A 288358-nucleotide genomic window follows, 5' to 3' on the forward strand; every position below is an offset into this window, starting at 1 on the left:
ATTGAGGAGCTGTCAATCAGACTAGAAGGGTGGAGATTCAGCAGCAGGGAGGAGGGGCACTGAGGAGCTGTCAATCAGACTAGAAGGGTGGAGATTCAGCAGCAGGGAGGAGGGGCACTGAGGAGCTGTCAATCAGACTAGGTGGGTGGAGATTCAGCAGCAGGGAGGAGGTGCACTGAGGAGCTGTCAATCAGACTAGAAGGGTGGAGATTCAGCAGCAGGGAGGAGGGGAACTGATGAGCTGTCAATCAGACTAGGTGGGTGGAGATTCAGCAGCAGGGAGGAGGTGCACTGAGGAGCTGTCAATCAGACTAGGGTGGAGATTCAGCAGCAGGGAGAAGGGGCACTGAGGAGCTGTCAATCAGGATTGTAAAGTAAGCACATCAGGTATAAGAGATCAGTCTAATAATAAAGCTGGGGACCCCCAAGTTCTGATTGGGAGGTTTATTCTATTAACCTGTGACAAAAAGAGACAACATTTCAGTTCCCAATGGCTCAGCTCTATGGACTCTTATGTCCTCCCATTTTTTTTCTGAATATTTTACATGCTGTCACCATTGATGGATTGATGGGCACAGTTGGAGCCTCCAGGACTGAGATCATCACCTCTCAGGTTTCTGCCATTCTAATGTGTAAATGGGTTTACGATCATCCGAATTTTTAACACAGTATGGGTCACATATATCAGGAGGGGAAGACTGATTCAGCATCCTCCTTCTCTTAGCCCACTCATCATCACCCTCACCATTCTCCTCCTCACTATCATTATCATCACCCTCACCATTCTCCTCCTCACCATCATCATCATTCTCCTCCTCACTATCATCCTCACCATTCCCCTCCTCATTATCATCCTCATAATCACCCTCACCATTCTCCTCATCATCATCACCCTCACCATTCTCCTCATGATCACCCTCACCATTCCCCTCCTCATTATCATCCTCATAATCACCCTCACCATTCTCCTCATCATCATCACCCTCACCATTCTCCTCATCATCACCCTCACCATTCTCCTCCTCACCATCATCATCATTCTCCTCCTCACTATCATCCTCACCATTCCCCTCCTCATTATCATCCTCATCATCATCACCCTCACCATTCTCCTCATGATCACCCTCACCATTCCCCTCCTCATTATCATCCTCATAATCACCCTCACCATTCTCCTCATCATCATCACCCTCACCATTCTCCTCATCATCACCCTCACCATTCCCCTCCTCATTATCATCCTCATAATCACCCTCACCATTCTCCTCATCATCATCACCCTCACCATTCTCCTCATGATCACCCTCACCATTCCCCTCCTCATTATCATCCTCATAATCACCCTCACCATTATAATCATCATCACCCTCACCATTCTCCTCATGATCATTCTCATCTTCCTCCTCCTCCTCATTATTTAGAGCTGACACTCCATGATCTGGAACATCTTGCATATCTCTGATTGCCCCATCCCACCAGTGACTGAGACCTTTGAAGTGGGATCTCAGCTTTTGGCCCCCAGAAGTTGACACCAGTGACACCTCTCCACATTCCTTGCTCTGCAGCAGGCTTTGAATTGTTGACATATTGGGATCCTGATGGTTCCTGCACTCAGGCCATTGTCCCGGGGGTGACCCCTCCGCCTGTAAGGAGGACACCTGAAACCTCTAATCAGTGGAGGGGACAGCTCCTTCAGCTGCTGAGGACATGGCATCCCCAGGAAGCAGCATGTGTCTTATCTCTGCGCCTCCTTACAGCTCCTGTGTCTTTCCGCAATAATTGTATTATTCAGCCATTATAAGAATGTGACCAACTTTATGTGCATTTTTTCTGTTGCAGAAACGCACACAAAAAAAATGCAAAATAATTCCCGGTCAACAATAAAACCGATTTATTTAGGTGGAGAAAATCTGCACTGAAGGCTCGGTTCATACTTCACATATTTGCTGCAATTTTTGATGCTGATTTTCCCCAGCAAAGTCCATGAGTTTTAACTTTATCTCATCCACATGTGGCATTTTTTGCTGCACTTTTTTAAATTTGAAACTTGTCAATTTCTGTTGCACCTTTTGGTGCAAATTTTATCTGTTTTTTGCAACGAGGACCCTGAGGGTATGTGCACACGTTGCGGATTTGGCTGAATCCGCAGGTAAAGTGACCTGCGTATTACCTGTGGGTTTGGTGCAGATTTACTGCGGATTTTGTGCAGATTCCACCCGCGTTTTTACACCTGCGGATTCCTTTAATGGAAGAGGTGTAAAAGCGCTGCAGAATCCGCACACAGAATTGACATGCTGCGGAAAATAAACTGCAGCAAATCTGGGCGGAATCTTCCGCAGCATGTGCACAGCGGATTTGGTTTTCCATAGGTTTACATGGTACAGTACACTGCATGGAAAACTGCTGCGGATCCGCAGGGCCAAATCCGCAACGTGTGCACAGATCCTAATTCGTCAGGTCACAAACCGCCGACCTGGGGCTTGTGATGTACAGAAAAAGGCAGGAATAAGTCCAGGAAATAAACGCAGAATTCCGAGGCAGAAAAGCAATCCTCGCATAAAACCGGAACAAAAAACTCAACGTGTGAAAGTGTCAGTGTTGTCCCATCACTATACAGTGTCCTGTGACCGGACGATCGGTGCGATTCCTGCACCCTGTGATGATTATTGATAAATATTTGTACTTTTCATCACTGGATACAATTGTATCAAACCTTGCGTAAGTGAACGTTCCGGACGGTTTTTAACCCCTCGTTGTACATAATTATTGCTACTAAAAGTCTACCAGAACATTCAAGAACTTTTATTCCTAAATTTGCTAAAACGTTGTCTCCATGTGATTGGGCGCCGGCCTCTTAACCCTTCGTTGGATCTGATGCAATGTAACGGATCTCTTGCTGTTTCTGGAACATCACAGCTGAACCTGAGACGTGACTGATGGGTTGATTTCTGCAGCAGTTGGTCCCCCTGAGTGAGAGGCCTATTTTCCCGCCATCACTTTGATTTCTGGCTCGGCGGGGGCCCTTTAAACCGCCCTGTAATGTAAATTCTGCTTTTTGATCTTTTTCCTATTTACTTTGCAGCGAGGTCATTTCTTATGATAGCTGCTGAGCTCAAAAAATTCATCTTCATCTCTGACCGTGGGATAAACTTGGCTTTTTCCCCCCTTAAAAGAAGAAAAGCTTTTTGCAAAATTGAAAACCTCTTCGGGTTTTATTTTTGGGATTTTTTTTTCCTTTAAGTCAATTTAATGACACTGCAAATGCCACATAAAAAACCTCCAGTCATCAGGATGTAACCTGCCAGGACGGGAAATGACAGCGACTGCGGACGAGTCCGTGGCCGGGACTGGCGCTGCCAACGCGTCTGCCCTCACTAAGTCACCGGAAAATGCTAGGCTGGGAATTACTCCTGACCACCAAAAGATGCAACAGTGGGGGAGAAGGAAAGAACGCTGCGCAAGGGAAACGTGGTGCAGACCCCACGCCGTCCTTTTATCTGCCACTCGATGGTCCAGAAATCCTGATAATCTGGCAAGTGGAAAAAGTCCCATCCAGAGGTGCAACTTTATGCCCCTGGCCCCCAATGCAAGACCCTCACCTTTCATCTGCCATTTATGATACTGGTGTCTGCTAAGGGGATGTTCACATTTGGAGGCTTTTTTCACCTTAAATGGATGTATTAGGGGCTAAATATTATTTTTGCAATTAAAATTTGTACACCTTTTACACTATACAGCCGAGGTGCCGTACTGTCTATTGCTGGCTGCAGAATGAGTTAACTGAGAATCTGTCAGTGAGCTCCTTCAAATTGAACTCTTTATTGGCTCTTGCAGACATCTGTGCAGATCAGTCCGAGCATGGACCGCTAATATATGTGCAGATCCCCTCGAGTGTGACAGCCTCATAAAAATAAGGTCCGACCAATTTGCTCGATCGTCTCCGGGAGCCCTTACCTGATTTTGTCTGAACATCTCTCAGCTGATCTCTGACTATAGATGACGTCACCCCTATAGCATTGCCCCTGGGTTGGAGGAGCACATCCTGTCTTATATATACATATGACTGTTTTGTATCTTTTAGTATTTATTTAGTTACTTTTTATATTATATTTGTGCCGTCTTCCTCAATATTTGGCCTCCGCTGTGCTCCATGTTACCGGTTTTGAAACCACCGCCCCTCCCCTGGCCTGTGCCCATCTCCCATCTGTGTAGGTGACACTGCGTGCCCCCCTGACCCCTCATTCCTTCCTTAATTGGGGCTTTCCTGGTGATTTGCGGCACTTTGCACGGAGGTGTGAACACTTTTTAGTGTGACAGCGACAGACAGCTTCTTATGGGACCAGGCGCCGCATCATATCACACAGTGATGGACGAGCTACAGAAGAACTTCACATGTGCCGATGAATCGCTCAAGTAGTAATTCCCCAATGTAGTGACATTATCAGAGTCTCTTCTAGCTGCTTTCTGATAATGTGATCTGGGGGATCTGCATTACCCTAATAGTCAGAGATGAGCGAATTCGATGCAAATTCAAGTCAGATTTTATTAAATTCTTTAAGTAAATGTGAGCAATTTGCATTTTGATTTAATAATAATAATCTTTATTTTTATATAGCGCTAACATATTCCGCAGCACTTTACAGTTTGCACACATTTTCATCACTGTCCCCGATGGGGCTCACAATCTAAATTCCCTATCAGTATGTCTTTGGAATGTGGGAGGAAACTGGAGTGCCCGGAGGAAACCCACACAAACACAGGGAGAACATACAACCTCCTTGCACCCAGGACCCCAGCGCTGCAAGGCTGCAGTGTTAACCACTGATCCACCGTGCTGCCCATTGATTTGCTCAAATTATAAAAATAAAAATACACTCTGCATATTTACCCATTGCAGAAGATTGAATCAATCACACAAGACTGAGATGACCTCAGTCACAACAGACAGGTGTTCCCATAATGTCACATCACATGGTATAGCACAGCCAATCAGGAGAGACTATCGGAGCCTGTGTAACAGCAGAGGCAGGGAATGCAGCAGCCACTTTTTGGGTGATTTAGGATAGTGATAGGGCCTCACCAATATAATATATGAAGGAAATGAGAGAATGTCATCTGCAAATAATATAGAGATTCAATAGATGAGAAATGAGAGAGACAGGAGAGGAGCCAGCAGCAGTGTGATTGGTCAGAGATACGGTGGAGCTGCCTCTGAAGTAAGCATCGTTCCTTTCTTCATTAGTAAGTAGTAATTGAACCGTGCATGTTACCTTTTGCACACCTGTTTTGCTAGTCCCATACAAGACATACCTATATGCAGCCTGCTGCCACATTTTGCTTTCTGTGCATGCACCATTCTACCTCGCATTTCTTGTTACGTCCTTCATGGTAACACCTGAATTATTGGGGTTGAAAAAGATGGGTAAAAGCTAATTATAGTGTTGTACAAAGTGTCTAGGAAAGAAAAAGTGGCAATGAATGGGGAAGTGTAAAACAAAAGGGAAACCTTAGCACCGCTAAGAATGTGGGAGCCGCTGCTAGCAGTAGTACCGCCACCACTGGCACCAGCAGAAGTACTACCCAACGCAGGTTACAGTTCACCTTCATGGCTTCCAGCATGAGTATTACTGATGTGCAGGAAAGGGTGTAATGGAATATGCTGCCCATCACTGGTCTCAGGCTCAGAGGGATGAGGTTACCTCTGACAGCGACACCATCAGTTTGAGACAGGATTCTGCACAGAACACACTGCCTAATCACAAATGACTAAAAGTGAGAATTTGGTTACTATTTTTTTTTTTTTTTTGCATGAAGGGTCTGTCAGTGTTAATAAATGGGCTGTTGGTTACCACCCGTTACCATCTGCTCCTTTGGTGAGCCCACACTTGCGTTAAACTAATTAGCAAAGCTACTAAAGACTCAAAGTCTCCAAAAATTAATTTTAAACAGCACAAAAAGGCAGCAACACTTACCTGCCCAGATCTTGGAACAAATGCTCTACAGGATGCAACCAGCCCATAAAGCAAGATGTTAGCAACACAAGTGCAAAATACCAGATCAACAGCCACGCTCCACCTACCCATTCCTGGAGAGAGTGACTGCCCAGTGTGCAATTGCGCAATAAGGGCCCGCATAGGGCGTTGTTCACAGCTTGCAAGGGACTGGATGCAGTCCTAGGAGACCTCAGAGTGTTACAGACTTCTTGCCAGGACACCTGGAGACTTTGTATTATGGTGATTTGTGAGTGAATTGATTTTCTGTTAATCCATTTTTCCATAAATGTTTTTCGGATCTGTTGACTTCAAATTTCAAAAGACTCAATCGTCTCTGATAATGGCTTCATCTGTGGTCTGAATCCCAGTGATAAACTTCCCCACTAGGGGGAGCCAACACATTTGTGCCACACTGGTGACCTCCCCCTAGTGGTGGCTGCAGACAGACACAATCTTTTCATGTCTGTGCAGGAGATTTGGAGCTCTGTACCAGATTCTGGCCATTTAGCTGTTTAAGGCAACTAAGGATAAAAATAGTATAGGCCGACGTTCACTGTAAAGGATGTGTGTATAGGGCCAGGTCCAGAGGAATCCCCTCTCCCCTGACTGCACCTCCTTCCTTTAGTGCATGGCTCACTGACAGGTCCTATCAGACCCTCGCTCTCTATACCTGCTCTTCCTAAACCATCAATGTCACTCAGCACCAACAACAAAAAAATCAGGAAACCAAGAGAAGAATAATCTGACCCCACTCGCATGCTGTACGACCCCCGGACGCAGGATCCTGCTCTATACATTCTCCTGAGTCGACAGTAAAGGGACAGTCCAGACTTGGGTAAATGACGCGCCGTCATTGTATCATGACACGTTCTGCAACTCTCTAATACGGCCTGAGATGTTATCCTTCTCTTTGATTGGAGACAGTGTATGGCAACATCATCAAATAATCGATGGAGAAAGATGGAACTTGATAGACCTGAGTCTTTATATGAAATCTATTACTCCTCACAGCTGAGGGTTTGTTACAGTTGTAAGTCTAAATAATCCTCCATGAGCCAATCACAGAGGCTGGTACCCTCTCTCCTTTCCTGACAGTTTGTCCAAACTGTTTGTCTCACAGAGGACTGTCTAGGCTGGAAACGACTGTAACAAACCCTCAGCTGTGAGAGTTAGGTCTGCTCCGGCTTTCAGCTTCTGAATGCAACAAGAATGTTTCAATTTACTGATATCGAGCAGAATTCTGTAAAACGGAGTGACACAAGGTCCAGCATTTATTAATCACCTAACAAGCAGAAAAGTCATTGAACGGCCAAATACAAGTGGGCGTGGGCTTCAGTGGGTGGGCGTGGTTTGCAAATTTTAAGCTGATTTATTGAGAAAATAGTGCAAATTTTGGTGTAAACCGTAGTGGACACAGATCTTACATTCTGATTTTTCAACAGTTCCGAATATAAGAGACAACGGCTCTTCCAATCCCTCCTAGGCCATCGCTGCTTCGTCACACCAGTCTCAGTACTTGGCACCAGTTGTCCACAGTGGTGAGGCTGTCTTCGCAGGACACTGGATGGCAGCACATTAGGATTTTTGGCACCACATTGCCGATTTGTAGTATCTTCTTGGGGAATGTTTGGGGTCTGTCCCCCTAACTACTGTGACCTGCAGCCCCCCCTAGCTCCTGTGACCCGCTGCCCCCTCCCCGACTCCTGTGTCCCGCTGTCCTCCCCGACTCCTGTGTCCCGCTGTCCTCCCCGACTCCTGTGTCCCGCTGACTCCTGGCTGCGCCCCTGACTCCTGTTTCCAGCTGACGCCCTGACTCCTGTGACTTGCTGCCCTCTGACTCCTGACTGCGCCCCTGACTCCTGTTTCCAGCTGACGCCTTGACTCCTGTGACTTGCTGCCCTCTGACTCCTGGCTGCGCCCCTGACTGCTGTGACTTGCTTCCCCCTGACTCCTGTGTCCCGCTGTCCTCCCCAACTCCTGTGTCCCGCTGACTCCTGGCTGCGCCACTGACTCCTGACTGCGCCCCTGACTCCTGTTTCCAGCTGACGCCCTGACTCCTGTGACCTGCTGCCCACCACTCGCCCCATATCTCTACTTAGACCCTTCTCTAATGGTGGTGTCTTCTTTGGCCACAATTCTAACGTTTCGAGTCGCTGATCAGTCGCCCGCAGCTCCGCAGTCAGCAGCGCCATCCTGAGAGCAGCACAGAGGCAGCGGCCACGTACAACCTACGGTCAGATAGAGATTTCACAAGGATTAACACAATCTGCTTCTGATTCAGCTCAGGAGGAACAAAACGACCATTAAGATATTGTCTGGCAGGAGCCCAAACCTTCACCGCTGGGAGCCCGGAATAAAACCGCTTCTCTTTCAGCATTTGGCTGGAACCGCGGGGTTGCCGGACGTACAGAGGGCGCGAGGAGGCAGAGCGATCATCTAATGGGGGGATAAAGTCAGGTCTGTGCACAGAATGGGGCTTGTGTGCCATGGATGGGGCGGACCCCGGACAGGATATAATAGTGCCATATAGTGCAATGATGTAACACTGCCATGTTGTGCCTAGCGCCTGCCATTGTGTGCGCCATAATACAGTACTCGTATAAAACCAGTGCCATATAATGCCCGTGTAATACTGCCATATTGTGCCCAATAGCGTGCACGTTATATTCCCAGCTAAGAGCAGCATACAGAGACATGTAAAAGTCTGTGCACCCCTGGTCAGAATGACTGTTATTGTGAACAGTTAGGCAAGTTGAAGACGACATCAGCAGAGAATCTGAGGCTGCGGTGTAGTATCTGTGTATGATGTGGCGGATCCGTGTCTGACGGGCGAAGAGGATGGATCCTTAGGTTGTGATTGGGCCTCGGACTGCCGTTTAGGGTCTATGCATTTTTCCATCCAGGACTCATCGGTAACAATGGAGGCGTTTTATTACGATTTGATATCTCCGCATCGGGTCCTCATTTCGAGAGCGCTGACAGCGCCGCCCGGCCCCCATGCGGTGTGTATATACATCCATACGTGCAATGAATGGCGGGTGATGAGAGAAGCCGAGCAGCGTTCCCGGGAATATCTGTGAATGCAGAGCCTTCTCGCCTCCATCTCTCCCCAGCTCACGGTCATGACCTCCGCAGGCCTCGGCGTGCCAGGGATCTGGAGGCCGAATTATCACGTTTTACCCCCGATCCCTGACAACGCGTGTCTGGAGTCTGTTGAATATGGAAAGAGACACAGCGAGCGATTTCTTGGAACTTCACCCCGGTCATGTGGAGCGGAGACTGTGAGGCTTCAGTATCTGGGATCAGCGCAATGCCAATATCTAATCCCTGCCCTCCGCCCCATGTGCAAAGTGAGCAGGACGGAGCGAGGCGCAAACCAGCCAAAAACCGCAAGGAAAACCCACCGAACAGGCAGCAGAGGGGCAGCAACGTATGGCGGCATACGGGAGGAAACGCATGGCAAACACCGTTTTTGAACGCTCAGGAAACGGGTCTCCTTCCCAGAAAACGCGCGTCTTTTGGGCTATAGGAAATAGCCTTAGGCTGTGTGCCCACGTAGCGTTTTTTAAAGCATTTTTGATGCGTTTTTCAGGGTCAAACAGCATCAAAAACACTTAAAAGAAGCATTCCACTCATTTAAAAGCATTTTGGCCTTATTGTGCCAATGGATGCGTTTTGTTTTTTTTTGTTTTCTTTTACCGCTAAGGAAACGCTTAGAGCTAAAAAACGCAGCATGTTTATTAATTTCCGCTTAGGTACACGTTTTTGGCAATTTCCGATAGTCCAAAAGTCGCATGGAAAAAACACATCAAAAACGCGCGGAAAAAACACGCGTTTTCTGGGAAGGAGAACCCATTTCCTGAGCGTTTAAAAAAACGCTACATGGGCACATAGCCTTACTTCTACAATGGCAACACCAAGGACGGCCCCGGGCAATTCTACTAGTCATATACTTGTACATAGGGGCAGTATTATAGTAGTTATATTCTTGTACATAGGGGCAGTATTATAGTAGTTATATTCTTGTATATAGGGAGCAGTATTATAGTAGTTATATTCTTGTACATAGGAGCAGTATTATAGTAGTTATATTCTTGTACATAGGAGCAGTATTATAGTAGTTATATTCTTGTACATAGGGGCAGTATTATAGTAGTTATATTCTTGTACATAGGGGCAGTATTATAGTAGTTATATTCTTGTACATAGGGGCAGTATTATAGTAGTTATATTCTTGTACATAGGGGCAGTATTATAGTAGTTATATTCTTGTACATAGGAGCAGTATTATAGTAGTTATATTCTTGTACATAGGGGCAGTATTATAGTAGTTATATTCTTGTACATAGGGGCAGTATTATAGTAGTTATATTCTTGTACATAGAGGGCAGTATTATAGTAGTTATATTCTTGTACATAGGGGGCAGTATTATAGTAGTTATATTCTTGTACATAGGGGGCAGTATTATAGTAGTTATATTCTTGTACATAGGGGCAGTATTATAGTAGTTATATTCTTGTACATAGGGGCAGTATTATAGTAGTTATATTCTTGTACATAGGGGCAGTATTATAGTAGTTATATTCTTGTACATAGGGGCAGTATTATAGTAGTTATATTCTTGTACATAGAGGGCAGTATTATAGTAGTTATATTCTTGTACATAGGGGGCAGTATTATAGTAGTTATATTCTTGTACATAGGGGGCAGTATTATAGTAGTTATATTCTTGTACATAGGGGCAGTATTATAGTAGTTATATTCCTGTACACAGGAACAGTATTATAGTAGTTATATTCCTGTACACAGGAGCAGTATTATAATAGTTATATTCTTGTACATAGGAGCAGTATTATAGTAGTTATATTCTTGTACATAGGGGCAGTATTATAGTAGTTATATTCTTGTACATAGGGGGCAGTATTATAGTAGTTATATTCTTGTACATAGGAGCAGTATTATAGTAGTTATATTCTTGTACATAGGAGCACTATTATAGTAGTTATATTCTTGTATATAGGGGCAATATTATAGTAGTTATATTCTTGTACATAGGGGCAGTATTATAGTAGTTATATTCTTGTACATAGGGGCAGTATTATAGTAGTTATATTCTTGTACATGGGGGCAGTATTATAGTAGTTATATTCTTGTACCTAGGGGCAGTATTATAGTAGTTATATTCTTGTACATAGGAGGCCGTATTATAGTAGTTATATTCTTGTACATAGGGGCAGTATTATAGTAGTTATATTCTTGTACATAGGGGGCAGTATTATAGTAGTTATATTCTTGTACATAGGGGCAGTATTATAGTAGTTATATTCTTGTACATAGGAGGCCGTATTATAGTAGTTATATTCTTGTACATAGGGGCAGTATTATAGTAGTTATATTCTTGTACATAGGAGCAGTATTATAGTAGTTATATTCTTGTATATAGGGGGCAGTATTATAGTAGTTATATTCTTGTACATAGGAGCAGTATTATAGTAGTTATATTCTTGTACATAGGGGCAGTATTATAGTAGTTATATTCTTGTACATAGGGGCAGTATTATAGTAGTTATATTCTTGTACATAGGAGCAGTATTATAGTAGTTATATTCTTGTACATAGGGGCAGTATTATAGTAGTTATATTCTTGTATATAGGAGGCAGTATTATTGTAGTTATATTCTTGTACATAGGAAGTAGTATTATAGTAGTTATATTCTTGTACATAGGAGCAGTATTATAGTAGTTATATTCTTGTATATAGGAGGCAGTATTATTGTAGTTATATTCTTGTACATAGGAGGCAGTATTATAGTAGATATATTCTTGTACATAGGGGGCAGTATTATAGTAGTTATATTCTTGTACATAGAGGCAGTATTATAGTAGTTATATTCTTGTACATAGAGGCAGTATTATAGTAGTTATATTCTTGTACATAGGGGGCAGTATTATAGTAGTTATATTCTTGTACTTAGGGGTAGTATTATAGTAGTTATATTCTTGTACATAGGGGGCAGTATTATAGTAGTTATATTCTTGTACATAGGGGCAGTATTATAGTAGTTATATTCTTGTACATAGGGAGCAGTATTATAGTAGTTATATTCTTGTATATAGGAGCAGTATTATAGTAGTTATATTCTTGTACATAGGGGCAGTATTATAGTAGTTATATTCTTGTATATAGGAGCAGTATTATAGTAGTTATATTCTTGTACATAGGAGCAGTATTATAGTAGTTATATTCTTGTACATAGGGGCAGTATTATAGTAGTTATATTCTTGTACATAGGGAGCAGTATTATAGTAGTTATATTCTTGTACATAGGAGCAGTATTATAGTAGTTATATTCTTGTACATAGGGGGCAGTTTTATAGTAGTTATATTCTTATACATAGGGGGCAGTATTATAGTAGTTATATTCTTGTACATAGGAGCAGTATTATAGTAGTTATATTCTTGTACATAGAAGCAGTATTATAGTAGTTATATTCTTGTACATAGGGGGCAGTATTATAGTAGTTATATTCTTGTACATAGGGGCAGTATTATAGTAGTTATTTTCTTGTACATGGGGGCAGTATTATAGTAGTTGTATTCTTGTACATAGGGGCAGTATTATTTTCCTGTATGTAAGGGCAGTTTTATATGCTTTAATGCTCTTCTTCACTGACTGTATATAACCCTTTGGATGTATTTGGCGCGCCGCAGCACATACAGATGCTCATGTTTCAGCATTGAGCTCGGGTGACTTTGGTTCAGGACACGGTAAATAGGGAAACAGTTCAGTTATTACCTGGGGAGAAGTTATTGTGATTTATAGCGGAGGATCAATCCTTCCTTCGCTGCAGTATCCTGAATGTAATGTGTTGAGTGATTCGGTTTTCCTGAATGAATAGAAACTCCAGTGATAATTGACCAGATTGTGTGGACGATCAGGCAAATGATGGGACCTGGGCCAGGACTGAGGTTACATGGGGAAAGTAACCACAGAGATGTCACTAAGTGTCCTGCTCTGGTCCTTCCGGAGGGTCGACAAACAGGAGGTTTCCCTAATCCATCTCTCAAATTGAGGCTATGTGCCCATGTAGCGATTCTCATGCACACCCTGCTCCCGGGAAAACGCATGTGGTTTTTGACGTGCTTTTTTAAGCGTTTTCCCATGTGTTTTTGCCCATATAATTGATGGTATGCGGAATCGTGGGTGATTCCGCAAAATTAATGAACATGCTGCGTTTTTACCGCTAAGCGATTCCGCAGCGGTAAAAAACGCACCATTTGCACAGCATGTGCGTTTTCTATTAAGAATGCATGGAATGCTTTTTTTTTTAAGCGTTTCCGCGGCAGAATCGCACGTTTAGAAACGCCGCAGAAACGCTTAAACGCTAGGTGGGCACACAGCCTGAGAGTCACCGGAGACCTGATCTGACACCAAACAGGACAAGATCATCACTAGCAAAATACAATGTGAATGAGCAAAAGCGAAATCTAAATCAAAACCTTGTCCGACCTCGGTGACTGTGACTCCGCTCCTCGACACCGGCCATTTCTTGGAGCTTTTCGATATGATCTTGAGCAGCACATTGTGAGGTTTTGGTCTGTGGTGAGTCTGGTGACATCTTTTCCTGGGAGACTCCTCGCTGATGCAGGACAACTACCTGGGGTCTTGCTGCCACACTCAGCCTCACCATGGTCAGTGATCTGTGACATGATCTGTCTTCCACAACCTCACCTTTGTAGCAGAGTTTGGCTTTTCCTCACCCAGTATTCAACCTCTTACACATCGGTGTTTGTTTCAGTCAATGACAGTATGTTACCTTATATATAAAAAGAACGGTCATTACACACCCGACTGCAGTCCTACAAAGCATCGGACTGTGACAGTTGACGTCAGGAAGCGATGGAGGCGACGGGCGGTCACCAGATAATGATGATCCAGGCAACGGGCGGTCACGAGATACTGAAGGTGGAGGCGACGGGCAGTCACCAGATACTGAAGGTGGAGGCGATGGGCGGTCATGAGATGCTGATGATAGAGGAGACGGACATACACCAAATAATGATGATGAAGGTGACAGGCGGTCACCAGATACTGATAATGGAGGCAATAACCCGAGCGTCTCCTGTATATAATTATATATGTACAGCCGGTATAACCTAGGCATCTCCTGTATATAATTATATATGTACAGCCGGTATAACCTGGGCATCTCCTGTATATAATTATATATGTACAGCCGGTATAACCTGGGCATCTCCTGTATATAATTATATATGTACAGCTGGTATAACCTGTGCATCTCCTGTATATAATTATATATGTACAGCAGATATAACCTGGGCATGTCCTGTATATAATTATATATGTACAGCCGGTATAACCTGGCATCTCCTGTATATAATTATATATGTACAGCAGATATAACCTGGGCATCTCCTGTATATAATTATATATGTACAGCAGATATAACCTGGGCATGTCCTGTATATAATTATATATGTACAGCCGGTATAACCTGGCATCTCCTGTATATAATTATATATGTACAGCCGGTATAACCTGGACATCTCCTGTATATAATTATATATGTACAGCAGATATAACCTGGGCATCTCCTGTATATAATTATATATGTACAGCAGATATAACCTGGGCATGTCCTGTATATAATTATATATGTACAGCCGGTATAACCTGGCATCTCCTGTATATAATTATATATGTGCAGCTGGTATAACCTGGGCATCTCCTGTATATAATTATATATGTACAGCAGATATAACCTGGGCATCTCCTGTATATAATTATATATGTACAGCCGGTATAACCTGGCATCTCCTGTATATAATTATATATGTGCAGCTGGTATAACCTGGGCATCTCCTGTATATAATTATATATGTGCAGCTGGTATAACCTGGGCATCTCCTGTATATAATTATATATGTACAGCCGGTATAACCTGGGCATCTCCTGTATATAATTATATATGTACAGCCGGTATAACCTGGACATCTCCTGTATATAATTATATATGTACAGCTGGTATAACCTGGGTATCGCCTGTATATAATTATATATTTACAGCTGGTATAACCTGGGCATCTCATGTGTATTATTATATATGTACAGCTGGTATAACCTGAGCATCTCCTGTGTATAATTATATATGTACAGCCGGTATAACTTGGCATCTCCTGTATATAATTATATATGTACAGCCGGTATAACCTGGGCATCTCCTGTATATAATTATATATGTACAGCCGGTATAACCCGGGCACCTCCTGTATATAATTATATATGTACAGCTGGTATAACCCGGGCATCTCCTTTATATAATTATATATGTACAGCCGGTATAACCTGGGCATCTCCTGTATATAATTATATATGTACAGCCGGTATAACCTGGGCATCTCCTGTATATAATTATATATGTACAGCCGGTATAACCTGGGCATCTCCTGTATATAATTATATATGTACAGCCGGTATAACCTGGGCATCTCCTGTATATAATTATATATGTACAGCCGGTATAAGCTGGGCATCTCCTGCATATAATTATATATGTACAGCTGGTATAACCTGGGCATCTCCTGTATATAATTATATATGTACAGCCGGTATAACCTGGGCATCTCCTGTATATAATGATATATGTACAGTCGGTATAACCTGGGCATTTCCTGTATATAATTATATATGTACAGCCGGTATAACCTGGGCATCTCCTGTATATAATGATATATGTACAGTTGGTATAACCTGGGCATTTCCTGGCATGTAACTATGCATGCGGAGCTGGTATAACCTGGGCAGGTTGAGGATGAGGGTCCTGATCCCTTCTTGGCTATAACACTCCAGTTTTGCTGTTTATTGTAGAGGAAATGAAGCTGAAAGTAAATTTAGAACAAAATTGGGTGTTACGGGAAGGTGAGACTGGACGTCGGCCTAAGTGGCATGTTCCCTCCTGAAAAGTAAAGGCTGCTGAAATCTGGGAGACGCTCTGGAGATTGAAGTTGACATATGAGCAGTAAGGCTGTAATTATGCCGCGCACAAAGTAGTTAGTGGTATGTAAAATAATCCCCCTGATTACATGTTGGGGGTGCGGATCTCACATTCGGGACCATCCGCTCATTACTTCTTACGGACACTTGACAAATGATCATGTGTTTTTCCCATTTCCCTGAGGGGTCACATGACGCCCCCCTCTCATTCTCTTTCAGCGCCGGCGTTCCTTACAATTGATCACGTTATGGTGCTTTTTCAATATAATGTAATAATTGCAAAGTGATCCCTGTTCCATCCCCCGTACTTTCCAGTATCTCTGCTTGCTGTCAGTGGGGAGCTAACAAACTCTAGCGTGTAAGTTGCTGGTTCTAAGACAAGCAGCACGGTTTATAAAAATGTATAAAAATGCGCCCGCCCGCCATGGGACAAAGGGAAAGCGAAGCTCGGCAGCGGGAAAACATAGTTTGTATGCAGTTTCTGACTATTTTACCATTTCTGCTTGCTGTCAGTGAATGGAAATCATTTTGCTTATATTGAGAGGATTAAAAACCTGGATTGAAATGATATTTCTCACAGCTGAGGGTTTGTTACTAATACAGCAAGTGTAGACAACACTTCAGGAGCTTTTCAGCTTGGGCTACAGTCTGATATATTTACCTGCACTGATACATTGTAACAAACTATTAGCAGAGGAGAGAGGCTTGTGCTGCCGATAAATCGTTTAGGCGAAATCATATAGACTGAACACTCAGAGAAGCGAAGGATTTCTGCTCTCCAGTCTCTTTACAGGACCTGTTCAGAAGCAGCAACAGCACTGAGGACATTATGCAGCATAGAATCATAGAATCGTAGAGTTGGAAGGGACCTCCTGGGCCATCTGGTCCAACCCCCTGCTCAAAGCAGGATTCGCTAAATCATCCCAGTCAGATGTCTGTCCAGCCTCTGTTTGAAGACTTCCATTGAAGGAGAACTCACCACTTCTCGTGGCAGCCTGTTCCACTCATTGATCACTCTAACTGTCAAAAAGTTTTTTCTAATATCTAATCTGTGTCTCCTCCCATTCAGTTTCATCCCATTGCTTCTAGTCTTTCCTTGTGCAAATGAGAATAAAGTTGATCCTTCTACAATGTGACAGCCCTTTAGATATTTGTAGACAGCTATTAAGTCTCCTCTCAGTCTTCTCTTTTGCAAACTAAACATTCCCAAATCCTGCAACCTTTCCTCATAAGACAGGGTTTGCAGACCGGTCACCATTCTGGTCGCTCTTTTCTGAACTTGCTCCAGTTTGTTGATGTCTTTTTTAAAATGTGGTGCCCAAAACTGGACACAATATTCCAGATGAAGTCTGACCAAAGAGGAGTAGAGGGAAATAATGACTTCACGTGATCTAGACTGTATGCTTCTGTTAATACATCCTAGAATTGCATTTGCCTTTTTTGCTGCTGCATCACACTGTTGACTCATATTCAGTCTGTGATCTATTAGTATACCCAAGTCTTTTTCACATGTGCTGTTGCTTAGCCCTATTCCTCCCAATCTGTATATGCTTTTTTCATTTTTATTGCCCAGATGTAGTACTTTGCATTTCTCCCTGTTAAAAACCATTCTGTTAGTTGCTGCCCACTTCTCCAGTTTATTTAAATCTTTTTGAATCCTCTCTCTCTCTTCTCTAGTATTAGCTATCCCTCCTAGCTTTGTGTCATCAGCAAATTTAATCAGTTTACCCTCAATTCCTTCATCTAAATCGTTGATAAAGATGTTGAACAATACAGGGCCCAGGACAGAGCCCTGTGGTACCCCACTTGAGACATTCTTCCAACTGGATGTGCAGCCATTTATGACCACTCTTTGGGTCCGATCACTAAGCCAGTTATGAATCCACCTAACAGTTGCCTTGTCCATTCCATACTTAGTCATTTTTTCAATAAGGATTGTATGAGAGACTTTGTCAAATGCTTTGCTGAAGTCAAGATATACTATATCTACAGCATTTCCCTGATCCACCCAATCAGTGATACCGTCATAGAAGGAAATTAAGTTAGTCTGACATGACTTATTAGTTACAAACCCATGTTGACTCTGTTTAATCACTTCATTCTTATCCAGGTATTGACATACATGTTGTTTAATAATTTGTTCAAAGATCTTTCCTGGTATAGAAGTCAGACTCACCGGCCTATAGTTGCCTGGGTCCACCTTCTTCCCCTTTTTGAAGATAGGAACAACATTTGCTCTTCTCCAGTCTTCTGGTACTTCTCCTGTTCTCCAAGAATTTTCAAAGATTGTGGAGAGGGGTTCAAAAATTTCTTCTGCTATCTCCTTCAGTACTCTGGGGTGTAATTCATCTGGACCTGGAGACTTGAATTCATTTAGGTTAGCTAAGTGTTTCCTCACTATCTTTCTGTTTATAGATATCCTGGATTCTTCTATTCCCTTAATAGGACAATGAATAACAGTTGATGTTACATTTCCTTTCTGAGAGAAAACAGATGCAAAATAGGAATTTAAAAGTTCAGCCTTCTCAACATCCTGTCTTACCATTTCATCATTTTCATCCTGTAAAAATACTATAGCATCTTTGACTTTTCTTTTACTTTTGACATCCCCAAAATCCTTTATTATTGCTTTTGACATCTCTTGTAAGCCTCAATTCATTTTCAGCTTTAGTAATCTGATTTGTGCCCTGCAGGTTCTGCAGACAGCATTATATTCTTCTTTAGATATGCCTCCCTCTTTCCATTTTATAAACATTTTTTTCTTCCTTTTTAGCATGTGCTTAAGTTCTGTGTTCATCCATCCTGGTTTCCTTAAATGCTTCCTATTCTTCCCTCTTTTCGGAATTGTTAACAACTGTGCTTTGAGAATTTCATTTTTCAAGATTTCCCATCCTTCCTGGACATTTTTGTCTTTAAGGATATCCAGCCATTGGATCCCTCCAATTCTCTTTCTGAATCCCTTAAAATCTGCCTTTCTGAAATCTAACCTTGACGTCTGAGTCTTCACAGGTCTTCCGCCTCTAGTTATCCAAAATTCTAAAATAGCATGGTCGCTACCTCCTAGGGTCCCAGCCACTATTACCTCCTCAACCATTTCCTCCCTGTTTATAAGGATTAGATCCAAGGTTGCAGTTCCCCTTGTTTTCTCCCTTACCTTTTGGAAGATAAAGTTGTCAGCAAGAGAGGATAAGAATTTCCTTGACCTGTTAGTTTTGCCTGAGAGAGATTCCCAACAAATGTCTGGATAGTTGAAATCTCCCATGACAACTATGTCATATTTTTTGGAGAACTTGGCCATTTGATGCATAAAGAGTTCATCCATATCTTCAGCTTGCACAGGCGGCCTGTAGCAAATGCCTACAATGGTGTCCTTTCCATTATTCTGTCCTTGTATTCTTACCCAAACAGTTTCCACAGAACTCCCAGTCTCTGAAGTTTCAATCTCTGTGCAGATATACGCGTTTCTAGCATACAATGCGACACCCCCTCCTCGTTTATCAAGTCTGTTTCTTGCAAATAAGTTGTATCCTTCTAGTCTTGTATTCCAATCATGTGTATTGTCCCACCAAGTTTCAGTGATTCCAATGACATCATATTTCTTTTCCTGTGTTAGTAGTTCCAATTCTCCTTGTTTGTTGCCCATGCTTTGTGCATTAGTATAGAAACATTTTAGTTTGTGATTGGTTTCTCTTTCTCCAATATTTTTATTAATTAGATTCTTTCGTCTTTGTTCTTCCTTTCCACTTCTAATAGCAGAGTTCTCAATAGCATTTGTCAGGTGTATGGCTTTTTCTGGTCTTTTGCTTCCCTTCCCATGTTGTTCTAGTTTAAAGCTCTCCTTACAAGTGTAGCAAGGCGACTTCCAAATACATGCTTTCCAGTCTTCGTAAGGTGCACCCCATCTCTAGCAAGTAGTCCATCGTATAAGTAGTTCACTCCGTGATCCAGAAATCCAAATCGTTGCTGACGGCACCATCGACGTAGCCAGTTGTTCACCTGCAGAATCTTATTCCACCTCCTTGTTCCATGGCCATCCACTGGGAGGATGGAAGAGAAGACCACCTGCGCTCCCAGTTCTTTCACTTTCTTGCCTAAGTCTTCAAAGTCTCTGCAGATGGTTTCCAGGTCGTTTCTTGCGAAATGTGTGCCCAGATTGCACTGAGATTTGAACTCAGATCACTGGATTCAAAGTCCAGAGTGCTAACCATTACACCATGGAACCAACCATCTACAGTACTGAGCTATATAGCTGTGAGTCCAGCACTGGGAGAAATGAAACCTTACTAGAGAGAAGCATCAGAATGGATAATATTTTTGAGCATTACTGTACAGTGAAGCTGTGAATCCAGCTCTACACCATGTTCCAAATTATTATGCAAATGATATTTTTCTCTGATTTTCCTAAGTGGTCGGTGCAAATCAGTCTAATAAAAGTCATCACCCGGTAGAGTATACATCGAATTTTATTGAAGAAACCTCCCAATGATAACAGTATAATCTCCAAAATTAATAAACACTCACAATGTGCTGTTCCAAATTATTAGGCACAGGAGAATTTCTAAACATTTGATATGTTGTAAAGAAGTGAAAATGCTCCTTTGTGGCATTTGCAGCATTAGGAGGTCACATTCACTAACAGGCCAAGTTACATGGTAACATGGGAACCCTTCTTTGATGTCACCTTCACAATTCTTGCATCCATTGAACTTGTGAGTTTTTGGAGAGTTTCTGCTTGGATTTCTCTGCATGAAGTCAGACTAGCTCCCAGAGCTGCTGTTTTGATGTGACCGGCCTCCCACCCTCATAGATCTTTTGCTTGATGATACTGCAAAGGTTCTCTACAGGGTTGAGGTCAGGGGAAGATGGTGGCTACACCATGAGTTTATCTCCTTATATGCCATAGCAGCCAATGATCAGAGGTATTCTTTGCAGCATGAGATGGTGAGTGGTCATGCATGAAGAGGATTTTGCTCCTAAAGACACATTTCTGCTTTTTATACCATGTAAGAAAGTTGTCAGTCAGAAATTCTATATACTTTGCAGAGGTCATTTTCACACCTTCAGGAACCTTAAAGAGCCCTACCAGCTGTTTCCCCATGATTCCGGCCCGAAACATGACTCCTCCACCTCCTTGCTGACGTCGCAGCCTTGTTGGGACATAGTGGCCATCCACCAACCATCCACTACTCCATCCATCTGGACCATCCAGGGTTGCTCAACACTCATCACTAAACAAGACTGTATGAAAATTAGTCTTCATGTATGTCTGGGCACACTGCAACCGTTTCTGCTTGTGAGCACTGTTTAGGGGTGGCCGAATAGTAGGTTTATGCACCACAGCAAGCCTTTGAAGGATCCTACACCTTGAGGTTCGAGGGACTCCAGAGGCACCAGCAGCTTCAATGATCTGTTTGCTGGTTTGTAATGGCTTTATAGCAGCTGCTCTGTTAATCCAATGACCTTGCCTGGCAGAAACCTTCCTCATTCTGCCTTTATCTGCACGAAACACATCTGTGCTCAGAATCCGCCACAAATCTCTTTCAACAGTACGATGATCACGCTTAAGTTTTCGAGAAATATCTAATGTTTTCATCCCTTGACCAAGGCATTGCACTATTTGATGCTTTTCAGCAGCAGAGAGATCCTTTTTCTTTCCCATGTTGCTTGAAAACTGTGACCTGCTCAATAGTGTGGAACATCCAGTTTTCCTTTTATTGGGCTCACATGGCAAACTAATTATCACAGGTATCCGAGATTGATTTCAGTGATCCAAAGCACCCTGAGACACAATACCATCAATGGTAAAACCAAAAGAAAAATGCTATGACACTTAAAACCAATTTGCATAATAATTTGGAACATGGTGTAGAGTGAGACATACACTTATTATAAAGTAATAGAACCAACCATGCAGCTGCTGCTGCTCTTTCATACGGGGGACTACACTTCTCTCATACCCCAAGATCAGACAATAGAGCAGGTGGAGGCGTTGGTCTGCTCCTATCACCAAAATGTACCTTTCAGGTTATCCCTCAACTACCCTCACTAGTCTTCCCTTCTTTTGAGGTCCATGCTGTCAGACTCTACACCCCCTTCTCCATGCGAGTGGCGGTGGTGTATCGTCCTCCCGGCCCCTCCTATCAGTTCCTGGATCATTTTGCCACTTGGCTTCCACATTTTCTCCTGTGACATCCCTACCCTCATCATGGGAGATTTCAACATCCCCATTGCTCTTCCCCTCTCACCATCTGCTACTCACCTTTTATCTCTAACCTCCTCGTTTGGCCTTTTGCAGCTTACTAATTCTCCAACGCATGAAGACGGGAACTCCCTCGACTTGGTCTTCTCTCGGCTTTGTGCAGTGGATGATTTTGCAAACTCCCCTCTCCCGCTCTCTGACCACAACCTTCTTTCATTCTCTATCAAGAACTGCCAGGCTGCTCAGGTCACCCCCACTGTCCAGACTTATAGAAACATACAGGCCATTAACACCCAGAAACTTCTGAAGAACTTGCAGTCTTCATTGGCCCCTATCTCCTCCCTCTCATGTCCTGACTCTGCACTGAAGCATTACAATGAAACACTTCAAAGTGCCCTGGATGAATTTGCACCCCCTATACATAGAACACCACAACGCAGACGGCGACAACCCTGGCACACGGTGCAAACACGTTTCCTGCAGCGGTGCTCCAGGTGCGCCGAACGTCTGTGGAGAAAATCCAATCTACCCGAAGATTTCATCCATTATAAGTTTATGCTTAGAACATACAACACTGCCCTTCACCTCTCCAAACAAACCTATTTCACCACCCTCATCACCTCACTGTCCAATAACCCGAAACGTCTCTTTGACACTTTTCATTCTCTACTCAACCCAAGAGTACAGGCCCCAACCACGGAGCTCCGAGCTGACGATCTGGCCAATTACTTCAAAGAAAAAATTGACCAGATCCGACAGGAAATTATCTCCCAATCACCTCATACCATGCACTGTCCTCCCTCCCCCACTGCATCTAGCTCACTCTCTGATTTTGAACCAGTCACAGAAGAAGTAAGCAGGCTCCTTGCATCTTCTCGCCCAACCACTTGCACCAGTGACCCATTTCCGTCACATCTCCTCCAGTCCCTGTCCCCTGCTGTCACCCCTCACCTAACTAAAATATTTAACCTCTCTCTTCTGGTTTCTTTCCCTCCTCATTTAAGCATGCCATCATACATCCACTACTTAAAAAACCATCCCTCGACCAAAACTGTGCCGCTAACTATAGACCTGTCTCTAATCTTCCCTTCATCTCTAAACTCCTGGAACGCCTGGTCCACTCTCGTCTTATCCGCTATCTCTCTGATAACTCTCTTCTCGACCCTCTCCAATCCGGTTTCCGCTCTTTACACTCCACTGAAACTGCCCTCACTAAAGTCTCTAATGATCTACTAACAGCTAAATCTAATGGTCATTACTCCATGCTAATTCTCTTGGATCTCTGCAGCATTCGACACTGTGGATCATCAGCTCCTCCTCACTATGCTCCGTTCCATTGGCCTCAAGGACACCGTTCTCTCCTGGTTCTCCTCCTATCTCTCTGACCGCTCCTTTACTGTATCTTTTGCTGGTTCCTCCTCCTCTCACCTTCCCCTTACTGTTAGGGTCCCCCAAGGATCGGTTCTAGGCCCCCTCCTCTTCTCCTTGTACACTGCCCCTATTGGTCAAACAATCAGTAGATTTGGTTTCCAGTCCCATCTCTATGCTGATGACACCCAATTATACGCTTCTTCTCCTGACATCACGCCAGCCTTTCTAGAAAACACCGGCGATTGTCTAAACGCTGCGTCTAACATCATGTCCTCACTATATCTGAAACTGAACCTGTCAATGACTGAACTCCTGGTGTTTCCTCCCTCTACTAATGTACCTATACCCGACATTGCCATTTCTGTGTGTGGTTCCACTATTACTCCCCAGCAAAAGGCCCGCTGTCTTGGGGTCATACTTGATTCCGAGCTTTCCTTTGCCCCCCACATCCGATCACTGGCTCGCTCATATTATCTGCACCTCAAAAACATTTCTAGAATTCGACTTTTTCTTACTTTTGACTCGGCAAAAACTCTTACTGTTTCTCTTATTCATTCTCGTCTCTACTATTGTAACTCTCTTCTAATCGGTCTCCCTCTTACCAAACCCTCCCCTCTCCAATCTGTCTTGAATGCTGCAGACAGGATTATATTCCTCGCCAATCATTACACCGATGCCTCTACCTTGTGCCAGTCATTACACCGGCTACCCATCCACTCCAGAATTCAGTATAAACTTATTACCCTCACCCACAAAGCCCTCCATTGCTCAGCACCACCCTACATCTCCTCCCTTGTTTCAGTATACCACCCTACCCGCGCCCTCCATTCTGCTGATGACCTGAGGTTAGCATCCTCAATAGTCAGAACCTCCCACTCCCGTCTCCAAGACTTTACACGTGCTGCGCCAATTCTTTGGAATGCACTTCCCAGGTCAATACGATTAGTCCCCAATCCCCACAATTTTAAGCGTGCCCTAAAAACGCATTTATTCAGACTGGCCTATCGCCTCAACACATTAACCTAATCTATCCCTGTGTGGCACAGCCAAAAGTTTTACCATAACCAGGTTCCCCGTATCATGTTCCCACATGCTTTATGCATCCATTAGCCCTCTGCGTCTGTACTGTCACACACTTAACATTATGGCTGGTCCATACAATCAGGGCAACTGTTACCACCCACCTTTCGTGTCTCCCTCTTTCCTCATAGACTGTAAGCTTGTGAGCAGGGCCCTCACTCCTCTTGGTATCTGTTATGATCTCTGTGATTATTGTTATGCTGTAATGTCTATTGTCTGTACAAATCCCCTCTGAAATGTAAAGTGCTGCGGAATATGTCAGCGCTATAGAAATAAAATTTATTATTATTAACCATGAAGGACATTATACAACATCATTGAGTTTTGTAGCTGTAATTACAAGTCTAGGGTCAGATACAGCATGTAGTGGAAGGCAGCAGTAGCACAGTAGACACAGCAGTACTGAGTTGTGTATCTGTGAATCCAGGTGTGGGGTGACATAAACCACTGACTAGAAGCGGCAGTCTATAGGACATAATTCAGCAATTCTCAGCTATGTAGAAGTGAATCCAGCTCTCGAAAAAAAATGAAATACCAAAAGACAGCAGGGGTCTGTGTGTGTTTCTCGTTCACTGGGCTTCACCCTGCCTCTCCATCCTCTCTCCTTGGACATCTACAGGCAGCTGTAATCTGATCTCTCAGTCAGATAACAGGAACGATTTTTGCCATTTTTTAGACTGAATGACTTGAGGAGGCTGAGGGAGGGAAAGAAGCAGCTTTCACTGAAGGGACGTGTTACAAAGCTTCTAATATTCACTTTTACCAGTGATTTATATACTTTTGTTAAAGGGGCAGTAGTGATTTCTTTTGCGGCCCCATCTATTCTTTTGATCATGAAATACAAAGTTCTGACACTTTCTCATCCTCTCGGTGTGACTAATCCTCTTTTATCAGTTCAGATAATCACAATCAGTGAACAGTAAAATCCATATTTTCATCTGGAGCAATAAACCCTTCAGTCTGCAGAATGGCCTGAGAGCCGCCGCCGGACCGATGAGACATTGTAGCAAACTGCTGCCCTCATGAGTGCAGTGAGGGTTGTCTTGTGTTTGGGTTCTGCTCATATCCTGACACAGTGTGACAGACCCTCAGCTGTGTGACTAGTTCAGGAGACCTTTATCCATATGTGTGGACCCCAATCGCCCGTCTGGAGTACGGTGCTTGGCATCGGGAGTTTCCGCACTCGGCAGCTTTTTGGGGTGGTCTCGGGCAGGAGGTTGTCGGGGCGATTCCCACGCCTCTGTATTTATATCTTCTTGTGGCGGAGCCGATACTGGAATTCCTGACAAGAAATCTTCCTTTAATCCTGTGATCAGTGGACGTGAGACGACGGATGAGGAGTAAGCGGCAATTAGTGGTCCGGCCGCAGTCCGCAGAAACCTGTATAAATAGCCTGAACCTGACCCGACCGAGGGGCTTTTTCTGGGTTTGGGAACAAGTAAGTCCTGACTCAGCTGCTCAGAATCCCACAATGGCTCCATGCAGATACTGGTCCCAGTGACTCCAAGGTATACTGGGAGTACTGGGCGGCAGCTTAGGCACCAGTAAGGGTGACCTGGTGAATGTGTTCACGTGTGACCGCCACCCCTGTAATCTCCTGGGAACGATGGCGGAACGTTAATGGCCAGTAATACAGAATAAGTGACAATCCGCTATCTCAGCCCCCATCGGTGCCAGGTCTGCACGAGGTCAGTCTCCTACGTCAGGTTCTGCTTTCAGTTGATGTCGTCCCCCTCTTCCGCAGTGAAGCTGCAGAGGCCGGACCCAGAGTCCGCGGCTCACAAGACCCTCTGTCCATCCCTGTCCCAAAGACGGAAAACCATAGAGTCCCTCCTGTACCACACCTCATGGGGGGCAGCACCTGGGGTCCTGATGAGAGGAAGCTGGGGGCTCATTGGTGGACATGTTTGGGGTGACTGTGAGTGGAAGCAGCTTGGGGGCATCTAACAAGGACACAACATGGCAGTGGCTGATACTGTTGTGTGGTCCAGGGTGGGACATTAAGGAGAAGAGCTACTGAAGCCCCTGCAAATATCTGCGCCAGGCTGCCACCCACCATGTGTCTTGTTCTTCTCAGGGGTCTTAGGACCCTCCAGATTCTTTCTAATCTCCTGAGACAACTCTTCCCTTCGCTCCCTCTGGTCCATGCTGAGTGTGATACACAGCACAGTGAGGATCTGTAGCCCCCTCTATACCAGCCGCTCACTGACTCCAGGACTGTAGACCCCGTGATGCTGATTAGTGGACACACCGCCATCTAACATGTCACATTATTGTCAGGGGCGCCATCATTTCTGTCCAGGCCGATTTCATGAGTGTTATTCTTTATATGGCTGGATAGCAATGTCTGACTTTCATCTGTTCATTTTCATGGATTTTTTATTTCTTATTACTTTTGTCAGATTGTCTGACACCATTGTGGGTTTTCTGTCATTACATGAGGGGTGCCAACAGTTTTGATCCCTAAGTGATCAATGTGTCGGGTTATCGGCAGCACTCCATGGACTTCTGTCACCCACATAGACTCTCCTCTAATCCTGCAGCTTGCTGCTCTCCTCCTCCGCTTTCTTGTGTTTTATATTGGTGTCACTTATTGTGTTGTTTATGGGTTCTCGGCATTGTTACATTGTAGTATTCTATCTGAGGACTCTTGGCATTGTGTGTTTTCGGTGTTGTCTCCTTCCGTTACTTTGTATCATTCTGTTGGGCTATTGTTCGTTGTCTCCTTTTCCCCTCCGCTCGCTCGGCTCGGGTCACTTGTCTTTGGGTTTCTTTCTCTCATCATCTCCTCACTTCCATATTTTAGTCGTTTATAGAGGATGAAATGAGATCCTGGTTTCCTGGCGGCGAGATCCGTGACACTGGGTCCTGTTTGTGCCCGGAGAACAATGTCTGGTGCCCACAATGTGTTTTATATGAATGTGACAAGACCTGTAAATTGGTCCCACATCCCCGCTACGAGGCGAGACCACCCACCACCGACAAGCGGAATTATTCCTGCTGTTTATTTGCCTGTCAATTAGGAGCAAGGCCGCTGACGGGCGCGGGGTACAGGGGTGGACGGGTCAGGCCGCTACGGTGAGAATTCTACAAGTGTCCTCCAGATCGCCCCACAGCCGGCGGCTCCAGAGCGGTGTCGCGGCCCTGGAGGACAGAGTCACCCGTCATGTCATACCATCAGGAGGTGTCAAATGTATTCTGCAGCCGGACAGCGACCCCCAACATCCAGCCAATGTCACTAAGAATGTCCGGGGGGTGATGATCCGACCCCCACAGGTCCCCGATCTCACACGATCCTGTCTGGGATCACATGAAGGATCCACACAAGCCTCATACACAGGAGATCTGGGGCAGTGATACAATGATTGACCCCACAGGCGGTCACCAGATACTGATGATGGAGGGGACGGACGGTCACCAGATACTGATGATGGAGGGGATGGACGGTCACCAGATACTGATGATGGAGGGGATGGACGGTCACCAGATACTGATGATGGAGAGGATGGACGGTCACCAGATACTGATGATGGAGAGGATGGGCGGTCACCAGATACTGATGATAGAGGGGACGGGCGGTCACCAGATACTGATGATGGAGGGGACGGGCGGTCACCAGATACTGATGATGGAGGGGACGGGCGGTCACCAGATACTGATGATGGAGGGGACGGACGGTCACCAGATACTGATGATGGAGGGGATGGACGGTCACCAGATACTGATGATGGAGAGGATGGGCGGTCACCAGATACTGATGATGGAGGGGATGGGCGGTCACCAGATACTGATGATGGAGGGGACGGGCGGTCACCAGATACTGATGATGGAGGAGACGGGCGGTCACCAAATACTGATGATGGAGGAGATGGGCGGTCACCAGATACTGATGATGGAGGGGACGGGCGGTCACCAGATACTGTTGATGGAGGAGACGGGCGGTCACCAAATACTGATGATGGAGGAGACGGGCGGTCACCAGATACTGATGATGGAGGTGACGGGCGGTCACCAGATACTGATGATGGAGGAGACGGGCGGTCACCAGATACTGATGATGGAGGAGATGGGCGGTTACCAGATACTGATGATGGAGGAGACGAGTGGTCACCAGATACTGATGGAGGTGATGGGCGGTCACCAGATACTGATGATGGAGGGGACAGGCGGTCACCAGATACTGATGATGGAGGGGACGGGCGGTCACCAGATACTGATGATGGAGGGGACAGGCGGTCATCAGATACTGATGATGGAGGCGACGGGCGGTCACCAGATACTGATGATGGAGGCGACGGGCGGTCACCAGATACTGATGGTGGAGGCGACGGGCGGTCACCAGATACTGATGGTGGAGGCGACGGGCGGTCACCAGATACTGATGGTGGAGGCGACGGGCGGTCACCAGATACTGATGGTGGAGGCGACGGGCGGTCACCAGATACTGATGGTGGAGGCGACGGGCGGTCACCAGATACTGATGGTGGAGGCGACGGGCGGTCACCAGATACTGATGGTGGAGGCGACGGGCGGTCACCAGATACTGATGGTGGAGGCGACGGGCGGTCACCAGATACTGATGGTGGAGGCGACGGGTGGTCACCAGATACTGATGATGGAGGCGACGGGCGGTCACCAGATACTGATGACGGAGGCGACGGGCTGTCACCAGATACTGATGACGGAGGCGACGGGCTGTCACCAGATATTGATGGGATTTACATTTCTCTTCATTCACTTTACATTTTTTTTATTGATAACATTATTAACTCTTCTCTTTCTGGAAGCGTCTGTCTATTGGGATGTCTTGGTTTCTCGGTTACATGCTGTCTTCTCTCTTCGTATGTCTGACTATTGCAGCACAGATTGGATGTGTTCTGTCCTCTCTGCCCCAGGCCATGAGCTAACAATCTATACTGAGGACATATGGGCCCTTCAGCTGCCGGGCTGCACAGGAGACCCTATAAAGGGGTGACACTGCCTTCCTCGGGGTGATGTAGAGGTGGGCTCCGCCTGGGCCCCCAGTTACACTTTCTATATATAACCAGACACCGTTACACCCAGTATTGGTCAGATCGCTTCCGACATGAAGCCCCTCGTCTGCAGATGTTATCACACAATGGAGCTTTTCAGCGGATCCAGGAGAGGTTCTTGTAAATCTCATCCAACCACAACTCACGGGGGGGCTGCGGGTTTGGGGGGCTTTGGAGAATATGACTTTCCCCGACACCTGGAGTAAGAATGTCTCTCCAGTTTATTGTTGGCCCCGGCGTCATTGGTTTCATTGTAAGAGCCCAATTCAGGGTGTGGGGCCCGACTGATGGATGGACCCCCGCCTCAGACATAAGCCCCTTTCATCCTTGGGCTCTTCAGAACCGCAGTGGGTCCGTCCCCTCCACGCAGGAATAGTCTAGGTGGTCTCATTTCCTTATGATTTATGACCAGTGCTGGGATTCATCTCAGCACGGAACCATTACTGGAGGGTGGTCCCAAAAACTTGGCCCCATATCGAGTCCAGACAGAGGAAGGTGGCAGCTAAAGTTGAAACATGGTTCCATATTTTCCTATGTTACCCCCTGAGGGTCTCGCTGGGAATCCGTCATCTTCATGGTAAGGGTCCGGCCGCGGATGACCTGTTCCCACACAGAGATGTTCAAATCATTTTAATGCTGTTTTTACATCTGCAAATATTAACCGGAGCGACGTGAAGCCCCCGCCGAGCGCCTGTCATGTGCCCCCAGGGACCCCCTAATATCAAGTAACTGTAAATACTTTCCCTACTAACCATGAGATACACCATATCTTACTCCACTCACATCCAAAGCGGCATCAGTGATCCTGCTGGATGGGAAGAGACGACATCAACTCTGCCCAGACCCGGACATGATCTGACCAAACAGCTCTAACTGTGCACATCACAGTGGACTGCAGCTCTGGAGGTGACTGGAGAATAAGACACAATGTGACTGCAGCTCTGGAGGTGACTGGAGGATAAGACACGATGTAACAGCAGAATAGTGACTGCAGCTCTGGAGGTAACTGGACGATAAGACATGATGTAACATCAGAATAGTGACTGCAGCTCTGGAGGGGACTAGAGAATAAAACACAATGTAATGGCAGAATAGTGACTGCAGCTCTGGAGGTAACTGGACGATAAGACATGATGTAACATCAGAATAGTGACTGCAGCTCTGGAGGGGACTAGAGAATAAAACACAATGTAATGGCAGAATAGTGACTGCAGCTCTGGAGGTAACTGGACGATAAGACATGATGTAACATCAGAATAGTGACTGCAGCTCTGGAGGGGACTAGAGAATAAAACACAATGTAATGGCAGAATAGTGACTGCAGCTCTGGAGGTGATTGGAGGATAAGACACGATGTAACAGCAGAATAGTGACTGCAGCTCTGGAGGGGACTAGAAAATAAAACACAATGTAATGGCAGAATAGTGACTGCAGCTCTGGAGGTGACTGGAGGATAAGACACGATGTAACAGCAGAAAAGTGACTGCAGGTCTAGAAGTGACTGAAGGCTAAGACACGATGTAACAGCAGAATAGTGACTGCAGCTCTAGAAGTGACTGGAGGATGATATGTTGTAACAGCAGAAAAGTGACTGCAGCTCTAGAAGTGACTGGAGGATAAGAAATGATGTAACAGCAGAATAGTGACTGCAGCTCTGGAGGATAAGGGTCCCGTTACACATAACGACGCACGAGCGATCCCGACGATGATATGACCTGGTCAGGATTGCTGGTGTGTCGCTACATGATCGCTGGTGAGCTGCCAATAGGGCACACTCACCAGAGATCAGGAACAGCGAAGATGCGGGTAACTAAAGCGCGCGCTCGCTTAGTTACCCGCTGTTTACCTTGGATACCAGCTCCCTGCGTCTGCTTACAGCGCTGCGAGCTCGCTGATCGATGGCTCGCTGCCACACGCAGCTATGTGTGCTGGCCAGCAGGAGACCAACGATTAAAAAATGGCCCAGGACATCCCTGCCCGATCAGCGATACCCGGTAGGGGGGCCGGTCGCTGATACCTGTCACACACAGCGATATCGATGCTGAGGTCGCTGTTGCATCACAAAACTTGTGACTCAGCAGCGATCTCGCTAGCGATCTCACTTAGTGTGACGGGAGCTAAAGACCCGATATAACAGCAAAATAGTGACTGCAGCTCTGGGGGTGACTAGAGGATACATGATGTAATTGATAATTAGCACAGGATAAGTACAGACAGGATCTGCCAATAGTGTGAAGTATTATCAGTGGAGTTTCCCTTTAAATTCTTCATCTTCAGATACGACTCGTTGGCTTTTTATATTTGTGCGCCAAAGATAACGATCTGCCCGCGGTCAGGAGGTCACCGGGCGCTGGAATCTGGGAATCGAGAATTTTCGCTGTTTCGGGCAGACGCCAGCAGTTTGATCTGCTACATATCAGCCCTCGTGTGAATGCGGACACAGATGAGCGCGGATTATTTATTTATAATGCTGCGACCGCGTGAGAATCGCGGAGATCAGGCAGAAAGTATGAGCAACGCCTTCATTATATCCCCGGGAATCCGCTGGAAATGTGATAACAAACAAGAGCGGTGAGACACGAGAGAACGATACGGGACAAAAACGAGACCCTGCAGCTCTGGAGGTGACTGGAGGATGAGACACGATGTAACAGCAGAATAGTGAGTGCAGCTCTGCAGGTGACTGAAGGATAAGACCCGATGTAACAGCAGAATAGTGAGTGCAGCTCTGGAGGTGACTGGAGGATAAGACATGATGTAACAGCAGAATAGTGACTGCAGCTCTGGAGGGAACTGGAGGATAGAGCACGCCCAGGAAGGGGAGGAGCATCTGTGCTGAGCGTCTGCAGGCTAGGGCCTTGCTAAGCTCCTGGGAAGGGAGGTTTTTTCCTGAAAGGACTTTCCATCTGCCCCCTTCCCAGGAAAGAGGACTTTCCCTGGGACTGAGCGCCGGGGCTGTGCCCCTGGCTCCCACCCTCCGGCAAGCCAGCTGGGGGTGGGGGGCCTCAGCACCATCCGGAGGCCAGGGTGCAGCCAGCCAGTCCCAGGGAGATGGGGAAGAGACGGAGCCAGGAGAGAGGGGGTCGCAGGACCCAGGAGCCCCGGGACACCGGGCCCCCCGAAGCTGGTACCGTGGCGGCTCCTCCTCCCGGAGGAGTGGCGGCCCAGAGCAGAGGTGCAGTGGCAGAGCCCCCCAACATCTGGGGCTCCAGAGCTGAGGGAGAGCCATCTACCATCTACGCCTCCCGCATCCATGCGCACCTCTGCGAATATGAGGAGGCCGCCAAACAGCTGGGAAAACTCCGGGAGGAGTTAAGGGGAGCACGAGCGGTGGCTAAGAACCGGCTCCCCGCCTCGAGACGAGCTGAGGTCTCCGCCACGGTGGAGAGGCTGAAGGGGGCTATCAGGGCCTTGGAGGAGATACGGGCGGCTATCCTGAGTGGGAGCGGCCCCTTTGCAGAGAAACTGAAAAACGATGACCGGTTTAGAGCCATGACCGGAGGGTCTCCTGGGGGGTCGGGAGGCCCCTGCCAGGTGGAGCACGAAGAGGAGGATGGCGGAACATCTACGCCTGCCCCACCTGAAGGCCTGGTGAGCAACAACACCCAGGTAACATGCAGCGGGGTGGCCCCTGAGCAAGTGGCTCTCCCACCGGACTCCAGTTACTCGGAGGAAAGTGGGGGCGAGGGGGAGGCTGGTGGGAGTGGGGACAGTAGTAGTGAGGGGGGCTGCCTCGTCCTACAACAGGTGAGGCAGATCGAGTCCCCAGAGCGGTTTGGCACACTGCTCTTTGGGGATGAGGTCTGCCCTGAGGACGAGGCAACCGGAAAGAGGAAAAAGAAAAAAAACAAGCGCAAGCCAAAAAACACCGTGGCTGACAAACTTATGTTTGTCCCTCTTTCCGGGGCCCCTCTGTCCCGCTGTATGGAACCCGCTGCCCACCCCGGCTCGGGCCCTGTGGTGGGTCCGCAGCGGGGGCGCGGGCAGAGTGATGTGTGCCTGGACCTTACCGTCACATCTGGTGGTGGCGGTGAGGGTTCAGGCAGCGACATGGAGGTCGGTGCTGGTGCCAGTGGTGTAACAGCCGCTGGCGGTATTGGCAGTAGTGGTGTCCGGGCTCAGTCCCCGGTGGCAGGGGGGGCTGGCCTGGCGCTCAGCACGGGTACAGCCAGGACCGCACCTCCGGCGGTGAGTGCTGGGGTCTCTGGATCCCCCACGCACGGGTCCGTTAAGTCTGGTCCACTTATGGGGGTCCAGAGACCTAGAAAGGGCGTGGAGGCTGCTGTGAAGCAGCAGCTAAAAAAATGCAAGGGGCTGGTAGCTCCTCTGACGGCGCCCGTGGCAAGAGCGGGGTCCCCGGCGCGTAGACCCAAAAAGGGGTCCGTGCTGGGGGCACCGCCGCCGCTGGGCGACGAGGGGGAGTGGCCAGCCCTGCCAACATCAAGTGGTGGGTTCAGGGGAGCAGTGACAGTCCGTGAGGGGGGCGTGGCCTCCCCGAGTGTTGCCCAGCCTGCAAAGGCTGCGGCATGCGGGGGGGGCGTGTCCTCCTCGGCCGCTGTCCCGCCCGCTGTGCCCGCGTCACCTGGGGAGGGCGTGGCCTCGCAAGGGGTCACTGCTCTGCCCGGGGTGGCTGCGGCCGGCGGGGGGGGCGTGGCCTTGGCGGGCCCACTGCCTCCTGTCCCGCCTACCCCCTCAAGCAGCATAGTGCCCCCAAAAGTCGGTAGGGAGTTGTCGGGGTCCCCAGCCCGCTTACCTCCATCTGGTGGTGCGGGGGCTCTGGCGCTCCTTGGGAAGCCGGCGGGGGCAAACAGCAGAGGGCAGGGTGCGGTGGCAGTGGCCGTCCCTGTCCTCAGTGCAAAGACACCGCAAAAAGGAAAAAAAGTGGAGCCAGAGAACCCAGGAGCTGCTGCTGCTCCCAGGCTCGGGCAGGGCGTACTGAGTGCGCTCTGCTCGGAGGTATTTAAAGGGGCAGCGGCACTCTTGGACAAGAGTTGGAGCAGTGCCAGCAGCTCCAAGGAGCAGAGCACTGGCCAGTCAGGGCCCCCAGCAGGCAGGCAGGGGTACTGCAACACCAAGTCTGCTAATGTAAATAGTGGTCTATCTGGAAGTGAGAGTGGGAGTGAGATAGGAGATATTTTTGAAGAGCTGTTTGAGGACATAAATGGTGATGTGAGCGATATGGATGAGGGAGTGAGTGCGAGTGTGAATGTGGCAGTAAATGCTGGAGTGAGTGCCGGAGCGAGTGGAAATAATAAAAGAGTGAACGGGAGAGTGAATGAGGGTGCTGGCACAAGTGGTGGTAGTGGTGGGAGGGCTGGCCCGTCTGCCCCCCCAGCCGCGAGGCCCCAACGTAATTATGCGGGGGTCGCGGCTGGGGGTCGGGGTGGTTCCGGGGGGGTCTCCTCGCCTCCGGGCTCCGGGGACGGCGGTTTGCACCGCCGTTTCCTGGAGGCCCTCCAAAGGGGAGAAAGATCGATCATGGTAGAGGGGAGGACAGTGGACCTGTCTTTCTGGATAGAGAGACATGGCCTAGCAGCCTTCCAAAATCAAAGGGAGGGAGGGACTGTTTGGTCTCTCCCCACAGCCGGGCAGGGGCCGCCAAGAAGGAATGTGGTCCGTCTTAGGTGGGGGGGCAGTGAAGCTTGTCCACCTAGGAGCAAGGTGGTGGAGCTCCTCCTTAAGATGGGCTTCGGGGCGAATGACATCTTTGCCCTGATACACCCTTCGGCGTCCCGCTTCTTCGACGTCAGCTTCGTGCGGCCAGAGGGGCTTGAGCTCTTCTGGTCAAACTACGAGCTGGTGCGAGAAGAGCCCGGATGGCGAGACTTCGTGGCTCAAGCGGTGTCTCGCCAAAATTCCGTCAAGCGAGTGACCGTGGTTACATGTAACGAGTCACTCGCAGGCGTGGACATCATGACGTGGCTTTCCCGTTACGGGGAGGTCACCGAGGTCCCAAAAAAGAACAGGGACGAGTTTGGCATCTGGTCGGGGGGCTGGACCTTCATGGTCAAATTGAAGGTTTCCGGCGGCACGGTCACCCACATCCCTTCCTCGGCGTTCCTGGGAAGGGACAGGATCCTGGTCTTCTACCAGGGGCAACCGAAGGTCTGCCACAAGTGCGGCGACCCCACTCACTTCAGCGCCAACTGCAAGGTGCAGAAGTGCGCGTTGTGTGGTGGGGTAGGTCACCTGGCTGCCTTGTGCAAAGACATTCGGTGCCACCTGTGTGGTGACCTGGGTCACCCTCTCAGCCGCTGCCCTCGCTCTTTCTCTAATGCCGCCACAGGCCCGGTGGGGGGAGACCGCGGGGGGGCAACCCCCGGTGGCGCTGCTTCTGCTGTGGCAGGTGGTGGCGAAGGGGGAAGGGCTGAGGGGCCAGTGAGGAAGGGCAATGCTGCAAGGGGCCCCGCGTACCAGCGGAGGCAGGAAAAACGCCAGGGAGGTAAGGGACAGGTGGAGCCTCGGGCAACCGGGGTGATGCCTGCTCCTCCCTCCAGGCCCGTGGCCAAAGCCTCTGAGGCCCTGGGGGAGAGTGCGGTGAGTGAGGAGATCAGGAGGATGGAGAGAGAGGAGAAAGCGGCTGACTCGGACAATTCCTCTCAGTATGAAAGTGTTGATGAGGATGTCCAAGAGCAGCCTACAGCACCAGGTGGCAAAACCAGGCGTGCCAAGCGCAAAGCGGTGGGGAGGAAGGCTGACAAGCCTTCAAAGTCCCCCCCGCCCCCGACCACAAGGGTGCATACGGAAGGGCCCGCTGACCCCCCTCTGATCAGACTCTCCAACCGGTTCAGCGCCCTCGGGGGTTCAGATGATGAACCGCAAGACGAGGGTACTGGGCCGGGGGGTAACACCGGAGGGTCCTTCGGGGGATGGCGGAGTCCGTCCCTCAGGGGGCATTGCTCCTCCTGAGGGGGGGACAGACCTGGAACCCGGGGGCGAGGACACCGGGGGGGGTGGGATGGACACGTCGGGAGCTTCCCTGAAAAGGAAGGTGTCTGACCCCTCCCCAGGAGGAGGTAATAGCGGGGTAGGGAAGAAATTGGCCATCCAACTCGATCACCCATGATGGCTGAACTCGCCCCGTTGACGCTGGCGTCTATTAATGTCGCCAGCATTAAGTCAGATGCGGCTCGCTTCACGGCCTTTGATTTTTTCTCCCGGATTGAGGCAGAAATTTTATTCTTGCAAGAGACCAGACTAACAGACATGGGGGCCATCTATAAATCACGGAGGGAGTGGAGGTGCGGGCCCTCATACTGGTCTCTTGCGGCCGAGCCGTATAGCGGGGTGGCAGTCCTTTTTAAGACTGCAGCAGTTGAATGCCGACGGGTTACTGAGTTGGAAATGGGGAGGTGCCTGATCCTAGATGTCTTCATGAGGGGACAAGAGCTCCGGCTCATCAATATCTACGGCCCGCAGTCCAAGTGGGACCGCAAATGTCTCTTCCTGAGGATCAAGCCCTTTCTTTTTACGAGCCGACAGGTGGTCTTCGGTGGGGACTTCAACACCATTACGAGGTCCCGTGACCGGGGGGGTCCCGGAGATCGCCTGGCTTATGATAGCGTCGCGTTGAATAGCATAGCCAGTGAAGCTCGCCTGGTGGATGCCCACATCCGGCACACCCCAGGCCACGGAGGTTTCACCTACCATAGGGGTAGCTGTAGGTCTAGAATAGACAGGTTTTTTTTGAAGGAGGACGCCATCTTTTCTGCTGTGTCCGCCGTTGAGGTGGAGTTCTCCGATCACTGTCTAATTTTCTTTTCTCTGAATGTTGCAGAGACTCCTCGGATGGGAAGAGGGCTGTGGAAGCTCAATTCGTCCCTGCTGGAAGAAGCGGAGGTGAGACAATCCTTCGAGGATTTTCTTCAGAGCCAGGTACAGCTGTTGGATCTCTGTAGTAGTAAGTCAGAGTGGTGGGAGATCTTCAAAAAGCGGGTGGCGGGGTTCTTCCGTCAGCTCTCGAGCCTCAGGAGTCTGAACAGGCACCGCTTGTACCAGGCTCTGGGGAGGAAACTCGAGCAGCTTGTCTCGACTGGAGGTGACCGAGAGGAAATCTCCAGAGTGAAATCTTTGCTCAAGAGGTGTCAGTATGATAGGCACACATCTTTGGTTTTTGAGAGGGACTTCGGGAAGTACCGCTCGCCCGACCCTTACAGAAACTGTAAGATGTCAGTGAATTGTAAGATGGTGACAGGACTGATCGACAGTACGGGGTCCCTGAACAGATCCAAATCAGGGATCCTGGAGGTGGTCAGATCCTTCTACTCACACCTCTTGGAAAAGAAGGATCTGGATCGGGACAGGATGTCGGCTTTCCTGGCTGAAGCCATCCCTGAGCCAGGGGGTGACCCCTCTCTTGGTGTTTTGGCAGAAGAAATCAGGGAAGAGGAAGTGAGACTGGCCATTGATGGGCTTCGGCTCAAGAAATCGCCAGGTCCGGATGGCTTAACATCTGAGTTCTATAAGACTTTTAGGGACTCCTTGGTCCCCCTCTTGACAGGGATCTTTAATGAGTGTCTCTCCTCGGGCACTCTTCCCGGCTCAATGAGGAAGTCAGCCCTCATTATTCTGTCAAAGGGTAAGGATCCGTCCCGAATCGAGAACTGGCGTCCCATAGCGCTTCTCGATACGGACCGGAAGGTTCTGGCCAAGGTGCTGTTTAATCGGCTGGTGAAGTTTGCACCCCGGCTCCTTTCAGGGGCCCAGCATTGCTCTGTTCCAGGCCGCAGTACTTTTAGTGCTGTGCTCGGTGTCCGAGAGGCAGTGGAGCAGGGTAGGGCAGGTCACTGGAAGGGGTACTTGCTGTCATTAGATCAAGCGAAAGCCTTTGACCGGGTCAACCACGAGTACCTCTGGTCCGTCCTTTTGAGGTATGGTCTGCCTGGGAGGTTTGTAAAATGGTTAGAGATCTTGTACCAAGGGGCTGAGACTTTTCCGCTGGTGAATGGTTGGTCAGGTCGTCCTTTTGAGGTGGGTTCTGGGGTCCGTCAGGGCTGTCCGCTGAGCCCGCTTTTATACGTGTTCGCGATCGATCCCTTCTTAAGGAGGGTAGATCGTGGACCGTTGGCGGGAGTCGGGATGGACCGGGCGGGCTCTGGCTCCTCTCTGAGGGTGGTGGCGTACGCCGATGATGTTTCCCTGTTCGTATCCTCGAGAGGGGAGGCGGACTGGGTTATGTCGGAGGTAGTGCGCTACTCGGAGGCATCCGGGTCCATGATCAACCGGGATAAGTGTGAAAGTCTCTGGCTGGGAGGGGGAGATCCTAGTTTTGATCTCCCGGACACCCTTCCAGGGCCCCAGTCCACCGCCAAAATTCTAGGCATCGAATTTGGCCCCGGGGACTACCCCCAGCAAAATTGGGAGGGCAGACTTAAGATCGCCGCCCAAAAGGTGGACCAATGGAAGGGTTGGTCTTTAACCCTGAGGGAAAGGGTTGCCCTGGCTAAAGGCTATCTGCTACCTTTATTGATATACCTGGGCAGTGTGTGCATCTTGCCGGAACCTCTCTGGACGCGGGTCTATAGCCTGTTCTTCCAATTGTTATGGGGGAATAGGCTTAACCTAATCAAGAGGGAGGTTACATACCGTACGAGGAGACTAGGCGGGTTGGGTATGGTCAACCCGGTGGTGTTTCTAGTAAACACCTTTCTTAAGACTAACATCTCTAACCTCTGGCTAGAGAGGGCTCCTCCGTGGGTAGTCTCCTGCAAGGGTTGGCTTTGGCCTTTCTTCCAGGAATGGGAGACAGGAGGGCGGGTGAAGGACCTACGCACACCTCATGGGCATCTTCCGGCTTACGCTACCCCGGTTCTGAAGGTGATCCGCCGGTGGGGTCTGGGAATGTGGGAAATCAGGACCATGTCGAGGCAGTGCCTTGACAGGAGGGTCCTGTTGACCCATTTCCAGAAGCCCCTGGCCCTTAAGGATTGCCCAGGCCGGGATCTGGAGGTCGGGCTGGGGCTTTTAAATTCTAAGCGGATCCCCATGAAGTTTTGGGACTTGACCTGGCGTTGCTTCCACGGGAGGCTGTATGTAAGGGACAACTTGAAGTGCAGGAACTCCGATGACCGGGGTTGCCCTCGTGAGGAGTGTGGCGACGTGCTGGAAAGCATGGAGCACTTCCTGCTTCATTGTCCCTTTAATGCAGAGGTTTACAACAGGGTGGGTGCCTCCATACGTTGGCCGCGGCTGGCGTCCCTCTCCTACACTGAATGGGCCTATGGAGCGTTCAGATCCCTGGGTGGCCGGGACCCGTGCACTTTATTCCTAGTCAGTGCAGCGGTTAGGTTCCACACTTGGAATGCACGGTGCCTAGTTACGACGCGGAAAAAAACCCTCCCAAGGGATGAGGTGGTAGGAAACATCTTGGGTGACCTGGTGAAGGTCCGTTCTTTGGAGTTCGAAAGGTTGGGTGTGAGGAAGGCCTCTTGGCTTTGGAGAGGCCTCTCCTTTTAAAAACGCACTCAAGGGAGAGCTAGCTCCGTGTGAATGAGGGTAGGGATAGCATAAGTTTCACTGGGTGTGTTAGGGACAGAAGTAGGGGCAGATAGGGACAGGGAGGGACAGGCACTGAGGGACAGATAGAGAGTTAGTTATGATAAGTTAGGTAGAGTAGGGGCAGGTAGGGACAGATAGGGACAGGTTTCTTTTTTTAGGGACAGAAGTAGGGACAGTCTTAGTTCTTGAGGGATAGGATGAATGTGTTAGTGAGGGATGGAGCCTCTAGAACCCCGTTTTCCTGGTGGTGGGCTGGTGCATGCCACCTTAGCTTTTTGTTTTAAAAACAGGACATATAATGGATATTGGGCTTACAGGTGCCAAACTTGGGCCTTGGGTATGTAAATGCTGTGTTTAGTTTGTATATTAATGCGTAAGTAGATGGGATGGTATTGAGAGTTTTGGAAAATGTCTTTTGGTTGTGCTTTGGTAAAAGGAAAAACATATAACACACGTTTTTTTTTTTTTTTTTTTTTTTTTTTTTTTTTTTTGTTAGAATGTGTGGATGGGGTGTAGTCAGGTTGGGAGGGGGGTGCATGGGGGGTGGTGGATGGATGACCGGATGCCAAGAGCAACATGAAGGAGCAGAGGAGCAGGGCAGGAGAAGTAGACTCTGCGGACCCTGGAAATAGTTTTCGTGTGGAATCAAAAGGCCATAAACTTTCGTGGACCAGATTTTGCAGTGACAAGGCTACAAACTTGTAGGACCTGCGGTGCAAGGTGGTGGGAAAAAAAAGGCTGCGAACTTGTTGCCATGTGTGGGAGAGGAAAAAAAAAAAAAAAAAAAAAAAAATCTTTGCTGTGTAATAGGAGGTAAGGTTTGTCGGCCAAAGTGGCAGAGTTCTTGTTTTTTTCAAGGCGGAGGGCCAGGAAAGGGTTATTTTCGTTTGGTTTTTGTAAATAGTAAAATTGTAAATAGTAAACTAGTAAAATCGGTGAGGTGTGAATGGGGGTGAATGGGGGTGAATGGAGTGAGAGTGGGGAGAGGGGTTTATGTTTCTTTGTATTTTCTTTTAAGTGGATTCCTGCTGGGGGACCCTAAGCTGCCAAGCTTAGTGGAGGACAAGGAAAGGATTTGGACTTTCAGTTGTTTGCGCATGTTTTGCACATTTTATGTCTGTCTATGTTGGTTTTCTTTAGTTTATGTATTGTGGTTTGTTTCTGAGTGTAATTTTGATAATTTTGTAAAATAAAAGAGTTGGAGGATAAGAAATTATGTAACAGCAGAATAGTGACTGCAGCTCTGGAGGTGACTGGAGGATAAGAAATGATGTAACAGCAGAATAGTGAGTGCAGCTCTCGAGGTGACTGGGGGTAAGACACAATGTAACAGCAGAATAGTGAGTGCAGCTCTCGAGGTGACTGGAGGATAAGAAATGATGTAACAGCAGAATAGTGAGTGCAGCTCTCGAGGTGACTGGGGGTAAGACACAATGTAACAGCAGAATAGTGAGTGCAGCTCTGGAGGTGACTAGAGAATAAGACAATATAACAGACAAGAGAATATGAGACCGTAATATCAGAATCCGTGTCAGTGAAAAAGTCTAGGGTATTGAATGGTAAATGTAACAAAAGGATCCCTGGTGGTCTATGGTAGTGAAGGGGTTAATCTATTGGATGGATCCCTGGTGGTCTAAGGTAGTGAAGGGGTTAATCTAATGGATGGATCCCTGGTGGTCTAGGGCCATTTCAGTCTTTACACCCCGCTGCCCCCTGTCCTGTTGATTGTTATTGGCTGGGATTCCCCTATAAGCCTGTCCCCTCAGGTAGCCACGCCTCCTCCGCTGGACTTGTTACATTTTAGCTTATCAGTATCATCTGAAACATTGTATCAGTCTGATGCTGTGGAAGTTAACCCTTTGTTCTCTCCCTGCAACAAGACTGGCCAGTAATTTGGTGCACAGTGCTCTAGCCTGGGGTGCAGCAGCCCGCGTCCGGTGTGGATTCCTTCCATCCGATGCGTTCAATCCGGAAATGACTCCGAGGTTCGACTTGATTTCCACGAATTCCTGCTGCATTCTGCTGACCCGGCTCAGCTATTTTTAGACCAGAGGAAAAGTCTTTTTTCATCTTCTGAAACTTATTCAAGGGGTTAAAGGGGACAAAGTTCTGAAGGAAGAGTCATTGTATGAAATGTGGGAATGGTGCGGACCACCGGGCTGATCATCGTGTTTGCTAATGGTGCGGACCACCGGGCTGATGATCCCACTCGTGTCTGCTAATACTGTGGACCACCGGGCTGATGATCCCACTCGTGTCTGCTAATAGTGTGGACCAGGGCTGTGGAGTCGGAGTCGTGGAGTCGGAGTTAGTTTTGGTTGGAGTCGGAGTCGGTAGAAATGTACCGACTCCAGCTTTAAAAGAAATGTATTAATATTTCATAATTGAACTTTCATATGAATTTTATAAATGTTACTCAAATATATATGTTCTATCAAACTATGAACAACAGTGATAAGCAGTTCTGCTGGAGATAGAGACATTTCCTACTTCTTGTGTGTCACTGTTCTCCACTGCCCTTATCTAATCTTATACTTGGTTAACCTCATGCTGCCCCAACCCCCCTACTTACAATGTATGAAACTGAAAGTGAAAATGTGTTGCAAATTCTTAGTAGTAAAGCTCCTCCTCTAGACTAGATCATACTAGGTGTGCGTCTTCCAAGCATCTAACAGCTGCCTGCTACTCAGAAGAGGAAGACTGTTAAGGGCATGTCACACTAAGAGATATCGCTAGCAATATCGCTATAACTAGTGACGTTATAGCGATATTGCTAGCGATATCTCTGTGTCTGATACTTACCAGCGACCGGCTCCCCCGCTGCTTATCGCTGATCGCGCGAGAACGTTCAGGACTGTTTCTCGTCGTCAGCTTCCTGTGGCGCTTCCTGCTGTGAGGACGAGCGACGCGTGGAGCCGGGCGGGAGGACGCAGGATCGCCTGGTGTGACAGGTAAGTAGCGATCCCCGTCCCCAGCGATGTCGCTGGTGAGATCTGCCTATGTGGCAGCTCACTAGCGACCACTTAGCGATGTACCAGCGATCCTGACCGCGTCATATCGCTGGTCGGGATCGCTGGTACATCGCTAAGTGTGACAGTACCTTAAGAAGTATTATCCTTTCAACAAACTTTGCATCAGATAACTGTGAGTACATGAGGAATAATAACAGTATTACTGACCACTATATCAGTTGTACGACCTGGCAATAATTTTGTACAATTGTTTTTAGGAAAAACAATTGTCATTTGGATTGTGAATGCAGAATTAAAAACCTGAGAATGTCAAAGAAGCATCACATTAAATCAGCTGTATTTGAACATTTCACCATCACTCAAGATAGAAAACATTGTCTGTCAGTGTATGACAAATGATCCTGACAAAAACAAATGCTGTGAAGCCAAGATGAGTGCATATTCAGGCAAAGATAAAAATGCTCCTACCAGAGCTTCTAATCTATAGAGACATTTACAGCGCTTTCATCCAGAAGTACTGAAAGCAGTGGATGAGAAAGACTGCATCCAAACCAATAATAATAAATTTTATTTTTATAGCGCCGACATATTCCGCAGCACTTTACATTTCAGAGGGGATTTGTACAGACAATAGACATTACAGCATAACAATAATCACATACAGTAGATTATAACAAATACCAAGAGGAAAGAGGGCCCTGCTCGCAAGCTTACAGTCTATGAGGAAAGAGGTAGACACGAGAGGTGGGTGGTAACAGTTGCCCTGATTGTATGGACTAGCCATAATGTTAAGTGTGTGACAGTACAGACACAGAGGGCTAATGGATGCATAAAGCATGTGGGAACATGATGCGGGAAATCTGGTTATGGTAAAACTTTTGGCTGTGCCACACAGGGATAGATTAGGTTAATGTGTTGAGGCGATCGGCCTGTCTGAATAAATGCGTTTTCAGGACACGCTTAAAATTGTGGGGATTGGGGACTAATCGTATTGACCTGGGAAGTGCATTCCAAAGAATTGGCGCGGCACATGTAAAGTCTTGGAGACGGGAGTGGGAGGTTCTGACTATTGAGGATACCAACCTCAGGTCATCAGCAGAACGGAGGGCGCGGGTAGGGTGGTATACTGAAACAAGGGAGGAGATGTAGGGTGGTGCTGAGCCATGGAGGGCTTTGTGGGTGAGGGTAATAAGTTTATACTGAATTCTGGAGTGGATGGGTAGCCAGTGTAATGACTGGCACAAGGTAGAGGCATCGGTGTAACGATTGGCGAGGAATATGATCCTGGCTGCAGCATTCAAGACAGATTGGAGAGGGGAGAATTTGGTACGAGGGAGACCGATTAGAAGAGAGTTACAATAGTCGAGACGAGAATGAATAAGAGAAACAGTAAGAGTTTTTGCAGAGTCAAAAGTAAGAAAAGGTCGAATTCTAGAAATGTTTTTGAGATGCAGATGACAAGAGCGAGCCAGTGATTGAATGTGGGGGGCAAAGGAAAGCTCGGAATCAAGTATGACCCCAAGACAGCGGGCATGTTGCTGGGGAGTAATAGTGGAACCACACACAGAAAGAGCAATGTCGGGTATAGGTACATTAGTAGAGGGAGGAAACACCAGGAGTTCAGTCTTTGACAGGTTCAGTTTCAGATATAGTGAGGACATGATATTAGACACAGCGTTTAGACAATCGCCGGTGTTTTCTAGAAAGGCTGGCGTGATGTCAGGAGAAGAAGCGTATAATTGGGTGTCATCAGCATAGAGATGGTACTGGAAACCAAATCTACTGATTGTTTGACCAATAGGGGCAGTGTACAAGGAGAAGAGGAGGGGGCCTAGAACCGATCCTTGGGGGACCCCAACAGTAAGGGGAAGATGAGAGGAGGAGGAACCGGCAAAAGATACAGTAAAGGAGCGGTCGGAGAGATAGGAGGAGAACCAGGAGAGAACGGTGTCCTTGAGGCCAATGGAAAGGAGCATAGTGAGGAGGAGCTGATGATCCACAGTGTCGAATGCTGCAGAGAGATCCAAGAGAATTAGCATGGAGTAGTGACCATTTGATTTAGCTGTTAGCAGATCATTAGAGACTTTAGTGAGGGCAGTTTCAGTGGAGTGTAAGGAGCAGAAACCGGATTGGAGAGGGTCGAGAACAGAGTTTTCTGAGAGATAGCGGATAAGACGGGAGTGGACCAGGCGTTCCAGGAGTTTAGAGATGAAGGGAAGATTAGAGACAGGTCTATAGTTAGCGGCACAGTTTTGGTCGTAGGGATGGTTTTTTAAGTAGAGGATGTATGATGGCATGCTTAAATGAGGAGGGAAAAATACCAGAAGAGAGAGAGAGGTTAAATATTTTAGTTAGGTGAGGGGTGACAGCAGGGGAAAGGGACTGGAGGAGATGTGACGGAAATGGGTCACTGGTGCAAGTAGTTGGGCGAGAAGATGCAAGGAGCCTGCTTACTTCTTCTTCTGTGACTGGTTCAAAATCAGAGAGTGAGTTAGATGCAGTGGGGGAGGGAGGACAGTGCATGGTATGAGGTGATTGGGAGATAATTTCCTGTTGGATCTGGTCAATTTTTTCTTTGAAGTAATTGGCCAGATCGTCAGCTCGGAGCTCCGTGGTTGGGGCCTGTACTCTTGGATTGAGTAGAGAATGAAAAGTGTCAAAGAGACGTTTCGAGTTATTGGACAGTGAGGTGATGAGGGTGTTGAAATAGGCTTGTTTGGAGAGGTGACGGGCAGTGTTGTATGTTCTAAGCATAAACTTAAAATGGATGAAATCTTCGTGTAGATTGGATTTTCTCCACAGACGTTCGGCGCACCTGGAGCACCGCTGCAAGAAACGTGTTTGCACCGTGTGCCAGGGTTGTTGCCGTCTGCGTTGTGGTGTTCTACTTATAGGGGGTGCAAATTCATCCAGGGCACTTTGAAGTGTTTCATTGTAATGCTTCAATGCAGAATCAGGACATGAGAGGGAGGAGATAGGGGCCAATGAAGACTGCAAGTTCTTCATAAGTTTCTGGGTGTTAATGGCCTGTATGTTTCTATAAGTCTGGACAGTGGGGGTGACCTGAGCAGCCAGGCAGTTCTTGATAGAGAATGAAAGAAGATTGTGGTCAGAGAGCCAGAGAGGGGAGTTTGCGAAATCATCCACTGCACAAAGCCGAGAGAAGACCAAGTCGAGGGAGTTTCCGTCTTCATGCGTTGGAGAATTAGTAAGCTGCGAAAGGCCAAATGAGGAGGTTAGAGATAAAAGGTGAGTAGCAGATGGTGAGAGGGGAAGAGCAATGGGGATGTTGAAATCTCCCATGATGAGGGTAGGGATGTCACAGGAGAGAAAATGTGGAAGCCAAGTGGCAAAATGATCCAGGAACTGATGGGAGGGGCTGGGAGGACGATACACCACCGCCACTCGCATGGAGAAGGGGGTGTAGAGTCTGACGGCATGGACCTCAAAAGAAGGGAAGACTAATGAGGGTACTTGAGGGATAACCTGAAAGGTACATTTTGGTGATAGGAGCAGACCAACGCCTCCACCAGCTCTATTGTCTGATCTTGGGGTATGAGAGAAGTGTAGCCCCCCGTATGAAAGAGCAGCAGCAGCGGTAGTGTCTGACTGCTGGTTCCAGGTTTCAGTAAGAGCCAGGAGGTTAAGAGAATTAGAAAGGAAGAAGTCATGGATGAAGGAGAGTTTGTTACACACTGAGCGAGAATTCCAAAGTGCACAATTAAGAGAGACAGATGGCAGGCAGGGAATATTAATAAGATTAGAGGGGTTTCTGAGTGTAGCAGGTGGGGGGTTTGACTTTCTATAACATGGGGGACCAGGGTTGGGAGCAATGTCTCCTGCGAGTAGGAGGAGGATAGAAAGAGTGAGCAGATGGTTAAGTGATTTCTGAGAGCGTCTCTGATGTTGAATGGTGGGACTGACTGGATCTGTGCAATTTAACAATGTGAAAAGAGCGTGAGTGCTATACATAGGAGAGGAAAGGAGCGAGGGGCCGATATGGATGGAGTGTAGAGAGTTAATGCCAGGGCGGTGGATGTGTGTGAATGCAGCGGCCAGAATAAAAATTACACAAATGCATATGGTATACATTTGTTTTACTCCTAATGAACAGGGAGTAGATGTATATAAATGTCTTACCTGTCTCCTGCCCTGTCTAACTGCCATGTTATAACTGCCAGTACTTTGATAAACTGTACTTCGATAAAGTGTGCATAAATGCCCCCTGCATAAATAAACCAATGAACCAGTGCCCAGCTCTTCCAGCCAAACAAAGGAGCAGAGAACTTTGCATCCATCAGTTGCAAGATATTTTGTCAGTGACAAAGTTACTGTGACAATGACAGTAGATACATTTAAAAAACAGATCATAGAGCTTGTTGTAAAGGATAGTGTGCCTATTTCATTATTTTCACGACCAGCTTTTATGTGTCTGAATGGGGAAATGGCCCGCAAGCTTGGTGTTTCTCTGGAGAGAGAGAGAGTATTAGAAAATTAGTAATCGAAGAAGCTTTTAAACAAAAGGAAGAACTTAAAATAACTCTCAAGGGACGCTTTCTGTTTCTTAAAATGGATGCCTGCACACGTCACAGAGTGAACTATTTTGCCATCAATGTCCGATTTGTTTGTGACAAAAATGAAATAGTTACCAAGACATTGGCAGTAAAAGACACCAAAGCTCATCACACCAGTGAGTTTCTCCAGGTCTTGGTGGAAAAGGTTCTGCAAGACTATGAACTTAAAAAAGAGCAAGTTCTTTCTGTCGTAACTGACAATGCTTCAAATATGATAAGTACTATTAAGCTAATGAATGAGAGTAATGATGGTGACCAGCAGCTAGAAGAACATTCTGGGTCCACAGACACAGAAATGTTTGAAATAGAGGAACACAGTATTGTAACTGAGGAGCAAACTGAAGTTGCTTCAGATGAACAGCAACATGATAGTTTAGATGATCTTGTTGAAACTGTCAATATGTTCTTTCATTCATCACATGCGCTGTGTTGTGCATACGCTACAGCTGGCTATAAGAGACAGTCTGCAAGAAGGACATGCTGCTGCACTGATTGACAAGGTGAGAAAATTGGCTACTGTTGCCAGAACCCCTAAAGTTGACTCAATTTTGAAGAGACGTGCTGGAAAAGGGGCAATTATTGATCAAGCCACACGATGGGGCAGTACTTACTTAATGATTCAGCGCTTGGTTGAACTGAAAACCTTTCTTGTAGACATGGCTAACCCTCAACTGACGCTAAATGAAAGTCAGTGGAATCAGGTGACTGAGCTGGAAAAATTGCTAGAGCACCCATTTACAGTGACTAAAAAATTACAAGCAGAGGACTTAACTCCAGGTATTTTCTTAAAGGAGTGGAAGAACCTGATGTTTCGCCTGTCCCAAAGAGGAGGGTTAATTGCAAGTGGCATTGCTACATCAATGAAACGGAGAGAGGAGCTACTATTACAAAATAACATTCTTTTGGCAGCTGTTTATGTAGACCCAATGCATCGGATTCTTCTAGATGATCAACCGCTAAGTAAAGGAAAAGAAGCTCTGTTTGAAATAGCAGTAAGGATGAAAGGGTTGCAGAACAGTCAGGAGGAACAAGAAGAATTTGGTCGTCCTGCCATATCTTCACCCTCATCATCAACTGATGAAGAATTTAATTTAGAAAAATATTTGGATCACAAGGACCGTGCAAAGCGTTCCCGCATAGAAGAAGAGTCATCCCCATCAAGGAACACAGCCAGTACATTTCAGCAGAATTTTTCATGTGCACTAAAAGAAATTGAGAAATTTGACCGTTCATCAAAAATAACAGTGCAACAAGCGATTCCTCTGTATCCTGACATTGTCAGAGATGTTGCCCGAGTGGTTACTGCTTTGCCACCAACATAAGTTAGTGTAGAGAGGTTGTTCTCTGCTCTCAAAATAATTAGATCAGATTTGAGGGCATCCATGAAGGAGGATCTGACAGAGGCAATACTTTTTCTGAGGACAAATTTATAGATTTCTTCTTATTAACTGCATAAAAGTGTTTATTGCATATTTACTTACAGTTTAGAAAAGTTTATAAAAGTTATTTGCTATATTCTAATTGTATTCTAATAAATGTAGTTTTTGCTCTAAGTGGTCTGATTACTTATATGATGGTGAGAAACTGAATAAGCACGATGTTTAATATTTTACAACAGTAAATTTGTTGTTATGAATTGGCCATTTATGAAGGAGTCGGAGTCGGAGCCGGAGTCGGAGCCGGAACCTGATAAAATCCAGGAGTCGGAGTCGGAGTCGCAACTGTGGCTTACCGACTCCACAGCCCTGGTGTGGACCACCGGGCTGATCATCCCACTCGTGTCTGCTAATGGTGCGGACCACTGGGCTGATCATCCCCCTTGTGTCTGCTAATGGTGCGGACCACCGGGCTGATCATCCTACTCGTGTCTGCTAATAGTGTGGACCACTGGGCTGATCATCCCACTCGTGTCTGCTAATAGTGCAGACCACCGGGCTGATCATCCCCCTTGTGTCTGCTAATGGTGCGGACCACCGGGCTGATCATCCAACTCGTGTCTGCTAATAGTGTGGACCACTGGGCTGATCATCCCACTCGTGTCTGCTAATAGTGCGGACCACCGGGCTGATCATCCCCCTTGTGTCTGCTAATGGTGCGGACCACCGGGCTGATCATCCCACTCGTGTCTGCTAATAGTGTGGACCACTGGGCTGATCATCCCACTCGTGTCTGCTAATAGTGCGGACCACCGGGCTGATCATCCCCCTTGTGTCTGCTAATGGTGCGGACCACCGGGCTGATCATCCCACTCGTGTCTGCTAATAGTGTGGACCACTGGGCTGATCATCCCACTCGTGTCTGCTAATAGTGCGGACCACCGGGCTGATCATCCCCCTTGTGTCTGCTAATGGTGCGGACCACCGGGCTGATCATCCCACTCGTGTCTGCTAATAGTGTGGACCACTGGGCTGATCATCCCACTCGTGTCTGCTAATAGTGCGGACCACCGGGCTGATCATCCCCCTTGTGTCTGCTAATGGTGCGGACCACCGGGCTGATCATCCCACTCGTGTCTGCTAATAGTGCGGACCACCGGGCTGATCATCCCACTCGTGTCTAATGGTGCAGACCACTGGGCTGATCATCCCAATCGTGTCTGCTAATGGTGCAGACCACTGGGCTGATCATCCCACTCGTGTCTGCTAATGGTGCGGACCACCGGGCTGATCATCCCACTCGTGTCTGCTAATGCTGCGGACCACTGGGCTGATCATCCCACTCGTGTCTGCTAATTGTGCGGATTACTGGGCTGATCATCCCACTTGTGTCTGCTAATGGTGCGGACCACTGGGCTGATCATCGTGTCTGCTAATGATGCGGACTACTGGGCTGATGATCCCCCTCATGTCTAATGGTGCGGAGCACCGGGCTGATCATCCCACTCGTGTCTGCTAATGATGCGGACCACTGGGCTGATCATCGTGTCTGCTAATGATGCGGACCACTGGGCTGATGATCCCCCTCATGCCTAATGGTGCGGACCACCGGGCTGATCATCCCACTCGTGTCTGCTAAAGGTTCGGACTACTGGGCTGATGATCCCCCTCATGTCTAATGGTGCGGACCACCGGGCTGATCATCCCACTCGTGTCTGCTAATGATGCGGACCACTGGGCTGATCATCGTGTCTGCTAATGATGCGGACCACTGGGCTGATGATCCCCTTCATGTCTAATGGTGCGGACCACCGGGCTGATCATCCCACTTGTGTCTGCTAATCATGCTGACCACTGGGCTGATCATCCCACTCATGTCTGCTAATGGTGCGGACTACTGGGCTGATCATCCCACTCGTGTCTGCTAATAGTGTGGACCACCGGGCTGATCATCCCACTCGTGTCTGCTAATGGTGCGGACTACTGGGCTGATCATCCCACTCGTGTCTGCTAATGATGCGGACCACTGGGCTGATCATCCCCTTTGTGTCTGCTAATGGTGCAGACCACTGGGCTGATCATCGTGCCTGCTAATGGTATGGACCACTGGGCTGATCATCCCCCTCATGTCTAATGGTGCGGACCACCAGGCTGATCATCCCACTCGTGTCTGCTAATAGTGTGGACCACCGGGCTGATCATCCCACTCGTGTCTGCTAATGGTGCGGAATACTGGGCTGATCATCCCACTCGTGCCTGCTAATAGTGCGGACCACCGGGCTGATCATCGTGTCTGCTGATGATCCCCCTCATGTCTAATGGTGCGGACCACCAGGCTGATCATCCCACTCGTGTCTGCTAATGGTGCGGACTACTGGGCTGATCATCCCACTCGTGTCTGCTAATGGTGCCGACCACTGGGCTGATCATCCCACTTCTGTCTGCTAATGGTGTGGACCACTGGGCTGATCATCCCACTCGTGTCTGCTAATGGTGTGGACCACTGGGCTGATCATCCCACTCATGTCTGCTAATGGTGTGGACCACTGGGCTGATCATCCCCCTCGTGTCTGCTAATGGTGCGGACCACCAGGCTGATCATCTCCCTCGTGTCAGCTAATGGTGCGGCCCACCGGACTGATCACCCCCTTCGGGTTTGCTAATGGTGCGGACCACCGGGCTGATCACCCCCCTCTGGTTTGCTAATGGTGCGGACCACTGAGCTGATCATCACCCACAGGTTTGCTAATGGTGTGGACCACTGGGCTGATCATCCCCCCCCTCGGATTTGCCAATGGTGCGGACCACTGGGCTGATCATCCACCTCGTGTCTGCTAATGGTGCGGACCACTGGGCTGATCATCCCCCTCATGTCTGCTAATGGTGTGGACCAACGGGCTGATCATCCCCCCCTTGTGTATGGTAATGGTGCAGACCACCGGGCTGATCATCCCCCTTGTGCCTGGTAATGGTGCGGACCACCGGGCTGATGAGTCACTTGTCCTCTGTTTTGTAGTCCATGCACAAAATGCAAGAAAAAAAAGGAGCTCACAATCTACAGCAAGTAATCAGTAAATGGTAATAGTGCGTGTAAATAACGCAGGGGGCTTAGTTAACACTTTGAGCTAAAAAGCATAAGTCATCCCACCACGACAAGGTGACTCATCGGGACCACCTTAACCTTTCTCTAGTTTTAAAACCTCACCTTGTGCCATACGACCGGCCCGTCCTGCTCGGCCCTTATTCACATTGACGTTGTTCTACACATGGTAAGGGTTTAATGCTAGAGACAGGTTAGGGTGGTCCCGATAGGTCACCTTGTCGTGGTGGGATGACTTTTTATGTTTTTCTCGAAATGGCATTAACTTAATCCCCTTGTGTTGTCTAAACGCACTATAACCATTTACTTGCTCTAGGGTGTATGCTCATTTTTGTTTTTTGTTTTTTTTCTTGGGTTTAGTCTATAAAATGGCCACAGTAGGATATACATGTCCGGCTCCATTTTTTGGTTTTGTTTTTATAGCTCGTGTGCCTGACTTTGGATGGTACTCCTGATGATCAGTGAACTAATCCAAGGACCCATCAGCCCAATGGGGATGTGGCTGCATCTGACTTCAGTAATGTGGTGGAATGTGAGCTGCTGGATCACCAAACATTGCGGATTATAAGTCGCTTGTAAAATGGACTCATAAATGACAAATCCGGGATCACACATCAAGGAAAATATCTGGAGGCCTCCTGTGAAGGTACAAATCTGTGCTCTGCCCTTTATGTAGATCAGAGGCAGACGTAGCAGTGGTGCAGCCACACGGTGACCGAGAGGTGAGGGGCCGCTACCTGCATCATGAGGCACTAATGGAGTACTAAGGGCCCAGATAATATTCTCAGGGCACAAGGACCTTTTCTGTGTGGCCCTGATGTAGCGGATTTATTATAGAGTTTCACTGCAGATTTCACCCTCTGCTGCCCGGCTCTGCTGTAGATTTCACCCTTTGCTGCCCGGCTCTGCTGCAGATTTCACCTTTTGCTGCCCGGCTCTGCTGCAGGTTTCACCCTTTGCTGCCCGGCTCTGCTGCAGATTTCACCTTTTGCTGCCCAGCTCTGCTGCAGGTTTCACCCTTTGCTGCCCGGCTCTGCCGCAGGTTTCAACCTTTGCTGCCCGGCTCTGCTGCAGGTTTCACCCTTTGCTGCCCGGCTCTGCTGTAGGTTTCACCTTTTGCTGCCCGGCTCTGCTGCAGGTTTCACCCTCTGCTGCCCGGCTCAGCTGCAGATTTCACCCTTTGCTGCCCGGCTCTGCTGCAGGTTTCACCCTCTGCTGCCCGGCTCAGCTGCAGATTTCACCCTTTGCTGCCCGGCTCTGCTGCAGATTTCACCTTTTGCTGCCCAGCTCTGCTGCAGGTTTCACCCTTTGCTGCCCGGCTCTGCCGCAGGTTTCACCCTTTGCTGCCCGGCTCTGCTGCAGGTTTCACCCTTTGCTGCCTGGCTCTGCTGTAGGTTTCACCTTTTGCTGCCCGGCTCTGCTGCAGGTTTCACCCTCTGCTGCCCGGCTCAGCTGCAGGTTTCACCCTTTGCTGCCCGGCTCTGCTGCAGATTTCACCCTTTGCTGCCCGGCTCTGCTGCAGATTTCACCCTTTGCTGCCCGGCTCTGCTGTAGATTTCACCCTTTGCTGCCCGGCTCTGCTGTAGATTTCACCCTTTGCTGCCCGACTCTGCTGCAGATTTCACCCTTTGCTGCAGGCTTCACCCTGTGCTGCCTGGCTCTGCTGCAGGCTTCACCCTTTGCTGCCCGGCTCTGCTGCAGATTTCACCCTTTGCTGCCTGGCTCTGCTGCAGATTTCACCCTTTGCTGCCTGGCTCTGCGGCAGATTTCACCCTTTGCTGCAAGCTTCACCCTGTGCTGCCCGGCTCTGCTGCAGGCTTCACCCTCTGCTGCCCGGCTCTGCTGCAGGCTTCACCCTCTGCTGCCCGGCTCTGCTGCAGATTTCACCCTTTTGCTGCCCGGCTCTGCTGTAGATTACACCTTTTGCTGCTCAGCTCTGCTGCAGATTTCACCCTTTGCTGCCCGGCTCTGCTGCAGGTTTCACCCTTTGCTGCAGGTTTCACCCTTTGCTGCAGGTTTCACCCTTTGCTGCCCGGCTCTGCTGCAGGCTTCACCCTTTGCTGCCCGGCTCTGCTGCAGGTTTCACCCTTTGCTGCCCGGCTCTGCTGCAGGTTTCACTTTTGCTGCCCGGCTCTGCTGCAGGTTTCACCCTTTGCTGCCCGGTTCTGCTGCAGGTTTCACCCTTTGCTGCCCGGTTCTGCTGCAGGTTTCACCCTTTGCTGCCCGACTCTGCTGCAGGTTTCACCCTTTGCTGCCCGGCTATGCTGCAGGTTTCACCCTTTGCTGCCCGGCTCTGCTGCAGGTTTCATCCTTTGCTGCTTGGCTCTGCTGCAGATTTCACCCTTTGCTGCCCGGCTCTGCTGCAGATTTCACCCTTTGCTGCCCGGCTCTGCTGCAGATTTCACCCTCTGCTGCCCTGCTCTGCTGCAGGTTTCACCCTTTGCTGCCCTGCTCTGCTGCAGATTTCACCCTTTGCTTCCTGGCTCTATTGCAGATTTCACCCTTTGCTGCTCAGCTCTGCTGCAGATTTCACCTTTTGCTACCCAGCTCTGATGCAGGTTTCACCCTTTGCTACCCGGCTCTGCTGCAGATTTCACCTTTTGCTGCTCAGCTCTGCTGCAGATTTCACCCTTTGCTGCCCAGCTGCGCTGCAGATTTCACCCTTTGCTGCCCGGCTCTGCTGCAGATTTCACCCTTTGCTGCCCGGCTCTACTGCAGGCTTCACCCTTTGCTGCCCGGCTCTGCTGCAGGCTTCACCCTTTGCTGCCCGGCTCTGCTGCAGATTTCACCCTTTGCTGCCCGGCTCTGCTGCATACTTCACCCTCTGCTGCTCGGCTCTGCTGCAGATTTCACCCTCTGCTGCCCTGCTCTGCTGCAGGTTTCACCCTTTGCTGCCCTGCTCTGCTGCAGATTTCACCCTTTGCTTCCCGGCTCTATTGCAGATTTCACCCTTTGCTGCTCAGCTCTGCTGCAGATTTCACCTTTTGCTACCCAGCTCTGATGCAGGTTTCACCCTTTGCTACCCGGCTCTGCTGCAGATTTCACCTTTTGCTGCAGATTTCACCCTTTGCTGCCCGGCTCTGCTGCAGGTTTCACCCTTTGCTGCCCGGCTCTGCTGCAGGTTTCACCCTTTGCTGCCCGGCTCTGCTGCAGGTTTCACCCTTTGCTGCCCGGCTCTGCTGCAGGTTTCACCCTTTGCTGCCCGGCTCTGCTGCAAGTTTCACCCTTTGCTGCCCGGCTCCTGACTTACCTTGTGACTTGTATTTGTTCTGCTGGGATCCGTTCTTTTCGCCCGTTTCACTTTCTATTAATTTCTATTATTTCTTGCAGTACAGAATAAATAATGTATCAGATTCTCTTCCTTGTTCAGAACGTAAATTAATATTTTTGTTTCTATTTTTGTTAAATAAAAAAAAATAATGTAATGAATGAAGCAACAATGGAAGTGATGACAAAATTGATCAATAATAAAAGAAACTAGTGTAGAGAATGCAAATACCATCAGCAGCACCGACACTTGCACTACTATGAAAAACTGTATTAAGTAACAGCTGCAAACTTAAAATCATTATTAACCATTTAATATGTAACTAATACTTTGACACTTTTCATTCTCTACTCAATCCAAGAGTACAGGCCCCAACCACGGAGCTCCGAGCTGACGATCTGGCCAATTACTTCAAAGAAAAAATTGACCAGATCCGACAGGAAATTATCTCCAAATCCCCTCATACCATGCACTGTCCTCCCTCCCCCACTGCATCTAACTCACTCTCTGATTTTGAACCAGTCACAGAAGAAGAAGTAAGCAGGCTCCTTGCATCTTCTCGCCCAACTACTTGCACCAGTGACCCATTTCCGTCACATCTCCTCCAGTCCCTTTCCCCTGCTGTCACCCCTCACCTAACTAAAATATTTAACCTCTCTCTCTCTTCTGGTATTTTTCCCTCCTCATTTAAGCATGCCATCATACATCCACTACTTAAAAAACCATCCCTTCGACCAAAACTGTGCCGCTAACTATAGACCTGTCTCTAATCTTCCCTTCATCTCTAAACTCCTGGAACGCCTGGTCCACTCCCGTCTTATCCGCTATCTCTCAGAAAACTCTGTTCTCGACCCTCTCCAATCCGGTTTCCGCTCTTTACACTCCACTGAAACTGCCCTCACTAAAGTCTCTAATGATCTGCTAACAGCTAAATCTAATGGTCATTACTCCATGCTAATTCTCTTGGATCTCTCTGCAGCATTCGACACTGTGGATCATCAGCTCCTCCTCACTATGCTCCATTCCATTGGCCTCAAGGACACCGTTCTCTCCTGGTTCTCCTCCTATCTCTCCGACCGCTCCTTTACTGTTTCTTTTGCCGGTTCCTCCTCCTCTCACCTTCCCCTTACTGTTGGGGTTCCTCAAGGATCGGTTCTAGGCCCCCTCCTCTTCTCCTTGTACACTGCCCCTATTGGTCAAACAATCAGTAGATTTGGTTTCCAGTACCATCTCTATGCTGATGACACCCAATTATACGCTTCTTCTCCTGACATCACGCCAGCCTTTCTAGAAAACACTGGCGATTGTCTAAACGCTGTGTCTAATATCATGTCCTCACTATATCTGAAACTGAACCTGTCAAAGACTGAACTCCTGGTGTTTCCTCCCGCTACTAATGTACCTACACCCGACATTGCCATTTCCGTGTGTGGTTCCACTATTACTCCCCAGCAACATGCCCGCTGTCTTGGGGTCATACTTGATTCCGAGCTTTCCTTTGCCCCCCACATTCGATCACTGGCTCGCTCTTGTCATCTGCACCTCAAAAACATTTCTAGAATTCGACCTTTTCTTACTTTTGACTCTGCAAAAACTCTTACTGTTTCTCTTATTCATTCTCGTCTCGACTATTGTAACTCTCTTCTAATCGGTCTCCCTCTTACCAAACTCTCCCCTCTCCAATCTGTCTTGAATGCTGCAGCCAGGATCATATTCCTCACCAATCGTTACACCGATGCCTCTACCTTGTGCCAGTCATTACACTGGCTACCCATCCACTCCAGAATTCAGTATAAACTTATTACCCTCACCCACAAAGCCCTCCATGGCTCAGCACCACCCTACATCTCCTCCCTTGTTTCAGTATACCACCCTACCCGCGCCCTCCGTTCTGCTGATGACCTGAGGTTAGCATCCTCAATAGTCAGAACCTTCCACTCCCGTCTCCAAGACTTTACACGTGCCGCGCCAATTCTTTGGAATGCACTTCCCAGGTCAATACGATTAGTCCCCAATCCCCACAATTTTAAGCGTGTCCTGAAAACGCATTTATTCAGACTAGCCTATCGCCTCAACACATTAACCTAACCTATCCCTGTGTGGCAGAGCCAAAAGTTTTACCATAACCAGGTTCCCAGCATCATGTTCCCACATGCTTTATGCATCCATTAGCCCTCTGTGTCTGTACTGTTACACACTTAACATTATGGCTGGTCCATACAATCAGGGCAACTGTTACCACCCACCTTTCGTGTCTCCCTCTTTCCTCATAGACTGTAAGCTTGCGAGCAGGGACCTCACTCCTCTTGGTATTTGTTATAATCTACTGTATGTGATTATTGTTATGCTGTAATGTCTATTGTCTGTACAAATCCCCTCTGAAATGTAAAGTGCTGCGGAATATGTCGGCGCTATAAAAATAAAATTTATTATTTATTATTATTATAATGAGCCACGAGACTGCGGCTGTCTGAGCTGCGATCGTCTATCAACAAATAAATCTATTGCCGGTTGGATACAAACTTCACATACACAATTATATATTCATATACTGTACACCCACACATACACCCAGTCATACACACATACATCATATACATATACAGCTGTGTGAAAGTGTTCACCCCCTTCCTGATTTGCTTTTCTTTTGCATGATTGTCACACTAAATGTTTCCTATCATCAAAGACAAAGATAATAACACAAGTAATCACAAAATGCAGTTTATATATGAAGGTCTTCTAAATGAATCTCAATCAGATTAATGTCAAGACTTTGACTACGCCACTCCAAAGTCTTAATTTTGTTGTTTTTTTTAAGCCATTTTGAGGTGGGCTTGTTGGTATATTTTTGGATCATTGTGCTGCTATATAACCCAAGTGCGCTTCAGCTTGAGGTCAGGAACAGAAGTCCGGACATTCTCCTCCAGGATTTTTTGGTAGACGGTAGTATTCATGGTTCCATTTACCACAGCCAGTCTTCCAGGTCCTGAAGCGGCAAAACAGCCCCAGACAATCACACTACCACCATATTTTACTGTTGGTATGATGTTGCTTTTCTGAAATGATGTGTCACTTCTACGCCACATATAATGGGACATACGCCTTGCAAAAAGTTCTGCTTTTGTCTTGTGAGTCTAGAATATTCTCCCAAAAGAGGAAATCAGGAAGGAGGCAAACAGTTTTTCTCACAACTGTACCCAGTCATACAAACATCCTGCCCACACATATGCAATCATACACCCATTCGTCATGTACATGGCCAATTATACACACATACATCACACAGAGGTGCAAAGCCATACAACATAGCACACATTCACATATCCACCTATTGCCTCTGTCCTTCATCCTTTTACACTGGATTCACACACAATGTTTTGCTAAGATTTTTCAAGACTTCTCTTGCTCTGAATTCTGCTGCCAGTTGTGTACAGTATTTTTTTTTTCTCTCGGTTGAACTTTTTTCAGAACATTGTATACTTCTACTTTAGTTATGGCATTTTGGAACAGAGTTTTTGGAGGAATTTTTAGCGGATCCTCTCCTAAATCTGCCTCCATTACAGCTGCAACAACACTGAAAACTCTCCCTATTCATTTCTATGGGAAATCCCCTTTGCTGCTCATAGGAGAAGTTTGAGCTTTTTTTTTTCTGAAGAGTTTTTGAAAAACTCCTGGTGGAAATAAAAAGCGCCGGTCAGATCTTTGAAGACTAACAAGAATTAAATACATGATGTTTACACAACAAGTTTTCCCAAACCCTTTTTTTCTCTTTTGACTTCTGCAATCTCAGCCCTGTCAGGTGAAATAAGGCTGCAAAGGATGAACACGTCACAAAAATAAAACTCTTTAAAAACACTTCAAAATTGCTTCAAGAAAATCTTCAGGGAAAAAAATGGGCTGAAAACTTCCCTAGAAAGTAGAATTTGCAGAAGTGGCTTCTGCTTGAAAAAATGTATCACTTTTTAACACCTTGTGAATTAGGAGAAATGAGCCAAAGAGTGTGAGATAGAATGTAACGTTTAATAACATGTTGCTCTAATGGCTGCATAAGTGTTAGTAACACACACATAGAGCTGACGTATCCCACATCAGGGCTCCTATACAGTGTATCACAAGTAGACGGGGTAAAGAGGGACCGGCTGCCAGCAGCATAGCTATAGGAGCAATAATTAGCTACAGGAATGAGGGATGCTTCATTTATATTTTATACGACATACCAATATTGATGTAGCCATAAGAGCAACACTCTAAATATATTATTATAAGTTACATTTTAGCACTCGCTTTTTTGCTTATCTCAATTTATTAATTATGAGTGAGTTACATTTCATATTTACATTTAGACATTTTTCTATCTAATGAAATCAAAGCATTTGTTGTAGATTCTCCTGGTTTTACGAGGCCTCTGCTGCTTTCCCAATATCTTGCACAAAAAGGTTTTTTATGCCTTTTATGCCACACCCCTTTATTCTAGGCCACACCTCCTTAGCTAGACACTTTATAAAACTAACACAAAAATGTCTAAAACAAATTTAATAAATCTGCCATAAGGCATCACACACACATATGGATGCATACATATATTTATAAATACACATACCTGTACACACCTACATACACAGATACATATCAATACATACATGTAAATACACCTACACATATACTCAGACACATACATATAAATACACGCATGCATATATACACATACAGACACACACAAATACATAAGTATAAATGCACAAATGATTAAACATACACATAAATTCATACATTACACTGAGTCACTTACAAAAGTACATACACACATATATTCACACATACTTGCCCAAATACACACGTGTATACACTCATAGACACATAGACACATTTACCATTACACGGGTTGATGACCGGATCATGCAGCTTTATATGAAAATCCCTATTTATTATAATTGCCAGACCTGAATTAACAAGCATTTCTCACCTACTGTGTCCCCCATTTCCTTGTAGATTGTAAGCTTGCGAGCAGGGACCTCACTCCTAATGTCACTGTTTAAATGGTCTTAACTTGTATTGAATTTATCGTCTGTACATGTCCCCGCTTAATTGTAAAGCGCTGCGGAATATGTTGGCACTATATAAATAAAAATTATTATTATTACCATTCATACACACACACATATATACAGTCATGGCCAAAAGTATTGACACCCCTGCAATTCTGTCAGATAATACTCAGTTTCTTCCTGAAAATGATTGCAAACACAAATTCTTTGGTATTATTATCTTCATTTAATTTGTCTTAAATGAAAAAACACAAAATAAAATGAAGCAAAAAGCAAAACATTGATCATTTCACACAAAACTCCAAAAATGGGCTGGACAAAAGTATTGGCACCCTCAGCCTAATACTTGATTGCACAACCTTTAGCCAAAATAACTGCGACCAACCGCTTCCGGTAACCATCAATGAGTTTCTTACAATGCTCTGCTGGAATTTTAGACCATTCTTCTTTGGCAAACTGCTCCAGGTCCCTGATATTTGAAGGGAGCCTTCTCCAAACTGCCATTTTTAGATCTCTCCACAGGTGTTCTATGGGATTCAGGTCTGGACTCATTGCTGGTCACCTTAGAAGTCTCCAGTGCTTCCTCTCAAACCATTTTCTAGTGCTTTTTGAAGTGTGTTTTGGGTCATTGTCCTGCTGGAAGACCCATGACCTCTGAGGGAGACCCAGCTTTCTCACACTGGGCTCTAAATTATGCTGCAAAATTTGTTGGTAGTCTTCTGACTTCATAATGCCATGCACACGGTCAAGCAGTCCAGTGCCAGAGGCAGCAAAGCAACCCCAAAACATCAGGGAACCTCCGCCATGTTTGACTGTAGGGACCGTGTACTTTTCTTTGAATGCCTCTTTTTTCTCCAGTGAACTCTATGTTGATGCTTTTGCCCTAAAAGCTCTACTTTTGTCTCATCTGACCAGAGAACATTCTTCCAAAATGTTTTAGGCTTTTTCAGGTAAGTTTTGGCAAACTCCAGCCTGGCTTTTTTTATGTCTCGGGGTAAGAAGTGGAGTCTTCCTGGGTCTCCTACCATACAGTCCCTTTTCATTCAGATGCCGACGGATAGTACGGGTTGACACCGTTGTACCCTCGGACTGCAGGGCAGCTTGAACTTGTTTGGATGTTAGTGGAGGTTCTTTATCCAACATCCGCACAATCTTGCGTTGAAATCTCGTCAATTTTTCTTTTCCGGCCACATCAAGGGAGGTTAGCCACAGTGCCATGGGCTTTAAACTTCTTGATGACACTGCGCACGGTAGACACAGGAACATTCAGGTCTTTGGAGATGGACTTGTAGCCTTGAGATTGCTCATGCTTCCTCACAATTTGGTTTCTCAAGTCCTCAGACAGTTCTTTGGTCTTCTTTCTTTTCTCCATGCTCAATGTGGTACACACAAGGACACAGGACAGAGGTGGAGTCAACTTTAATCCATGTCAACTGGCTGCAAGTGTGATTTAGTTATTGCCAACACCTGTTAGGTGCCACAGGTAAGTTACAGGTGCTGTTAATTACACAAATTAGAGAAGCATCACATGATTTTTCAAACAGTGCCAATACTTTTGTCCACCCTCTTTTTTAAGTTTGGTGTGGAATTATATCCAATTTGGCTTTAGGACAATTCTTTTTGTGTTTTTTCATTTAAGACAAATTAAATGAAGATAATAATACCAAAGAATTTGTGTTTGCAATCATTTTCAGGAAGAAACTGAGTATTATCTGACAGAATTGCAGGGGTGTCAATACTTTTGGCCATGACTGCATATATACACACACACACACACTGTGCAATTGTGTTGTACACTCTATTTTAGCCGGGATGACAGAGATGATCAAAGATGCCGGGGGTTGTAGTTCCCAGCTGTGTTATAATCACAGATGGAAAAAAGATGGAAGTTTGTGTACACTGACCTTTCCTTTTATTTTAAGTAGCAGCCAAACATCCACATGCAAATGTTCTGTATTAGATGTGACTGAGCTCTGGTGCTGAGGGCAGCCATCAGTAATGGTGGGCAGTTATCGGTAATGGTGGTCAGCCATCAGTAATGGAGGGCAGTAATGGTGGGCAGCCATCAGTAATGGAGGGCAGTAATGGTGGTCAGCCATCAGTAATGGAGGGCAGTAATGGTGGGCAGCCATCAGTAATTTAGGGCAGTAATGGTGGGCAGCCATCAGTAATGGTGGGCAGCCATCAATAATGGTGGGCAATAATGGTGGGCAGTAATGGTGGTCAGCCATCAGTAATAGAGGGCAGTAATGGTGGGCAGCCATCAGTAATGGTGGGCAGTCATCAGTAATAGTGGGTAGTAATGGTGGTCAGCCATCAGTAATGGAGGGCAGTAATGGTGGGCAGTTATCAGTAATGGAGAGCAGTAATGGTGGGCAGACATCAGTAATGGTGGTCAGCCATCGGTAATGGTGGGCAGCCATCGGTAATGGTGGGCAGCCATCAGTAATGTTGGGCAGTAATGGTGTGCAGTCATCAGTAATGGAGGGCAGCCATCAGTAATGGTGTTCAGTCATCAGTAATGGTACTCAGCCATCAGTAATGGTGGTCAGCCATCAGTAATAGTGGGCAGTAATGGTGGGCAGTATTGTTGGGCAGTAAGCAGTAATAGTGGGCAGTAATGGTGGTCAGCCATCAGTAATGGAGGGCAGTAATGGTGGGCAGCCATCAGTAATGGTGGGCAGCCATCAGTAATGGTGGGCAGTAATAGTGGGCAGTAATGGTGGTCAGCCATCAGTAATGGAGGGCAGTAATGGTGGGCAGCCATCAGTAATGGAGGGCAGTAATGGTGGGCAGCCATCAGTAATGGAGGGCAGTAATGGAGGGCAGTAATGGTGGTCAGCCATCAGTAATGGAGGGCAGTAATGGTGGGCAGCCATAAGTAATAGAGGGCAGTAATGGTGGGCAGCCATCAGTAATTTAGGGCAGTAATGGTGGGCAGCCATCAGTAATGGTGGGCAGCCATCAATAATGGTGGGCAGTAATGGTGGGCAGCCATCAGTAATAGTGGGCAGTAATGGTGGTCAGCAATCAGTAATGGAGGGCAGTAATGGTGGGCAGCCATCAGTAATGTTGGGCAGTAATGGTGTGCAGTCATCAGTAATGGAGGGCAGCCATCAGTAATGGTGTTCAGTCATCAGTAATGGTGTTCAGCCATCAGTAATGGAGGGCAGTAATGGTGGGCAGCCATCAGTAATGGTGGGCAGTCATCAATAATGGAGGGCAGTAATGGTGGCCAGCCATCAGTAATGGAGGGCAGTAATGGTGGGCAGCCATCAGTAATTGTGGGCAGCCATCAGTAATTGTGGGCAGTAATGGTGGTCAGCCATCAGTAATGGAGGGCAGTAATGGTGGCCAGCCATCAGTAATGGAGGGCAGTAATGGTGGGCAGCCATCAGTAATGGAGGGCAGTAATGGTGGGCAGCCATCAGTAATGGAGGGCAGTAATGGTGGGCAGCCATTAGTAATGGAGGGCAGTAATGGTGGGCAGCCATCAGTAATGGTGGGCAGCCATCAGTGATGGTGGGCAGCCATCAGTAATGGTGGGCAGCCATCAGTGATGGTGGGCAGTCATCAGTAATGGTGGGCAGCCATCGGTAATGGTGGGCAGTAATGGTGGTCAGCCATTGGTAATGGTGGGCAGTAATGGTGGTCAGCCATCAGTAATAGAGGGCAGTAATGGTGGGCAGCCATCAGTAATGGTGGGCAATCATCAGTAATGGTGTTCAGCCATCAGTAATAGTGGGCAGTCATCAGTAATGGTGGTCAGCCATCAGTAATAGTGGGCAGTAATGGTGGTCAGCCATCAGTAATGGTGGGCAGTCATCAGTAATGGTGGGCAGCTATCAGTAATGAAGGGCAGTAATGGTGGGAAGCCATCAGTAGTGGTGGGCAGTCATCAGTAATAGTGGGCAGTAATGGTGGGCAGCCATCAGTAATGGTGTGCAGCCATCAGTAATGGTGGGCAGCCATCAGTAATGGTGGGCAGTCATCAGTAATGGTGGGCAGCCATCAGTAATGGAGGGCAGTAATGGTGGGCAGCCATCAGTAATGGTGGGCAGCCATCAGTAATGGAGGGCAGTAATGGTGTGCAGTCATCAGTAATGGTGGGCAGCCATTAGTAATTGCCTGTGCCTGCTCTGGGGCATGAGATCTGTGACCGATAATAATGGCAGCCCATTGTCATATGTCATCTGCTGAGATCACACAGATACAGATGTGACAACTGCCCCATCAATCTCTGCATCGTACATGACTGATATTGTCCATCTGAAAATGTGCATGGACGATGGAGAGGAAAACCCTCCTCATCCGCTGCCTCCTCTGCAGGTTATTGTAACTTCAGGAAGCTTCTACAGTAGTGTGTGTGTATGGGGTGTGTACATATACCCACATTGTAGCCAGGCTTGGACTGGCCCACAGGGGATTCCCCAGGAGGGCCCCCGTGGAGTCATGGGCCCCCAACCCCACTGTGTGGACAGTACTTGGCATAATTCACATGATTTACTCTGTACAGAATAAAGCAGCGTCTCATCATTCATTATCCACACTACCCAGTCTATTGTCATATAGTGATCTAGGTACATTTGTGAATAAGGGTAGTGTGATAATTGTATGCTCGTGAATAGTGGCCACTAAGGTCATTGTGACTGGTGGGCCCTTGGCTCCCGGGTCCGACACTGATTGTGTCACTGACATAGATCTCTCCAGAGCTCAGTCCTTGTTTTCTACCCTTTTATTTCCATCTTTTACCTTTCACACTTAATCATTGTTTTTTCACAGATGTTTTTACAGATATCAGAAACTTCTATGCAATGAAAACTGTTATAAAATATAAATCTGCATCAGTTTAATCATTTCTCCTTATTTTATGGCAGCAAGAACTAATGAAAAACCAAGGCAAAAAGAGAATGCAAAATCCAAACCAGAAACCAGCCGGAACCGAGGAACCACAAGAACCAAGAAGTCAGAATGTGAGAAGTGACACACTATCTGCCCTCTGTTCTATCATGTATTATTATTATCATTATTATTATCATTTCTCAGCATTACTATCAGACACTGGGGGTCTTCTATACGATAGGCGCCCCATTATCTGGCTGCTCACACCTCAGACTGTCCGGGCTGCTGTTTTACCCCTTGACTTTACCCAGCAGAACAGGGGTTAATGCTCATCCATTAATATCCCAGACCCCCCAAAGCCTCCTGACCTCACACCGATCCACCCCCAAATAACAGGAGCGCAGCCAATATCACGCGTGATGTGAGCAGATGACACTCCACAGCATCCAGTCCTTTTATTTCCAGTAACTGGGTGATATCAAGGATTGTCGGCAGCGTGAGGGAAGGTGACGGAGGAGGAGTCCTGCAGAGACAGGGGGCATCAGCTCCTGAGGACACAGTCACTGCTCCTGGGTAAAGCCCCCACAGTTCCAGCCTATGAAGAAAGAATAGTAGGCACAGGGGAACTACTAGTCCCAGCAACACACAAATCCCAGAGACTATAGGGCTCCTATTTGGGTAATGCTGATTCTGTAAGAGCCAGGGGCACATAAGAGAGGATGGGGACCCCAATGTGGTAGAATCGCCCCTGTACCTGAGAGTCGATCATCACAGAAGCATTGAACACAGGGCAGACGCTGCGGTTATACCTGTGGCCCCCTGCCAGGCAGTCCCACACACCTGGCCCCCCACTGCCCTTGGTGGCTGGAGGGCTCAGGATGCTGTCTATACTGAAGCTCTTGGGGAGCTTTGCTCCTGCAGGTGATGGAGGATGATGATGGTGAAGAAGAGTCAGAGCTTCAGGTTCTTTAGTGGCTGATGAAGTGGCATCTCCCAGGTGCTCATCCGACCCCAGATGTTGGGGTCTTTCCTCCTGAGGACCCCCGGCTGCAGATAGTGCCCCCTTGTCAGTGAGCAGAGTGGAGCCTCCTGGTGTCTGTGGATCGTCCATGAGGGGGACAGAGGTCACCTGTGGGTGGGTGGCAGAGGAGGTCACCTGTGGGTGGGTGGCAGAGGTGGTCACCTGTGGGAGGGTGGCAGAGGAGGTCACCTGTGGGAGGATGGCAGAGGAGGTCACCTGTGGGAGGGTGGCAGAGGAGGTCACCTGTGGGAGGGTGGCAGAAGAGGTCACCTGTGGGAGGGTGGCAGAGGAGGTCACCTGTGGGTGGGTGGCAGAGGAGGTCACCTGTGGGTGGGTGGCAGAGGTGGTCACCTGTGGGAGGGTGGCAGAGGAGGTCACCTGTGGGAGGATGGCAGAGGAGGTCACCTGTGGGAGGGTGGCAGAGGAGGTCACCTGTGGGAGGGTGGCAGAAGAGGTCACCTGTGGGAGGGTGGCAGAGGAGGTCACCTGTGGGAGGGTGGCAGAGGAGGTCACCTGTGGGTGGGTGGCAGAGGAGGTCACCTGTGGGAGGGTGGCAGAGGTGGTCACCTGTGGGAGGGTGGCAGGGGAGGTCACCTGTGGGTGGCTGCCATCTCTGCTGCTCTCCTGGTCTGAGGAGGAGAGGTCTGCCCCTCTGTCCTCCCTGCAGTCACTGGGGGCAATGACTGGCCTCTGAAGGCCACCCTCCCCTGCTGACCCCTCCAGGTCTTCTGCCGCAGCTGCTCGGCACCTCTTGGACTCCTGGCTCAGCAGAGGCTTTGGTTTCCTCTTCCTGCGTCTGAAGTTGCCATTCTCAAACATCTCCAGACACTTGGGGTCCAGGGTCCAGTAGGAGCCCTTGCCTGGCCGCCCCTTCTCCCGGGGCACCTTGATGAAGCACTCGTTGAGGGACAGGTTGTGCCTGATGGAGTTCTGCCAGCCCTGCTTGTTGTCGTGGTAGAAGGGGAAGCGCTCCATGATGAACTGGTAGATGCCGTTCAGGGTGACCCTGTGCTCCGGGGAGGCCTTGATGGCCATGGCGATCAGGGCGATGTAGCTGTAGGGGGGCTTCTGGGGCGGCTCCTGCCTGCTGCCGAGGACCCTGGGGGGCGCAAAGCCCAGGGAGGGCAGGAGGGCGCGGTCCGCTCCGTACAGGTAGAGCAGCGGTGGTCGGGGGAGCTCAGCGGCCAGCTGGGGTAGGTGGTCGTAGAGGCGGCTCATGGTGGGGAGCAGCGGGGGCTGCAGGGCTGTGCTGTGCGCCGTGCTCTGAGCTCTGCTGTGCCCCGTGCTGTGCCCCGTGCTCTGCGCTCTCCTCTGCGCTCTGCTGTGCCCCGTGCTCTGAGCTCTGCTGTGCCCCGCAGCCTCCTGCCTGCTGCTGCTGCCCCTGCTCCTTCATCGCTCCACAACACGGAATAACGCTGCGAACTTTGCGACTTTATGTTGACTTAGCGCTGGAAAATAAATAATTCTCGGCGATAAACACTCGTCCGCCCGCAGCCCACCCACAGCAATGAGCCCCTCGGTGCCGCTGCAGCCAATCAGCCCCGCGCCTGCCTCCGTTTGTTTAGGAAATTAGTCTGTTGATAAGTCGCCCACCCAAGAAGGCGCAAGCTGTGTTTGTTTGGGAAATTTTCCGGGCACCCAATACATAAACTGCGCGATCTGCTGTCTGAAGTCTCACGTCCACCATTCACACAGACAGTCCTGAAGCCACGACAGCCCCGGCCCCTGCGGCTTCTGCTGGCTGCGTTCACACGCTGCGGCTGTGGAAGAGGATGAAGTGTGTGTATAGCCAATCACATGTCATCTATGTGAGACACAACAGTGAGGAGTGCGCTGACACCTATATACTGTATACTGTGTGTATATAATGTCACTACAAGACACAACAGTGAGGAGTGTGCTGACACCTATATACTGTATACTGTGTGTGACGGACAGCGGACCCTGTGCCACCAATACGTCATGATCCCACCACCGACATGGGTATGTCAGCGGACGGAGGAACGTGACGCACTGCCGGCACACGGCTAACACAGGCACAGTTGGGGCTTATCTTAGTTATCCCACCACCGGCACCATGTGACAAAAACACAGCAAGCTAATCTTGCTCTAACAATTTACCGCAGGGGGGTATTTTGGATGCCCCACCACTGCTAACAACCTTCCAAGAACTGCGGGGATTTATGTATATCCCACTTTCTCAGTTCCACTTTGGAACTCGCAGTTCTCCGGCACCCCCCCTTACCCTCAGGTCAGTCAGGGAACTGCACCTAGGGTAATTAGTCGCCGGATGGGCTGCTTGCTGTGCACGGGCAATTAGACTACAACAGTAAGGGAATTATCAATGCTGTGGCCGCAGCCCCTCATTCAGCATATAAGACCTGTCTGTACTGCCAGCTAGCCTAGCCAGGGGTTCAAAGCCAACCCGATCAGTAGCGTAATTATCTAAAAAAGGCGTCTAGTTCGTTTCTTAGAGCATGGAGACAAAGCTAATAGATTTTATCATTTATTCCCAAAAGAATGCGGGTAGTGATTACATAGATAAAAGTTGCTATAAAGTTGAGACATTACATATGTACAAATACAAATATAAAACAAAGTGGATGAAAGAACAGAAAGTAACACTCACATGTGCGTAGTTGATATTAGGCAGACCATGTGTCTGGGGGAGGGGCGCTTAACCAACCATCCCCACTCATCGGCACGTCTCTCTGGCAGAAGGACTCCAGCTGAACTGCGCTCATTGTCCCCTCGCATCCCTTATGGTCTAGGCTGTGTGGCCTCAGCAAAAGGGGCCGGCTAGGGAGGTTCCACCCCCCTTCTCTCTAAGTTGAAGCTTTACTAAAAACTTATACTAACTATATCGGGATGAGAAAAGCTCGTATAACCACTCATAGGGTATCATTGTTTGTAATTTACCCATAGAGTGAAACAACTCCAAGCATGCCATACTTAGGACACTCCATTTGGGAGCAATCCATATCTCAGTTTCTGGAAGTCCGAGAATCGTGAAACTTAGGGGTTTAGAAAGCTGGCTTCATTGCCTACACAATAATATGATTATTATATTTCGACGGTATATGGTTTTTGCGATACAGTCTCTTTAATATCACCTATAGCTAGAATGGCCTCGTGGTTTCAGACAAAGGGACATCCTTTCCACTTAGCTATGCAGGTATGGGGGAAAGAGAGGGCTTCGAGAGGAAATGGATGGTTTCAGGTTTCACAGAGCTGCACACAGGAAGACAGACATTGGTGTGTGTGTGTTGTGGGGGAAGAGGGGGGTTACAGCTACATGACAGGCTCGTCTCCTCTGTGTGTAGCAGTGGGAGATTCTAGAAAGTTCTGCAAAATCATATCTTACATTACACCTCCCCCCTTTAGAGGGCGCTACGGAGGCATTACCTGTCGGTAATCGGCCATGCGCACCTCAGCGGTTTCGCCCCGGCGGGACAACCCATCGGCATTGCCATGTTCACTGCCCTTTTTGTGTTGTACAGTAAAGTCGTACTGTTGAAGGGCAAGGCTCCAGCGGAGCAACCTTCCATTGGTTCCGGACACTGTGTGCAACCAGCTCAGAGGGTTGTGGTCAGTTACCACCGTGAAGGTGCGCCCGTACAGGTAGGGCTGCAAACATTGCAGTGCCCACACCATGGCCAGACACTCCTCGATGGTCGAGTATGCCACTTCCCTCGGCAAAAGTTTCCGGCTCAGGTACAACACGGGGTGCTCCTGGTTCCCCGAGTTGACCCGGCTGAGCACAGCACCGAGGTCAAACTCGCTGGCGTCGGTCTGTACCAGAAACGGGTTACTGCTGTCGACTGCTCTCAACGTTGGAGAGTTGCACAGGGCTGCTTTCAAAGCTTGGAAGGCCGCCTCACAGTCATCTGTCCAGTTGACTGTTTGGGGTAGCCTGTTATGAGCTCATTTTCTGCTCCACCAGTTGAGAGTTCTCCTTCCATTCTCCCTCTGGTGGTGACAGGAGGTAGTGAGGTTGGTTTAAGTGGTAGTGATCTGCCACCTGATGAGGAGGATAACGATTGGATCTCTGGAGTATCAGACTGGATATAAGACAGCTGACGCCCTATCCTGGTGCTGGTGATTCAGTCTGCTTCTCAGGTCTTGGACTTCAGCTCTCTTCCAGTCTTCCCAAGTTAAGTTTGTTTTTTGCTAATGTTCACACTTGCGCTTGTTGAACAATTACGTTTCTTGTGTGGTCAGCTTGCCCCTGCTGGGGCTATGCTGAACTTCCACTCCTATTTATCTGTATTTGCCAATTTGCCTTTTTGTCCCTTATTAGATTGGCCTCTTTTTTGCTCTGTTTCAGAATATTTCAGAGTGCTGATATAGTGGGAGAAGTCTAGTGACTTCAGGGTTAATTTTGCTATCAGACGTGTTGGACATTATTTTGGTAGGGTTTTTTGGCAGATTGCAGACAGTGGTTTCCTTTCCTGTCCTTTCTAGTTAGTCGGCCCCATCGTTTGCTCAGCCTATTTTCCTGCCTGTGTTTGTGTTTTCATCTTGCTTCACCGTCAATACATGTGTGGGGGCTCTCTTTTCCTTTGGGGTCTGCTCTGTGGCAGTTAGTTTCCCTTTTCTTGCTTTAGGTTTATGTAGTCCTCCGGTGGTTATAAGGCGTCTAGGAACAGCGTAGGAACGCTCCACTGCTACTGTTAGTTGTGTGGTTAAGATCAGGAATCTGCAATCTGCATAGTTACCAACCTCTCTGGTTTTCTGGGACTTAGCTTTTTGTTGTTCCTCCTCGGTGACCCATTCATAACAGTAGCCTCTGCTTGGTGAGGTCAGTCAAGGGTTTGCAAGGGCTCTATAGTCTTGAACAAATCTCCTATAGTAGCCTGCAGTACCCAAGAAGGACTTCACCTGTTTCTTGGTCCTGGGGGAGGGCCAGAACATGATTGCGTCCACCTTTTCTGGCTCCGGACTCATGGAACCCCCGCCTACCTGGTGCCCCAGGTAGTGGACCTCGCTCAGGCCCATCTGACACTTTCCCGGCTTGATAGTCAGGCCTGCCTGGTGAAGACGCTTGAGCACCTCCTGGAGCAGCTGAAGGTGTACCTCCCAGGTGGAACTGAAGTTGGCGATGTCGTCCAAGTACGCCACCGCGTACTCCTCCAGTCCCCGAAGCAGGTGGTTGACCATCCGCTGGAAAGTGGCAGGGGCATTTTTCATGCCGAAGGGCATGACCGTGGACTCGTACAGTCCAAAGGGGGTGATAAAGGCGGATTTCTCCTGCGCCTCAGGGCTCAGAGGAATCTGCCAGTATCCCCGACTCAGATCCATGATGGATATGTACCTTGCTTTTGCCAACCGCTCAAGCAGATCCTCGATGCGCGGCATCGGGTGGGCAGCAGAGGTTATGATGGCGTTGAGCCCCCTGTAGTCCACGCAGAACCGGGTGGTTCGATCCTTTTTAGGCACGAGGACTACAGGTGAAGCCCACGCGCTTTTTGACCGTCGAATCACCCCCAGCCTTAACATCTCATTGATCTCTTGGCGCATGATCTGTTGCACCTTCTCAGAGATCCAAGAAGGTGTTCGCCGTAGTGGGGCGTGATTCCCGGTGTCCACCTCATGAACCGCTAACTCTGTCCTCCCAGGTCGGTTGGTGAACACGATCCGGAAGGGTTCCAGGGTTTCCAGCAACTGCGACCGCTGGGATACGGTTAGCAAACCACTTATCTCCATGTCCTCAATGGACCCATTGGCCTTGGCTTGGGCCAGCATGTCCAGAAGGGGATCTTCTCCCCATTCTCGGGCAAGTTGCAGACCAGGAGGACGCAAGCTTCACGTTCGTGGTGCGCCTTCAGCATATTGACGTGAAAGGCCTAGCGCCTACCCCGAGCATGGTCAAGCATGACCACGTAGGTGACCAGGTTGAGCTGTTGGTGGACGACGTATGGGCCTTCCCAGGCTGCCTGAAGCTTATCCGTTGGTACGGGGAACAGCACCCACACCTTTTGACCCACCTGGTAGGTCCGCTCCCGGTTGTTCTGGTCGTACCAGTGCTTCTGGTCAGCCTGAGTCTGCATCATGTTGTCATGCACCAACTGCTTCAAGGTCTCCATCTTGTCACAGAAGCGCATGACATAATCCAAGAAGGACACTTCTGTGGGGTTTGGTTCATCTTCCCAGGATTCTCTTATCAACCCAAGGGGTCCCCGGACTCACCTGCCATACAGGAGCTCAAAGGGGGAGAACCCGGTCGATGCCTGTGGAACTTCTCTGTAAGCGAACAGCAGGTGTGGGAGGTACCGCTCCCAGTCGTGCTCTTGGGTCTCAATCAGCATGCTGAGCATCTGTTTGAGGGTACCGTTGAAGCGTTCACACAAACCATTAGTCTGTGGGTGATACGCACTCGATACCAGGTGCTTCACCTGCATTTTATCAGAGAGCCTCCATTAGGCGAGACAAGAATTGGGTCCCTTGATTGGTAAGCATCTCCCTGGGAAATCCTACCACCAGTGCGTCAGCCACCTTATCTGCCCTGGTTGAAGACAGAGCTACTGTGGCGCCCCTGAGGCTTCAGTAGCCACAGAGGTATTGCACCTTCTCCTAAGGTGTGGTACCCCACCATCCAGGTAAGGTGGGAAATCCTGACCACACTCCATCACCTGCATCCCACACACAGGATAGTTCAGTAGGGCCACATTACAGCTTCAGGCTGGGGGTAGCAGAGCACCCTTCGTAGAACCCTGCTTTGTAACACAAGATGTGCTGGGAGGTGGGTGGAGTTAATATAAAAGAAGGGGAAAGTGTAGGATGAGAGAATTGATTGAAGGTCAGTCTGCAGAAGAGGGCACGCAGAGTAGGAAGGAAAGTCACTCAGTGAGGAGTGAGGATCCCTAGAAGGGATGGAAGGAGTGCTGCAGCTGCCTCAGTGACCTGAGCCAGCTGGCACGGAAAGGAAGGAAAGGAGAAGAGACGTAGACCTGAAACTACAGCTTCCATAGAAAGAATAGATCGGAACGAAGGAGAATAGAAGGACGGTGGGAAGTGGGATAGAGAGATAGATAACCCTTCCAGTCCGAGGTGCAAGGCCGGGGCCCCATCCCCGAGGTTGATCGGATCCTTTATATCCAGCAACAGACACCGGTGGAGTAGTGAGCCGCTAACGCCTTACTCCTATTATAGACTTGGAACACAACAGCAACTTAATAGTGAGCCGGGACTCTGGAGATAGAGATCCCTGATCAGGCTACAGCTGTCTGTTATACAAGTAAGGGTCGTAGGAACCCGAGACAAGAGGTACTCCAGGGAACCACGGTACTGGGGTGCTTCACACTTAAAGGTGCATTAGAGGAGACGTTCAGGAAGGTACATGTTGGCGGAGTGTGGAAGGGAGAATCCTATCTTGCCTGGAGGTTGGCTGGAGCCCTGACCTGGAGAACACGGCGCGGAGGCAGGCACCTGTGTGAACTGCAAACAGTGAGTAAAGCTTTGGAACCGCACACTCTGGTGTCCTCCAGTTATTCCAGCATCGCTACACCTGAGTACCAGCTTCCACACCAACCGCGCCTCTCCTCCATAACTACATCTACACTGCCCTGGGACTACAGCTCCACCTGTGGGGAGCTTTACCATCTATGCTGCACACACCATCAGTCCCAGTGGATTTGCCGCAGCGTTGGCTTAACATCACACTTGCCAAACACCACAGGTGGCGTCACGAACTATCCATATAAACTATAACCTGAAACCACCATTACATTGGGCGCCCAGGGCCACGGACCAGGTCAACGCCACCGCAGCACATCCCCTGACACTGGCCCGGTACCGAGTACCCCACAGCCCTGGGACGGGGGCGACCCACTACTGCCTCGGGGTACCGGGTAGCGTAGTCTACCACGGTGAGAATGTATCGCTTTCCAGAGCTGCTGGGGTCGGCCAGCGGGCCTACAATGTCCACCGCGATTCTCTGGAAAGGCTCCTCTATCACCGGCAAAGGAATACGGGGGGGAGCCTTAAGAGCAGGCCCCGCCTTACCCACTTTTTGACAGGTGCCACAGGAGCGGCAGTATTGTGTTACATCTGTCTCCAGCTTGGGCCAATAAAAGTGTTGAGACAGCCGTGCCTTTGTTTTGCTGATCCCCAAGTGTCCAGCGAGTGGAATCTCATGGGCAATCCGCAACAACTCAGTTCTGAACTGTAGGGGGACGACTAGCTGTCTTTCCCTCAACCACTCCTTTTGGGAATCTCCGGGTACTGTCTCCCGGTACAACGTTCCTTGTTCCCAGAATACCCTCTCCTTATCAGGCTCGGAGGTGGGTGTCTCGGCGAGACCTCTCAATTTCCCCAGGCTCACGTCTGAGTGCAGAGCTGCCTGGAACTCCTTGCTGGAGGCTGCCAGAAGTGACGTCAGGGTTCCTTCCTTACTGGGACCCTCTGGAACCGCCTCTGGGGTCACCTCTGGTTCAGTCTCTCCTGTAGCAGAAGAGGGTCCAGAAGACAGGGCGCTACCTGCAATCTGGGCACTCTGACTGCGTGTGACAGCTGCTATGTATGCTGTCTCCCTGGGGATCTCTACAGACCTACCAATCGGCGCTGCTATGGGCTCTACCTCCCCATCCACCCCCAACACTCCAGGAGCAGTGCTACTTATGGGCCAGTTACCTTCCTCGGTGGCACTGGTCAGTTGCATGGCATTACCTTCCTCATGGTTCCCATGCACCTCCCCATTTCCTTGCGCACCGCTGCTTGCTCCTGCCAGGGGTTCCTCAGCCGTCTCACTCCGCAGAGTGTCGGGGCTGAGCACTTCGGTACCTGTGGACACGTCTACCGTTTCAAAGAAATGGTTAACAGGTTCAGTCGGCACAGATGCATCATCATCATAGAATCATAGAATCATAGAATCGTAGAGTTGGAAGGGACCTCCTGGGCCATCTGGTCCAACCCCCTGCTCAAAGCAGGATTCGCTAAATCATCCCAGTCAGATGTCTGTCCAGCCTCTGTTTGAAGACTTCCATTGAAGGAGAACTCACCACTTCTCGTGGCAGCCTGTTCCACTCATTGATCACTCTAACTGTCAAAAAGTTTTTTCTAATATCTAATCTGTGTCTCTTCCCATTCAGTTTCATCCCATTGCTTCTAGTCTTTCCTTGTGCAAATGAGAATAAAGTTGATCCTTCTACAATGTGACATCCCTTTAGATATTTGTAGACAGCTATTAAGTCTCCTCTCAGTCTTCTCTTTTGCAAACTAAACATTCCCAAATCCTGCAACCTTTCCTCATAAGACAGGGTTTGCAGACCGGTCACCATTCTGGTCGCTCTTTTCTGAACTTGCTCCAGTTTGTTGATGTCTTTTTTAAAATGTGGTGCCCAAAACTGGACACAATATTCCAGATGAGGTCTGACCAAAGAGGAGTAGAGGGAAATAATGACTTCACGTGATCTAGACTGTATGCTTCTGTTAATACATCCTAGAATTGCATTTGCCTTTTTTGCTGCTGCATCACACTGTTGACTCATATTCAGTCTGTGATCTATTAGTATACCCAAGTCTTTTTCACATGTGCTGTCACTTAGCCCTATTCCTCCCATTCTATATATGCTTTTTTCATTTTTATTGCCCAGATGTAGTACTTTGCATTTCTCCCTGTTAAAAACCATTCTGTTAGTTGCTGCCCACTTCTCCAGTTTATTTAAATCTTTTTGAATCCTCTCTCTCTCTTCTCTAGTATTAGCTATCCCTCCTAGCTTTGTGTCATCAGCAAATTTAATCAGTTTACCCTCAATTCCTTCATCTAAATCGTTGATAAAGATGTTGAACAATACAGGGCCCAGGACAGATGATCATCATCATCATCATTATCATCATTCCTAGGAAAAGAAGGGTTATCAGATTGCTTTGGTACATTCACATCACCATCAGCATCATTCCTGGGGAAAGAATGGTGGTTAGTTGCATCATTACTCATCAAGGCATTAGCAGGTAACACATTCAGTTTCCCATCATCATCATCATCATCATCAGGGTTAACGTTACCCTTATTATCAGATTGGGGAAGGGTGTCAGGGACATAGTATGCAACCATCCTCCCCAAGTTAGTCCCCAATAACACATCAGTGGGCAGGTTTTCAGACACTCCCACTTCCCTCACCCCGCTCCCAGCACCCCAATCAAGAAATACCCGGGCCACTGGCAAGGGACAGCGGGTACTCCCGATCCCGATGACAGTCAGGGTTTTCCCCTCAACAAACTCTTCAGGGGCCGCCAGTCCAGGACGGATGAGGGTTCGTTCAGCCCCGGTGTCCTTGAGGCCTGTAGCAAGACGGACCCCCACCTGGACAGGTTGAACGTTGTCGTCAATCCTCCCAACCACACCTCCCACCAAAAGAACAGAGGCGTTGGGCCCAGAGGCCTTGGCTGGGGGGTTCTTCGGCTTTTCCGCACAGGTGTAACTGAGGTGACCAGGCCGCTTGCAGTGGAAACACAGGTGACTGTCAGTAGTAGGCCTGGTGTTGGCAACAGGGACAGGGCCTCCTGAGAGACGGCTAGCTGGGACACTGGGGTTGGTTGCAGGCTTACCCCCTCTCCAGCTGGTGGTGACTGGCCTCCGCGTCTCTGGCTTCCGGTTGGCCTCGTAGTTGTCGGCGATCTGCGCCGCTTTGTCCGCGTTCGTTGGTTCGAGGTCCAGGATGAACTGTCTGACCTCAGCTGGGCAAAGATGCAGGAACTGGTCTTTGATCATCAGGTCCCGTAGCTGCTCAAAGGAATCAACGGACAGTCCATGGATCCACTGGTCAAAGTGGGTCCTGAGTCCTTGCACCACATCGCTATAGCTATCGCGTGGGCCACATTGGAGGTTCCGGAACTTCTTTCGGTATACCTCAGGTGTCAGCTGGTATTTGGCGATCAGAGCCTGCTTGATGGCATCATAGTGTCATGTCGGACGCTGTTCACACCACAGCATCCGGCAGGCAGAGGTAGTTCCACCTCCAGCCACTATAGCCTCAGTGGCGCCGGCCTGATCTTCAGGCTCTCGGGGGTTAATCCTGCTGGAGACCAGGTTGGAAGGTTAGTCACGCCCACGGTCTTTAAATAGTCATACTGGCATATGGGCGTCGCCGATTATAGCTTGTGTTTCATACCAAGTGGTTCCGGTCTGGAGTGGAGGTGTTCAAGAGAGAGAGATTCATATCTGGTGTCGTATGATCCGTCGTTATCCTTTCTCCTTCCCATATTTGTGTTTAGTTGTGCCCTGTTCACATTACTGTTTATTCCTGTGTGTGTGCCGCGCAGTGCAGTTTAAGTTCTCCCTGTCTGTCATTATTTGTGTGGGAGCTTTGGTGGTGTGACTCCTCACTGGGTGGAGGGTGGAGGGTTAAGTGCAGGGCTGAGCAGGAGATAAGGAAAGGTCGGAGGCTCAGGCATTTGCACCTTCAGCAAAAACCCTGGGTTGAGGGTCAGACAGGGTTTCCCCTAGTAAAGGGACACCACAGGGGCCCCGGGTCTTTCAGCCTTAGTTGAACTAAGCCCCCGTGACATTATAATCGGCCCACATTTTTTCAGGAGTCCATGGATCCATTAGATTCCATAACCCGCCAGTTGGCGGCGCTGTCCATACAGGTCTCCGAGTTGAATGGGGCAGTTCAGCAGCAGGGCCTGGTAGTAGCAAAGGTGCAAACGGCATCTGCAGGTATCGGTGCAGAGCCGAAGTTTCCGCTGCCAGAACGATTTTCAGGCGATCGCAGCAAATTTGTCGTATTTCGGGAGGCCTGCAAATTATACTTCCGCATGCGGCCAATATCCTCAGGTAATGAGGCCCAGCGAGTAGGGCTGGTGTTGTCATTACTGAGTGGTGACCCCCAAGCATGGGCATTTTCCTTACCAGCTGACTCTGCTACATTTCATTCGGTCGATAATGTTTTTTCTGCCCTCGGGCTCATTTACGATGACCCTGACCGACTGGCTCTAGCGGAATCTAAAATCCGCGCCCTCCGCCAGGGGGAGCGCTTGGCAGAAGACTATTGTTCGGAATTTCGCCGCTGGGCTGTAGACACACAGTGGAATGACCCAGCACTGCGGAGCCAGTTTATTCATGGGGTATCAGGGAGGGTGAAACAAGCCCTCCTGATGTATGAGACTCCGGCATCATTGGAGTCTGCCATGAGTTTGGTGATACGTATTGATCGCCGTTTTCGTCAGGGGGCACAGGAGACGCTACCTCTGGGGGAAAACAGAGGTGCAGGTGTGGTTGAAGTAGATGAGTCCCCTGAACCTATGCAGATTGCTGGCGTGGCACAGGTTCAGCCTCGCGCTCCGGGATTCCGGAAGCCCGGAGCATGTTTCTACTGTGGTAAAGGAGGTCATTATGTTAACGTTTGCCCGGTACTACCTAAGAGGGTCACACCGACGGAAAACTGTTAAGCTCAGAGGGTATGGAGGAGACCCAACTGAGCGTATGCATATCCTCCATGATGGTATCTCAATGTATGCTCCCTGCCAAGGTTATTATCGCCGGCAGAGAGCTACCTATATCAGTGTTTGTGGATAGCGGTTCCGCCACCAATCTCATAGATGAGCAGTTTGCACACACCGCCGGGTTTAAGATCGAAAAACTTCCTCACCCCATACAGGTGGTGACAATTAATGCTGTTCCCCTCCCTCAAGGGGAGATTACTGAGTTTGTGGCAGAGGTGAAACTCCACATTGGGGTCCTACATTCTGAGTCGGTTACATGTAGGGTCCTCCGTAATCTCCCAGCTCAAATGGTCCTGGGTTTTCCATGGCTGTCCAGGCACAACCCGGTAATTGATTGGAAAACTCAGGACATAGTCCAATGGAGTGGTTTCTGCCAAGACAATTGCTTGGCCACATGTGTGTCCGCCGTGACGCCCAGCCTGCCGGAGGCTTTGCAGGATTTCGCGGATGTTTTCTCTGAGAAGGGTTGCTCAGAACTGCCTCCACATAGAGCCTATGACTGTGCTATTAGGTTAAAACCCGGGGCCAAATTACCTAAGGCCAGGATGTTTAATATTTCTGGTCCTGAGAGACAAGCTCTGAAAGACTACATCGCGGAGAGTCTGAGCAAAGGTCACATCCGGCCTTCGTCCTCGCCTGTAGCCGCGGGGTTTTTCTTCATTAAGAAGAAAGATGGGGGGTTACGCCCGTGTCTGGATTTCCGAGAGTTAAACCAGATTACTATCCGTGATCCCTACCCAATGCCGTTGATCCCGGATTTGTTCAACCAGGTAGCGGGGGCGAAATGGTTTTCCAAGCTGGACCTCAGGGGGGCGTATAACCTCATAAGGGTCCGTCAGGGGGATGAGTGGAAGACGGCGTTTAACACTCCTGAGGGTCATTTTGAGAGTCTGGTTATGCCGTTTGGGTTGACCACCGCGCCTGCCGTTTTCCAACATTTTATTAATGATGTATTTGCTCATGTCCTGGGGAGATTTGTGATTGTATACCTGGATGATATCCTCATTTATTCTAGCGATCGGGACACTCATTTGGAGCATGTTAGGCAGGTGTTACAGTTGCTCCGGGAGAACCAGCTCTATGCTAAGCTGGAAAAATGTTTATTTTTTGTCCAGGAGTTGCCCTTTTTGGGATATATTGTGTCCGCAGCCGGTTTTAAAATGGACACCGCTAAGGTGCAAGCGGTGTTGCAATGGGAGAGGCCGGAGAGTCTGAAAGCACTCCAGCGGTTCCTTGGGTTTGCAAATTATTATAGGAAATTTATAAAACACTTTTCGACTGTCGCCAAACCGCTCACGGACATGACAAAGAAGGGTGCCGATCTGGCGAACTGGCCTGAGGTGGCTATACGTGCATTTGAGCGTCTGAAGAATAGTTTTGCTTCAGCCCCCATTCTGGTGCAACCAGACGTGTCTAAACCTTTTGTGGTAGAGGTTGATGCGTCGGAGGTGGGAGTGGGGGCAGTACTGTCTCAAGGCTCGTCCTTGAGCGAGATGCATCCATGCGCCTACTTCTCCAAGAAGCTGTCGCCGGCCGAACGGAATTATGATATCGGCAACAGGGAGTTGTTGGCCATCAAACTGGCTTTTGAGGAATGGCGACACTTCTTGGAGGGGGCGGCTCACCAGGTCACAGTTATCACCGACCATAAGAATCTGCTCTACCTGGAGTCGGCCAAGCGTCTGTCTCCTAGGCAGGCTCGCTGGGCATTGTTTTTTACTCGTTTCAATTTTCTTGTGACGTACCGTCCCGGGGCTAAAAACACCAAGGCGGATGCTTTGTCTAGGTGTTTTCCGGGGGGAGAACCTCGGGAAGAGCCGGTACCCATCCTCCAGAAAGGGGTAGTGGTCTCGGCTCTCACGACTGAGGTAGAGGCGGAGATTGCCGAGGCCCAAGAGGAGGTACCACCAGGACTTCCCGCCAACAAATCATTTGTACCCCTGCATCTTCGGCCTAAGGTGTTGAAGGAACACCACGATTCGGTACTGGCTGGTCACCCAGGGGTGAAGGGCACCTTAGAGCTGGTATCACGTCGTTTCTGGTGGCCCAAAATCCGGCAGGACGTGGTCTCGTACGTGGCAGCTTGCATCACGTGCGCTAGGGCTAAGTCACCCCGAACCCGTCCTGCTGGCACGCTACAGCCTCTGGGGGTACCCAATAGGCCATGGACAGAAATCTCCATGGATTTTATCACTGACTTGCCAGCCTCGGCAGGGAACACGGTCATCCTGGTGGTGGTTGACCGTTTTTCAAAGATGGCGCATTTTGTGGCGTTGTCCTCTTTGCCCAATGCTAAGACATTGGCTCAGGTATTTGTGAAGGAGGTGGTCAGACTCCACGGAGTACCGTCTGACATAGTATCTGATAGGGGTACGCAATTTGTGGCGAGGTTTTGGAAAGCTTTTTGCTCTAGGTTGGGGATCAAGTTGTCACATTCATCGGCGTTTCATCCACAGTCTAATGGACAAACTGAGCGCATGAACCAAAATCTAGAACAGTATTTACGATGCTTTGTGTCCGACAACCAAGAGGAGTGGTCTACTTTCCTTCCTCTGGCCGAATTCGCATTAAATAATCACCGCCAAGAGTCATCAGGAGAGTCTCCATTCTTTTGTGTGTACGGTCAACATCCTCAGTTTTGTACCTTACGTCAGGGTGACTCCGGGGGTGTCCCGGAGGAGGATCAGCTAGGAGCCCAATTGTCATCAGTCTGGAGGCGGGTGAAACAGCGTTTGTTGAGCATGAGTGCCAGGTACAAACGGGTGGCTGACAGTAGACGCGTGCCAGGTCCGGACCTGTGTGTGGGTGAATGGGTGTGGTTAGCTACGAAGAACATAAAACTCAAAATCCCATCTTTAAAACTGGGTCCAAGGTTTATTGGGCCTTTTAGGATTTCTGCCATCATTAACCCAGTGGCTTATCAGTTGGAACTTCCTGCGGTGTACAGAATACATAACGTTTTTCACAGGGCTTTATTGAAAAAGGTGGTAGGCTTGGTGGACACGACGCCGATGCCACCTCCAGTCATGGTGGATGGCGAGTTAGAGTTCGAGGTCGCCAAGGTGGTGGACTCTCAAGTAGTACGCCGTACTCTTCAGTATTTGGTGCACTGGCGGGGGTATGGTCCAGAGGAGAGGTCTTGGGTTCCAGCCTCAAACATACATGCGGATCGGCTGGTCAGTTCTTTTCACCGTCGTCATCCGGACAAGCCGGGTCCTATGAGTCTTGAGGGCCCTGGGGTCCCTCGTAGAAGACGGGGTACTGTCATGTCGGACGCTGTTCACACCACAGCATCCGGCAGGCAGAGGTAGTTCCACCTCCAGCCACTATAGCCTCAGTGGCGCCGGTTTGATCTTCAGGCTCTCGGGGGTTAATCCTGCTGGAGACCAGGTTGGAAGGTTAGTCACGCCCACGGTCTTTAAATAGTCATACTGGCATATGGGCGTCGCCGATTATAGCTTGTGTTTCATACCAAGTGGTTCCGGTCTGGAGTGGAGGTGTTCAAGAGAGAGAGATTCATATCTGGTGTCGTATGATCCGTCGTTATCCTTTCTCCTTCCCATATTTGTGTTTAGTTGTGCCCTGTTCACATTACTGTTTATTCCTGTGTGTGTGCCGCGCAGTGCAGTTTAAGTTCTCCCTGTCTGTCATTATTTGTGTGGGAGCTTTGGTGGTGTGACTCCTCACTGGGTGGAGGGTGGAGGGTTAAGTGCAGGGCTGAGCAGGAGATAAGGAAAGGTCGGAGGCTCAGGCATTTGCACCTTCAGCAAAAACCCTGGGTTGAGGGTCAGACAGGGTTTCCCCTAGTAAAAGGGACACCACAGGGGCCCCGGGTATTTCAGCCTTAGTTGAACTAAGCCCCCGTGACACATAGTCGTCGTCGTCTTCTGACGGCAGAGAAGCAAACGCCTCCAGAGCTTTGCCTTTTAGCCCTGGGGTCAAGTACCTGGCCCATTGGACCTTATCCAGCCGGTACTGTCGGCAGGCTTTCTCAAAGGCTCGCAGAAACGTGTCTAAGTCCCCGTCCTTTTCCATCACGGGAAAATGATCTGGCCGGGAACGCTGCTGGGCTCACTGCTTTGGGCTATGGAGGACGTTCCCCCTTGTCGGAGCATCTCCAGTTCATGGGCCCTCTGCGCCTGGCGCTCGGCTCTCTCAGCCTCTGCTTGACGCTCAGCTCTCTCCTGTGCTTGCTGGATCAGCGTCACCCGTGCCTCACTGTCTTCGGCAGGGAGTGCGTCCAAGGCCGCTTGCAGGTAGGGGTCCAGCCTGGCCTGGTTTCATGTGAGGCCGGCATACGGTGGTTGGACTTCAGCTGCAGTACCCCCTTGGCTGGGGCCGGCTTCTGCGCCCGCTGGGCTCTGGGCGTTGTCCAGCTGCACCAGAGCCACGATCAGTTGGGCTCTGTTTTTGTTTGTGACGTCAAGGCCTTGGAACGTGCATAACCCAGCAAGAACTTTCTTTGTCTGCTGTTTGTACCAGCGTTCTCCTTTTGCCGCCATGGTTGCCAAATAAAAGATAGAAAAGAAAAACGGAGAGAAGGGAGGGAATACTCGCACATACACACAAATGTCTCAGGACTATTAACCACTGAGTCTGTTCTCCAAAACCTATGACGCAGGATTCCCGCAGGAACCGTGCAGGTTTTTAGTGAGAGGAATGATTGCTCAAACCAAATCACTAATGCTCTAGGATTATCCCACCGCTCTGCCACCAATATGTGACGTACGGCAGACCGCTGCCACTAAATTGTGGCAGAGACGGACAGCGGACCCTGTGCCACCAATATGTCATGATCCCACCACCGACACGGGTTTGTCAGCGGACGGAGGGACGCGACGCACTGCCAGCACACGGCTATCATGGGCACAGTGGGGGCTTATCTTAGTTATCCCACCACCGGCACCACGTGACAAAAATACAGCAAGCTAATCTTAATCTAACAATTTACCGCTGTACCGCAGGGGGGTATTTTGGATGCCCCACCACTGCTAACAACCTTCCAAGATCTGCGGGGATTTATGTATATACCACTTTCTCAGTTCCACTTTGGAACTCGCAGCTCTCCGGTGCCCCCTCCCTTACCCTCAGGTCAGTCAGAGAACTGCACCTAGGGTAATTAGTCGCCGGATGGGCTGCTTGCTGTGCACGGGCAATTAGACTACTGCAGTAAGGGAATTATCAATGCTGTGGCCGCAGCCCCTCACTCAGCATGTAAGACCCGTCTGTACTGCCAGCTAGCCTAGCCAGCCGCGCACACCACGCTGCCACCGGCTCCTGGTTTCTCCACTTAAGTTATAGACTTAATGGTGGGGTTCGAAGCCAACCCGAACAGTACCGTAATTATCTAAAAAAGGCGTCTCGTTCATTTCCTAGGGCATGGAGACAGAGCTAATAGATTTTATCATTTATTCCCAAAAGAATGCGGGCAGTGATTACATAGATAAAAGTTGCTATAAAGTTGAGACATTACATATGTACAGATACAAATATAAAACAAAGTGGATGAAAGAACAGAAAGTAACACTCACATGTGCGTAGTTGGTATTAGGCAGACCATTTGGCTGGGGGAGGGGCGCTTAACCAAACGTCCCCACTCATCGGCACGTCTCTCTGGCAGGAGGACTCCGGCTGAACTGCGCTCATTGTCCCCTCGCATCCCTTATGGTCTAGGCTGTGTGACCTCAGCAAAAGGGGCCTGCTGGGGAGGTTCCACCCCCCTTCTCTCTAAGTTGAAGCTTTACTAAAAACTTATACTAACTATATCGGGATGAGAAAAGCTCGTATAACCACTCATAGGGTATCATTGTTTGTAATTTACCCATAGAGTGAAACAACTCCAAGCATGCCATACTTAGGATACTCCATTTGGGAGCAATCCATATCTCAGTTTCTGGAAGTCCAAGAATCGTGAAACTTAGGGGTTTAGAGAGCTGGCTTCATTGCCTACACAGTGATATGATTATTATATCTCGACGGTATATGGTTTTTGCGATACAGTCTCTTTAATATCACCTATAGCTAGATTGACCTCGTGGTTTCAGACAAAGGGACATCCTTTCCACTTAGCCGTGCAGGTATGGGGGAAGGAGAGGGCTTCGAGAGGAAATGGACAGTTTCAGGTTTCACAGAGCTGCACACAGGAAGACACTGGTGTGTGTGTGTTGTGGGGGAAGAGGGGGGTTGCAGCTACATGACAGGCTCATCTCCTCAGTGTGTAGCAATGGGAGATTCTAGAAAGTTCTGCAAAATCATATCTTACGTTACACTGTGTATATATAATGTCACTACAAGACACAACAGTGAGGAGTGTGCTGACACCTATATACTGTGTATATATAATGTCACTACAAGATACAACAGTGAGGAGTGCGCTGACACCTATATACTGTGTATATATAATGTCACTACAAGATACAACAGTGAGGAGTGTGCTGACACCTACATACTGTGTATATATAATGTCACTACAAGACACAACAGTGAGGAGTGTGCTGACACCTATATACTGTATACTGTGTGTATATAATGTCACTACAAGATACAACAGTGAGGAGTGCGCTGACACCTATATACTGTGTATATATAATGTCACTACAAGACACAACAGTGAGGAGTGCGCTGACACCTATATACTGTGTATATATAATATCACTACAAGATACAACAGTGAGGAGTGTGCTGACACCTGTATACTGTGTGTATATATAATGTCACTACAAGATACAACAGTGAGGAGTGCGCTGACACCTATATACTGTGTATATATAATGTCACTACAAGACACAACAGTGAGGAGTGCGCTGACACCTATATACTGTATACTGTGTGTATATAATGTCACTACAAGATACAACAGTGAGGAGTGCGCTGACACCTAAATACTGTGTATATATAATGTCACTACAAGATACAACAGTGAGGAGTGTGCTGACACCTATATACTGTATACTGTGTGTATATAATGTCACTACAAGATACAACAGTGAGGAGTGCGCTGACACCTATATACTGTGTATATATAATGTCACTACAAGATACAACAGTGAGGAGTGCGCTGACACCTATATACTGTATACTGTGTATATATAATGTCACTACAAGATACAACAGTGAGGAGTGCGCTGACACCTATATACTGTGTATATATAATGTCACTACAAGATACAACAGTGAGGAGTGCGCTGACACCTATATACTGTGTATATATAATGTCACTACAAGATACAACAGTGAGGAGTGCGCTGACACCTATATACTGTGTATATATAATATCACTACAAGATACAACAGTGAGGAGTGCGCTGACACCTGTATACTGTGTATATATAATATCACTACAAGATACAACAGTGAGGAGTGCGCTGACACCTATATACTGTGTATATATAATATCACTACAAGATACAACAGTGAGGAGTGCGCTGACACCTGTATACTGTGTATATATAATATCACTACAAGATACAACAGTGAGGAGTGCGCTGACACCTATATACTGTGTATATATAATGTCACTACAAGATACAACAGTGAGGAGTGCGCTGACACCTATATACTGTGTATATATAATATCACTACAAGATACAACAGTGAGGAGTGCGCTGACACCTATATACTGTGTATATATAATATCACTACAAGATACAACAGTGAGGAGTGCGCTGACACCTATATACTGTATACTGTGTATATATAATGTCACTACAAGATACAACAGTGAGGAGTGCGCTGACACCTATATACTGTATACTGTGTATATATAATGTCACTACAAGATACAACAGTGAGGAGTGCGCTGACACCTATATACTGTGTATATATAATGTCACTACAAGATACAACAGTGAGGAGTGTGCTGACACCTGTATACTGTGTATATATAATATCACTACAAGATACAACAGTGAGGAGTGCGCTGACACCTATATACTGTGTATATATAATATCACTACAAGATACAACAGTGAGGAGTGTGCTGACACCTATATACTGTGTATATATAATATCACTACAAGATACAACAGTGAGGAGTGCGCTGACACCTGTATACTGTGTATATATAATATCACTACAAGATACAACAGTGAGGAGTGCGCTGACACCTGTATACTGTGTATATATAATATCACTACAAGATACAACAGTGAGGAGTGCGCTGACACCTATATACTGTGTATATATAATATCACTACAAGATACAACAGTGAGGAGTGCGCTGACACCTGTATACTGTGTATATATAATATCACTACAAGATACATCAGTGAGGAGTGCGCTGACACCTATATACTGTGTATATATAATATCACTACAAGATACAACAGTGAGGAGTGCGCTGACACCTGTATACTGTGTATATATAATATCACTACAAGATACAACAGTGAGGAGTGCGCTGACACCTATATACTGTGTATATATAATGTCACTACAAGATACAACAGTGAGGAGTGCGCTGACACCTATATACTGTATACTGTGTATATATAATGTCACTACAAGATACAACAGTGAGGAGTGCGCTGACACCTATATACTGTATACTGTGTATATATAATGTCACTACAAGATACAACAGTGAGGAGTGCGCTGACACCTATATACTGTGTATATATAATATCACTACAAGATACAACAGTGAGGAGTGCGCTGACACCTGTATACTGTGTATATATAATATCACTACAAGATACAACAGTGAGGAGTGCGCTGACACCTATATACTGTGTATATATAATATCACTACAAGACACAACAGTGAGGAGTGTGCTGACACCTATATACTGTGTATATATAATGTCACTACAAGATACAACAGTGAGGAGTGCGCTGACACCTGTATACTGTGTATATATAATGTCACTACAAGACACAACAGTGAGGAGTGTGCTGACACCTATATACTGTGTATATATAATATCACTACAAGATACAACAGTGAGGAGTGCGCTGACACCTGTATACTGTGTATATATAATATCACTACAAGATACAACAGTGAGGAGTGCGCTGACACCTATATACTGTGTATATATAATATCACTACAAGATACAACAGTGAGGAGTGCGCTGACACCTATATACTGTGTATATATAATGTCACTACAAGATACAACAGTGAGGAGTGCGCTGACACCTATATACTGTGTATATATAATATCACTACAAGATACAACAGTGAGGAGTGCGCTGACACCTGTATACTGTGTATATATAATATCACTACAAGATACAACAGTGAGGAGTGTGCTGACACCTGTATACTGTGTGTATATATAATATCACTACAAGATACAACAGTGAGGAGTGTGCTGACACCTGTATACTGTGTATATATAATATCACTACAAGATACAACAGTGAGGAGTGCGCTGACACCTGTATACTGTGTATATATAATATCACTACAAGATACAACAGTGAGGAGTGTGCTGACACCTGTATACTGTGTGTATATATAATATCACTACAAGATACAACAGTGAGGAGTGCGCTGACACCTATATACTGTGTATATATAATATCACTACAAGATACAACAGTGAGGAGTGCGCTGACACCTGTATACTGTGTATATATAATATCACTACAAGATACAACAGTGAGGAGTGCGCTGACACCTATATACTGTGTATATATAATATCACTACAAGATACAACAGTGAGGAGTGCGCTGACACCTATATACTGTGTGTATATAATATCACTACAAGATACAACAGTGAGGAGTGTGCTGACACCTATATACTGTGTATATATAATATCACTACAAGATACAACAGTGAGGAGTGCGCTGACACCTATATACTGTATACTGTGTATATATAATGTCACTACAAGATACAACAGTGAGGAGTGCGCTGACACCTATATACTGTGTATATATAATGTCACTACAAGATACAACAGTGAGGAGTGCGCTGACACCTATATACTGTGTATATATAATATCACTACAAGATACAACAGTGAGGAGTGCGCTGACACCTATATACTGTGTGTATATAATATCACTACAAGATACAACAGTGAGGAGTGTGCTGACACCTGTATACTGTGTATATATAATATCACTACAAGATACAACAGTGAGGAGTGCGCTGACACCTATATACTGTATACTGTGTATATATAATGTCACTACAAGATACAACAGTGAGGAGTGCGCTGACACCTATATACTGTGTATATATAATGTCACTACAAGATACAACAGTGAGGAGTGCGCTGACACCTATATACTGTGTATATATAATATCACTACAAGATACAACAGTGAGGAGTGCGCTGACACCTGTATACTGTGTATATATAATATCACTACAAGATACAACAGTGAGGAGTGTGCTGACACCTGTATACTGTGTGTATATATAATATCACTACAAGATACAACAGTGAGGAGTGCGCTGACACCTATATACTGTGTATATATAATATCACTACAAGATACAACAGTGAGGAGTGTGCTGACACCTGTATACTGTGTATATATAATATCACTACAAGATACAACAGTGAGGAGTGCGCTGACACCTGTATACTGTGTATATATAATATCACTACAAGATACAACAGTGAGGAGTGTGCTGACACCTGTATACTGTGTATATATAATATCACTACAAGATACAACAGTGAGGAGTGCGCTGACACCTGTATACTGTGTGTATATATAATATCACTACAAGATACAACAGTGAGGAGTGCGCTGACACCTATATACTGTGTATATATAATATCACTACAAGATACAACAGTGAGGAGTGCGCTGACACCTATATACTGTGTATATATAATATCACTACAAGATACAACAGTGAGGAGTGCGCTGACACCTGTATACTGTGTATATATAATATCACTACAAGATACAACAGTGAGGAGTGCGCTGACACCTGTATACTGTGTATATATAATATCACTACAAGATACAACAGTGAGGAGTGCGCTGACACCTATATACTGTGTATATATAATATCACTACAAGATACAACAGTGAGGAGTGCGCTGACACCTATATACTGTGTATATATAATATCACTACAAGATACAACAGTGAGGAGTGCGCTGACACCTGTATACTGTGTATATATAATATCACTACAAGACACAACAGTGAGGAGTGCGCTGACACCTATATACTGTGTATATATAATATCACTACAAGATACAACAGTGAGGAGTGTGCTGACACCTGTATACTGTGTATATATAATATCACTACAAGATACAACAGTGAGGAGTGCGATGACACCTATATACTGTGTATATATAATGTCACTACAAGATACAACAGTGAGGAGTGCGCTGACACCTATATACTGTGTATATATAATATCACTACAAGATACAACAGTGAGGAGTGCGCTGACACCTATATACTGTGTATATATAATATCACTACAAGATACAACAGTGAGGAGTGCGCTGACACCTGTATACTGTGTATATATAATGTCACTACAAGACACAACAGTGAGGAGTGCGCTGACACCTATATACTGTGTATATATAATATCACTACAAGATACAACAGTGAGGAGTGCGCTGACACCTATATACTGTGTATATATAATATCACTACAAGATACAACAGTGAGGAGTGCGCTGACACCTATATACTGTGTATATATAATATCACTACAAGATACAACAGTGAGGAGTGCGCTGACACCTATATACTGTGTATATATAATATCACTACAAGATACAACAGTGAGGAGTGTGCTGACACCTGTATACTGTGTGTATATATAATGTCACTACAAGACACAACAGTGAGGAGTGCGCTGACACCTATATACTGTGTATATATAATATCACTACAAGATACAACAGTGAGGAGTGCGCTGACACCTATATACTGTGTATATATAATATCACTACAAGATACAACAGTGAGGAGTGTGCTGACACCTGTATACTGTGTGTATATATAATGTCACTACAAGACACAACAGTGAGGAGTGCGCTGACACCTATATACTGTGTATATATAATATCACTACAAGATACAACAGTGAGGAGTGCGCTGACACCTATATACTGTGTATATATAATATCACTACAAGATACAACAGTGAGGAGTGCGATGACACCTATATACTGTGTATATATAATATCACTACAAGATACAACAGTGAGGAGTGTGCTGACACCTGTATACTGTGTATATATAATATCACTACAAGATACAACAGTGAGGAGTGTGCTGACACCTATATACTGTGTATATATAATATCACTACAAGATACAACAGTGAGGAGTGTGCTGACACCTGTATACTGTGTATATATAATATCACTACAAGATACAACAGTGAGGAGTGCGCTGACACCTGTATACTGTGTATATATAATATCACTACAAGATACAACAGTGAGGAGTGCGCTGACACCTATATACTGTGTATATATAATATCACTACAAGATACAACAGTGAGGAGTGTGCTGACACCTGTATACTGTGTATATATAATATCACTACAAGATACAACAGTGAGGAGTGCGCTGACACCTATATACTGTGTATATATAATATCACTACAAGATACAACAGTGAGGAGTGCGCTGACACCTATATACTGTGTATATATAATATCACTACAAGATACAACAGTGAGGAGTGTGCTGACACCTATATACTGTGTATATATAATATCACTACAAGATACAACAGTGAGGAGTGCGCTGACACCTATATACTGTGTATATATAATATCACTACAAGATACAACAGTGAGGAGTGTGCTGACACCTATATACTGTGTATATATAATATCACTACAAGATACAACAGTGAGGAGTGCGCTGACACCTGTATACTGTGTATATATAATATCACTACAAGATACAACAGTGAGGAGTGCGCTGACACCTATATACTGTGTATATATAATATCACTACAAGATACAACAGTGAGGAGTGCGCTGACACCTATATACTGTGTATATATAATATCACTACAAGATACAACAGTGAGGAGTGTGCTGACACCTATATACTGTGTATATATAATATCACTACAAGATACAACAGTGAGGAGTGTGCTGACACCTGTATACTGTGTGTATATATAATGTCACTACAAGATACAACAGTGAGGAGTGTGCTGACACCTATATACTGTGTATATATAATATCACTACAAGATACAACAGTGAGGAGTGCGCTGACACCTGTATACTGTGTGTATATATAATGTCACTACAAGATACAACAGTGAGGAGTGTGCTGACACCTATATACTGTATACTGTGTGAGTGTGTATATATATATATATATGTCATTACAAGATACAACAGGGAGGAGTGTACTGACTCCTATATACTCCTATGTATAAAGACCTACATTGTATCCCTTGTCACAAGGAATCCATCATATATATCTTTTATTACCACCTGTAACATTGTATAATATTGTATCACACACAGACTGTAACACAATACAACATTGTACGGCTTATTAGAATCTAATTCACATTATGTCACGTGTCATATGGTAAGGTTATAACACCAGAGGTCAGGACCATCTCGAATAGGGTCACCTTGACATGGTGGGGTGGCTTTTACATTTTCTGATCAAAATTGTTACCTAAGACCCCTATCATGATTTCCATGCACTGTTGCTGTTTCTTTACTGCAGGGTGTTTGCATATTGTGTTTTTCTCTTGGGTTTTGTCTTATTACTATATACTGTATATAATATATATATATATAGTACGACATTCATCACTTATTAATATTGTGCCTCTTCGTATGACTTATTTCTGCAAGTGAAGTAGGACACTCAGGTTTTGCAGGAAGGTGCAATAAATTGTGCAGTAACTTTAGAATTACTATTTATTTGTTTTGCTTTCCTCATATAGCGCCATCTTATTCCGCAGTGCTGTACAGACATTATCACTGTCCCCATTGGGGCTTACAATCTCCATTCCTTATTATCAACCACATTTGGATCCTTCAGACGGAACCTGAAAACCCACCTCTTCAAGAAAGCCTACAGCCTGCAGTGACCCAGCTACCTCCTTCTCTCTCACCACTACCGGTGATATCACCTCAACCAACACCGGAACTGCTGCAACCCACCAACCTACTGTCTCTTCCCCACCATCCTGTAGCATGTAAGCCCGAAAGGGCTGGGTCCTCTCTCCCCTCTGTACCAGGCTGTCATTGTTAGTTTACTGTAAGTGATATCTGTAATTTGTATATAACCCCTTCTCATGTGCAGCACCATGGAACCAATGGTGCTATGGAAATAAATAATAATTATTATTATTTCTTTGGTGCTTGGGAGGAAACTCACAATTGAACTGGTGTAAATATTGCAGTGTTGGTGTTAGCGATAAAAGTAAAATCTCATCCAAAGATCTCAACGGGCTCCACTCGTGGAGCAATTGGTAAAATTCTATTCGTCGCACGACGTGTGTATCAAGGAAAAAAACATCATTGTATTAAAAATCAGGACCTGAGAAGTTCGCACAATGGAGAGTCTGTGCAGATTGTAAGAATCAGATGTGGCTGACGTCAAAGTGGTGTCTGTATGCTGAGGAGCAGGTCGTCCGCAGTGTTACGCCGTCCATGGCCGGTGTCTGGGGTTGTGACGTCATCTGCTCACCATCTTACACCACCTCAATGGACGAGCACGCACCTTATCTGCTGAGAAATGGGCTCTACCGCAACTATGGAATTGTGCATTGTACAAACCCGGAAGAGATTATATTGTTATGGTGCTTCTCTAGGTTCAAGCACCATATTGTCATCCGATCTCTTATATTTATGGTGCTTTGAAGAAAGCACGATCATGTGATCCGAACGCTGCTAACTTCTTCTTATTATTATTCAGTTGATTTCCGCAATTAATGCGGCCCGAACCGCTACACGCACAGACTCCGTTGAGGCGTTTTTCGAAGCCAGCGTCCACGAGTGGCGTGCTACGTATTTTTCGTGTCGATCGGATTTGTAGTTTTTGCGCAATTTGCGTTTGAAATTTTTTTTCCCGTCATTGGAATGCATTGTCTCAATGCATTTCAATGGGAAAATTTTGCCATAGGAATACATGGGGCAGTCGTGAGGCGATTCAAATTTGAGGACCAGTTGCAGCAGTTAAGCTCATTGATATGCGCAGGCACACCTAGTTACTATGCCAATGCCTACGAACTATACATGACCCCTCCTGGACAGAGTATCTGTCAGATAATATCAGCTCTTAAAGTGAAACCCACAGCACAAATCTAGCTTCATCACATGACGCATGCCCCTGAGAGAGCCTACTGCGCCAAACTGGCTCTTAAAGGGCCGACGCGACAAAGTGATTCTTAAAGGGCCAGCGCACCAAAATGAGTCTTAAAGGGCCGGCGCGCCAAATTTGGAGGCTGAGCTACCCCGGCCTCCAAATCAGAGGTCGAGCCACCCCGGCCTCCAAATCGGAGGTCGAGCCACCCCGGCCTCCAAATCGGAGGTCGAGCCACCCCGGCCTCTAAATCGGAGGTCGAGCCACCCCTGCCTCCAAATCGGAGGCCAAGCCACACCGGCCTCCAAATCGGAGGCCAAGCCACCCCGGCCTCCAAATCAGAGGCTGAGTGACCCCGGCCTCCAAATCGGAGGCTGAGCCACCCCGGCCTCCAAATAGGAGGCTGAGCGACCCTGGCCTTCAAATAGGAGGCTGAGCGACCCCGGCCCCCAAATCAGAGGCTGAGCAATTTCGGCATCCAAATCAGGCTGAGTTGGGTGCCCAAGTGTGAAAGCCTTGCCGAAGCAGCAAGCAAGTCTCTTAAAGGGGTAGCCCAGGCACCATTTCAAAGCACTATCTGTACTTCCTTCAGGAAATACACATCTAGTTCTACTTCTCCGTGTTTTCTGCAATTAATGCGTCCCGAACCGCTCGGTGCAGAGACCCCGTTCAGGCGGCGTTTCGAAGCCCTCGGTGGGGACAGGTGTGCTATGTATTTTTGGAGTCAATCCAATTTGTAGTTTTTTTAAAAAAATCGCATTTTAAGCAAAAAATTTTCCATAGGAATTAATGGCGACCTTTCCATGACCCCCAACTGACATGGATTGAAGCCACAGCGCAGCTGCAGTGACCTTACAAAGATGGCAGCTATGCAAATGCAGCTTCCACACATTATTATTATTATTATAGCGCCATTTATTCCATGGCGCTTTACATGTGAGGAGGGGTATACATAATAAAAGTACAATAATCTTAAACAATACAAGTCACGACTGGTCCAGGAGGAGAGAGGACCCTGCCTGCGAGGGCTCACAATCTACAACGGGATGGGTGAGGATACAGTAGGCGAGGGTAGAGCTGGTCATGCAGCGGTTTGGTGGATTGGTGGTTACTGCAAGTTGTAGGCTTGTCGGAAGAGGTCGGTCTTCAAGTTCTTTTTGAGGGTTTCCATGGTAGGCGAGAGTCTGATATGTTGTAGTAGAGAGTTCCAGAGTAGGGGTGATGCGCGGGAGAAGTCTTGTATGCGATTGTGGGAAGAGGAGATAAGAGGGGAGTACAGAAGGAGATCTTGTGAGGATCGGAGGTTGCGTGCAGGTAAGTACCGGGAGACGAGGTGACAGATGTATAGTGGACTCAGGTTGTGGATGGCTTTGTATGTCATGGTTAGGGTTTTGAACTGGAATCTTTGGGTAATGGGGAGCCAGTACAGGGATTGACAGAGGGGAGAGGCCGGGGAATAGTAGCGGGGGGACAGGTGGATTAGTCGGGCAGCTGAGTTAAGAATAGAATGGAGGGGTGCGAGAGTGTTAGAGGGGAGGCCACAGAGCAGGAGGTTGCAGTAGTCAAGGCGGGAGATGATGAGGGCATGGACTAGGGTATTTGCAGATTCTTGGTTGAGGAATGTACGGATCGTGAAATATTTTTGAGTTGAAGTCGGCAGGAAGCGGAAAGGGCTTGGATATGTGGTTTGAAAGAGAGATCAGTGTCAAGGATAACCCCGAGGCAGCGAGCTTATGGGACTGGAGAGAGTGGGCAGCCGTTTACTTTAATGGATAGGTTCTTTGGGGGGGGTCACGTGAGATGGGCGAAAGATGATTAATTCTGTTTTGTCCATATTAAGTTTTAGAAATCTAGCGGAGAAGAAGGATGAAATAGTGGGCAGACATTGTGGGATTCTGGTTAGTAGGGAGGTGATATCTGGTCCAGAGATGTAGATCTGTCATCAGCATAGAGATGATACTGAAAGTCATGAGATTCTATGAGCTGTCTGAGGCCGAAGGTGTAAACGGAGAAGAGCAGGGGCCCTAGGACTGAACCTTGCAGGACTCTGACGGATAGGGGGCGCGGTGAGGAGGTGGTGTGCGAATGGGAGACACTGAATGTCTGGTCTGCTAGGTATGACGCAATCCAAGATAGGGCCAAGTCTGTGATACCAAGAGATGAGAGGGTCTGTAGTAATAGGGAATGGTCCACTGTGTCAAAGGCAGCCGACAGGTCCAGGAGGACATAGTAGTGTCGCTTGGCCTTGGCGGCTAGTAGGTCATTGGTCACCTTAGTTAGGGCAGTTTCAGTGGAGTGGCGTGGCCGGAAGCTGGATTGCAAGTGGTCAAGGAGGGAGCGAGAAGAGAGGTGGGAGGATAGTTCAAGATGGACGTGTTGTTCCAGTAGTTTTGAGGCATAGGGGAGAAGTGATATAGGGCGATAGCTAGATACAGAGGATGGGTCAAGAGAGGGCTTTTTAAGGATAGGTGTGATTGAGGCATGTTTAAAGCTTGAGGGGAAAACCCCAGTTGTTAGTGATAGGTTGAAGAGATGGGTTAGGGTTGGGATGAAGACTGTGGTGAGGTTTGGAATGAAGTGGGATGGGATCGGGTCAAGTGCACAGGTAGTGATCTTGAGAGTAGAGTGGAGAGTCGATCTTCTGTAATGGTGGAGAAGTTGGTTTAGGGGGAGGAGGGCAGGGCAGGTAGGAGGAAGGGCACTGGGGGTTGTTGACCAAAACTGTCTCTGCTGTTATCAATCTTCTCCTTGAAAAATGAGGCAAAGTCTTCAGCTGAGATGAGTGGAGAGGGAGGAGGTGCTGGGGGGCAGAGGAGAGAATTGAAGGTGTTGAATAACTGTTTAAGGTACTGTCGCACTTAGCGATGTACCAGCGATCCCGACCAGCGATATGACGCGGTCAGGATCGCTGGTACATCGCTAAGTGGTCGCTAGTGAGCTGCCACACAGGCAGATCTCACTAGCGACATCGCTGGGGACGGGGATCGCTACTTACCTGTCACACCAGGCGATCCTGACGTCCTCCCGCCCGGCTCCACGCGTCGCTCGTCGTCACAGCAGGAAGCGCCGCAGGAAGCAGACGACGAGAAACAGTCCTGAACGTTCTCGCGCGATCAGCGATAACCAGCGGGGGAGCCGGTCGTAGGTAAGTATCAGACACAGAGATATCGCTAGCAATATCGCTATAACGTCACAAGTTATAGCGATATTGCTAGCGATATCGCTTAGTGTGACATGCCCTTTAGGGTTGTGAGACAGGGAGGATATGAGAGATGAGAAGTAGGCTTGTTTTGCTGCAGCGAGTGTGGCCTTGAAAGTAGTGAGGGACTGTTTTAATGTGATGAAGTCCTCATTGGAGTGGGATTGTTTCCATCTCCGCTCAGCAGCCCTGGAAGGTCGCCTCAGCTCTTTGGTCAGACTGGTGTGTCAGGGCTGTCTGTTGATTTTGCGAGCTTTGGTATGTGTGAGAGGGGCAACTGATTCCAAAGCTACAGCTATTGTGGTGTTATATAGAGCAGCAGCGGCTTCCGCATTGTGTAGGGAACTTATGTCTGTAAGAGGGAGGAGGGATTCAGACAGTGAGTGTAGATCGAGGTGTTGAAGATTTCTGCGAGGGTGTGCGAGTTTTTGAGGTGAGGATTGTGGACCTGAGGAGGAGAGGGAAGAGAATGTAAGTAGGTTGTGGTCAGTATTAGCTAATAGCCAATAGCCAAAGTGGCTACCAAGCTGTCAGGCTGGGGGCAGGTTGTCAGAGGCTGGAAGAGCCTGAGGGCAGGTTGTCAGAGGCTGGGGGCAGGTTGTCAGAGGCTGGAAGAGCCTGGGGGCAGGTTGTCAGAGGCTGGAGGCAGGTTGTCAGAGGCTGGAAGAGCCTAGGGCAGGTTGTCAGATTTTCGGAGGCTGGGGACAGGTTGTCAGAGGCTGTCGGAGGTTGGGGGCAGGTTGGCAGAGGCTGGAAGAGCCTGGGGACAGGTTGTCAGAAGCTGGGGGGCAGGTTGTCAGAGGCTGTCGGAGCCTGGGGCAGGTTGTCAGAGGCTGTCGGAGCCTGGGGCAGGTTGTCAGAGGCTGTCAGAGCCTGGGGGCAGGTTGTCAGAGGCTGGGGGCAGGTTGTCAGAGGCTGTCGGAGCCTGGGGCAGGTTGTCAGAGGCTGTTGGAGCCTGGGGGCAGGTTGTCAGGCAGGTTTTCAGAGGCTGCTGGAGCCTGGGGCAGGTTTTCAGAGACTGGAAGTACCTGAGGCAGGTTGTCAGAGGCTGGAAGAGCCTGGGGCAAGTTGTCAGAGGCGATCTGTGAAGAAAAGGTCACTCTGACCCTGGTTTTCGGGGTATTTTGGCATCGCAGTGCAATTTTCATGTGTGCAGTGGCATCAGCTAAGGATTCCTCAGATTTTCCCGCAAAAAACGCATGCAGGAAAATCTGAGGAATCCTTAGCTGATGCTACTGCACACATGAAAATTGCACTGCGATGAAAAACTACCCCGAAAAAGGGGTCTGAGTGACTTTTTCATCACAGATTTAATTTTAAGTATGTGCAGTAGCATCAGCTAAGGATTCCTCAGATTTTCTCGCAAAAAACGCATGCGCTAGTTTTTCCACGGGAATTTATATGCGATTTTCCCGCAGAATGGAATCCGGAATTCTCGCGGTAATTTACGCTAGAGTTCCGCTACGTGTGCACATAGCCTTACAGTCGACACCTGATACACTGCTGTATAGCTGTCAGCGCCGTTCAAGCACCATGTATTTCCTTCAGGAAATGCCCATCTAGTTATTATTATTATTATTATTATTATTAATAATAACTACAGATAATGAGCGGCTGAGCAGACATTAGTGGTGATCCATCATAGAGGGACCCGGTGCTGGTGCCAGGGTTCAGTCCTGATATTTCGCCAACCCTTCGGATGGGACGTGATTAATAGGAGCCGAGCTGTGGGGTTCGTGCTCTTGTGAGGTGTCACTTAATGATTCTCTATGTTGTGAGGACGTTTATTGAGGGTGTCATGTGGGTGTCATGTGGGGTGTAATCTGGGGTGTATTGTGGGTGACGTGTGTCATGTGGGGTGTAATCTGAGCGGTTTGTGCTGGGGATCCTGTCCAGCGTGCTATGTGGGGGGTTCACATTGGGGGGGTTTGGAGACATGGGGTGTCATACTCAGCGGCACTTTGTAGGGTGTCATGTTTGCTGCCACTTTGTGAGGAAGACGTATAGATGAATACTACATTGTGGGATGTCATATTCTGAGGTGTCACATAGCGGGGTGTCCCCTTTGTGGTGTCACATAGGGTGCATATTATGGGGTGTCACGTTGTGCGGTGTCATTTTTGGGGTGGACGATCTCTAGCACTTTCCCTACATTGGGGTTACGCAGAGGGGACTTGGCGGCGGCTGCAGAGGAGCGTCGTGTTATTTGTGGATGCAGCCTGAGACTCCATAATACTACTTTCCTGTTTATAGCACAGAGGGGGATTATAACAACTTTACAAGTGCACACAGCTGGGCCGTGCTTACATTATCCCTGTGTGATGAGCGCTGTATAAACCCACGGCCCTTACTCATCTAATATTGTAATCAAGGTACCGGCCCGGCCCCTGACAGATGTGTCCGCAGCTCACTGGGGTGGTGTACGAATGGTATATACACTGTATATGGGGCATGACGTTATATGGGGAGTGTATGGGAGTATATAAGGAGTACATGGGGAGTATATGGAGAGTATAGAGCCAGTTTATGGTGACTGTATGTGGGGACAATAGTGACAGTGTCATGTTTAAAGTAATATTAGGGTAAATGAGGAGTATTTTAGAAACGTATAGGGAGCATATTAGGAGTGTATGTGGGTGTACAGCTGTACTCAAAAGTTTACATACCCCGGCAAAATTTTTCCTTTCTTGGCCTTTTTTCAGAGAATATTATTGATAACACCAAACCTTTTCCTCCAGTCATGGTCAGTGGTTGAGTGAAGCCATTTATTGTCAAACTACTGTGTTTTCTCTTTTTAAATCAAAATGACAACCCAAAACATCCAAATGACCCTGATCAAAAGTTCACATACCCCATTTCTTAATACCGTGTATTGCCCCCTCTCACATCAATGACAGCTTGAAGTCTTTTGTGGTAGTTGTGGATGAGGTTCTTTATTTTCTCAGATGGTAAAGCTGCCCACTCTTCTTGGCAAAAAGCCTCCACTTCCTGTAAATTCCTGGGCTGTCTAGCATGAACTGCGCTCTTGAGATCTCCCCAGAGTGGCTCAATGACATTGAGGTCAGGAGACTGAGATGGCCACTCCAGAACCTTCACTTTGTTCTGCTGTAGCCAATGACAGGTCGACTTGGCCTTGTGTTTTTGGTCGTTGTCATGTTGGAACGTCCAAGTACGTCCCATGCGCAGCTTCCAGGCTGATCATTGCAAATTTGCCTCGAGTATTTGCAGATAACGTGCTGCATTCATCTTTCATTCAACTTTGACCAAGTTTCCTGTGCCTTTCTAGCTCACACATCCCCAAAAAACATCAGCGATCCACCTCCGTGCTTTACAGTAGGAAGGGTGATCCTTTCATCATAGGCCTTGTTGACCTCTCTCCAAATGTAACGTTTATGATTGTGGCCAAAAAGTTCAATTTTGGTCTCATCACTCAAAATTCTTATTCCAGAAGTTTTGAGGCTTGTCTCTGTGCTGTTTTGCATATTGTAGATGAGATAGTTTGTGGAATTTGCACAGTAATAGCTTTCTTCTGGCGACTCAACCATGCAGCTCATTTTTCTTCAAGTGCCTACTTATTGTAGATCTTGAAACAGCCACACCACTAGTTTTCAGAGAGTCCAGTATTTCAGCTGATGTTATTTGTGGGTTTTTCTTTTCATCCTGAACAATTTTCCTGGCAGTTGTGGACGACATTTTTGTTGGTCTACCTGACCGTGGTTTTGTTTTTGCAGAGCCCCTGATTTTTCATTTGTTAATCACAGTGTGAACGCTGCTGACTGGCATTATCAATTCCTTGGATATCTTTTTGTATTCCTTTTCTTTTATTTTACAGTTTAACTACCTTTTCCGGTAGATCCGTTGACAATTCTTTTGCTTTCCCCATGACTCACAATCCAGAAACCTCAGTGGCTGGATGAAAGATGCAAGAGTCTGTCTGGATCCCAGAAACTCACTCAGCTTTTATGCGCACACTCTGATTACAAGCAAACAGGTCACAGGTGAGGATGTTACCTTTAGTAGCCATTCACACCCATTTGTGTCAACTTCTGTGCATGTTATCAGGCCAAAATCACCAGGGGATGTGAACTTTTGATCAGGGTCATTTGGATGTTTTGGGTTGTTGTTATAATTTAAAAAGAAAAAACATAGTAGTCTGACAATAAATGGCTTCACCCAACCACTAACCATAAGTGGAGAAAAGGTTTGGTGTTATTCATATTCTCTGAAAAAAGGCCAAGAAAGAAAAAATTCTGCCGAGGTATGTAAACTTTTGAGCACAACTGTAAAAGGAGTAAATGGTGCTGAATTATTCATAGAGCTACAAATACAGTGCGTATGGAAAGTATTCAGACCCCTTTAAAGTTTTCCGTCTGTTTCTATGCAGCCATTTGGTAAATTCAAAAAAAGTTCATTTTTTCCCATTAATGTGCACTCTGCACCCCATCTTGACTGAAAAAAATCAGAAATGTAGAATTTTTTGCAACTTTATTTAAAAAGAAAAACTAAAATATCCCATGGCTATAAGTATTCAGCCCCTTTGCTCAGACTCTCATATTTAAGTCACATACTGTCCATTTTCTTGTGATCCTCCTTGAGATGGATCTACTCCTTCATTGGAGTCCAGCTGTGTGTAATTACACTGATAGGACTTTGATTTCTAAAGGCGCACATCTGTCTATATAAGATCTCACAGTGCATGTCACACCAAATGAGAATCATGAGGCCAAAGAAACTGGCCAAGGAGCTCAGAGACAGAATTGTGGCAAGGCACAGATCTGGCCAAGGGTACAAAAGAATTTCTGCAGCACTCAAGGTTCCTAAGAGCACAGTGACCTCCTTAATCCTTAAATGGAAGAAGTTTGGGACCACCAGAAGTCTTCCTAGACCTGGCCGTCCAGCCAAACTGAGCAATCGTGGGAGAAGAGCCTTGGGGAGAGAGGTAAAGAAGAACCCCAAGATCACTGTGGCTGAGCTCCACAGATGCAGTAGGGAGATGGGAGAAAGTTCCACAAAGTCACCTATCACTGCAGCCCTCCACCAGTCAGGCCTTTATGGCAGAGTGGCTTGACGTAAGTCTCTCCTCAGTGCCAGACATGTGAAAGCCCGCATAAAGTTTGCAAAAACACATGAAGGACTCCTAGACTATGAGAAATAAGATTCTCTGATCTGATGAGATGAAGATATAACTTTTTGGTGATAATTCTAAGCGGTATGTGTGGAGAAAACCAGGCATCAACTGCCCAATACAATCCCAACAGTGAAACATGGTGGAGGCAGCATCATGCTATGGGGGGTGTTTTTCAGCTGCAGGGACAGGACGACTGGTTGCAGTTGAAGGAAACATGAATGCGGCCAAGTACAGAGATATCCTAGATGAAAACCTCTTCCAGAGTGCTCTGTATCTCAGACTTGGCCGAAGGTTCATCTTCCAACAAGACAATGACCCTAAGCACACAGCTAAAATAACAAAGGAGTGGCTTCAGAACAACTCTGTGACCATTCTTGACTGGCCCAGCCAGAGCCCTGACCTAAACCCAATTGAGCATCTCTGGTGAGACCTGAAAATGGCTGTCCACCAACGTTCACCTTCCAACCTGACGGAACTGGAGAGGATCTGCAAGGAAGAAGGGCAGAGGATCCCCAAATCCAGGGGTGGAAAACTTGTGGCATCATTCCCAAGAAGACTCATGGCTGTACTAGCTCAAAAGGCGCTTCTACTCAACACTGAGAAAAGGGGCTGAATACTTATGACCATGGGAGATTTCAGTTTTTCTTTTTTAATAAATTTGCAAAAATGTCTACATTTCTGTTTTTTGGCAGTCAAGATGGGGTGCAGAGTGTACACTAATGAGAGAAATGGACTTTTCTGAATTTACCAAATGGCTGCAATGAAACAGTGAATAATTTAAAGGGGTCTGAATACTTTCTGTACCCACTGTATCCAAATGGAGGATGTATGGGGGAGTATGTGGAGACTATGGGAATTAAGAGTATGTTAGGACTGTATGGGGATTATTTGGGGAGTATGTGGAGACTGTATGGGGATTATTTGGGGAGTATGTGGAGACTGTGGGGAGTATATGGGGAGTATGTGGAGACTGTATGGGGAGTATATGGAGACTGTATGGGGAATATATGGGGAGTATGTGGAGACTGTGGGGAGTATATGGGGAGTATGTGGAGACTGTGTGGGGAGTATATGGGGAGTATGTGGAGACTGTGTGGGGAGTATATGGGGAGTATGTGGAGACTGTGTGGGGACTATGTGGAGACTGTGTGGGGAGTAAAAGGGGGGTATGTGGAGACTGTGTGGGGAGTATATGGGGAGTATGTGGAGACTGTGTGGGGAGTATATGGGGAGTATGTGGAAACTGTGTGGGGAGTATATGGGGAGTGTGTGGAGACTGTGTGGGGAGTATATGGGGAGTATGTGGAGACTGTGTGGGGAGTATATGGGGAGTATGTGGAGACTGTGTGGGGAGTGTGTGGAGACTGTGTGGGGAGTATATGGGGAGTGTGTGGAGACTGTGTGGGGAGTATATGGGGAGTATGTGGAGACTGTGTGGGGAGTATATGGGGAGTATGTGGAGACTGTGTGGGGAGTATATGGGGAGTATGTGGAGACTGTGTGGGGAGTATATGGGGAGTATGTGGAGACTGTGTGGGGAGTATATGGGGAGTATGTGGAGACTGTGGGGACTATGTGGAGACTGTGTGGGTAGTAAAAGGGGGGTATGTGGAGACTGTGTGGGGTGTAAAAGGGGGGTATGTCGAGACTGTGTGGGGAGTATATGGGGAGTATGTGGAGACTGTGTGGGGAGTATATGGGGAGTATGTGGAGACTGTGGGGACTATGTGGAGACTGTGTGGGGAGTAAAAGGGGGGTATGTGGAGACTGTGTGGGGAGTAAAAGGGGGGTATGTGGAGACTGTGTGGGGAGTATATGGGGAGTATGTGGAGACTGTGTGGGGAGTATATGGGGAGTATGTGGAGACTGTGTGGGGAGTATATGGGGAGTATGTGGAGACTGTGTGGGGAGTATATGGGGAGTATGTGGAGACTGTGTGGGGAGTATATGGGGAATATGTGGAGACTGTGTGGGGAGTATATGGGGAGTATGTGGAGACTGTGTGGGGAGTATATGGGGAGTATGTGGAGACTGTGTGGGGAGTATATGGGGAGTATGTGGAGACTGTGTGGGGAGTATATGGGGAGTATGTGGAGACTGTGTGGGGAGTATATGGGGAGTATGTGGAGACTGTGTGGGGAGTATATGGGGAGTATGTGGAGACTGTGTGGGGAGTATATGGGGAGTATGTGGAGACTGTGTGGGGAGTATATGGGGAGTATGTGGAGATTGTGGGGAGTATATCAAACCTGTATGGGGAGATAGTTTGGGGAGTATTTGGAGACTGTATAGGAATGGTATTGGGATTCTATGACTACATGACACACACCCCCCCAGCGATGGTCAAAATGGGTCTGCTGGCTACTGCTGAAGGAAGGGGAGGTTAGGAGCAGAACTGGCTGATACAAGAGAAAAACCGCTTACACTGATGGGCGAAGAGGATCCAATTAATTTTTATGATGGGTCTTTGAATAATAATCAGTGGCCCAGAGATGCTCCTCTGCTTATATCAGATGAAGCATCAGATCTTGTTCTCCTCCAAGTATCAGATAAACATCATTGTCACTGACAGAAGCATAGAAGATTAAATTGTAAGAAGCTGATTATATACAAGCTTCACATGACGCCCCCTGTAGGCGATCAATGATATCGCAAGACAGTAAGCGCCTCCTTCTACCGCCACACATTATACTAATGCTCCACGTAGTGGAGAATGTATGAGGCATCGAACAGGATAGCAAGCATAGAATAAATGTCCTAATCCCGGAGATAGAGGAAGACACAGAGGTGCAGAAGTCCAAAACATAATAGTCACACAATACAGTGGTTTGCGAAAGTATTCACCCCCTTTGCTTTTTACCTAGTTTATTACATTACAGCCTGTGTAAATATTTTTGTATTCTGATTTGTGTGTGATGCATCAACACTAAATAGTCTAAGTTAGTGACGTGAGAAAAAATAGAGGCATAAATTAAATGTATGGGATCAAATAACTAAAAATTATCATGTGCATATGTATTCACCCCTTTTGCTATGAAGCCCTTAAAAGTTTCTGGTGCAAGCAAGTCCCTTAATAAGTCACATGCTTTGTGACAGGCAGGACGTCATCCTGTGTGCAATCTAAGTGTCACATGTCTGTCAGTATATGTATTTTATCTTTTCTGAAAGGCCACAGAGGCTGCAACACCATTAACAACCGACACCACTAACCAAACAAAACCATGAAGACCAAGGAGATCTCCAAACATCATGAAGAGGAAAGAAATCTCTAAACAACACTATGAAGACAAAGGAGATCTCCAAGCAACATCATGACAACCAAATAAATCTCCAAACAACACCATGAAGACCAAGGAGATGTCCAAACAACACCATGAAGCTCAAGGAGATGTCCAAACACCACCATGAAGACCAAGGAGATGTCCAAACACCACCATGAAGACCAAGGAGATGTCCAAACAACACCATGAAGACCAAGGAGATGTCCAAACAACACCATGAAGCTCAAGGAGATGTCGAAACAACACCAGGAAGACCAGGGAGATGTCAAAACAACACCATGAAGACCAAGGAGATGTCCAAACAATACCATGAAGCTCAAGGAGATGTCGAAACAACACCAGGAAGACCAGGGAGATGTCCAAACAACACCATGAAGACCAAGGAGATGTCCAAACAACACCATGAAGACCAAAGAGATGTCCAAACAACACCATGAAGCTTAAGGAGATGTCGAAACAACACCAGGAAGACCAGGGAGATGTCCAAACAACACCATGAAGACCAAGCAGATGTCCAAACAACACCATGAAGACCAAGGAGATGTACAAACAATACCATGAAGACCAAGGAGATGTCCAAACAACACCAGGAAGATCAAGGAGATCTCTAAACAAGTCAGGGACAAAGTTGTTGAGAAGTACAAGTCAGGGTTGGGTTATTAAAAAAAAAAAAAAAATCTCCCAATCTGATTATCCCCCAGAATACCATAAAATCCATTATCATCACATGGATAGAACATGGTACCACAACAAACCTGCCTAGAGAGGGCGCCCACCAAAACTGTCAACCCTGCAAGGAGGGCATTAATCAGAGAGGCAGTACAAAGACCAAAGGTAACCCTGAAGGAGCTGCAGAGTTCCCAATCAGTGACTGGAGTATAAGAGGGTAAGAGGGTCCTGATTCTGAAGAAAATTTTGAATGGGCAGCACAGGGATAGTTAGATAAATGTGTTGAGGTGGTAGGCCAGTCTGAAGAAATGCGCCTTTAGGCCACACTTAAAACTGTTGTTATTGGGGATTAATCAAATTTTCCTGGCTAGTGCATTCTAAAGAATTGGCGAAGCACCTGAGAAGTCCTGGAGACTGGAGTGGGTGGTTTGGATAATTGCGTATTTAATATATCATTAGCAGAATGCTTCATGGATGAGAGTAATAAGTTTATATTGAATTCTGGAGTGGATGGGTAACCAGTGCAATGACTGACACAAGGTAGAGGCATCGGTGTAACGATTGGTGAGGAATATGATCCTGGCTGCAGCATTCAAGACAGATTAGAGAGGGGAGAGTTTGGTAAGAGGGAGACCGATTAGAAGAGAGTTACAATAGTCCAGACGAGAATGAATAAGAGCAACTTTAACAGTTTCTAGTGAGTCAAAAGTAAGAAAAGGTCAAATTCTAGAAATGTTTTTGAAGTGATAGACAAGATCAAGCACCCAAAAGAACCTAGTTCAGCCCTTATCAACATTAATAAACAGAAGCAGACACTGTACCTGAGCCCAGTGATGGAGCCACATCCCCGACGCGCGTTTCGGCCAGCATGCCTTCATCTGGGGAAGTTGCATCATGGCAACTCTGTTCCCCTTAAATATTTATGTGTCCAATGACTAGAGTGGTAAAGTGAGTATCACAGAATAAAGTTAATGAGGTAGCGCGTAGCTCAATAGTATAGGACCCGTGAATAATATATAATGGTTATATGAGACTATATAGGAATAAATAGGAATTGTGATGAAAAATATATTTCCCATGTTTCCCAAACCGTGTTTTCATGAGTAACGCGAATATTGAGAAGTGTCTGAGGATTCTCCCATAGACCAAGCTGAGATCAATGCCGACCCTGACTGTGAATTGAGAGGAGCGCGCCTCCTCCTGCACACTCACTTCTGCTGGTCATCCATGTTTTAGAGCGTGTGTTTCTGTAATTTGCATCTCCCATTCCTCTGCACATTTATCCATCCATGAGTAGAAAGACGTCACACTGTCAGATGTGCAGATATTTGTATCGTTGTATCGAATTCATCAAGTTCTCTCTAAACTCGTCAGAGATGTATCTGTCATCTAATCACAATAGATAATGAGCTCTTCCCATCTAGAAATAATGGATTCATCCTCCACCGGGAGGGAAGGGAAAACCTGAATCCTAAGACCACGTTTAATTACTCTTTTTATATATATATATATATATATATCTCTCGAGAAATGTCCTATTCCACCAAGTGTTAGTTTTCTTGTGTAATTAACATCTCTCTGACCTCCTTATTGAATTTTTTTTTTAACTGTCAATTCATGTCATTTTTTATTCTGTACCAACTTTTATCATCTTTTATATTATTTGTATTTTTTTCTTATTTTTTCATATATATTTTTCATTTCTCATTTTTTATTTTTTTCATTTCTTCTTTATTTAAGGGGCATATGGTTGCCATGATGCCACTCCCCCAGATGAAGGCACGCCCATCGAAACGCGCGTCGGGGCTGTGGCGCCATCGCTGGGCTCAGGTACAGTGTTTGCTTCTGTTTATAAATGTCTTAATAAGGGCTGAACCTGATTTTCTTTTGGGTGTTGATACTTTGCTCCCAATATCTTTGCTCTGGCACACAACACTGTGGTAGACTACTATGGCCAGTACTAGTCTCCAGTACATTTTTCTATCATGGTTCAATGTCTATAATATAATCATACAGCATCTAGCACTGCTTTTATAAGTTTCTGTATGGTGCCAGTCTGTGGAATCCACGTTTATTGGCTCCTTGGAACTTTCTCTGCACATGTTCAGTCCAATGTTTCTTTACACCACATTTTACTATGCAGTTAATAGACAGTCCTGCAGATCCTCCATTGCTGCTATTGGGTGCAGACCTTTGCTATCACAAGCCTTTCAGTTTTATTTCTGGTCACTTGTCTGCCTGTTGAAAAAGTGTAGTTTACACCAAGGAGGAAATAAAGCCCAATGGTGTGATGTATCCTACTGTATGAGGGTATATCATTATATGGGTGTATTTGAGTTTTTGGAGATATGTAGCTTATGGGAATGTGTATATGTGTTTGGATACTTTCCAGTATTTGTGAACATATGTTATTATATTCAACATGTTCCAAGTTATTACGCACATTGGATGTAAGGGCCATGAAGATGTAATTTTGTATTTGTCACATAACCTCTTGGACGGTTCATATCTCGGGGTCTTCTGATCACTGACCTCATTCTCAGACCCCTGTGATAATTTGTTGTGGGCGAACTAAAGGAATACTACCCAAGAAGGACACATTATTAAACAGCCGCAGGTTTCACACAATATGGGGAAAGAAAAAGTATCTCTGCTGCTGAAAAGGATCACATAGTGCAATGCTTGGGACAAGGTATGAAAGCATTAGATATTTCATTAAAATCTAAGCACAATCATGGTACTGTGAAGAGATTTGTGGCTGATGCACAGCACAGAGGAGTTTGTGCAGATAAATGCATAATGAAGGAGGTTCCTGCAGATAAAGGTATAATGAGGGAGGTTTCTGCAGCTAAAGGCATAATGAAGAAGGTTCCTGCAGATAAAGGTATAATGAGGGAGGTTTCTGCAGCTAAAGGCATAATGAAGAAGGTTCCTGCAGATAAAGGTATAATGAGGGAGGTTTCTGCAGCTAAAGGCATAATGAAGAAGGTTCCTGCAGATAAAGGCATAATGAGGAAGGTTTCTGCCAGACAAATTCATCTGATTAAGAGAGCGGTTGCTAAAACCTCATTACAAAGAAGGAGACAGGTATGTGAAGCTACTGGAGCTTCTAGAGTCCACGAAGTTCAAGGTGTAGGATCCGCCAGAGCCTGCTGTTGTGCATAATCCTACTATTCAGTTGCCCCTAAACAGAGCTCACAAGCAGAGATGGCTTCAGTGGCCCTGACAGACATGAAGATTCATTGTAAACCAGCCATGTTTACTGATGAGTGTCGAGCAACCCTGGATGGTCCAGATGGGTGGAGTAGTGGATGGTTGGTGGACGGCCATCATGTCCCATCAAGGCTGTGATGTCAGCAAGGAGGGGACGGAGTCGTCTTTTGTGTTGGAATCATGGGGGGAGCTGGTAGCCCCTTGAAGGTGTAAAAATGTCCTCAGCAAAGTAAATATGTATGTCATCTATAAGTCTCCTACAGAAGCAGCAAGCAGGAGCTGAAGCCATCATCATCACAGTGACTATAATGTTTGTGTCTCATGTAGATCAGAAACTTTAGTTTTTTTTTTATAATTTATCATTTTTGCAACAAATGTGAAAACAAAGGTTCAGAATTCGGAGTTAGATCCAACTCAACCTAGAAATGATCATATGGACATGGAGAGCGGGGTAGTCGCATCCGATGCCGCCAGGCTTTCTTCCCACATATCTGCAAACAATAGGATTCATTTCTCTATCAGTTCCTATGCGGCCGAGTGGATTAAACGCTGCATGGAAAAGCAGCCATGTATGAACCCCGCCTTATAGAGGAGCCATGTGCCATTCCATAGGAGACGCCTTATGGACCCAATGTCCTGTGATTTCACCAATGGATGGGTGATGGGAATGTTACGAAAGTGTATAAGATGTTCTATTATATGTTATTACATCACGTAACATTTATGTTCTTAGTGACCCTGCTGTGATTTACTCTCTGAAGTTTCCAATTGTTATCAACCTGTTTGACAAAATCTCACATTTCTGTATCAATAAAGGAAAGATTACTTTTCATTGTGTTTTGGTTTTATTTTGTTCTTTTTCTCCGTTTTCCATGTGTCCAAATATTAGTTGTTGTTGTTTTTTGTCTGGTCAGAGAATCCGGAGGCAGAACAGATCCCACAGATCCCATAAGATTCTTTGTGGTCTGGAGCAGATACATTGTACTCAGCACTTTGTGTCCTGACAATGATCATCTGTCTGACTCTATACCGACTGGATGAGGAGGAGGAAGATGCTGGAAATGTATATTATTAATTACAGTGGGGCAAAAAAGTATTTAGTCAGTCAGCAATAGTGCAAGTTCCACCACTTAAAAAGATGAGAGGCGTCTGTAATTTACATCATAGGTAGACCTCAACTATGGGAGACAAACTGAGAAAAAAAAATCCAGAAAATCACATTGTCTGTTTTTTTTTCATTTTATTTGCATATTATGGTGGAAAATAAGTATTTGGTCAGAAACAAAATTTCATCTCAATACTTTGTGATATATCCTTTGTTGGCAATGACAGAGGTCAAACGTTTTCTGTAAGTCTTCACAAGGTTGCCACACACTGTTGTTGGTATGTTGGCCCATTCCTCCATGCAGATCTCCTCTAGAGCAGTGATGTTTTTGGCTTTTCGCTTGGCAACACGGACTTTCAACTCCCTCCAAAGGTTTTCTATAGGGTTGAGATCTGGAGACTGGCTAGGCCACTCCAGGACCTTGAAATGCTTCTTACGAAGCCACTCCTTCGTTGCCCTGGCGGTGTGCTTTGGATCATTGTCATGTTGAAAGACCCAGCCACGTTTCATCTTCAATGCCCTTGCTGATGGAAGGAGGTTTGCACTCAAAATCTCACGATACATGGCCCCATTCATTCTTTCATGTACCCGGATCAGTCGTCCTGGCCCCTTTGCAGAGAAACAGCCCCAAAGCATGATGTTTCCACCACCATGCTTTACAGTAGGTATGGTGTTTGATGGATGCAACTCAGTATTCTTTTTCCTCCAAACACGACAAGTTGTGTTTCTACCAAACAGTTCCAGTTTGGTTTCATCAGACCATAGGACATTCTCCCAAAACTCCTCTGGATCATCCAAATGCTCTCTAGCAAACTTCAGACGGGCCCGGACATGTACAGGCTTAAGCAGTGGGACACGTCTGGCACTGCAGGATCTGAGTCCATGGTGGCGTAGTGTGTTACTTATGGTAGGCCTTGTTACATTGGTCCCAGCTCTCTGCAGTTCATTCACTAGGTCCCCCTGCGTGGTTCTGGGATTTTTGCTCACCGTTCTTGTGATCATTCTGACCCCACGGGGTGGGATTTTGCGTGGAGCACCAGATCGAGGGAGATTATCAGTGGTCTTGTATGTCTTCCATTTTCTAATTATTGCTCCCACAGTTGATTTCTTCACTCCAAGCTGGTTGGCTATTGCAGATTCAGTCTTCCCAGCCTGGTGCAGGGCTACAATTTTGTTTCTGGTGTCCTTTGACAGCTCTTTGGTCTTCACCATAGTGGAGTTTGGAGTCAGACTGTTTGAGGGTGTGCACAGGTGTCTTTTTATACTGATAACAAGTTTAAACAGGTGCCATTACTACAGGTAATGAGTGGAGGAAAGAGGAGACTCTTAAAGAAGAAGTTACAGGTCTGTGAGAGCCAGAAATCTTGATTGCTTGTTTCTGACCAAATACTTATTTTCCACCATAATATGCAAATAAAATGAAAAAAAAACAGACAATGTGATTTTCTGGATTTTTTTTTTCTCAGTTTGTCTCCCATAGTTGAGGTCTACCTATGATGTAAATTACAGACGCCTCTCATCTTTTTAAGTGGTGGAACTTGCACTATTGCTGACTGACTAAATACTTTTTTGCCCCACTGTAATGATTGATATTGAAACATAAAAATACATAATAAAAGAAAAAGGGGGAAAAAATAAAGACACAACTGTAAACCTGCGTGTTCTGCTGTCCTGTGACCTGTGTGCCCTTCACCTTTATTACTGCCTTTATTTTATTTATTCTCCTATTTTAAATAAGTAAAAATGTTAATTCCCAGTTTTTTTTTGTTTATAATCCTTAAATAAGTTAATTTCATAAAAGGGGTTTGTTATTTTTACTCGCCTCTGATCCGCTCCATAATTTCATAGTTTTTATGGTTGTAGGGTGACATAAAACCAGGAGTTTCACCTGTTATCTAACAAGTTGTACCAGAGGAAGGTGGAAACCCCATGTGGGTAATTGCCCAATTTTAGGCAAAATTTTCTTCCGGACTCCACATAAGGCAATTAGACGACGTCCCTGGATCACCGAATCCAGTACCCATAATGTTATGGGTTTTTCAAGAAAGGCGTCCAATAGTTGATTAATGAATCAACTATTAGAATATATGGCAGAGAAAACTATAATTTCACTGCTCATACAGTAAAGAATCCATACTAATAATAATACTCTCACTGCTTGCACAGTAGACAATCTATAGTATCACTGCTCGCACAGTAGACAATCTATAGTATCACTGCTTGCACAGTAGACAATCTATAGTATCACTGCTTGCACAGTAGAGAATCTATAGTATCACTGCTCGCACAGTAGAGAATCTATAGTATCACTGCTTGCACAGTAGACAATCTATAGTATCACTGCTTGCACAGTAGACAATCTATAGTATCACTGCTTGCACAGTAGAGAATCTATAGTATCACTGCTCGCACAGTAGAGAATCTATAGTATCACTGCTCGCACAGTAGAGAATCTATAGTATCACTGCTGGCACAGTAGAGAATCTATAGTATCACTGCTGGCACAGTAGAGAATCTATAGTATCACTGCTCGCACAGTAGAGAATCTATAGTGTCACTGCTCGCACAGTAGAGAATCTATAGTATCACTGCTCGCACAGTAGAGAATCTATAGTCTCACTGCTCGCACAGTAGAGAATCTATAGTATCACTGCTTGCACAGTAGAGAATCTATAGTATCAAAGCTCGCACAGTAGAGAATCTATAGTATCACTGCTCGCACAGTAGAGAATCTATAGTATCACTGCTTGCACAGTAGACAATCTATAGTATCACTGCTTGCACAGTAAAGAATCTATAGTATCACTGCTCGCACCGTAGACAATCTATAGTATCACTGCTCACACAGTAGAGAATCTATAGTATCACTGCTTGCACAGTAGAGAATCTATAGTATCACTGCTTGCACAGTAGAGAATCTATAGTATCACTGCTTGCACAGTAGAGAATCTATAGTATCACTGCTTGCACAGTAGAGAATCTATAGTATCACTGCTCGCACAGTAGAGAATCTATAGTATCACTGCTAACACAGTAGAGAATCTATAGTATCACTGCTTGCACAGTAGAGAATCTATGTCTACGGTGCGAGCAGTGAGAGTATAGATTGTCTACGGTGCGAGCAGTGAGACTAATCTATACTATCACTGCTTGCACAGTAGAGAATCTATAGTGTCACTGCTCGCACAGTAGAGAATCTATAGTGTCACTGCTCGCACAGTAGAGAATCTATAGTGTCACTGCTCGCACAGTAGAGAATCTATAGTATCACTGCTCGCACAGTAGAGAATCTATAGTATCACTGCTCGCACAGTAGACAATCTATAGTATCACTGCCTGCACAGTAGAGAATCTATAGTATCACTGCTTGCACAGTAGAGAATCTATAGTATCACTGCTTGTACAGTAAAGAATCTATAGTATCACTGCTTGCACAGTAGAGAATCTATGTCTACGGTGCGAGCAGTGAGAGTATAGATTGTCTACGGTGCGAGCAGTGAGACTAATCTATACTATCACTGCTTGCACAGTAGAGAATCTATAGTGTCACTGCTCGCACAGTAGAGAATCTATAGTGTCACTGCTCGCACAGTAGAGAATCTATAGTATCACTGCTCGCACAGTAGAGAATCTATAGTATCACTGCTTGCACAGTAGAGAATCTATAGTATCACTGCCTGCACAGTAGAGAATCTATAGTATCACTGCCTGCACAGTAGAGAATCTATAGTCTCACTGCTTGCACAGTAGAGAATCTATAGTATCACTGCTTGCACAGTAGAGAATCTATAGTATCACTGCTCGCACAGTAGAGAATCTATAGTATCACTGCTCACACAGTAGAGAATCTATAGTATCACTGCTCGCACAGTAGAGAATCTATAGTATCACTGCCTGCACAGTAGACAATCTATAGTATCACTGCCTGCACAGTAGAGAATCTATAGTATCACTGCTCACACAGTAGAGAATCTATAGTCTCACTGCTCGCACAGTAGAGAATCTATAGTCTCACTGCTTGCATAGTAAAGAATCTAATAGTCCATGTGCTCACATAGTAGCGTATCACTGCTCATAAAGCAAATAACCCATACTCTCACTGCTCATACAATAAAGAATCCATAGTCTCTTTGCTGGTCCTGTAAAGACTCTATAATCTCACTGCTTGCACAGTAGAGAATCGCAGCCTGAGATGATGATGAGCTTTTCTCTAGATATAGAGGATACCCCCTTGTGATTGTTGCTGGCCGGGGGTGTATTACGAAAGACGCCATAGTGACCAGACCTTGACCATTGTATGATGTTGTATTGTATCCTGAATTATCACTTTTTCAATAATTGAGAACAATGTGTAATTTTCCCACGTTCAGTATTTTACATCAGTATTTGTATCCAGGAGTGGGACAATCAGAGGGACTGTCTGATAGAGACCCGTCACCACTGCTGGATTATCACCCTCCCAGCTACAAACACTGAACGTGGCCTGACATGTTCTGTAAGATGAGTATTGTCATGGCAGAAGAAGTCTTTTCATGGTAATGTAATTGTGGGTCACAAAGGATGAAGAAGAGTAGTGATGATGGCAGGACAGAGCCCAGGAGAGGAGGAGAAGCCTGATCATAGGGCCGTGAGCCGCCTGCTGGCCACAGCTGGGAATGACAGCAGAGCGAAGGAGCAGCCGCCACCTGCAGCTGCTGCCCACTATCCATGGTGAGGATGATCTCAATTATAACGATGGTAATAATAATAATGATAATATAAGTTATAATGATTATTATAATAATGATAATAATGATAATTATTAGTAATAATAATAGTAATAAATAGTAATGTAATAATGATAATAATGATAATAATAATTAATGATGATAATTATGGTAGTAATAATAAATAGTAATATAATAATAACAGTAATATAATAATGATAATAATGATAATAGTAATAAATAGTAATATAATTGATGATAATAATTAATGATAATGATGGTAGTAATAATAATAATAGTAATAATAAGTAATATAATGATAATAGTAATATAATAATAATGATAGTAGTAGTAATAATAATAATAGTAATATAATAATGATAATAATGATAATTATTAGTAATAATAGTAATAAATAGTAATATAATAATGATAATAATAATTAATGATAATGATGGTAGTAATAATAATAATAAATAGTAATATAATGATAATAGTAATATAATAATAATGATAGTAGTAGTAGTAATAATTAATAGTAATATAATAATAATGATAGTAGTAGTAATAATAATAATTAATAGTAATATAATAATGATGATGATAATGAATGATGATAATTATGGAAGTAATAATAATAGTAATAATAAATAGTAATATAATGATAATAATGATAGTAATAATAATTAATAGTAATATAATGAAAATGATAGTAGTAGTAATAATTAATAGTAATATAATAATGATGCTGATACTAATAATTGTACATCCCCTGGCATCTGGGTGGTGACACCAGAGACCCCTTATCCACATCACCTGTTTACTATTAGTTTCTATCATTTTCTGAAAAGTAGCACAGAGGTCTAGAACCTGCAGGAGGACTACTAGTCCCAGCAGATCTGGAAATTCTGTTCCTGGGAGTTGTAGTCCTGTAGAGCAGGGCTGGCAGTCAATATAAATCATTGGACTTTTTGCAGTCATTAAAAGGTTAATAATAAGGTGGACTTGTAGTTCTTCTGGGCTCAACAGGGCTGGAGAAAAAAAGGAGAATTATATACAAGGAGGAGATGATTAAAGAGGTGAATAGCGAAAAGAAACAGGGAAGGGTTAATGGAGGATGATTTCTATTAATAGCAGGGGTGATGATGGGAGTGATGGTCCAATCCTGACAGCTGATGGCACTGTGACCCCTCCATCATGGACACATGTCCTGCGAGCTGGAAGGGTTAACAGTGCTCCATCCAGGACCCTCCTCATCACAGAACTGCAGGTTACTGCTCCACCATGGAGAGGTGGCGGATCCCCTCTCTATCAGGTCACCCTGTCTGTGCGGAGGATGATGAGGGTGATAGCAGGAGTAGGCTCAGGCAGACAAGCAGCGATGGGGAGGAACCACTGACAACCGGCAGCAAATGGTTAATAAGCAATAACACCAATAAAAGCAAAATAAAGAATGCGATAATTGGGATTAAACCACTTAATTATCAGTAAAGCAAAGAATAATATTGGTGCTCGTATTAATCATGTGATTTCAGCTTTGTTATTATTATTATTCCTTTACTGCTGCCATTACTGTCTTATTATAGAGAATAAATAATAACTCAAATAATGAGAAGTAAAGCAGCACAGAATAATAATAATCAGTGACAGTGTCTGCCGCATTGTTCTTCCCTTGTTTAAATAGAACAGCAACTTATGTGTAAAGAAATGTAAAATTAATAACCTTGGATCCATAAGTAAAATCTCAGTGATGTCCTCTATATGTCAGATTATAATCAATGAGAATCTTTCTGATGTCTGGAAAGAAAATGATGATGATGGTATCAGGGGTCAGGAAATGTCCAGAGTCTGATCCTGAATCCCCCCGACAGCCCCCCATATATTAGTACTAGTGATGCCCCCAGCTCTGGAGGGACTACAATTCCCAGCAGCCCCTGACAGAAGGTCAGGAATCGCAGGTGACATGGAGCAATCAATTCTAATCAGAAGTTAAAAATAAGAGCCATTCCTGAACGTTCCACATTCTCTCCGATCTCAGGGTCACAGTCTCCTCACATAGATAGGAAGTGACTGAAAATGAAGAATTGGGGATCCCCATCCCTCACCCACAGGAGATTTATGCTTCATGTCTCCCACGGATTTCTGTCACTTTCAGAGCTGCAATTCTAATGATAAAAATAATGTTTTTCTCCACTGAATCATCAACTTTCACCATCAGCAGAAATAAAAAAAGGAGAGTAAAACTAACAATAATCTTTATCATTATATTAATTATAACAATTGGTTGTTGACCCGAAAATAAAGACCCCAATGAGTAAATCCCTGCTAATCTTGTGGGGGTCTGTGGGAATGTGGCGCAGTAATAGTCGCCCCCCAGAATTAGTGGGGGGCTCTCACTGCAGCTGCGGGGATTCTCTTCTCAGACTTTCCTTTAGTTTCAGCTTCAGAAATAAATAAACATTGTGGAAAATGCTCTCAGATATTTTACAGCTTTTCACATTTTCTGTGGCAAAAGAAAGTAAATAAACCTGATGCGAAAGTGTCAGAGAAAGACCCCAAAACCCGACCACCGACCCCAATACTGAGGAGGGAGGGGGAGCTGCGCAGAGCCCAGGTAAGATACAATGTATCACAGGGGGAATAAAGAGTAAACACTCAGTGTAAACATCCCCGACAACATCCCGACAACACTCCCAGGAATAATGAGAAGGTCCAGAGGCTGCAACCAACAAGGATTTATTCTCAGGCAAAAAAAGGCAAAAGGAGACGACAACAATAAACCACAGAGATAATAATAATAATAATAATAAGAAGAAGAAGAAGAAGAGACACCGAGAACAGAGGAGAGGAGGCACAGAGATAACAATAAGAAGAGACACAGAGAAAACAAGAGAGGAGGCACAGAGATAACAATAAGAAGAGACACAGAGAAAACAGGAGAGGAGGCACAGAGATAATAATAATAAGAGACACTGAGAAGAGAGGAGAGGAGGCACAGAGATAATAAGAAGAGACACTGAGAAAACAGGAGAGGAGGCTCAGAAATAATAAGAGACACCGAGAAAACAGGAGAGGAGGCACAGAGATAATAATAATAAGAGACACTGAAAACATTTGAGAGGAGGCACAGAGATAATAATAAGAAGAGACACTGAGAAAACAGGAGAGGAGGCACAGACATAATAATAAGAGACACAGAGAAAAGAGAGGAGGCACAGAGATAATAAGAAGAGACACTGAGAAAACAGGAGAGGAGGCTCAGAGATAATAATAAGAAGAGACACCGAGAAAACAGGAGAGGAGGCACAGAGATAATAATAAGAGACACAGAGAAAAGAGAGGAGGCACAGAGATAATAAGAAGAGACACTGAGAAAACAGGAGAGGAGGCTCAGAGATAATAATAAGAGACACCGAGAAAACGGGAGAGGAGGCACAGAGATAATAATAATAAGAGACACTGAAAATATTTGAGAGGAGGCACAGAGATAATAATAAGAAGAGACACTGAGAAAACAGGAGAGGAGGCACAGAGATAATAATAAGAGACACAGAGGAGAGGAGGCACAGAGATAATAATAAGAGACACAGAGGAGAGGAGGCACAGAGATAATAATAAGAGACACAGAGGAGAGGAGGCACAGAGATAATAATAAGAAGAGACACCGAGAACAGAGGAGAGGAGGCACAGAGATAATAAGGAGAAGAAGAGACAGAGAAAACAGGAGAGGAGGCTCATCCCAGCAAGAGGAGGACAAAATAAATTATAGACTTATTAGAATCTGTAATAAAACACAACAAGGTCTGCAGGTAATAATAATATACAGGGGAGAAAGTGACCGAACCTCAGCAACAATGTAACAAGGGGGGAATCCAGTGGACGCAACTTTAAATATTAACATAAAGGACTCTGCTGGCAGGAGACCCCCAGGAGTCAGCAGGAGACCCCCAGGAGACAGCGGGAGACCCCCAGATACTACTGACCCTTAGGAACTACTCTGTAAATCGGAAGGAGAACCGGACAAATCTGTCATTTCGCATTTTATTGCAATTTTCATTCCTATTCCCTCCGTTTTCAAGTAATTCTGCGCAGTCTGGATTTCTAGGACTCATTTCACCAGTTTTTCGCTACAGTCTTTTTTTCTGAAGGAGGAACTGCCCTCATGATGAGTGGCCCCTGGGATCATGATGAGTGGCCCCTGGGATCATGATGAGTGGCCCCTGGGATCATGATGAGTGGCCCCTGGGATCATGATGAGTGGCCCCTGGGATCATGTTTGGCCCCTGGGATCATGATGAGTGGCCCCTGGGATCATGATGAGTGGCCCCTGGGATCATGTTTGGCCCCTGGAATGCAGACTGCTCCTAATCACGTCCTGGGGCTGGGGGAGTGGGGTCAGTACTTAGTGCAATCATAGGAGTAGGGGCTGCTGTGGCGGTATATGGAGGGGGTGGCTCTATAGGGGATCTGGCAGCTGGCATTACTGCCCACCTGGTGCTCCCCCAGGGCTGAGCCCTCGATGCCCAGGCGGTGGGAGGTAAACATCTCTCTAACATTGGGGAATGGCTGCTGCTGGGGGGCGAAGCTGTGCCCAGAGAGGTGGCTGAGCTCTGCACTGTGGTTGAGGTACCATGAAGGGGTCTGTCCTGAAGGCCCTCCTTGCTGCTGCTGCTGGTGATGGCCTGAGGTCAGGACACTTTCCTGCGTGGAGTTGAGGCTCATGGAGTTCAGTGGAGACGTCGCCCCGTTGTGGTGGTCGGTGCCAGCCTCGTCCAGTGTGGGGGGCACACACATGTGCCCCGACCTGTCGCTGGTGTACAGGCTCATGGCCCTCATGCTGCACTGGTAGCTGCCAGCAGCGTCCATTGCTTGGGTGCAGGCCTGGCTGTAGATGGAGGGCTGGCTCTGGCCATAGCTGATGGGCAGGGAGGGGACCAGACTTGTTCTGCAGGACACCGGGCTCAGCTCCCCATGAGGAGAGGTCCTGAGGGTCATGATGTTCTCCACGCTGAAGCCCGATAGTCCATTGCTGGAGGGGTGGTGGTGGTCTGGGACGGAGCTCTCTGTGGACACAGATGGGGTGGAGGACATACTCCTGGGGCTGTCCTGCATGGCACTGCCACCATCGGGGCTCATGTTCTCCACCTTGGTGATGACTGGCAGCTCAGGGGACTCACTCTTGATGATGACCTTCTTGAGCTCCTGCTGCCCATCCTTGGGCAGGTCCATGCTGGAGCTCTGTAGTTTGCCCTGCTCCTTGGAGTGCCTGTCCTCCTTGTCTTTGCTGGCATCCTTCTTCTTGAACCTCCTCCTCCTCCTCAGGAAGCTGCCATTCTCGAACATGTTGTAGGAGTCGGGGTCCAGAGTCCAGTAGGAGCCCTTGCCCGGCTTCTTGTCGTCCCGGGGCACCTTGATGAAGCACTCGTTGAGGGACAGGTTGTGCCTGATGGAGTTCTGCCAGCCCTGCTTGTTCTCCCGGTAGAAGGGGAAGCGCTCCATGATGAACTGGTAGATGCCGTTCAGGGTGATCTTCTTCTCGGGGGCGTTCTGGATGGCCATGGTGATCAGGGCGATGTAGCTGTAGGGGGGCTTCACCAAGTCTTTGGGGGCTGAGGGCTGGTGGTAGGGTCCGTAGGGCCTGTTCATGCCCGCTGGGTACTGCTCGTGCCCGGGGTAGACGCCCATTGGGGAGGACATGGTGCCATAGGTGCCAGCTGCCCTGTAGTAGTTCTGCTCACTCAGGTAGGGCACGACCCCCAGAGCATTGTGCTCGGCCACAGAGTAACGAGCCTGCATCATTGGGGCAGGACAGGGGTGCAGCGGTGGGCACCAGGGGCCAGTTGGTCAGGGGGCACAACCAGCTTCTTCCAGGATCCAGCAGGGCACAAGTGGGCACCGGGTTCCGATGGGCAAGGGAGAGAGGACGAGGTCAGCCCAGGACCATCCTCCCGGGGCAGCCACTGCAGGTCCAGTGCGGATCCAGTTGCTCTCTCCTCTCCGGCTGCTCTCTCCTCTCCGGCTGCTCTCTCCTCTCCGGCTGCTCTCTCCTCTCCGGCCTCTCTCTCCGGCTGCTCTCTCCGGCTGCTCTCTCCTCTCCGGCCGCTCTCTCCGGCCGCTCTCTCCGGCTGCTCTCTCCTCTCCGGCCGCTCTCTCCAGCTGCTCTCTCCTCTCCGGCCGCTCTCTCCGGCCGCTCTCTCCTCTCCGGCCGCTCTCTCCGACCGCTCTCTCCGGCTGCTCTCTCCTCTCCGGCCGCTCTCTCCGGCTGCTCTCTCCTCTCCGGCCGCTCTCTCCAGCTGCTCTCTGCTCTCTCCGGCCGCTCTCTCCGGCTGCTCTCTCCTCTCCGGCCGCTCTCTCCGGCCGCTCTCTCCAGCTGCTCTCTGCTCTCTGCTGTCCGGCCGCTCTCTTCTCTCTAATCTCTGCTCCGACTTTTCAGCTCCGCTAAAACTTTCCAAACTTTTTTTTTCTCTGAGGTGAAGCTTTTACTTTCAGAGAGTCACGCCCCCTGCCACAACTTTTAACCAATCAGGACTCGGCTGAGAATCCCAGCAGCAAATCAGCTCCGAGACAAAGTGTCAGGATTTCAGGGTAAAAGTTTTCTAACATTTTTTTTTCTCAATTGTTTCAAATAAAAGATAAAAGTAAAAGATTCAAACATGAAGAAACCAAAATCCAGAAAGTAAACAGAAGTCACTGAGACAATCATTATATCCACAGTATATAATAATCAGATCACCGCACAGGGAGACATTGTATCTACTGTATGTAATATAATAATCAGATCACCGCACAGGGAGACATTGTATCTACTGTATGTAATATAATAATCAGATCACCTCACAGGGAGACATTGTATCTACTGTATGTAATATAATAATCAGATCACCGCACAGGGAGACATTGTATCTACAGTATGTAATATAATAATCAGATCACCTCACAGGGAGACATTGTATCTACTGTATGTAATATAATAATCAGATCACCGCACAGGGAGACATTGTATCTACTGTATGTAATATAATAATCAGATCACCGCACAGGGAGACATTGTATCTACTGTATGTAATATAATAATCAGATTACCGCACAGGGAGACATTGTATCTACAGTATGTAATATAATAATCAGATCACCACACAGGGAGACATTGTATCTACAGTATGTAATATAATAATCAGATCACCGCACAGGGAGACATTGTATCTACAGTATGTAATATAATAATCAGATCACCACACAGGGAGACATTGTATCTACAGTATGTAATATAATAATCAGATCACCGCACAGGGAGACATTGTATCTACAGTATGTAATATAATAATCAGATCACCTCACAGGGAGACATTGTATCTACTGTATGTAATATCATAATCAGATCACCGCACAGGGAGACATTGTATCTACTGTATGTAATATAATAATCAGATCACCTCACAGGGAGACATTGTATCTACTGTATGTAATATAATAATCAGATCACCGCACAGGGAGACATTGTATCTACTGTATGTAATATAATAATCAGATCACCGCACAGGGAGACATTGTATCTACTGTATGTAATATAATAATCAGATTACCGCACAGGGAGACATTGTATCTACAGTATGTAATATAATAATCAGATCACCGCACAGGGAGACATTGTATCTACTGTATGTAATATAATAATCAGATCACCGCACAGGGAAACATTGTATCTACAGTATGTAATATAATAATCAGATTACCGCACAGGGAGACATTGTATCTACAGTATGTAATATAATAATCAGATTACCGCACAGGGAGACATTGTATCTACTGTATGTAATATAATAATCAGATCACCGCACAGGGAAACATTGTATCTACAGTATGTAATATAATAATCAGATTACCGCACAGGGAGACATTGTATCTACTGTATGTAATATAATAATCAGATTACCGCACAGGGAGACATTGTATCTACAGTATGTAATATAATAATCAGATCACCGCACAGGGAGACATTGTATCTACTGTATGTAATATAATAATCAGATCACCGCACAGGGAAACATTGTATCTACAGTATGTAATATAATAATCAGATCACCGCACAGGGAGACATTGTATCTACAATATGTAATATAATAATCAGATCACCTCACAGGGAGACATTGTATCTACTGTATGTAATATAATAATCAGATTACCGCACAGGGAGACATTGTATCTACAGTATGTAATATAATAATCAGATCACCGCACAGGGAGACATTGTATCTACTGTATGTAATATAATAATCAGATTACCGCACAGGGAGACATTGTATCTACAGTATGTAATATAATAATCAGATCACCGCACAGGGAGACATTGTATCTACAGTATGTAATATAATAATCAGATCACCTCACAGGGAGACATTGTATCTACAGTATGTAATATAATAATCAGATCACCGCACAGGGAGACATTGTATCTACAGTATGTAATATAATAATCAGATCACCGCACAGGGAGACATTGTATCTACAATATGTAATATAATAATCAGATCACCTCACAGGGAGACATTGTATCTACTGTATGTAATATAATAATCAGATTACCGCACAGGGAGACATTGTATCTACTGTATGTAATATAATAATCAGATCACCTCACAGGGAGACATTGTATCTACAATATGTAATATAATAATCAGATCACCTCACAGGGAGACATTGTATCTACTGTATGTAATATAATAATCAGATTACCGCACAGGGAGACATTGTATCTACTGTATGTAATATAATAATCAGATCACCGCACAGGGAGACATTGTATCTACAGTATGTAATATAATAATCAGATCACCTCACAGGGAGACATTGTATCTACAATATGTAATATAATAATCAGATCACCTCACAGGGAGACATTGTATCTACTGTATGTAATATAATAATCAGATTACCGCACAGGGAGACATTGTATCTACTGTATGTAATATAATAATCAGATCACCTCACAGGGAGACATTGTATCTACAATATGTAATATAATAATCAGATCACCTCACAGGGAGACATTGTATCTACTGTATGTAATATAATAATCAGATTACCGCACAGGGAGACATTGTATCTACTGTATGTAATATAATAATCAGATCACCGCACAGGGAGACATTGTATCTACTGTATGTAATATAATAATCAGATCACCGCACAGGGAGACATTGTATCTACAGTATGTAATATAATAATCAGATCACCGCACAGGGAGACATTGTATCTACAGTATGTAATATAATAATCAGATCACCGCACAGGGAGACATTGTATCTACAGTATGTAATATAATAATCAGATCACCTCACAGGGAGACATTGTATCTACAGTATGTAATATAATTATCAGATCACCGCACAGGGAGACATTGTATCTACAATATGTAATATAATAATCAGATCACCGCACAGGGAGACATTGTATCTACTGTATGTAATATAATAATCAGATCACCGCACAGGGAGACATTGTATCTACAATATGTAATATAATAATCAGATCACCGCACAGGGAGACATTGTATCTACAGTATGTAATATAATAATCAGATCACCTCACAGGGAGACATTGTATCTACTGTATGTAATATAATAATCAGATCACCGCACAGGGAGACATTGTATCTACAGTATGTAATATAATAATCAGATCACCGCACAGGGAGACATTGTATCTACAATATGTAATATAATAATCAGATCACCGCACAGGGAGACATTGTATCTACTGTATGTAATATAATAATCAGATCACCGCACAGGGAGACATTGTATCTACTGTATGTAATATAATAATCAGATCACCGCACAGGGAGACATTGTATCTACTGTATGTAATATAATAATCAGATCACCGCACAGGGAGACATTGTATCTACAGTATGTAATATAATAATCAGATCACCTCACAGGGAGACATTGTATCTACTGTATGTAATATAATAATCAGATCACCGCACAGGGAGACATTGTATCTACAGTATGTAATATAATAATCAGATCACCTCACAGGGAGACATTGTATCTACTGTATGTAATATAATAATCAGATCACCGCACAGGGAGACATTGTATCTACTGTATGTAATATAATAATCAGATCACCTCACAGGGAGACATTGTATCTACTGTATGTAATATAATAATCAGATCACCTCACAGGGAGACATTGTATCTACAGTATGTAATATAATAATCAGATCACCGCACAGGGAGACATTGTATCTACTGTATGTAATATAATAATCAGATCACCGCACAGGGAGACATTGTATCTACTGTATGTAATATAATAATCAGATCACCTCACAGGGAGACATTGTATCTACAATATGTAATATAATAATCAGATCACCGCACAGGGAGACATTGTATCTACTGTATGTAATATAATAATCAGATCACCGCACAGGGAGACATTGTATCTACAGTATGTAATATAATAATCAGATCACCACACAGGGAGACATTGTATCTACAGTATGTAATATAATAATCAGATCACCGCACAGGGAGACATTGTATCTACTGTATGTAATATAATAATCAGATCACCGCACAGGGAGACATTGTATCTACTGTATGTAATATAATAATCAGATCACCGCACAGGGAGACATTGTATCTACTGTATGTAATATAATAATCAGATCACCGCACAGGGAGACATTGTATCTACTGTATGTAATATAATAATCAGATCACCACACAGGGAGACATTGTATCTACTGTATGTAATATAATAATCAGATCACCTCACAGGGAGACATTGTATCTACTGTATGTAATATAATAATCAGATCACCGCACAGGGAGACATTGTATCTACTGTATGTAATATAATAATCAGATCACCGCACAGGGAGACATTGTATCTACAGTATGTAATATAATAATCAGATCACCGCACAGGGAGACATTGTATCTACAGTATGTAATATAATAATCAGATCACCTCACAGGGAGACATTGTATCTACTGTATGTAATATAATAATCAGATCACCTCACAGGGAGACATTGTATCTACAGTATGTAATATAATAATCAGATCACCGCACAGGGAGACATTGTATCTACTGTATGTAATATAATAATCAGATCACCGCACAGGGAGACATTGTATCTACTGTATGTAATATAATAATCAGATCACCTCACAGGGAGACATTGTATCTACAATATGTAATATAATAATCAGATCACCGCACAGGGAGACATTGTATCTACTGTATGTAATATAATAATCAGATCACCGCACAGGGAGACATTGTATCTACAGTATGTAATATAATAATCAGATCACCGCACAGGGAGACATTGTATCTACTGTATGTAATATAATAATCAGATCACCGCACAGGGAGACATTGTATCTACTGTATGTAATATAATAATCAGATCACCGCACAGGGAGACATTGTATCTACTGTATGTAATATAATAATCAGATCACCGCACAGGGAGACATTGTATCTACTGTATGTAATATAATAATCAGATCACCGCACAGGGAGACATTGTATCTACTGTATGTAATATAATAATCAGATCACCTCACAGGGAGACATTGTATCTACTGTATGTAATATAATAATCAGATCACCGCACAGGGAGACATTGTATCTACTGTATGTAATATAATAATCAGATCACCGCACAGGGAGATATTGTATCTACAGTATGTAATATAATAATCAGATCACCGCACAGGGAGACATTGTATCTACAGTATGTAATATAATAATCAGATCACCGCACAGGGAGACATTGTATCTACTGTATGTAATATAATAATCAGATCACCGCACAGGGAGACATTGTATCTACTGTATGTAATATAATAATCAGATCACCGCACAGGGAGACATTGTATCTACAGTATGTAATATAATAATCAGATCACCGCACAGGGAGACATTGTATCTACAGTATGTAATATAATAATCAGATCACCGCACAGGGAGACATTGTATCTACAGTATGTAATATAATAATCAGATCACCGCACAGGGAGACATTGTATCTACTGTATGTAATATAATAATCAGATCACCGCACAGGGAGACATTGTATCTACTGTATGTAATATAATAATCAGATCACCGCACAGGGAGACATTGTATCTACAGTATGTAATATAATAATCAGATCACCGCACAGGGAGACATTGTATCTACAGTATGTAATATAATAATCAGATCACCGCACAGGGAGACATTGTATCTACAGTATGTAATATAATAATCAGATCACCGCACAGGGAGACATTGTATCTACAGTATGTAATATAATAATCAGATCACCGCACAGGGAGACATTGTATCTACTGTATGTAATATAATAATCAGATCACCGCACAGGGAGACATTGTATCTACTGTATGTAATTTAATAATCAGATCACCGCACAGGGAGACATTGTATCTACTGTATGTAATATAATAATCAGATCACCTCACAGGGAGACATTGTATCTACTGTATGTAATATAATAATCAGATCACCGCACAGGGAGACATTGTATCTACTGTATGTAATATAATAATCAGATCACCGCACAGGGAGACATTGTATCTACTGTATGTAATATAATAATCAGATCACCGCACAGGGAGACATTGTATCTACTGTATGTAATAATCAGATCACCGCACAGGGAGACATTGTATCTACTGTATGTAATATAATAATCAGATCACCGCACAGGGAGACATTGTATCTACTGTATGTAATATAATAATCAGATCACCGCACAGGGAGACATTGTATCTACTGTATGTGATATAATAATCAGATCACCGCACAGGGAGACATTGTATCTACAGTATGTAATATAATAATCAGATCACCGCACAGGGAGACATTGTATCTACAGTATGTGATATAATAATCAGATCACCGCACAGGGAGACATTGTATCTACAGTATGTAATATAATAATCAGATCTCCGCACAGGGAGACATTGTATCTACAGTATGTAATATAATAATCAGATAACCGCACAGGGAGACATTGTATCTACTGTATGTAATATAATAATCAGATCACCGCACAGGGAAACATTGTATCTACAGTATGTAATATAATAATCAGATCACCGCACAGGGAGACATTGTATCTACAGTATGTAATATAATAATCAGATCACCGCACAGGGAGACATTGTATCTACAGTATGTAATATAATAATCAGATCACCGCACAAGGAGACATTGTATCTACAGTATGTAATATAATAATCAGATCACCGCACAGGGAGACATTGTATCTACTGTATGTAATATAATAATCAGATCACCGCACAGGGAGACATTGTATCTACTGTATGTAATATAATAATCAGATCACCGCACAGGGAGACATTGTATCTACAGTATGTAATATAATAATCAGATCACCGCACAGGGAGACATTGTATCTACTGTATGTAATATAATAATCAGATCACCGCACAGGGAGACATTGTATCTACTGTATGTAATATATTAATCAGATCACCGCACAGGGAGACATTGTATCTACTGTACGTAAAATAATAATCAGATCACCGCACAGGGAGACATTGTATCTACAGTATGTAATATAATAATCAGATCACCGCACAGGGAGACATTGTATCTACAGTATGTAATATAATAATCAGATCACCGCACAGGGAGACATTGTATCTACTGTATGTAATATAATAATCAGATCACCGCACAGAGAGACATTGTATCTACAGTATGTAATATAATAATCAGATCACCGCACAGGGAGACATTGTATCTACAGTATGTAATATAATAATCAGATCACCGCACAGGGAGACATTGTATCTACAGCATGTAATATAATAATCAGATCACCGCACAGGGAGACATTGTATCTACTGTATGTAATATAATAATCAGATCACCTCACAGGGAGACATTGTATCTACAGTATGTAATATAATAATCAGATCACCGCACAGGGAGACATTGTATCTACAGTATGTAATATAATAATCAGATCACCGCACAGGGAGACATTGTATCTACAGTATGTAATATAATAATCAGATCACCGCACAGGGAGACATTGTATCTACTGTATGTAATATAATAATCAGATCACCGCACAGGGAGACATTGTATCTACAGTATGTAATATAATAATCAGATCACCGCACAGGGAGACATTGTATCTACAGTATGTAATATAATAATCAGATCACCGCACAGGGAGACATTGTATCTACTGTATGTAATATAATAATCAGATCACCGCACAGGGAGACATTGTATCTACTGTATGTAATATAATAATCAGATCACCGCACAGGGACACATTGTATCTACTGTATGTAATATAATAATCAGATCACCGCACAGGGAGACATTGTATCTACTGTATGTAATATAATAATCAGATCACCGCACAGGGAGACATTGTATCTACTGTATGTAATATAATAATCAGATCTCCGCACAGGGAGACATTGTATCTACTGTATGTAATATAATAATCAGATCACCTCACAGGGAGACGTTGTATCTACTGTATGTAATATAATAATCAGATCACCGCACAGGGAGACATTGTATCTACTGTATGTAATATAATAATCAGATCACCGCACAGGGAGACATTGTATCTACTGTATGTAATATAATAATCAGATCACCGCACAGGGAGACATTGTATCTACTGTATGTAATATAATAATCAGATCACCGCACAGGGAGACATTGTATCTACTGTATGTAATATAATAATCAGATCACCTCACAGGGAGACATTGTATCTACTGTATGTAATATAATAATCAGATCACCTCACAGGGAGACATTGTATCTACTGTATGTAATATAATAATCAGATTACCGCACAGGGAGACATTGTATCTACAGTATGTAATATAATAATCAGATCACCACACAGGGAGACATTGTATCTACAGTATGTAATATAATTATCAGATCACCGCACAGGGAGACATTGTATCTACTGTATGTAATATAATAATCAGATCACCGCACAGGGAGACATTGTATCTACTGTATGTAATATAATAATCAGATCACCGCACAGGGAGACATTGTATCTACAGTATGTAATATAATAATCAGATCACCGCACAGGGAGACATTGTATCTACTGTATGTAATATAATAATCAGATCACCGCACAGGGAGACATTGTATCTACAGTATGTAATATAATTATCAGATCACCGCACAGGGAGACATTGTATCTACTGTATGTAATATAATAATCAGATCACCGCACAGGGAGACATTGTATCTACTGTATGTAATATAATAATCAGATCACCTCACAGGGAGACATTGTATCTACTGTATGTAATATAATAATCAGATCACCGCACAGGGAGACATTGTATCTACTGTATGTAATATAATAATCAGATCACCGCACAGGGAGACATTGTATCTACTGTATGTAATATAATAATCAGATCACCGCACAGGGAGACATTGTATCTACAGTATGTAATATAATAATCAGATCACCGCACAGGGAGACATTGTATCTACTGTATGTAATATAATAATCAGATCACCGCACAGGGAGACATTGTATCTACAGTATGTAATATAATAATCAGATCACCTCACAGGGAGACATTGTATCTACAGTGTGTAATATAATAATCAGATCACCGCACAGGGAGACATTGTATCTACAGTATGTAATATAATAATCAGATCACCTCACAGGGAGACATTGTATCTACAGTGTGTAATATAATAATCAGATCACCGCACAGGGAGACATTGTATCTACAGTATGTAATATAATAATCAGATCACCTCACAGGGAGACATTGTATCTACTGTATGTAATATAATAATCAGATCACCGCACAGGGAGACATTGTATCTACAGTATGTAATATAATAATCAGATCACCTCACAGGGAGACATTGTATCTACAGTGTGTAATATAATAATCAGATCACCGCACAGGGAGACATTGTATCTACTGTATGTAATATAATAATCATTTCACCGCACAGGGAGACATTGTATCTACTGTATGTAATATAATAATCAGATCACCGCACAGGGAGACATTGTTTCTACTGTATGTAATATAATAATCAGATCACCGCACAGGGAGACATTGTATCTACAGTATGTAATATAATAATCAGATCACCTCACAGGGAGACATTGTATCTACTGTATGTAATATAATAATCAGATCACCGCACAGGGAGACATTGTATCTACTGTATGTAATATAATTATCAGATCTCCGCACAGGGAGACATTGTATCTACTGTATGTAATATAATAATCAGATCACCTCACAGGGAGACATTGTATCTACTGTATGTAATATAATAATCAGATCACCGCACAGGGAGACATTGTATCTACTGTATGTAATATAATAATCAGATCACCGCACAGGGAGACATTGTATCTACTGTATGTAATATAATAATCAGATCACCGCACAGGGAGACATTGTATCTACTGTATGTAATATAATAATCAGATCACCACACAGGGAGACATTGTATCTACTGTATGTAATATAATAATCAGATCACCGCACAGGGAGACATTGTATCTACTGTATGTAATATAATAATCAGATCACCGCACAGGGAGACATTGTATCTACTGTATGTAATATAATAATCAGATCACCGCACAGGGAGACATTGTATCTACTGTATGTAATATAATTATCAGATCTCCGCACAGGGAGACATTGTATCTACTGTATGTAATATAATAATCAGATCACCGCACAGGGAGACATTGTATCTACAGTATGTAATATAATAATCAGATCACCGCACAGGGAGACATTGTATCTACAGTATGTAATATAATAATCAGATCACCGCACAGGGAGACATTGTATCTACTGTATGTAATATAATAATCAGATCACCTCACAGGGAGACATTGTATCTACAGTATGTAATATAATAATCAGATCACCGCACAGGGAGACATTGTATCTACTGTATGTAATATAATAATCAGATCACCGCACAGGGAGACATTGTATCTACAGTATGTAATATAATAATCAGATCACCGCACAGGGAGACATTGTATCTACTGTATGTAATATAATAATCAGATCACCGCACAGGGAGACATTGTATCTACTGTATCTAATATAATAATCAGATCACCGCACAGGGAAACATTGTATCTACAGTATGTAATATAATAATCAGATCACCGCACAGGGAGACATTGTATCTACAGTATGTAATATAATAATCAGATCACCGCACAGGGAGACATTGTATCTACTGTATGTAATATAATAATCAGATCACCTCACAGGGAGACATTGTATCTACAGTATGTAATATAATAATCAGATCACCGCACAGGGAGACATTGTATCTACAGTATGTAATATAATAATCAGATCACCTCACAGGGAGACATTGTATCTACTGTATGTAATATAATAATCAGATCACCGCACAGGGAGACATTGTATCTACTGTATGTAATATAATAATCAGATCACCGCACAGGGAGACATTGTATCTACAGTATGTAATATAATAATCAGATCACCGCACAGGTAGACATTGTATCTACAGTATGTAATATAATAATCAGATCACCGCACAGGGAGACATTGTATCTACTGTATGTAATATAATAATCAGATCACCGCACAGGGAGACATTGTATCTACAGTATGTAATATAATAATCAGATCACCGCACAGGGAGACATTGTATCTACTGTATGTAATATAATAATCAGATCACCTCACAGGGAGACATTGTATCTAACTGTATGTAATATAATAATCAGATCACCGCACAGGGAGACATTGTATCTACTGTATGTAATATAATAATCAGATCACCTCACAGGGAGACATTGTATCTACTGTATGTAATATAATAATCAGATCACCTCACAGGGAGACATTGTATCTACTGTATGTAATATAATAATCAGATCACCGCACAGGGAGACATTGTATCTACAGTATGTAATATAATAATCAGATCACCGCACAGGTAGACATTGTATCTACTGTATGTAATATAATAATCAGATCACCGCACAGGGAAACATTGTATCTACAGTATGTAATATAATAATCAGATCACCGCACAGGGAGACATTGTATCTACTGTATGTAATATAATAATCAGATCACCGCACAGGGAGACATTGTATCTACTGTATGTAATATAATAATCAGATCACCTCACAGGGAGACATTGTATCTACAGTATGTAATATAATAATCAGATCACCGCACAGGGAGACATTGTATCTACTGTATGTAATATAATAATCAGATCACCGCACAGGGAGACATTGTATCTACTGTATGTAATATAATAATCAGATCACCGCACAGGGAGATATTGTATCTACAGTATGTAATATAATAATCAGATCACCGCACAGGGAGACATTGTATCTACTGTATGTAATATAATAATCAGATCACCGCACAGGGAAACATTGTATCTACAGTACTTAAACTAATAATCAGATCACCGCACAGGGAGACATTGTATCTACTGTATGTAATATAATAATCATATCACCGCACAGGGAGACATTGTATCTACTGTACGTAAAATAAAAATCAGATCACCGCACAGGGAGATATTGTATCTACAGTATGTAATATAATAATCAGATCACCGCACAGGGAAACATTGTATCTACAGTATGTAATATAATAATCAGATCACCGCACAGGGAGACATTGTATCTACTGTATGTAATATAATAATCAGATCACCGCACAGGGAAACATTGTATCTACTGTATGTAATATAATAATCAGATCACCGCACAGGGAGACATTGTATCTACTGTATGTAATATAATAATCAGATCACCGCACAGGGAGACATTGTATCTACTGTACGTAAAATAATAATCAGATCACCGCACTAGGAGATATTGTATCTACAGTATGTAATATAATAATCAGATCACCGCACAGGGAAACATTGTATCTACAGTATGTAATATAATAATCAGATCACCGCACAGGGAGACATTGTATCTACAGTATGTAATATAATAATCAGATCACCGCACAGGGAGACATTGTATCTACTGTATGTAATATAATAATCAGATCACCGCACAGGGAGACATTGTATCTACTGTATCTAATATAATAATCAGATCACCGCACAATGAGACATTGTATCTACAGTATGTAATATAATAATCAGATCACCGCACAGGGAGACATTGTATCTACAGTATGTAATATAATAATCAGATCACCGCACAGGGAGACATTGTATCTACAGTATGTAATATAATAATCAGATCACCGCACAGGGAGACATTGTATCTACAGTATGTAATATAATAATCAGATCACCGCACAGGGAGACATTGTATCTACTGTATGTAATATAATAATCAGATCACCGCACAGGGAAACATTGTATCTACAGTATGTAATATAATAATCAGATCACCGCACAGGGAGACATTGTATCTACTGTATGTAATATAATAATCAGATCACCGCACTAGGAGATATTGTATCTAAAGTATGTAATATAATAATCAGATCACCGCACAGGGAGACATTGTATCTACTGTATGTAATATAATAATCAGATCACCGCACAGGGAAACATTGTATCTACAGTATGTAATATAATAATCAGATCACCGCACAGGGAGACATTGTATCTACTGTATGTAATATAATAATCAGATCACCGCACAGGGAGACATTGTATCTACAGTATGTAATATAATAATCAGATCACCGCACAGGGAGACATTGTATCTACTGTATGTAATATAATAATCAGATCACCGCACTAGGAGATATTGTATCTAAAGTATGTAATATAATAATCAGATCACCGCACAGGGAAACATTGTATCTACTGTATGTAATATAATAATCAGATCACCGCACAGGGAGACATTGTATCTACTGTATGTAATATAATAATCAGATCACCGCACAGGGAGACATTGTATCTACTGTATGTAATATAATAATCAGATCACCGCACAGGGAGACATTGTATCTACAGTATGTAATATAATAATCAGATCACCGCACAGGGAGACATTGTATCTACAGTATGTAATATAATAATCAGATCACCGCACAGGGAGACATTGTATCTACTGTATGTAATATAATAATCAGATCACCGCACAGGGAGACATTGTATCTACTGTATCTAATATAATAATCAGATCACCGCACAGGGAGACATTGTATCTACTGTATGTAATATAATAATCAGATCACCGCACTAGGAGATATTGTATCTAAAGTATGTAATATAATAATCAGATCACCGCACAGGGAGACATTGTATCTACTGTATGTAATATAATAATCAGATCACCGCACAGGGAGACATTGTATCTACAGTATGTAATATAATAATCAGATCACCGCACAGGGAGACATTGTATCTTCTGTATGTAATATAATAATCAGATTACCGCACAGGGAGACATTGTATCTACTGTATATAATATAATAATCAGATCACCGCACAGGGAGACATTGTATCTACAGTATGTAATATAATAATCAGATCACCTCACAGGGAGACATTGTATCTACTGTATGTAATATAATAATCAGATCACCGCACAGGGAGACATTGTATCTACTGTATGTAATATAATAATCAGATCACCTCACAGGGAGACATTGTATCTACTGTATGTAATATAATAATCAGATCACCGCACAGGGAGACATTGTATCTACAGTATGTAATATAATAATCAGATCACCGCACAGGGAGACATTGTATCTACAGTATGTAATATAATAATCAGATCACCGCAGAGGGAGACATTATATCTACTGTATGTAATATAATAATCAGATCACCGCACAGGGAGACATTGTATCTACAGTATGTAATATAATAATCAGATCACCGCACAGGGAGACATTGTATCTACTGTATGTAATATAATAATCAGATCACCTCACAGGGAGACATTGTATCTACTGTATGTAATATAATAATCAGATCACCGCACAGGGAGACATTGTATCTACAGTATGTAATGTAATAATCAGATCACCGCACAGGGAGACATTGTATCTACAGTATGTAATATAATAATCAGATCACCGCACAGGTAGACATTGTATCTACTGTATGTAATATAATAATCAGATCACCTCACAGGGAGACATTGTATCTACTGTACGTAAAATAATAATCAGATCACCGCACAGGGAGACATTGTATCTACTGTATGTAATATAATAATCAGATCACCGCACAGGGAGACATTGTATCTACAGTATGTAATATAATAATCAGATCACCGCACAGGGAGACATTGTATCTACTGTATGTAATATAATAATCAGATCACCGCACAGGGAAACATTGTATCTACAGTATGTAATATAATAATCAGATCACCGCACAGGGAGACATTGTATCTACTGTATGTAATATAATAATCAGATCACCGCACAGGGAGACATTGTATCTACAGTATGTAATATAATAATCAGATCACCGCACAGGGAGACATTGTATCTACTGTATGTAATATAATAATCAGATCACCGCACAGGGAGACATTGTATCTACAGTATGTAATATAATAATCAGATCACCGCACAGGGAGACATTGTATCTACAGTATGTAATATAATAATCAGATCACCGCACAGGTAGACATTGTATCTACAGTATGTAATATAATAATCAGATCACCGCACAGGGAGACATTGTATCTACTGTATGTAATATAATAATCAGATCACCGCACAGGGAGACATTGTATCTACTGTATGTAATATAATAATCAGATCACCGCACAGGGAGACATTGTATCTACAGTATGTAATATAATAATCAGATCACCGCACAGGGAGACATTGTATCTACAGTATGTAATATAATAATCAGATCACCGCACAGGGAGACATTGTATCTACAGTATGTAATATAATAATCAGATCACCGCACAGGGAGACATTGTATCTACTGTATGTAATATAATAATCAGATCACCGCACAGGGAGACATTGTATCTACTGTATGTAATATAATAATCAGATCACCGCACAGGGAGACATTGTATCTACAGTATGTAATATAATAATCAGATCACCGCACAGGGAGACATTGTATCTACTGTATATAATATAATAATCAGATCACCGCACAGGGAGACATTGTATCTACTGTATGTAATATAATAATCAGATCACCGCACAGGGAGACATTGTATCTACAGTATGTAATATAATAATCAGATCACCACACAGGGAAACATTGTATCTACTGTATGTAATATAATAATCAGATCACCGCACAGGGAGACATTGTATCTACTGTATGTAATATAATAATCAGATCACCGCACAGGGAGACATTGTATCTACAGTATGTAATATAATAATCAGATCACCGCACAGGGAGACATTGTATCTACTGTATGTAATATAATAATCAGATCACCGCACACGGAGACATTGTATCTACTGTATGTAATATAATAATCAGATCACCGCACAGGGAGACATTGTATCTACTGTATGTAATATAATAATCAGATCACCGCACAGGGAGACATTGTATCTACAGTATGTAATATAATAATCAGATCACCGCACAGGGAGACATTGTATCTACAGTATGTAATATAATAATCAGATCACCGCACAGGGAGACATTGTATCTACTGTATGTAATATAATAATCAGATCACCGCACAGGGAGACATTGTATCTACTGTATGTAATATAATAATCAGATCACCGCACAGGGAGACATTGTATCTACAGTATGTAATATAATAATCAGATCACCGCACAGGGAGACATTGTATCTACTGTATGTAATATAATAATCAGATCACCGCACAGGGAGACATTGTATCTACTGTATATAATATAATAATCAGATCACCGCACAGGGAGACATTGTATCTACTGTATGTAATATAATAATCAGATCACCGCACAGGGAGACATTGTATCTACAGTATGTAATATAATAATCAGATCACCGCACAGGGAGACATTGTATCTACTGTATGTAATATAATAATCATATCACCGCACAGGGAGACATTGTATCTACAGTATGTAATATAATAATCAGATCACCACACAGGGAAACATTGTATCTACAGTATGTAATATAATAATCAGATCACCGCACAGGGAGACATTGTATCTACTGTATGTAATATAATAATCAGATCACCGCACAGGGAGACATTGTATCTACTGTATGTAATATAATAATCAGATCACCGCACAGGGAGACATTGTATCTACTGTATGTAATATAATAATCAGATCACCGCACAGGGAGACATTGTATCTACTGTATGTAATATAATAATCAGATCACCGCACAGGGAGACATTGTATCTACAGTATGTAATATAATAATCAGATCACCACACAGGGAGACATTGTATCTACTGTATGTAATATAATAATCAGATCACCACACAGGGAGACATTGTATCTACAGTATGTAATATAATAATCAGATCACCGCACAGGGAGACATTGTATCTACTGTATATAATATAATAATCAGATCACCGCACAGGGAGACATTGTATCTACTGTATGTAATATAATAATCAGATCACCGCACAGGGAGACATTGTATCTACAGTATGTAATATAATAATCAGATCACCACACAGGGAAACATTGTATCTACAGTATGTAATATAATAATCAGATCACCACACAGGGAAACATTGTATCTACTGTATGTAATATAATAATCAGATCACTGCACAGGGAGACATTGTATCTACTGTATATAATATAATAATCAGATCACCGCACAGGGAGACATTGTATCTACAGTATGTAATATAATAATCAGATCACCGCACAGGGAGACATTGTATCTACATTGTGTAATATAATAATCAGATCACCACACAGGGAGACATTGTATCTACTGTATGTAATATAATAATCAGATCACCGCACAGGGAGACATTGTATCTACTGTATGTAATATAATAATCAGATCACCGCACAGGGAAACATTGTATCTACTGTATGTAATATAATAATCAGATCACCGCACAGGGAGACATTGTATCTACAGTATGTAATATAATAATCAGATCACCGCACAGGGAGACATTGTATCTACAGTATGTAATATAATAATCAGATCACCACACAGGGAGACATTGTATCTACTGTATGTAATATAATAATCAGATCACCACACAGGGAGACATTGTATCTACTGTATGTAATATAATAATCAGATCACCGCACAGGGAGACATTGTATCTACAGTATGTAATATAATAATCAATAATCATATCACCGCACAGGGAGACATTGTATCTACTGTATGTAATATAATAATCAGATCACCACACAGGGAGACATTGTATCTACTGTATGTAATATAATAATCAGATCACCTCACAGGGAGACATTGTATCTACAGTATGTAATATAATAATCAGATCACCGCACAGGGAGACATTGTATCTACAGTATGTGATATAATAATCAGATCACCTCACAGGGAGACATTGTATCTACAGTATGTAATATAATAATCAGATCACCTCACAGGGAGACATTGTATCTACTGTATGTAATATAATAATCAGATCACCTCACAGGGAGACATTGTATCTACAGTATGTAATATAATAATCAGATCACCGCACAGGGAGACATTGTATCTACTGTATGTAATATAATAATCAGATCACCTCACAGGGAGACATTGTATCTACTGTATGTAATATAATAATCAGATCACCGCACAGGGAGACATTGTATCTACTGTATGTAATATAATAATCAGATCACCTCACAGGGAGACATTGTATCTACAGTATGTAATATAATAATCAGATCACCGCACAGGGAGACATTGTATCTACAGTATGTGATATAATAATCAGATCACCTCACAGGGAGACATTGTATCTACAGTATGTAATATAATAATCAGATCACCTCACAGGGAGACATTGTATCTACTGTATGTAATATAATAATCAGATCACCTCACAGGGAGACATTGTATCTACAGTATGTAATATAATAATCAGATCACCTCACAGGGAGACATTGTATCTACTGTATGTAATATAATAATCAGATCACCTCACAGGGAGACATTGTATCTACTGTATGTAATATAATAATCAGATCACCGCACAGGGAGACATTGTATCTACTGTATGTAATATAATAATCAGATCACCGCACAGGGAGACATTGTATCTACAATATGTAATATAATAATCAGATCACCGCACACGGAGACATTGTATCTACAGTATGTAATATAATAATCAGATCACCGCACACGGAGACATTGTATCTACAGTATGTAATATAATAATCAGATCACCGCACAGGGAGACATTGTATCTACAGTATGTAATATAATAATCAGATCACCGCACAGGGAGACATTGTATCTACAGTATGTAATATAATTATCAGATCACCGCACAGGGAAACATTGTATCTACTGTATGTAATATAATAATCAGATCACTGCACAGGGAGACATTGTATCTACAGTATGTAATATAATAATCAGATCACCGCACAGGGAAACATTGTATCTACTGTATGTAATATAATAATCAGATCACCTCACAGGGAGACATTGTATCTACAGTATGTAATATAATAATCAGATCACCTCACAGGGAGACATTGTATCTACTGTATGTAATATAATAATCAGATCACCGCACAGGGAGACATTGTATCTACTGTATGTAATATAATAATCAGATCACCGCACAGGGAGACATTGTATCTACAATATGTAATATAATAATCAGATCACCGCACACGGAGACATTGTATCTACAGTATGTAATATAATAATCAGATCACCGCACACGGAGACATTGTATCTACAGTATGTAATATAATAATCAGATCACCGCACAGGGAGACATTGTATCTACAGTATGTAATATAATAATCAGATCACCGCACAGGGAGACATTGTATCTACAGTATGTAATATAATAATCAGATCACCGCACAGGGAAACATTGTATCTACTGTATGTAATATAATAATCAGATCACCGCACAGGGAGACATTGTATCTACTGTATGTAATATAATAATCAGATCACCACACAGGGAGACATTGTATCTACTGTATGTAATATAATAATCAGATCACCGCACAGGGAGACATTGTATCTACTGTATGTAATATAATAATCAGATCACCGCACAGGGAGACATTGTATCTACTGTATGTAATATAATAATCAGATCACCGCACAGGGAGACATTGTATCTACTGTATGTAATATAATAATCAGATCACCGCACAGGGAGACATTGTATCTACAGTATGTAATATAATAATCAGATCACCGCACAGGGAAACATTGTATCTACTGTATGTAATATAATAATCAGATCACCGCACAGGGAGACATTGTATCTACAGTATGTAATATAATAATCAGATCACCGCACAGGTAGACATTGTATCTACAGTATGTAATATAATAATCAGATCACCGCACAGGGAGACATTGTATCTACTGTATGTAATATAATAATCAGATCACCGCACAGGGAGACATTGTATCTACTGTATGTAATATAATAATCAGATCACCGCACAGGGAGACATTGTATCTACAGTATGTAATATAATAATCAGATCACCGCACAGGGAAACATTGTATCTACTGTATGTAATATAATAATCAGATCACCGCACAGGGAGACATTGTATCTACAGTATGTAATATAATAATCAGATCACCGCACAGGGAAACATTGTATCTACTGTATGTAATATAATAATCAGATCACCGCACAGGGAGACATTGTATCTACAATATGTAATATAATAATCAGATCACCGCACAGGTAGACATTGTATCTACAGTATGTAATATAATAATCAGATCACCGCACAGGGAGACATTGTATCTACTGTATGTAATATAATAATCAGATCACCGCACAGGGAGACATTGTATCTACAGTATGTAATATAATAATCAGATCACCGCACAGGGAGACATTGTATCTACTGTATGTAATATAATAATCAGATCACCGCACAGGGAGACATTGTATCTACAGTATGTAATATAATAATCAGATCACCGCACAGGGAGACATTGTATCTACAGTATGTAATATAATAATCAGATCACCGCACAGGGAGACATTGTATCTACTGTATGTAATATAATAATCAGATCACCGCACAGGGAGACATTGTATCTACTGTATGTAATATAATAATCAGATCACCGCACAGGGAGACATTGTATCTACTGTATGTAATATAATAATCAGATCACCGCACAGGGAGACATTGTATCTGCTGTATGTAATATAATAATCAGATCACCGCACAGGGAGACATTGTATCTACTGTATGTAATATAATAATCAGATCACCGCACAGGGAGACATTGTATCTACTGTACGTAATATAATAATCAGATCACCTCACAGGGAGACATTGTATCTACAGTATGTAATATAATAATCAGATCACCGCACAGGGAGACATTGTATCTACTGTATGTAATATAATAATCAGATCACCGCACAGGGAGACATTGTATCTACAGTATGTAATATAATAATCAGATCACCGCACAGGGAGACATTGTATCTACTGTATGTAATATAATAATCAGATCACCGCACAGGGAGACATTGTATCTACAGTATGTAATATAATAATCAGATCACCGCACAGGGAGACATTGTATCTACAGTATGTAATATAATAATCAGATCACCGCACAGGGAGACATTGTATCTACTGTATGTAATATAATAATCAGATCACCGCACAGGGAGACATTGTATCTACTGTATGTAATATAATAATCAGATCACCGCACAGGGAAACATTGTATCTACAGTATGTAATATAATAATCAGATCACCGCACAGGGAGACATTGTATCTACTGTATGTAATATAATAATCAGATCACCGCACAGGGAGACATTGTATCTACAGTATGTAATATAATAATCAGATCACCGCACAGGGAGACATTGTATCTACAGTATGTAATATAATAATCAGATCACCGCACAGGGAGACATTGTATCTACTGTATGTAATATAATAATCAGATCACCGCACAGGGAGACATTGTATCTACAGTATGTAATATAATAATCAGATCACCGCACAGGGAGACATTGTATCTACAGTATGTAATATAATAATCAGATCACCGCACAGGGAGACATTGTATCTACAGTATGTAATATAATAATCAGATCACCGCACAGGGAGACATTGTATCTACTGTATGTAATATAATAATCAGATCACCGCACAGGGAGACATTGTATCTACAGTATGTAATATAATAATCAGATCACCGCACAGGGAGACATTGTATCTACAGTATGTAATATAATAATCAGATCACCGCACAGGGAGACATTGTATCTACTGTATGTAATATAATAATCAGATCACCGCACAGGGAGACATTGTATCTACAGTATGTAATATAATAATCAGATCACCGCACAGGGAAACATTGTATCTACTGTATGTAATATAATAATCAGATCACCGCACAGGGAGACATTGTATCTACAGTATGTAATATAATAATCAGATCACCGCACAGGGAGACATTGTATCTACTGTATGTAATATAATAATCAGATCACCGCACAGGGAGACATTGTATCTACAGTATGTAATATAATAATCAGATCACCGCACAGGGAGACATTGTATCTACTGTATGTAATATAATAATCAGATCACCGCACAGGGAGACATTGTATCTACAGTATGTAATATAATAATCAGATCACCGCACAGGGAGACATTGTATCTACTGTATGTAATATAATAATCAGATCACCGCACAGGGAGACATTGTATCTACAGTATGTAATATAATAATCAGATCACCGCACAGGGAGACATTGTATCTACAGTATGTAATATAATAATCAGATCACCGCACAGGGAGACATTGTATCTACTGTATGTAATATAATAATCAGATCACCGCACAGGGAGACATTGTATCTACAGTATGTAATATAATAATCAGATCACCGCACAGGGAAACATTGTATCTACTGTATGTAATATAATAATCAGATCACCTCACAGGGAGACATTGTATCTACAGTATGTAATATAATAATCAGATCACCGCACAGGGAGACATTGTATCTACTGTATGTAATATAATAATCAGATCACCGCACAGGGAGACATTGTATCTACAGTATGTAATATAATAATCAGATCACCGCACAGGGAAAAATTGTATCTACTGTATGTAATATAATAATCAGATCACCTCACAGGGAGACATTGTATCTACAGTATGTAATATAATAATCAGATCACCGCACAGGTAGACATTGTATCTACTGTATGTAATATAATAATCAGATCACCGCACAGGGAGACATTGTATCTACAGTATGTAATATAATAATCAGATCACCGCACAGGGAGACATTGTATCTACTGTATGTAATATAATAATCAGATCACCGCACAGGGAGACATTGTATCTACTGTATGTAATATAATAATCAGATCACCGCACAGGGAGACATTGTATCTACAGTATGTAATATAATAATCAGATCACCGCACAGGGAAACATTGTATCTACTGTATGTAATATAATAATCAGATCACCTCACAGGGAGACATTGTATCTACAGTATGTAATATAATAATCAGATCACCGCACAGGTAGACATTGTATCTACTGTATGTAATATAATAATCAGATCACCGCACAGGGAGACATTGTATCTACAGTATGTAATATAATAATCAGATCACCGCACAGGGAGACATTGTATCTACTGTATGTAATATAATTATCAGATCACCGCACAGGGAGACATTGTATCTACTGTATGTAATATAATAATCAGATCACCTCACAGGGAGACATTGTATCTACAGTATGTAATATAATAATCAGATCACCGCACAGGGAGACATTGTATCTACTGTATGTAATATAATAATCAGATCACCGCACAGGGAGACATTGTATCTACAGTATGTAATATAATAATCAGATCACCTCACAGGGAGACATTGTATCTACAGTATGTAATATAATAATCAGATCACCGCACAGGGAGACATTGTATCTACTGTATGTAATATAATAATCAGATCACCGCACAGGGAGACATTGTATCTACTGTATGTAATATAATAATCAGATCACCGCACAGGGAGACATTGTATCTACAGTATGTAATATAATAATCAGATCACCGCACAGGGAGACATTGTATCTACAGTATGTAATATAATAATCAGATCACCGCACAGGGAGACATTGTATCTACTGTATGTAATATAATAATCAGATCACCGCACAGGGAGACATTGTATCTACTGTATGTAATATTGTGTTGTTTGAATATTTGTAACATTGTATCTCATATACACTCACTGGCCACTTTATTAGGTACACCATGCTAGTAAGGGGTTGGACCCCCTTTTGCCTTCAGAACTGCCTCAATTCTTCGTGGCAGAGATTCAACAAGGTGCTGGAAGCATTCCTCAGAGATTTTGGACCATATTGACATGATGGCATCACACAGTTGGCGCAGATTTGTCGGCTGCACATCCCTGATGCGAATCTCCCGTTCCACCACATCCCAAAGATGCTCTATTGGATTGAGATCTGGTGACTGAGGAGGCCATTTGAGTACAGTAAACTCATTGTCATGTTCAAGAAACCAATCTGAGATGATTCGAGCTTTATGACATGGCGCATTATCCTGCTGAAAGTAGCCATCAGATGTTGGGTACATTGTGGTCATAAAGGGATGGACATGGTCAGCAACAATACTCAGGTAGGCTGTGGCGTTGCAACGATGCTCAATTGGTACCAAGGGGCCCAAAGAGTGCCCAGAAAAAATTCCCCACACCATGACACCACCACCACCAGCCTGAACCGTTGATACAAGGCAGGATGGATCCATGCTTTCATGTTGTTTACGCCAAATTCTGACCCTACCATCCGAATGTCGCAGCAGAAATCGAGACTCATCAGACCAGGCAACGTTTTTCCAATCTTCTACTGTCCAATTTCGATGAGCTTGTGCAAATTGTAGCCTCAGTTTCCTGTTCTTAGCTGAGAGGAGTGGTACCCAGTGTGGTCTTCTGCTGCTGTAGCCCATCTGCCTCAAAGTTCGACGCACTGTGCGTTCAGAGATGCTATTCTGCCTACCTTGGTTGTAACGGGTGGCAATTTGAGTCACTGTTGCCTTTCTATCAGCTCGAACCAGTCTGCCCATTCTCCTCTGACCTCTGGCATCAACAAGGCATTTCCGGCCACAGAACTGCCGCTCACTGGATTTTTTTTCTTTTTCGGACCATTCTCTGTAAACCCTAGAGATGGTTGTGCGTGAAAATCCCAGTAGATGAGCAGTTTCTGAAATTCTCAGACCAGCCCTTCTGGCACCAACAATCATGCCACGTTCAAAGGCACTCAAATCACCTTTCTTCCCCATACTGATGCTCGGTTTGAACTGCAGGAGATTGTCTTGACCATGTCTACATGCCTAAATGCACTGAGTTGCCGCCATGTGATTGGCTGATTAGAAATTAAGTCTTAACACACAGTTGGACAGGTGTACCTAATAAAGTGGCCAGTGAGTGTATATGTGATTTGTTATTGATGGAATTGCTTGGTATTATGGTGACATTACATCTCCCTTCATGACAATCTTTGTCTGGATAACTCTCCTTTCCCGCAGTAATAACGCGTCTCTGTATCTCTGTGACATCTGTATGAGCGCCTGCAGCTTGTGCGGCTTCTGTCACTGAGCTCTGGATTGTCCGGTTCTAGCGCTGAGGATCTGTTCCTCTGTGTCGCTGTGTGTTGGACTTCCTCCCCCCCATAGATTAGCTTTGCTCCTGGATACATTGTCCCTCCGGTGATCTATTGTCGGGTGATGTCGGGATCCAGCCCAGTGAGGAGGCAGCAGGTCTCCCAGCAGATCCTCAGGCTTCTGTTACAGCAGATTGGTTCCGTATTTTATTTTACGGCCTTGGTCACACTATTAGTATTTGGTCAGTATTTTACATCAGTATTTGTAGCCAAAACCAGGAGTAGGTGATAAATACAGAAGTGGTGACGTGTTTCTATTATACTTTTCCTCTGATTGTTCCTCACCTGGTTTTGGCTTACAAATACTGATGTAAAATACTGACCAAACACTGATAGTGTGACCATAACCTACGGATTCTTCACTCTCTGATGTCGCACATTTATTATACCGATGTTTGCGCCAGTTTCCTGCTAATTATTAGCGGTGATTACAATGATAAATCCTCATCTTGTGTTACTGGATCGAGTTTCAGTGTCAATCACCGGAAAATGTCAGGTCCTGTGCAGATCACAGCAGGACGGTCCCCATCATCATCATCATCATCATCTGTGGAGATATAGTGGATGGTCTGCAGATGTTCTCTCCATCACCCCAGGGAAGTGTGGGCAATGAGAAGAGTTAGAAGAAGCCCTCCAGTGCTGTCATTTATTATTTCACCTGGACGTTAGATATTATGTTTGTTCCTCTCTCTCTCTTTCTTTCTTTCTTCCTTTCTTTCTTTCTTTCTTTCCCCTTTCTCTCTCTCTTTTCCTCTCTTTCTCCCTCTCTCTCTCTTTCTCCGTCTCCCTCTTTCTTTCTCTATTTCTCCCTCTCTCTCTCTTTTTCTTTTTCCCTCTCTCTCTTTCTCTCTCTTTTCCTCTCTTTCTCCCTCTCTCTCTCTTTCTCCGTCTCCCTCTTTCTTTCTCTATTTCTCCCTCTCTCTCTCTTTTTCTTTTTCCCTCTCTCTCTCTTTCTCTCTCTTTTCCTCTCTTTCTCCCTCTCTCTCTATTTCTCCCTCTCTCTTTCTTTCTCTATTTGTTTCTCTTTCTCTCTCTCTCTTTCTCCCTCCATCTCTCTTTCTCTCTTTTTCTCTCTTTCTCCCTCTCTCTCTTTCTATTTCTCCCTCTCTTTCATTCTCTATTTGTTTCTCTTTCTCTCTCTCTCTTTCTCCTTCCATCTCTCTTTCTCTCTTTCTCCCTCTCTCTCTTTCTATTTCTCCCTCTCTTTCATTCTCTATTTGATTCTCTCTCTCTCTCTTTCTCTCTCTCTCTCTTTCTCTATTTGTTTTTCTTTCTCTCTCCTTTTCTCTCTCTTTCTCCGTCTCCCTCTTTCTTTCTCTATTTCTCCCTCTCTCTCTCTTTTTCTTTTTCCCTCTCTCTTTTCTCTCTCTTTTCCTCTCTTTCTCCCTCTCTCTCTCTCCCTCTCTCTCTCTTTCTCCGTCTCCCTCTTTCTTTCTCTATTTCTCCCTCTCTCTCTCTTTTTCTTTTTCCCTCTCTCTCTTTCTCTCTCTTTTCCTCTCTTTCTCCCTCTCTCTCTATTTCTCCCTCTCTCTTTCTTTCTCTATTTGTTTCTCTTTCTCTCTCTCTCTTTCTCCCTCCATCTCTCTTTCTCTCTTTTTCTCTCTTTCTCCCTCTCTCTCTTTCTATTTCTCCCTCTCTTTCATTCTCTATTTGATTCTCTCTCTCTCTTTCTCTCTCTCTCTCTTTCTCTATTTGTTTTTCTTTCTCTCTCCTTTTCTCTCTCTTTCTCTCTCTTGCTCTCTTTCTCTTTCACTCTTTCTTTCTGTCTTTCTCTTTTTCTCTCTTTCCTTCCTTTCTTTCTTGTCCCTGTCTCTCACATGTGTCTGCATTGTGCTCATTACTGGTCACCGGATCCCTGCGTTTATTTAATGAAACACTTTGTGTTTTCACACTGCAGGATTTGGGGGGTCCAGGGGGGGTGATGGGGTCTCTGGATTTAAGAGGACGAGTTCACAGTGACCCCAGAACACAACCTGCACAGCCCCCTGCCCCATCTGTGATGCCTCCATCCTCCCCAGTGTTCACAGATCAATAATCATCTGACAGATACAACAGAAGGAAACAATATAAACCATCACTAGCCATCAATCCAAAATATTGTAACCAGAGAGGACAATGGAAATTCTACAGAGACGGCTAAACACAACCAGTCTTAAGTAATTACATAGGACTGCAGGTGACATCTCCTACATTATCTGCAGTAAGAGAGTTATCACTGTGTTATCTGTGGAGTTACATAGGACTGCAGGTGACATCACTACATTCTCTCTCCTTGTTCTTGTAGATCTGTTGGTACAGGGATCATGGTAACATGGATGAGTAACCTGTGATCGTCACTCTGCAGCTTCTTGTGGGATCAGGAATCTTCCTCTGAGTTTTGTCACATTTTACAGAATAAGAAAATAATCCTAAAATCACAAAAACTGCAGGAAACTCCTAATGATGGTGCAATATCCTAATGTGTGGCTAGAGCGCCACCTAGTGACAGAAACATACAACTACAGAGGACAGAATTGTACCTGTCTGCAGGATGAGGGGCGGGGGGCGAGATGTCAGTGGTGTAATAATCTGCAGGATATATCACTATGTATCTGTCAGGAGGTGGAGGAGCAATGCTCTGCAGAGAGGTCAGTGGTGTAATAATCTGCAGGATATATCACTATGTATCTGTCAGGAGGTGGAGGAGCGATGCTCTGCAGAGAGGTCAGTGGTGTAATAATCTGCAGGATATATCACTATGTATCTGTCAGGAGGTGGAGGAGCGATGCTCTGCAGAGAGGTCAGAGGTGTAATAATCTGCAGGATATATCACTATGTATCTGTCAGGAGGTGGAGGAGCGATGCTCTGCAGAGAGGACAGTGGTGTAATAATCTGCAGGATATATCACTGTATGTCAGGAGGTGGAGGAGCGATGCTCTGCAGAGAGGTCAGTGGTGTAATAATCTGCAGGATATATCACTGTGTATCTGTCAGGAGGTGGAGGAGCGATGCTCTGCAGAGAGGTCAGTGGTGTAATAATCTGCAGGATATATCACTATGTATCTGTCAGGAGGTGGAGGAGCGATGCTCTGCAGAGAGGTCAGTGGTGTAATCTGCAGGATATATCACTATGTATCTGTCAGGAGGTGGAGGAGCGATGCTTTGCAGAGAGGTCAGTGGTGTAATAATCTGCAGGATAGATCACTATGTATCTGTCAGGAGGTGGAGGAGCGATGCTCTGCAGAGAGGTCAGTGGTGTAATCTGCAGGATATATCACTATGTATCTGTCAGGAGGTGGAGGAGCGATGCTCTGCAGAGAGGTCAGTGGTGTAATAATCTGCAGGATATATCACAATGTATCTGTCAGGAGGTGGAGGAGCGATGCTCTGCAGAGAGATCAGTGGTGTAATAATCTGCAGGATATATCACTATGTATCTGTCAGGAGGAGCGATGCTCTGCAGAGAGGACAATGGTGTAATAATCTGCAGGATATATCACTGTATCTGTCAGGAGGTGGAGGAGCGATGCTCTGCAGGGAGGTCAGTGGTGTGATCTGCAGGATATATCACTATGTATCTGTCAGGAGGTGGAGGAGCGATGCTCTGCAGAGAGGTCAGAGGTGTAATAATCTGCAGGATATATCACTATGTATCTGTCAGGAGTTGGAGGAGCGATGCTCTGCAGGGAGGTCAGAGGTGTAATAATCTGCAGGATATATCACTATGTATCTGTCAGGAGGTGGAGGAGCGATGCTCTGCAGAGGTCAGTGGTGTAATAATCTGCAGGATATATCACGGTGTATCTGTCAGGAGGTGGAGGAGCGATGCTCTGCAGAGAGGTCAGTGGTGTAATAATCTGCAGGATATATCACTGTATCTGTCAGGAGGTGGAGGAACAATGCTCTGCAGGGAGGTCAGAGGTGTAATAATCTGCAGAATATATCACTATGTATCTGTCAGGAGGTGGAGGAACGATGCTCTGCAGAGAGGTCAGAGGTGTAATCTGCAGGATATATCACTATGTATCTGTCAGGAGGTGGAGGAGCAATGCTCTGCAGAGAGGGCAGTGGTGTAATAATCTGCAGGATATATCACTATGTATCTGTCAGGAGGTGGAGGAGCGATGCTCTGCAGAGAGGTCAGTGGTGTAATAATATGCAGGATATATCACTATGTATCTGTCAGGAGGTGGAGGAGCGATGCTTTGCAGAGAGGTCAGTGGTGTAATAATCTGCAGGATAGATCACTATGTATCTGTCAGGAGGTGGAGGGAGAGGTCAGTGGTGTAATAATCTGCAGGATAGATCACTATGTATCTGTCAGGAGGTGGAGGAGCGATGCTCTGCAGAGAGGTCAGTGGTGTAATAATCTGCAGGATATATCACTATGTATCTGTCAGGAGGTGGAGGAGCAATGCTCTGCAGAGAGGTCAGAGGTGTAATAATCTGCAGGATATATCACTATGTATCTGTCAGGAGCTGGAGGAGCGATGCTCTGCAGAGAGGACAGTGGTGTAATAATCTGCAGGATATATCACTGTATCTGTCAGGAGGTGGAGGAGCGATGCTCTGCAGAGAGGTCAGTGGTGTAATAATCTGCAGGATATATCACGGTGTATCTATCAGGAGGTGGAGGAGCGATGCTCTTCAGAGAGGTCAGTGGTGTGATAATCTGCAGGATATATCACTATGTATCTGTCAGGAGGTGGAGGAGCGATGCTCTGCAGTGAGATCAGTTGTGTAATAATCTGCAGTATATATCACTATGTATCTGTCAGGAGGTGGAGGAGCGATGCTCTGCAGAGAGGTCAGTGGTGTAATCTGCAGGATATATCACTATGTATCTGTCAGGAGGTGGAGGAGCGATGCTTTGCAGAGAGGTCAGTGGTGTAATAATCTGCAGGATAGATCACTATGTATCTGTCAGGAGGTGGAGGAGCGATGCTCTGCAGAGAGGACAATGGTGTAATAATCTGCAGGATATATCACTATGTATCTGTCAGGAGGTGGAGGAGCGATGCTCTGCAGAGAGGTCAGTGGTGTAATAATCTGCAGGATATATCCCTATGTATCTGTCAGGAGGTGGATGAGCGATGCTCTGCAGAGAGGTCAGTGGTGTAATAATCTGCAGGATATATCACTATGTATCTGACAGGAGGTGGAGGAGCGATGCTTTGCAGAGAGGTCAGTGGTGTAATAATCTGCAGGATATATCACTATGTATCTGTCAGGAGGAGCGATGCTCTGCAGAGAGGACAATGGTGTAATAATCTGCAGGATATATCACTGTATCTGTCAGGAGGTGGAGGAGCGATGCTCTGCAGGGAGGTCAGTGGTGTGATAATCTGCAGGATATATCACTATGTATCTGTCAAGAGGTGGAGGAGCGATGCTCTGCAGAGAGGTCAGAGGTGTAATAATCTGCAGGATATATCACTATGTATCTGTCAGGAGGTGGAGGAGCGATGCTCTGCAGAGAGGTCAGAGGTGTAATAATCTGCAGGATATATCACTATGTATCTGTCAGGAGGTGGAGGAGCGATGCTCTGCAGGGAGGTCAGTGGTGTAATAATCTGCAGGATATATCACTATGTATCTGTCAGGAGGTGGAGGAACGATGCTCTGCAGAGAGGTCAGAGGTGTAATCTGCAGGATATATCACTATGTATCTGTCAGGAGTTGGAGGAGCGATGCTCTGCAGAGAGGGCAGTGGTGTAATAATCTGCAGGATATAGCACTGTGTATCTGTTAGGAGGTGGAGGAGCGATGCTCTGCAGAGAGGTCAGTGGTGTAATAATCTGCAGGTTATATCACTGTGTATCTGTCAGGAGGTGGAGGAGTGATACTCTGCAGAGAGGTCAGAGGTGTAATAATCTGCAGGATATATCACTATGTATCTGTCAGGAGGTGGAGGAGCGATGCTCTGCAGAAGGGAAAGTGGTGTAATAATCTGCAGGATATATCACTGTATCTGTCAGGAGGTGGAGGAGCGATGCTCTGCCGAGAGGTCAGTGGTGTAATAATCTGCAGGATATATCACTATGTATCTGTCAGGAGGTAGAGGAGCGATGCTCTGCAGAGGTCAGTGGTATAATCTGCAGGATATATCACTGTGTATCTGTCAGGAGGTGGAGGAGCAATGCTCTGCAGAGAGGTCAGTGGTATAATAATCTGCAGGATATATCACTATGTATCTGTCAGGAGGTGGAGGAGCGATGCTCTGCAGAGAGGTCAGTGGTGTAATAATCTGCAGGATATATCACTGTGTATCTGTCAGGAGGTGGAGGAGCGATGCTCTGTAGAGGGGTCAGTGGTGTAATAATCTGCAGGATATATCACTGTGTATCTGTCAGGAGGTGGAGGAGCGATGCTCTGCAGAGAGGTCAGTGGTGTAATAATCTGCAGGATATATCACTATGTATCAATCAGGAGGTGGAGGAGCGATGCTCTGCAGAGAGGTCAGTGGTGTAATCTGCAGGATATATCACTATGTATCTGTCAGGAGGTGGAGGAGCGATGCTCTGCAAAGAGGTCAGTGGTGTAATAATCTGCAGGATATATCACTGTGTATCTGTCAGGAGGTGGAGGAGCGATGCTCTGCAGAGAGGTCAGTGGTGTAATAATTTGCAGGATATATCACTATGTATTTGTCAGGAGGTGGAGGAGCGATGCTCTGCAGAGAGGTCAGTGGTGTAATAATCTGCAGGATATATCACTGTGTATCTGTCAGGAGTTGGTGGAGCGATGCTCTGCAGAGAGGTCAGTGGTGTAATAATCTGCAGGATATATCACTATGTATCTGTCAGGAGGTGGAGGAGCGATGCTCTGCAGAGAGGTCAGTGGTGTAATAATCTGCAGGATATATCACTATGTATCTGTCAGGAAGTGGAGGAGCGATGCTCTGCAGAGAGGTCAGTGGTGTAATAATCTGCAGGATATATCACTATATATCTGTCAGGAGGTGGAGGAGCGATGCTCTGCAAAGAGGTCAGAGGTGTAATAATCTGCAGGATATATCACTATGTATCTGTCAGGAGGTGGAGGAGCGATGCTTTGCAGAGAGGTCAGTGGTGTAATAGTCTGCAGGATATATCACTATGTATCTGTTAGGAGGTGGAGGAGCGATGCTCTGCAGAGAGGTCAGTGGTGTAATAATCTGCAGGATATATCACTATGTATCTGTCAGGAGGTGGAGGAGTGATGCTTTGCAGAGAGGTCAGTGGTGTAATCTGCAGGATATATCACTATGTATCTGTCAGGAGGTGGAGGAGCGATGCTATGCAGAGAGGTCAGAGGTGTAATAATCTGCAGGATATATCACTATGTATCTGTCAGGAGGTGGAGGAGCGATGCTCTGCAGAGAGGTCAGAGGTGTAATAATCTGCAGGATATATCACTATGTATCTGTCAGGAGGTGGAGGAGCGATGCTCTCCAGAGAGGACAGTGGTGTAATAATCTGCAGGATATATCACTGTATCTGTCAGGAGGTGGAGGAGTGATGCTCTGCAGGGAGGTCAGTGGTGTGATAATCTGCAGGATATATCACTATGTATCTGTCAGGAGGTGGAGAAGCGATGCTTTGCAGAGAGGTCAGTGGTGTAATAATCTGCAGGATAGATCACTATGTACAGTATCTGTCAGGAGGTGGAGGAGCAATGCTCTGCAGAGAGGTCAGTGGTGTAATAATCTGCAGGATATATCACTATGTATCTGTCAGGAGGTGGAGGAGCGATGCTTTGCAGAGAGGTCAGTGGTGTAATAATCTGCAGGATATATCACTATGTGTCTGTCAGGAGTTGGAGGAGCGATGCTCTGCAGGGAGGTCAGAGGTGTTATAATCTGCAGGATATATCACTATGTATCTGTCAGGAGGTGGAGGAGCGATGCTCTGCAGAGAGGTCAGTGGTGTAATCTGCAGGATATATCACTGTGCATCTGTCAGGAGGTGGAGGAGCGATGCTCTGCAGAGAGGTCAGTGGTGTAATCTGCAGGATATATCACTGTGTATCTGTCAGGAGGTGGAGGAGCGATATCACATAGTAGCTGTGCATGTGATTTATGAAGGTAAACTAGAGCAGACAGTAATATTAATACAAGAAACAATACAGTTTAGTGACGACATAATCCCATATTGTCCTCCGTGAGTGCCAGGCACATAATACCAGAGCACAGGGGGCAGATAATAATATGATTGTGATCCGCTGTCATAAATCCCACCAAGATGTATCTAGATCAGTTGTATAACGTGTAAGTCAATGGGAAGTGGGGACTGGAGTTAGGGATGTGGTAAAATCCTACAATGTGCCAGCATTGATGCATAAAGGCATCAGTGATCCCCAATACATGGGCCTGTTCCGTGGCCACTAGTTATCAGGTGATACTAGTTATACCATCCACCATTATTAACCCAATGAGAAACAGCAAATAATGTTGACAAAAGTTAGTAATCACCCATCATTGTGCCGGGCGTGTGCCCAGGCCTCAATCCCTGACGTACGTTTCAGAGTATTTTCCTTCCTCGGGGGCGTGACTTAGATGGTCCAATATCCCAGCATTTATATCCGGCTGTTCTGATCATCTTATCAGTAGAAGCCAATTAGAATGGTGTAACGGCGAATGCGCTGATTCACCACATTGCTCATGGCAGTGCGACTCCCTGTCCGACAAGCCGGGTCACTTGGGACGGCCAGCGCCTAGCAATTTCCACACAACCCAGCACGCCAGTGCTGACAGGGGAGCGTTGTGAACTCATTTTCTGGTTTACCTCTGGCTTCGGGTGAGGGTGGTGGAGCTGGCAGTGTTGACAGAGGAGTCGTGAGTTCTCCATCCGGGCTCCCTCTAGTGGTGACAGTACGTAATGAAGCTGATCTAAATGGCAGAGACCTGTCACCTGAGGAGGAGCACTGTGAGTGGACATCAGGAGTCTCTGACTGGATTTAAGACAGCCGACTCCCTAATTTTGTGCTGGTGATTTTCTCCTGCCCTGAGGTTCTGGTTTCCAGTTCTGTTCCTGCCTTCTCAAGCTAAGTGTGCTCTGCTATTTTTCACATGAGATTTGGTCTGGTTTACTGTTTTTTGTGGTCAGCCAGCCCCGGCTGGGGCTGTGCTGAATTTCCATTCTTATGTCTCTGTTTATGCCAGTTGCTTTTTGTCCCTGATCAGATTGGTGTTATGAATGGGTGAGAAAAAAAGCAAAACAAGCTAAGCCACAGAAAACCAGAGAGGTTGGTAACTAAGCAGATTGCAGATCCCTGATCTTACCACACAACTAGCAGTAGCCGTGGAGCATGCCTACGATGAACCTAGATGCCTCGTCACGGCAAGAAAAGGAAAAATGAACTGCCCCAGAGCAGACCCCAAAGGAATAGATAGCCCCCACACATGTATTGACGGTGAAACAAGATGAAGACACAAACACAGGCAGGAAAATAGGCTGAGAAAATGATGGGGCCCAAACTAACTAGACAGGAAAGGAAAGAGAAGACACTGTCTGCAACCTGCAAAAAACCCTACAAAATCATGTCCAACACGTCTGATAGCAAAATTAACCCTGAAGTCACTAGACTTCTCCCACTATATCAGCACTCTGAAATATTCTGAATATTCTGAGACAGAGCAAAAAGAGACCGAACAAGTAAGGGACAAAAAGCCAATTGGCAAAATACTGATAAATAAGAGTGGAAATTCAGCACAGCCCCAACCGGGGCTGGCTGACCACACAAAAAACTGAATAGACCAACAAAATCAAGTGTGAACATTAGCAGAATAACTTAGCTTTAGATGACTGGAACAGAGCTGAAAACCAAGAGGTGACAAGCCAGAAGGAATCACCAGCAACTGAATAGGGCATCGGCTGTCTTAAATCCAATCTGAGAATCCTGAGATCCAATCGTCATCCTCAATCTCAGGTGGCAGATCTCCACCGATCAAATCAGCCTCACTACCTCCCGTCACCACCAGAGGGAGTCCAGAAGGGGGACTCACAACTGGTGAGCCAGAGAATGAACTCACAACAGTACCCCCCCCTTGAGGAGGGGTCACCGAACCCTCATCCACGCCACCAGGCTAATCAGGATGGGCCCGGTGAAAAGCACGAACCAATCTATTGGCATGAATATCGGAGGCAGAGACCCAAGAATTATCCTCCTGACCATAACCCTTCCATTTGACCAACTACTGGAGTCTCCGTCTAACCAAACAAGAATCCAATATTTTCTCTACCTCATTTTCCACTTTGCCTTTAACCAACACAGGGTCAGGAGGTGCTGCCATAGGAACCACTGGCTCAACAAAACTCGTCAACAGAGATTTGTGAAATACGTTATGGATCTTGAACGTAACTGGAAGAGCCAATCGAAACGAAATAGGATTAAGAATTTCCAAAATCTTATAAGGACCAATAAATCTTGGCTTAAATTTAGGAGATGCAACCTTCATAGGAATATTCCTAGACGACAACCAAACCATATCACCCACTTTAAACCGGGGACCAATGGTCCTACGCCGGTTGGAAAAACGCTGGGCCTTTTCCTGAGAGAGTGACAACTTATCCACTACTTGGTCCCATATCTGCTGCATTCTCTTAACCACAGTGTCCACACCTGGGCAGGACGAAGATTCCACTTGCCCTGAAGAGAATCAAGGATGAAACCCAAAATTACAGAAAAAGGGTGACATCAAAGTGGCAGAACTAGCTCTATTGTTCAGTGCGAATTCGGCCAAGGGCAAAAATGAGACCCAATCATCCTGATCAGCAGATATAAAACATCTCAAATAAGACTCCAAGGTCTGGTTTGTTCTCTCAGTCTGTCCATTGGTCTGGGGATGAAAAGCGGAGGAGAAGGATAACTGAATTCCCAGATTGCAACAAAAAGCCTTCCAGAATCTGGAAACAAACTGGACTCCTCTGTCGGACACAATGTTCTCAGGAATCCCGTGTAACCGAACCACCTCTTGTAAAAACAAGGGCACCAACTCAGCGGAAGATGGCAACTTTGGGAGTGGTACAAGATGGACCATCTTCGAAAATCTATCACAAATCACCCAGATAACAGTCATTCTCTGAGAGACTGGAGGATCAGAAATAAAATCCATTGAGATATGGGTCCATGGCCTCTTGGGCACCGGCAAGGGCATCAGCAACACACTAGAACGAGAACAGGGTTTAGACCGAGAACAAGTCCCACAGGACTGTACAAAATTCCTGACATCATGAGATAAGGCGGGCCACCAAAATGACCGACTCACCAAATCTCTGGTACCAAAAATACCCGGATGACCAGCCAATGCGGAGCAATGAATTTCAGACATCACTCTCTTTCTCCACTGGTCAGGAACATACAATTTTCCCATAGGGCAACGCTCAGGTTTATCCTCCTGAAATCCCTCCAGGACACGTCTCAAATCGGACAAAATGGCAGAAAGAACTACCCCCTCACCTAAGATGGTAGTAGGCTCGGTCACACTAAGAGAATCGGCAAAGAAACTCCTAGAAAGGGCGTCTGCCTTAACATTCTTAGTGCCCGGAAGAAAAGAGACCACAAAATTAAAACGCGTGAAAAACAAGGCCCATCTAGCCTGTCTGGGATTCAAGTGTTTGGCCGACTCCAGATAAATCAGATTCTTGTGATCGGTGAGGACCACAATTTGATGTCTAGCTCCCTCCAATCAATGTCTCCACTCCTCAAATGCCCACTTCATGGCCAACAATTCCCAATACCCCACGTCATAATTGCGTTCAGATGGGGAGAACTTTCGAGAAAAGAAGGCACAGGGATTCATCTTAGAAGTCACAGGGTCTTTTTGGGACAAAACAGCTCTTGCACCAATCTCAGAAGCGTCTACCTCCACCTGAAATGGAAGTGAGACATCAGGTTGCCGTAAAACTGGAGCTGAAGTAAATCTCTGCTTAAGCTCCTGAAATGCTGAGACAGCCTCAGGAGACCAATTCAGCACATCAGCGCCCTTCTTGGTCAGATCAGTCAGTGGTTTGACAATACTAGAAAAATTACCTATAAATTTACAATAGAAATTAGCAAAACCCAAAAACTTCTGGAGAGCCTTCAAAGAAGTAGGCTGAACCCAATCATAAATGGCCTGTACCTTGGCCGGGTCCATTTCAATAGTCGATGAAGATAAGATAAATCCCAAAAATAAAATCCTCTGTACCCCAAAGAGGCATTTTGATCCCTTAACAAACAGGGAATTCTCCCTCATAATCCGGAACACAGTCCGAACATGTTCCACATGGGAATCCCAATCACTAGAAAAGATCAAAATATCATCCAGATAGATGATCAAAAACTTATCCACAAGGTCACGGAAAATATCGTTCATAAAGGACTGGAAGACAGAAGGGGCATTAGAGAGCCCAAAAGGCATCACCAGGTACTCAAAATGTCCCTCCGGAGTATTAAACGCCGTCTTCCATTCATCCCCGTGCTTGATGCGAATAAGATTATACGCCCCCCTGAGGTCAAGCTTAGTAAACCAGCAGGCACTCTTAACTCTGGAGAATAAATCAGACATCAGAGGTAACGGGTACTGATATTTAACAGCCATCTTGTTAAGGGAACGATTATCAATACACAGTTTTAATGAACCTTCTTTCTTGGCCACAAAAAAAAAAACAGCACCTAAAGGTGACGAGGATGGTCTAATATGACCCTTCTCCAACGACTCCTTAATATAGGATCGCATAGCCTCGTGCTCGGGTACAGATAAATTGAAGAGCCGACCCTTGGGAAATTTACACCCAGGCATCAACTCAGTTGCACAGTCATAACTCCTATGAGGAGGCAAAGACGCAGACTCATTCTCACTAAATACATCATAAAAATCAGCCAAATAGTCAGGAACATCATGCAACTGGGGAGAGGTGGAGAAAACAGGAGTGTCACTAAGAGCACACCGACAACCCCAACTCACCACAGACACAGATTTCCAATCCAAAACTGGATTATGAGTTTGCAACCAAGGAAAACCCAGTACAATAGTATCATGCAGATTATGCAACACCAAAAATTTACAATTTTCTTGGTGGTCTGGGGCAACTCGCATCGTCACCTGGGTCCAAAACTGAGGTTTTTTCTCCACCAAAGGAGTAGCATCAATACCCCTCAAAGGAATAGGCGTCCGCAGAAGAGTCATGGAAAAACCACAACGTTTAGCAAAGTCCAAATCCATCAGATTCAACGCTGCTCCTGAATCCACAAAAGCCTTAGTGGAAAACGTGGACAAGGAGCAGATCAGAGTAATTGCCAAAAGGAACTTAGGTTGTATACTGCCCACAGCAAATGTGTGTGCAAAACGTTTCGTTTAGGGCAGACAGAAATAGTATGAGAGACGTCTCCACAGAAAAAACACAGCTTATTACGCCTTCTAAACTCCTGACGTTGCGCCTTAGACAAAACCCCATCACATTGCATAGGTTCAGACATTTATTCAAAAGGTGGCAGCGCCTCCCGTGTAGTTTTACGTTCATGTAAACGCCGATCAATTTGAATGGCTAATGACATATAATCGTCAAGACAAGAGGGAACAGGAAATCCCACCATAACATCTTTTACGGTTTCTGACAAACCCTTCCGAAAGAGAGCTGCCAATGCACTATCATTCCAGGTAGTAAGGACCGCCCACTTTCGGAATTTTTGACAGTATAACTCTGCAGAATCCTGACCCTGGCTCAATGCCAACAGGGTCTTTTCAGCCTGATCAATAGCATTAGGTTCATCATACAACAACCCCAAGGCTTGAAAAAATGCGCTCACATTAGTCAGAATAGGATCTTCAGGTGTCAAAGAAAAGGCCCAATCCTGGGGATCGCCGCGCAGCAAAGAGATGACAATTTTAACCTGCCGCGCAGAGCTCCCCGATGAGTTAGGCTTCAAGGCAAGAAATAATTTACAATTATTCTTAAAATTCAGAAATTTAGACCGATCCCCAAGAAACACATCAGGAGTAGGGATCTTTGGTTCAGCAGCATGTGACTGAATGAGCAAGATAGGCGGAAATTCCCTGCAATTCAGCAGTGAGCTGCTCCACACGATCAGACAATTGCTTAATCTCCATTAAAAAAAAAATCCTCCTACGGCCCCAGAGAAAAAGAGGAAAAAATATACATATAAAAAAAAAAAAATTCTGACACTTTTTTTCTTTTTTTTTTACAATTCTCTCCTGCTTTTGAGTACCCTAGAATCTGCGGTATGGCTGGTGATTCTGTTATGATTGGGTCACCGAAGAGAAAAAAAGCAAAACAAGCTAAGCCACAGAAAACCAGAGAGGTTGGTAACTATGCAGATTGCAGATCCCTGATCTTACCACACAACTAGCAGTAGCCGTGGACCGTGCCTACGATGAACCTAGACGCCTCGTCACGGCCGGAGGACTACATAAGCCTAAAGCAAGAAAAGGGAAAACTAACTACCCCAGAGCAGACCACAAAGGAATAGATAGCCCCCACACATGTATTGACGGTGAAACAAGATGAAGGCTCAAACACAGACAGGAAAATAGGCTGAGCAAATGATGGGGCCCAAACTAACTAGAAAGGAGAGGAAAGGAAAGGCACTGTCTGCAACCTGCAAAAAACCCTACAAAATAATGTCCAACACTTCTGATAGCAAAATTAACCCTGAAGTCACTAGACTTCTTCCACTATATCAGCACTCTGAAATATTCTGAGACAGAGCAAAAAGAGACCGAACTAGTAAGGGACAAAAAGCCAATTGGCAAAATACTGATAAATAACAGTGGAAATTCAGCTCAGCCCCCAACCGGGGCTGGCAGACCACACAAAAAACTGAATAGACCAACAAAATCAAGTGTGAACATTAGTAGAAAAACTTAGCTTTAGATGACTGGAACAGAGCTGAAAACCAAGAGCTGACAAGCAGAAGGAATCACCAGCAACTGAATAGGGCGTCGGCTGTCTTAAATCCAATCTGAGAATCCTGAGATCCAATCGTCATCCTTATTCTCAGGTGGCAGATCTCCACCGATCAAACCAGCCACACCATCTCCCGTCACCACCGAGAGGGAGTCCAGAAGGGGAACTCACAACTGGTGAACCAGAGAATGAACTCGCAACAATTGGTCTCTTTTTGCTCTGTCTTCAGAATATGCCAGAGTGCTGATATAGGGAATTGAAGTCTAGCGACTTCAGGGTTTTTGTTATCAGAAAGTGTTGGACATTTTTTGGCAGGGTTTTGTGCGTGATTGCAGACAGCATCTTTCCTTTCCTCTCCTTTCTAGTTAGTGTGGGCCCCATCATTTGCTCAGCCTATTTTTCTATCTGTGTTTGTGTTTTCATCTTGTCTCACCGACAATACATGTTTGGGGGCTGTCTATTGCTTTGGGGTCTGCTTTGGGGCAGTTTAGATTTCCCTTTTCTTGCTTTAGGCTTATTTAGTCCTCCGGCTGTGACGAGGCGTCTAGGAACATCGTAGGTACGCTCCACGGCTACTGCTAGTTGTGTGGATAGGATCAGGGGCCTGCAATCCGCTTAGTTACCAACCTCTCTGGTTTTCTGTGGCTTAGCTTGTTTTTTTTTTTCCTCCTCAGTGACTCATTCATAACAGAATCACCAGCCATACCGCAGATTCTAGGGTACTCAAAAGCAGGAAAAAAAAAATTGTAAAAAAAAAAAAAAAAAAAGTGTCTGAATTTTTTTTTATATGTATTTTTTCCTCTTTTTCTCTGGGGCCGTAGGAGGCTTTTTTCCTTAATGGAGATTAAGCAATTGTTTGATCGTGTGGAGCAACTTGCTGCTGAAGTGCAGGGAATTTCCACCTACCTCATTCAGTCACATGCTGCTTAACCAAAGATCCCTACTCCTGATGTGTTTTCTGGGGATCGGTCTAAATTTTTGAATTTTAAGAATAATTGTAAATTATTTCTGGCCTTGAAGCCTAACTCATCGGGGAGCTCTGTGCAGCAGGTTAAAATTGTCATCTCCTTGCTGCGCGGCGATCCCCAGGATTGGGCGTTTTCTTTGACACCTGAAAATCCTATTCTGACTAATGTGGACGCGTTTTTTCAAGCCTTGGGTTTGTTGTATGATAAACCTAATGCCGTTGATCAAGCTGTGAAAACCCTATTGATATTGAACCAGGGTCAGGATTCTGCAGTTATACTGTCAATAATTCCGAAAGTGGGCAGTCCTTACTACCTGGAATGATGGTGCATTGGCAGCTCTCTTTCACAAGGGTTTATCAGAGACCATAAAAGATACTATGGTGGGATTTCCTGTTCCCTCTGGTCTTGACGATTCTATGTCATTAGCCATTCAAGTTGATCGGCGTTTACGTGAACGCAAAACTACACGAGAGGCGTTGCCGCCTTTTCAACAAATGTCTGAACCTATGCAATGTGATGGGGTTTTGTCTAGGGTGCAACGTCAGGAGTATAGAAGGCGTAATAAGCTGTGTTTTTTCTGTGGAGACGCCTCTCATACTATTTCTATCTGCCCTAAACGAGAGAAACGTTTTGCACACACATTTGCTGTGGGCAGTGTACAGCCTAAGTTTTTTTTGGCAATTACTCTGATCTGTCATGGAAAAACCACAACGTTTAGCAAAGTCCAAATCCATCAGATTCAGAGCTGCTCCTGAATGTGGATAAACATTTTCCGCTAAGGCTTTTGTGGATTCAGGAGCAGCTTTGAATCTGATGGATTTGGACTTTGCTAAACGTTGTGGTTTTTCCATGATGCCTCTGCAGACGCCTATTCCTTTGAGGGGTATTGATGCCACTCCTTTGGCGGAGAATAAACCTCAGTTTTGGACCCAGGTGATAATGCGGGTCTCCCCAGACCACCAAGAAAATTGTAGATTTTTGGTTCTGCATAATTTGCATGATACTATTGTTCTGGGTTTTCCTTGGTTGCAAATCCATAATCCAGTTTTGCATTGGAAATCTGTGTCTGTGGTGAGTTGGGGTTGTCAGTGTGTTCTTAGGGACGCTCCTGTTTTCTCCACCTCTCCTCAGTCTCATGATATTCCTGATTATCTGGCTGACTTTTATGATGTATTTAGTGAGAGTAAGTCTGCGTCTTTGTCTCCTCATAGGAGTTATGACTGTGCAATTGAGTTGAGGCCTGGGTGTAAATTTCACAAGGGTCGGCTTTTCAACTTATCAGTACCCGAACATGATGCTCTGCGATCCTATATTAAGGAGGCGTTGGAGAAGGGTCATATTAGACCATCCTCTTCACCCTTAGGTGCTGGTTTTTTTTTCGTGGCTAAGAAAGATGGTTCATTAAGGCCGTGTATTGATTATCGTTCCCTTAACAAGATTACGGTTAAATATCAGTATCCGTTACCTCTGATGTCTGATCTATTCTCCAGAGTAAAGCCCCCATTACACACTGCGATATCGCTAGCAATATCGCTGTAAAGTCACCGATTTTGTGACGTTGCAGCGATATCGCTGCATGTGATACTTACCTCCGACCGGCTCCCCTGCTGCTCATCGTTGGTCGCGCGAGAAGGTCCTGGATCATTTCTCGTCGGCCACTTCCTGCTGCGCTTCCTGTGGAGCCGACGAGCGAGGCATGGACACCGGCGGGAGGGCGTCAGGATTGCCGCGTCTGACAGGTAAGTAGCGACCCCCGACCCCAGCGATGTCGCTGGTGAGACCTGCCTGTGTGGCAGCTCACTAGCAACCACTTAGCGATGCACCAGCGATCCACATATCGTTGTCGGGATCGCTGGTGCATCGCTATGTGTAACGGTACCCTTAAAGGTGCCTGCTGGTTTACTAAGCTTGACCTCAGGGGGGCGTATAATCTTATTCGCATCAAGCATGGGGATGAATGGAAGACGGCGTTTAATTCTCCGGAGGGACATTTTGAGTACCTGGTGATGCCTTTTGGGCTCACTAATGCCCCTTCTGTCTTCCAGTCCTTTATGAATGATATTTTCGAGACTTTGTGGATAAGTTTTTGATTATCTATCTGGATGATATTTTGATCTTTTCCAGTGATTGGGATTCTCATGTGGAACATGTCCGGACTGTGTTCCGGATTATGAGGGAGAATTCCCTGTTTGTTAAAGGATCGAAATGCCTTTTTGGTGTACAGAGGATTTCATTTTTGGGATTTATTTTGTCTCCGTCAACTATTGAAATGGACCCGGCCAAGGTACAGGCTATTTATGATTGGGTTCAGCCTACTTCTTTGAAGACCCTCCAGAAGTTTTTGGGTTTTGCTAATTTTTATCGTAAATTTTTAGCTAATTTTTCTGGTATTGCCAAGCCATTGACTGATCTGACCAAGAAGGGCGCTGATGTGCTGAATTGGTCTCCAGAGGCTGTTTTGGCATTTCAGGAGCTGAAGCGGAGGTTCACTTCTGCTCCGGTTTTACAGCAACCTGATGTCTCACTTCCATTTCAGGTAGAGGTAGATGCTTCGGAGATTGGTGCAGGAGCTGTTTTGTCCCAAAAAGATCCGGTGACTTCTAAGATGAATCCCTGTGCCTTCTTCTCCCGAAAGTTCTCCCCATCTGAACGCAACTATGATGTGGGGAATCGGGAATTGTTGGCCATGAAGTGGGTATTTGAGGAATGGAGACATTGGTTGGAGGGAGCTAGACATCAAGTTGTGGTCCTCACTGACCACAAGAACTTGATTTACCTGGAGTTGGCCAAACGCTTGAATCCTAGACAGGCTAGATGGGCCTTGTTTTTCACGCATTTTGATTTTGTGGTCTCCTTTCTTCCGGGCACTAAGAATGTTAAGGCAGACGCCCTTTCTAGGAGTTTCTTTGCTGATTCTCCCATTGTGACCAAACCTACTACCATCCTAGGTGAGGGAGTAGTTCTTTCTGCCATCTCGCCCGATTTGAGACGCGCCCTGGAAGAATTTCAGGAGGACAAACCTGAGCGTTGTCCTATGGGAAAATTGTATGTTCCTGACCAGTGGAGGAAGAGAGTGATGTCTGAAGTTCATTGCTCCGCGTTGGCTGGTCATCCGGGTATTTTTGGTACCAGAGATTTGGTGAGTCGGTCTTTTTGGTGGCCCGCCTTATCTCGTGATGTCAGGAATTTTGTGCAGTCCTGTGGGACTTGTTCCCGGTCTAAACCCTGTTCTCCTTCTAGTGGGTTGTTGATGCCCCTGCCTGTGCCCAAGAGGCCATGGACCCATATCTCAATGGATTTTATTTCTGATCTTCCTGTCTCTCAGAGAATGACTGTTATCTGGGTGATTTGTGATAGATTTTCTAAGATGGTCCATCTTGTACCACTCCCAAAGCTGCCATCTTCCTCAGAGTTGGTGCCCTTGTTTTTACAACAGGTGGTTCGGTTGCATGGGATTCCTGAGAACATTGTGTCGGACAGAGGAGTCCAGTTTGTCTCCAGATTTTGGAAAGCCTTTTGTTCCAAGCTGGGAATTCAGTTATCCTTCTCCTCCGCGTTTCATCCCCAGACCAATGGGCAGACTGAGAGAACAAACCAGACTTTGGAGTCCTATTTAAGATGTTTTATATCTGCTGATCAGGATGATTGGGTCTCATTTTTGCCCTTGGCCGAATTCGCCCTAAATAATAGAGCTAGTTCTGCCACATTGATGTCGCCCCTTTTTCTGTAACTTTGGGCTTCATCCTCGATTTTCTTCAGGGCAAGTGGAATCTTCAGCATGCCCAGGAGTTGACATTGTGGTAGAGAGAATGCAGCAGATTTGGGACCAAGTGGTGGATAAGTTGTCCCTCTCTCAAGAAAAGGCCCAGCGTATTTCCAACCGGCGTAGGACCATTGGTCCCCGGTTTAAAGTGGGTGATATGGTTTGGTTGTCGTCCAAAAATATCTCTATGAAGGTTGCGTCTCCAAAGTTCAAGCCAAGATTTATCAGACCTTATAGAATTTAGAACTCATTTTCTGGTTTACCTCTGGTTTCTGGTGAGGGTGGTGGAGCTATGTTGACAGAGGAGTCGTGAGTTCTCCATCCGGGCTCCCTCTAGTAGTGACAGTAGGTAATGAAGCTGATCTAAATGGCAGAGACCTGCCACCTGAGGAGGAGGACTGTGAGTGGACATCAGGAGTCTCTGACTGGATTTAAGACAGGCGACTCCCTAATTTTGTGCTGGTGATTTTCCTGCCTTGAGGTTCTGGTTTCCAGTTCTGTTCCTGCCTTCTCAAGCTAAGTGTGCTCTGCTGTTTTTTCTCATGAGTTTTGGTCTGGTTTACTCAGTTTTTGTGGTCAGCCAGCCCCGGCTGGGGCTGTGCAGAATTTCCATTCTTATGTCTCTGTTTATGCCAGTTGCATTTTGTCCCTGATCAGATTGGTCTCTTTTTGCTCTGTCTTCAGAATATACCAGAGTGCTGATATAGGGAATTGAAGTCTAGCGACTTCAGGGTTTTTGTTATCAGAAAGTGTTGGACATTTTTTGGCAGGGTTTTGTGCGTGATTGCAGACAGCATCTTTCCTTTCCTGTCCTTTTCAGTTAATGTGGGCCCCATCATTTGCTCAGCCTATCTTTCTATCTGTGTTTGTGTTTTCAGTTTTCATCTTGTCTCACTGACAACATATGTTTGGGGGCTGTCTATTGCTTTGGAGTCTGCTCTGGGGCAGTTTAGATTTCCCCTTTTCTTGCTTTAGGCTTATTTAGTTCTCCGGCTGTGACGAGGCGTCTAGGATCATCGTAGGTACGCGCCACGGCTACTGCTAGTTGTGTGGATAGGATCAGGGGTCTGCAATTCGCTTAGTTACCATCCTCTCTGGTTTTCTGTGGCTTAGCTTGTTTTTCCTCCTCGGTGACTCATTCATAACAGGGGAGCGCACGGAGACGCAAACCTGGGGGAAAATGCGCATGCGCACCCTTTCAGGGAGACCTGGTACGCTGTGCTCAAGGGTCCATATATATTAAAAGCAATTTAAATGAACCCATATCATGATGGCCTAGAGGCCTGACGCTTCTTTCTAGCCAATTGCAACAGGGATGGCCCTGTCTGTGACTTGATTTTGGAACTCCTCCAATAGATTTTGACTCACAATTTTTTTGTTTTTCGGGACAATTTTATTTACAGTAGAGATGATAAACCGCAGGCTAATCCGCAGGTAAACCGCAGGACTTCTGACCTGAGAATTTACCTGCAGATTTTTCCAAATCCGCACGGAAAAATCCACAGGACCGAAATCTACATGTGCACATAGCCTAAAACGTGCGATGGGGGCAGCCAGTACGCCCTCTTTTGCAAACCTCTTCCTGGGGTATTGGGATAGGGATGTTTTTGGGGGGGAGGGTGCCCAGCTGACATGTGCCAACAATAGGAGCGAGCGGAATCACGATCCACCCGAGCCTATTTAGTTAAATCCCGCTGTCAAACGCTGGCAGCGGGCATTTAACTAGTATTTCTGCGCACAACCACAAATGAGCGCGTTGCCGACCCACGTCACATGATCGTGATCTATGGTTTTTCCTGGAAGATTGCTGTGAGCACCACCCGGTGGTCAGCGCTCATAGCAATGCTGCATTTCTGTTACATATAGGCAATCTGAGCATCGCCTATATGTAGCAGAGCCGAGCGAGTAAGGGATGCCCCTAGCCTCCTATGGAGACTATTGAAGCATCCCTAAAAATTTAACAAAAAAAATCTAAAAGTTCAAATCGCCCCCCTTTCGCCCCAATCAAAATAAAACAATAAACCAATATCCCACATACATATTAGATCTCGCCGCATTCAGAATCGCCTGATTTATGAATGAAAAAAGGATTAACCCCATCGCTAAATGGCGTAACGAGAAAAAAAAACAAAACGCAGAATTACATTTTTTTTTTTGGTCGTCGCGACATTGCATTAAAATGCAATGAGTGATCAAAAGATCGTATCTGCACATAAATGGTATCCTTAAGGCCATGTGCACACGTTGCGGATCCGCAGCGTTTCTGGCCCTGCGGGTCCACAGCAGATGTACAGTACCATTGTTTTCAATGGTAAACTGAAAAACGCAGTGCACATTCTGCAGATTTTTCTGCGCGGATTTGCTGGGGGTTACAATTCGCAGCATGTCAATTCTTTGTGCGGATTCCGCAGCGGTTTGCCACCTTCTCCATTGTAGAGATGATAATCCGCAGGCTAATCCACAGGTAAACCGCAGGACTTCTGACCTGAGAATTTACCTGCAGATTTTTCCAAATCCGCACGGAAAAATCCACAGGACCGAAATCTACATGTGCACATAGCCTAAAACGTCAGCCCGCCAAGGAAAAACTAAGCCCTCACCGAACCACAGAAAACAAAAATGGATCGGAAAACTGCTTTTTTTTTTTTTTAAACAAAGTTTGGATTTTTTTTCACCACTTACATAAGAAAGAACCTGGACATGTTTCGTGTCTATGAACTCGTAATGACCTGGAGAATCACAATGTCAGGGCAGGTTTAGCATTTAGTGAACCTGGCAAAAAGCCAAACAAAAAACAAGTGTGGGATTGCACTTTTATTCCAATTTCACCGCACTTGGAATTTTTTCCCATTTAGGAGTACACGACATGGTAAAACTAATGGTGTCATTCAAAAATACAACTTGTCCCGCAAAAAACAAGCCATCACATGGCCATATTGGAGGAAAAATAAAAAAGTTATGGCTCTGGGAAGAAGGGGAGCGAAAAACAGAAACGCAAAACCAAAAAAAGCACCGGTCATGAAGGGGTTAAAAGCATCAGTTACTTATTCAAATAGGTGGAAATTCTGCTGCCCGGACGCCGTGTGCTTCAGGCTGGAGGGACGGGGTGTGATGGTCCAGGCTGGAGGCTCCGGGGTGTGATGGTCCAGGCTGGAGGCTCCGGGGTGTGATGGTCCAGGCTGGAGGCTCCGGGGTGTGATGGTCCAAGCTGGAGGCTCCGGGGTGTGATGGTCCAGGCTGGAGGCTCCAGGGTGTGATCGGCAAGGCTGGAGGGTCCGGGGTGTGATGGTCCAGGCTGGAGTATCCGGGGTGTGATGGTCCAAGCTGGAGGCTCCGGGGTGTGATGGTCCAAGCTGGAGGCTCCGGGGTGTGATGGTCCAGGCTGGAGGCTCCAGGGTGTGATCGGCAAGGCTGGAGGGTCCGGGGTGTGATGGTCCAGGCTGGAGGATCCGGGGTGTGATGGTCCAAGCTGGAGGCTCCGGGGTGTGATGGTCCAGGCTGGAGAGTCCGGGGTGTGATGGTCCAGGCTGGAGGGTCCGGGGTGTGATGGACAAAGCTGGAGGGTCCGGGGTGTGATGGTCCAGGCTGGAGGAACCGGGGTGTGATGGTCCAGTCTGGAGGGTCCGGGGTGTGATGGTCCAGTCTGGAAGGTCCAGGGTGTGATGGTCCAGGCTGGAGGGTCCGGGGTGTGATGGTCCAGGCTGGAGGGTCCGGGGTGTGATAGTCCAGGCTGGAGGCTCCGGGGTGTGATGGTCCAGAGTGGAGCATCCGGGGTGTGATGGTCCAGGCTTGAGGCTCCGGGGTGTGATGGACCAGGCTGTAGGGTCCGGGGTGTGATGGTCCAGGCTGGAGGCTCCGGGGTGTGATGGTCCAGGCTGGAGGCTCCGGGGTGTGATGGTCCAGGCTGGAGGCTCCGGGGTGTGATGGTCCAGGCTGGAGGGTCAGGGGTGTGATGGTCCAGGCTGGAGGATCCGGGGTGTGATGGTCCAGGCTGGAGGCTCCGGGGTGTGATGGTCCAGGCTGGAGGCTCCGGGGTGTGATGGTCCAGGCTGGAGGGTCCGGGGTGTGATGGTCCAGGCTGGAGGGTCCGGGGTGTGATGGTCCAGGCTGGAGGGTCCGGGGTGTGATGGTCCAGGCTGGAGGCTCCGGGGTGTGATGGTCCAGGCTGGAGGCTCCGGGGTGTGATGGTCCAGGCTGGAGGCTCCGGGGTGTGATGGTCCAGGCTGGAGGCTCCGGGGTGTGATGGTCCAGGCTGTAGGGTCCGGGGTGTGATGGTCCAGGCTGTAGGGTCCGGGGTGTGATGGTCCAGGCTGGAGGCTCCGGGGTGTGATGGTCCAGGCTGGAGGCTCCGGGGTGTGATGGTCCAGGCTGGAGGGTCCGGGGTGTGATGGTCCAGGCTGGAGGATCCGGGGTGTGATGGTCCAGGCTGGAGGCTCCGGGGTGTGATGGTCCAAGCTGGAGGCTCCTGGGTGTGATGGTCCAGGCTGGAGGGTCCGGGGTGTGATGGTCCAGGCTGGAGGCTCCGGGGTGTGATGGTCCAGGCTGGAGGCTCCGGGGTGTGATGGTCCAGGCTGGAGGCTCCGGGGTGTGATGGTCCAGGCTGGAGGCTCCGGGGTGTGATGGTCCAGGCTGTAGGGTCCGGGGTGTGATGGTCCAGGCTGGAGGCTCCGGGGTGTGATGGTACAGGCTGGAGGCTCCGGGGTGTGATGGTCCAGGCTGGAGGCTCCGGGGTGTGATGGTCCAGGCTGGAGGCTCCGGGGTGTGATGGTCCAGGCTGGAGGCTCCGGGGTGTGATGGTCCAGGCTGGAGGATCCGGGGTGTTATGGTCCAGGCTGGAGGCTCCGGGGTGTGATGGTCCAGAGTGGAGGGTCCGGGGTGTGATGGTCCAGGCTGGAGGCTCCGGGGTGTGATGGACCAGGCTGGAGGCTCCGGGGTGTGATGGTCCAGGCTGTAGGGTCCGGGGTGTGATGGTCCAGGCTGTAGGCTCCGGGGTGTGATGGTCCAGGCTGGAGGCTCCGGGGTGTGATGGTCCAGGCTGGAGGCTCCGGGGTGTGATGGTCCAGGCTGGAGGGTCCGGGGTGTGATGGTCCAGGCTGGAGGGTCCGGGGTGTGATGGTCCAGGCTGGAGGCTCCGGGGTGTGATGGTCCAAGCTGGAGGCTCCTGGGTGTGATGGTCCAAGCTGGAGGGTCCGGGGTGTGATGGTCCAGGCTGTAGGCTCCGGGGTGTGATGGTCCAGGCTGGAGGCTCCGGGGTGTGATGGTCCAAGCTGGAGGGTCCGGGGTGTGATGGTCCAGGCTGGAGGCTCCGGGGTGTGATGGTCCAGGCTGTAGGGTCCGGGGTGTGATGGTCCAGGCTGGAGGCTCCGGGGTGTGATGGTACAGGCTGGAGGCTCCGGGGTGTGATGGTCCAGGCTGTAGGGTCCGGGGTGTGATGGTCCAGGCTGGAGGCTCCGGGGTGTGATGGTCCAGGCTGGAGGCTCCGGGGTGTGATGGTCCAGGCTGGAGGCTCCGGGGTGTGATGGTCCAGGCTGGAGGCTCCGGGGTGTGATGGTCCAGGCTGGAGGCTCCGGGGTGTGATGGTCCAGGCTGGAGGCTCCGGGGTGTGATGGTCCAGGCTGGAGGCTCCGGGGTGTGATTTTACAGGCTGGAGGCTCCGGGGTGTGATGGTCCAGGCTGTAGGGTCCGGGGTGTGATGGTCCAGGCTGGAGGCTCCGGGGTGTGATGGTCCAGGCTGGAGGCTCCGGGGTGTGATGGTCCAGGCTGTAGGGTCCGGGGTGTGATGGTCCAGGCTGGAGGCTCCGGGGTGTGATGGTCCAGGCTGTAGGGTCCGGGGTGTGATGGTCCAGGCTGGAGGCTCCGGGGTGTGATGGTCCAGGCTGGAGGCTCCGGGGTGTGATGGTCCAGGCTGGAGGCTCCGGGGTGTGATGGTCCAGGCTGGAGGCTCCGGGGTGTGATGGTCCAGGCTGGAGGCTCCGGGGTGTGATGGTCCAGGCTGGAGGCTCCGGGGTGTGATGGTCCAGGCTGGAGGCTCCGGGGTGTGATGGTCCAGGCTGGAGGGTCCGGGGTGTGATGGTCCAGGCTGGAGGCTCCGGGGTGTGATGGTCCAGGCTGGAGGCTCCGGGGTGTGATGGTCCAGGCTGGAGGCTCCTGGGTGTGATGATCCAGGCTGGAGGGTCCGGGGTGTGATGGTCCAGGCTGGAGGGTCCGGGGTGTGATGGTCCAGGCTGGAAGCTCCGGGGTGTGATGGTCCAGGCTGGAGGCTCCTGGGTGTGATGGTCCAGGCTGGAGGCTCCGGGGTGTGATGGTCCAGGCTGGAGGCTCCGGGGTGTGATGGTCCAGGCTGGAGGCTCCGGGGTGTGATGGTCCAGGCTGGAGGCTCCGGGGTGTGATGGTCCAGGCTGGAGGCTCCGGGGTGTGATGGTCCAGGCTGGAGGCTCCGGGGTGTGATGGTCCAGGCTGGAGGCTCCGGGGTGTGATGGTCCAGGCTGGAGGCTCCGGGGTGTGATGGTCCAGGCTGGAGGCTCCTGGGTGTGATGATCCAGGCTGGAGGGTCCGGGGTGTGATGGTCCAGGCTGGAGGGTCCGGGGTGTGATGGTCCAGGCTGGAGGCTCCGGGGTGTGATGGTCCAGGCTGGAGGCTCCTGGGTGTGATGGTCCAGGCTGGAGGATCCGGGGTGTTATGGTCCAGGCTGGAGGCTCCGGGGTGTGATGGTCCAGGCTGGAGGCTCCGGGGTGTGATGGGGGCTCTCTGCTCTATGCCTTTATTAGTATCAGTGTGAACAGTTCTGTATAGACTCCGGCAGCTGTCACAGGGGTTGTTGCGCTTTTCTCCCTGGTTTGACCCTTCCAGGCCGCCGTGCACTGTCTGCAGACACGTGGAGAGAGCAGCTGAGCATGGAGCCGCCGCTCACACTCCGAGCCGGTGAGACGCGTGTGATGTGTCAGGCCGCGTTCACACGAGCGATTTATGTGACTGTGCAGATGACAGCGGTCACAACAAGCGCTAACGGCGACAGCTGCAGAGACCCCGACAGTGAGAACCGCAGGAAGGGACTACTACAGGTCTGAACAACGGCAGAGACGCAGGAAACGTGACGGAGAGTTACCCGATATATCACAGCGTCACCATATAATCTACAGGGGAGTGACGGACCGTAATAACACGTAGTAACGCTATAATAAGACACCGACACGTAGTAACACTATAATAAGACTCCGACACGTAGTAACACTATAAGACTCCGACACGTAGTAACACTATAATAAGACTCCGACACGTAGTAACGCTATAATAAGACTCCGACACGTAGTAACGCTATAATAAGACTCCGACCCGTAGTAACGCTATAATAAGACTCCGACCCGTAGTAACGCTATAATAAGACTCCGACACTTAGTAACACTATAATAAGACTCCGACACGTAGTAACGCTATAATAAGACTCCGACACGTAGTAACGCTATAATAAGACTCCGACCCGTAGTAACGCTATAATAAGACACCGACACGTAGTAACGCTATAATAAGACTCCGACCCGTAGTAACGCTATAATAAGACTCCGACACGTAGTAACGCTATAATAAGACTCCGACACGTAGTAACACTATAATAAGACTCCGACACGTAGTAACGCTATAATAAGACTCCGACACGTAGTAACGCTATAATAAGACACCGACACGTAGTAACGCTATAATAAGACTCCGACACGTAGTAACGCTATAATAAGACTCCGACACGTAGTAACGCTATAATAAGACTCCGACACGTAGTAACGCTATAATAAGACACCGACACGTAGTAACGCTATAATAAGACACCGACACGTAGTAACGCTATAATAAGACTCTGACACGTAGTAACACTATAATAAGACACCGACACGTAGTAACGCTATAATAAGACTCCGACACGTAGTAACACTATAATAAGACTCCGACACGTAGTAACGCTATAATAAGACTCCGACACGTAGTAACGCTATAATAAGACACCGACACTTAGTAACACTATAATAAGACACCGACACGTAGTAACACTATAATAAGACTCCGACACGTAGTAACACTATAATAAGACTCCGACACGTAGTAACACTATAATAAGACTCCGACACGTAGTAATACTATAATAAGACTCCGACACGTAGTAACACTATAATAAGACTCCGACACGTAGTAACGCTATAATAAGACACCGACACGTAGTAACACTATAATAAGACTCCGACACGTAGTAACACTATAATAAGACTCCGACACGTAGTAACACTATAATAAGACTCCGACACGTAGTAACGCTATAATAAGACTCCGACACGTAGTAACGCTATAATAAGACTCCGACCCGTAGTAACGCTATAATAAGACACCGACACGTAGTAACGCTATAATAAGACTCCGACCCGTAGTAACGCTATAATAAGACACCGACACGTAGTAACGCTATAATAAGACTCCGACACGTAGTAACGCTATAATAAGACTCCGACACGTAGTAACGCTATAATAAGACTCTGACACGTAGTAACACTATAATAAGACACCGACACGTAGTAACGCTATAATAAGACTCCGACACGTAGTAACGCTATAATAAGACTCCGACACGTAGTAACGCTATAATAAGACTCCGACACGTAGTAACGCTATAATAAGACTCCGACACGTAGTAACGCTATAATAAGACACCGACACGTAGTAACGCTATAATAAGACACCGACACGTAGTAACGCTATAATAAGACACCGACACGTAGTAACGCTATAATAAGACTCCGACACGTAGTAACGCTATAATAAGACTCCGACACGTAGTAACGCTATAATAAGACACCGACACGTAGTAACGCTATAATAAGACTCCGACACGTAGTAACGCTATAATAAGACACCGACACGTAGTAACGCTATAATAAGACACCGACACGTAGTAACGCTATAATAAGACACCGACACGTAGTAACGCTATAATAAGACTCCGACACGTAGTAACGCTATAATAAGACTCCGACACGTAGTAACGCTATAATAAGACACCGACACGTAGTAACGCTATAATAAGACTCCGACACGTAGTAACGCTATAATAAGACACCGACACGTAGTAACGCTATAATAAGACACCGACACGTAGTAACGCTATAATAAGACACCGACACGTAGTAACACTATAATAAGACACTGACACGTAGTAACGCTATAATAAGACACCGACACGTAGTAACGCTATAATAAGACTCCGACACGTAGTAACGCTATAATAAGACACCGACACGTAGTAACGCTATAATAAGACTCCGACACGTAGTAACGCTATAATAAGACTCCGACACGTAGTAACGCTATAATAAGACACCGACACGTAGTAACGCTATAATAAGACACCGACACGTAGTAACGCTATAATAAGACACCGACACGTAGTAACGCTATAATAAGACTCCGACACGTAGTAACGCTATAATAAGACACCGACACGTAGTAACGCTATAATAAGACTCCGACACGTAGTAACGCTATAATAAGACACCGACACGTAGTAACGCTATAATAAGACACCGACACGTAGTAACGCTATAATAAGACACCGACACGTAGTAACACTATAATAAGACACTGACACGTAGTAACGCTATAATAAGACACCGACACGTAGTAACGCTATAATAAGACTCCGACACGTAGTAACGCTATAATAAGACACCGACACGTAGTAACGCTATAATAAGACTCCGACACGTAGTAACGCTATAATAAGACACCGACACGTAGTAACACTATAATAAGACACTGACACGTAGTAACACTATAATAAGACACCGACACGTAGTAACACTATAATAAGACACTGACACGTAGTAACGCTATAATAAGACACAAACTGTACGCTACAAGAGAAGTGACAATTGTCAGCGTCTTCGCTGTACACGATGATTTGTGACTTTTCTATGCCTCATTAAGTGGCCCAAAGCCGCGAATATCGTCCACCCCCACAGTCTGCCCCCCATGATCAGTAATAGGCCTGTCACTGCCCCCTGTGGTCGCACTCGTAGCTGCGCTCAGGATCGGATTGTGACCTCGCTTCCTCCTCTCTCCAGGGTGCAGCAAGTGGGACGTTCGGCAGAAGGTTTGGGATTATATGGAGCACAGTAATCTGGCCGATTTCCCTCGCCCCGTTCATCACCGGATCCCGAACTTTAAGGTATGGAACCTCGGAGGCTGTAACTTCAGCCTCCCGCTGCGCCGTATAATAGACTTGTCTGCTCACAGCTGAAGGTTTGTTACAGTTGTATTCAGCCTAGACGTGAGGCGTCTGCAGACTGCTACATTTCTCTGCGCTGACACATTGCAGCAAACATGTCAGACACAATGGCAGCAGATACATCGGGGCGTGAATATTTGTGCCACAGAATAGACCGGTCCTTTGGGGTCCCGGTGGGGAGACCCCCGTGATGTGACCCCCCTCTCGGTGTGCAGGGGGCGGCTCAGGCCTGCGAGCGACTAATGACCCTGCAGGATTTCCAATCAGCGCAGACGGTTAAGATAAATCCCGACGCTCCGCAGAGGACGGCGCGACTCCTCACCCTACAAGTAAGTCCCGCTCCTCCCTCTCCTCCAGGCAGCGCACCGGGCCAGCCGCCGGCTCACAGCTCTGGAGGTTTTCAGCCGCGCACAAGAAATCAAAGTGGACCCGGACAAACCCCTGGAAGGCGTCCGGCTGGCGGCTCTGCAGGTACGGCCGGCATCGGGGCACGTTCTCACCCACAAGCCTCCTCCCTGTTACCCCCGACACTCGCTGGACTTCATGACGGCTTCTTGTCCTTCATCCACAGGCCAATAAAACATTGCTGGTTCCGACTCCGCGGCTCCGAACCGGACTCTTCAACCGGATCACTCCACCTCCAGGGGCCAACAAAGAGGCGCTGAGGATCTGCTCCACCTTCCAGGTGAGCGCCTGTGCCGATCGTGTGACCAGCGGCACCTCTGTTGTGGGGCGCGGAGATGCCGCAGCAGGTGGGGTGTGCGCTGCCTGATGTCATTAGGTCAGCAGAGAAGACTGCCCCTGAGGATGGACACCTGCCAGAGGGGGAAGGAGGGCAACTTACTGGTGACTATGCTTGCATCTGTCGGGGGCAGAGTGAATGTAAACCTACTCAGGAATTTATTTACTGCTGCCAGAAGGGGAAGGAGACTTGAGTGGAGACTTACTAGGAACAATATTTACACTTGCAAGAGGGATAAGGAGACTGACAAAACGCTTACTCGGCACTATATTTATGGCCTCCGTAGAAGGGAAAAGACTGGATGGACAAATATTAGGGACTGTATTTACTGCTGCCAGAGGGGGAAGGAGGGCAACTTACTGGCTACTTTGCTTACATCTGTCACAGTGGGATAGTGAATGTAAACCTACTCAGGAATTTATTTACTGCTTTCAGAGGGGAGAGGAGACTGACTGAACACTTACAGGGGACCATATTTACAGCTGCCAGAGGGAGATTGAGACTGACTGCTTACTAGCGTCTATATTTATGGCCTCCATAGAGGGGAGAGGACTGAATGGACAATTATTAGGGACAATATTTACAGCTGCCAGAGGGGGAAGGAGGGCAATTTACTGGTGACTATGCTTACATCTGTTACGGTGGAATAGTGAATGTAAACCTACTGAGAAATTTGTTTACTGCTGCCAGAGGAGGGAGGAGACTGAGTGGACAATTATTAGGGACTTTATTTACAGCTACCAGAGGGGGAAGGAGACTGAAAGCTAACTTGCTGGGGAGGGAGACTCGCTTGTAGCAGAAAACATTGAGCTGGATCATGTAACACCACCCAGCAGCCGGCCCCTCGCTCCTCCTGTAGCTGGTGATCTGTGTGTTACTCAGTGGTGTCTTTATTGTCTGTACATGTCGCCGCTGATTGTACAGCGCTGTGGAATATGTTGGCGCTGTAGAAATAACATTATTATTGAGAATAAACTAGATGATTTGGAATAAAACAGTAACTAAACCGCCACTCTAGAGATGTGTATATATATATATGTACAGAGTACGCGGCCGCGCTCTGCAGACCTCGTGACTTCTCATTGCTGCACACATATCAGGGTCTTTGCACACGTGGTCTCTCTCTGATGGGCCCCTATATACTTGATCCTCGTCTCTGAGTCCAGGCCTCGCATGCACTGCGCCTGATCGGCTGAAGGTGGCGCTGGCTGGCCTCTATGTGCATGCAGCATGCGCTGCAGCCTCCTGCGTGTGTTGCACCCCATCTATCACCTTCACATGTCTGCATTTAGTTAGAGCGAGGTGCGTTGGATCCCACGCTCCTCCAGGTCATGTGCGGCCCGGCTCAGAGAGCCTGGAGTCTGTAGTGTGGGGTCTCAGCTGTGAGGCCGTCTTGTCATTGTCAGGTGGGCTCACACACTCTGATCTCAATGTGCACTGCGACCCTCACGTCTTGTGCAGAGCGTTGTGCATGGAAACTGTCATCCGAATGTAGAGCACCTTGTACCCGCTAGCGCCCCATGTTCTGTTGTGGCTGTGCTTGGTACTGCAGCTCAGAACCAGTCTCAGTTAAGGACACAGCACAAAGCTTCAGTACCCGACACAGCAGGCGCTGATGCGGTTATTATTAAATCTTACCTGATGTTGGAGTATTTTGGTTGCAATCATCCATTTTCATCAATGTGAGGCTCAGGTGGGGCTGGGCTGAGGATGTGGTCCTCATTCATCTGATCTCCGGGGCATTGTCCACTCATATTCTCGCTTCTCCTGCAGGGGGTGAAGGATTTCAGCGTCCCGTTGGGCCTGGATTCTGCGATGCAGGTAGATCTGGTGGTTGTGGGATCTGTCGCTGTATCAGAGAAAGGTAACAGGAAACACGAGCCGGGGCCACCGAGCACTCGGTTATACAGACAGAGAACAATGGCCCAGCTATCACCCCACAAAGTAGGTCCAACCCCCAAGGAGATCAAAATTACCCATCAACTGGTGGGTGAACTTGATGGATGTGTGCCTTTTTTCAACTGTATTAACTTTGCCCCTGTGGAGTCCCAGATGGCCCATCACTCCACACAAGAGAATACGTCCAGCCTCCAGAGAGACCCAACTGTCCCATCACCTCGCACAAGGGAATATGTCCTGCCCCTGAGGAGTCTCAGATGGCCTGTCACTCCACACAAGAGATGGAGTTCAGCCCCTGAGGAAACCAAGATGTCCCATCACCCCTTACTAGAGAATAGGTCCAACCTCCAAGGAGACCTAAATGTCCCATGACCTCTCATTAGGGAATATGTCCTGCCCCTAAGGAATTCCAGATGGTCCACCACTCCACACAAGAGAGGGAGTTCAGTCCTTGAGAAAACCAAGATGTCCCATCACCCCTTACTAGAGAATAGGTCCAACCTCCAAGGAGACCTAATGTCCCATGACCTCTCACAAGAGAATAGGTCCAGCCGTCAAGCAGACCTAGATGTTGCATCACCTTTAACAAAATATGAGGTCCTGCCCCTTGGAGACCCAGATGTCCCATCAAACCTCACAAGAGAATAGTTCCAGCCTCCGAGAAGACCCAGACGTCCCACACAAGAAATGGGGTCATCAATCATTGAGGCATTATGGGAATAATGTGACTTCTTCCATTGTCCTCAGGGTGGAGAATCGGGAAAGGAGAGGGTTTTGCAGATATGGAGTTTGCAATGATGGTGGCCATGGGCGCGGTGACAGAGCGGACCGTGGTGATCACTGTGGTCCATGACTGTCAGGTAAGTGGAGTCTGGGACGGTTTTGTCTTGGTGTAAGATGAGAGGCGCAGATATCGTCTTGTCGTCTGCAGGTGCTGGATTTCCCGGAGGATCTGTTGGATGATCACGACCTGACCGTGGATTATATCCTCACCCCCACGCGGGTCATCACAACTGGCTGCACTCGCCCCAAGCCACAGGGGATTATATGGTCCAAGGTCAGTATGGGGTCTGTAGAGGGGCCCTGTATAATGGGGTCCTGCATGTGCCTGGCTGCTCGCTGTCAGTGTATACAAACTATCTTCATCCAGAGGTGAAAACCCGTTCAACCTAATATTTCTCTCAGCTGCGGGTTTGTTACAATTGTATCCTCTGAGCTGCACACATCTCTCTGTCTCTACTGAGCTGATAGTTCGCTGCAATGTGTCAGTCTGGAGGGAGAAATCCCCTAAAGTGTGTGATGAAGCTGCAGAACGTCAGGACTTGGGTGGGATTCTGCTGTTTTTGAGAATGTTGATGACTGTTGTTCCCCCTGGACCCTCAGATCAGTCGAGACCTAATGAGTAAGATTCCGATCCTGAGGAGACTGCAAGAAATGGAGCGGAGCGCTGGGAAAGACGTGACGCTGAAGAGCGAAGCGGAGCTGCCCACGAGGGGGTCTACAAGAGCGGCCCACCCCAGTCCCACTGTTCCCACCACAGAGCACCCAGACCAGAGCCGGGTCAGCACTGTCTATATGGGGAATATCCCCCCCACTACCAGGGTCAGTGAGCTGAAGGGCATATTACGAGAGCGGGGGGCTTCTCCGGTGCACCTGGCCTGGCAGGGAGCCCAGCACCGAGCCTTCCTGGACTACATGGACCCACAGACGGCCCAGAGGGCTCTACCGATCCTGGAGGGGCTGAGGATTGGGGGGCAGCGAGTGCGGGTAGAAATGGCCAGAGCCCAGTGGGACAGAGAGACCGGGGATCAAAGGAAGAGGAGCCAGGACTCCAGACATGGGGGGGCCCCCGCAGGAAAATAGAGGTCTCCTGCGGAGAACTGGCAGAAAGGCACGCCGCTCTGAGGATGGGAAAATGTAATTCAGCCTGGAGAACTGAGCAGACTTCCAGGAGTGTGGGAGAGCCGGCTGATAACAGAGGACAGGAGCTGCAATGGCGGACATACGTATTACGTTTCCGGGCAGTCGCCATAATTACCCCCAGTCCTCTGTCCTGTGACCTCTATGAGTGGAATGAATAAACCTGCATGTCAGCGGAATCATGAGGCCCCCGGAGGTTTATCTGTGGCCCTCTGGGGGTTAACTCTGGCCCCCAGGGGGTTGTCTGTGGCCCCCAGTCAGAGCAATGATTGGTGAGAGTGAGACATCAGGGCTGGTGGTACCAGCGACGAGCAGAGAACGGTACTGACCCCGCCACACTCTTTCTCAGACTCTCCCCCCCCCCCCCCCCCCCCCGAAGACCAGAACATCACTCTCCTGACATACTCTGCCCTGCTGTAGATGCTGCTCATTGGCGCTATGTAACATTCAGTCTGGCATCTCCCTCGAAATGAGTGCTCTCCTGAAATCCTCTGTGCTGCTCGTAATCCTGTACCTCCCCTGTAAGATGGGCTCACTGTCCTACTTAAATCCTCTGTGCTGCTGGGAAACTCTGCTCCTTCCGCTATGTAGCTCTGTCGGTGGCCTTCTGTAAGACCCTCAGCATCATCTGCTGAAATCCTCTGTGCTGCTGGGAAACTCTGCTCCTTCCGCTATGTAGCTCTGTCGGTGGCCTTCTGTAAGACCCTCAGCATCATCTGCTGAAATCCTCTGTGCTGTGTTGGAATTCTCTGGCTTTATTTCACTAACAGAACCACAGGAAGCAAAGAGAACCAAGATATCAAAATAAGGTTTAATGTTTAGTGATAAATAGTTAAAATGAGGGAAACAAGACAGTAGGGGGCCCAGCGAAAAACCTGCCCAGCGATGACGTGCGGTGCTTGTAGGCGGCTCCCAGTCCAGCGAGAATTATTTCCATAGTAAACAATGCAAATACTACACTGCTCAAAAAATAAAGGGAACACTTCAACAACAGAACATAACTCCGGGCAAATCAATCTTCTGTGGAATCAAACTGTCCCCTTAGGAGGCAGCACTGACTGACAGTGTCACGGAATAGACAACAGATGGAAATTATTGTCAATTATCAAGACGCCCTCAATAAAGGAGTGGCTCTGCAGGTGGGGACCACAGACCACATCTCAGCACCAATGCTTTCTGGCTGATGTTTGGGTCACATTTGAATGTTGGTTGTGCTTTCACACTCGTGGTAGCATGAGACGGACTCTACAACCTACAGAAGTGGCTCAGGTAGTGCAGCTCATCCAGGATGGCACATCAATGCAAGCTGTAGTAAGAAGGTTTCCTGTATCTGTCAGCGTAGTGTCCAGAGGCTGGAGGCGCTACCAGGAGATGTGGAGGGGGCCGTAGGAGGGCAACAACCCAGCAGCAGGACCGCTTGTGCAAGTAGGAACAGGAGGATCACTGCCAGAGCCCTGCAAAATGACCTTCAGCAGGCCACAAATGTGCATAAACGGTTAGAAACCGACTCCATGAGGATGGTCTGAGGGCCCGACATCCACAGATGGGGGTTGTGCTCACAGCCCGACACTGTGCAGGACGCTTGGCATTTGCCACAGAACACCAGGATTGGCAAATTCTCCACTTGCGCCCTGTGCTCTTCACAGATGAAAGCAGGTTCACACTGAGCCCCTGTGACCGTCGGACCACGCGCATTGTCTGCCACTCTTCAGTGCTTGCTGTTACAGCTCCATTATCTCGGTGGTCTGTCACATGTAGCATTGTCATGTTTCCCTCTGACGGGGTTGTAGTCGCTGTGAGAGGCGGCAGGCGCGGTGTTACAGCACTGATCCTCTGCGCCAGCTCACCGCTTCGCCACAACAGCAATGTCTTCAGGCTGTTCTAGTGTTTGCATTGCTTACTATGGAAATAATTCCTGCTGCACTGGGAGCCGCCCACATGCGCCGGCACGTCATCGCTGGGGAGCTTTTTCGTTGGTTCCCTACTCGGTATTTTTGTGTATTTTTGTCTTGTTTCCCTCATTTTAACTTTATCAATAAACATTAAATTTTAATTGGATATTTAGTTCTCTTCGCTTCGCCTGCTGTTTAATTACAGCTCGGCTTCCTGTGCTTGTTATTCTGAGCGGCCATTTGTTGTAGTATATAGGACAACACATCACTGCGGAGGATTCGCTGCTTTTCACAGTTTGCCCACTAGATGTCGATCACACCACGTGATATAATCTCTGGGTCTCCACACACAGATCCCCAATCACCAGGAGAAATCAGCAGGAAGGAACAAGTGATACACCACTGACCTCTCTGCAGAGCATCGCTCCTCCACCTCCTGACATACATAGTGATATATCCTGCAGATTATTACACCACTGCCCTCTCTGCAGAGCATCGCTCCTCCACCTCCTGACATACATAGTGATATATCCTGCAGATTATTACACCACTGCCCTCTCTGCAGAGCATCGCTCCTCCACCTCCTGACATACATAGTGATATATCCTGCAGATTATTACACCACTGCCCTCTCTGCAGAGCATCGCTCCTCCACCTCCTGACATACATAGTGATATATCCTGCAGATTATTACACCACTGCCCTCTCTGCAGAGCATCGCTCCTCCACCTCCTGACATACATAGTGATATATCCTGCAGATTATTACACCACTGCCCTCTCTGCAGAGCATCGCTCCTCCACCTCCTGACATACATAGTGATATATCCTGCAGATTATTACACCACTGCCCTCTCTGCAGAGCATCGCTCCTCCACCTCCTGACATACATAGTAATATATCCTGCAGATTATTACATCACTGACCTCTCTGCAGAGCATCGCTCCTCCACCTCCTGACATACATAGTGATATATCCTGCAGATTATTACACCACTGACCTCTCTGCAGAGCATCGCTCCTCCACCTCCTGACAGATACACGCTGATATATCCTGCAGATTATTACACCACTGCCCTCTCTGCAGAGCATCGCTCCTCCACCTCCTGACAGATACACAGTGATATATCCTGCAGATTATTACACCACTGCCCTCTCTGCAGAGCATCGCTCCTCCACCTCCTGACATACATAGTGATATATCCTGCAGATTATTACACCACTGCCCTCTCTGCAGAGCATCGCTCCTCCACCTCCTGACATACATAGTGATATATCCTGCAGATTATTACACCACTGCCCTCTCTGCAGAGCATCGCTCCTCCACCTCCTGACATACATAGTGATATATCCTGCAGATTATTACACCACTGCCCTCTCTGCAGAGCATCGCTCCTCCACCTCCTGACATACATAGTGATATATCCTGCAGATTATTACACCACTGCCCTCTCTGCAGAGCATCGCTCCTCCACCTCCTGACATACATAGTGATATATCCTGCAGATTATTACACCACTGCCCTCTCTGCAGAGCATCGCTCCTCCACCTCCTGACATACATAGTAATATATCCTGCAGATTATTACATCACTGACCTCTCTGCAGAGCATCGCTCCTCCACCTCCTGACATACATAGTGATATATCCTGCAGATTATTACACCACTGACCTCTCTGCAGAGCATCGCTCCTCCACCTCCTGACAGATACACGCTGATATATCCTGCAGATTATTACACCACTGCCCTCTCTGCAGAGCATCGCTCCTCCACCTCCTGACAGATACACAGTGATATATCCTGCAGATTATTACACCACTGCCCTCTCTGCAGAGCATCGCTCCTCCACCTCCTGACATACATAGTGATATATCCTGCAGATTATTACACCACTGCCCTCTCTGCAGAGCATCGCTCCTCCACCTCCTGACATACATAGTGATATATCCTGCAGATTATTACACCACTGCCCTCTCTGCAGAGCATCGCTCCTCCACCTCCTGACATACATAGTGATATATCCTGCAGATTATTACACCACTGCCCTCTCTGCAGAGCATCGCTCCTCCACCTCCTGACATACATAGTGATATATTCTGCAGATTATTACACCACTGACCTCTCTGCAGAGCATCGCTCCTCCACCTCCTGACATACATAGTGATATATCCTGCAGATTATTACACCACTGACCTCTCTGCAGAGCATCGCTCCTCCACCTCCTGACAGATACACGCTGATATATCCTGCAGATTATTACACCACTGCCCTCTCTGCAGAGCATCGCTCCTCCACCTCCTGACAGATACACAGTGATATATCCTGCAGATTATTACACCACTGCCCTCTCTGCAGAGCATCGCTCCTCCACCTCCTGACATACATAGTGATATATCCTGCAGATTATTACACCACTGCCCTCTCTGCAGAGCATCGCTCCTCCACCTCCTGACATACATAGTGATATATCCTGCAGATTATTACACCACTGACCTCTCTGCAGAGCATCTCTCCTCCACCTCCTGACAGATACACACTGATATATCCTGCAGATTATTACACCACTGCCCTCTCTGCAGAGCATCGCTCCTCCACCTCCTGACAGTTACACAGTGATATATCCTGCAGATTATTACACCACTGACCTCTCCGCAGAGCATCGCTCCTCCACCTCCTGACAGATACATAGTGATATATCCTGCAGATTACTACACCACTGACCGCTCTGCAGAGCATCGCTCCTCCACCTCCTGACAGATACACAGTGATATATCCTGCAGATTATTACACCACTGCCCTCTCTCCAGAGCATCGCTCCTCCACCTCCTGACAGATACACAGTGATATATCCTGCAGATTATTACACCACTGACCTCTCTGCAGAGCATCGCTCCTCCACCTCCTGACAGATACATAGTGATATATCCTGCAGATTATTACACCACTGACCTCTCTGCAGAGCATCGCTGCTCCACCTCCTGACAGATACATAGTGATATATCCTGCAGATTATTACACCACTGTCCTCTCTGCAGAGCATCGCTCCTCCACCTCCTGACAGATACACAGTGATATATCCTGCAGATTATTACACCACTGACCTCTCTGCAGAGCATCACTCCTCCACCTCCTGTCAGATACACAGTGATATATCCTGCAGATTACTACACCACTGACCTCTCTGCAGAGCATCGCTCCTCCACCTCCTGACATACATAGTGATATATCCTGCAGATTATTACACCACTGACCTCTCTGCAGAGCATCACTCCTCCACCTCCTGACAGATACATAGTGATCTATCCTGCAGATTATTACACCACTGACCTCTCTGCAGGGCATCGCTCCTCCACCTCCTGACAGATATACAGTGATATATTCTGCAGATTATTACACCACTGACCTCTCTGCAGAGCATCACTCCTCCACCTCCTGACATACATAGTGATGTATCCTACAGATTATTACACCACTGACCTCTCTGCAGAGCATCGCTCCTCCACCTGACATACATAGTGATATATCCTGCAGATTATTACACCACTGCCCTCTCTGCAGAGCATCGCTCCTCCACCTCCTGACATACATAGTGATATATCCTGCAGATTATTACACCACTGACCTCTCTGCAGAGCATCGCTCCTCCACCTCCTGACATACATAGTGATATATCCTGCAGATTATTACACCACTGACCTCTCTGCAGAGCATCGCTCCTCCACCTCCTGACAGATACACGCTGATATATCCTGCAGATTATTACACCACTGCCCTCTCTGCAGAGCATCGCTCCTACACCTCCTGACATACATAGTGATATATCCTGCAGATTATTACACCACTGCCCTCTCTGCAGAGCATCGCTCCTCCACCTCCTGACATACATAGTGATATATCCTGCAGATTATTACACCACTGACCTCTCTGCAGAGCATCTCTCCTCCACCTCCTGACAGATACACACTGATATATCCTGCAGATTATTACACCACTGCCCTCTCTGCAGAGCATCGCTCCTCCACCTCCTGACAGTTACACAGTGATATATCCTGCAGATTATTACACCACTGACCTCTCTGCAGAGCATCGCTCCTCCACCTCCTGACAGTTACACAGTGATATATCCTGCAGATTATTACACCACTGACCTCTCCGCAGAGCATCGCTCCTCCACCTCCTGACAGATACAGAGTGATATATCCTGCAGATTATTACACCACTGACCTCTCTGCAGAACATCGCTCCTCCACCTCCTGACAGATACACAGTGATATATCCTGCAGATTACTACACCACTGACCGCTCTGCAGAGCATCGCTCCTCCAACTCCTGACAGATACACAGTGATATATCCTGCAGATTATTACACCACTGCCCTCTCTGCAGAGCATCGCTCCTCCACCTCCTGACAGATACACAGTGATATATCCTGCAGATTATTACACCACTGACCTCTCTGCAGAGCATCGCTCCTCCACCTCCTGACATACATAGTGATATATCCTGCAGATTATTACACCACTGCCCTCTCTGCAGAGCATCGCTGCTCCACCTCCTGACAGATACATAGTGATATATCCTGCAGATTATTACACCACTGTCCTCTCTGCAGAGCATCGCTCCTCCACCTCCTGACAGATACACAGCGATATATCCTGCAGATTATTACACCACTGACCTCTCTGCAGAGCATCACTCCTCCACCTCCTGTCAGATACACAGTGATATATCCTGCAGATTACTACACCACTGACCTCTCTGCAGAGCATCGCTCCTCCACCTCCTGACATACACAGTGATATATCCTGCAGATTATTACACCACTGCCCTCTCTGCAGAGCATCGCTCCTCCACCTCCTGACATACATAGTGATATATCCTGCAGATTATTACACCACTGCCCTCTCTGCAGAGCATCGCTCCTCCACCTCCTGACATACATAGTGATATATCCTGCAGATTATTACACCACTGACCTCTCTGCAGAGCATCTCTCCTCCACCTCCTGACAGATACACACTGATATATCCTGCAGATTATTACACCACTGCCCTCTCTGCAGAGCATCGCTCCTCCACCTCCTGACAGTTACACAGTGATATATCCTGCAGATTATTACACCACTGACCTCTCCGCAGAGCATCGCTCCTCCACCTCCTGACAGATACATAGTGATATATCCTGCAGATTACTACACCACTGACCGCTCTGCAGAGCATCGCTCCTCCACCTCCTGACAGATACACAGTGATATATCCTGCAGATTATTACACCACTGCCCTCTCTCCAGAGCATCGCTCCTCCACCTCCTGACAGATACACAGTGATATATCCTGCAGATTATTACACCACTGACCTCTCTGCAGAGCATCGCTCCTCCACCTCCTGACAGATACATAGTGATATATCCTGCAGATTATTACACCACTGACCTCTCTGCAGAGCATCGCTGCTCCACCTCCTGACAGATACATAGTGATATATCCTGCAGATTATTACACCACTGTCCTCTCTGCAGAGCATCGCTCCTCCACCTCCTGACAGATACACAGTGATATATCCTGCAGATTATTACACCACTGACCTCTCTGCAGAGCATCACTCCTCCACCTCCTGTCAGATACACAGTGATATATCCTGCAGATTACTACACCACTGACCTCTCTGCAGAGCATCGCTCCTCCACCTCCTGACATACATAGTGATATATCCTGCAGATTATTACACCACTGACCTCTCTGCAGAGCATCACTCCTCCACCTCCTGACAGATACATAGTGATCTATCCTGCAGATTATTACACCACTGACCTCTCTGCAGGGCATCGCTCCTCCACCTCCTGACAGATATACAGTGATATATTCTGCAGATTATTACACCACTGACCTCTCTGCAGAGCATCACTCCTCCACCTCCTGACATACATAGTGATGTATCCTACAGATTATTACACCACTGACCTCTCTGCAGAGCATCGCTCCTCCACCTGACATACATAGTGATATATCCTGCAGATTATTACACCACTGCCCTCTCTGCAGAGCATCGCTCCTCCACCTCCTGACATACATAGTGATATATCCTGCAGATTATTACACCACTGACCTCTCTGCAGAGCATCGCTCCTCCACCTCCTGACATACATAGTGATATATCCTGCAGATTATTACACCACTGACCTCTCTGCAGAGCATCGCTCCTCCACCTCCTGACAGATACACGCTGATATATCCTGCAGATTATTACACCACTGCCCTCTCTGCAGAGCATCGCTCCTACACCTCCTGACATACATAGTGATATATCCTGCAGATTATTACACCACTGCCCTCTCTGCAGAGCATCGCTCCTCCACCTCCTGACATACATAGTGATATATCCTGCAGATTATTACACCACTGACCTCTCTGCAGAGCATCTCTCCTCCACCTCCTGACAGATACACACTGATATATCCTGCAGATTATTACACCACTGCCCTCTCTGCAGAGCATCGCTCCTCCACCTCCTGACAGTTACACAGTGATATATCCTGCAGATTATTACACCACTGACCTCTCTGCAGAGCATCGCTCCTCCACCTCCTGACAGTTACACAGTGATATATCCTGCAGATTATTACACCACTGACCTCTCCGCAGAGCATCGCTCCTCCACCTCCTGACAGATACATAGTGATATATCCTGCAGATTATTACACCACTGACCTCTCTGCAGAACATCGCTCCTCCACCTCCTGACAGATACACAGTGATATATCCTGCAGATTACTACACCACTGACCGCTCTGCAGAGCATCGCTCCTCCAACTCCTGACAGATACACAGTGATATATCCTGCAGATTATTACACCACTGCCCTCTCTGCAGAGCATCGCTCCTCCACCTCCTGACAGATACACAGTGATATATCCTGCAGATTATTACACCACTGACCTCTCTGCAGAGCATCGCTCCTCCACCTCCTGACATACATAGTGATATATCCTGCAGATTATTACACCACTGCCCTCTCTGCAGAGCATCGCTGCTCCACCTCCTGACAGATACATAGTGATATATCCTGCAGATTATTACACCACTGTCCTCTCTGCAGAGCATCGCTCCTCCACCTCCTGACAGATACACAGCGATATATCCTGCAGATTATTACACCACTGACCTCTCTGCAGAGCATCACTCCTCCACCTCCTGTCAGATACACAGTGATATATCCTGCAGATTACTACACCACTGACCTCTCTGCAGAGCATCGCTCCTCCACCTCCTGACATACATAGTGATATATCCTGCAGATTATTACACCACTGACCTCTCTGCAGAGCATCACTCCTCCACCTCCTGACAGATACATAGTGATATATCCTGCAGATTATTACACCACTGACCTCTCTGCAGGGCATCGCTCCTCCACCTCCTGACAGATACATAGTGATCTATCCTGCAGATTATTACACCACTGACCTCTCTGCAGGGCATCGCTCCTCCACCTCCTGACATACATAGTGATATATCCTGCAGATTATTACACCACTGACCTCTCTGAGTGCATCGCTCCTCCACCTCCTGACATACATAGTGATATATCCTGCAGATTATTACACCACTGACCTCTCTGCAGAGCATCGCTCCTCCACCTCCTGACATACATAGTGATATATCCTGCAGATTATTACACCACTGCCCTCTCTGCAGAGCATCGCTCCTCCACCTCCTGACAGATACACAGTGATATATCCTGCAGATTACTACACCACTGACCTCTCTGCAGAGCATCGCTCCTCCACCTCCTGACATACATAGTGATATATCCTGCAGATTATTACACCACTGACCTCTCTGCAGAGCATCGCTCCTCCACCTCCTGACATACATAGTGATATATCCTGCAGATTATTACACCACTGACCTCTCTGCAGAGCATCGCTCCTCCACCTCCTGACATACATAGTGATATATCCTGCAGATTATTACACCACTGACCTCTCTGCAGAGCATCGCTCCTCCACCTCCTGACAGATACACAGTGATATATCCTGCAGATTATTACACCACTGACCTCTCTGCAGAGCATCGCTCCTCCACCTCCTGACAGATACATAGTGATATATCCTGCAGATTATTACACCACTGACCTCTGCAGAGCATCGCTCCTCCACCTCCTGACATACATAGTGATATATCCTGCAGATTATTACACCACTGCCCTCTCTGCAGAGCATCGCTCCTCCACCTCCTGACAGATACACAGCGATATATCCTGCAGATTACTACACCACTGACCTCTCTGCAGAGCATCGCTCCTCCACCTCCTGACAGATACATAGTGATATATCCTGTAGATTATTACACCACTGACCTCTCTGCAGAGCATCGCTCCTCCACCTCCTGACAGATACATAGTGATATATCCTGCAGATTAATACACCACTGACCTCTCTGCAGAGCATCACTCCTCCACCTCCTGACAGATACATAGTGATATATCCTGCAGATTATCACACCACTGACCTCTGCAGAGCATCGCTCCTCCACCTCCTGACATACATAGTTATATATCCTGCAGATTATTACACCACTGACCTCTGCAGGGCATCGCTTCTCCACCTCCTGACAGATACATAGTTATCTATCCTGCAGATTATTACACCACTGACCTCTCTGCAGAGCATCGCTCCTCCACCTACTGACAGATACACAGTGATATATCCTGCAGATTATTACACCACTGACCTCTCTGCAGAGCATCGCTCCTCCACCTCCTGACAGATACACAGTGATATATCCTGCAGATTATTACACCACTGACCTCTCTGCAGAGCATCGCTCCTCCACCTCCTGACAGATACACAGTGATATATCCTGCAGATTATTACACCACTGACCTCTCTGCAGAGCATCGCTCCTCCACCTCCTGACATACATAGTGATATATCCTGCAGATTATTACACCACTGCCCTCTCTGCAGAGCATCGCTCCTCCACCTCCTGACAGATACATAGTGATATATCCTGCAGATTATTACACCACTGCCCTCTCTGCAGAGCATCGCTCCTCCACCTCCTGACAGATACACAGTGATATATCCTGCAGATTATTACACCACTGCCCTCTCTGCAGCACATCGCTCCTCCACCTCCTGACAGATACACAGTGATATATCCTTCAGATTATTAGACCACTGACCTCTCTGCAGAACATCGCTCCTCCATCTCCTGACAGATACATAGTGATATATCCTGCAGATTATTACACCACTGACCTCTCTGCAGAGCATCGCTCCTCCACCTCCTGACAGATACATAGTGATATATCCTGCAGATTATTAAACGACTGCCCTGTCTGCAGAGCATCGCTCCTCCACCTCCTGACAGATACATAGTGATATATCCTGCAGATTATTACACCACTGACCTCTGCAGAGCATCGCTCCTCCACCTCCTGACAGATACATAGTGATATATCCTGCAGATTATTAAACGACTGCCCTGTCTGCAGAGCATCGCTCCTCCACCTCCTGACAGATACATAGTGATATATCCTGCAGATTATTACACCACTGACCTCTGCAGAGCATCGCTCCTCCACCTCCTGACAGATAAATAGTGATATATCCTGCAGATTATTACACGACTGCCCTCTCCGCAGAGCATCGCTCCTCCACCTCCTGACAGATACATAGTGATATATCCTGCAGATTATTACACCACTGACCTCTCTGCAGAGCATCGCTCCTCCACCTCCTGACAGATACATAGTGATATATCCTGCAGATTATTACACCACTGTCCTCTCTGGAGAGCATCGCTCCTCCACCTCCTGACAGATACACGGTGATATATCCTGCAGATTATTACACCACTGACCTCTCTGCAGAGCATCACTCCTCCACCTCCTGACAGATACACAGTGATATATCCTGCAGATTATTACACCACTGACCTCTCTGCAGAGCATCACTCCTCCACCTCCTGACAGATACATAGTGATAGATCCTGCAGATTACTACACCATTGACCTCTCTGCAGAGCATCGCTCCTCCACCTCCTGACATACATAGTGATATATCCTGCAGATTATTACACCACTGACCTCTCTGCAGAGCATCGCTCCTCCACCTCCTGACAGATACACAGTGATATATCCTGCAGATTATTACACCACTGACCTCTCTGCAGAGCATCGCTCCTCCACCTCCTGACATACATAGTGATATATCCTGCAGATTATTACACCACTGCCCTCTCTGCAGAGCATCGCTGCTCCACCTCCTGACAGATACATAGTGATATATCCTGCAGATTATTACACCACTGTCCTCTCTGCAGAGCATCGCTCCTCCACCTCCTGACAGATACACAGTGATATATCCTGCAGATTATTACACCACTGACCTCTCTGCAGAGCATCACTCCTCCACCTCCTGTCAGATACACAGTGATATATCCTGCAGATTACTACACCACTGACCTCTCTGCAGAGCATCGCTCCTCCACCTCCTGACATACATAGTGATATATCCTGCAGATTATTACACCACTGACCTCTCTGCAGAGCATCACTCCTCCACCTCCTGACAGATACATAGTGATCTATCCTGCAGATTATTACACCACTGACCTCTCTGCAGGGCATCGCTCCTCCACCTCCTGACAGATATACAGTGATATATTCTGCAGATTACTACACCACTGACCTCTCTGCAGAGCATCGCTCCTCCACCTCCTGACATACATAGTGATGTATCCTACAGATTATTACACCACTGACCTCTCTGCAGAGCATCGCTCCTCCACCTGACATACATAGTGATATATCCTGCAGATTATTACACCACTGCCCTCTCTGCAGAGCATCGCTCCTCCACCTCCTGACATACATAGTGATATATCCTGCAGATTATTACACCACTGACCTCTCTGCAGAGCATCGCTCCTCCACCTCCTGACATACATAGTGATATATCCTGCAGATTATTACACCACTGACCTCTCTGCAGAGCATCGCTCCTCCACCTCCTGACAGATACACGCTGATATATCCTGCAGATTATTACACCACTGCCCTCTCTGCAGAGCATCGCTCCTCCACCTCCTGACAGATACACAGTGATATATCCTGCAGATTATTACACCACTGACCTCTCTGCAGGGCATCGCTCCTCCACCTCCTGACAGATATACAGTGATATATTCTGCAGATTACTACACCACTGACCTCTCTGCAGAGCATCGCTCCTCCACCTCCTGACATACATAGTGATGTATCCTACAGATTATTACACCACTGACCTCTCTGCAGAGCATCGCTCCTCCACCTGACATACATAGTGATATATCCTGCAGATTATTACACCACTGCCCTCTCTGCAGAGCATCGCTCCTCCACCTCCTGACATACATAGTGATATATCCTGCAGATTATTACACCACTGACCTCTCTGCAGAGCATCGCTCCTCCACCTCCTGACATACATAGTGATATATCCTGCAGATTATTACACCACTGACCTCTCTGCAGAGCATCGCTCCTCCACCTCCTGACAGATACACGCTGATATATCCTGCAGATTATTACACCACTGCCCTCTCTGCAGAGCATCGCTCCTCCACCTCCTGACAGATACACAGTGATATATCCTGCAGATTATTACACCACTGCCCTCTCTGCAGAGCATCGCTCCTACACCTCCTGACATACATAGTGATATATCCTGCAGATTATTACACCACTGCCCTCTCTGCAGAGCATCGCTCCTCCACCTCCTGACATACATAGTGATATATCCTGCAGATTATTACACCACTGACCTCTCTGCAGAGCATCTCTCCTCCACCTCCTGACAGATACACACTGATATATCCTGCAGATTATTACACCACTGCCCTCTGCAGAGCATCGCTCCTCCACCTCCTGACAGTTACACAGTGATATATCCTGCAGATTATTACACCACTGACCTCTCTGCAGAGCATCGCTCCTCCACCTCCTGACAGTTACACAGTGATATATCCTGCAGATTATTACACCACTGACCTCTCCGCAGAGCATCGCTCCTCCACCTCCTGACAGATACATAGTGATATATCCTGCAGATTATTACACCACTGACCTCTCTGCAGAACATCGCTCCTCCACCTCCTGACAGATACACAGTGATATATCCTGCAGATTACTACACCACTGACCGCTCTGCAGAGCATCGCTCCTCCACCTCCTGACAGATACACAGTGATATATCCTGCAGATTATTACACCACTGCCCTCTCTGCAGAGCATCGCTCCTCCACCTCCTGACAGATACACAGTGATATATCCTGCAGATTATTACACCACTGACCTCTCTGCAGAGCATCGCTCCTCCACCTCCTGACATACATAGTGATATATCCTGCAGATTATTACACCACTGCCCTCTCTGCAGAGCATCGCTGCTCCACCTCCTGACAGATACATAGTGATATATCCTGCAGATTATTACACCACTGTCCTCTCTGCAGAGCATCGCTCCTCCACCTCCTGACAGATACACAGTGATATATCCTGCAGATTATTACACCACTGACCTCTCTGCAGAGCATCACTCCTCCACCTCCTGTCAGATACACAGTGATATATCCTGCAGATTACTACACCACTGACCTCTCTGCAGAGCATCGCTCCTCCACCTCCTGACATACATAGTGATATATCCTGCAGATTATTACACCACTGACCTCTCTGCAGAGCATCACTCCTCCACCTCCTGACAGATACATAGTGATCTATCCTGCAGATTATTACACCACTGACGTCTCTGCAGGGCATCGCTCCTCCACCTCCTGACAGATACATAGTGATCTATCCTGCAGATTATTACACCACTGACCTCTCTGCAGGGCATCGCTCCTCCACCTCCTGACATACATAGTGATATATCCTGCAGATTATTACACCACTGACCTCTCTGAGAGCATCGCTCCTCCACCTCCTGACATACATAGTGATATATCCTGCAGATTATTACACCACTGACCTCTCTGCAGAGCATCGCTCCTCCACCTCCTGACATACATAGTGATATATCCTGCAGATTATTACACCACTGCCCTCTCTGCAGAGCATCGCTCCTCCACCTCCTGACAGATACACAGTGATATATCCTGCAGATTACTACACCACTGACCTCTCTGCAGAGCATCGCTCCTCCACCTCCTGACATACATAGTGATATATCCTGCAGATTATTACACCACTGACCTCTCTGCAGAGCATCGCTCCTCCACCTCCTGACATACATAGTGATATATCCTGCAGATTATTACACCACTGACCTCTCTGCAGAGCATCGCTCCTCCACCTCCTGACAGATACACAGTGATATATCCTGCAGATTATTACACCACTGACCTCTCTGCAGAGCATCGCTCCTCCTCCTCCTGACAGATACACAGTGATATATCCTGCAGATTATTACACCACTGACCTCTCTGCAGAGCATCGCTCCTCCACCTCCTGACAGATACATAGTGATATATCCTGCAGATTATTACACCACTGACCTCTCTGCAGAGCATCGCTCCTCCACCTCCTGACATACATAGTGATATATCCTGCAGATTATTACACCACTGCCCTCTCTGCAGAGCATCGCTCCTCCACCTCCTGACAGATACACAGCGATATATCCTGCAGATTACTACACCACTGACCTCTCTGCAGAGCATCGCTCCTCCACCTCCTGACAGATACATAGTGATATATCCTGTAGATTATTACACCACTGACCTCTCTGCAGAGCATCGCTCCTCCACCTCCTGACAGATACATAGTGATATATCCTGCAGATTAATACACCACTGACCTCTCTGCAGAGCATCACTCCTCCACCTCCTGACAGATACATAGTGATATATCCTGCAGATTATCACACCACTGACCTCTGCAGAGCATCGCTCCTCCACCTCCTGACATACATAGTTATATATCCTGCAGATTATTACACCACTGACCTCTGCAGGGCATCGCTTCTCCACCTCCTGACAGATACATAGTTATCTATCCTGCAGATTATTACACCACTGACCTCTCTGCAGAGCATCGCTCCTCCACCTTCTGACAGATACACAGTGATATATCCTGCAGATTATTACACCACTGACCTCTCTGCAGAGCATCGCTCCTCCACCTCCTGACAGATACACAGTGATATATCCTGCAGATTATTACACCACTGACCTCTCTGCAGAGCATCACTCCTCCACCTCCTGACAGATACATAGTGATATATCCTGCAGATTATTACACCACTGACCTCTCTGCAGAGCATCGCTCCTCCACCTCCTGACATACATAGTGATATATCCTGCAGATTATTACACCACTGCCCTCTGTGCAGAGCATCGCTCCTCCACCTCCTGACAGATACATAGTGATATATCCTGCAGATTATTACACCACTGCCCTCTCTGCAGAGCATCGCTCCTCCACCTCCTGACAGATACACAGTGATATATCCTGCAGATTATTACACCACTGCCCTCTCTGCAGCACATCGCTCCTCCACCTCCTGACAGATACACAATGATATATCCTGCAGATTATTAGACCACTGACCTCTCTGCAGAACATCGCTCCTCCATCTCCTGACAGATACATAGTGATATATCCTGCAGATTATTACACCACTGACCTCTCTGCAGAGCATCGCTCCTCCACCTCCTGACAGATACATAGTGATATATCCTGCAGATTATTAAACGACTGCCCTGTCTGCAGAGCATCGCTCCTCCACCTCCTGACAGATACATAGTGATATATCCTGCAGATTATTACACCACTGACCTCTGCAGAGCATCGCTCCTCCACCTCCTGACAGATACATAGTGATATATCCTGCAGATTATTACACGACTACCCTCTCCGCAGAGCATCGCTCCTCCACCTCCTGACAGATACATAGTGATATATCCTGCAGATTATTACACCACTGACCTCTCTGCAGAGCATCGCTCCTCCACCTCCTGACAGATACATAGTGATATATCCTGCAGATTATTACACCACTGTCCTCTGCAGAGCATCGCTCCTCCACCTCCTGACAGATACACGGTGATATATCCTGCAGATTATTACACCACTGACCTCTCTGCAGAGCATCACTCCTCCACCTCCTGACAGATACACAGTGATATATCCTGCAGATTATTACACCACTGACCTCTCTGCAGAGCATCACTCCTCCACCTCCTGACAGATACATAGTGATAGATCCTGCAGATTACTACACCATTGACCTCTCTGCAGAGCATCGCTCCTCCACCTCCTGACATACATAGTGATATATCCTGCAGATTATTACACCACTGACCTCTCTGCAGAGCATCGCTCCTCCACCTCATGACAGATACATAGTGATATATCCTGCAGGATATTACACCACTGCCCTCTCTGCAGAGCATCGCTCCTCCACCTCCTGACAGATACACAGTGATATATCCTGCAGATTATTGCACCACTGACCTCTCTGCAGAGCATCGCTCCTCCACCTCCTGACATACATAGTGATATATCCTGCAGATTATTACACCACTGCCCTCTCTGCAGAGCATCGCTGCTCCACCTCCTGACAGATACATAGTGATATATCCTGCAGATTATTACACCACTGTCCTCTCTGCAGAGCATCGCTCCTCCACCTCCTGACAGATACACAGTGATATATCCTGCAGATTATTACACCACTGACCTCTCTGCAGAGCATCACTCCTCCACCTCCTGTCAGATACACAGTGATATATCCTGCAGATTACTACACCACTGAACTCTCTGCAGAGCATCGCTCCTCCACCTCCTGACATACATAGTGATATATCCTGCAGATTATTACACCACTGACCTCTCTGCAGTGCATCACTCCTCCACCTCCTGACAGATACATAGTGATATATCCTGCAGATTATTACACCACTGACCTCTCTGCAGGGCATCGCTCCTCCACCTCCTGACAGATACATAGTGATCTATCCTGCAGATTATTACACCACTGACCTCTCTGCAGAGCATCGCTCCTCCACCTCCTGACAGATATACAGTGATATATCCTGCAGATTATCACACCACTGACCTCTGCAGAGCTTCGCTGCTCCACCTCCTGACATACATAGTTATATATCCTGCAGATTATTACACCACTGACCTCTCTGCAGAGCATCGCTCCTCCACCTCCTGACAGATACATAGTGATCTATCCTGAAGATTATTACACCACTGACCTCTCTGCAGAGCATCGCTCCTCCACCTCCTGACAGATACACAGTGATATATCCTGCAGATTATTACACCACTGACCTCTCTGCAGAGCATCGCTCCTCCACCTCCTGACAGATACATAGTGATATATCCTGCAGATTATTACACCACTGACCTCTTTGCAGAGCATCGCTCCTCCACCTCCTGACAGATACATAGTGATATATCCTGCAGATTATTACACCACTGACCTCTCTGCAGAGCATCGCTCCTCCACCTCCTGACAGATACATAGTGATATATCCTGAAGATTATTACACCACTGCCCTCTCTGCAGAGCATCGCTCCTCCACCTCCTGACAGATACACAGTGATATATCCTGCAGATTATTACACCACTGACCTCTCTGCAGAACATCGCTCCTCCACCTCTTGACAGATACACAGTGATATATCCTGCAGATTATTACACCACTGCCCTCTCTGCAGAGCATCGCTCCTCCACCTCCTGACAGATACATAGTGATATATCCTGCAGATTATTACACCACTGACCTCTCTGCAGAGCATCGCTCCTCCACCTCCTGACAAATACATAGTGATATATCCTGCAGATTATTACACCACTGACCTCTCTGCAGAGCATCGCTCCTCCACCTCCTGACAGATACATAGTGATATATCCTGCAGATTATTACACCACTGACCTCTCTGCAAAGCATCGCTCCTCCACCTCCTGACAGATACATAGTGATATATCCTGCAGATTATTACACCACTGCCCTCTCTGCAGAACATCGCTCCTCCACCTCCTGACAGATACACAGTGATATATCCTGCAGATTATTACACCACTGACCTCGCCAAAGAGCATCGCTCCTCCACCTCCTGACAGATACATAGTGATATATCCTGCAGATTACTACACCACTGACCTCTCTGCAGAGCATCGCTCCTCCACCTCCTGACAGATACACAGTGATATATCCTGCAGATTACTACACCACTGACCTCTCTGTAGAGCATCGCTCCTCCACCTCCTGACATACATAGTGATATATCCTGCAGATTATTACACCACTGACCTCTCTGCAGAGCATCGCTCCTCCACCTCCTGACATACATAGTGATATATCCTGCAGATTATTACACCACTGACCTCTCTGCAGAACATCGCTCCTCCACCTCCTGACAGATACATAATGATATATCCTGCAAGATATTACACCACTGCCCTCTCTGCAGAGCATCGCTCCTCCACCTCCTGACAGATACACAGTGATATATCCTGCAGATTATTACACCACTGACCTCTCTGCAGAGCATCGCTCCTCCACCTCCTGACAGATACATAGTGATATATCCTGCAGATTATTACACCACTGCCCTCTCTGCAGAGCATCGCTCCTCCACCTCCTGACAGATACATAGTGATATATCCTGCAGATTATTACACCACTGACCTCTCTGCGAGCATCGCTCCTCCACCTCCTGACATACATAGTGATATATCCTGCAGATTATTACACCACTGACCTCTCTGCAGAGCATCGCTCCTCCACCTCCTGACATACATAGTGATATATCCTGCAGATTATTACACCACTGCCCTCTCTGCAGAGCATCGCTCCTCCACCTCCTGACAGATACACAGTGATATATCCTGCAGATTACTACACCACTGACCTCTCTGCAGAGCATCGCTCCTCCACCTCCTGACATACATAGTGATATATCCTGCAGATTATTACACCACTGACCTCTCTGCAGAGCATCGCTCCTCCACCTCCTGACATACATAGTGATATATCCTGCAGATTATTACTCCACTGACCTCTCTGCAGAGCATCGCTCCTCCACCTCCTGACATACATAGTGATATATCCTGCATATTATTACACCACTGACCTCTCTGCAGAGCATCGCTCCTCCACCTCCTGACAGATACACAGTGATATATCCTGCAGATTATTACACCACTGCCCTCTCTGCAGAGCATCGCTCCTCCACCTCCTGACAGATACACAGTGATATATCCTGCAGATTATTACACCACTGACCTCTCCGCAGAGCATCGCTCCTCCACCTCCTGACAGATACACGCTGATATATCCTGCAGATTATTACACCACTGCCCTCTCTGCAGAGCATCGCTCCTCCACCTCCTGACAGATACACAGTGATATATCCTGCAGATTATTACACCACTGCCCTCTCTGCAGAGCATCGCTCCTACACCTCCTGACATACATAGTGATATATCCTGCAGATTATTACACCACTGCCCTCTCTGCAGAGCATCGCTCCTCCACCTCCTGACATACATAGTGATATATCCTGCAGATTATTACACCACTGACCTCTCTGCAGAGCATCTCTCCTCCACCTCCTGACAGATACACACTGATATATCCTGCAGATTATTACACCACTGCCCTCTGCAGAGCATCGCTCCTCCACCTCCTGACAGTTACACAGTGATATATCCTGCAGATTATTACACCACTGACCTCTCTGCAGAGCATCGCTCCTCCACCTCCTGACAGTTACACAGTGATATATCCTGCAGATTATTACACCACTGACCTCTCCGCAGAGCATCGCTCCTCCACCTCCTGACAGATACATAGTGATATATCCTGCAGATTATTACACCACTGACCTCTCTGCAGAACATCGCTCCTCCACCTCCTGACAGATACACAGTGATATATCCTGCAGATTACTACACCACTGACCGCTCTGCAGAGCATCGCTCCTCCACCTCCTGACAGATACACAGTGATATATCCTGCAGATTATTACACCACTGCCCTCTCTGCAGAGCATCGCTCCTCCACCTCCTGACAGATACACAGTGATATATCCTGCAGATTATTACACCACTGACCTCTCTGCAGAGCATCGCTCCTCCACCTCCTGACATACATAGTGATATATCCTGCAGATTATTACAACACTGCCCTCTCTGCAGAGCATCGCTGCTCCACCTCCTGACAGATACATAGTGATATATCCTGCAGATTATTACACCACTGTCCTCTCTGCAGAGCATCGCTCCTCCACCTCCTGACAGATACACAGTGATATATCCTGCAGATTATTACACCACTGACCTCTCTGCAGAGCATCACTCCTCCACCTCCTGTCAGATACACAGTGATATATCCTGCAGATTACTACACCACTGACCTCTCTGCAGAGCATCGCTCCTCCACCTCCTGACATACATAGTGATATATCCTGCAGATTATTACACCACTGACCTCTCTGCAGAGCATCACTCCTCCACCTCCTGACAGATACATAGTGATCTATCCTGCAGATTATTACACCACTGACGTCTCTGCAGGGCATCGCTCCTCCACCTCCTGACAGATACATAGTGATCTATCCTGCAGATTATTACACCACTGACCTCTCTGCAGGGCATCGCTCCTCCACCTCCTGACATACATAGTGATATATCCTGCAGATTATTACACCACTGACCTCTCTGAGAGCATCGCTCCTCCACCTCCTGACATACATAGTGATATATCCTGCAGATTATTACACCACTGACCTCTCTGCAGAGCATCGCTCCTCCACCTCCTGACATACATAGTGATATATCCTGCAGATTATTACACCACTGCCCTCTCTGCAGAGCATCGCTCCTCCACCTCCTGACAGATACACAGTGATATATCCTGCAGATTACTACACCACTGACCTCTCTGCAGAGCATCGCTCCTCCACCTCCTGACATACATAGTGATATATCCTGCAGATTATTACACCACTGACCTCTCTGCAGAGCATCGCTCCTCCACCTCCTGACATACATAGTGATATATCCTGCAGATTATTACACCACTGACCTCTCTGCAGAGCATCGCTCCTCCACCTCCTGACAGATACACAGTGATATATCCTGCAGATTATTACACCACTGACCTCTCTGCAGAGCATCGCTCCTCCTCCTCCTGACAGATACACAGTGATATATCCTGCAGATTATTACACCACTGACCTCTCTGCAGAGCATCGCTCCTCCACCTCCTGACAGATACATAGTGATATATCCTGCAGATTATTACACCACTGACCTCTCTGCAGAGCATCGCTCCTCCACCTCCTGACATACATAGTGATATATCCTGCAGATTATTACACCACTGCCCTCTCTGCAGAGCATCGCTCCTCCACCTCCTGACAGATACACAGCGATATATCCTGCAGATTACTACACCACTGACCTCTCTGCAGAGCATCGCTCCTCCACCTCCTGACAGATACATAGTGATATATCCTGTAGATTATTACACCACTGACCTCTCTGCAGAGCATCGCTCCTCCACCTCCTGACAGATACATAGTGATATATCCTGCAGATTAATACACCACTGACCTCTCTGCAGAGCATCACTCCTCCACCTCCTGACAGATACATAGTGATATATCCTGCAGATTATCACACCACTGACCTCTGCAGAGCATCGCTCCTCCACCTCCTGACATACATAGTTATATATCCTGCAGATTATTACACCACTGACCTCTGCAGGGCATCGCTTCTCCACCTCCTGACAGATACATAGTTATCTATCCTGCAGATTATTACACCACTGACCTCTCTGCAGAGCATCGCTCCTCCACCTTCTGACAGATACACAGTGATATATCCTGCAGATTATTACACCACTGACCTCTCTGCAGAGCATCGCTCCTCCACCTCCTGACAGATACACAGTGATATATCCTGCAGATTATTACACCACTGACCTCTCTGCAGCGCATCACTCCTCCACCTCCTGACAGATACATAGTGATATATCCTGCAGATTATTACACCACTGACCTCTCTGCAGAGCATCGCTCCTCCACCTCCTGACATACATAGTGATATATCCTGCAGATTATTACACCACTGCCCTCTGTGCAGAGCATCGCTCCTCCACCTCCTGACAGATACATAGTGATATATCCTGCAGATTATTACACCACTGCCCTCTCTGCAGAGCATCGCTCCTCCACCTCCTGACAGATACACAGTGATATATCCTGCAGATTATTACACCACTGCCCTCTCTGCAGCACATCGCTCCTCCACCTCCTGACAGATACACAATGATATATCCTGCAGATTATTAGACCACTGACCTCTCTGCAGAACATCGCTCCTCCATCTCCTGACAGATACATAGTGATATATCCTGCAGATTATTACACCACTGACCTCTCTGCAGAGCATCGCTCCTCCACCTCCTGACAGATACATAGTGATATATCCTGCAGATTATTAAACGACTGCCCTGTCTGCAGAGCATCGCTCCTCCACCTCCTGACAGATACATAGTGATATATCCTGCAGATTATTACACCACTGACCTCTGCAGAGCATCGCTCCTCCACCTCCTGACAGATACATAGTGATATATCCTGCAGATTATTAAACGACTGCCCTGTCTGCAGAGCATCGCTCCTCCACCTCCTGACAGATACATAGTGATATATCCTGCAGATTATTACACCACTGACCTCTGCAGAGCATCGCTCCTCCACCTCCTGACAGATACATAGTGATATATCCTGCAGATTATTACACGACTGCCCTCTCCGCAGAGCATCGCTCCTCCACCTCCTGACAGATACATAGTGATATATCCTGCAGATTATTACACCACTGACCTCTCTGCAGAGCATCGCTCCTCCACCTCCTGACAGATACATAGTGATATATCCTGCAGATTATTACACCACTGTCCTCTCTGCAGAGCATCGCTCCTCCACCTCCTGACAGATACACGGTGATATATCCTGCAGATTATTACACCACTGACCTCTCTGCAGAGCATCACTCCTCCACCTCCTGACAGATACACAGTGATATATCCTGCAGATTATTACACCACTGACCTCTCTGCAGAGCATCACTCCTCCACCTCCTGACAGATACATAGTGATAGATCCTGCAGATTACTACACCATTGACCTCTCTGCAGAGCATCGCTCCTCCACCTCCTGACATACATAGTGATATATCCTGCAGATTATTACACCACTGACCTCTCTGCAGAGCATCGCTCCTCCACCTCATGACAGATACATAGTGATATATCCTGCAGGATATTACACCACTGCCCTCTCTGCAGAGCATCGCTCCTCCACCTCCTGACCGATACACAGTGATATATCCTGCAGATTATTGCACCACTGACCTCTCTGCAGAGCATCGCTCCTCCACCTCCTGACATACATAGTGATATATCCTGCAGATTATTACACCACTGCCCTCTCTGCAGAGCATCGCTGCTCCACCTCCTGACAGATACATAGTGATATATCCTGCAGATTATTACACCACTGTCCTCTCTGCAGAGCATCGCTCCTCCACCTCCTGACAGATACACAGTGATATATCCTGCAGATTATTACACCACTGACCTCTCTGCAGAGCATCACTCCTCCACCTCCTGTCAGATACACAGTGATATATCCTGCAGATTACTACACCACTGACCTCTCTGCAGAGCATCGCTCCTCCACCTCCTGACATACATAGTGATATATCCTGCAGATTATTACACCACTGACCTCTCTGCAGAGCATCACTCCTCCACCTCCTGACAGATACATAGTGATATATCCTGCAGATTATTACACCACTGACCTCTCTGCAGGGCATCGCTCCTCCACCTCCTGACAGATACATAGTGATCTATCCTGCAGATTATTACACCACTGACCTCTCTGCAGAGCATCGCTCCTCCACCTCCTGACAGATATACAGTGATATATTCTGCAGATTACTACACCACTGACCTCTCTGCAGAGCATCGCTCCTCCACCTCCTGACATACATAGTGATATATCCTGCAGATTATTACACCACTGACCTCTCTGCAGAGCATCACTCCTCCACCTCCTGACAGATACATAGTGATATATCCTGCAGATTATCACACCACTGACCTCTGCAGAGCTTCGCTGCTCCACCTCCTGACATACATAGTTATATATCCTGCAGATTATTACACCACTGACCTCTCTGCAGAGCATCGCTCCTCCACCTCCTGACAGATACATAGTGATCTATCCTGCAGATTATTACACCACTGACCTCTCTGCAGAGCATCGCTCCTCCACCTCCTGACAGATACACAGTGATATATCCTGCAGATTATTACACCACTGACCTCTCTGCAGAGCATCGCTCCTCCACCTCCTGACAGATACATAGTGATATATCCTGCAGATTATTACACCACTGACCTCTTTGCAGAGCATCGCTCCTCCACCTCCTGACAGATACATAGTGATATATCCTGCAGATTATTACACCACTGACCTCTCTGCAGAGCATCGCTCCTCCACCTCCTGACAGATACATAGTGATATATCCTGAAGATTATTACACCACTGCCCTCTCTGCAGAGCATCGCTCCTCCACCTCCTGACAGATACATAGTGATATATTCTGCAGATTATTACACCACTGCACTCTCTGCAGAACATCGCTCCTCCACCTCCTGACAGATACACAGTGATATATCCTGCAGATTATTACACCACTGACCTCTCTGCAGAACATCGCTCCTCCACCTCTTGACAGATAAACAGTGATATATCCTGCAGATTATTACACCACTGCCCTCTCTGCAGAGCATCGCTCCTCCACCTCCTGACAGATACATAGTGATATATCCTGCAGATTATTACACCACTGACCTCTCTGCAGAGCATCGCTCCTCCACCTCCTGACAAATACATAGTGATATATCCTGCAGATTATTACACGACTGCCCTCTCTGCAGAGCATCGCTCCTCCACCTCCTGACAGATACATAGTGATATATCCTTCAGATTATTACACCACTGACCTCTCTGCAGAGCATCGCTCCTCCACCTCCTGACAGATACATAGTGATATATCCTGCAGATTATTACACCACTGACCTCTCTGCAAAGCATCGCTCCTCCACCTCCTGACAGATACATAGTGATATATCCTGCAGATTATTACACCACTGCCCTCTCTGCAGAACATCGCTCCTCCACCTCCTGACAGATACACAGTGATATATCCTGCAGATTATTACACCACTGACCTCGCCAAAGAGCATCGCTCCTCCACCTCCTGACAGATACATAGTGATATATCCTGCAGATTACTACACCACTGACCTCTCTGCAGAGCATCGCTCCTCCACCTCCTGACAGATACACAGTGATATATCCTGCAGATTACTACACCACTGACCTCTCTGTAGAGCATCGCTCCTCCACCTCCTGACATACATAGTGATATATCCTGCAGATTATTACACCACTGACCTCTCTGCAGAGCATCGCTCCTCCACCTCCTGACATACATAGTGATATATCCTGCAGATTATTACACCACTGACCTCTCTGCAGAACATCGCTCCTCCACCTCCTGACAGATACATAATGATATATCCTGCAAGATATTACACCACTGCCCTCTCTGCAGAGCATCGCTCCTCCACCTCCTGACAGATACACAGTGATATAACCTGCAGATTATTACACCACTGACCTCTCTGCAGAGCATCGCTCCTCCACCTCCTGACAGATACATAGTGATATATCCTGCAGATTATTACACCACTGCCCTCTCTGCAGAGCATCGCTCCTCCACCTCCTGACAGATACATAGTGATATATCCTGCAGATTATTACACCACTGACCTCTCTGCAGAGCATCGCTCCTCCACCTCCTGACATACATAGTGATATATCCTGCAGATTATTACACCACTGCCCTCTCTGCAGAGCATCGCTCCTCCACCTCCTGACAGATACACAGTGATATATCCTGCAGATTACTACACCACTGACCTCTCTGCAGAGCATCGCTCCTCCACCTCCTGACATACATAGTGATATATCCTGCAGATTATTACACCACTGACCTCTCTGCAGAGCATCGCTCCTCCACCTCCTGACATACATAGTGATATATCCTGCAGATTATTACTCCACTGACCTCTCTGCAGAGCATCGCTCCTCCACCTCCTGACATACATAGTGATATATCCTGCAGATTATTACACCACTGACCTCTCTGCAGAGCATCGCTCCTCCACCTCCTGACAGATACACAGTGATATATTCTGCAGATTATTACACCACTGACCTCTCTGCAGAGCATCGCTCCTCCACCTCCTGACAGATACACAGTGATATATCCTGCAGATTATTACACCACTGACCTCTCTGCAGAGCATCGCTCCTCCACCTCCTGACAGATACATAGTGATATATCCTGCAGATTATTACACCACTGACCTCTCTGCAGAGCATCGCTCCTCCACCTCCTGACATACATAGTGATATATCCTGCAGATTATTACACCACTGCCCTCTCTGCAGAGCATCGCTCCTCCACCTCCTGACAGATACACAGCGATATATCCTGCAGATTACTACACCACTGACCTCTCTGCAGAGCATCGCTCCTCCACCTCCTGACAGATACATAGTGATATATCCTGTAGATTATTACACCACTGACCTCTCTGCAGAGCATCGCTCCTCCACCTCCTGACAGATACATAGTGATATATCCTGCAGATTAATACACCACTGACCTCTCTGCAGAGCATCACTCCTCCACCTCCTGACAGATACATAGTGATATATCCTGCAGATTATCACACCACTGACCTCTGCAGAGCATCGCTCCTCCACCTCCTGACATACATAGTTATATATCCTGCAGATTATTACACCACTGACCTCTGCAGGGCATCGCTTCTCCACCTCCTGACAGATACATAGTTATCTATCCTGCAGATTATTACACCACTGACCTCTCTGCAGAGCATCGCTCCTCCACCTACTGACAGATACACAGTGATATATCCTGCAGATTATTACACCACTGACCTCTCTGCAGAGCATCGCTCCTCCACCTCCTGACAGATACACAGTGATATATCCTGCAGATTATTACACCACTGACCTCTCTGCAGAGCATCACTCCTCCACCTCCTGACAGATACATAGTGATATATCCTGCAGATTATTACACCACTGACCTCTCTGCAGAGCATCGCTCCTCCACCTCCTGACATACATAGTGATATATCCTGCAGATTATTACACCACTGCCCTCTCTGCAGAGCATCGCTCCTCCACCTCCTGACAGGTACATAGTGATATATCCTGCAGATTATTACACCACTGCCCTCTCTGCAGAGCATCGCTCCTCCACCTCCTGACAGATACACAGTGATATATCCTGCAGATTATTACACCACTGCCCTCTCTGCAGCACATCGCTCCTCCACCTCCTGACAGATACACAGTGATATATCCTGCAGATTATTAGACCACTGACCTCTCTGCAGAACATTGCTCCTCCATCTCCTGACAGATACATAGTGATATATCCTGCAGATTATTACACCACTGACCTCTCTGCAGAGCATCACTCCTCCACCTCCTGACAGATACATAGTGATATATCCTGCAGATTATTAAACGACTGCCCTGTCTGCAGAGCATCGCTCCTCCACCTCCTGACAGATACATAGTGATATATCCTGCAGATTATTACACCACTGACCTCTGCAGAGCATCGATCCTCCACCTCCTGACAGATACATAGTGATATATCCTGCAGATTATTAAACGACTGCCCTGTCTGCAGAGCATCGCTCCTCCACCTCCTGACAGATACATAGTGATATATACTGCAGATTATTACACCACTGACCTCTGCAGAGCATCGCTCCTCCACCTCCTGACAGATACATAGTGATATATCCTGCAGATTATTACACGACTGCCCTCTCCGCAGAGCATCGCTCCTCCACCTCCTGACAGATACATAGTGATATATCCTGCAGATTATTACACCACTGACCTCTCTGCAGAGCATCGCTCCTCCACCTCCTGACAGATACATAGTGATATATCCTGCAGATTATTACACCACTGTCCTCTCTGCAGAGCATCGCTCCTCCACCTCCTGACAGATACACGGTGATATATCCTGCAGATTATTACATCACTGACCTCTCTGCAGAGCATCACTCCTCCACCTCCTGACAGATACACAGTGATATATCCTGCAGATTATTACACCACTGACCTCTCTGCAGAGCATCACTCCTCCACCTCCTGACAGATACATAGTGATAGATCCTGCAGATTACTACACCATTGACCTCTCTGCAGAGCATCGCTCCTCCTCCTCCTGACATACATAGTGATATATCCTGCAGATTATTACACCACTGCCCTGTCTGCAGAGCATCGCTCCTCCACCTCCTGACAGATACATAGTGATATATCCTGCAGATTATTACACCACTGACCTCTGCAGAGCATCGATCCTCCACCTCCTGACAGATACATAGTGATATATCCTGCAGATTATTAAACGACTGCCCTGTCTGCAGAGCATCGCTCCTCCACCTCCTGACAGATACATAGTGATATATACTGCAGATTATTACACCACTGACCTCTGCAGAGCATCGCTCCTCCACCTCCTGACAGATACATAGTGATATATCCTGCAGATTATTACACGACTGCCCTCTCCGCAGAGCATCGCTCCTCCACCTCCTGACAGATACATAGTGATATATCCTGCAGATTATTACACCACTGACCTCTCTGCAGAGCATCGCTCCTCCACCTCCTGACAGATACATAGTGATATATCCTGCAGATTATTACACCACTGTCCTCTCTGCAGAGCATCGCTCCTCCACCTCCTGACAGATACACGGTGATATATCCTGCAGATTATTACATCACTGACCTCTCTGCAGAGCATCACTCCTCCACCTCCTGACAGATACACAGTGATATATCCTGCAGATTATTACACCACTGACCTCTCTGCAGAGCATCACTCCTCCACCTCCTGACAGATACATAGTGATAGATCCTGCAGATTACTACACCACTGACCTCTCTGCAGAGCATCGCTCCTCCTCCTCCTGACATACATAGTGATATATCCTGCAGATTATTACACCACTGACCTCTCTGCAGAGCATCGCTCCTCCACCTCATGACAGATACATAGTGATATATCCTGCAGGATATTACACCACTGCCCTCTCTGCAGAGCATCGCTCCTCCACCTCCTGACAGATACACAGTGATATATCCTGCAGATTATTACACCACTGACCTCTCTGCAGAGCATCGCTCCTCCACCTCCTGACATACATAGTGATATATCCTGCAGATTATTACACCACTGCCCTCTCTGCAGAGCATCGCTGCTCCACCTCCTGACAGATACATAGTGATATATCCTGCAGATTATTACACCACTGTCCTCTCTGCAGAGCATCGCTCCTCCACCTCCTGACAGATACACAGTGATATATCCTGCAGATTATTACACCACTGACCTCTCTGCAGAGCATCACTCCTCCACCTCCTGTCAGATACACAGTGATATATCCTGCAGATTACTACACCACTGACCTCTCTGCAGAGCATCGCTCCTCCACCTCCTGACATACATAGTGATATATCCTGCAGATTATTACACCACTGACCTCTCTGCAGAGCATCACTCCTCCACCTCCTGACAGATACATAGTGATATATCCTGCAGATTATTACACCACTGACCTCTCTGCAGGGCATCGCTCCTCCACCTCCTGACAGATACATAGTGATCTATCCTGCAGATTATTACACCACTGACCTCTCTGCAGAGCATCGCTCCTCCACCTCCTGACAGATATACAGTAATATATTCTGCAGATTACTACACCACTGACCTCTCTGCAGAGCATCGCTCCTCCACCTCCTGACATACATAGTGATATATCCTGCAGATTATTACACCACTGACCTCTCTGCAGAGCATCACTCCTCCACCTCCTGACAGATACATAGTGATATATCCTGCAGATTATCACACCACTGACCTCTGCAGAGCTTCGCTGCTCCACCTCCTGACATACATAGTTATATATCCTGCAGATTATTACACCACTGACCTCTCTGCAGAGCATCGCTCCTCCACCTCCTGACAGATACATAGTGATCTATCCTGCAGATTATTACACCACTGACCTCTCTGCAGAGCATCGCTCCTCCACCTCCTGACAGATACACAGTGATATATCCTGCAGATTATTACACCACTGACCTCTCTGCAGAGCATCGCTCCTCCACCTCCTGACAGATACATAGTGATCTATCCTGCAGATTATTACACCACTGACCTCTCTGCAGAGCATCGCTCCTCCACCTCCTGACAGATATACAGTAATATATTCTGCAGATTACTACACCACTGACCTCTCTGCAGAGCATCGCTCCTCCACCTCCTGACATACATAGTGATATATCCTGCAGATTATTACACCACTGACCTCTCTGCAGAGCATCACTCCTCCACCTCCTGACAGATACATAGTGATATATCCTGCAGATTATCACACCACTGACCTCTGCAGAGCTTCGCTGCTCCACCTCCTGACATACATAGTTATATATCCTGCAGATTATTACACCACTGACCTCTCTGCAGAGCATCGCTCCTCCACCTCCTGACAGATACATAGTGATCTATCCTGCAGATTATTACACCACTGACCTCTCTGCAGAGCATCGCTCCTCCACCTCCTGACAGATACACAGTGATATATCCTGCAGATTATTACACCACTGACCTCTCTGCAGAGCATCGCTCCTCCACCTCCTGACAGATACATAGTGATATATCCTGCAGATTATTACACCACTGACCTCTTTGCAGAGCATCGCTCCTCCACCTCCTGACAGATACATAGTGATATATCCTGCAGATTATTACACCACTGACCTCTCTGCAGAGCATCGCTCCTCCACCTCCTGACAGATACATAGTGATATATCCTGTAGATTATTACACCACTGACCTCTCTGCAGAGCATCGCTCCTCCACCTCCTGACAGATACATAGTGATATATCCTGCAGATTATTACATCACTGACCTCTCTGCAGAGCATCACTCCTCCACCTCCTGACAGATACATAGTGATAGATCCTGCAGATTACTACACCATTGACCTCTCTGCAGAGCATCGCTCCTCCTCCTCCTGACATACATAGTGATATATCCTGCAGATTATTACACCACTGACCTCTCTGCAGAGCATCGCTCCTCCACCTCATGACAGATACATAGTGATATATCCTGCAGGATATTACACCACTGCCCTCTCTGCAGAGCATCGCTCCTCCACCTCCTGACAGATACACAGTGATATATCCTGCAGATTATTACACCACTGACCTCTCTGCAGAGCATCGCTCCTCCACCTCCTGACATACATAGTGATATATCCTGCAGATTATTACACCACTGCCCTCTCTGCAGAGCATCGCTGCTCCACCTCCTGACAGATACATAGTGATATATCCTGCAGATTATTACACCACTGTCCTCTCTGCAGAGCATCGCTCCTCCACCTCCTGACAGATACACAGTGATATATCCTGCAGATTATTACACCACTGACCTCTCTGCAGAGCATCACTCCTCCACCTCCTGTCAGATACACAGTGATATATCCTGCAGATTACTACACCACTGACCTCTCTGCAGAGCATCGCTCCTCCACCTCCTGACATACATAGTGATATATCCTGCAGATTATTACACCACTGACCTCTCTGCAGAGCATCACTCCTCCACCTCCTGACAGATACATAGTGATATATCCTGCAGATTATTACACCACTGACCTCTCTGCAGGGCATCGCTCCTCCACCTCCTGACAGATACATAGTGATCTATCCTGCAGATTATTACACCACTGACCTCTCTGCAGAGCATCGCTCCTCCACCTCCTGACAGATATACAGTAATATATTCTGCAGATTACTACACCACTGACCTCTCTGCAGAGCATCGCTCCTCCACCTCCTGACATACATAGTGATATATCCTGCAGATTATTACACCACTGACCTCTCTGCAGAGCATCACTCCTCCACCTCCTGACAGATACATAGTGATATATCCTGCAGATTATCACACCACTGACCTCTGCAGAGCTTCGCTGCTCCACCTCCTGACATACATAGTTATATATCCTGCAGATTATTACACCACTGACCTCTCTGCAGAGCATCGCTCCTCCACCTCCTGACAGATACATAGTGATCTATCCTGCAGATTATTACACCACTGACCTCTCTGCAGAGCATCGCTCCTCCACCTCCTGACAGATACACAGTGATATATCCTGCAGATTATTACACCACTGACCTCTCTGCAGAGCATCGCTCCTCCACCTCCTGACAGATACATAGTGATATATCCTGCAGATTATTACACCACTGACCTCTTTGCAGAGCATCGCTCCTCCACCTCCTGACAGATACATAGTGATATATCCTGCAGATTATTACACCACTGACCTCTCTGCAGAGCATCGCTCCTCCACCTCCTGACAGATACATAGTGATATATCCTGTAGATTATTACACCACTGACCTCTCTGCAGAGCATCGCTCCTCCACCTCCTGACAGATACATAGTGATATATCCTGCAGATTAATACACCACTGACCTCTCTGCAGAGCATCACTCCTCCACCTCCTGACAGATACATAGTGATATATCCTGCAGATTATCACACCACTGACCTCTGCAGAGCATCGCTCCTCCACCTCCTGACATACATAGATAGATATCCTGCAGATTATTACACCACTGACCTCTCTGCAGAGCATCGCTCCTCCACCTACTGACAGATACACAGTGATATATCCTGCAGATTATTACACCACTGACCTCTCTGCAGAGCATCGCTCCTCCACCTCCTGACAGATACACAGTGATATATCCTGCAGATTATTACACCACTGACCTCTCTGCAGAGCATCACTCCTCCACCTCCTGACAGATACATAGTGATATATCCTGCAGATTATTACACCACTGACCTCTCTGCAGAGCATCGCTCCTCCACCTCCTGACATACATAGTGATATATCCTGCAGATTATTACACCACTGCCCTCTCTGCAGAGCATCGCTCCTCCACCTCCTGACAGGTACATAGTGATATATCCTGCAGATTATTACACCACTGCCCTCTCTGCAGAGCATCGCTCCTCCACCTCCTGACAGATACACAGTGATATATCCTGCAGATTATTACACCACTGCCCTCTCTGCAGCACATCGCTCCTCCACCTCCTGACAGATACACAGTGATATATCCTGCAGATTATTAGACCACTGACCTCTCTGCAGAACATCGCTCCTCCATCTCCTGACAGATACATAGTGATATATCCTGCAGATTATTACACCACTGACCTCTCTGCAGAGCATCACTCCTCCACCTCCTGACAGATACATAGTGATATATCCTGCAGATTATTAAACGACTGCCCTGTCTGCAGAGCATCGCTCCTCCACCTCCTGACAGATACATAGTGATATATCCTGCAGATTATTACACCACTGACCTCTGCAGAGCATCGCTCCTCCACCTCCTGACAGATACATAGTGATATATCCTGCAGATTATTAAACGACTGCCCTGTCTGCAGAGCATCGCTCCTCCACCTCCTGACAGATACATAGTGATATATCCTGCAGATTATTACACCACTGACCTCTGCAGAGCATCGCTCCTCCACCTCCTGACAGATACATAGTGATATATCCTGCAGATTATTACACGACTTCCCTCTCCGCAGAGCATCGCTCCTCCACCTCCTGACAGATACATAGTGATATATCCTGCAGATTATTACACCACTGACCTCTCTGCAGAGCATCGCTCCTCCACCTCCTGACAGATACACAGTGATATATCCTGCAGATTATTACACCACTGCTCTCTCTGCAGAGCATCGCTCCTACACCTCCTGACATACATAGTGATATATCCTGCAGATTATTACACCACTGCCCTCTCTGCAGAGCATCGCTCCTCCACCTCCTGACATACATAGTGATATATCCTGCAGATTATTACACCACTGACCTCTCTGCAGAGCATCTCTCCTCCACCTCCTGACAGATACACACTGATATATCCTGCAGATTATTACACCACTGCCCTCACTGCAGAGCATCGCTCCTCCACCTCCTGACAGTTACACAGTGATATATCCTGCAGATTATTACACCACTGACCTCTCTGCAGAGCATCGCTCCTCCACCTCCTGACAGTTACACAGTGATATATCCTGCAGATTATTACACCACTGACCTCTCCGCAGAGCATCGCTCCTCCACCTCCTGACAGATACATAGTGATATATCCTGCAGATTATTACACCACTGACCTCTCTGCAGAACATCGCTCCTCCACCTCCTGACAGATACACAGTGATATATCCTGCAGATTACTACACCACTGACCGCTCTGCAGAGCATCGCTCCTCCACCTCCTGACAGATACACAGTGATATATCCTGCAGATTATTACACCACTGACCGCTCTGCAGAGCATCGCTCCTCCACCTCCTGACAGATACACAGTGATATATCCTGCAGATTATTACACCACTGACCTCTCTGCAGAGCATCGCTCCTCCACCTCCTGACATACATAGTGATATATCCTGCAGATTATTACACCACTGCCCTCTCTGCAGAGCATCGCTGCTCCACCTCCTGACAGATACATAGTGATATATCCTGCAGATTATTACACCACTGTCCTCTCTGCAGAGCATCGCTCCTCCACCTCCTGACAGATACACAGTGATATATCCTGCAGATTATTACACCACTGACCTCTCTGCAGAGCATCACTCCTCCACCTCCTGTCAGATACACAGTGATATATCCTGCAGATTACTACACCACTGACCTCTCTGCAGAGCATCGCTCCTCCACCTCCTGACATACATAGTGATATATCCTGCAGATTATTTCACCACTGACCTCTCTGCAGAGCATCACTCCTCCACCTCCTGACAGATACATAGTGATATATCCTGCAGATTATTACACCACTGACCTCTCTGCAGGGCATCGCTCCTCCACCTCCTGACAGATACATAGTGATCTATCCTGCAGATTATTACACCACTGACCTCTCTGCAGGGCATCGCTCCTCCACCTCCTGACATACATAGTGATATATCCTGCAGATTATTACACCACTGACCTCTCTGAGAGCATCGCTCCTCCACCTCCTGACATACATAGTGATATATCCTGCAGATTATTACACCACTGACCTCTCTGCAGAGCATCGCTCCTCCACCTCCTGACATACATAGTGATATATCCTGCAGATTATTACACCACTGCCCTCTCTGCAGAGCATCGCTCCTCCACCTCCTGACAGATACACAGTGATATATCCTGCAGATTACTACACCACTGACCTCTCTGCAGAGCATCGCTCCTCCACCTCCTGACATACATAGTGATATATCCTGCAGATTATTACACCACTGACCTCTCTGCAGAGCATCGCTCCTCCACCTCCTGACATACATAGTGATATATCCTGCAGATTATTACACCACTGACCTCTCTGCAGAGCATCGCTCCTCCACCTCCTGACATACATAGTGATATATCCTGCAGATTATTACACCACTGACCTCTCTGCAGAGCATCGCTCCTCCACCTCCTGACAGATACACACAGATATATCCTGCAGATTATTACACCACTGACCTCTCTGCAGAGCATCGCTCCTCCACCTCCTGACAGATACACAGTGATATATCCTGCAGATTATTACACCACTGACCTCTCTGCAGAGCATCGCTCCTCCACCTCCTGACAGATACATAGTGATATATCCTGCAGATTATTACACCACTGACCTCTCTGCAGAGCATCGCTCCTCCACCTCCTGACATACATAGTGATATATCCTGCAGATTATTACACCACTGCCCTCTCTGCAGAGCATCGCTCCTCCACCTCCTGACAGATACACAGCGATATATCCTGCAGATTACTACACCACTGACCTCTCTGCAGAGCATCGCTCCTCCACCTCCTGACAGATACATAGTGATATATCCTGTAGATTATTACACCACTGACCTCTCTGCAGAGCATCGCTCCTCCACCTCCTGACAGATACATAGTGATATATCCTGCAGATTAATACACCACTGACCTCTCTGCAGAGCATCACTCCTCCACCTCCTGACAGATACATAGTGATATATCCTGCAGATTATCACACCACTGACCTCTGCAGAGCATCGCTCCTCCACCTCCTGACATACATAGTTATATATCCTGCAGATTATTACACCACTGACCTCTGCAGGGCATCGCTTCTCCACCTCCTGACAGATACATAGTTATCTATCCTGCAGATTATTACACCACTGACCTCTCTGCAGAGCATCGCTCCTCCACCTACTGACAGATACACAGTGATATATCCTGCAGATTATTACACCACTGACCTCTCTGCAGAGCATCGCTCCTCCACCTCCTGACAGATACACAGTGATATATCCTGCAGATTATTACACCACTGACCTCTCTGCAGAGCATCACTCCTCCACCTCCTGACAGATACATAGTGATATATCCTGCAGATTATTACACCACTGACCTCTCTGCAGAGCATCGCTCCTCCACCTCCTGACATACATAGTGATATATCCTGCAGATTATTACACCACTGCCCTCTCTGCAGAGCATCGCTCCTCCACCTCCTGACAGATACATAGTGATATATCCTGCAGATTATTACACCACTGCCCTCTCTGCAGAGCATCGCTCCTCCACCTCCTGACAGATACACAGTGATATATCCTGCAGATTATTACACCACTGCCCTCTCTGCAGCACATCGCTCCTCCACCTCCTGACAGATACACAGTGATATATCCTGCAGATTATTAGACCACTGACCTCTCTGCAGAACATCGCTCCTCCATCTCCTGACAGATACATAGTGATATATCCTGCAGATTATTACACCACTGACCTCTCTGCAGAGCATCGCTCCTCCACCTCCTGACAGATACATAGTGATATATCCTGCAGATTATTAAACGACTGCCCTGTCTGCAGAGCATCGCTCCTCCACCTCCTGACAGATACATAGTGATATATCCTGCAGATTATTACACCACTGACCTCTGCAGAGCATCGCTCCTCCACCTCCTGACAGATACATAGTGATATATCCTGCAGATTATTAAACGACTGCCCTGTCTGCAGAGCATCGCTCCTCCACCTCCTGACAGATACATAGTGATATATCCTGCAGATTATTACACCACTGACCTCTGCAGAGCATCGCTCCTCCACCTCCTGACAGATACATAGTGATATATCCTGCAGATTATTACACGACTGCCCTCTCCGCAGAGCATCGCTCCTCCACCTCCTGACAGATACATAGTGATATATCCTGCAGATTATTACACCACTGACCTCTCTGCAGAGCATCGCTCCTCCACCTCCTGACAGATACATAGTGATATATCCTGCAGATTATTACACCACTGTCCTCTCTGCAGAGCATCGCTCCTCCACCTCCTGACAGATACACGGTGATATATCCTGCAGATTATTACACCACTGACCTCTCTGCAGAGCATCACTCCTCCACCTCCTGACAGATACACAGTGATATATCCTGCAGATTATTACACCACTGACCTCTCTGCAGAGCATCACTCCTCCACCTCCTGACAGATACATAGTGATAGATCCTGCAGATTACTACACCATTGACCTCTCTGCAGAGCATCGCTCCTCCACCTCCTGACATACATAGTGATATATCCTGCAGATTATTACACCACTGACCTCTCTGCAGAGCATCTCTCCTCCACCTCATGACAGATACATAGTGATATATCCTGCAGGATATTACACCACTGCCCTCTCTGCAGAGCATCGCTCCTCCACCTCCTGACATATACACAGTGATATATCCTGCAGATTATTACACCACTGACCTCTCTGCAGAGTATCGCTCCTCCACCTCATGACATACATAGTGATATATCCTGCAGATTATTACACCACTGCCCTCTCTGCAGAGCATCGCTGCTCCACCTCCTGACAGATACATAGTGATATATCCTGCAGATTATTACACCACTGTCCTCTCTGCAGAGCATCGCTCCTCCACCTCCTGACAGATACAGTGATATATCCTGCAGATTATTACACCACTGACCTCTCTGCAGAGCATCGCTCCTCCACCTCCTGTCAGATACACAGTGATATATCCTGCAGATTACTACACCACTGACCTCTCTGCAGAGCATCGCTCCTCCACCTCCTGACATACATAGTGATATATCCTGCAGATTATTACACCACTGACCTCTCTGCAGAGCATCACTCCTCCACCTCCTGACAGATACATAGTGATATATCCTGCAGATTATTACACCACTGACCTCTCTGCAGGGCATCACTCCTCCACCTCCTGACAGATACATAGTGATCTATCCTGCAGATTATTACACCACTGACCTCTCTGCAGAGCATCACTCCTCCACCTCCTGACAGATATACAGTGATATATTCTGCAGATTACTACACCACTGACCTCTCTGCAGAGCATCGCTCCTCCACCTCCTGACATACCTAGTGATATATCCTGCAGATTATTACACCACTGACCTCTCTGCAGAGCATCACTCCTCCACCTCCTGACAGATACATAGTGATCTATCCTGCAGATTATCACACCACTGACCTCTGCAGAGCTTCGCTGCTCCACCTCCTGACATACATAGTTATATATCCTGCAGATTATTACACCACTGACCTCTCTGCAGAGCATCGCTCCTCCACCTCCTGACAGATACATAGTGATCTATCCTGCAGATTATTACACCACTGACCTCTCTGCAGAGCATCGCTCCTCCACCTCCTGACAGATACACAGTGATATATCCTGCAGATTATTACACCACTGACCTCTCTGCAGAGCATCGCTCCTCCACCTCCTGACAGATACATAGTGATATATCCTGCAGATTATTACACCACTGACCTCTTTGCAGAGCATCGCTGCTCCACCTCCTGACAGATGCATAGTGATATATCCTGCAGATTATTACACCACTGTCCTCTCTGCAGAGCATCTCTCCTCCAACTCCTGACAGATACATAGTGATATATCCTGAAGATTATTACACCACTGCCCTCTCTGCAGAGCATCGCTCCTCCACCTCCTGACAGATACATAGTGATATATTCTGCAGATTATTACACCACTGCACTCTCTGCAGAACATCGCTCCTCCACCTCCTGACAGATACACAGTGTTATATCCTGCAGATTATTACACCACTGACCTCTCTGCAGAACATCGCTCCTCCACCTCTTGACAGATACACAGTGATATATCCTGCAGATTATTACACCACTGCCCTCTCTGCAGAGCATCGCTCCTCCACCTCCTGACAGATACATAGTGATATATCCTGCAGATTATTACACCACTGACCTCTCTGCAGAGCATCGCTCCTCCACCTCCTGACAAATACATAGTGATATATCCTGCAGATTATTACACGACTGCCCTCTCTGCAGAGCATCGCTCCTCCACCTCCTGACAGATACATAGTGATATATCCTTCAGATTATTACACCACTGACCTCTCTGCAGAGCATCGCTCCTCCACCTCCTGACAGATACATAGTGATATATCCTGCAGATTATTACACCACTGACCTCTCTGCAAAGCATCGCTCCTCCACCTCCTGACAGATACATAGTGATATATCCTGCAGATTATTACACCACTGCCCTCTCTGCAGAACATCGCTCCTCCACCTCCTGACAGATACACAGTGATATATCCTGCAGATTATTACACCACTGACCTCTCCGCAGAGCATCGCTCCTCCACCTCCTGACAGATACATAGTGATATATCCTGCAGATTACTACACCACTGACCTCTCTGCAGAGCATCGCTCCTCCACCTCCTGACAGATACACAGTGATATATCCTGCAGATTACTACACCACTGACCTCTCTGTAGAGCATCGCTCCTCCACCTCCTGACATACATAGTGATATATCCTGCAGATTATTACACCACTGACCTCTCTGCAGAGCATCGCTCCTCCACCTCCTGACATACATAGTGATATATCCTGCAGATTATTACACCACTGACCTCTCTGCAGAACATCGCTCCTCCACCTCCTGACAGATACATAATGATATATCCTGCAAGATATTACACCACTGCCCTCTCTGCAGAGCATCGCTCCTCCACCTCCTGACAGATACACAGTGATATATCCTGCAGATTATTACACCACTGACCTCTCTGCAGAGCATCGCTCCTCCACCTCCTGACAGATACATAGTGATATATCCTGCAGATTATTACACCACTGCCCTCTCTGCAGAGCATCGCTCCTCCACCTCCTGACAGATACACAGTGATATATCCTGCAGATTATTACACCACTGACCTCTCTGAGAGCATCGCTCCTCCACCTCCTGACATACATAGTGATATATCCTGCAGATTATTACACCACTGACCTCTCTGCAGAGCATCGCTCCTCCACCTCCTGACATACATAGTGATATATCCTGCAGATTATTACACCACTGCCCTCTCTGCAGAGCATCGCTCCTCCACCTCCTGACAGATACACAGTGATATATCCTGCAGATTACTACACCACTGACCTCTCTACAGAGCATCGCTCCTCCACCTCCTGACATACATAGTGATATATCCTGCAGATTATTACACCACTGACCTCTGCAGAGCATCGCTCCTCCACCTCCTGACAGATACATAGTGATATATCCTGCAGATTATTACACCACTGACCTCTCCGCAGAGCATCGCTCCTCCACCTCCTGACAGATATACAGTGATATATTCTGCAGATTACTACACCACTGACCTCTCTGCAGAGCATCGCTCCTCCACCTCCTGACATACATAGTGATGTATCCTACAGATTATTACACCACTGACCTCTCTGCAGAGCATCGCTCCTCCACCTGACATACATAGTGATATATCCTGCAGATTATTACACCACTGCCCTCTCTGCAGAGCATCGCTCCTCCACCTCCTGACATACATAGTGATATATCCTGCAGATTATTACACCACTGACCTCTCTGCAGAGCATCGCTCCTCCACCTCCTGACATACATAGTGATATATCCTGCAGATTATTACACCACTGACCTCTCTGCAGAGCATCGCTCCTCCACCTCCTGACAGATACACGCTGATATATCCTGCAGATTATTACACCACTGCCCTCTCTGCAGAGCATCGCTCCTCCACCTCCTGACAGATACACAGTGATATATCCTGCAGATTATTACACCACTGACCTCTCTGCAGGGCATCGCTCCTCCACCTCCTGACAGATATACAGTGATATATTCTGCAGATTACTACACCACTGACCTCTCTGCAGAGCATCGCTCCTCCACCTCCTGACATACATAGTGATGTATCCTACAGATTATTACACCACTGACCTCTCTGCAGAGCATCGCTCCTCCACCTGACATACATAGTGATATATCCTGCAGATTATTACACCACTGCCCTCTCTGCAGAGCATCGCTCCTCCACCTCCTGACATACATAGTGATATATCCTGCAGATTATTACACCACTGACCTCTCTGCAGAGCATCGCTCCTCCACCTCCTGACATACATAGTGATATATCCTGCAGATTATTACACCACTGACCTCTCTGCAGAGCATCGCTCCTCCACCTCCTGACAGATACACGCTGATATATCCTGCAGATTATTACACCACTGCCCTCTCTGCAGAGCATCGCTCCTCCACCTCCTGACAGATACACAGTGATATATCCTGCAGATTATTACACCACTGCCCTCTCTGCAGAGCATCGCTCCTACACCTCCTGACATACATAGTGATATATCCTGCAGATTATTACACCACTGCCCTCTCTGCAGAGCATCGCTCCTCCACCTCCTGACATACATAGTGATATATCCTGCAGATTATTACACCACTGACCTCTCTGCAGAGCATCTCTCCTCCACCTCCTGACAGATACACACTGATATATCCTGCAGATTATTACACCACTGCCCTCTGCAGAGCATCGCTCCTCCACCTCCTGACAGTTACACAGTGATATATCCTGCAGATTATTACACCACTGACCTCTCTGCAGAGCATCGCTCCTCCACCTCCTGACAGTTACACAGTGATATATCCTGCAGATTATTACACCACTGACCTCTCCGCAGAGCATCGCTCCTCCACCTCCTGACAGATACATAGTGATATATCCTGCAGATTATTACACCACTGACCTCTCTGCAGAACATCGCTCCTCCACCTCCTGACAGATACACAGTGATATATCCTGCAGATTACTACACCACTGACCGCTCTGCAGAGCATCGCTCCTCCACCTCCTGACAGATACACAGTGATATATCCTGCAGATTATTACACCACTGCCCTCTCTGCAGAGCATCGCTCCTCCACCTCCTGACAGATACACAGTGATATATCCTGCAGATTATTACACCACTGACCTCTCTGCAGAGCATCGCTCCTCCACCTCCTGACATACATAGTGATATATCCTGCAGATTATTACACCACTGCCCTCTCTGCAGAGCATCGCTGCTCCACCTCCTGACAGATACATAGTGATATATCCTGCAGATTATTACACCACTGTCCTCTCTGCAGAGCATCGCTCCTCCACCTCCTGACAGATACACAGTGATATATCCTGCAGATTATTACACCACTGACCTCTCTGCAGAGCATCACTCCTCCACCTCCTGTCAGATACACAGTGATATATCCTGCAGATTACTACACCACTGACCTCTCTGCAGAGCATCGCTCCTCCACCTCCTGACATACATAGTGATATATCCTGCAGATTATTACACCACTGACCTCTCTGCAGAGCATCACTCCTCCACCTCCTGACAGATACATAGTGATCTATCCTGCAGATTATTACACCACTGACGTCTCTGCAGGGCATCGCTCCTCCACCTCCTGACAGATACATAGTGATCTATCCTGCAGATTATTACACCACTGACCTCTCTGCAGGGCATCGCTCCTCCACCTCCTGACATACATAGTGATATATCCTGCAGATTATTACACCACTGACCTCTCTGAGAGCATCGCTCCTCCACCTCCTGACATACATAGTGATATATCCTGCAGATTATTACACCACTGACCTCTCTGCAGAGCATCGCTCCTCCACCTCCTGACATACATAGTGATATATCCTGCAGATTATTACACCACTGCCCTCTCTGCAGAGCATCGCTCCTCCACCTCCTGACAGATACACAGTGATATATCCTGCAGATTACTACACCACTGACCTCTCTGCAGAGCATCGCTCCTCCACCTCCTGACATACATAGTGATATATCCTGCAGATTATTACACCACTGACCTCTCTGCAGAGCATCGCTCCTCCACCTCCTGACATACATAGTGATATATCCTGCAGATTATTACACCACTGACCTCTCTGCAGAGCATCGCTCCTCCACCTCCTGACAGATACACAGTGATATATCCTGCAGATTATTACACCACTGACCTCTCTGCAGAGCATCGCTCCTCCTCCTCCTGACAGATACACAGTGATATATCCTGCAGATTATTACACCACTGACCTCTCTGCAGAGCATCGCTCCTCCACCTCCTGACAGATACATAGTGATATATCCTGCAGATTATTACACCACTGACCTCTCTGCAGAGCATCGCTCCTCCACCTCCTGACATACATAGTGATATATCCTGCAGATTATTACACCACTGCCCTCTCTGCAGAGCATCGCTCCTCCACCTCCTGACAGATACACAGCGATATATCCTGCAGATTACTACACCACTGACCTCTCTGCAGAGCATCGCTCCTCCACCTCCTGACAGATACATAGTGATATATCCTGTAGATTATTACACCACTGACCTCTCTGCAGAGCATCGCTCCTCCACCTCCTGACAGATACATAGTGATATATCCTGCAGATTAATACACCACTGACCTCTCTGCAGAGCATCACTCCTCCACCTCCTGACAGATACATAGTGATATATCCTGCAGATTATCACACCACTGACCTCTGCAGAGCATCGCTCCTCCACCTCCTGACATACATAGTTATATATCCTGCAGATTATTACACCACTGACCTCTGCAGGGCATCGCTTCTCCACCTCCTGACAGATACATAGTTATCTATCCTGCAGATTATTACACCACTGACCTCTCTGCAGAGCATCGCTCCTCCACCTTCTGACAGATACACAGTGATATATCCTGCAGATTATTACACCACTGACCTCTCTGCAGAGCATCGCTCCTCCACCTCCTGACAGATACACAGTGATATATCCTGCAGATTATTACACCACTGACCTCTCTGCAGAGCATCACTCCTCCACCTCCTGACAGATACATAGTGATATATCCTGCAGATTATTACACCACTGACCTCTCTGCAGAGCATCGCTCCTCCACCTCCTGACATACATAGTGATATATCCTGCAGATTATTACACCACTGCCCTCTGTGCAGAGCATCGCTCCTCCACCTCCTGACAGATACATAGTGATATATCCTGCAGATTATTACACCACTGCCCTCTCTGCAGAGCATCGCTCCTCCACCTCCTGACAGATACACAGTGATATATCCTGCAGATTATTACACCACTGCCCTCTCTGCAGCACATCGCTCCTCCACCTCCTGACAGATACACAATGATATATCCTGCAGATTATTAGACCACTGACCTCTCTGCAGAACATCGCTCCTCCATCTCCTGACAGATACATAGTGATATATCCTGCAGATTATTACACCACTGACCTCTCTGCAGAGCATCGCTCCTCCACCTCCTGACAGATACATAGTGATATATCCTGCAGATTATTAAACGACTGCCCTGTCTGCAGAGCATCGCTCCTCCACCTCCTGACAGATACATAGTGATATATCCTGCAGATTATTACACCACTGACCTCTGCAGAGCATCGCTCCTCCACCTCCTGACAGATACATAGTGATATATCCTGCAGATTATTACACGACTACCCTCTCCGCAGAGCATCGCTCCTCCACCTCCTGACAGATACATAGTGATATATCCTGCAGATTATTACACCACTGACCTCTCTGCAGAGCATCGCTCCTCCACCTCCTGACAGATACATAGTGATATATCCTGCAGATTATTACACCACTGTCCTCTGCAGAGCATCGCTCCTCCACCTCCTGACAGATACACGGTGATATATCCTGCAGATTATTACACCACTGACCTCTCTGCAGAGCATCACTCCTCCACCTCCTGACAGATACACAGTGATATATCCTGCAGATTATTACACCACTGACCTCTCTGCAGAGCATCACTCCTCCACCTCCTGACAGATACATAGTGATAGATCCTGCAGATTACTACACCATTGACCTCTCTGCAGAGCATCGCTCCTCCACCTCCTGACATACATAGTGATATATCCTGCAGATTATTACACCACTGACCTCTCTGCAGAGCATCGCTCCTCCACCTCATGACAGATACATAGTGATATATCCTGCAGGATATTACACCACTGCCCTCTCTGCAGAGCATCGCTCCTCCACCTCCTGACAGATACACAGTGATATATCCTGCAGATTATTGCACCACTGACCTCTCTGCAGAGCATCGCTCCTCCACCTCCTGACATACATAGTGATATATCCTGCAGATTATTACACCACTGCCCTCTCTGCAGAGCATCGCTGCTCCACCTCCTGACAGATACATAGTGATATATCCTGCAGATTATTACACCACTGTCCTCTCTGCAGAGCATCGCTCCTCCACCTCCTGACAGATACACAGTGATATATCCTGCAGATTATTACACCACTGACCTCTCTGCAGAGCATCACTCCTCCACCTCCTGTCAGATACACAGTGATATATCCTGCAGATTACTACACCACTGAACTCTCTGCAGAGCATCGCTCCTCCACCTCCTGACATACATAGTGATATATCCTGCAGATTATTACACCACTGACCTCTCTGCAGTGCATCACTCCTCCACCTCCTGACAGATACATAGTGATATATCCTGCAGATTATTACACCACTGACCTCTCTGCAGGGCATCGCTCCTCCACCTCCTGACAGATACATAGTGATCTATCCTGCAGATTATTACACCACTGACCTCTCTGCAGAGCATCGCTCCTCCACCTCCTGACAGATATACAGTGATATATTCTGCAGATTACTACACCACTGACCTCTCTGCAGAGCATCGCTCCTCCACCTCCTGACATACATAGTGATATATCCTGCAGATTATTACACCACTGACCTCTCTGCAGAGCATCACTCCTCCACCTCCTGACAGATACATAGTGATATATCCTGCAGATTATCACACCACTGACCTCTGCAGAGCTTCGCTGCTCCACCTCCTGACATACATAGTTATATATCCTGCAGATTATTACACCACTGACCTCTCTGCAGAGCAACGCTCCTCCACCTCCTGACAGATACATAGTGATCTATCCTGAAGATTATTACACCACTGACCTCTCTGCAGAGCATCGCTCCTCCACCTCCTGACAGATACACAGTGATATATCCTGCAGATTATTACACCACTGACCTCTCTGCAGAGCATCGCTCCTCCACCTCCTGACAGATACATAGTGATATATCCTGCAGATTATTACACCACTGACCTCTTTGCAGAGCATCGCTCCTCCACCTCCTGACAGATACATAGTGATATATCCTGCAGATTATTACACCACTGACCTCTCTGCAGAGCATCGCTCCTCCACCTCCTGACAGATACATAGTGATATATCCTGAAGATTATTACACCACTGCCCTCTCTGCAGAGCATCGCTCCTCCACCTCCTGACAGATACATAGTGATATATTCTGCAGATTATTACACCACTGCACTCTCTGCAGAACATCGCTCCTCCACCTCCTGACAGATACACAGTGATATATCCTGCAGATTATTACACCACTGACCTCTCTGCAGAACATCGCTCCTCCACCTCTTGACAGATACACAGTGATATATCCTGCAGATTATTACACCACTGCCCTCTCTGCAGAGCATCGCTCCTCCACCTCCTGACAGATACATAGTGATATATCCTGCAGATTATTACACCACTGACCTCTCTGCAGAGCATCGCTCCTCCACCTCCTGACAAATACATAGTGATATATCCTGCAGATTATTACACCACTGACCTCTCTGCAGAGCATCGCTCCTCCACCTCCTGACAGATACATAGTGATATATCCTGCAGATTATTACACCACTGACCTCTCTGCAAAGCATCGCTCCTCCACCTCCTGACAGATACATAGTGATATATCCTGCAGATTATTACACCACTGCCCTCTCTGCAGAACATCGCTCCTCCACCTCCTGACAGATACACAGTGATATATCCTGCAGATTATTACACCACTGACCTCGCCAAAGAGCATCGCTCCTCCACCTCCTGACAGATACATAGTGATATATCCTGCAGATTACTACACCACTGACCTCTCTGCAGAGCATCGCTCCTCCACCTCCTGACAGATACACAGTGATATATCCTGCAGATTACTACACCACTGACCTCTCTGTAGAGCATCGCTCCTCCACCTCCTGACATACATAGTGATATATCCTGCAGATTATTACACCACTGACCTCTCTGCAGAGCATCGCTCCTCCACCTCCTGACATACATAGTGATATATCCTGCAGATTATTACACCACTGACCTCTCTGCAGAACATCGCTCCTCCACCTCCTGACAGATACATAATGATATATCCTGCAAGATATTACACCACTGCCCTCTCTGCAGAGCATCGCTCCTCCACCTCCTGACAGATACACAGTGATATATCCTGCAGATTATTACACCACTGACCTCTCTGCAGAGCATCGCTCCTCCACCTCCTGACAGATACATAGTGATATATCCTGCAGATTATTACACCACTGCCCTCTCTGCAGAGCATCGCTCCTCCACCTCCTGACAGATACATAGTGATATATCCTGCAGATTATTACACCACTGACCTCTCTGCGAGCATCGCTCCTCCACCTCCTGACATACATAGTGATATATCCTGCAGATTATTACACCACTGACCTCTCTGCAGAGCATCGCTCCTCCACCTCCTGACATACATAGTGATATATCCTGCAGATTATTACACCACTGCCCTCTCTGCAGAGCATCGCTCCTCCACCTCCTGACAGATACACAGTGATATATCCTGCAGATTACTACACCACTGACCTCTCTGCAGAGCATCGCTCCTCCACCTCCTGACATACATAGTGATATATCCTGCAGATTATTACACCACTGACCTCTCTGCAGAGCATCGCTCCTCCACCTCCTGACATACATAGTGATATATCCTGCAGATTATTACTCCACTGACCTCTCTGCAGAGCATCGCTCCTCCACCTCCTGACATACATAGTGATATATCCTGCATATTATTACACCACTGACCTCTCTGCAGAGCATCGCTCCTCCACCTCCTGACAGATACACAGTGATATATCCTGCAGATTATTACACCACTGCCCTCTCTGCAGAGCATCGCTCCTCCACCTCCTGACAGATACACAGTGATATATCCTGCAGATTATTACACCACTGACCTCTCCGCAGAGCATCGCTCCTCCACCTCCTGACAGATACACGCTGATATATCCTGCAGATTATTACACCACTGCCCTCTCTGCAGAGCATCGCTCCTCCACCTCCTGACAGATACACAGTGATATATCCTGCAGATTATTACACCACTGCCCTCTCTGCAGAGCATCGCTCCTACACCTCCTGACATACATAGTGATATATCCTGCAGATTATTACACCACTGCCCTCTCTGCAGAGCATCGCTCCTCCACCTCCTGACATACATAGTGATATATCCTGCAGATTATTACACCACTGACCTCTCTGCAGAGCATCTCTCCTCCACCTCCTGACAGATACACACTGATATATCCTGCAGATTATTACACCACTGCCCTCTGCAGAGCATCGCTCCTCCACCTCCTGACAGTTACACAGTGATATATCCTGCAGATTATTACACCACTGACCTCTCTGCAGAGCATCGCTCCTCCACCTCCTGACAGTTACACAGTGATATATCCTGCAGATTATTACACCACTGACCTCTCCGCAGAGCATCGCTCCTCCACCTCCTGACAGATACATAGTGATATATCCTGCAGATTATTACACCACTGACCTCTCTGCAGAACATCGCTCCTCCACCTCCTGACAGATACACAGTGATATATCCTGCAGATTACTACACCACTGACCGCTCTGCAGAGCATCGCTCCTCCACCTCCTGACAGATACACAGTGATATATCCTGCAGATTATTACACCACTGCCCTCTCTGCAGAGCATCGCTCCTCCACCTCCTGACAGATACACAGTGATATATCCTGCAGATTATTACACCACTGACCTCTCTGCAGAGCATCGCTCCTCCACCTCCTGACATACATAGTGATATATCCTGCAGATTATTACAACACTGCCCTCTCTGCAGAGCATCGCTGCTCCACCTCCTGACAGATACATAGTGATATATCCTGCAGATTATTACACCACTGTCCTCTCTGCAGAGCATCGCTCCTCCACCTCCTGACAGATACACAGTGATATATCCTGCAGATTATTACACCACTGACCTCTCTGCAGAGCATCACTCCTCCACCTCCTGTCAGATACACAGTGATATATCCTGCAGATTACTACACCACTGACCTCTCTGCAGAGCATCGCTCCTCCACCTCCTGACATACATAGTGATATATCCTGCAGATTATTACACCACTGACCTCTCTGCAGAGCATCACTCCTCCACCTCCTGACAGATACATAGTGATCTATCCTGCAGATTATTACACCACTGACGTCTCTGCAGGGCATCGCTCCTCCACCTCCTGACAGATACATAGTGATCTATCCTGCAGATTATTACACCACTGACCTCTCTGCAGGGCATCGCTCCTCCACCTCCTGACATACATAGTGATATATCCTGCAGATTATTACACCACTGACCTCTCTGAGAGCATCGCTCCTCCACCTCCTGACATACATAGTGATATATCCTGCAGATTATTACACCACTGACCTCTCTGCAGAGCATCGCTCCTCCACCTCCTGACATACATAGTGATATATCCTGCAGATTATTACACCACTGCCCTCTCTGCAGAGCATCGCTCCTCCACCTCCTGACAGATACACAGTGATATATCCTGCAGATTACTACACCACTGACCTCTCTGCAGAGCATCGCTCCTCCACCTCCTGACATACATAGTGATATATCCTGCAGATTATTACACCACTGACCTCTCTGCAGAGCATCGCTCCTCCACCTCCTGACATACATAGTGATATATCCTGCAGATTATTACACCACTGACCTCTCTGCAGAGCATCGCTCCTCCACCTCCTGACAGATACACAGTGATATATCCTGCAGATTATTACACCACTGACCTCTCTGCAGAGCATCGCTCCTCCTCCTCCTGACAGATACACAGTGATATATCCTGCAGATTATTACACCACTGACCTCTCTGCAGAGCATCGCTCCTCCACCTCCTGACAGATACATAGTGATATATCCTGCAGATTATTACACCACTGACCTCTCTGCAGAGCATCGCTCCTCCACCTCCTGACATACATAGTGATATATCCTGCAGATTATTACACCACTGCCCTCTCTGCAGAGCATCGCTCCTCCACCTCCTGACAGATACACAGCGATATATCCTGCAGATTACTACACCACTGACCTCTCTGCAGAGCATCGCTCCTCCACCTCCTGACAGATACATAGTGATATATCCTGTAGATTATTACACCACTGACCTCTCTGCAGAGCATCGCTCCTCCACCTCCTGACAGATACATAGTGATATATCCTGCAGATTAATACACCACTGACCTCTCTGCAGAGCATCACTCCTCCACCTCCTGACAGATACATAGTGATATATCCTGCAGATTATCACACCACTGACCTCTGCAGAGCATCGCTCCTCCACCTCCTGACATACATAGTTATATATCCTGCAGATTATTACACCACTGACCTCTGCAGGGCATCGCTTCTCCACCTCCTGACAGATACATAGTTATCTATCCTGCAGATTATTACACCACTGACCTCTCTGCAGAGCATCGCTCCTCCACCTTCTGACAGATACACAGTGATATATCCTGCAGATTATTACACCACTGACCTCTCTGCAGAGCATCGCTCCTCCACCTCCTGACAGATACACAGTGATATATCCTGCAGATTATTACACCACTGACCTCTCTGCAGCGCATCACTCCTCCACCTCCTGACAGATACATAGTGATATATCCTGCAGATTATTACACCACTGACCTCTCTGCAGAGCATCGCTCCTCCACCTCCTGACATACATAGTGATATATCCTGCAGATTATTACACCACTGCCCTCTGTGCAGAGCATCGCTCCTCCACCTCCTGACAGATACATAGTGATATATCCTGCAGATTATTACACCACTGCCCTCTCTGCAGAGCATCGCTCCTCCACCTCCTGACAGATACACAGTGATATATCCTGCAGATTATTACACCACTGCCCTCTCTGCAGCACATCGCTCCTCCACCTCCTGACAGATACACAATGATATATCCTGCAGATTATTAGACCACTGACCTCTCTGCAGAACATCGCTCCTCCATCTCCTGACAGATACATAGTGATATATCCTGCAGATTATTACACCACTGACCTCTCTGCAGAGCATCGCTCCTCCACCTCCTGACAGATACATAGTGATATATCCTGCAGATTATTAAACGACTGCCCTGTCTGCAGAGCATCGCTCCTCCACCTCCTGACAGATACATAGTGATATATCCTGCAGATTATTACACCACTGACCTCTGCAGAGCATCGCTCCTCCACCTCCTGACAGATACATAGTGATATATCCTGCAGATTATTAAACGACTGCCCTGTCTGCAGAGCATCGCTCCTCCACCTCCTGACAGATACATAGTGATATATCCTGCAGATTATTACACCACTGACCTCTGCAGAGCATCGCTCCTCCACCTCCTGACAGATACATAGTGATATATCCTGCAGATTATTACACGACTGCCCTCTCCGCAGAGCATCGCTCCTCCACCTCCTGACAGATACATAGTGATATATCCTGCAGATTATTACACCACTGACCTCTCTGCAGAGCATCGCTCCTCCACCTCCTGACAGATACATAGTGATATATCCTGCAGATTATTACACCACTGTCCTCTCTGCAGAGCATCGCTCCTCCACCTCCTGACAGATACACGGTGATATATCCTGCAGATTATTACACCACTGACCTCTCTGCAGAGCATCACTCCTCCACCTCCTGACAGATACACAGTGATATATCCTGCAGATTATTACACCACTGACCTCTCTGCAGAGCATCACTCCTCCACCTCCTGACAGATACATAGTGATAGATCCTGCAGATTACTACACCATTGACCTCTCTGCAGAGCATCGCTCCTCCACCTCCTGACATACATAGTGATATATCCTGCAGATTATTACACCACTGACCTCTCTGCAGAGCATCGCTCCTCCACCTCATGACAGATACATAGTGATATATCCTGCAGGATATTACACCACTGCCCTCTCTGCAGAGCATCGCTCCTCCACCTCCTGACAGATACACAGTGATATATCCTGCAGATTATTGCACCACTGACCTCTCTGCAGAGCATCGCTCCTCCACCTCCTGACATACATAGTGATATATCCTGCAGATTATTACACCACTGCCCTCTCTGCAGAGCATCGCTGCTCCACCTCCTGACAGATACATAGTGATATATCCTGCAGATTATTACACCACTGTCCTCTCTGCAGAGCATCGCTCCTCCACCTCCTGACAGATACACAGTGATATATCCTGCAGATTATTACACCACTGACCTCTCTGCAGAGCATCACTCCTCCACCTCCTGTCAGATACACAGTGATATATCCTGCAGATTACTACACCACTGACCTCTCTGCAGAGCATCGCTCCTCCACCTCCTGACATACATAGTGATATATCCTGCAGATTATTACACCACTGACCTCTCTGCAGAGCATCACTCCTCCACCTCCTGACAGATACATAGTGATATATCCTGCAGATTATTACACCACTGACCTCTCTGCAGGGCATCGCTCCTCCACCTCCTGACAGATACATAGTGATCTATCCTGCAGATTATTACACCACTGACCTCTCTGCAGAGCATCGCTCCTCCACCTCCTGACAGATATACAGTGATATATTCTGCAGATTACTACACCACTGACCTCTCTGCAGAGCATCGCTCCTCCACCTCCTGACATACATAGTGATATATCCTGCAGATTATTACACCACTGACCTCTCTGCAGAGCATCACTCCTCCACCTCCTGACAGATACATAGTGATATATCCTGCAGATTATCACACCACTGACCTCTGCAGAGCTTCGCTGCTCCACCTCCTGACATACATAGTTATATATCCTGCAGATTATTACACCACTGACCTCTCTGCAGAGCATCGCTCCTCCACCTCCTGACAGATACATAGTGATCTATCCTGCAGATTATTACACCACTGACCTCTCTGCAGAGCATCGCTCCTCCACCTCCTGACAGATACACAGTGATATATCCTGCAGATTATTACACCACTGACCTCTCTGCAGAGCATCGCTCCTCCACCTCCTGACAGATACATAGTGATATATCCTGCAGATTATTACACCACTGACCTCTTTGCAGAGCATCGCTCCTCCACCTCCTGACAGATACATAGTGATATATCCTGCAGATTATTACACCACTGACCTCTCTGCAGAGCATCGCTCCTCCACCTCCTGACAGATACATAGTGATATATCCTGAAGATTATTACACCACTGCCCTCTCTGCAGAGCATCGCTCCTCCACCTCCTGACAGATACATAGTGATATATTCTGCAGATTATTACACCACTGCACTCTCTGCAGAACATCGCTCCTCCACCTCCTGACAGATACACAGTGATATATCCTGCAGATTATTACACCACTGACCTCTCTGCAGAACATCGCTCCTCCACCTCTTGACAGATAAACAGTGATATATCCTGCAGATTATTACACCACTGCCCTCTCTGCAGAGCATCGCTCCTCCACCTCCTGACAGATACATAGTGATATATCCTGCAGATTATTACACCACTGACCTCTCTGCAGAGCATCGCTCCTCCACCTCCTGACAAATACATAGTGATATATCCTGCAGATTATTACACGACTGCCCTCTCTGCAGAGCATCGCTCCTCCACCTCCTGACAGATACATAGTGATATATCCTTCAGATTATTACACCACTGACCTCTCTGCAGAGCATCGCTCCTCCACCTCCTGACAGATACATAGTGATATATCCTGCAGATTATTACACCACTGACCTCTCTGCAAAGCATCGCTCCTCCACCTCCTGACAGATACATAGTGATATATCCTGCAGATTATTACACCACTGCCCTCTCTGCAGAACATCGCTCCTCCACCTCCTGACAGATACACAGTGATATATCCTGCAGATTATTACACCACTGACCTCGCCAAAGAGCATCGCTCCTCCACCTCCTGACAGATACATAGTGATATATCCTGCAGATTACTACACCACTGACCTCTCTGCAGAGCATCGCTCCTCCACCTCCTGACAGATACACAGTGATATATCCTGCAGATTACTACACCACTGACCTCTCTGTAGAGCATCGCTCCTCCACCTCCTGACATACATAGTGATATATCCTGCAGATTATTACACCACTGACCTCTCTGCAGAGCATCGCTCCTCCACCTCCTGACATACATAGTGATATATCCTGCAGATTATTACACCACTGACCTCTCTGCAGAACATCGCTCCTCCACCTCCTGACAGATACATAATGATATATCCTGCAAGATATTACACCACTGCCCTCTCTGCAGAGCATCGCTCCTCCACCTCCTGACAGATACACAGTGATATAACCTGCAGATTATTACACCACTGACCTCTCTGCAGAGCATCGCTCCTCCACCTCCTGACAGATACATAGTGATATATTCTGCAGATTATTACACCACTGCCCTCTCTGCAGAGCATCGCTCCTCCACCTCCTGACAGATACATAGTGATATATCCTGCAGATTATTACACCACTGACCTCTCTGCAGAGCATCGCTCCTCCACCTCCTGACATACATAGTGATATATCCTGCAGATTATTACACCACTGCCCTCTCTGCAGAGCATCGCTCCTCCACCTCCTGACAGATACACAGTGATATATCCTGCAGATTACTACACCACTGACCTCTCTGCAGAGCATCGCTCCTCCACCTCCTGACATACATAGTGATATATCCTGCAGATTATTACACCACTGACCTCTCTGCAGAGCATCGCTCCTCCACCTCCTGACATACATAGTGATATATCCTGCAGATTATTACTCCACTGACCTCTCTGCAGAGCATCGCTCCTCCACCTCCTGACATACATAGTGATATATCCTGCAGATTATTACACCACTGACCTCTCTGCAGAGCATCGCTCCTCCACCTCCTGACAGATACACAGTGATATATCCTGCAGATTATTACACCACTGACCTCTCTGCAGAGCATCGCTCCTCCACCTCCTGACAGATACACAGTGATATATCCTGCAGATTATTACACCACTGACCTCTCTGCAGAGCATCGCTCCTCCACCTCCTGACAGATACATAGTGATATATCCTGCAGATTATTACACCACTGACCTCTCTGCAGAGCATCGCTCCTCCACCTCCTGACATACATAGTGATATATCCTGCAGATTATTACACCACTGCCCTCTCTGCAGAGCATCGCTCCTCCACCTCCTGACAGATACACAGCGATATATCCTGCAGATTACTACACCACTGACCTCTCTGCAGAGCATCGCTCCTCCACCTCCTGACAGATACATAGTGATATATCCTGTAGATTATTACACCACTGACCTCTCTGCAGAGCATCGCTCCTCCACCTCCTGACAGATACATAGTGATATATCCTGCAGATTAATACACCACTGACCTCTCTGCAGAGCATCACTCCTCCACCTCCTGACAGATACATAGTGATATATCCTGCAGATTATCACACCACTGACCTCTGCAGAGCATCGCTCCTCCACCTCCTGACATACATAGTTATATATCCTGCAGATTATTACACCACTGACCTCTGCAGGGCATCGCTTCTCCACCTCCTGACAGATACATAGTTATCTATCCTGCAGATTATTACACCACTGACCTCTCTGCAGAGCATCGCTCCTCCACCTACTGACAGATACACAGTGATATATCCTGCAGATTATTACACCACTGACCTCTCTGCAGAGCATCGCTCCTCCACCTCCTGACAGATACACAGTGATATATCCTGCAGATTATTACACCACTGACCTCTCTGCAGAGCATCACTCCTCCACCTCCTGACAGATACATAGTGATATATCCTGCAGATTATTACACCACTGACCTCTCTGCAGAGCATCGCTCCTCCACCTCCTGACATACATAGTGATATATCCTGCAGATTATTACACCACTGCCCTCTCTGCAGAGCATCGCTCCTCCACCTCCTGACAGGTACATAGTGATATATCCTGCAGATTATTACACCACTGCCCTCTCTGCAGAGCATCGCTCCTCCACCTCCTGACAGATACACAGTGATATATCCTGCAGATTATTACACCACTGCCCTCTCTGCAGCACATCGCTCCTCCACCTCCTGACAGATACACAGTGATATATCCTGCAGATTATTAGACCACTGACCTCTCTGCAGAACATTGCTCCTCCATCTCCTGACAGATACATAGTGATATATCCTGCAGATTATTACACCACTGACCTCTCTGCAGAGCATCACTCCTCCACCTCCTGACAGATACATAGTGATATATCCTGCAGATTATTAAACGACTGCCCTGTCTGCAGAGCATCGCTCCTCCACCTCCTGACAGATACATAGTGATATATCCTGCAGATTATTACACCACTGACCTCTGCAGAGCATCGATCCTCCACCTCCTGACAGATACATAGTGATATATCCTGCAGATTATTAAACGACTGCCCTGTCTGCAGAGCATCGCTCCTCCACCTCCTGACAGATACATAGTGATATATACTGCAGATTATTACACCACTGACCTCTGCAGAGCATCGCTCCTCCACCTCCTGACAGATACATAGTGATATATCCTGCAGATTATTACACGACTGCCCTCTCCGCAGAGCATCGCTCCTCCACCTCCTGACAGATACATAGTGATATATCCTGCAGATTATTACACCACTGACCTCTCTGCAGAGCATCGCTCCTCCACCTCCTGACAGATACATAGTGATATATCCTGCAGATTATTACACCACTGTCCTCTCTGCAGAGCATCGCTCCTCCACCTCCTGACAGATACACGGTGATATATCCTGCAGATTATTACATCACTGACCTCTCTGCAGAGCATCACTCCTCCACCTCCTGACAGATACACAGTGATATATCCTGCAGATTATTACACCACTGACCTCTCTGCAGAGCATCACTCCTCCACCTCCTGACAGATACATAGTGATAGATCCTGCAGATTACTACACCATTGACCTCTCTGCAGAGCATCGCTCCTCCTCCTCCTGACATACATAGTGATATATCCTGCAGATTATTACACCACTGCCCTGTCTGCAGAGCATCGCTCCTCCACCTCCTGACAGATACATAGTGATATATCCTGCAGATTATTACACCACTGACCTCTGCAGAGCATCGATCCTCCACCTCCTGACAGATACATAGTGATATATCCTGCAGATTATTAAACGACTGCCCTGTCTGCAGAGCATCGCTCCTCCACCTCCTGACAGATACATAGTGATATATACTGCAGATTATTACACCACTGACCTCTGCAGAGCATCGCTCCTCCACCTCCTGACAGATACATAGTGATATATCCTGCAGATTATTACACGACTGCCCTCTCCGCAGAGCATCGCTCCTCCACCTCCTGACAGATACATAGTGATATATCCTGCAGATTATTACACCACTGACCTCTCTGCAGAGCATCGCTCCTCCACCTCCTGACAGATACATAGTGATATATCCTGCAGATTATTACACCACTGTCCTCTCTGCAGAGCATCGCTCCTCCACCTCCTGACAGATACACGGTGATATATCCTGCAGATTATTACATCACTGACCTCTCTGCAGAGCATCACTCCTCCACCTCCTGACAGATACACAGTGATATATCCTGCAGATTATTACACCACTGACCTCTCTGCAGAGCATCACTCCTCCACCTCCTGACAGATACATAGTGATAGATCCTGCAGATTACTACACCACTGACCTCTCTGCAGAGCATCGCTCCTCCTCCTCCTGACATACATAGTGATATATCCTGCAGATTATTACACCACTGACCTCTCTGCAGAGCATCGCTCCTCCACCTCATGACAGATACATAGTGATATATCCTGCAGGATATTACACCACTGCCCTCTCTGCAGAGCATCGCTCCTCCACCTCCTGACAGATACACAGTGATATATCCTGCAGATTATTACACCACTGACCTCTCTGCAGAGCATCGCTCCTCCACCTCCTGACATACATAGTGATATATCCTGCAGATTATTACACCACTGCCCTCTCTGCAGAGCATCGCTGCTCCACCTCCTGACAGATACATAGTGATATATCCTGCAGATTATTACACCACTGTCCTCTCTGCAGAGCATCGCTCCTCCACCTCCTGACAGATACACAGTGATATATCCTGCAGATTATTACACCACTGACCTCTCTGCAGAGCATCACTCCTCCACCTCCTGTCAGATACACAGTGATATATCCTGCAGATTACTACACCACTGACCTCTCTGCAGAGCATCGCTCCTCCACCTCCTGACATACATAGTGATATATCCTGCAGATTATTACACCACTGACCTCTCTGCAGAGCATCACTCCTCCACCTCCTGACAGATACATAGTGATATATCCTGCAGATTATTACACCACTGACCTCTCTGCAGGGCATCGCTCCTCCACCTCCTGACAGATACATAGTGATCTATCCTGCAGATTATTACACCACTGACCTCTCTGCAGAGCATCGCTCCTCCACCTCCTGACAGATATACAGTAATATATTCTGCAGATTACTACACCACTGACCTCTCTGCAGAGCATCGCTCCTCCACCTCCTGACATACATAGTGATATATCCTGCAGATTATTACACCACTGACCTCTCTGCAGAGCATCACTCCTCCACCTCCTGACAGATACATAGTGATATATCCTGCAGATTATCACACCACTGACCTCTGCAGAGCTTCGCTGCTCCACCTCCTGACATACATAGTTATATATCCTGCAGATTATTACACCACTGACCTCTCTGCAGAGCATCGCTCCTCCACCTCCTGACAGATACATAGTGATCTATCCTGCAGATTATTACACCACTGACCTCTCTGCAGAGCATCGCTCCTCCACCTCCTGACAGATACACAGTGATATATCCTGCAGATTATTACACCACTGACCTCTCTGCAGAGCATCGCTCCTCCACCTCCTGACAGATACATAGTGATCTATCCTGCAGATTATTACACCACTGACCTCTCTGCAGAGCATCGCTCCTCCACCTCCTGACAGATATACAGTAATATATTCTGCAGATTACTACACCACTGACCTCTCTGCAGAGCATCGCTCCTCCACCTCCTGACATACATAGTGATATATCCTGCAGATTATTACACCACTGACCTCTCTGCAGAGCATCACTCCTCCACCTCCTGACAGATACATAGTGATATATCCTGCAGATTATCACACCACTGACCTCTGCAGAGCTTCGCTGCTCCACCTCCTGACATACATAGTTATATATCCTGCAGATTATTACACCACTGACCTCTCTGCAGAGCATCGCTCCTCCACCTCCTGACAGATACATAGTGATCTATCCTGCAGATTATTACACCACTGACCTCTCTGCAGAGCATCGCTCCTCCACCTCCTGACAGATACACAGTGATATATCCTGCAGATTATTACACCACTGACCTCTCTGCAGAGCATCGCTCCTCCACCTCCTGACAGATACATAGTGATATATCCTGCAGATTATTACACCACTGACCTCTTTGCAGAGCATCGCTCCTCCACCTCCTGACAGATACATAGTGATATATCCTGCAGATTATTACACCACTGACCTCTCTGCAGAGCATCGCTCCTCCACCTCCTGACAGATACATAGTGATATATCCTGTAGATTATTACACCACTGACCTCTCTGCAGAGCATCGCTCCTCCACCTCCTGACAGATACATAGTGATATATCCTGCAGATTATTACATCACTGACCTCTCTGCAGAGCATCACTCCTCCACCTCCTGACAGATACATAGTGATAGATCCTGCAGATTACTACACCATTGACCTCTCTGCAGAGCATCGCTCCTCCTCCTCCTGACATACATAGTGATATATCCTGCAGATTATTACACCACTGACCTCTCTGCAGAGCATCGCTCCTCCACCTCATGACAGATACATAGTGATATATCCTGCAGGATATTACACCACTGCCCTCTCTGCAGAGCATCGCTCCTCCACCTCCTGACAGATACACAGTGATATATCCTGCAGATTATTACACCACTGACCTCTCTGCAGAGCATCGCTCCTCCACCTCCTGACATACATAGTGATATATCCTGCAGATTATTACACCACTGCCCTCTCTGCAGAGCATCGCTGCTCCACCTCCTGACAGATACATAGTGATATATCCTGCAGATTATTACACCACTGTCCTCTCTGCAGAGCATCGCTCCTCCACCTCCTGACAGATACACAGTGATATATCCTGCAGATTATTACACCACTGACCTCTCTGCAGAGCATCACTCCTCCACCTCCTGTCAGATACACAGTGATATATCCTGCAGATTACTACACCACTGACCTCTCTGCAGAGCATCGCTCCTCCACCTCCTGACATACATAGTGATATATCCTGCAGATTATTACACCACTGACCTCTCTGCAGAGCATCACTCCTCCACCTCCTGACAGATACATAGTGATATATCCTGCAGATTATTACACCACTGACCTCTCTGCAGGGCATCGCTCCTCCACCTCCTGACAGATACATAGTGATCTATCCTGCAGATTATTACACCACTGACCTCTCTGCAGAGCATCGCTCCTCCACCTCCTGACAGATATACAGTAATATATTCTGCAGATTACTACACCACTGACCTCTCTGCAGAGCATCGCTCCTCCACCTCCTGACATACATAGTGATATATCCTGCAGATTATTACACCACTGACCTCTCTGCAGAGCATCACTCCTCCACCTCCTGACAGATACATAGTGATATATCCTGCAGATTATCACACCACTGACCTCTGCAGAGCTTCGCTGCTCCACCTCCTGACATACATAGTTATATATCCTGCAGATTATTACACCACTGACCTCTCTGCAGAGCATCGCTCCTCCACCTCCTGACAGATACATAGTGATCTATCCTGCAGATTATTACACCACTGACCTCTCTGCAGAGCATCGCTCCTCCACCTCCTGACAGATACACAGTGATATATCCTGCAGATTATTACACCACTGACCTCTCTGCAGAGCATCGCTCCTCCACCTCCTGACAGATACATAGTGATATATCCTGCAGATTATTACACCACTGACCTCTTTGCAGAGCATCGCTCCTCCACCTCCTGACAGATACATAGTGATATATCCTGCAGATTATTACACCACTGACCTCTCTGCAGAGCATCGCTCCTCCACCTCCTGACAGATACATAGTGATATATCCTGTAGATTATTACACCACTGACCTCTCTGCAGAGCATCGCTCCTCCACCTCCTGACAGATACATAGTGATATATCCTGCAGATTAATACACCACTGACCTCTCTGCAGAGCATCACTCCTCCACCTCCTGACAGACACATAGTGATATATCCTGCAGATTATCACACCACTGACCTCTGCAGAGCATCGCTCCTCCACCTCCTGACATACATAGATAGATATCCTGCAGATTATTACACCACTGACCTCTCTGCAGAGCATCGCTCCTCCACCTACTGACAGATACACAGTGATATATCCTGCAGATTATTACACCACTGACCTCTCTGCAGAGCATCGCTCCTCCACCTCCTGACAGATACACAGTGATATATCCTGCAGATTATTACACCACTGACCTCTCTGCAGAGCATCACTCCTCCACCTCCTGACAGATACATAGTGATATATCCTGCAGATTATTACACCACTGACCTCTCTGCAGAGCATCGCTCCTCCACCTCCTGACATACATAGTGATATATCCTGCAGATTATTACACCACTGCCCTCTCTGCAGAGCATCGCTCCTCCACCTCCTGACAGGTACATAGTGATATATCCTGCAGATTATTACACCACTGCCCTCTCTGCAGAGCATCGCTCCTCCACCTCCTGACAGATACACAGTGATATATCCTGCAGATTATTACACCACTGCCCTCTCTGCAGCACATCGCTCCTCCACCTCCTGACAGATACACAGTGATATATCCTGCAGATTATTAGACCACTGACCTCTCTGCAGAACATCGCTCCTCCATCTCCTGACAGATACATAGTGATATATCCTGCAGATTATTACACCACTGACCTCTCTGCAGAGCATCACTCCTCCACCTCCTGACAGATACATAGTGATATATCCTGCAGATTATTAAACGACTGCCCTGTCTGCAGAGCATCGCTCCTCCACCTCCTGACAGATACATAGTGATATATCCTGCAGATTATTACACCACTGACCTCTGCAGAGCATCGCTCCTCCACCTCCTGACAGATACATAGTGATATATCCTGCAGATTATTAAACGACTGCCCTGTCTGCAGAGCATCGCTCCTCCACCTCCTGACAGATACATAGTGATATATCCTGCAGATTATTACACCACTGACCTCTGCAGAGCATCGCTCCTCCACCTCCTGACAGATACATAGTGATATATCCTGCAGATTATTACACGACTTCCCTCTCCGCAGAGCATCGCTCCTCCACCTCCTGACAGATACATAGTGATATATCCTGCAGATTATTACACCACTGACCTCTCTGCAGAGCATCGCTCCTCCACCTCCTGACAGATACACAGTGATATATCCTGCAGATTATTACACCACTGCTCTCTCTGCAGAGCATCGCTCCTACACCTCCTGACATACATAGTGATATATCCTGCAGATTATTACACCACTGCCCTCTCTGCAGAGCATCGCTCCTCCACCTCCTGACATACATAGTGATATATCCTGCAGATTATTACACCACTGACCTCTCTGCAGAGCATCTCTCCTCCACCTCCTGACAGATACACACTGATATATCCTGCAGATTATTACACCACTGCCCTCACTGCAGAGCATCGCTCCTCCACCTCCTGACAGTTACACAGTGATATATCCTGCAGATTATTACACCACTGACCTCTCTGCAGAGCATCGCTCCTCCACCTCCTGACAGTTACACAGTGATATATCCTGCAGATTATTACACCACTGACCTCTCCGCAGAGCATCGCTCCTCCACCTCCTGACAGATACATAGTGATATATCCTGCAGATTATTACACCACTGACCTCTCTGCAGAACATCGCTCCTCCACCTCCTGACAGATACACAGTGATATATCCTGCAGATTACTACACCACTGACCGCTCTGCAGAGCATCGCTCCTCCACCTCCTGACAGATACACAGTGATATATCCTGCAGATTATTACACCACTGACCGCTCTGCAGAGCATCGCTCCTCCACCTCCTGACAGATACACAGTGATATATCCTGCAGATTATTACACCACTGACCTCTCTGCAGAGCATCGCTCCTCCACCTCCTGACATACATAGTGATATATCCTGCAGATTATTACACCACTGCCCTCTCTGCAGAGCATCGCTGCTCCACCTCCTGACAGATACATAGTGATATATCCTGCAGATTACACTGGTCAACAGCATTTTTGGTGCCAAAGATATTTCATCGAATTTAGGGTATTTTTGGGGTGCTGATTCTGAATATGTCATCAGTTTTGCCAGATTGGCTCAAGTTTTTGAGATTTTTGGTATCTTATTTATAGCACTTGTTGGTAAATGCGACGCATCATCTCATTAATTTCTTTGGATTAGTACTTGAACTGAGCAGTTCTCAATATAGTTTTGTGTTAATTAGTGTTCTAAAAGTTTGTTCATAGCTTGATTTTTGCACTAACTTTATGTTGTTGTCTGTTTTCCAGTGAAAAGCATGAACTCATCAAGAAGAAGTTGTCTTAACGATCCAGACTCATTCTGTTACATTTGTGGTGAATACACACTGCCAAAACATAGAAGAAACATAACAGACTTCGTAAAAAAAGTGTATTTTGCCTATTTTGGGGTTATGCTTGGGGACCAAGACAAGTTTTGGGCACCACACATAGTGTGCAAAGCATGTATCGAATTATTACGAAAATGGAGCAAAGGACAAAGAAAAAGCTTCAAATTTGGTGTTCCAATGGTGTGGAGAGAGCCAAAAAATCATCATGATGACTGTTATTTATGGTAAACACAGGTACAGGCACATCTTCACAATGAGGGACAGGCCTTCTTGCAGATTCCATGTTACTCCCATTTTCGTTTCTTATGCTTATTGAATCCTTGCACTTGCACTGCACAGAAATAACAGTCATCATGATGATTTTTTGGCTCTCTCCACACCATTGGAACACCAAATTTGAAGCTTTTTCTTTGTCCTTTGCTCCATTTTCGTAATAATTCGATACATGCTTTGCACACTATGTGTGGTGCCCAAAACTTGTCTTGGTCCCCAAGCATAACCCCAAAATAGGCAAAATACACTTTTTTTACGAAGTCTGTTATGTTTCTTCTATGTTTTGGCAGTGTATATTCACCACAAATGTAACAGAATGAGTCTGGATCGTTAAGACAACTTCTTCTTGATGAGTTCATGCTTTTCACTGGAAAACAGACAACAACATAAAGTTAGTGCAAAAATCAAGCTATGAACAAACTTTTAGAACACTAATTAACACAAAACTATATTGAGAACTGCTCAGTTCAAGTACTAATCCAAAGAAATTAATGAGATGATGCGTCGCATTTACCAACAAGTGCTATAAATAAGATACCAAAAATCTCAAAAACTTGAGCCAATCTGGCAAAACTGATGACATATTCAGAATCAGCACCCCAAAAATACCCCAAATTCATTAAAATATTTTGGACACCAGAAAAAAAAATTTTTTTCGTTGACCTGTGTTATTACACCACTGTCCTCTCTGCAGAGCATCGCTCCTCCACCTCCTGACAGATACACAGTGATATATCCTGCAGATTATTACACCACTGACCTCTCTGCAGAGCATCACTCCTCCACCTCCTGTCAGATACACAGTGATATATCCTGCAGATTACTACACCACTGACCTCTCTGCAGAGCATCGCTCCTCCACCTCCTGACATACATAGTGATATATCCTGCAGATTATTACACCACTGACCTCTCTGCAGAGCATCACTCCTCCACCTCCTGACAGATACATAGTGATATATCCTGCAGATTATTACACCACTGACCTCTCTGCAGGGCATCGCTCCTCCACCTCCTGACAGATACATAGTGATCTATCCTGCAGATTATTACACCACTGACCTCTCTGCAGGGCATCGCTCCTCCACCTCCTGACATACATAGTGATATATCCTGCAGATTATTACACCACTGACCTCTCTGAGAGCATCGCTCCTCCACCTCCTGACATACATAGTGATATATCCTGCAGATTATTACACCACTGACCTCTCTGCAGAGCATCGCTCCTCCACCTCCTGACATACATAGTGATATATCCTGCAGATTATTACACCACTGCCCTCTCTGCAGAGCATCGCTCCTCCACCTCCTGACAGATACACAGTGATATATCCTGCAGATTACTACACCACTGACCTCTCTGCAGAGCATCGCTCCTCCACCTCCTGACATACATAGTGATATATCCTGCAGATTATTACACCACTGACCTCTCTGCAGAGCATCGCTCCTCCACCTCCTGACATACATAGTGATATATCCTGCAGATTATTACACCACTGACCTCTCTGCAGAGCATCGCTCCTCCACCTCCTGACATACATAGTGATATATCCTGCAGATTATTACACCACTGACCTCTCTGCAGAGCATCGCTCCTCCACCTCCTGACAGATACACAGTGATATATCCTGCAGATTATTACACCACTGACCTCTCTGCAGAGCATCGCTCCTCCACCTCCTGACAGATACACAGTGATATATCCTGCAGATTATTACACCACTGACCTCTCTGCAGAGCATCGCTCCTCCACCTCCTGACAGATACATAGTGATATATCCTGCAGATTATTACACCACTGACCTCTCTGCAGAGCATCGCTCCTCCACCTCCTGACATACATAGTGATATATCCTGCAGATTATTACACCACTGCCCTCTCTGCAGAGCATCGCTCCTCCACCTCCTGACAGATACACAGCGATATATCCTGCAGATTACTACACCACTGACCTCTCTGCAGAGCATCGCTCCTCCACCTCCTGACAGATACATAGTGATATATCCTGTAGATTATTACACCACTGACCTCTCTGCAGAGCATCGCTCCTCCACCTCCTGACAGATACATAGTGATATATCCTGCAGATTAATACACCACTGACCTCTCTGCAGAGCATCACTCCTCCACCTCCTGACAGATACATAGTGATATATCCTGCAGATTATCACACCACTGACCTCTGCAGAGCATCGCTCCTCCACCTCCTGACATACATAGTTATATATCCTGCAGATTATTACACCACTGACCTCTGCAGGGCATCGCTTCTCCACCTCCTGACAGATACATAGTTATCTATCCTGCAGATTATTACACCACTGACCTCTCTGCAGAGCATCGCTCCTCCACCTACTGACAGATACACAGTGATATATCCTGCAGATTATTACACCACTGACCTCTCTGCAGAGCATCGCTCCTCCACCTCCTGACAGATACACAGTGATATATCCTGCAGATTATTACACCACTGACCTCTCTGCAGAGCATCACTCCTCCACCTCCTGACAGATACATAGTGATATATCCTGCAGATTATTACACCACTGACCTCTCTGCAGAGCATCGCTCCTCCACCTCCTGACATACATAGTGATATATCCTGCAGATTATTACACCACTGCCCTCTCTGCAGAGCATCGCTCCTCCACCTCCTGACAGGTACATAGTGATATATCCTGCAGATTATTACACCACTGCCCTCTCTGCAGAGCATCGCTCCTCCACCTCCTGACAGATACACAGTGATATATCCTGCAGATTATTACACCACTGCCCTCTCTGCAGCACATCGCTCCTCCACCTCCTGACAGATACACAGTGATATATCCTGCAGATTATTAGACCACTGACCTCTCTGCAGAACATTGCTCCTCCATCTCCTGACAGATACATAGTGATATATCCTGCAGATTATTACACCACTGACCTCTCTGCAGAGCATCACTCCTCCACCTCCTGACAGATACATAGTGATATATCCTGCAGATTATTAAACGACTGCCCTGTCTGCAGAGCATCGCTCCTCCACCTCCTGACAGATACATAGTGATATATCCTGCAGATTATTACACCACTGACCTCTGCAGAGCATCGATCCTCCACCTCCTGACAGATACATAGTGATATATCCTGCAGATTATTAAACGACTGCCCTGTCTGCAGAGCATCGCTCCTCCACCTCCTGACAGATACATAGTGATATATACTGCAGATTATTACACCACTGACCTCTGCAGAGCATCGCTCCTCCACCTCCTGACAGATACATAGTGATATATCCTGCAGATTATTACACGACTGCCCTCTCCGCAGAGCATCGCTCCTCCACCTCCTGACAGATACATAGTGATATATCCTGCAGATTATTACACCACTGACCTCTCTGCAGAGCATCGCTCCTCCACCTCCTGACAGATACATAGTGATATATCCTGCAGATTATTACACCACTGTCCTCTCTGCAGAGCATCGCTCCTCCACCTCCTGACAGATACACGGTGATATATCCTGCAGATTATTACATCACTGACCTCTCTGCAGAGCATCACTCCTCCACCTCCTGACAGATACACAGTGATATATCCTGCAGATTATTACACCACTGACCTCTCTGCAGAGCATCACTCCTCCACCTCCTGACAGATACATAGTGATAGATCCTGCAGATTACTACACCATTGACCTCTCTGCAGAGCATCGCTCCTCCTCCTCCTGACATACATAGTGATATATCCTGCAGATTATTACACCACTGCCCTGTCTGCAGAGCATCGCTCCTCCACCTCCTGACAGATACATAGTGATATATCCTGCAGATTATTACACCACTGACCTCTGCAGAGCATCGATCCTCCACCTCCTGACAGATACATAGTGATATATCCTGCAGATTATTAAACGACTGCCCTGTCTGCAGAGCATCGCTCCTCCACCTCCTGACAGATACATAGTGATATATACTGCAGATTATTACACCACTGACCTCTGCAGAGCATCGCTCCTCCACCTCCTGACAGATACATAGTGATATATCCTGCAGATTATTACACGACTGCCCTCTCCGCAGAGCATCGCTCCTCCACCTCCTGACAGATACATAGTGATATATCCTGCAGATTATTACACCACTGACCTCTCTGCAGAGCATCGCTCCTCCACCTCCTGACAGATACATAGTGATATATCCTGCAGATTATTACACCACTGTCCTCTCTGCAGAGCATCGCTCCTCCACCTCCTGACAGATACACGGTGATATATCCTGCAGATTATTACATCACTGACCTCTCTGCAGAGCATCACTCCTCCACCTCCTGACAGATACACAGTGATATATCCTGCAGATTATTACACCACTGACCTCTCTGCAGAGCATCACTCCTCCACCTCCTGACAGATACATAGTGATAGATCCTGCAGATTACTACACCACTGACCTCTCTGCAGAGCATCGCTCCTCCTCCTCCTGACATACATAGTGATATATCCTGCAGATTATTACACCACTGACCTCTCTGCAGAGCATCGCTCCTCCACCTCATGACAGATACATAGTGATATATCCTGCAGGATATTACACCACTGCCCTCTCTGCAGAGCATCGCTCCTCCACCTCCTGACAGATACACAGTGATATATCCTGCAGATTATTACACCACTGACCTCTCTGCAGAGCATCGCTCCTCCACCTCCTGACATACATAGTGATATATCCTGCAGATTATTACACCACTGCCCTCTCTGCAGAGCATCGCTGCTCCACCTCCTGACAGATACATAGTGATATATCCTGCAGATTATTACACCACTGTCCTCTCTGCAGAGCATCGCTCCTCCACCTCCTGACAGATACACAGTGATATATCCTGCAGATTATTACACCACTGACCTCTCTGCAGAGCATCACTCCTCCACCTCCTGTCAGATACACAGTGATATATCCTGCAGATTACTACACCACTGACCTCTCTGCAGAGCATCGCTCCTCCACCTCCTGACATACATAGTGATATATCCTGCAGATTATTACACCACTGACCTCTCTGCAGAGCATCACTCCTCCACCTCCTGACAGATACATAGTGATATATCCTGCAGATTATTACACCACTGACCTCTCTGCAGGGCATCGCTCCTCCACCTCCTGACAGATACATAGTGATCTATCCTGCAGATTATTACACCACTGACCTCTCTGCAGAGCATCGCTCCTCCACCTCCTGACAGATATACAGTAATATATTCTGCAGATTACTACACCACTGACCTCTCTGCAGAGCATCGCTCCTCCACCTCCTGACATACATAGTGATATATCCTGCAGATTATTACACCACTGACCTCTCTGCAGAGCATCACTCCTCCACCTCCTGACAGATACATAGTGATATATCCTGCAGATTATCACACCACTGACCTCTGCAGAGCTTCGCTGCTCCACCTCCTGACATACATAGTTATATATCCTGCAGATTATTACACCACTGACCTCTCTGCAGAGCATCGCTCCTCCACCTCCTGACAGATACATAGTGATCTATCCTGCAGATTATTACACCACTGACCTCTCTGCAGAGCATCGCTCCTCCACCTCCTGACAGATACACAGTGATATATCCTGCAGATTATTACACCACTGACCTCTCTGCAGAGCATCGCTCCTCCACCTCCTGACAGATACATAGTGATCTATCCTGCAGATTATTACACCACTGACCTCTCTGCAGAGCATCGCTCCTCCACCTCCTGACAGATATACAGTAATATATTCTGCAGATTACTACACCACTGACCTCTCTGCAGAGCATCGCTCCTCCACCTCCTGACATACATAGTGATATATCCTGCAGATTATTACACCACTGACCTCTCTGCAGAGCATCACTCCTCCACCTCCTGACAGATACATAGTGATATATCCTGCAGATTATCACACCACTGACCTCTGCAGAGCTTCGCTGCTCCACCTCCTGACATACATAGTTATATATCCTGCAGATTATTACACCACTGACCTCTCTGCAGAGCATCGCTCCTCCACCTCCTGACAGATACATAGTGATCTATCCTGCAGATTATTACACCACTGACCTCTCTGCAGAGCATCGCTCCTCCACCTCCTGACAGATACACAGTGATATATCCTGCAGATTATTACACCACTGACCTCTCTGCAGAGCATCGCTCCTCCACCTCCTGACAGATACATAGTGATATATCCTGCAGATTATTACACCACTGACCTCTTTGCAGAGCATCGCTCCTCCACCTCCTGACAGATACATAGTGATATATCCTGCAGATTATTACACCACTGACCTCTCTGCAGAGCATCGCTCCTCCACCTCCTGACAGATACATAGTGATATATCCTGTAGATTATTACACCACTGACCTCTCTGCAGAGCATCGCTCCTCCACCTCCTGACAGATACATAGTGATATATCCTGCAGATTATTACATCACTGACCTCTCTGCAGAGCATCACTCCTCCACCTCCTGACAGATACATAGTGATAGATCCTGCAGATTACTACACCATTGACCTCTCTGCAGAGCATCGCTCCTCCTCCTCCTGACATACATAGTGATATATCCTGCAGATTATTACACCACTGACCTCTCTGCAGAGCATCGCTCCTCCACCTCATGACAGATACATAGTGATATATCCTGCAGGATATTACACCACTGCCCTCTCTGCAGAGCATCGCTCCTCCACCTCCTGACAGATACACAGTGATATATCCTGCAGATTATTACACCACTGACCTCTCTGCAGAGCATCGCTCCTCCACCTCCTGACATACATAGTGATATATCCTGCAGATTATTACACCACTGCCCTCTCTGCAGAGCATCGCTGCTCCACCTCCTGACAGATACATAGTGATATATCCTGCAGATTATTACACCACTGTCCTCTCTGCAGAGCATCGCTCCTCCACCTCCTGACAGATACACAGTGATATATCCTGCAGATTATTACACCACTGACCTCTCTGCAGAGCATCACTCCTCCACCTCCTGTCAGATACACAGTGATATATCCTGCAGATTACTACACCACTGACCTCTCTGCAGAGCATCGCTCCTCCACCTCCTGACATACATAGTGATATATCCTGCAGATTATTACACCACTGACCTCTCTGCAGAGCATCACTCCTCCACCTCCTGACAGATACATAGTGATATATCCTGCAGATTATTACACCACTGACCTCTCTGCAGGGCATCGCTCCTCCACCTCCTGACAGATACATAGTGATCTATCCTGCAGATTATTACACCACTGACCTCTCTGCAGAGCATCGCTCCTCCACCTCCTGACAGATATACAGTAATATATTCTGCAGATTACTACACCACTGACCTCTCTGCAGAGCATCGCTCCTCCACCTCCTGACATACATAGTGATATATCCTGCAGATTATTACACCACTGACCTCTCTGCAGAGCATCACTCCTCCACCTCCTGACAGATACATAGTGATATATCCTGCAGATTATCACACCACTGACCTCTGCAGAGCTTCGCTGCTCCACCTCCTGACATACATAGTTATATATCCTGCAGATTATTACACCACTGACCTCTCTGCAGAGCATCGCTCCTCCACCTCCTGACAGATACATAGTGATCTATCCTGCAGATTATTACACCACTGACCTCTCTGCAGAGCATCGCTCCTCCACCTCCTGACAGATACACAGTGATATATCCTGCAGATTATTACACCACTGACCTCTCTGCAGAGCATCGCTCCTCCACCTCCTGACAGATACATAGTGATATATCCTGCAGATTATTACACCACTGACCTCTTTGCAGAGCATCGCTCCTCCACCTCCTGACAGATACATAGTGATATATCCTGCAGATTATTACACCACTGACCTCTCTGCAGAGCATCGCTCCTCCACCTCCTGACAGATACATAGTGATATATCCTGTAGATTATTACACCACTGACCTCTCTGCAGAGCATCGCTCCTCCACCTCCTGACAGATACATAGTGATATATCCTGCAGATTAATACACCACTGACCTCTCTGCAGAGCATCACTCCTCCACCTCCTGACAGACACATAGTGATATATCCTGCAGATTATCACACCACTGACCTCTGCAGAGCATCGCTCCTCCACCTCCTGACATACATAGATAGATATCCTGCAGATTATTACACCACTGACCTCTCTGCAGAGCATCGCTCCTCCACCTACTGACAGATACACAGTGATATATCCTGCAGATTATTACACCACTGACCTCTCTGCAGAGCATCGCTCCTCCACCTCCTGACAGATACACAGTGATATATCCTGCAGATTATTACACCACTGACCTCTCTGCAGAGCATCACTCCTCCACCTCCTGACAGATACATAGTGATATATCCTGCAGATTATTACACCACTGACCTCTCTGCAGAGCATCGCTCCTCCACCTCCTGACATACATAGTGATATATCCTGCAGATTATTACACCACTGCCCTCTCTGCAGAGCATCGCTCCTCCACCTCCTGACAGGTACATAGTGATATATCCTGCAGATTATTACACCACTGCCCTCTCTGCAGAGCATCGCTCCTCCACCTCCTGACAGATACACAGTGATATATCCTGCAGATTATTACACCACTGCCCTCTCTGCAGCACATCGCTCCTCCACCTCCTGACAGATACACAGTGATATATCCTGCAGATTATTAGACCACTGACCTCTCTGCAGAACATCGCTCCTCCATCTCCTGACAGATACATAGTGATATATCCTGCAGATTATTACACCACTGACCTCTCTGCAGAGCATCACTCCTCCACCTCCTGACAGATACATAGTGATATATCCTGCAGATTATTAAACGACTGCCCTGTCTGCAGAGCATCGCTCCTCCACCTCCTGACAGATACATAGTGATATATCCTGCAGATTATTACACCACTGACCTCTGCAGAGCATCGCTCCTCCACCTCCTGACAGATACATAGTGATATATCCTGCAGATTATTAAACGACTGCCCTGTCTGCAGAGCATCGCTCCTCCACCTCCTGACAGATACATAGTGATATATCCTGCAGATTATTACACCACTGACCTCTGCAGAGCATCGCTCCTCCACCTCCTGACAGATACATAGTGATATATCCTGCAGATTATTACACGACTTCCCTCTCCGCAGAGCATCGCTCCTCCACCTCCTGACAGATACATAGTGATATATCCTGCAGATTATTACACCACTGACCTCTCTGCAGAGCATCGCTCCTCCACCTCCTGACAGATACACAGTGATATATCCTGCAGATTATTACACCACTGCTCTCTCTGCAGAGCATCGCTCCTACACCTCCTGACATACATAGTGATATATCCTGCAGATTATTACACCACTGCCCTCTCTGCAGAGCATCGCTCCTCCACCTCCTGACATACATAGTGATATATCCTGCAGATTATTACACCACTGACCTCTCTGCAGAGCATCTCTCCTCCACCTCCTGACAGATACACACTGATATATCCTGCAGATTATTACACCACTGCCCTCACTGCAGAGCATCGCTCCTCCACCTCCTGACAGTTACACAGTGATATATCCTGCAGATTATTACACCACTGACCTCTCTGCAGAGCATCGCTCCTCCACCTCCTGACAGTTACACAGTGATATATCCTGCAGATTATTACACCACTGACCTCTCTGCAGAGCATCGCTCCTCCACCTCCTGACATACATAGTGATATATCCTGCAGATTATTACACCACTGCCCTCTCTGCAGAGCATCGCTGCTCCACCTCCTGACAGATACATAGTGATATATCCTGCAGATTACACTGGTCAACAGCATTTTTGGTGCCAAAGATATTTCATCGAATTTAGGGTATTTTTGGGGTGCTGATTCTGAATATGTCATCAGTTTTGCCAGATTGGCTCAAGTTTTTGAGATTTTTGGTATCTTATTTATAGCACTTGTTGGTAAATGCGACGCATCATCTCATTAATTTCTTTGGATTAGTACTTGAACTGAGCAGTTCTCAATATAGTTTTGTGTTAATTAGTGTTCTAAAAGTTTGTTCATAGCTTGATTTTTGCACTAACTTTATGTTGTTGTCTGTTTTCCAGTGAAAAGCATGAACTCATCAAGAAGAAGTTGTCTTAACGATCCAGACTCATTCTGTTACATTTGTGGTGAATACACACTGCCAAAACATAGAAGAAACATAACAGACTTCGTAAAAAAAGTGTATTTTGCCTATTTTGGGGTTATGCTTGGGGACCAAGACAAGTTTTGGGCACCACACATAGTGTGCAAAGCATGTATCGAATTATTACGAAAATGGAGCAAAGGACAAAGAAAAAGCTTCAAATTTGGTGTTCCAATGGTGTGGAGAGAGCCAAAAAATCATCATGATGACTGTTATTTATGGTAAACACAGGTACAGGCACATCTTCACAATGAGGGACAGGCCTTCTTGCAGATTCCATGTTACTCCCATTTTCGTTTCTTATGCTTATTGAATCCTTGCACTTGCACTGCACAGAAATAACAGTCATCATGATGATTTTTTGGCTCTCTCCACACCATTGGAACACCAAATTTGAAGCTTTTTCTTTGTCCTTTGCTCCATTTTCGTAATAATTCGATACATGCTTTGCACACTATGTGTGGTGCCCAAAACTTGTCTTGGTCCCCAAGCATAACCCCAAAATAGGCAAAATACACTTTTTTTACGAAGTCTGTTATGTTTCTTCTATGTTTTGGCAGTGTATATTCACCACAAATGTAACAGAATGAGTCTGGATCGTTAAGACAACTTCTTCTTGATGAGTTCATGCTTTTCACTGGAAAACAGACAACAACATAAAGTTAGTGCAAAAATCAAGCTATGAACAAACTTTTAGAACACTAATTAACACAAAACTATATTGAGAACTGCTCAGTTCAAGTACTAATCCAAAGAAATTAATGAGATGATGCGTCGCATTTACCAACAAGTGCTATAAATAAGATACCAAAAATCTCAAAAACTTGAGCCAATCTGGCAAAACTGATGACATATTCAGAATCAGCACCCCAAAAATACCCCAAATTCATTAAAATATTTTGGACACCAGAAAAAAAAATTTTTTTCGTTGACCTGTGTTATTACACCACTGTCCTCTCTGCAGAGCATCGCTCCTCCACCTCCTGACAGATACACAGTGATATATCCTGCAGATTATTACACCACTGACCTCTCTGCAGAGCATCACTCCTCCACCTCCTGTCAGATACACAGTGATATATCCTGCAGATTACTACACCACTGACCTCTCTGCAGAGCATCGCTCCTCCACCTCCTGACATACATAGTGATATATCCTGCAGATTATTACACCACTGACCTCTCTGCAGAGCATCACTCCTCCACCTCCTGACAGATACATAGTGATATATCCTGCAGATTATTACACCACTGACCTCTCTGCAGGGCATCGCTCCTCCACCTCCTGACAGATACATAGTGATCTATCCTGCAGATTATTACACCACTGACCTCTCTGCAGGGCATCGCTCCTCCACCTCCTGACATACATAGTGATATATCCTGCAGATTATTACACCACTGACCTCTCTGAGAGCATCGCTCCTCCACCTCCTGACATACATAGTGATATATCCTGCAGATTATTACACCACTGACCTCTCTGCAGAGCATCGCTCCTCCACCTCCTGACATACATAGTGATATATCCTGCAGATTATTACACCACTGCCCTCTCTGCAGAGCATCGCTCCTCCACCTCCTGACAGATACACAGTGATATATCCTGCAGATTACTACACCACTGACCTCTCTGCAGAGCATCGCTCCTCCACCTCCTGACATACATAGTGATATATCCTGCAGATTATTACACCACTGACCTCTCTGCAGAGCATCGCTCCTCCACCTCCTGACATACATAGTGATATATCCTGCAGATTATTACACCACTGACCTCTCTGCAGAGCATCGCTCCTCCACCTCCTGACATACATAGTGATATATCCTGCAGATTATTACACCACTGACCTCTCTGCAGAGCATCGCTCCTCCACCTCCTGACAGATACACACTGATATATCCTGCAGATTATTACACCACTGACCTCTCTGCAGAGCATCGCTCCTCCACCTCCTGACAGATACACAGTGATATATCCTGCAGATTATTACACCACTGACCTCTCTGCAGAGCATCGCTCCTCCACCTCCTGACAGATACATAGTGATATATCCTGCAGATTATTACACCACTGACCTCTCTGCAGAGCATCGCTCCTCCACCTCCTGACATACATAGTGATATATCCTGCAGATTATTACACCACTGCCCTCTCTGCAGAGCATCGCTCCTCCACCTCCTGACAGATACACAGCGATATATCCTGCAGATTACTACACCACTGACCTCTCTGCAGAGCATCGCTCCTCCACCTCCTGACAGATACATAGTGATATATCCTGTAGATTATTACACCACTGACCTCTCTGCAGAGCATCGCTCCTCCACCTCCTGACAGATACATAGTGATATATCCTGCAGATTAATACACCACTGACCTCTCTGCAGAGCATCACTCCTCCACCTCCTGACAGATACATAGTGATATATCCTGCAGATTATCACACCACTGACCTCTGCAGAGCATCGCTCCTCCACCTCCTGACATACATAGTTATATATCCTGCAGATTATTACACCACTGACCTCTGCAGGGCATCGCTTCTCCACCTCCTGACAGATACATAGTTATCTATCCTGCAGATTATTACACCACTGACCTCTCTGCAGAGCATCGCTCCTCCACCTACTGACAGATACACAGTGATATATCCTGCAGATTATTACACCACTGACCTCTCTGCAGAGCATCGCTCCTCCACCTCCTGACAGATACACAGTGATATATCCTGCAGATTATTACACCACTGACCTCTCTGCAGAGCATCACTCCTCCACCTCCTGACAGATACATAGTGATATATCCTGCAGATTATTACACCACTGACCTCTCTGCAGAGCATCGCTCCTCCACCTCCTGACATACATAGTGATATATCCTGCAGATTATTACACCACTGCCCTCTCTGCAGAGCATCGCTCCTCCACCTCCTGACAGATACATAGTGATATATCCTGCAGATTATTACACCACTGCCCTCTCTGCAGAGCATCGCTCCTCCACCTCCTGACAGATACACAGTGATATATCCTGCAGATTATTACACCACTGCCCTCTCTGCAGCACATCGCTCCTCCACCTCCTGACAGATACACAGTGATATATCCTGCAGATTATTAGACCACTGACCTCTCTGCAGAACATCGCTCCTCCATCTCCTGACAGATACATAGTGATATATCCTGCAGATTATTACACCACTGACCTCTCTGCAGAGCATCGCTCCTCCACCTCCTGACAGATACATAGTGATATATCCTGCAGATTATTAAACGACTGCCCTGTCTGCAGAGCATCGCTCCTCCACCTCCTGACAGATACATAGTGATATATCCTGCAGATTATTACACCACTGACCTCTGCAGAGCATCGCTCCTCCACCTCCTGACAGATACATAGTGATATATCCTGCAGATTATTAAACGACTGCCCTGTCTGCAGAGCATCGCTCCTCCACCTCCTGACAGATACATAGTGATATATCCTGCAGATTATTACACCACTGACCTCTGCAGAGCATCGCTCCTCCACCTCCTGACAGATACATAGTGATATATCCTGCAGATTATTACACGACTGCCCTCTCCGCAGAGCATCGCTCCTCCACCTCCTGACAGATACATAGTGATATATCCTGCAGATTATTACACCACTGACCTCTCTGCAGAGCATCGCTCCTCCACCTCCTGACAGATACATAGTGATATATCCTGCAGATTATTACACCACTGTCCTCTCTGCAGAGCATCGCTCCTCCACCTCCTGACAGATACACGGTGATATATCCTGCAGATTATTACACCACTGACCTCTCTGCAGAGCATCACTCCTCCACCTCCTGACAGATACACAGTGATATATCCTGCAGATTATTACACCACTGACCTCTCTGCAGAGCATCACTCCTCCACCTCCTGACAGATACATAGTGATAGATCCTGCAGATTACTACACCATTGACCTCTCTGCAGAGCATCGCTCCTCCACCTCCTGACATACATAGTGATATATCCTGCAGATTATTACACCACTGACCTCTCTGCAGAGCATCTCTCCTCCACCTCATGACAGATACATAGTGATATATCCTGCAGGATATTACACCACTGCCCTCTCTGCAGAGCATCGCTCCTCCACCTCCTGACATATACACAGTGATATATCCTGCAGATTATTACACCACTGACCTCTCTGCAGAGTATCGCTCCTCCACCTCATGACATACATAGTGATATATCCTGCAGATTATTACACCACTGCCCTCTCTGCAGAGCATCGCTGCTCCACCTCCTGACAGATACATAGTGATATATCCTGCAGATTATTACACCACTGTCCTCTCTGCAGAGCATCGCTCCTCCACCTCCTGACAGATACAGTGATATATCCTGCAGATTATTACACCACTGACCTCTCTGCAGAGCATCGCTCCTCCACCTCCTGTCAGATACACAGTGATATATCCTGCAGATTACTACACCACTGACCTCTCTGCAGAGCATCGCTCCTCCACCTCCTGACATACATAGTGATATATCCTGCAGATTATTACACCACTGACCTCTCTGCAGAGCATCACTCCTCCACCTCCTGACAGATACATAGTGATATATCCTGCAGATTATTACACCACTGACCTCTCTGCAGGGCATCACTCCTCCACCTCCTGACAGATACATAGTGATCTATCCTGCAGATTATTACACCACTGACCTCTCTGCAGAGCATCACTCCTCCACCTCCTGACAGATATACAGTGATATATTCTGCAGATTACTACACCACTGACCTCTCTGCAGAGCATCGCTCCTCCACCTCCTGACATACCTAGTGATATATCCTGCAGATTATTACACCACTGACCTCTCTGCAGAGCATCACTCCTCCACCTCCTGACAGATACATAGTGATCTATCCTGCAGATTATCACACCACTGACCTCTGCAGAGCTTCGCTGCTCCACCTCCTGACATACATAGTTATATATCCTGCAGATTATTACACCACTGACCTCTCTGCAGAGCATCGCTCCTCCACCTCCTGACAGATACATAGTGATCTATCCTGCAGATTATTACACCACTGACCTCTCTGCAGAGCATCGCTCCTCCACCTCCTGACAGATACACAGTGATATATCCTGCAGATTATTACACCACTGACCTCTCTGCAGAGCATCGCTCCTCCACCTCCTGACAGATACATAGTGATATATCCTGCAGATTATTACACCACTGACCTCTTTGCAGAGCATCGCTGCTCCACCTCCTGACAGATGCATAGTGATATATCCTGCAGATTATTACACCACTGTCCTCTCTGCAGAGCATCTCTCCTCCAACTCCTGACAGATACATAGTGATATATCCTGAAGATTATTACACCACTGCCCTCTCTGCAGAGCATCGCTCCTCCACCTCCTGACAGATACATAGTGATATATTCTGCAGATTATTACACCACTGCACTCTCTGCAGAACATCGCTCCTCCACCTCCTGACAGATACACAGTGTTATATCCTGCAGATTATTACACCACTGACCTCTCTGCAGAACATCGCTCCTCCACCTCTTGACAGATACACAGTGATATATCCTGCAGATTATTACACCACTGCCCTCTCTGCAGAGCATCGCTCCTCCACCTCCTGACAGATACATAGTGATATATCCTGCAGATTATTACACCACTGACCTCTCTGCAGAGCATCGCTCCTCCACCTCCTGACAAATACATAGTGATATATCCTGCAGATTATTACACGACTGCCCTCTCTGCAGAGCATCGCTCCTCCACCTCCTGACAGATACATAGTGATATATCCTTCAGATTATTACACCACTGACCTCTCTGCAGAGCATCGCTCCTCCACCTCCTGACAGATACATAGTGATATATCCTGCAGATTATTACACCACTGACCTCTCTGCAAAGCATCGCTCCTCCACCTCCTGACAGATACATAGTGATATATCCTGCAGATTATTACACCACTGCCCTCTCTGCAGAACATCGCTCCTCCACCTCCTGACAGATACACAGTGATATATCCTGCAGATTATTACACCACTGACCTCTCCGCAGAGCATCGCTCCTCCACCTCCTGACAGATACATAGTGATATATCCTGCAGATTACTACACCACTGACCTCTCTGCAGAGCATCGCTCCTCCACCTCCTGACAGATACACAGTGATATATCCTGCAGATTACTACACCACTGACCTCTCTGTAGAGCATCGCTCCTCCACCTCCTGACATACATAGTGATATATCCTGCAGATTATTACACCACTGACCTCTCTGCAGAGCATCGCTCCTCCACCTCCTGACATACATAGTGATATATCCTGCAGATTATTACACCACTGACCTCTCTGCAGAACATCGCTCCTCCACCTCCTGACAGATACATAATGATATATCCTGCAAGATATTACACCACTGCCCTCTCTGCAGAGCATCGCTCCTCCACCTCCTGACAGATACACAGTGATATATCCTGCAGATTATTACACCACTGACCTCTCTGCAGAGCATCGCTCCTCCACCTCCTGACAGATACATAGTGATATATCCTGCAGATTATTACACCACTGCCCTCTCTGCAGAGCATCGCTCCTCCACCTCCTGACAGATACACAGTGATATATCCTGCAGATTATTACACCACTGACCTCTCTGAGAGCATCGCTCCTCCACCTCCTGACATACATAGTGATATATCCTGCAGATTATTACACCACTGACCTCTCTGCAGAGCATCGCTCCTCCACCTCCTGACATACATAGTGATATATCCTGCAGATTATTACACCACTGCCCTCTCTGCAGAGCATCGCTCCTCCACCTCCTGACAGATACACAGTGATATATCCTGCAGATTACTACACCACTGACCTCTCTACAGAGCATCGCTCCTCCACCTCCTGACATACATAGTGATATATCCTGCAGATTATTACACCACTGACCTCTGCAGAGCATCGCTCCTCCACCTCCTGACAGATACATAGTGATATATCCTGCAGATTATTACTCCACTGACCTCTCTGCAGAGCATCGCTCCTCCACCTCCTGACATACATAGTGATATATCCTGCAGATTATTACACCACTGACCTCTCTGCAGAGCATCGCTCCTCCACCTCCTGACAGATACACAGTGATATATCCTGCAGATTATTACACCACTGACCTCTCTGCAGAGCATCGCTCCTCCACCTCCTGACAGATACACAGTGATATATCCTGCAGATTATTACACCACTGACCTCTCTGCAGAGCATCGCTCCTCCACCTCCTGACAGATACATAGTGATATATCCTGCAGATTATTACACCACTGACCTCTCTGCAGTGCATCGCTCCTCCACCTCCTGACATACATAGTGATATATCCTGCAGATTATTACACCACTGCCCTCTCTGCAGAGCATCGCTCCTCCACCTCCTGACAGATACACAGCGATATATCCTGCAGATTACTACACCACTGACCTCTCTGCAGAGCATCGCTCCTCCACCTCCTGACAGATACATAGTGATATATCCTGAAGATTATTACACCACTGCCCTCTCTGCAGAGCATCGCTCCTCCACCTCCTGACAGATACATAGTGATATATTCTGCAGATTATTACACCACTGCACTCTCTGCAGAACATCGCTCCTCCACCTCCTGACAGATACACAGTGATATATCCTGCAGATTATTACACCACTGACCTCTCTGCAGAACATCGCTCCTCCACCTCTTGACAGATACACAGTGATATATCCTGCAGATTATTACACCACTGCCCTCTCTGCAGAGCATCGCTCCTCCACCTCCTGACAGATACATAGTGATATATCCTGCAGATTATTACACCACTGACCTCTCTGCAGAGCATCGCTCCTCCACCTCCTGACAAATACATAGTGATATATCCTGCAGATTATTACACGACTGCCCTCTCTGCAGAGCATCGCTCCTCCACCTCCTGACAGATACATAGTGATATATCCTTCAGATTATTACACCACTGACCTCTCTGCAGAGCATCGCTCCTCCACCTCCTGACAGATACATAGTGATATATCCTGCAGATTATTACACCACTGACCTCTCTGCAAAGCATCGCTCCTCCACCTCCTGACAGATACATAGTGATATATCCTGCAGATTATTACACCACTGCCCTCTCTGCAGAACATCGCTCCTCCACCTCCTGACAGATACACAGTGATATATCCTGCAGATTATTACACCACTGACCTCTCCGCAGAGCATCGCTCCTCCACCTCCTGACAGATACATAGTGATATATCCTGCAGATTACTACACCACTGACCTCTCTGCAGAGCATCGCTCCTCCACCTCCTGACAGATACACAGTGATATATCCTGCAGATTACTACACCACTGACCTCTCTGTAGAGCATCGCTCCTCCACCTCCTGACATACATAGTGATATATCCTGCAGATTATTACACCACTGACCTCTCTGCAGAGCATCGCTCCTCCACCTCCTGACATACATAGTGATATATCCTGCAGATTATTACACCACTGACCTCTCTGCAGAACATCGCTCCTCCACCTCCTGACAGATACATAATGATATATCCTGCAAGATATTACACCACTGCCCTCTCTGCAGAGCATCGCTCCTCCACCTCCTGACAGATACACAGTGATATATCCTGCAGATTATTACACCACTGACCTCTCTGCAGAGCATCGCTCCTCCACCTCCTGACAGATACATAGTGATATATCCTGCAGATTATTACACCACTGCCCTCTCTGCAGAGCATCGCTCCTCCACCTCCTGACAGATACATAGTGATATATCCTGCAGATTATTACACCACTGACCTCTCTGAGAGCATCGCTCCTCCACCTCCTGACATACATAGTGATATATCCTGCAGATTATTACACCACTGACCTCTCTGCAGAGCATCGCTCCTCCACCTCCTGACATACATAGTGATATATCCTGCAGATTATTACACCACTGCCCTCTCTGCAGAGCATCGCTCCTCCACCTCCTGACAGATACACAGTGATATATCCTGCAGATTACTACACCACTGACCTCTCTGCAGAGCATCGCTCCTCCACCTCCTGACATACATAGTGATATATCCTTCAGATTATTACACCACTGACCTCTCTGCAGAGCATCGCTCCTCCACCTCCTGACATACATAGTGATATATCCTGCAGATTATTACTCCACTGACCTCTCTGCAGAGCATCGCTCCTCCACCTCCTGACATACATAGTGATATATCCTGCAGATTATTACACCACTGACCTCTCTGCAGAGCATCGCTCCTCCACCTCCTGACAGATACACAGTGATATATCCTGCAGATTATTACACCACTGACCTCTCTGCAGAGCATCGCTCCTCCACCTCCTGACAGATACACAGTGATATATCCTGCAGATTATTACACCACTGACCTCTCTGCAGAGCATCACTCCTCCACCTCCTGACAGATACATAGTGATATATCCTGCAGATTATTACACCACTGACCTCTCTGCAGAGCATCGCTCCTCCACCTCCTGACATACATAGTGATATATCCTGCAGATTATTACACCACTGCCCTCTCTGCAGAGCATCGCTCCTCCACCTCCTGACAGATACATAGTGATATATCCTGCAGATTATTACACCACTGCCCTCTCTGCAGAGCATCGCTCCTCCACCTCCTGACAGATACACAGTGATATATCCTGCAGATTATTACACCACTGCCCTCTCTGCAGCACATCGCTCCTCCACCTCCTGACAGATACACAGTGATATATCCTGCAGATTATTAGACCACTGACCTCTCTGCAGAACATCGCTCCTCCATCTCCTGACAGATACATAGTGATATATCCTGCAGATTATTACACCACTGACCTCTCTGCAGAGCATCACTCCTCCACCTCCTGACAGATACATAGTGATATATCCTGCAGATTATTAAACGACTGCCCTGTCTGCAGAGCATCGCTCCTCCACCTCCTGACAGATACATAGTGATATATCCTGCAGATTATTACACCACTGACCTCTGCAGAGCATCGCTCCTCCACCTCCTGACAGATACATAGTGATATATCCTGCAGATTATTAAACGACTGCCCTGTCTGCAGAGCATCGCTCCTCCACCTCCTGACAGATACATAGTGATATATCCTGCAGATTATTACACCACTGACCTCTGCAGAGCATCGCTCCTCCACCTCCTGACAGATACATAGTGATATATCCTGCAGATTATTAAACGACTGCCCTGTCTGCAGAGCATCGCTCCTCCACCTCCTGACAGATACATAGTGATATATCCTGCAGATTATTACACCACTGACCTCTGCAGAGCATCGCTCCTCCACCTCCTGACAGATACATAGTGATATATCCTGCAGATTATTACACGACTGCCCTCTCCGCAGAGCATCGCTCCTCCACCTCCTGACAGATACATAGTGATATATCCTGCAGATTATTACACCACTGACCTCTCTGCAGAGCATCACTCCTCCACCTCCTGACAGATACATAGTGATATATCCTGCAGATTATTAAACGACTGCCCTGTCTGCAGAGCATCACTCCTCCACCTCCTGACAGATACATAGTGATAGATCCTGCAGATTATTACACCACTGACCTCTCTGCAGAGCATCGCTCCTCCACCTCCTGACAGATACATAGTGATATATCCTGCAGATTATTACACCACTGACCTCTGCAGAGCATCGCTCCTCCACCTCCTGACAGATACATAGTGATATATCCTGCAGATTATTAAATGACTGCCCTGTCTGCAGAGCATCGCTCCTCCACCTCCTGACAGATACATAGTGATATATCCTGCAGATTATTACACCACTGACCTCTGCAGAGCATCGCTCCTCCACCTCCTGACAGATACATAGTGATATATCCTGCAGATTATTACACGACTGCCCTCTCCGCAGAACATCGCTCCTCCACCTCCTGACAGATACATAGTGATATATCCTGCAGATTATTACACCACTGACCTCTCTGCAGAGCATCGCTCCTCCACCTCCTGACAGATACATAGTGATATATCCTGCAGATTATTACACCACTGTCCTCTCTGCAGAGCATCGCTCCTCCACCTCCTGACAGATACACGGTGATATATCCTGCAGATTATTACATCACTGACCTCTCTGCAGAGCATCACTCCTCCACCTCCTGACAGATACACAGTGATATATCCTGCAGATTATTACACCACTGACCTCTCTGCAGAGCATCACTCCTCCACCTCCTGACAGATACATAGTGATAGATCCTGCAGATTACTACACCATTGACCTCTCTGCAGAGCATCGCTCCTCCACCTCCTGACATACATAGTGATATATCCTGCAGATTATTACACCACTGACCTCTCTGCAGAGCATCGCTCCTCCACCTCATGACAGATACATAGTGATATATCCTGCAGGATATTACACCACTGCCCTCTCTGCAGAGCATCGCTCCTCCACCTCCTGACAGATACACAGTGATATATCCTGCAGATTATTACACCACTGACCTCTCTGCAGAGCATCGCTCCTCCACCTCCTGACATACATAGTGATATATCCTGCAGATTATTACACCACTGCCCTCTCTGCAGAGCATCGCTGCTCCACCTCCTGACAGATACATAGTGATATATCCTGCAGATTATTACACCACTGTCCTCTCTGCAGAGCATCGCTCCTCCACCTCCTGACAGATACACAGTGATATATCCTGCAGATTATTACACCACTGACCTCTCTGCAGAGCATCACTCCTCCACCTCCTGTCAGATACACAGTGATATATCCTGCAGATTACTACACCACTGACCTCTCTGCAGAGCATCGCTCCTCCACCTCCTGACATACATAGTGATATATCCTGCAGATTATTACACCACTGACCTCTCTGCAGAGCATCACTCCTCCACCTCCTGACAGATACATAGTGATATATCCTGCAGATTATTACACCACTGACCTCTCTGCAGGGCATCGCTCCTCCACCTCCTGACAGATACATAGTGATCTATCCTGCAGATTATTACACCACTGACCTCTCTGCAGAGCATCGCTCCTCCACCTCCTGACAGATATACAGTGATATATTCTGCAGATTACTACACCACTGACCTCTCTGCAGAGCATCGCTCCTCCACCTCCTGACATACATAGTGATATATCCTGCAGATTATTACACCACTGACCTCTCTGCAGAGCATCGCTCCTCCACCTCCTGACAGATACATAGTGATCTATCCTGCAGATTATTACACCACTGACCTCTCTGCAGAGCATCGCTCCTCCACCTCCTGACAGATACACAGTGATATATCCTGCAGATTATTACACCACTGACCTCTCTGCAGAGCATCGCTCCTCCACCTCCTGACAGATACATAGTGATATATCCTGCAGATTATTACACCACTGACCTCTTTGCAGAGCATCGCTCCTCCACCTCCTGACAGATACATAGTGATATATCCTGCAGATTATTACACCACTGACCTCTCTGCAGAGCATCGCTCCTCCACCTCCTGACAGATACATAGTGATATATCCTGTAGATTATTACACCACTGACCTCTCTGCAGAGCATCGCTCCTCCACCTCCTGACAGATACATAGTGATATATCCTGCAGATTAATACACCACTGACCTCTCTGCAGAGCATCACTCCTCCACCTCCTGACAGATACATAGTGATATATCCTGCAGATTATCACACCACTGACCTCTGCAGAGCATCGCTCCTCCACCTCCTGACATACATAGTTATATATCCTGCAGATTATTACACCACTGACCTCTGCAGGGCATCGCTTCTCCACCTCCTGACAGATACATAGTTATCTATCCTGCAGATTATTACACCACTGACCTCTCTGCAGAGCATCGCTCCTCCACCTACTGACAGATACACAGTGATATATCCTGCAGATTATTACACCACTGACCTCTCTGCAGAGCATCGCTCCTCCACCTCCTGACAGATACACAGTGATATATCCTGCAGATTATTACACCACTGACCTCTCTGCAGAGCATCACTCCTCCACCTCCTGACAGATACATAGTGATATATCCTGCAGATTATTACACCACTGACCTCTCTGCAGAGCATCGCTCCTCCACCTCCTGACATACATAGTGATATATCCTGCAGATTATTACACCACTGCCCTCTCTGCAGAGCATCGCTCCTCCACCTCCTGACAGATACATAGTGATATATCCTGCAGATTATTACACCACTGCCCTCTCTGCAGAGCATCGCTCCTCCACCTCCTGACAGATACACAGTGATATATCCTGCAGATTATTACACCACTGCCCTCTCTGCAGCACATCGCTCCTCCACCTCCTGACAGATACACAGTGATATATCCTGCAGATTATTAGACCACTGACCTCTCTGCAGAACATCGCTCCTCCATCTCCTGACAGATACATAGTGATATATCCTGCAGATTATTACACCACTGACCTCTCTGCAGAGCATCACTCCTCCACCTCCTGACAGATACATAGTGATATATCCTGCAGATTATTAAACGACTGCCCTGTCTGCAGAGCATCGCTCCTCCACCTCCTGACAGATACATAGTGATATATCCTGCAGATTATTACACCACTGACCTCTGCAGAGCATCGCTCCTCCACCTCCTGACAGATACATAGTGATATATCCTGCAGATTATTAAACGACTGCCCTGTCTGCAGAGCATCGCTCCTCCACCTCCTGACAGATACATAGTGATATATCCTGCAGATTATTACACCACTGACCTCTGCAGAGCATCGCTCCTCCACCTCCTGACAGATACATAGTGATATATCCTGCAGATTATTACACGACTGCCCTCTCCGCAGAGCATCGCTCCTCCACCTCCTGACAGATACATAGTGATATATCCTGCAGATTATTACACCACTGACCTCTCTGCAGAGCATCGCTCCTCCACCTCCTGACAGATACATAGTGATATATCCTGCAGATTATTACACCACTGTCCTCTCTGCAGAGCATCGCTCCTCCACCTCCTGACAGATACACGGTGATATATCCTGCAGATTATTACATCACTGACCTCTCTGCAGAGCATCACTCCTCCACCTCCTGACAGATACACAGTGATATATCCTGCAGATTATTACACCACTGACCTCTCTGCAGAGCATCACTCCTCCACCTCCTGACAGATACATAGTGATAGATCCTGCAGATTACTACACCATTGACCTCTCTGCAGAGCATCGCTCCTCCACCTCCTGACATACATAGTGATATATCCTGCAGATTATTACACCACTGACCTCTCTGCAGAGCATCGCTCCTCCACCTCATGACAGATACATAGTGATATATCCTGCAGGATATTACACCACTGCCCTCTCTGCAGAGCATCGCTCCTCCACCTCCTGACAGATACACAGTGATATATCCTGCAGATTATTACACCACTGACCTCTCTGCAGAGCATCGCTCCTCCACCTCCTGACATACATAGTGATATATCCTGCAGATTATTACACCACTGCCCTCTCTGCAGAGCATCGCTGCTCCACCTCCTGACAGATACATAGTGATATATCCTGCAGATTATTACACCACTGTCCTCTCTGCAGAGCATCGCTCCTCCACCTCCTGACAGATACACAGTGATATATCCTGCAGATTATTACACCACTGACCTCTCTGCAGAGCATCACTCCTCCACCTCCTGTCAGATACACAGTGATATATCCTGCAGATTACTACACCACTGACCTCTCTGCAGAGCATCGCTCCTCCACCTCCTGACATACATAGTGATATATCCTGCAGGTTATTACACCACTGACCTCTCTGCAGAGCATCACTCCTCCACCTCCTGACAGATACATAGTGATATATCCTGCAGATTATTACACCACTGACCTCTCTGCAGGGCATCGCTCCTCCACCTCCTGACAGATACATAGTGATCTATCCTGCAGATTATTACACCACTGACCTCTCTGCAGAGCATCGCTCCTCCACCTCCTGACAGATATACAGTGATATATCCTGCAGATTACTACACCACTGACCTCTCTGCAGAGCATCGCTCCTCCACCTCCTGACATACATAGTGATATATCCTGCAGATTATTACACCACTGACCTCTCTGCAGAGCATCACTCCTCCACCTCCTGACAGATACATAGTGATATATCCTGCAGATTATCACACCACTGACCTCTGCAGAGCTTCGCTGCTCCACCTCCTGACATACATAGTTATATATCCTGCAGATTATTACACCACTGACCTCTCTGCAGAGCATCGCTCCTCCACCTCCTGACAGATACATAGTGATCTATCCTGCAGATTATTACACCACTGACCTCTCTGCAGAGCATCGCTCCTCCACCTCCTGACAGATACACAGTGATATATCCTGCAGATTATTACACCACTGACCTCTCTGCAGAGCATCGCTCCTCCACCTCCTGACAGATACATAGTGATATATCCTGCAGATTATTACACCACTGACCTCTCTGCAGAGCATCGCTCCTCCACCTCCTGACAGATACATAGTGATATATCCTGAAGATTATTACACCACTGCCCTCTCTGCAGAGCATCGCTCTTCCACCTCCTGACAGATACATAGTGATATATTCTGCAGATTATTACACCACTGCACTCTCTGCAGAACATCGCTCCTCCACCTCCTGACAGATACACAGTGATATATCCTGCAAATTATTACACCACTGACCTCTCTGCAGAACATCGCTCCTCCACCTCCTGACAGATACACAGTGATATATCCTGCAGATTATTACACCACTGCCCTCTCTGCAGAGCATCGCTCCTCCACCTCCTGACAGATACATAGTGATATATCCTGCAGATTATTACACCACTGACCTCTCTGCAGAGCATCGCTCCTCCACCTCCTGTCAGATACATAGTGATCTATCCTGCAGATTATTACACCACTGACCTCTCTGCAGAGCATCGCTCCTCCACCTCCTGACAGATACACAGTGATATATCCTGCAGATTATTACACCACTGACCTCTCTGCAGAGCATCGCTCCTCCACCTCCTGACAGATACATAGTGATATATCCTGCAGATTATTACACCACTGACCTCTCTGCAGAGCATCGCTCCTCCACCTCCTGACAGATACATAGTGATATATCCTGAAGATTATTACACCACTGCCCTCTCTGCAGAGCATCGCTCCTCCACCTCCTGACAGATACATAGTGATATATTCTGCAGATTATTACACCACTGCACTCTCTGCAGAACATCGCTCCTCCACCTCCTGACATATACACAGTGATATATCCTGCAGATTATTACACCACTGACCTCTCTGCAGAACATCGCTCCTCCACCTCCTGACAGATACACAGTGATATATCCTAAAGATTATTACACCACTGCCCTGTCTGCAGAGCATCGCTCCTCCACCTCCTGACAGATACATAGTGATATATCCTGCAGATTATTACACCACTGACCTCTCTGCAGAGCATCGCTCCTCCACCTCCTGACAAATACATAGTGATATATCCTGCAGATTATTACACGACTGCCCTCTCTGCAGAGCATCGCTCCTCCACCTCCTGACAGATACATAGTGATATATCCTTCAGATTATTACACCACTGACCTCTCTGCAGAGCATCGCTCCTCCACCTCCTGACAGATACATAGTGATATATCCTGCAGATTATTACACCACTGACCTCTCTGCAAAGCATCGCTCCTCCACCTCCTGACAGATACATAGTGATATATCCTGCAGATTATTACACCACTGCCCTCTCTGCAGAACATCGCTCCTCCACCTCCTGACAGATACACAGTGATATATCCTGCAGATTATTACACCACTGACCTCTCCGCAGAGCATCGCTCCTCCACCTCCTGACAGATACATAGTGATATATCCTGCAGATTACTACACCACTGACCTCTCTGCAGAGCATCGCTCCTCCACCTCCTGACAGATACACAGTGATATATCCTGCAGATTACTACACCACTGACCTCTCTGCAGAGCATCGCTCCTCCACCTCCTGACATACATAGTGATATATCCTGCAGATTATTACACCACTGACCTCTCTGCAGAGCATCGCTCCTCCACCTCCTGACATACATAGTGATATATCCTGCAGATTATTAAACCACTGACCTCTCTGCAGAGCATCGCTCCTCCACCTCCTGACAGATAAATAGTGATATGTCCTGCAAGATATTACACCACTGCCCTCTCTGCAGAGCATCGCTCCTCCACCTCCTGACAGATACACAGTGATATATCCTGCAGATTATTACACCACTGACCTCTCTGCAGAGCATCGCTCCTCCACCTCCTGACAGATACATAGTGATATATCCTGCAGATTATTACACCACTGCCCTCTCTGCAGAGCATCGCTCCTCCACCTCCTGACAGATACATAGTGATATATCCTGCAGATTATTACACCACTGACCTCTCTGAGAGCATCGCTCCTCCACCGCCTGACAGATACACAGTGATATATCCTGCAGATTACTACACCACTGACTTCTCTGCAGAGCATCGCTCCTCCACCTCCTGACATACATAGTGATATATCCTGCAGATTATTACACCACTGACCTCTCTGCAGAGCATCGCTCCTCCACCTCCTGACATACATAGTGATATATCCTGCAGATTATTACACCACTGACCTCTCTGCAGAGCATCGCTCCTCCACCTCCTGACAGATACATAGTGATATATCCTGCAGATTATTACACCACTGACCTCTCTGCAGAGCATCGCTCCTCCACCTCCTGACAGATACATAGTGATATATCCTGAAGATTATTACACCACTGCCCTCTCTGCAGAGCATCGCTCCTCCACCTCCTGACAGATACATAGTGATATATTCTGCAGATTATTACACCACTGCACTCTCTGCAGAACATCGCTCCTCCACCTCCTGACAGATACACAGTGATATATCCTGCAGATTATTACACCACTGACCTCTCTGCAGAACATCGCTCCTCCACCTCCTGACAGATACACAGTGATATATCCTGCAGATTATTACACCACTGCCCTCTCTGCAGAGCATCGCTCCTCCACCTCCTGACAGATACATAGTGATATATCCTGCAGATTATTACACCACTGACCTCTCTGCAGAGCATCGCTCCTCCACCTCCTGACAAATACATAGTGATATATCCTGCAGATTATTACACGACTGCCCTCTCTGCAGAGCATCGCTCCTCCACCTCCTGACAGATACATAGTGATATATCCTTCAGATTATTACACCACTGACCTCTCTGCAGAGCATCGCTCCTCCACCTCCTGACAGATACATAGTGATATATCCTGCAGATTATTACACCACTGACCTCTCTGCAAAGCATCGCTCCTCCACCTCCTGACAGATACATAGTGATATATCCTGCAGATTATTACACCACTGACCTCTCTGCAGAACATCGCTCCTCCACCTCCTGACAGATACACAGTGATATATCCTGCAGATTATTACACCACTGACCTCTCCGCAGAGCATCGCTCCTCCACCTCCTGACAGATACATAGTGATATATCCTGCAGATTACTACACCACTGACCTCTCTGCAGAGCATCGCTCCTCCACCTCCTGACAGATACACAGTGATATATCCTGCAGATTACTACACCACTGACCTCTCTGCAGAGCATCGCTCCTCCACCTCCTGACATACATAGTGATATATCCTGCAGATTATTACACCACTGACCTCTCTGCAGAGCATCGCTCCTCCACCTCCTGACAGATACACAGTGATATATCCTGCAGATTATTACACCACTGACCTCTCTGCAGAGCATCGCTCCTCCACCTCCTGACAGATACATAGTGATATATCCTGCAGATTATTACACCACTGCCCTCTCTGCAGAGCATCGCTCCTCCACCTCCTGACAGATACATAGTGATATATCCTGCAGATTATTACACCACTGACCTCTCTGAGAGCATCGCTCCTCCACCGCCTGACAGATACACAGTGATATATCCTGCAGATTACTACACCACTGACTTCTCTGCAGAGCATTGCTCCTCCACCTCCTGACATACATAGTGATATATCCTGCAGATTATTACACCACTGACCTCTCTGCAGAGCATCGCTCCTCCACCTCCTGACATACATAGTGATATATCCTGCAGATTATTACACCACTGACTTCTCTGCAGAGCATCGCTCCTCCACCTCCTGACATACATAGTGATATATCCTGCAGTTAATTCCACCACTGACCTCTCTGCAGAGCATCGCTCCTCCACCTCCTGACAGATACATAGTGATATATCCTACAGGATATTACACCACTGCCCTCTCTGCAGAGCATCGCTCCTCCACCTCCTGACAGATACACAGTGATATATCCTGCAGATTATTACACCACTGCCCTCTCTGCAGAGCATCGCTCCTCCACCTCCTGACAGATACATAGTGATATATCCTGCAGATTATTACACCACTGACCTCTCTGCAGAGCATCGCTTCTCCACCTCCTGACAGATACATAGTGATATATCCTGCAGATTATTACACGACTGCCCTCTCTGCAGAGCATCGCTCCTCCACCTCCTGACAGATACACAGTGATATATCCTGCAGATTATTACACCACTGACCTCTCTGCAGAACATCGCTCCTCCACCTCCTGACAGATACACAGTGATATATCCTGCAGATTATTACACCACTGCCCTCTCTGCAGAGCATCGCTCCTCCACCTCCTGACAGATACATAGTGATATATCCTGCAGATTATTACACCACTGCCCTCTCTGCAGAGCATCGCTCCTCCACCTCCTGACAGATACATAGTGATATATCCTGCAGATTATTACACCACTGACCTCTCTGCAGAGCATCGCTCCTCCACCTCCTTACAGATACATAGTGATATATCCTGCAGATTATTACACGACTGCCCTCTCTGCAGAGCATCGCTCCTCCACCTCCTGACAGATACATAGTGATATATCCTGCAGATTATTACACCACTGCCCTCTCTGCAGAGCATCGCTCCTCCACCTCCTGACAGATACATAGTGATATATCCTGCAGATTATTACACCACTGACCTCTCTGCAGAGCATCGCTCCTCCACCTCCTGACAGATACATAGTGATATATCCTGCAGATTATTACACGACTGCCCTCTCTGCAGAGCATCGCTGCTCCACCTCCTGACAGATACATAGTGATATATCCTGCAGATTATTACACCACTGACCTCTCTGCAGAGCATCGCTCCTCCACCTCCTGACAGATACATAGTGATATATCCTGCAGATTATTACACCACTGCCCTCTCTGCAGAACATCGCTCCTCCACCTCCTGACAGATACACAGTGATATATCCTGCAGATTATTACACCACTGACCTCTCTGCAGAGCATCGATCCTCCACCTCCTGACAGATACACAGTGATATATCCTGCAGATTATTACACCACTGACCTCTCTGCAGAGCATCGCTCCTCCATCTCCTGACATACACAGTGATATATCCTGCAGATTATTACACCACTGACCTCTCTGCAGAGCATCGCTCCTCCACCTCCTGACAGATACACAGTGATATATCCTGCAGATTATTACACCACTGACCTCTCTGCAGAGCATCACTCCTCCACCTGACAGATACACAGTGATATATCCTGCAGATTATTACACCACTGCCCTCTCTGCAGAGCATCGCTCCTCCACCTCCTGACAGATACATAGTGATATATCCTGCAGATTATTACACCACTGACCTCTCTGCAGAGCATCGCTCCTCCACCTCCTGACAGATACATAGTGATATATCCTGCAGATTATTACACGACTGCCCTCTCTGCAGAGCATCGCTCCTCCACCTCCTGACAGATACATAGTGATATATCCTGCAGATTATTACACCACTGACCTCTCTGCAGAGCATCGCTCCTCCACCTCCTGACAGATACATAGTGATATATCCTGCAGATTATTACACCACTGCCCTCTCTGCAGAACATCGCTCCTCCACCTCCTGACAGATACACAGTGATATATCCTGCAGATTATTACACCACTGACCTCTCTGCAGAGCATCGATCCTCCACCTCCTGACAGATACACAGTGATATATCCTGCAGATTATTACACCACTGACCTCTCTGCAGAGCATCGCGCCTCCATCTCCTGACATACACAGTGATATATCCTGCAGATTATTACACCACTGACCTCTCTGCAGAGCATCGCTCCTCCACCTCCTGACAGATACACAGTGATATATCCTGCAGATTATTACACCACTGACCTCTCTGCAGAGCATCACTCCTCCACCTGACAGATACACAGTGATATATCCTGCAGATTATTACACCACTGACCTCTCTGCAGAGCATCGCTCCTCCACCTCCTGACAGATACACAGTGATATATCCTGCAGATTATTACACCACTGACCTCTCTGCAGAGCATCGCTCCTCCACATCCTGACAGATACATAGTGATATATCCTGCAGATTATTACACCACTGACCTCTCTGCAGAGCATCGCTCCTCCACCTCCTCACAGATACATAGTGATATATCCTGCAGATTATTACACCACTGCCCTGCTGCAGAGCATCGCTCCTCCACCGCCTGACAGATACACAGTGATATATCCTGCAGATTATTACACCACTGCCCTCTCTGCAGAGCATCGCTCCTCCACCTCCTGACAGATACATAGTGATATATCCTGCAGATTATTACACCACTGACCTCTCTGCAGAGCATCGCTCCTCCACCTCCTGACAGATACATAGTGATATATCCTGCAGATTATTACACGACTGCCCTCTCTGCAGAGCATCGCTCCTCCACCTCCTGACAGATACATAGTGATATATCCTGCAGATTATTACACCACTGCCCTCTCTGCAGAGCATCGCTCCTCTACCTCCTGACAGATACATAGTGATATATCCTGCAGATTATTACACCACTGACCTCTCTGCAGAGCATCGCTCCTCCACCTCCTGACAGATACATAGTGATATATCCTGCAGATTATTACACCACTGACCTCTCTGCAGAGCATCGCTCCTCCACCTCCTGACAGATACATAGTGATATATCCTGCAGATTATTACACCACTGCCCTCTCTGCAGAACATCGCTCCTCCACCTCCTGACAGATACACAGTGATATATCCTGCAGATTATTACACCACTGACCTCTCTGCAGAGCATCGATCCTCCACCTCCTGACAGATACACAGTGATATATCCTGCAGATTATTACACCACTGACCTCTCTGCAGAGCATCGCTCCTCCATCTCCTGACATACACAGTGATATATCCTGCAGATTATTACACCACTGACCTCTCTGCAGAAAATCGCTCCTCCACCGCCTGACAAATACACAGTGATATATCCTGCAGATTATTACACCACTGACCTCTCTGCAGAGCATCACTCCTCTACCTGACAGATACACAGTGATATATCCTGCAGATTATTACACCACTTACCTCTCTGCAGAGCATCGCTCCTCCACCTCCTGACAGATACACAGTGATATATCCTGCAGATTATTACACCACTGACCTCTCTGCAGAGCATCGCTCCTCCACCTCCTGACAGATACATAGTGATATATCCTGCAGATTATTACACGACTGCCCTCTCTGCAGAGCATCGCTCCTCCACCTCCTGACAGATACATAGTGATATATCCTGCAGATTATTACACCACTGACCTCTCTGCAGAGCATCGCTCCTCCACCTCCTGACAGATACATAGTGATATATCCTGCAGATTATTACACCACTGCCCTCTCTGCAGAACATCGCTCCTCCACCTCCTGACAGATACACAGTGATATATCCTGCAGATTATTACACCACTGACCTCTCTGCAGAGCATCGATCCTCCATCTCCTGACATACACAGTGATATATCCTGCAGATTATTACACCACTGACCTCTCTGCAGAGCATCGCTCCTCCACCTCCTGACAGATACACAGTGATATATCCTGCAGATTATTACACCACTGACCTCTCTGCAGAGCATCACTCCTCCACCTGACAGATACACAGTGATATATCCTGCAGATTATTACACCACTGACCTCTCTGCAGAGCATCGCTCCTCCACCTCCTGACAGATACACAGTGATATATCCTGCAGATTATTACACCACTGACCTCTCTGCAGAGCATCGCTCCTCCACATCCTGACAGATACATAGTGATATATCCTGCAGATTATTACACCACTGACCTCTCTGCAGAGCATCGCTCCTCCACCTCCTCACAGATACATAGTGATATATCCTGCAGATTATTACACCACTGCCCTGCTGCAGAGCATCGCTCCTCCACCGCCTGACAGATACACAGTGATATATCCTGCAGATTATTACACCACTGCCCTCTCTGCAGAGCATCGCTCCTCCACCTCCTGACAGATACATAGTGATATATCCTGCAGATTATTACACCACTGACCTCTCTGCAGAGCATCGCTCCTCCACCTCCTGACAGATACATAGTGATATATCCTGCAGATTATTACACGACTGCCCTCTCTGCAGAGCATCGCTCCTCCACCTCCTGACAGATACATAGTGATATATCCTGCAGATTATTACACCACTGCCCTCTCTGCAGAGCATCGCTCCTCTACCTCCTGACAGATACATAGTGATATATCCTGCAGATTATTACACCACTGACCTCTCTGCAGAGCATCGCTCCTCCACCTCCTGACAGATATATAGTGATATATCCTGCAGATTATTACACGACTGCCCTCTCTGCAGAGCATCGCTCCTCCACCTCCTGACAGATACATAGTGATATATCCTGCAGATTATTACACCACTGACCTCTCTGCAGAGCATCGCTCCTCCACCTCCTGACAGATACATAGTGATATATCCTGCAGATTATTACACCACTGCCCTCTGCAGAACATCGCTCCTCCACCTCCTGACAGATACAGTGATATATCCTGCAGATTATTACACCACTGACCTCTCTGCAGAGCATCGATCCTCCACCTCCTGACAGATACACAGTGATATATCCTGCAGATTATTACACCACTGACCTCTCTGCAGAGCATCGCTCCTCCATCTCCTGACATACACAGTGATATATCCTGCAGATTATTACACCACTGACCTCTCTGCAGAGCATCGCTCCTCCACCTCCTGACAGATACACAGTGATATATCCTGCAGATTATTACACCACTGACCTCTCTGCAGAGCATCACTCCTCTACCTGACAGATACACAGTGATATATCCTGCAGATTATTACACCACTGACCTCTCTGCAGAGCATCGCTCCTCCACCTCCTGACAGATACACAGTGATATATCCTGCAGATTATTACACCACTGACCTCTCTGCAGAGCATCGCTCCTCCACCTCCTGACAGATACATAGTGATATATCCTGCAGATTATTACACCACTGACCTCTCTGCAGAGCATCGCTCCTCCACCTCCTCACAGATACATAGTAATATATCCTGCAGATTATTACACCACTGCCCTGCTTCAGAGCATCGCTCCTCCACCGCCTGACAGATACACAGTGATATATCCTGCAGATTATTACACCACTGACCTCTCTGCAGAGCATCGCTCCTCCACCTCCTGACAGATACATAGTGTTATATCCTGCAGATTATTACACCACTGACCTCTCTGCAGAGCATCGATCCTCCACCTCCTGACAGATACACAGTGATATATCCTGCAGATTATTACACCACTGACCTCTCTGCAGAGCATCGCTCCTCCACCTCCTGACAGATACATAGTGATATATCCTGCAGATTATTACACCACTGACCTCTCTGCAGAGCATCGCTCCTCCACCTGACAGATACATAATGATATATCCTGCAGATTATTACACCACTGACCTCTCTGCAGAGCATCGCTCCTCCACCTCCTGACAGATACACAGTGATATATCCTGCAGATTATTACTCCACTGACCTCTCTGCAGAGCTTCTCTCCTCCTGACAGTTACATAGTGATATATCCTGCAGATTATTACACCACTGCCCTCTCTGCAGAGCATCGCTCCTCCACCTCCTGACAGATACACAGTGATATATCCTGCAGATTATTACACCACTGACCTCTCTGCAGAGCATCGCTCCTCCACCTCCTGACAGATACATAGTGATATATCCTGCAGATTATTACACCACTGACCTCTCTGCAGAGCATCGCTCCTCCACCTGACAGATACATAATGATATATCCTGCAGATTATTACACCACTGACCTCTCTGCAGAGCATCGCTCCTCCACCTCCTGACAGATACATAGTGATATATCCTGCAGATTATTACACCACTGACCTCTCTGCAGAGCATCGCTCCTCCACCTGACAGATACATAATGATATATCCTGCAGATTATTACACCACTGACCTCTCTGCAGAGCATCGCTCCTCCACCTCCTGACAGATACACAGTGATATATCCTGCAGATTATTACACCACTGACCTCTCTGCAGAGCATCGCTCCTCCACCTCCTGACAGATACATAGTGATATATCCTACAGATTATTACACCACTGCCCTCTCTGCAGAGCATCGCTCCTCCACCTCCTGACAGATACACAGTGATATATCCTGCAGATTATTACACCACTGACCTCTCTGCAGAGCATCGCTCCTCCACCTCCTGATAGATACATAGTGATATATCCTGCAGATTATTACACCACTGCCCTCTCTGCAGAACATCACTCCTCCACCTCCTGAAAGATACATAGTGATATATCCTGCAGATTATTACACCACTGACCTCTCTGCAGAGCATCGATCCTCCACCTCCTGATAGATACATAGTGATATATCCTGCAGATTATTACACCACTGACCTCTCTGCAGAGCATCGCTCCTCCACCTCCTGATAGATACATAGTGATATATCCTGCAGATTATTACACCACTGCCCTCTCTGCAGAACATCACTCCTCCACCTCCTGAAAGATACATAGTGATATATCCTGCAGATTATTACACCACTGACCTCTCTGCAGAGCATCGATCCTCCACCTCCTGACATACACACTGATATATCCTGCAGATTATTACACCACTGACCTCTCTGCAGAGCATCGCTCCTCCACCTCCTGACAGATACACAGTGATATATCCTGCAGATTATTACACCACTGACCTCTCTGCAGAGCATCGCTCCTCCACCTCCTGACAGATACACAGTGATATATCCTGCAGATTATTACACCACTGACCTCTCTGCAGAGCATCGCTCCTCCACCTCCTGACAGATACATAGTGATATATCCTGCAGATTATTACACCACTGACCTCTCTGCAGAGCATCGCTCCTCCACCTGACAGATACATAATGATATATCCTGCAGATTATTACACCACTTACCTCTCTGCAGAGCATCGCTCCTCCACCTCCTGACAGATACACAGTGATATATCCTGCAGATTATTACACCACTGATCTCTCTGCAGAGCATCGCTCCTCCTGACAGATACATAGTGATATATCCTGCAGATTATTACACCACTGACCTCTCTGCAGAGCATCGCTCCTCCACCTCCTGACAAATACATAGTGATATATCCTGCAGATTATTACACGACTGCCCTCTCTGCAGAGCATCGCTCCTCCACCTCCTGACAGATACATAGTGATATATCCTTCAGATTATTACACCACTGACCTCTCTGCAGAGCATCGCTCCTCCACCTCCTGACAGATACATAGTGATATATCCTGCAGATTATTACACCACTGACCTCTCTGCAAAGCATCGCTCCTCCACCTCCTGACAGATACATAGTGATATATCCTGCAGATTATTACACCACTGCCCTCTCTGCAGAACATCGCTCCTCCACCTCCTGACAGATACACAGTGATATATCCTGCAGATTATTACACCACTGACCTCTCCGCAGAGCATCGCTCCTCCACCTCCTGACAGATACATAGTGATATATCCTGCAGATTACTACACCACTGACCTCTCTGCAGAGCATCGCTCCTCCACCTCCTGACAGATACACAGTGATATATCCTGCAGATTACTACACCACTGACCTCTCTGCAGAGCATCGCTCCTCCACCTCCTGACATACATAGTGATATATCCTGCAGATTATTACACCACTGACCTCTCTGCAGAGCATCGCTCCTCCACCTCCTGACATACATAGTGATATATCCTGCAGATTATTACACCACTGACCTCTGCAGAGCATCGCTCCTCCACCTCCTGACAGATAAATAGTGATATGTCCTGCAAGATATTACACCACTGCCCTCTCTGCAGAGCATCGCTCCTCCACCTCCTGACAGATACACAGTGATATATCCTGCAGATTATTACACCACTGACCTCTCTGCAGAGCATCGCTCCTCCACCTCCTGACAGATACATAGTGATATATCCTGCAGATTATTACACCACTGCCCTCTCTGCAGAGCATTGCTCCTCCACCTCCTGACAGATACATAGTGATATATCCTGCAGATTATTACACCACTGACCTCTCTGAGAGCATCGCTCCTCCACCGCCTGACAGATACACAGTGATATATCCTGCAGATTACTACACCACTGACTTCTCTGCAGAGCATCGCTCCTCCACCTCCTGACATACATAGTGATATATCCTGCAGATTATTACACCACTGACCTCTCTGCAGAGCATCGCTCCTCCACCTCCTGACATACATAGTGATATATCCTGCAGATTATTACACCACTGACCTCTCTGCAGAGCATCGCTCCTCCACCTCCTGACAGATACATAGTGATATATCCTGCAGATTATTACACCACTGACCTCTCTGCAGAACATCGCTCCTCCACCTCCTGACAGATACACAGTGATATATCCTGCAGATTATTACACCACTGCCCTCTCTGCAGAGCATCGCTCCTCCACCTCCTGACAGATACATAGTGATATATCCTACAGGATATTACACCACTGCCCTCTCTGCAGAGCATCGCTCCTCCACCTCCTGACAGATACACAGTGATATATCCTGCAGATTATTACACCACTGCCCTCTCTGCAGAGCATCGCTCCTCCACCTCCTGACAGATACATAGTGATATATCCTGCAGATTATTACACCACTGACCTCTCTGCAGAGCATCGCTTCTCCACCTCCTGACAGATACATAGTGATATATCCTGCAGATTATTACACGACTGCCCTCTCTGCAGAGCATCGCTCCTCCACCTCCTGACAGATACACAGTGATATATCCTGCAGATTATTACACCACTGACCTCTCTGCAGAACATCGCTCCTCCACCTCCTTACAGATACATAGTGATATATCCTGCAGATTATTACACGACTGCCCTCTCTGCAGAGCATCGCTCCTCCACCTCCTGACAGATACATAGTGATATATCCTGCAGATTATTACACCACTGCCCTCTCTGCAGAGCATCGCTCCTCCACCTCCTGACAGATACATAGTGATATATCCTGCAGATTATTACACCACTGACCTCTCTGCAGAGCATCGCTCCTCCACCTCCTGACAGATACATAGTGATATATCCTGCAGATTATTACACCACTGACCTCTCTGCAGAACATCGCTCCTCCACCTCCTGACAGATACACAGTGATATATCCTGCAGATTATTACACCACTGACCTCTCTGCAGAGCATCGATCCTCCACCTCCTGACAGATACACAGTGATATATCCTGCAGATTATTACACCACTGACCTCTCTGCAGAGCATCGCTCCTCCATCTCCTGACATACACAGTGATATATCCTGCAGATTATTACACCACTGACCTCTCTGCAGAGCATCGCTCCTCCACCTCCTGACAGATACACAGTGATATATCCTGCAGATTATTACACCACTGACCTCTCTGCAGAGCATCACTCCTCCACCTGACAGATACACAGTGATATATCCTGCAGATTATTACACCACTGCCCTCTCTGCAGAGCATCGCTCCTCCACCTCCTGACAGATACATAGTGATATATCCTGCAGATTATTACACCACTGACCTCTCTGCAGAGCATCGCTCCTCCACCTCCTGACAGATACATAGTGATATATCCTGCAGATTATTACACGACTGCCCTCTCTGCAGAGCATCGCTCCTCCACCTCCTGACAGATACATAGTGATATATCCTGCAGATTATTACACCACTGACCTCTCTGCAGAGCATCGCTCCTCCACCTCCTGACAGATACATAGTGATATATCCTGCAGATTATTACACCACTGCCCTCTCTGCAGAACATCGCTCCTCCACCTCCTGACAGATACACAGTGATATATCCTGCAGATTATTACACCACTGACCTCTCTGCAGAGCATCGATCCTCCACCTCCTGACAGATACACAGTGATATATCCTGCAGATTATTACACCACTGACCTCTCTGCAGAGCATCGCGCCTCCATCTCCTGACATACACAGTGATATATCCTGCAGATTATTACACCACTGACCTCTCTGCAGAGCATCGCTCCTCCACCTCCTGACAGATACACAGTGATATATCCTGCAGATTATTACACCACTGACCTCTCTGCAGAGCATCACTCCTCCACCTGACAGATACACAGTGATATATCCTGCAGATTATTACACCACTGACCTCTCTGCAGAGCATCGCTCCTCCACCTCCTGACAGATACACAGTGATATATCCTGCAGATTATTACACCACTGACCTCTCTGCAGAGCATCGCTCCTCCACATCCTGACAGATACATAGTGATATATCCTGCAGATTATTACACCACTGACCTCTCTGCAGAGCATCGCTCCTCGACCTCCTCACAGATACATAGTGATATATCCTGCAGATTATTACACCACTGCCCTGCTGCAGAGCATCGCTCCTCCACCGCCTGACAGATACACAGTGATATATCCTGCAGATTATTACACCACTGCCCTCTCTGCAGAGCATCGCTCCTCCACCTCCTGACAGATACATAGTGATATATCCTGCAGATTATTACACCACTGACCTCTCTGCAGAGCATCGCTCCTCCACCTCCTGACAGATACATAGTGATATATCCTGCAGATTATTACACGACTGCCCTCTCTGCAGAGCATCGCTCCTCCACCTCCTGACAGATACATAGTGATATATCCTGCAGATTATTACACCACTGCCCTCTCTGCAGAGCATCGCTCCTCTACCTCCTGACAGATACATAGTGATATATCCTGCAGATTATTACACCACTGCCCTCTCTGCAGAGCA

General features: G+C 46.4%; 3 protein-coding genes and 1 non-coding gene across 9 annotated transcripts; 1 reads left to right on the plus strand and 3 right to left on the minus strand.

Moving 5' to 3' along the window:
* Positions 1-5000: 5000 nt before the first annotated feature.
* MTHFSD (methenyltetrahydrofolate synthetase domain containing) lies at positions 5001-181889 on the plus strand. Of its 6 annotated transcripts, none has more exons than XM_073554881.1 (10): positions 5001-5241; positions 65403-65498; positions 108090-108179; positions 176986-177089; positions 177365-177478; positions 177721-177834; positions 179665-179755; positions 180538-180650; positions 180722-180847; positions 181174-181889. In XM_073554881.1, the coding sequence occupies exons 1-10, from the start codon at positions 5142-5144 to the stop codon at positions 181651-181653; spliced, it is 1428 nt and encodes a 475-aa protein (XP_073410982.1). In that variant the 5' UTR covers positions 5001-5141; the 3' UTR covers positions 181654-181889. The 6 variants fall into 6 exon arrangements, with proteins under 6 accessions (XP_073410982.1, XP_073410981.1, XP_073410983.1 ...); XM_073554880.1 differs by lacking the exon at positions 177365-177478 and adding an exon at positions 177507-177620; XM_073554882.1 differs by lacking the exons at positions 5001-5241; positions 177365-177478 and adding exons at positions 6069-6240; positions 177507-177620.
* On the minus strand, positions 20161-20232 carry TRNAQ-UUG (transfer RNA glutamine (anticodon UUG)). Its single transcript has one exon. It is a non-coding gene; the product is annotated as a tRNA-Gln (tRNA).
* On the minus strand, positions 65264-67791 carry FOXL1 (forkhead box L1). Its single transcript, XM_073554878.1, has one exon. The coding sequence runs from the start codon at positions 67604-67606 to the stop codon at positions 66038-66040; it is 1569 nt and encodes a 522-aa protein (XP_073410979.1). The 5' UTR covers positions 67607-67791; the 3' UTR covers positions 65264-66037.
* FOXC2 (forkhead box C2) lies at positions 118089-121815 on the minus strand. Its single transcript, XM_073554877.1, has one exon. It carries the CDS (start codon positions 121170-121172, stop codon positions 119769-119771), a length of 1404 nt encoding a protein of 467 aa, XP_073410978.1. The 5' UTR covers positions 121173-121815; the 3' UTR covers positions 118089-119768.
* Positions 181890-288358: the final 106469 nt, after the last annotated feature.

Source organism: Dendrobates tinctorius, unplaced genomic scaffold (assembly GCF_039654945.1).
Source record: "Dendrobates tinctorius isolate UK_male_01 unplaced genomic scaffold, ASM3965494v1 ptg000214l, whole genome shotgun sequence".
Taxonomy (NCBI): Eukaryota; Metazoa; Chordata; class Amphibia; order Anura; family Dendrobatidae; genus Dendrobates; species Dendrobates tinctorius.

What these genes read in the sequence shown, in the direction of transcription:
- MTHFSD (XM_073554881.1), top strand. Translation starts at nt 5,142, where the DNA reads ATGAGAAATGAGAGAGACAGGAGAGGAGCCAGCAGCAGTGTGATTGGT. An exon ending in CATCGTTCCTTTCTTCATTA is followed by an intron (nt 5,242 to 65,402) that starts GTAAGTAGTAAT and finishes ATTTTATGGCAG; the next exon opens with CAAGAACTAATGAAAAACCA. An exon ending in CTGTGGTCCATGACTGTCAG is followed by an intron (nt 180,651 to 180,721) that starts GTAAGTGGAGTC and finishes TGTCGTCTGCAG; the next exon opens with GTGCTGGATTTCCCGGAGGA.
- FOXL1 (XM_073554878.1), bottom strand. Translation starts at nt 67,606, where the DNA reads ATGAGCCGCCTCTACGACCACCTACCCCAGCTGGCCGCTGAGCTCCCC.
- FOXC2 (XM_073554877.1), bottom strand. Translation starts at nt 121,172, where the DNA reads ATGATGCAGGCTCGTTACTCTGTGGCCGAGCACAATGCTCTGGGGGTC.